At 43.8% G+C, this 267,724-nt stretch overlaps 1 protein-coding gene across 1 annotated transcript; it reads right to left on the reverse strand.

The window, feature by feature from the left end:
- Nucleotides 1–41,614: 41,614 nt before the first annotated feature.
- On the reverse strand, nt 41,615–242,298 carry Prkch (protein kinase C eta). The gene is made up of 14 exons (XM_027418245.2): nt 241,551–242,298; nt 180,542–180,605; nt 133,766–133,916; nt 132,470–132,504; nt 128,631–128,719; nt 126,731–126,860; nt 124,513–124,640; nt 121,712–121,855; nt 121,304–121,477; nt 102,655–102,809; nt 64,518–64,656; nt 63,736–63,924; nt 44,243–44,386; nt 41,615–42,895 (listed from the first exon to the last, which is right to left on the reverse strand). The coding sequence occupies exons 1-14, from the start codon at nt 241,911–241,913 to the stop codon at nt 42,749–42,751; spliced, it is 2,052 nt and encodes a 683-aa protein (XP_027274046.1). The 5' UTR covers nt 241,914–242,298; the 3' UTR covers nt 41,615–42,748.
- Nucleotides 242,299–267,724: the final 25,426 nt, after the last annotated feature.

The raw sequence follows: 267,724 nt of genomic DNA on the forward strand, positions 1-267,724 counted from the left end.
GAAGAAGAAGAAGAAGAAGAAGAAGAAGAAGAAGAAGAAGAAGAAGAAGAGAGAGAGAGAGATATGATTCAGTTGTGGTCTGTGGAAAAATACATACTTTTAAACTAGAAAATGCAACATGAGTTCAAGGCACAAGCAGCACTCGAGCCCTGTCACTGGGCACTGGAACAAGTTGCTAGACATCCCCCATTATGACACACTTTCACAGCTGCTCTGTGGTAGTCCAGTGCGATACTGTGTGAGAGACTTGGGAGAGCCTCCGAGGAGTAAGGGCAGCTGTTGGGGACTCCCACTATATGTGAGCTGGGCTTTGACCAGTCGTGAACACACAAGAACAACCCGGGCAGCCTACAAACCGGTGCAGTGCGACAATGTGACAATTATTCCCCATCTGATGGGTTTTTCAGATTAGTGCAGTGATGGGATTCTCCCAACGTCACTGAAACCAAAACAAAACCTTGACTGATGTGAAACAACACCCCAAGTTGGTCAGTCACAGTACCCGTCCACGTGATGGCTCTTGGAGCCAGCATACCTTGCCCAGCATCCTGGTCTACATCATTACCTCTGTCCCCGTGATGGTTAGACTGGAGACACATTGGCCTTCTCTAAGGTGTACGGACACATTGTATGTCTCATGTTTGACTTTGTTCATGCCCTTCCAGAAATGCTCTTCTATAGACATACATATGGAGCTCTCAGATCTCATTCAGCTGTCAAAACCCAGAGGCCAAGTTCAGGCATCTATGATGAACTTTCACAGCACCATGAGCCTTGCCTTGAGGAATCTTAGTCGCAAATTTTCATGTGAATTATTTAGTTTATGCCACTAAACTCCTTGGGGACAGGGAGGTCTTACCTCCCACGGTGTTCCCAGCACCAAGGATAGGATCTAACACAGGCAAGTGCTGGAGAATGGAATGTAGAATGAACAGATATATCAGCATGTCTATGGCCTATGCTGAGACAGCATCTGGTTCCCACTGTTCCTAGTCATGCTGTACCCACAACCAGGTAGTAGAGGCTGCATCAGTAGAACATGTTGTGGGCAATTGTTTTAATGTCTCAAAAGTCACCAAGGAAAGAGCTGGGGATGTGGCTCAATGGTAGAACACTATCTATCATGCAAAAAACCCTAGGTGCCACCTCCAGCACCACAACACAACAATAATAAACCATATCATACCTTTACCATCAAGTATGATCAGACTACTGTTGTCTAGAGAAAGTCAACTTCACCTGAACTTACTCATCACATGGGGATCCTGTGGCAGTAATGAGCACATTTTGCTTTTTTCTGAGCAAGCATTTTAGGTGCTACACATTTCCATTCTTTTTGCTGCCCTTTGACCCCTCAACAGGTAAGAGGAGGAGCAATGGGAACAAATGGCCCCTTTTTTGCTAATCTCTAGTTCACTGTGTGCAGTGGAAATTCAAAGCCTGCTTGTCTTGGTGTGATGGTTATCACCCTGCTGCTGAATTCATTATGCACCTTCCTTGGAAGAGTAAAGAAGACTGTGTCACATTTTGCAGTGTGTTCCTACCTGTGATGCCTGGTCTCAGCACCACACTACTCCTGTGAAAAGATGGCATTTTTCCAATCTTATACACAATGAAAGTCAAAGGTTTGCTACAGGAAGTATTTTGAAAAAGAGGACTCTACTCAAACTCGGCTCATCTGGTTTCACTAGAAGAGGGACTAATGGTTCTTCAAAGATGCCCAGACCTAGTTTTCAAAACCTATGAGTGTGTTACCGTATGTGGCCATTGGGGCTTTGACGATGCTATTAAATTAAGAATGTGGAGATGGGGAGATTACTCAATGTTATCTGGGTCATCCTAGGATAATCACAGGGGATCTTACAAGAGGGAGACAGGCCAGAAACCTGAGAATGGGAGATGATAGCAGAAGGAGAGAGAGAGAGAGAGAGAGAGAGAGAGAGAGAGAGAGAGAGGAGAGAGAGAGAAAATCAGTGTTTTTATACTGTCATCTATGAAGACAGAGGAAGGGTCCACCGGCTAAAGAGGGTGGTTATGTGGTCTCCAGAAACTAGGTAGATAAGGTACTTTTCTATAGCCTCTGGAAGGAAAAGAGCCTCCCTTTGATGTTCGGGGTCCCCACCTGCAGAACTATTCAAGTTTGTGTTGTTTGGAGTAAGGATCTATGTCAATTTGTCACAGCAGCAATGGGAAAAGATTACCCCTATCTAAACCATGACATCCACCATCGAGGATGTCCCATCAGAGTCCCAGGCCCGGCCTCAATGTGTCAGGGACAGGTCAGACTCTGCCTCACAAGGAGAAACTACCTGCTGCTGTCCTCCTTGCTAAAGGGTCCCAGTGGCCTCCGGACACAAGGAACAGACCTCAAATGTCCCTGGCCCAGGCTCTTTACTGAGCATTTATCTGTGCACTACCAGTTACATATTTCCTACTCAGCACTCAGCAGCACCTGGGACCATGTGCTTCATTATCTACCTGCACTGTATCTCTCACTAATGTGCATGCTCTCTCAAGTGCCTGAGTGTGGTACTCAGCCACAGTGCTTGCCAAGTAGAGAAACAGATGGGAGGCAGCCATGAACCAGGGCACCTGGCTTTCCTCAGCCCATTCTCAACCTTCAAGCAGAGTTTTTGCTTAGGTCTGCATGCTGTTGGCCCTCAGATTCTCTCTCCCAAGGGCTCCTGGTTGCCTGTAGATTCAAGTGTCTGTTTTCTCCCAAGGAAGAGAAAGCCTGGTGAGTCTACCCCCTGCCTGGTACCCACACTGTGCTCCTTTGAACCTAAATATTTCTATGGAGTATCAACAGCAGACAAGGCCACTCTGAGCACAGTGGAGCAGAAACAAAACACACAAAACAAAACAAGATTACTCTATAATCATGTCTGAACCCAGACAAAAAATAAGAGCACAGTCCAAACCACAAAAGTGACCAACAATGCCCCTTCCTGGCTAATCAGGGTGACTTCTGTTTCTTTACTAATTATAGTTTTAGTCTTACCTCATTCCTCCTATTTTCTTGATAAGAATTATTAAAGATACGTAATCATATAATTATCTCTATTGATAACATCCAATGCACAACATTCCATTTCCTTGAACCCACCCTACCACCCAAATCCAAACCCTATAGTGGTATTTTTTCCACAGTGCTGGGTTCAAACCTAGAGTCTTGTGCATGTTACACAGGCACTCTACAACTGAGCTTTAGCCCAGGCTCTACAATTCTATCAGATCCCTTCATTGAGATACCCCATGGATCCCCATCACAGCTAATCAGATAACTCAGCATTGTTTCTTTAGCAGTATGCATGAAAAGGCAAGCCCATCTTGGTGTGGAGAAATTCTCCTTGAGCCAAGAGGTCAGCTAGAAAATCCTGAATCATGGTGCCAACAAATCAAAAACACTGCACCTGGATGCTCCTGGGTGCCTAGCACCAACATGCGTGGGCAGGAGGAGCTTGAGAGGTTCCTGGTAAGCTGCTTTTTTGGCAAGCAAAGGAACAAGTCCCAGCTAGAGCACTTGTGGCCTGTCTGGCTGGCTTCAGGGATGTCTCCACCTAAGGAAGGCACTCCCTATTGCTAATCTAACCATGCCAGGCTCTTCAAAGCAGCTTCATCAGCCTGGGGAGATAGCTAAGACAGTAAAATTCTTGCCACAAAGAAGGCCCGAGTTCAACCCACAGCACTTGAATTCAGTCTGGGCATGATGGCATGGACTTGTAAAACCAGCATTAGGAGGTAGAGTCCGGAGGATCCCTAGGCTCACAGGCTAGTCAGTCTAACCCTAATCAATCAGTGAGCCCCAGGTCAATGAGAAAGTATGCTTGAAAAAACAAGATAGAAAATAAGTGAGAAAGATGTCTGATACTGCTATCTGATCTCTACACCTGTGTGTGCTCATATGTAAATATCTGGACACACATACACAAGCAGCTTCCCCCTCCCCCACTTCTGCTCCTACTCATTCACCAGCTCTATTCCCCATGTTTCTTATATTCTTCTTTCGGCCTTCCTTCCTTTACCACCCAATCCTCTGTTGACCTATTCCCTTTTCTCTACCCCTTCAATCCCTCATCTTAGCCTGCACCTCTGTCTTTGCATCTGGGCCAGCTGGACTTTGGACCCTGGACCTCTTCCCTCTTTCAAGTCCTTGCTTGATAATTAACTCAGCATCCCCAGTGTCTTGTTTGAACCCAGTTGGGTACTCAACCTTGGAGCAGCCACTCTCGGCATTTATCAGGGGATCTGTGGTTACAGTAACTGGCCAGTTGATTTCTGATGTTTGGGAGGATGCTTGATTGTGGTGGGAGTATGGCTCATACCCTTCATCTCCTCAGCCACAGCCTAAGCTACCCCCGGTGTAGATCACACCTACAGGGTTTGGTTTGGACTACTTCCTCCTTAGGACCTGGAACCTGGATCCAGCAGGGATGACTGCCCAGCATTCCATAGGCTGCCATGCTATACGTGAGAGTCGATCAAAAAACAAAAAAACAAAAACAAAAACAAAAATCAAACAAACAAACAAAACCTGTTCCTTGGATGATCTCCCCACTGTGTCCCTTCCCTGGTAGCAAGTCTCTGGAAGCACAGCTACCATCCTATGCTTAGATGTTTGTTCCTGACTCTAAGCTCTGTAGCCACAAAGCACTGGTTCTAGAACATTTTTCTTTCCACTTCTGGATGTTTCCCAGCCACCCTGATCACTTGAGTGCTCAGTTCATTCTCTGTTAGCAGTGAGAGTTCATCTCTGATGCCTTCATCCAACACCCCGGGCTCACCAGAGTGGAGTCAAAGCTACATCAAAACAGACTTTGTTTTCAAACGAAGAATAATGGAATAAGCATCGTGCTGCCACCCTGAATAGAACCAGATTCATGGATATCCACAGATTTGGGGAAATGTCAAAGATGGAGGGAGAAAAATCGAGGGTTGCAAAAGCCATAAGTGTGGATATTGAACATGCTTGCTGTGGTTCAGAAGGCTGAAAAAAGCTGTGTACTGTGTTTTTCTGGAAAAGGATTCTCAATTGTTAATCTTTATAAACTGCTTCAATTAGTTTCAAAGTTAACATTTGTTATTTTTCCAGCCAGTAAACAATATTTCCATTAAAGGGACTTAAGATCTCCACTTCCATTTAATAATGTCTATCATCTCCTTCAAACATCACACCTGCACTTCACCATCAAAAACATACTCTTAAAGATGCAGTTCGATGTACAGGTTCTCTCTTTCCATTTTTATCTGTCATCTCCAATTTATTTATTTTTTTCTTTTAGTATCTGAAAGCACTTTCAATTTCTCACAGGCTCCACACTGATGCCAGCCTGGGGACATGTAAGAAGTGAAGACCCTCCCTGAAAAACAGTCCCCTGAAGAATGGTTGAGGGACAATTATTCACGGTCTTCCTCAGCAATGCGTCTTATGGAGTGCTCCCAGTCAGCTTATGTGCTGGATGTTGGGGCCAAGCAGACACAAAGAAGATTGACTTCAGACAAAGCCTCAAGGGTAGCCAGTTGTTCTAGGACCACTGGCTTGCTCCCATTGCCTGGGGCAGTGGGGCCACACGTGGGTGGGCATCAGACTTCCTGAGCCTATTACCCAGTACTGATGCCATTTAGGGGTTGGGTCAGATGTTGTTCACAATAGCCAGCAGTAAATATAGGCTTACATACGATCATTTATTTTTCTTTCATTTAAGCAAGTAAGAACAGAGGCAGAGGTAAGCATCCCAAGGCTACTGAACATCCTCTCTCCTTCCTCCACAACCTTTAGCTTGCAGCTTTCTATTGGGCGTTATGAGCTGGTGCCAGAAATTTACCCATCCATACAGCACTCCAGACAGGAAGCAGGAAGCAGGAACAAGGGGGAAAGAGAGAGAAAAGTCCCATGTAAGCTGCCTAAGCCCTTCTTAAGCATCTCTCAAGTTTAATCTTGTGACTTCTGGCTTCTACCTTCTGAGCCACTGTTGCCTGGTAGGAAAGTGAGGAAAACACAGCATTGTAGCTGCTCATCTCCCTTCACCACATCAACTTGGGGTACCTTAACAAGAATAACGCTACTAGCTGTCCCTACCCTGGAGTCACAATACTGCCCATCTCACCAAGTACTTCATAGAGCTAGCAAGTTGAAAACAGCCATCACTTCTGAGTACTTACCATGTACCTTACTGGCTTTCCTCATGTAGCCCTTATAAAATTCCTGTGGTAGGCACTGCTGTCATCACTGTTATTCTCTAGTGGGGGTACCAGTTCTCTGGGAATCACTCATTTATGGGACAGAGGCAGAGTCGTAGTAATCTGACCATGCTTCTAACCTCAGTGTGTCTGCAGTCATCTCTCCCATCATTCACGCACTGGTAATTTCTTGCATCTCTCTGGGGACAGGACAGGAGGATTCTGGGTAACAGCTGTCTGAGTTTAACCTCCCATGGACTCCTTATTCATACTCCATAGCAAGCTTTGGAAAAGTTCCGCTTCAGAGCCTGAGGACACCTGTGATCTCAGACTAGTTGTCATTATAAGAGACACCCCTGTCTTATGAGAATCAGCCTGTGAAAAACTCACACAACAAAGATCAATGCCTATGTTTGGGACCATGCTGTGTATTGCATCAAGATAATTCCCTTAATGAAGTGAGTCATGCCAGGCTGCCCTAATTCAGCAGTGTTGTGCACTTACAATGATTTAAATTCTTACAAATTCCATTTATATGAAACTTACAGGGATTCATTTGTTAAACTAAGTGCAGATACGCCCGTGCAATTCCGAGATCTTCATATTGCAAGAAAATTACTGCAGACCTTGCCTGAGCTGACCCTTTCCTTGGTATTTTCTGCTTCCAAATTTTCCCCTAAGGAGGAATTTTTTGAATCCTATTATAAGAAGAACGTTACAGACATCATTTAATTATCACAACAGTTGAAACAAGTGAACTTTAGCATTACTGGTTACTGGAAGCTTCCATTAGCCACTAGCACCCTTTTTCTGTGCTGGAAAAGTACAAAGCTCCCCGCCACCCCTCATCCCTGTCCAAAGCATTTAAAAACTTAAGAGAGCTGAGAATCCCCAGTTAAGGTATTGGCCACCTGCCAGGGCACAATGCTAATGATATCATGGAACTTAGAGCTGAGGAAGAGGCAGTGCTGGGAGTCAGCTCCTCAAGGCTGGCCTTGGCAGTTCCTGGGCAAGCTGTCCCAGTGGCTACGATTAATGATGTGCTTTTGACCATTCTGCCAGGGGCAGGGCATAAAATATCTGGCAAAAAAAAAAAAAAAGCTGGGCAGAAAGCAGAGAGGGTGGAGACAGAGTGAGCTGAAAGTCCATAAAATCTCAGAGAGAAAAAAAAAGTGAAAAGTACACTTCCATGGCATTTTGCAGAAACTGAAAACCATGTGTGAATATGAAACAAAATATCTAGGATGCTTGGGACTAAAGTTCCTCAAACAACAGCAATCTGGACTGAAGCAGAATGAGGAATCGAAGCATTTCTACAAGATTAGGAGTGGTTTTCCAGAGGAAACTGGAGCCTGCTGGGAGTTGACATTGCAGAAGATTGGCCTGCTGAGGCCTGTCCTGACTCACCCTCACAGGCTAGAGTTCATGGTCACTGCTTGGAAACGCTGACATTTCCTTTTAAAGGAATAGAATGTAGAGATGGGATCCAAGACAGACCAGAAATCCTCTCCAAGCTCTTCTATACAGTCCTTTGCTCACCTTTATCTTTCAACAGGACTGGATTGGGACATCAGTGAGACAGTTGTACAGGTACAAGGAGAGCCCCTAAGTCTCAGGATGGGTCAAGTACCAGGGTGGGCCTGGCATCTGTGAGTAGCTTATACACTTGCTTGGCCTCTTTCTCCTTCCTGCCCTGAGTTTCCAGCCCCCTGTTCAGTTATCTCTATTCTAAGACCTTTAGTTGGGGATCTATTATGGGAATTTTCCAAAGCTCCTCACATGATTTTAAAACTTGAATGAAGATCAGACGCACTGAGGAAGGACTGCAAATGCTAGCAATCAACCTTGACTGTCTTTGATTAGTATGTGACCTGGGGGAAATGTCTTCTCCTGCTCACTGTGGTTCTGGCTGCTCACTGGGTTATAGATGACAAAGCGTGCTGTGGAGCTAGGGTCGCCAGATGACCTACAGGATGGCTAGATGAATATGAGTTTCAGAAAGAGGAACACATCAATTTTTAGACCCATTTGAACAACATATTTAACTGGGCTTCCTGTGTGTTTGCTTATTCAGTCTGGCCATCATAGCTCTGCTTGGGATGTCAAACCATCTTGATTGTACATGGCAGTGTTTTGCCTTTGCATTATAGACACAAGTTGCAGTAGAAAGAATGTGTGTTACACTATGGAAAAAAAATCCCATAGTTAAATAAGCTCAGAAAACACTGGGATAAAATGAAGTTAACTAGGATTTTGAGGAAGAAAGCCCTTGAGGCCTTTAATTCACAGTGTACAATGCATCTCGGTTGGACACTTGCAGAGTTCACAAACCATCAAGCCAGGCAGATGCTCTACAGAACTGATACACCAGTGAGCTCTGTGGGAAGCACCTCTGTGAGATGAGTGTGCTCTAAAGGTTTTAAACCGGCAGGTGACAAAGTCAAATGAGGTAGATAATGCTACTTTTACAAGAACCAACTTAAGAAGGTCAAGAATGGAGCAAGATGGCTTAGTGGGTAAAAGCTCTCTCTCTCTCTCTCTCTCTCTCTCTCTCTCTCTCTCTCACACACACACACACACACACACACACACACACACACACACACCCCACACACCCCACACACCCAGGAGGACCTGAGTTTGAATCCACAGCCTCACATAAACCTGGGCATGGTGATGCATACCTGCAATCTCAATACTCCTCTGGAAAGATGTGAGGCAGAGACAAGAGAATCCTTAGAAGCTTGCAAGGCAGTTAACCTGCTTCTGCTTTTACACAGGAGTAAAATAATGAGAGACTCTGTCGCAAACAAGATGGAAGGTGAGGAACAATATCCAACTTACACACACACACACACACACACACACACACACACACACACACACACCAACTAGAAAGGAAAGCATGGGGCCCAGATTAGAGGCAGAATTATTTCACTAAGGCTCTGTCATAGGACAGAACATAGAACATAGTTTAGATAACATTTTTCTTATTTATTTACTTGTGGTTTTGTTGTTGTTGTTGTTGTTGTTTACTTATTTTGGTGCTAGGGATAGAACCCAGGGACTTACACATACCAGGTAAGAGCTCACCACTGACCTATGTACCCAGCCTCTCCAAACTGTTTCCTTACAATTCTGGAAGCTAGAAGTGAGCAGGGAGGGCTGGTGCCATGCAGAGGCCTCGCTCCTAGGTCTGTAGGTGGTTGCCTCTCCTTCCACCTCTTCTCCCGTCCTCATGGTCTTCCTTCTATATGTATCTCTGTCCTAATCACCTCTTCTTATAAGGACATTAACTGGGCTGGAGAGATGGCTCAGCATTAAAGGCTAGGTTCACAAGGACATTCACTTTGGGGTCATCTCTATGGCCCCATTTTACCTTCATTACTTCCTTCAAGGCACAGGGGGTGTAGACTTCAACACAGGAACATCAGAGAGAACACTGCAGCCTGAAATGGAGGCAATGACAATAATTCCAAAAGCTGCTATGCCTATGAGTAAAGGCCTTGGCAAAGAAACCGAGGAAGAGGGACTCCTAGACCTTTAAAGGTCCAGAACTGAAAGAATGGGGAAATGGACTAGCCATGGCAAATTAAAAAAAAAGTACAGCATGGATTCTCAGAACACAATAACTTGCTAATATTTCTGTTCTCATCTCTGAGCCTTCCCTACAGCATAAATTCAAACACAATGTACTATTGTATTGAATTCATTTCAGAGACTGAAGCACAAGCAGCACAGTTATCAAGTATTCCCATTTCATTACCAGAATGTCTGCTGGGTTTTGTGTTGGGATGACTGACCGCATTTACATCATTGCTCTTCATATTTGGAGGGAGATACTGGATATTATGGGAATGTAGGGCTTGTCTTTGCCATCTCCATTCTGGCTCCAGAGGGTGGGAGTTCTGGAGGTTTCCAAGAACAAAGGTTTGTGAGGAGTCTGGCTCTGGAGGAGTGGCTTATCTAGACTTGAGTCTTTAAGAGGCTTCAGTCTTCGGGACCTTTGAAGACACATTAGAGACAGTCCAGATCTGGTGAGATGGCTCAGTAGTAAGACTGCCTGCTGCACACGCCTGATGACCTGGGTTTTGTTACTGGATACCATGGCAGGAGAGAATCAACTCCCAGAACTCAACTCATCAGACCTCTTCAGGAGGGCCACAGCATGGGTGTGTCTGTGCACATGCATGCACATGCACATAACAATAGCAATAGTGACCAGCCCCAGTCACTGCCTACCAAAAAGCCAGATTAGCCAATACTTTCTGGGACTTGGAATCCTAGTCAAATTTGGTCAGCATGACAAAAAAAAAAAATCACTAAGTGGTTTAAGCAGAAGAACAAGTAAGCAAGGGACTTCATGATTAACAGTCCCAAACCCTAGAGACTGGAGGAAGCAGATAATGACACAAAAAGAAACTTTTGTGACTGCCAGAGTTGGGACTAAAGATCTGCAGGTTGACATGCCCTCCAAGCATAAGCCTCTGTGCTCTTTTTAGTCTGTAGCTGGACAGTCATGGATGGTATAAAGGGGGTGTCTTGGTAACTCCCTAAAATTCTGCCCAAACTTACAGGCAAGGACCCATCTTTGCTGAAGTGTGCAGAATTCTTGTTGATACAAGTGTTCCTTTAGTTGTTAAAAAGCAATAAATTCCTTCTGGTTTAACTACAAAAGAAAATCATTTGGGAGAACTTGGATCCTGCTCCCTTTGTCTCCTGGGGGTTGATGCATTGCTCAAGCCCTTGTCCTCTCCATTACTTAACAACACTGGCCAAAATGCAAGCACTGTCTGCCATCATCTTTGTCCCTTTTGTGTTTTTATTCTCCTCACATAGCTTTTTCCTTTCCACTGACACTTACAGTTGACCTCCCCCACCCCCAACTCCGACTCACCAACTCAAAGTACTTACTATTCAACTTTACTGTAGAGCCAGAGGTTTGGCCAGAATTCTCTGTTCAAGTAATAGCCCTTAAAAAGCAAAAGGGAGATTGACTCCCCCATGGCTCCCAGCACATTCTCTGGCTATGGCAGCCAGTGCAGAACCAGTCCTAAATTGACTGTAGAGCCTTAGCTCCTGTTGGACCTATTCTTTTTTTTTTTTTTTTTTTTTGATGCAAACTGCATGAGGCTTTATAAAAGTTGTTTAATGAGCTAACCCCATGTTAGCTCGGGCCTTGCATCCATCCACCATGGCGGGTGGCACTTCTCATATAAATGCAGTTCTCCAAAGTTACTACTGTGCTGTGGAGTTGCCATCCTTTCTCCTTATATTTTCTTAAAACTCATCCAACTACAGATGAAGCCCATTTCACATACCACTTATAGGACCTTCTCGACAAAAATGTCCCAAATCATTCCTCCCTTGTATCCATAACCCTTTGCTATGTCACTTTCTAGCTTCTCCCATAGAGATAGTTTTGTATTTTTCTACCCCTAGAATGGAGCCTGGCCAAGTGACCACTTTGCTCTGTAGGAGGTATTAGAGGGGATACTGTACCATTTCCAAGCCTCAGCATTAGGGAGTCTTGTGAATTTCTGTTCTCTCTCCAAGAACTCTGCCCAGATGCCACGTGGAAAAGCTTAAGCCTGCCTGCCAAATTATGAAAGACAACCTGTTACCCTTGCTGCCTCAGCTGACAAAGTCAGCTTGGTGGAGCCCTTGGTGGAGGACTGCTTAGCTGACCCCTAGCTAACCATGCATGAAAGTCACCAGAGTTCAAGAAGAATCAACAGTGGATCAACCCTAAACTACTGATTGGCAGAACTATAAACTGAACACTTGGTTACTATTGTCAGTCACCAAGTTTCGGGGTGTCTTGTTCCACAGAAATTATTCCTAACACACCATTCAAGATGTTCAGATGAAGAATGTGAGGAACTCTTACTCAATCAATAACCTCTCAAATTTCTACTTTGATACCACTTTGGTGTCATAAAATCATAGCACTTGGAGATAAAATAGAAAACAAAAACTGTGTGTCTGGATCATAGAGACACATCCTTATGAATCACAAATATACTGTTCCCAGAATGAGCAGAGAGGGGCTGAGAGACCTGGGACTTACATAGAGACTTAGCAAGTTGCACTTGAGGCAGCATGTGAAGCTCATCACTGCTCGAGGGTTGGTGGGAGTGGCTACACAGCTGCTTCTTACAGTGTGCCAAAGGAGCTTTAAAGTTCTCCTCTAACACTACCGACTTTAGGAACGACTATTAGCCCTCATTTCTCAATCTACGAGGCAGAATTGGGTGGTGTTGATCCAACCACCCTTTCTTCTTTTCTGTGTAAAACTAACTCTTCGCCTGGTTTCCCACTGAACTCCTAACATGTGCAATTAGGTGTGTCCAACTTGCAGCCCACAGGCCACATGCTCTCAAGATTGCTATGAATGTGGCCAACTGCATTTAAAGATAATAGGTTGATTCATTTATCTAATTATTCCTGATAAATAAAAAATAAGGAGCCAGATATCAGGGTAAGAACCTGAAAGATCAGAGAAGGGGCAGAGAAGCCACCTGTGACCTCTTATCGCTTCTGTTCCTCTATCCAAAAGGACTGAGATCCTTTCTAAGCCCAGCCCTGCTACTTCCTGTCTCTCTATCTGTCCTCAGTCCTCCAAAAACCTCTATGGTTAAGTTTGGTCAGCTAGTAGCTATCTCTACCCTCTGATTCAAAGCAAGTTTTATTGTCAAAATGTGTTCAAAATTTCATACAATAAGTCATATTGTAATGTCAAAGGTTTGGAGATCACTGGTATGCCAACTACTTCCGACTTCAGGCCTGAACTCAGAAGTGCTTCCAAATCTCAAACTTCCAATTTTAAAAAACAAATAGCAAGGCACTCAATACAGATATGTAGACATTAAGTGAAATTATTGAGTATAAAATCAAATCTGAAATATCTTAAATAAAATTACAGTTATTTAAATGAAAAGTTTCAGTAGACAGATAAACTGTATACAGTTACACACAGCATTAATGAAATGGAAAGTAATACTAAGGATGTTACCCAAAAATAGCCAAAGAAAGATACAGAGCCGTTAAAAATACGAAAAGCTAAGGAACATAAATTGATTGATAACTACCATCTATGAACAAAGAACACTTCTGAAGCAGAAAATTATGGGAAATCATATTTGAAGAGAAAAAGAGCACAGACGTCCATACTTGTAAAACTAAAATTATTGGGTCAAGGGGCACTTGGATGATTAAGAAGAATGAGTAAAGAGAGCCATTCCTGACTAGAAGCAGTCATGCCAAACAGCAGAGTATCAACACTGAGAAAGAGCAGAGAAATTTACAGAGGGCTGTGCATTCACAAAGAAGTGAACTGGGGCTAGAACAGATGTTTTATCATCCTAATGGAGTTTGAAGACCACACAAAGAAATTCTTTTTTTTTAATTATATTATAATTTTTTTACCTTTAGCAATATATGGCTTTTTTGTATTGTTATTTATTTTTTATTTTTTTATTTTTTATTTTTTTAGTTCAAATTAGGAACAAGCTTGCTTCAGATGTCAATCCCTTCTCCCTCTCCCTCCCCTCCCCCCCAACATCCCACCTGCCCCTAGCCATCCCCAGGCAGGGTAAGGCCCTCAAAAGGGGCTCCCCAAAGTCTACCACACCATCCTGGGCCAGGCCTAGGCCCTTCCCCATGCCACACAAAGAAATTCTATAGGATGTTATTTACCCAGTAGAAAGTTGAGGTCAAAGCAGGAGTTATAAAACACAATAATGAATAACTGAATTTTAACAGCAAAAGACATACGTGCATACATACAGACTTCATGTTTAGTCATTTTTTTTTGTAGTTAACAAATTATAAAGGGGTTGTAGGCTTAGCTCAGAGGTAGAGCATTTGCCCTTGGTTAGATCCCCAGAAGCTCACAAGAGAATAAAAATTACGATCTACACAGCAGCAGTCATATGGGGGAAGAGTGAGGATAAAGCTTCATTTGAAGTCATTTGTACAACTAAAGGCAGGAATTTTGAATAACTTATGCCTTTATTAGAAAAGTTTGTGATTATATGTGTTAAAGTTAAGGAAAATCACAAAAATCTGTGAGTAAACATACATATTAAAATTCTAAATAAGAAAACCCAAATAAAGCAAACATTAAAACATATTACAATAAACAGGTGGTTAATGTTTATTTGCTAAAAAAAAATGGTTCTAAGAGTAGATCCTATAAAAATCCAAGTATGCGCTCCTTATAGGCTATGGTACAAAATACAAACAAAGAACAATGACGACGACAACAACAACAACTAAACCAAAGAGAAACCTTGGTATAAATGAATAAAATAAAGTATCCTATAAATAATACAAAGAAAAAATTTGGAATGGCAATATTTTTTAGTAGACCAAGTAGAATTCAAGGCAAAAATGCTGCAAATCAGAACAAAAGCAAAAACAAAAACCAGAGAAACCACCTCACCAAGATATATTATTCAAGAACCTATGCAAACAAAGAGCATAATTGTGAAAGCTACGTAGTCCAAACCAAGGGAATTTCCAAGGAAAAAATCAAACAAATAACCCTCATTGAATGAATGACTGAGACACAAGAAAATGAAATTTTATCAAGAATTTGAAAAGTCTGAACAACAAGTCTATATCTGTAGATTCATAATCTTTTTTCTGAAGTCAAAAAGGTCACAAGTGTGAAAGGGATGGCTGCACAAAAGTGCAAGTCACTCTAATTATGAGACCCTGTCTCAAAACAACCCTCCAACCAAAAGCCCAAATAGTAACAATGACAACAACATTTTTGAGGGAACCAGTGAAATATCTTCCTAAATAATTCACATGTTAAAGACGAAAATTCATCACAATTGATAAAGTATTTGTAGTAAGGTTGGGGCGGTGGCTCAGTCTGTCAGGCTTGCCTTCCCAGAACAAGGACCTGAGTTCTCGCACCAGCACCCTCTGATCTCATCGCTGTAATCCCAGGGTGGATGTGGAGGCAGATGCTTCCCAGAGATATCTAGACCACCAGTCTAGCTTTGGCAAGCTTCAGGCCAATGAGATGTAGCTTTAAAACAAAACAAAACAAAACAAAACAAACAAACAAAAAACCCAAAAAACAAAAAACAAAAAAACGCTGTATGACTCCAAGGGAATGACATATGAGGTTGTTCTCTGCCTGCCTCCCACAAGTACATACACGTAGTACACACACATACTTAGAAGTAAATGACAACCTCCTACCATAAACTTCAAAACCATATATAGGAAGACCACAAGACACTTTCTAGATAACTGTTAAAGTCTGAAACGAGGTATGCATAGTAAGTGAACATTTTCATTCTTAGGAAACACACACCAAAAATATGATGCTCAAATGGGATCAGAAGGGGAGAAAGAGGGTAGGAGGGAGGTAGAGGAGGAGGAAGAGGGAAGAAGAAATATGGAGAGATATAATGCAAATATGGGAAAATGTTGTTCCAGAAATGGTGAATCTGGGTGAAAAGATATACGGGGGGGGGGGGAAGAGTATTCTTTTGTAGATTTGAAGTTTTTTTTTTTTTTCTCTCAAACCAAGTTTGGAAAAAGATACTACTTTATAAGCAGCAGGTAAAGCTAAAAGGGGGCTTCCAAATCGGCCTTCTGAGGACCCTTGTTAGCAAGGATAGAGAAACCAGAAGTCTAATGTGCTAGGAAATGCTTGCTCTGCAAAGCAGCAATGCTGACTGCCATGACAGCACCGTGTATGAAACAGCACCTGGCTGGTGCCAGCACCATTTGTTAGAGACTGCCGTGGGGATAAACATAGACCAGTGACTATGTGATGATGTCATGCAATTGTTTTAAATAACCGAACCCAAAACAGCAATGTGTACCACATTCCAAGTAGGTCATAAAACCATATTTAAGGAGCTCCAGCCTTGGGATTTCTGTCTTTCGTAACACATTGTTTTAGCTTCCTTCTCTCTTCATGCACCATAATTCAAAACAGAGACACCCAATCTCCTTATAAGTGTTTCCTGAGAAAGCAGCCTCTTGACTTCAGCGCTGAAGTGTCGACACAGCCCTGAGATTGTTTCCAGACTGTCAGTGCTCTACGAAGCAAGGCCTGTCGATGGAGGACTAGATCAGGAATACACCTTGAACGGGGGTGGTGTTGCCAGGGAAGTGTGTGTGTGTGTGGGGGGGGGGTTGTTAAGAAAAGGAAAGAGCATCTGAAAATGGCTCTGAGAACTTTAAGAATAGCTCCAAAAGTGTACCAGCTGATCCATGCTCACAGGTCTCTCCATTGTCAGACAAGCTTTTCTGATGAATAAGGATGAAGTCTTAGGCTGGGAGCCCTAACCACAGAGTGGAGAGGAAGTGCCAGAGATTCAAGAGACACTGGTCTTCATGTGTGATGTCCCTGCCTTTTCATCCTGCAGACCACAGCGGGAGGAAGGGGTGGGTTGGATATTTTATATGGGGACCTGGCTCATTATGCACCCCATTCACTTTGGAGGCCTCTTAGGGGACACCCACTTTCCGGGTTAACTGATACACAGTCTTGACTCTGGGTTACTTGGCAAAGTCACAGCAACCTTGGGTTGATGACACTAATAACATATTGACAGGCAGAAGGAGATGGGAAAATTAGGCTGCTTCTAGAAGACAGCATAGTTGAGAATTTTTAGTGACATCTCCATGTCTTCACTTATGCCAAAGTCTGTCTATTATAGTTAAAATTACTTAGGAAGTGACTGGTGAGATAAAGTTGGTACAGTGATTGCTGTGCAAGCACAAGGACCTGCATTCAGCCTCTGGCTACTACATAAAAAGCCAGGCATGGTGGCTGACGCTTGTGATTTGAGTACTGGGATGGAGTTATGGTAGATCCCTGGGAATCATTGGCCTGGCATTCTAATTTACTTGGGGAGACCTAAATCTGTGGGAACTCTGTCTCAAAATACAAGGTAAATGGCTCCTGAGGAATACCACACCCAAGATTCATCTCTGACCTCCACATACAGGTATGCACACACCTGCTTATGTGTTCACCCACACATACAACATGCACCCTACACACACACACACACACACACACACACACACACACACCACACACACACCAATTTACTGAAGAACACAGAAATTAATTCTGAAGGTCTGAAGGCTCATTGGTCATTGGCCTTAGAGGGACTCAGGTGCTACCTGTAAACTCCTAAACCACCCATATGCTCTTGAAAGGTGGTCATGCTATGAGAGATCCAGCCTTGCTCCCCCTTTTCACCCAACCAAATCACTATCATCACCGCTTCCCAGAGAAAGCCTTTCTAGACTGGATGGATAAAGTTGAGAGTTCCTAACTTACTGTAAGACATCACTGTGATTACTTTTCCAATTGCTGGTGTCTCTTGATTATTAGCCTTGAAGGAAAAAGGATACTAGGCATGGTGGTACACAGTCATAATCCCAGTACCCAGGAGGCTGAGGCAGGAGGGTTATAAGCTGGAGACCTGTCTCAAAGGAAAAAAAAGAAAGAAAGAAAAAAAAAACTCAACTGGATACAGTAGCTTGTGGGAGCAAGGATTAGGGCAGTTTTTCAGGTAACAGAAGGTTAGTGAGTTTTTTTGTTTTGTTTGTCTTAAGTTCTAACTTTTTAGGTTAGCTCAAGCCACAGAGTGCATTTGTTCTCTTCCTGCACTGGAGGAGATTGGAGAGCCATATTCCAGGCATGCCAGCCAGCTGGTGCACAGCCCCAGGAGGGACCACAGTCTCCTTTCCCACAGAAGAATTTACTAATTGTCAAGAAGTCATTGCTCTTGAAAAAGGACCAGAAGGGCCTGGCTTCTGCCTCTGGTAACTTTTTGGTGCAGAGAGCCACTGTCAAAGCCAGAGCACGCTCACTGGTGTTTTTCAGGCCTTCCAAAAGCAGGCAGCAAGCTAAAGCTCTTAGAGGAACTGGTGTTAGTATGCTCGGACTGTGCCACCAAAAGTCAGAACAGACTTCTCCCCAACTCCAGCAGGAAATCCAGGCTGTGAAGACAACAAAGGAAGCAAATAAGGACACACTATTCACAGGAACCCATGGGTGGGCCCCACCATACAGCTGTCTCTCTCCATCCACTCTGGCTTACTCAGGCCAGCGCTAACACATGCTTAGTTTGGCCCATAACTTTTGTTTGTTTCCTCCAGGGAGGGTAGAGAAAACGGAAGGAAAACACTGTTTTACTTAATAACATGGTCATTATGTTTATACTATTTTAAAACTTTGCACAGTTCATCTACGAACCACACAGTAAGCAAGTTTCACAATAGCCATGTCTTCTGACAGCATAATGTTGATATTGTCCTTATTCAATAAACAGGGGACTTGAGGACAGAGAAGCCAGGTGACTGGTCAGTCTATCAGCTGGTGACAGAAGGGATAGCTAACCAGTGACCAACAGAAGACACATTCCTTTATTTTCCATCACATTCTAGATTGGATTCGGGCTCTGCTTTTTAGTGAGCATGTTCTTGGACCCAAACAGACTGTGATAATGCACAGGCACAAAACAGGGTAGAGATCCTATTGGTAGCCAGTTAAGGAAGAAAGCTACACAACACAGCAAGGTGACTGTAACTAATAAAAATTCAGACTGCACAAATGCTAAAAGAACAGATTGTAAAATGTCCTTACTACCAAGAAAGGGGAAGTGGTGGATATGGCTAATGAGTATGATATTACACAAAGAATATATACATTGAAGCGCTACATTGTACCCCATAGGAACAAGCAATTGCTGCCTGTCAACTAAAATGAAATGAAACTTTAAAACAAGGCAGCACATAATTGCTTGATCTGTTTCTTCTCCATAGTTGTTTATATAACATTTCTATTCAAATGTAGATTTGCACTCATGTAGATTAATTCTGCTGGCATATATTTACATATTCACTGGAATCTATTTGCTTTTGGGAACTAACCTTTTTCTAGGAAGGATTTTAAGGCAGTGAGTGTAGTTCACCACCAAAGAAAGGCAGGGCAGCATTTTGAGTGAGGAGCAGACTTTGAAAGGAAGCTTCATGGGAGCGCCAAACTGAAACCCTGGAATGAGAGGGTGAATTTGGCAGCTGTCAGGCCAGATCAGCTCAGAGTGGGAAGTGGGTTGAAGGGAGGGGTACTGTCTGAAAGGACAAAGCTGGACATGTAGGTCCCATTTGTTGAGCTGCTTGTCTTCCAGGGAGTTGCCCATAAAACCTCCCATGCCCTGCCACCTCATCTGATGAAAAGACAGTGCTACCTCTGGCACAAGACTCACGTCTAATTCAAGTGCATTACCGGGCCCTGAAATATCCCTGCTTGGGAGTCACTAAATAACACTGTACTTCCAGCAGCTTGTTGGAGCACTCCTGGAATCCCTTTCAAATTCACAAGGATGAGCAAGCCTGCCTCGTTTCTGTAGAGGGCTGAGGGAAAGCCCGGGCACAACCTGCCTACACAGTACAAAACTCTGTCAAGCAAGTCACATGAATGAGCCACTGTTTTTTTAGATCTCAAACTGTTGAGGGTTAAGGTGTCTTTTTTTCGGGGGAGCTACCTGGATGTTTGTGGGGTCACATACATGTCTGTTTCAACCCTCCTGGTAATTTCAGAAAAAGGCAAGGCAGGGAAACTTATGAGAAAGGCAGCACTATCCACCAGGGATGCTGATGGCTCAGAAGAACAAAATTTGTCTAGACATGATTTTCAAATAAGGCATCCTATTTTATTCAGGGAGTTTCTGACCACCTGGAAGCTGATGCTGGGAACTTCACAAAGATACAATAAACACACATCCTAAGGAAGAGCAGGGGACACTCTCCTTCCTTCTTTCTCTGCATAGAAGCCCTTGATTCCTTCCTAGAAAAGCATCTGCCTTGTTCAGAGAACCTCAAAGCTGTCCCAGCTATGGCAGCTGACGAGCCCATTGGCCTTGGGCTAATTGTTTAATTTAGGATTGGGTTACTGTGACCTAACTGACTCGAGCCTGTCTGGGCATGGGGACTTGTGGGCTGTAACCTGAAGGAGATTTATTCATTAAGAGAGAAGGGAAATGCTGGTAGAAATGAAGGGAGTCTGGATCTGAATGTCTGAATGGTGAACCTGGGTTAGCCCTTGGATTTTCCAATGAGCCCTTGGGGTGCTCTCAGTGGGTCTTAGGGGACAATGCCTACTTTGGTCCAGAGCCACAAAAGCAGGGCTTGGGTGGTCATTAGACTATGAAACAGGTGAATTGGGGGAGATTTTAGTAATGATGTCTGTGTTCATCATTTTTCTCACCATGGCAATATTCTAGAAAGAAACTTAGTATTCTCGAAGTGGCATCCCATTGTCCCAACATAAAGCCCCTGCCACCCACCCCAACCCCTTCTCCAGATGTCTGCTTTCTTCGATCCCTGTCACATAGTCACAAAGACTTTATTTTTGTTCCCCCAGTGAACAAGCGCTTTATATCCTTTTTATTTCTCCTTTGATGTTCATCTCAAATGGGACTCCCTGTGAGAAGGCCCTGCATCCCCCTCTCCACCCCTACTGGTACCTGCTGGATTAATCCCAGTCTTTCCCACTAGGTTATATAAGTACCTCTGTGTGTATATGTGTGTGTGTGTGTGTGTGTGTGTGTGTGTTTGATTTTCTTTATCAGCAGACACTGATCTCAGAAGGATGAAGGTGATATGAAGAAAGCAGTTCTGACATCCAGAACACAGTGCCCGTTCACACTTAACAGCCCTCTTGGTCAGTGACCCTGGACATTCTAGCTAACTAGACTGCTTTAGAGAAGCTGCAATGTCTGTGAACAAAACACATGCATTCATTTTGTTAATTTTGGTTCAGAACATTGGGAGAATTTGAGAAGAGATAAGCCCCCAAGGCATCCTGGCTCCTTTTGTTATGCATAGACCATGGTTTGGATGCATCCCACTGGCCACCCCATCTCTGAGGACTGCACAGAGAAAAGTGAGAGAGTCTGGGGGCATGGCTCAGGTCTGACAGTGGTAGCCCACCAATGCAGGTAGATACTTAAAAAATCTGCTGACACTGGGGCCTTGTCTCCCCAATGCACTAGAGACAAAAAGAAAATCTGCTTTTGAAAAAAAAAATGCATTCATACAGAGAGCCAAGAATGTCCTGGAGTCAACAGCTAAGCCTTCTTCACTCAGCTGAAGAGGTCCTTGGGCTCAGATGTATGAGCCCGAGATCTGCCACTTAGAGATCATTGCCCAAGTCCAGCCAGCTGGCCTTGGCCAAGCACCTACTGATTGTGGCAGGAACTTGGGTGATACCTGCAGAAGCAGAGCTTAGATAGCTACTGATTATCTGTGCAGACAGGCAAGGCTGAGTACTTAGTGAGCAGTTCCAGGCTGCACAAAGAGTGTGATGGTGGGGTGTGTGACAGTTCCCGAGCCGGGATGGGTAGGCAGATTCCAAGCCATGCATTTTCTCTGAAATAAGAATGATACCTTTGAGTAAGTATCTATCATTCAGGAAGTCTTCCGGATGTTATGAGTAATAGAGGAGTTGCAACTCGGGATACATCAAAACACTTGGGGGTACATATGAATCCCTGTTTGAATAAACCATTCAAGCCTGGAATAATGAGACAAAGTTTGACTCTATATTCCAACTAAATGTTGCTTCTCTGTACAGAATCTATGAGACTCCAACAATCTCACTAATCCAGGATGCTGTGGAATAATCATTTTGTTCCACCGACTGAATCTACTCCCCACCCCAATATTATAATATACAGTCTTTGATTTTGCTTGAAATTATCTTTCCTGCTATCTAAATCAATCTCCATCAAAACACAACTTTAAGCAACCCTGCCCATTTAGCTGCCATCTAGTTAAGTAAAACTTCGGGGATAAAAGGCACAGGGCCTATCTACCCCAGAAGCAGTTATTTCCCACAAAACTCAGAGACTAAGAACAAAGCTAAACTGTCTCCTGCTATCATAGGATCTCTTTCAAGGCCAGCCATGTCCCCCAGGAGAGTCTGCTTCTCTGAGCAAAGGCAAAACTAGACAAGATCAAGGCTGTCTTCCTAAGGCTGCAAACAGTGAAAGCAACGCCTCGACGTTGGTCTGACTTTGACCCTCTTAAAAGCCAAGACGGCAACACAGTGTTCACATTGTGTTTTCTATATGAAGGCCAAGGATCTCTTTTCTCTTCCACAGAAACCCTAGTATTTGTAGAGAACAGGCTGGGAGGGATATCAGGCCCACATCTCAGCAGGTGTCACCCAGCTTTTCTTCCTGGAAGGGTTTTCTGCACATCTCTGTCTTTCTCCTGAAAGTCATTAGTCTGAATCTGCCTCACCATAGTTTCTATACCTTCACTTGCACAAGCTAGCAAATACATGTGAGGCTATGCACATGGGTGACTCCAAGGAGTCAGCCTCTTCCATTCCATCCTTGGAACTGATCTAGCAACATTGGTCAGTTACTGTTAAAGCTAAACTGTGCTGTGATCTAGCAGCAGATATCTGTCTTCCAGGAAGATGAGGCAACAGAAAAGTCATCCAGCATAGCTGACTTGGAACAAGTGGCTGGGGCCTCTGAGTGAAGGGAGTGTTAGTAGGTAGTAGGTCCTATTTGTGATCACAGCCACCATCTCTGAGGGCACACTGTTGGAGGGAATTTGGTCCCTGCTCTGCTTTTCATTTATTATTATTATTATTATTATTATTATTATTATTATTATTATTATCATGTATTATTATCATCATCATTATTATTATTGAGATAAGGCCTCATTATATAGCCTAGGCAGTCCCCAAATTCCCAAGGTCAGGGTTTGCTGATGTCCATCCTCATTCTGAAGCTTGAAAAGTTATTTACTGCTTTGCTATCCCCATTGAGCTGTCATTTTATCAAAACAGCATGGTAGGAACGAGGGCCAATTAATGCCTCTTGTTAGCATTGTTCTTTGCAAGCACATTCACCAGGGCCTCTTTATAGCTCCCCATTATTCAAGAAGTCCGTTTTCACACAGACTGAGTGCTAGCAAACCTCTGCAGCTCCTATGCCCCAACCAGGTAGCTGTGAGTTGCCTGGAGTGGAGAGTTCCCTCTCGATTCTCAAGTGGGTAGGAAGTATTTTGCAGAAGCAGGTTTGCTCCCTGTTTTTGTCCATTCTGCCCCAGTTTTGTGGGAAAGATATGAAAAAGAGCAACATCAAGGCATGCCATCTACTCTCTCTCTGCTAGGGGACACCCCACACATGCACAAGGATTTATAGGATGAATTCCTTCTTGAAAGTAGGGAGGGGGCTGGTTCAAGAAGAAAAGAGAGGAAAGACTTGCCGCTAGTGTGTGAGGACTGGGATGTGGAGAAACCTTGGAGAGACGCGGCTGGCCAGTCTCCGGGCCCACAAGGCGATCTGCAGAGATAGCAGATGTTAAAACAAGGGGTTGTGGTGTAATCCAGTGACCTTCTGGCGTTTAAAGCAGTGTCTAGCAGGTGTGATTTTTCTTGGACGAGCGTACAGATTTCAAAGGATTCTCATGGAATCCATGATTCATATCCCCCCACCTGACTTTCTAGGGTCCTATGTAACCTAACCCAGACTGACTTTGAATTTGCTAAGTACCAGAGGAGGATGACCTTACACTTCTAATCCTCCTGCCTCCTCCCACAGAGAGGCAGGGTTAGAGCTATGTGCTACCATGTCCAGTTTACATGATTCTGAGGACCCAACCTGGGACTTCCTGCATCCTTGGCTAGCACTCTACATCATCAGCTTCAGCATTGTTTTCAATTAGGATGGTCTTCACATCTTTTGCAAGGTGAATCTTCGGATATATATATATATATATATATATATATATATATATATCAAGTGTAAATGACACAATTAGGAGGGACAGCAGTCCCTTTTTTCAAGAGGCTAAAGGGACTCTGCTACCAACAGCCCCCTTCTACATACAAGCTGGGCTGTACTAAAACCAGTGATTCCTCTTAAGGTCTAGCAGTTAGAAGCTGAGTCTATAACGAGAACCCAGGCTTCCTGATACTGGGAGGGCAGGTCTGCTCAGGGAGAAGCCACTTCCATCTGCCAATTGCCTGGGAAAAGCAAGACATTTGCATCTACAGCGCCAGGAGCTCAGCTGGTTATTTCTAGCTTGCTGAATGTCAAAAATCCAGGCTGCTTCTCACAACAGCCTCCACTTGTCAGACCAAATCAAGGCATCAGCGTCAGGCAGCCAAATAAGCTGCCCCAAGCACCAGCCCGGAGGCGCCGGTCCAGCCTCTTGCAGTGCACCTGACCGAGCCCCCGCGGTGCACCTGACCCAGGGTAGCTCTGTGCTCTGCTTGCTGCGAGCCCTCTGCCCACGCTGGGGGCGCGGCTCCCACCTGCAGCCCGCGCCTGGTGTTTAAGCACAGTCTGAAGTCTTCACTGGCCTGTGTCGCCGTCTGGGTTTTCCCTTTGTTGGGGCCAGCTGGCTGGCTGCCTTGAGAGACTGTGACCATGGGAGCTGGGCTCCGCCGCTGAGCTCTGACCCCAGTGAAGGGATTAGTCTGCCTTTCCTCTGGTCTCTTCTAAAATCGCTTGGAACCTTCACTTTGTTTACCTTGTCTTCTTACAACAGCTTTCATCCCCAACTCCAGTTCTTTCCCAGGTCCGAATCACCTAGATTGTTTATGTTTCTGTACAAATCAAAGCAATCCCAAGAGCCACTGAAACTGGAACGCTACAGGCTGACCGCTACCCTCAGGAGGTTGATGGGCTCCTGTGGGGAGGGCGGACCATGTTTTCATGCGGTAATTTGATGGTCACATTGGACTTTGCTAGGTGATACGGAGCTTCCCAGCGGGGGGTCAGGAAATGAATTTTGCAGGCAGAGGGAATGAAGTTTCCAGGAAAGAAACAGCATCTTGTAAGACCTGCAAGAAGGGCGGCCAGTGCAGAGGGAGAGTAGCAAGTGATGAGCTGGGGAAGGGGCCAAAAGGAGCTTGTGAGCCAGAGGAAGGAATGTTGACTATCCCGAGGTAACGCAGTGCTTTGGGGGAGAAGTGACCCACTGGGTGTGCTTTTCTAAATCGGACTGGGGAAGAACTCCAGGAGGTCCCAGCAGAGAGGAACCTACTCACAGAAGACAGCAACCTTCTTAAGGACATGTGCCGTTCTGTACAGTGACATCAAACCACCCACTTCTCTTTTGCTCACTCTCACCCAGGCCCTTCTGCCTGATTAGGATTCTGACCTGGTTGCTCTTGGTTTGGTCCCCGTTGGTTCTTGCTAGCTTGCAGGTAACATGCAAAGGTTGACTGCACTTTCAAGAATTCATTTGCCCATTGACTCAATAAATATTTATGAAGTGTTTGCGTAGGGGCCAGGTGGTGTGCTAGTGATCAGAGGCTATAAAAGGAAGAACGCACGTGTTTCCTGATCCTGGTATTTGTCTGCCCGGTCCAAACTTGATATTGCATGAAAATTATGAAAATATTGCAAGATTTTTTTTAAGTACAGCTGGTTGGACTGTACTTTCCCCAGATTGACTGAATCTGAATGTTTGACAATATGCTATGGGATGCCTATCAAGATGTATCATTAAAACTCTGCTCCAGGTGCTGGTACTGGGTTAGAACCACCATCCTTAGAGGAATGCCATTTACTTTTCTTTTGCAGAGCAGATAGGGGAGACAAGCCCAGAGTCTGGCCACCCTCTGAGGGACCCCAGGCAGAGGCAGTCCTGTTGAATCATGCCTGGAGGTCTCTCTTGTTAAAGACTATTCCTTGAAATCTGATTAAGTATTTATCAGTCAAGAATAAAGTATGAGCCAGTACTCTGGTAGTTCAGACACAAATATATTCACAATCCACTTGGGAAGACAGAATAAAATTGTGTGTAAGAGTAAATAAACACAGGGTGAGGAGATAGATAGCTCTGCTGGCAAAGTGCTTGCTATGCAAACATGGGGCTCCCCAGCACCAGACAGAGGAGGAGTGGATGGAGGGTGGGTTGGGGATAGATGGGAGTCGAGGGGGAGGGGACAGGAGGACAGGGACAAGAAACTGCCATTAGGATGTAAAAATAAATGAAACATTTTAATAAAAAAAAGAAGCCCAGAATGGTTGTGTGTGTTTGAGATCCCTGAGCTGGGGAGGTGGAGGCAGGCAGACTCCTGAGGTGTACTGGCTAGTCACCTGTCTCACTCTAGGCCAGTGAACAACCCTGTCTCACAGCCACCACCCAAGGAATGGTACCTACGGCTGTCCCACATGTATGCTTGCACGCGCGTGCGCGCACGCGCGCGCGCGCACACACACACACACACACACACACACACACACACACACACACACACACACACACACACACGCATGAACACACAACACACACACACATACACAATACAGCATACACACACACACAGCCATTTCAGACCCTAGAAAAGCTAGTTATCTCAAAATCCTGCTGTTATCCTGGATGCTGAGGCAAACTGCACAATTTAGCAAAGTCCTCTGGGTGACACAGGCATATAAAACAAAATGTCCTCAAAAATCCAGTCTGGAAGGACAACTAAGCATTTAAGAGGCTGGCTTCCCTTCCAGAGGACCTGGGTTTGATACCCAGCACCTACATGATGTCTCACAAGTATCTGTAACTCTAGTACCAGGGGAGCCAATGCCCTATTCTGTCCTCCACAGGTGCCAGGCATGTACATGCTTCACAGACATAAATGCCAGGAAAACACCCCCACAAAATAATAAACAAAAACTTGTAATCTAACTCAGAGTTAATTTTTGCATTGTTATGATTGTGCTGAAATGCCCAGCTGTTTCTCTCCTCAGGGGTGACTGACATTGAATTAGTAACATCTGACTCTTGTGCATGGCAATAACGCAGATGGTTGATGGGAGTTTGTGCTCAGTCTTCTCCATTATTTCCCAAAGACACCATGTCTTAAAATGGCAGGACTCAAGAGCCTGGGCATACAGGTAAAAGTGAGTTCTACCAGGACAAAATCTCTGCACCACTGTCCTAGGGCAAGTGCCACCTTTGCCCAGCTTGGCCTCAAACCTGGAGTCTGAGGTAGGAGGGAAGAGGCTGTAGTCTCCTTGAGGGAAGAAAGGAAGCTAGGTCTCTGTTACAAATCCATGTGGCTCTTTTCAGACCCAACCACAAAGGTTTTACCCAAAAGGCCTCGGGAAAGTTCCATCCACCCTGAGACTTCCCTCTCCACTGTGTCAGACTCTGAGCTTAGTCAGTATTACATTGGCAGAGGCCTCCACAGGCCTCAAAGCTCTCCTTCAGGGCCTGCTCTTCCTAGGTTTACATCCAGAGGCCTCTCTGCGGTGGGCTTTCTTAGGCTTCCTGTCTGAGGTGCTCTCACTGGAGTTAACAAGGGGAAGGAAAGTTTAAGGAACCCACTTCCATTCCTCCCCTCCTTCAGTTCTAGCTCTCTTCACTCTCTCATGCCTGCCTCACCTCCAGACTCCAAATAGACTGACTACCAGAGCCTTTCTTCAGGGCTCCTTCCTCAGTGAGATGCCCCACATCTGTGCTGGCCTCCTGGCCTTGGCCTTGGCCTGTGCTTGGTGGGGGAGAAACACAGCCACTCTTGTATTTACCATGGCAGTAAGTGATAAAAGGCTGCTTTTTTCATTTGGGGACTGCTTTAACTAGCCACTTGAACTGCTCTCTCACCCCTCAGCTGAGTTCATGACATGAAGACTCTCCTACATGTAGGCAGCAATTACTCTTGGGCCAGCCATTCTCTAAGGGTGACTTTCTCCTTCTGTGTTGCCATTTCATTTGCAGATTCTTTGCCTGTGTGCCCTAGCACACCTCCTCTCTTTCCCTTTTACACACACACACACACACACACACACACACACACACACACACACCCTTGTAGTTGGGTAGAATCGGCCAGAAGGAGTAGAATAAAATAAGCACCTGACCTACACGAAGCCTTCAGACTAGGGCTACCCAACCTCAGAGACTTAACTTTCCAATATTACCTTTACAGAGAAGTAAAGATCCCACAAGGTATGTGACTTGGTGGGGCAGGGCTGGGCGGGGGAGGGGAAGGTGGTGAATATGGGCAATGAAGACTGAAGACGACCAGGCTTCCTCCTCTCCAACGTATGGCTCCTGTACTGGGCCATCCCTCCTGGAGCTTAGGAGAAAGTTGGTACTCTGGGAGTCTAGAGCCTGACTGGGAAAAGGGCAGTAGGGGTTCTCAAACTTGAGCTGCCAATGCGATCACTTGGGCTAATCAAGCACAGATTTGCAGGCCCCACTCCAGAGGTACTGATCGAGTAGGGTGGAGTGGAATCTGACAGTTTACATGTCTAACCTTTCCAGGTGCGGCAGCCGAGGAACACTGGGTGTGAGACACCTCCTCCGTAAATAACCAAAAAGTGAGAATGTGTTGTGAGCACAGGCACGCTGGAGTGAGGCTGAGGTTAGGAGGACACTGGTGTAGGCTCTTCAGAGAGTCTCTGTTTCATCTATTTTCAACTCCCACTCCCGAACTTTTTAGACATTTCCTCACAGCATTTAAATACTTATATTTTCTGGGGAAAATACTGGCTTTGGCCTATAACTGAGTCCAAAGTTACCAACTGCAGGGGCTTCGTTGGAGCCAGAAAAAAAGAGGAATTCAGAGAAAGTTCCTCTGCCAGCACTCTTCATCTCTATCCCTGTCCAGACTGCAGTGGGACAGATGGCCCTGGAGCCCAACCTACAACCTTCTGGAAACTTCTCAGAAGCCTTTCTGGCTCTGCAGGTAGAGTGTGCAACCACACTGAACCAAGTGCCAACTGTGCCAAGCTGTCTGCAATTGAGATTTCCACTTATTTTTATTGTTTTGAACTCGAGATAAGAGTTACAAATCACATGGTTTTCTTATCAAAAACATCCCCAAAAGTCCCAGGTAAAGCCTGGGGCCTTTCCTTCACCCTTGGTGTGGGCTTGGAATAGATATCTGCAAGGAGTCCCCTCTGTATCCATTCCAGTAAAGCCTGTACGTGGCTGGCACATGCAAGTCTCCCTGGAGAGGAGATGGGTGAGGCTTTGGACACGCTTCCTGAAGCCACAAGAAAGAAGAGGCTGTTGATTCATGAGCAGCTGCTTCCTGGAATTACAATGCCAGGCTGCTCTGAATAGTATTTTCCCAAGGTGATGTGAGCTGTTACAACATTCCTGCTAGTCCCCATTTTATCTTCCTGTAAGTCAAACCAGAAAGTTACCCAAACCTACATTCCTACGCTGCAGAGAGCAGGATTTCAGACACAATGTTTCCAACATGCCTTTAAATCCCTCCTGGGAGCAGGAATCCATTTCTTTCAGAGCCTCTGCACGTTATTGGCCACTGCCATGGGTTTGTCTGGCAGGCCACAGAGTCATGAGGAAGTGGCATGCAGCACTAAGTCAGCTGAGAAATACAGGCCTTTGCAGATTCCCCTAACACAAGGGTCAGCTGAGAAGGGAGTAGTCCCACATGTCACAAAGATGCATTCTCTGTTTCTGCCCTGCTCTTGACCTGAGGGTCTGACATGGAAGGTTATGGTAGTCTATACTGAATCAGCCTGACTTTTCTCAGAAATAAGGGCACTGGTATCTGTGTCTCCATGCAGGAGATTCTGTTGCCTCTGTAGAACAGCAATTTTCATTCATAATGGAAAACCTCATGGGTGGTGTTAGATGGAAACTTCACCCCAGCCCCTGGCATCCATACACCCAAAGAGTCTGGGATGTTATGGTGGAAGCTTCACTCCAGCCCCTGGCATCCATACACCCAAAGAGTCTGGGATGTTATGGTGGAAGCTTCACTCCAGCCCCTGGCATCCATATACCCAGAGTCTGGAATGTTATGGTGGAAGTTCCACTCAAGCCCCCTCCCCTATCTCTCTCCAAACCCTGCTGCATCTCAGAAAGCCCACCAAATGATGACCCCTCCCCTAGAGATGCTCAAGACCACTCCCACAAGGTATTGAACTGCCTCCCAGAAAATAGCCTCATGGTTTTTCAGTCTCTCTTTCCCTTCTCCTCTCCAGGAAGCTGGAAGGCCATCTGGGAGTGTTGTATCCATTAATCGTAAGCTTTTTCTAATTTGGTTTGATTCGGTCTCATTTGGATTGCTGCATCAGTGGAGAGACTTACTAGGATGTAGAAACATCAGGTGGCAGTGGGGAATGCTTAGGGAAGCAAGGACAAATTTTGTAATTTTCCCATTCAATGATGCCTCACCCCATACAAAAATAAACAATAATTTAAAAAGACATACAAAACATTTCTATAATGTTTTTGTTTTTGAGGCATGGTCTCATGTAGCCCAGATTAGTCTTGAGCTGGCAGTCAAGGATGGTCTTCCTGCTTCCACTCCTGGAGGGCTGGGATTATAGGCATACATTGTAACACCCAGTTTTATACAGTGCTGGGGACCAAACCCCCGGCCTTTGCCCATGACAGGCAACTGAACTACAGTGCAGTTCCTGGTTCTCTACTTCCACCATCCTCTCCCAGCAAATGGAAAGCTAATGAGACTGGAAGTAATCCGGGAATAAAGCAGATGGAACCAAGAAACAGGGGGCTGCTCTCAGAAGCATTAACTGAACTCTACGCTCCTCCTAATATAAACTGGAAAATTACTTCTCCCTCTTTTCCTCCCTCCTTCCTTGATTGATACTTTTGGCATCTTCAGAGAAATACTGAGCTAAGAGGTCCTATTTTGGAGCTGTCAAGAAGACTCAGTGGGTGAAGGCATTTGTTCAAGTCTGAAGACCTGAGTTTGTCCCCTGGAACCCCATGGTAGGAGGAGAAAATGGACTCCTCTAAGTTGTCCCTCAACCTTCATACATGAGCTATGATATATGCATGCACACACATATTTAAAAAATTAAAAATAAATAAAACTTAAAAAATAAATACTATACTTGTATAACTGCAGTTTGTAATGAGAGTTAGAGGTTTGCAAGTCATTCTACTTTTCCGAATTACAGTCTTATCAGGAGGGTGAGAAAATCCCTACTCCACAGGCATTAATCACTGTTGGTCTCAAGCATTTTGTATAAGAGACATTCAACCTATATTGCCATTTAATTGATGAGTGCAAGGGTTAGGAGCAGTGTAGGGTAAAAACACAGTCAGGTTTTGTATCCATTTCTCCAGACTCCCATGTTCATATTCCTTGGAGCCCGTAGCATGCACTAGCAATTGCCGCCAGCAGTCCCCGAATCAAAGGCCTCCCCACAAGCAAGTCCTTGGATGCTACTGTCCAGCTCTAACATTCTGAGAAGGCAGTGGCCCAGCAGCAAAGGAGTATGCCGAACCTGTGACTGCAGAGTTGCTCCACAGCACATGGTTGTCCTCACAGGGCCTGGTCTGGTTCTTTAACGGGGTGCAAGATGAAAAGAGGAGCCCCCCCCCACCCATGTCTTACCCTTTGAGATGAGTGGTAAATGCTTTCTTAACTCTCTGCTTCCCACCCTTTACTACAGGCCCATTTCTGCAAAGCTTCCCTCAAGACTTCATTTCCTAAGGGCTGTGTATCTTACCTCTGAGAACACTCCTCTTTTGACATTAAATTGTGTTGAGAATTTCATCTATAAGTACCAAATTTACACCATTCCTACCCCTCTCTCTCCTCTTGCTAACTTCGCTCATATCCCCACTGCAATTCATGATCTCTTCTTCTGTAATTATTACTTTACACACACACACACACACACAGAGAGAGAGAGAGAGAGAGAGAGAGAGAGAGAGAGAGAGAGAGAGAGAGAGAGAGAGAGAGAGAGAGAGAGAGAGAGAGGGAGGGAGAGAGAGAGCCCTTTCTGAGTCCATTTGTTGTTGCCCTTATGTACGTGTGTGTTTAGGACTGACTACTTGGACCTAGATAAAACATCTCTAGGAGATTGTCCCTATAGAAAACTAATTCGTCCCATTAGAAGTTATCGATTGTCTGTCACTCTTCATCTTGTGGTAATGCCTTGTGAAATTTACCCCATCCTCATTGGAATATCAACTGGTGTTGTCATTGTGTGGGTATTTGATGGATGTAGCATTCCTTTCATGTTTATAAGACACGATCTTGCAGCAGACTTCCTGATCCCTCTGGCTCTTACAAGTGTTTTGCCCCCTCTTTTGCAATATTTCTTGAGTCTTAGGGGTAGGGTTCAATTGTAGATAAATAAACTATTTATCTGGTCACCCATGCAGTCACTTATTCTCTGCATTTGGACCAGTTGTCATCTCTGCAATGGTCTCCATCTGCTGCAAAGGAAGCTTCAGTGGTGAGGTCTGGGAGCCACACATATAATGTTTCTACTTTTCCCCACGGACTCCCTACATCAAGACTGACCAGGAGCATGCTATGCTGACAATGCTCCTCCATCCTCTTCACACTATTCCGTCTTTGACTTTGTTCCATCCTTGTTCTCTGGGAGAAAGAACCCTCTTCAGCCAGCTCCAGGAAGCTAAGCCATAATTTACCTAAGACTCAGACTTGAAGCCTCCAGTTCTAGGTTCTGGCTGCACATTGGAACCATCTGGAGAACTTGCATAATCTCATTAATCCAGGTGGGAGCTTCAGTGCCCCTGGAATGCTATGACTTGGCTCTCATTTCCCCATCTAATAATTGCTGTTAGGCAGGGTCACATGGTGATAAACTGGCCAGTGGGTATGAGAACAAGACAGGGGAGTGTCTAAAATGCTTGCCACATTTAAGAAAAGTCTGTGATTTGAGGGGTTATGCTCTTTGTCTCTGGCAGTTGTTCTTGGAATGTGCACCCAGGGAGGGAATTATGCTCAGGAAGTAGTCAGAGGCATTGCCCCATTTGGTCCTCCCCTTGGGTGATTAGTGCTTTTATTTTATAAACAAGGAAACTGAGTCTCCGGTGCTTTCAATGTCCAGCCTTCCCCAGGCCCCATGGCAACACCTGGTAGAGCAAAGCCAGGCCTATCCAGTTCTGCCTGGTATATAATTGTTTTTGACTGTTGGCCCCTCTGCCCACTGCTAGTCATCAGAGCACAATGACGATGATTTTCTCACGACTTGAGGATTCCAAGGGACATGCTGTTAAACTTTCTGAAGTAATAACAGTAATAAAGGGTCTCATTTTTTTAGTACTTGTCTATTTCCATAGTGTAAATGTTCCCACCACCACCAGCTAATCTACCATTGAGTTCAGGAAACAGTAACTTGGGAAAAGATGTGGTACCAGCCACTGTCCATCAGAAAACCAGTCGAAAATGGAGCAAGTACATACATCCAGCCTTTTATGCTAAAAGCCATGTGTCCCTTCGATCCCAGAGCAGGACTTTCTTTTAATATGTACTTCCCCAAACAGATCTCTTCCTGGACTACTGCATTGTTAGGAAGGTGTTTAACTCTTATTCCTAGAAGGCAGTCAAGGAACAAACAAATGGGTGTGAACCTCAGGAGTTTCCTAACACCCGCAGAATATTAATTTTGTGAACAGAATCCCAAGAGGCATCTCCTTCTGCCGGGGTGCTGAGAGCCATTTGCTTGATTTCCTAGCTGAGCATGGGGTAGACACTTGCTGAGTTCCTTTGGCAATGCTGAGCCCAGACTCATGACCGTGTGGTACAGTGAAGCAGCAGAGGTTTGGGAATGCAGCCAGTGGAAACACGATGGGTAGCCAGCTCCAGGACCGCTTGGGTGGGCAGTGCAATTGTGGCATGCTTGCAAAGCCTGTTCCAGACTGTGGCATGCTGTGGGAAAGGGCTCCTGTCCATCCTTCTCACCCAGGATACAGACTGCACATGCCTACTGATGACAGACTCTTCTCTCAGAAGGATGCCCATCAGACATTTGTGTACATTTCTGTACTAACACAAACTCCATAATCCTTGTTGCATTCTGATATGCCTCGGTTCTAACTCTAGGGTTTACATAACTAAGCTAGTCCCTTTCTGTGTCCCAGGCAGCACAACCAGGGTAGACCAGTGTGTCAGTCAGCTTTCCATCAGTGTGACAAACAACTGACATAAATCAAGTCCTAAAGAGGAAAAGTTTATTTTGCTTCATGTTTTCAGCGGTTTCAATCCCTGGTCTCCTGGCCTGCTGCTTTGTATAGTATATCACACCCAGAGCACATGGTAGAGGAATTCTGTTTACCTACCAGAATCCTGGGGCAAAAAAATGATGGGAAGAAACTAGGATCCCAATGTTCCCATAAGAGCATATCATCAATGACCTAACTTCCTCTCATAGGACCCACCTCCTCACCTCCCAATAGCACCACCTTAGGGAAAAAAGTCACCAACCCATAAATGTAGTCCCGTTATCTCAAGAGGCTAAGGCAAGAGGGTCACAAGTTCAAGACAAATTGGGGCTATATGTTAAGACCCTGTCTCAACAACAACAGAAAGATCCAAACCACAGCAGCTGGATTATATTATAGGAACAAAAGTTGGTCATAGTTCCTGTAGCATTAAACAAAAGTAACAACAAACAATAGCAATAATTCATATCTTATCCAAAATATACTCCAAAGGGTGTCTGTGGGCTCATGTTAATCACTCACGGATCCAAACTGTCAGAATTCAGTCACAATCTTTTATCATTGCCACTCATTGGAGGAAAAAGACCTCTTTGCCAACACTGAAATTACTCCTGTTTGCATTTATTATTGCAAAATTATTCTTACTTAAACTCCATTCTGCTCTCTAAATATTTCCTAAGGATAACCCCAATACCTTTGTCCATAGAAATGGTCCTGAGTCACCAAAGGGTCCATTTGCTAGTTTAGACGTTAAGATGGTAGGAAAAATGAAGTACATTCAGCAGAAATTATAATTGGAATTTTGAATTTTGACCTTTTCACAAACTAGCAATATGGAGTATGATGCCTTGTTGAGATGCTGGGCAATGGTATCGAGCTGCCATTGCCAGTCACGTGACCCACCAGTGAGTCATTCGGGGGTGCAGAGTTGTGATGTTTGGTAGGTCAGCTGGCTTACATGCACTTTGTACTTGGGATAATTTCAATCCAAAACTGACTTACTGGGGAACAGCCACTTCCTAAATCAAGCAGCACTTCATTAGGTGGTTGTGATGCCAACTTGCTTCTCTTCTGAGGCTAACCCTAGTTAGGTCTCATGGTTTGTGGTTTTTGCTGTCAATCAGCTCACTCTGCTGGAACATGATCCAGATTCATCTTCCTCCATTATGAAGCTAAAATGGACTTCACTTTTCTAGACATGGTCAAACCAAGGCAATGTTCAGTGGAGTTCCCCCTCTGGCTCTTTGGAGACACAATACTTGTCACTCTGGTGGACAGCATGCTAGTTTTTATTTGGTAGCCACAGGTTCCTGTTGGAGTTTCCTTAGAGCTCACATTGGTAGCAACAATGAGAATCTTGCTTTGTTGTGTCCCTATAACTTAGAAATAGCAGATAAATATTAGTAATATTTGCCTAATTATTTTTTGTGCTGTTAAGTCCTATGGCTACCATCTTTTCCCAAGATGGACCTTTTCAGATTCAAATATGGCTTATATTTATTTGTTAGACTTTCCCCAGCACAGACTATAACCTGCATTTGTATCTGAAAAAGCTAGTTAGATTAGGACAAGATGGAGGCAATCATCTAAACAAAGCTGCCTTGCTGTTTAGTTGGTTTGGGTAAAGCATATAATTTGGGGGCTGAAGGCCTGACTTAATGGTTAAGAACATGTGATGCTCCTACAGAAGACAATTCAGTTCCCAGCACCCATATCATACAGCTCACAAGCGTTTGTAACTCAATCTCCAGGAAAATCCACTGCTCTCTTCTGGCCCCTGTGGATACCTGCTCAAACATGTACTTAAATACACGAGACACATGCCCATAAAAATAATATAAAATATTTAAAAAATCTTATGTCATATTTATGGCCACCTCATTTCCAAGAATACAGGGATCTTGGGAGGTTTGTTTGTTTGTTTGTTTGATTATTTTGAGTCATTCTAGGTTTTCCAGCAACTAGCTCATGCCTGGACTATAGTAAGTATTAAATGACTCCCAGTTTGATGAATGAGTGGTTCTCTAAGTTCATTGGCTCTTGTATCAGAATCTCCTGGAAGGATATGTGTATTTTTGAAACAAAGTAGTACTTTATTATGTCATCTCATTTTTGTGTTTAGTTATTGTTATAATTTAAAACAGCAAGTGTCTGGAAATGGGCTGACATGAGATTGCCCTCCAGAGGCACGTTATTAGAAGAAAGAGCCACATGACACTGCCTAGGGAGAGCATTAGAAGACACAGGGCATCATGCCATAGGCAGCATGATGGGGCTTTCCATGGAGAGAGAACATATTTCTTTCAAATTCCAAAAGAGGAGCCTCATTAGGATGGGTATCCTGGAGGAAAGAGCTTTCAAATCCCAAGACAAAGCTGAGTTCTTATTTTTATAGGTTTCCCAAGTGAGCAGTGGGCAGGCTTCCCCTGGGATTTAGTCTGGCTTCTGAGCCTGCTAAAGCATGGACTATAAAATTGTCTGCAATGGGAAGGGCTGCAAGGCCAAAGCTCAGAATGATTTCTTGGCATCAACTCTCTGTCTTGGAGACTTTCAGAGAGAGACAAGAGGAAGAAGAAGGAGAAGAAGAAGGAGAAGGAGGAGGAGGAGGAGAAGGAGGAGGAGGAGGAGAAGGAGAAGGGGGGGAAGAGGGAGAGAGATCTAATTTATAACATTGAAGATTTGAAGCCTCAAGGAAGATTAAAGGAAGGATTGAAATTTGTCTTAATCCAAGGGGAGCAGGGCTGTCTCAAGGCTGCAGAATCACTGATTCAGACTGATATTAACCTGTTTATCACCACACATAGGGTACCATTGCTCTTCTAATCCACACTGGCCATGAGGAAATGAGCTGAGACTTGGTTATATAAGTTGTTAAAATTCAACCACAGGAAGCACTATTCATCCTTAATCAAGAAGTCCAGGAGACATCAAAGAAAAAAGAAATGATATCAGGGTCATTGACATGTGTCAGGCAATAAAGGTGTCTGGGGCCCAGCCTGATGACCAGAGTTTGATCTTCAAAACCCACATGGTGGAAGGAGAGAACTAGCTCCCACGAGTGCCCTGTGACCTCCATACTTTCACTGTGGAATGCATCATACCGCTCTCTCCGCCACAACAAAGACATGCAGAAACACAACTTTTGAAATAGTGGTTAGTCTTTCCTACTGACCAGCATCTCTTGCAGGGTTTCAGTGACATTCTTGAAATAATTCTTGTCATGCAATTTTGCCAACATCCACCTGAATGCCTCATAGAAGAATCCAGTCCCTGGGCTATGGTTCATTTTATCAGTGAGTACCCTGCCCTCTACTTGGGCAAAATCCTTTGTTTAGAGAAGTGATTCTCAACCTTCCTAATGCTGTGACCCTTTAATACAGTTCTTCATGTTATGGTGACCCCCCCACTATAAAATTATTCTTGTGACTACTTCATAACCATACTTTTGCTACTGCTATGAATCACAATGTAAGTATCTATGTTTACTGATGGTCTTAGGTGACCCCTGTGAAAGGATTGTTTGGCCCCAAATGGGTCATGACCCACAGGTTAACAACCACTGCCTTCCAGGAAGAGCAAGCACGTTGGAGTCCCACCTTCTCTTCTAGCAACTGCAGTTAGCATCTGTTACCAAGGAAGCTTAAGCTTCCTGTGATCTTCTTAACTTTCTATTTCTCTTTTCTTTTTTGTGCCTGGGTGAGCATGGGAAATAGGAAAGGCAACTGGGCAGGAGGCACTGGTGAGCAGGTGACCATGAGAATGAGTGATCTATGTGTGTCTAAAAAGAATCTTGACACTGAGAGAGCACAGAGTGCAGGTGGAGATGAGCTAAGGGATAAAGGTGGCCCAGAGATGGACAAAGAGTAAATTCGAGTGGAGGGTTAATGTATGACAGGGAAATTAACAATGAGGGTAGAGAGACTCACGTAGCATAGCCACTTGCTTACCGTTAGCCAGCAGAGCTCAAGGCTTCGAGAACTTGAGAGGTCATCCAGGGTATTTTTGGCACTGTCCAGTCAAATGACTAGTAGACTTTCCCTAGTTTCTAAATTTGAAATGTCTCTACAGATTGTCTGACTTCTGGCTACCCACTTGAACCTGTCCACACTTGGTGTTAGCACAGCCTTCTCTTTGTCTCACCCAGATTCTTCTAGCTGGGGCTTATGCCACTGGAAGAATGAAGTCTCTGTCAGCTAGTGACTGCTTTGGTGGTATAACACAGGCAATTGCAGGGATCTGGAAGGGTAGGTGACATGTGACAGGGACATTTAGGGCTATGTTCAGAAGAGTCTTCAGGTCTATGGAAACTCTTGTGCCACAATACATCTTCAGATAGCTTGCTTAAAGGGAAGAGGCTATGGGTTCTGTCATTGGCTTCAGACTCTTGGGCATGGCAAGACTTACTGACCATCTTGAATGTGCCTTTGTTTCTGGACACTGGTTGCACAGCATGCTGAATGGCCATCCATAGGTTGCCCAGTAGGTAGCCAGGATGGGTGTGGTCCTTGTACTATTGGTCAGAAGTGAATTTAATGAATCTTGTAGTTAAATCTAATAGGGCAAAAGAATTTCTGTTTTACTGGAGAGAAAACACCACTGAGGAAAACTGTGGGCATTTCTTGGCCTGGCTGTTTTAAAGTGAGCTGTGTATGAAACTTTAAATTAATCCTGTATGCTAACTGTGTGTCATCTGAAATTTCCCAGAAGGTTTAGTCAACTGAGGAGGCTCTGAAGCCAAGCAGAAAAGCTGAATCCCCTTGAGTTGGAACTGGCTCACCATCTACATGAGACGGGTATGAAGAGCATAGGTGTCCTCCTGTTCATTTTCTGGTGGACATCACAAGCTCTGGAGGCTGGCTGCTAGTGATGAGAGCTAACACTGAGCACTTTCAGTGTCCTCATACTAACTGAATGCTTCATATCTATCCCTGAGGCCTTCACACAAGGCAGGCAGCTGCTGTCAACCTTGCCCCACAGACAAGAACACTGGAGAAATAGCTCCCTTTGTCTAACAACATCAGGTGAGCACGGGCTCAGCTGTATCCCCCACTGAGCCTGCTCTCTTCTTAACTTGGGGGCCTCTGGTCTCACATGGCAGAGAGAAGTGGCCTTCCTAGGTAGTCTGTGCTGGGGCAGGAGTCCATAGTGTGATGACAGAGGCAGAATCCATGGGAAGGGTGACTGACAAAGGAACCTTCAGAATAAACACACAGATAAGACTTTAAGTCATTTTAGTTGGGAAACTGGCTGTGAAGCAGTCCCAGCTCTGAAAACCAAGTGGAGGAAGAGTAGAGGAGGGGGCAGGAGAAGGGAAAGACAATTGATCAGGAGTAGAGGTGGGGTGGGGACATGGTGAAGCCCAGGCACACTCTCAGCTTTGGTTCAAATTCAACACAGGAAGAAAGAAAGACGACAGAGCTCTCTGCAGCTATGCTCTGGTTTGCCGCTTCCAACCTGCAGCCCAGCCTAGAGGAACCTGTGACCACAGGGCTCATTTCCAGAAGAACCTGTGACTAGCAGGCTCATTTCCTGCACAGATGTCTGAGGCTGGAGCAGACTCTTATCTTCAAATGATATAAAGGGAGGGATTATACGAGCCAGTATGCCAGTAAGCCAAGGCATCCCAGACAGCTGGTTGGTTTAGGTCAATGCTGCCAGATGAAGCAATCATGACGGCAAGACTGAAAATAAAGGGAAAAGGTCTAGGCTGCTGGCTTGGGAAGCAGTGAAGGACAAATGTGTGACTGGGATGTTAAAGGCATTTCATACCCAGGAAAGACCAACACGTGGCAGTTAGTGTCCAATTCCCGCCCTTGTTTTTGCAGTCAAGTCACATTGGGTTTGTGGCTGCAGTTGTGCAGCTGCCACGGGCTGCCATGTGGCTGTACACACCGATCTTACTGTTGCAGCTGTGGCTCATGCTCCAGCCCAGTCAATGAGAGGGTAGGTCAGGAGTCACCGAAACATAGACAGACCTTCAAGAGGAGAGGACTGTAAACCACTGAAGCTCAGAGGTTACTTCAGGGGTTCAAATGGAGTTTATGAGACCCAGTGTGACCCAGACTACTTCTTCCTTTTCCCTTTTTCCAGAAGATGGGGAAATCAAAGACACTATTGCATCACCCTGGCCTGCCCCAGTTCCTTGAATCAGGGGTGAGAAGCTCCGCCCTTGATTGCAAATTAAGCCATCTCCCCTGCAGATCTATCAGTTTGCACAGGGGATGACTAACACCTTCCTGTCTCTGGCAGCTTATTTTCTGCCCCCAGTTAAGTCCAGACTACACCCTTTTAACTGCTCCCAGAACCCCATAAAGCTAGGGAACTAGAACTGGTTTTAATTGGAAAACCATTTTAATTTGGGCTAAAGGTAAGGATTCTGGGGAAAAAAAAAAAAACTGCTGGGTTCCCATCTTGATTGAAAGATGCTTTTGTTGTGTGAGCTATGAAAGAAAGAAAGAAAAGAAAGGAAGGGGGGAAGGAAGGAAGGAGGGGAGAAAGAAATTGCCCTGTGCCTCAGTTTACTCATCTGTACAATTAAGATGAGAGTACTTGCTTCATAGGAACATTAAATGAATGAATAAATGAATGAATGAATAAATAAATGAATGAATGCACTTAAAATTTGTACAACTGGTTTGACATAAACCAACCATAATGAATGCTAGACATAAAGACAAAGAAGCCCCAAGTCAGAATGAACCCAACCACTTTTCCCAGCAGACCGTGGGTAGAATGTAAGCTTTAGACTTTAGATCTAGGTCCATCTCTTACCAAAATCAAGACTTCTTCAAAATCAATAAACTCCACTTCCCTGAGAATTTCTGATCTCAGTTGTAACATGACTACAGTATTCACACAGACACAGGCAAGAGCTACTGAACTGTGCTAAACAAATCTGCAGGAAGGCTCATAGCTTTTTTATTCAGGCAGAAGTAATTTTTTTTTAAATCCTGGAATGCCAAAATAACCCATGATAGAGACTGTGGTACTGGCTCAGCTGTTTGTTAATTCTCCTAAGATGTTTGCATCTTTAAGGATGCCATGATTTGCCCAGTCAAATGTGAAGAGAGGTTACATGAGTTCTTCTGAGGAGGTGGTTAAACAACAAGCATCTTTTCCATATCTCTTCTTGTCCCGTGGACCTTAGGAGCTCTACTTTCTAGAGGGCACAATTAGAAGATAGAGAGCCACAGACATGTAATGTATGTGAATGATAAATGAACATGTTTGTCTAGCCATTGAGATTTTGAAGGTTAGTATGCTGAAATACCAAGAAGTCACTGCCCTGATTCAGTTAGAGGTATGGATCAGTGAGCTAGACCACACCCCCTCAGGGGTATAAGAAGCTATGTCAATGCCTCCTCTCAGCAGTTTGTCTACAGTCCTGGGTTCTAATAACTGTGAAAAGCTTCCTAGCTTGATTAGAAATCTATTCTCTGAGTGGAGGAGGAAACAAATCATTCTTTACACAAAATTTCCTTTTGCTACAAAATGCCTTTATTTCCAGCCAGATAAAATTTTTCAACTGTATATATGGTTACACATGAAAAGTTACGTCATTGCCACCGGCCTCGTTTACAAGACCCATTTTTAATTATTAATGTGTATATCAAACAACCTTCTTTGTCTCTGAAAACATAAATAGACTGCCAACGGATCAGCCACACACGTGTTCGTGGATGTGGTGTGCAGTTCTTCACCAGTGAGTCAGCCTGCAATGATGTGGGTGTGATTAGATCCCACCAGTTGGCAGGCAGCATGCAACAGAAGCCTGCCTGCTGGCCACACTACTGTGGCAGTGGCCTTTCTATGAACAAGAGAGCATGTGTAGACAAAGATGACAGACCTATGCAAGGTGAAGAGGCCTTTCACAGAACGCAAACACCATTCATTGGACCCCAGAATGAAGAAAAGCATCACGAAGGTAACTGTACTGTGCACACTACTGCTGCCCATGGCACCTTCTTGTGTGACACTCAATAAATAGCTAGTTACTGAAAGGAAGAGTGAGAGACTCAAGACATTGACAGTTGTCATGATGTCCAATCTCCTTCTCAACACTGGGTTTTAGGTTGGGAGCTTGAAGGACACCCATCGTCTGTTTCTTCAGAGTAAGTCATTCTACTTGGAATGCCATTCATTTCCCTAGAGAGACCTTTAAATTCTTCACTAGCATGCAGTCTTTTTCAGACTGCCATATTAGCTTAAAGAAGAGTGTAAAGTGGTCCACAGAATGTCTAGATTTGTATCTTGAAGTAAAAAAGCCTGTTTGGCTCATAATTTTTAGGACCTACTGTATTCTTCCCACGATCTCTCCTTTTGGTTTCTGTCATTTCCCTCCAAACCTGAAATAGACGTGTAGACTCAAGGGTTGAACAGTGCACATCCTTGTATCATCTTATCTCAGTCTCGACTACAGGGATGTACCATGGCTCCTCGGGACTTGAGAGAGTGGCTCTCTTGAAGCTCCACCCTTCGAGGACTAGTGAACATTTGCTCCTTGAAGGTGAAGGTGGTGTTCTAAGGCGGATGCTCTAAGGAATTCCCACAATAGAAATTCCCAGAAAAAAAAATCCACATTCAGCCATGATTCTCATTTCCCATAAGGCTATGGCTGCAATTCTGGTGACACATAGGAAAAGTTCCTAAATTCATCCTGATTAATCATAGGAAGATGTCCCTCATCGATTGGAGTTAAAACTGGCTCTTCTTTGATGAAGTCTGGGTCAAAATTGCTGACATCTTCTCGAGATTTCTATTGAAGGAAAAAAAAGGAAACAATGGTCAAATTGTATGTACCTGGGGTTTTCATGTCTCATGTGGGACTCTGTCCATCCAAGGAGTTCAGAGAACTGCTCCTCAGCTTTGGTCAGCAGCATCATTTATGGTTCTAATTGCTGTGACTAAGCAGTGCTTTATGGCCATCCGACCAAATATGTATTATTGTGGCCTTTGCCAACTGCCAAGTCACTCATCCCATGTCCTGCCCTCTAGTCAACAAGTCCTGCCAAGTGGGACAGCCTTAGACTGGGAGGCTAAAGAATAAATGTGGTCACCCAGGCTTGCTTACTCACTCACCCAGGGTCCTCCATTTCACTCAGGTGCTGCTTCCCAACAGGCCTCACTGAGGGTGCAGGCCTGCTCCCATCTATCCAGAAGTTGAGTAAACTCATGCTCTCCCCATGTGCTGTTTGCACACATTCTACCGGTGTGATAAGAAGTTCTCAAGTGATTTCACAAAAGTGCTTATCCCATTACTGTTCAGAAACAATATACCCCACTGGGCTGGAACTGTTGCGCTCCATGACTGCTGGGCAGCCAAGGCCTCACAGGCTGGTGCAGTCTACGTTCACACCATTCTGAAGAACTGTGTAAGGGACATCTTTATAAACAGATGCTGAAGACATCGTTTTCTTTCTTCTTAATCACGGTTAGACCTCTCACTTCTCTCACGTGACTCAAGGACACTTCTTTCTCCACCCCCAGACCACGTCGTCTCCTCCCTGAGAGTCTTGATCTATTTTGAGCCTGGCTTAGCTGTTCCATGCTGGAGGCATATATGCACAGCTCAGTTCAAAGATTATGAGGTAGGCCACTCTCAGGCTTCGTGGCTTAGGTCGGTACTGTTGGTGTCTTCAGCATTTCTCCAAAGGTGCTCTGCCTATCTGGCCTAAGTGCTTTGTCACAGTAACTATGACAAGCTGTGTAGACCAAGGAGCCAGGCTCAGTGAAGGGATACCTTGAACCTTCTTTATGTTCTTAGGGCTTGGGAAAGGCACAGATGAGGACCCAAGAAGCATGAGAAAATTGGCTAGAAATAATGACATTAATCAGTTCGACTTTTCTAGGCCCTAGAATCTAGGGTAACTTAGAACAGCTTAGGGCCTATTAAAGCTGGGATATTTTAGTTAAACTAAGGGAGGGCAGAGCAAGCAAGAGGTGAAAACTTTGTGAGAAGCAATCAACATAGGCTGAGACAGTGTCTCTGCGGAGGGGGATGGCAAACCTTTCCTCTGTCATCTCATGGGAGACACCAGCTTTCCCACGGACCGTGGTCCTCTGGAGGGAAGGGACAATCTGTTACAATGGCCTTGACACTCACGATTCTGGGTCGGAAAGGCGGTTCCAGTTGGCGATGGTTCAACTGGGCCCAGTCGATTTCTTTAAAGAAAGGATGCCTCAAGATCTCCTGTTCGCCTCCCTGAGCCAGACTGCCCAAGCGCATGGTGGGGTTCTTGGTCATGAACTAAGAGAGTACGAGAAAGACAGAGTCATTCATTTGTTCATACACAGCCGCATCACAAGACAGCAGGCACCAGCCCTGGCAAAAGAGCTCCTGGGAGGGTTTTTTTTGGCTGATCTTGCTTCACTAGCTGGATTTTCCATCCTGGGCAGCACAGGCAGTATGAATCATGACTTAAAGTAGAGACTGCCTGAGTGGATTTTTGGCCTTCCCCACTGCCATTTCAGGCACGGCCACTGAAAGAAGGCTGAAGGGTCCAATTTTCTTTTCTGTAAATACCAGGTGTTTCTCTTTCCTCTGCAGAGAAAGGCAACTTCTTATGAATTAGCGTGCCTTTCCTTGCAGACAGCAAGCAGATTCTGAATGTGGCTACTTTTAGGAACAGCTAGGCCATTGTTCTGAGACCCACAGGGCTGGCCAGGGTTCCTGCTCTCTCCTAAGACCACAGAGAAAAGTGAGAGTCATTGTTGTTGAATTCTCTAAAATAGCAGCAAGGGGAAAAACTCTAAAAATTTCTATGTCCCTTTTTTTTTGGGGGGGGAGTGGGCTGCTTTCTTGTTTTTCTGTGGCTAAAATACTATAGTTCAAGATGAGCCTTTCCTGCATTCACGATGCCCCTCTTCTGTTTGAAATGGGTTTATAGTCTGAGAATACGTGACTACAGAGACAAAAGCTTAAAAAAAAAAAAGCCATGCATTCAAGAGCTATTTGTACACAAATCTTCCATCTTCATATAAATTGGAAGACATTCTTGGTGCTCAGCTCCTAGGCATTTTGGGCCAACTCTTCCACTTCTTACAAATGGTCTAGGTGTTTTGATCATTTCCTAATGAAGGACTCAGAGAGTAATTCATCTTTCAGGGCCAGAATATAATTTTTAATTTTAAGTGGTTTCCCATTAAAACAAAACAAAACAAAATGCTGAATTTGAATAAAGAGTGGTCACAGTGGTAGCCCATGTCTGTAACCCCATGTGGAGACGGAGGCAGGAAGGTGGTGAATTCTAAGTCAGCCTGTGCTATAGATTTAGACCTTGTCTCAAAAACAGAGCAATAGCACACAGGTTATTGGTATACTTTAGAGGTAGAGTGTTTACCTGCATGACAAGGTGCCAAATCCCATCCCAGAACCATGGGAAATGAACAAAACCAAAAGCTGGTGGTTTTATTTAAATCACATTACTTTAAGTTTCTTTGCACTTCTTCCAACCTTAACTTCCAGTGCTTGGGATAAAACCCCAGGTGAGGCAATTACCCTACACCTCTGGGACTCTAAATCAAGTTATCTATAAACAGACTAACAAGAAGTTTTGACAGTCCCCAGATATCTTTTTCAACTTTGACTTTGTGAACGCAAAACGAAAGTAAAGCTGTGTTTATAGAGACTGTTTGGAGCTGAATTTACTAAGTAAATTTAAAGATTTTTCAAAGACAATCCTGTTGCTGATGCAGACACAGAACAAGGTGACACATGGGTCATGCCAGGAAGCCACGTAAAGTTCCTAGTGTTGGTTCAGACAATAAGGGCAAGTGGCAAAATATCCTCAGCAAACAGCAATCCCATAGCATCTACTTCGAAAAATGCTAAAAAAAAAAAAAAAAAAAAGGTTCTCTCCATGGGAATGTTCTGGGTACAGTCACTGATGGACATGTGGCAGCAATTCTAAAAGCTCATTAACAACTAATAATGAAGTTAAAAAAGAAAAAAAAATACTTGAGAAACGAGGATCACAGAAAAAGACCCAGATGGCTTGGATGACTTGTGGGAAACTCCCAAGCCTGTGGGTGATGGGAGCAGAGGACATTGTGTGAATGTGTGGGTGCAACTTGTCCTTCTGGAAAAGGGGGTCAGTGCAGGACTCTAGATGCCAGGGTGGTAGAAGCATTGCCGTCTGACTTGCTCCATTGTTCCCTGCCCCTGGCACTGAATCTGAACTTCCACGGAGCAGTGTGGAAGCAGCATTGTCTGAGGACGAGCGGACAAATTCCCAGAGGAGACTCTTCTGAGGAGAACCCCTCTAGTATTGAGGCAGAATGACCCATTGCTATTGGACACCTTCTCTTGGGATTCTGATTAATCTTTTTGAATAATATTGATTTAGATACTTTGAAAATATATTTTATGCCAGGTGTTAGTGGCGCACACCTTTAATCCCAGCATTCGGGAGGCAGAGGCAGGCATCTCTGTAAGTACCAAGCCAGCCTGGTCTCCAGAGTGAGTGCCAGGATAGGCTCCAAAGCTACACAGAGAAACCCTGTCTCGAAAAACAAAAAACAAAAAACAAAAAACAAAAAAACCAAAAAACAAAAAAACCAAAAAACCAAAAAACAAAAAAAAAAACAAAAAAAGAAAAAAAAGATATTTTATTTTTATATGTGTGTGTATCTCTGTGTGGGTAAGTGTATGTGAGTTTGGGTGCCAGCAGAGGCCAGAGGCATCAAATATTCAGGAGCTACAGTAACAGGAGCTTGTGAGCTGCATGCACGGGGACTGGGGACATGGGTACACATGCTTAACTGCTGAGTCATCTCTTCATCCCGTAACATTGATTTTTTTTAACACTCTGGCTTGAGCTCTTTAGACACAATTATCCTCCACATGATGAGAAAACCTGACCAACCCAGTCTGGTAAGTGTAGCTCTCACTCCCATCAAAGAAGGTTCTCTTTGCAACCATAGAGACTGTTACAGAGGTCCACAACTGCTTGAAATGCAGAGAACAACTGACCATGGGGTGTACAACCCCAACTATTACATCTACACACATCCCCTATGCAGAAGGCTCCAGGAAAAATCACTGAAGAAGGGGGCAGAAAGAATGTAACCATGGACCAGAATACCTGCTCTGAGGTAGTTTCTTCTAGACAGGCATTGCCTAAACAAGACCTGCATAGTGACAATATGACATGCCAAAGGAGATGGGAGAAATTTCACAAGGCCTCACCCCTAGATGAGAGATGCAGGCAGTCAGTGGCTGCTGAGAAAGGAAGGTCATTCTTCTCTAGGGATAGGTTCCCAGATAGCCTACCCAATCCTAAGTGGTTAACCTTAAACACATGTATGTAAGAGCAAAACTAAATGGACCCAATTGGTGTGTGTGTGTGTGTGTGTGTGTGTGTGTGTGTGTGTGTGTAACACTACTAACTAAAGAAAAGGTCATGAATGTGAGAGGGAGTGGGGGGAATATTGGAGGCTTTGGAGGAAGAGGTGGAAATGATACAAACATGATACTTGAGAAATTATAAAAAAAAAAGCCGATTTCAATTAAACAAAGAGAGAGGAATCCTCTATTACTCTTACAAAGTCTATGTAGTATCTGGTGAATGCAGAGTAGTGCACTGAGCTTGGGAGGGGCGAGGCGGGGAGTGGGACAAAGATAATATCATTCCATCAAGGTGCACATCAAGAGAAGAGGCAAGCAAACTATAACACACACTGGATGCACCGAAAAGAAACATAGACAAAGTGCTGTGAGAGGTTGGAGGATGCTTGAGCCAACAGCACTGGGGTTGGTGGTAGGAAAGTGAGTAACAGCATCATGAAAGAGGTGACATTTGATGAGACAAAGAGCCTGCCTGGCAGGATCCATGTACGGAAGAAGGAAGAAGACAATCATGCCTGGTCACATAGTCAGCACACACACCCAGATGCACACAACACCTGGGGTGCCAAGAGAAGTGCACATAGCCTGGGACAGCTGACACATAGGGATGGCTGGGGAAGTGTGTTGTCAGTGAGTCTGACCTACCTGAAGTGTGTGAGGAGGCAATAAGACTAGCCACAGTGTGATGAACAAGTAAGGACTGAATTGTGGAGCATTGTCAGGGTGCTGAGACAAACAGTTGGAAGGATAGGCAAGTTCAGAAACTATAGTGCTTGTAATGAAGCAGGAGGAAGAGTTGGGAACAGGTTTTAGAAGGTTTTAAAGATGAAACATGCCTGAAGTTAAGTGAAAGGATAGAGTCTAAAGTCACAGCATCTCCCCAGGCTGTGTGCTGGAGCAGTACAATGAACTACCAGAGGCAGGTCCTCCTGCATTAGTGTTAATAGCAGCACCAACGGCAGTGGTAAGGGGAACAAATGCAAAAACAAGTATTTCTTAAGATTATGAAAGTTGTCAGAATAAGAATGGAGTCACTTGCGTCAAACCTTAACAAAGCTGAGAGGCTGTGAAGGAAGTGAGGATTTGTGTGGCCCCTGATAACAAGAACTATGCCTGAAGACTATGCTAGACGCACACGTCTTTGCACACACGCTGCCACAGCCTTACACAAGGCTGTCTGCCCAACAAGTGTTTCCAATTTTTTACTGGTGACATCCTTGTCATTGACTGTATAGCTTAAGATTATGGTTTATGTAATGCTCCTCATTTGGCCATCAACCCCACTCCCCATGTCAACCTCCTGCAATATGCTCCTGGTTTACATGTTGGCACATATAATACCATTGCCATGCCAGTTCCTGACTAAGCATATAAATCTTTGTGGAACCTCTTTGTTTATTGTTTAGTTTAATTAAGGATACTAAATGTCTTGCTAAATCTGAGTGATTGACATGCTCAGTTTGCATCTGGATATAAAGTGCCCACAGAGAGACAACTAGCCATGTCTACACAGGGTGAAGGCTGGGGTTAGATCTTTCAATGCCATGTGAGGACAAAGGGCTGCAGCTGGGAAGGTAGGCAAGGTTGATGAAAGAATGAGAGGGAGAGAGAGAAGGGTGGGTGAACAAACAGAACCGAGACCATTTTATTCAATCCACATTGTGTGATTTAAAAGAGTTCCAATTATCATTTAAAAAGCAGGGAATGTCGTACTACATGAAGGACAGGTTGGGATATGGGGTACCTCATATCCCAACACTTGAGCTTGCAACCCTTCAGGGGAATGGCCTGAGGATCAGTGACGGGCATGAGACCCTGAGGCAGTCATACATACTGCCACACATGAGGCTGGTGTCACTTGACAACTTTCATGGCTTCTGACCCCTGGAATAGAGGAAAAAGAAAGTTCTACCTGGCAATGGTGACTCACACCTCTAATTCCCAGCACCCAGGAGGGCTGTTGGGCAGGAGGAATGTTGCACGTTTGAGGCTAGCCTGGGCTACTGAATACCCATAGGATTCATTCTTTGATGGGGGAGAATCCAAGGTGACAGGAGACAGGAACTGGACATAAAGAAGTCAGAGAGGGTTGACTATTAAGATAGGAACCCTTGTAAAGAGGAGGTAATGAGGTGGGCACTAAAGGATAAGACTTTTGGGGGGAGTAGATTATAGCCCCTATGTAACTACTCTCTAGACACACAGAACTGGAGAGTTAAGAAAATGTTTCATACCAGTCTTGGGCCTGATGGGGATTATAGTACATGTTCTTCTGGAGGCAGAGGCTGGGGGCTGGAGGAGCTGGCCATCCTGGACTGCAAACAGAGCTGTCTCTGAAAACCTTGGTCCTACTGCTGTGAACAGTGACAGCCTACACGTGTTAGCAGAAAACATCCCCAAATTGTCCATGTCTCTAATGGGCTCAAATGTTAACTCAAATAAGTTAACATTCCATGTCTAAGGTAGTTCTTAAAATCCACCTTACCTCTACTGACCTCCCTGACGATGGTCCAAATGGGAAAGTCTGCCAAGAAGGCAAAGTATGTGTCTGTGGGAGACTCTGCACACATTTACCAAAGGAAGCGATGGTTCATAGGGCCAACAAAAAGCACTTCATAAACTGTGGAGAGTGAGTGAGGTGTCTACGGGGAGCTGATTCCATCCCAAATGTAAGTGTCACTGTGGAGAGGCCAGGGGCCTGGGGAGGACGATGTCCCAAACTCATCCTTCATTCCTTAAGAAAGGGGATAGATTGGGAGGCTCCAGGCCACTGACAGCTCCATTCTGAGTGATGCTGGCCGGGTTTGTTAAAGCACGTCCTGAGAGAATGTCTTCTGAGAAGGAAGGATATACAAAGTGGACTGCAGAGGACAGTGGCTAGGCTTTGCTGCTCACAACCTGCATGTGTACATCAGCTCTAGCCTGTGGAACTGAGTGGCCCTGAATGCATTTTAACTTCTCTGGACTGCAGATGCCTCAGCCGTAAAAAGGGGATTTCTATGTACTTTGTATGTTACAATGTCACATGACATCATCTGTGTGAAATTCCTGGCCCAAAAAAGTCCTCAGAGGATGTCAGATGGGAGTTCAGTCTCAAATCCTCAGCAGCTCCATCTTGTTCTACCCCAAGCCTCCAAGAGAAGAGACTAAAGTCACAGGTCACCCTTGACCCTGAGGCTTGTCTGGCCCGCCTGTTATTCCTTTTGCAGCCAGGATGAGAGAACAAAACACTCTTCTGCTCTCACAGTCCCAGACCTCAATTGTGGAGTAATGGGAGTGTTCTTTGAGAAACAAGTTTGACAGCAAATCCGTTCTGAGTCAATTTTAAAACAAGAATGTAACTATTCCGGACCTAATGTGCAACTTCAGACACGACACCAGCATGAAGGAGAGGCCTAGGGAGGACAACAGGGGCAAATGGAGTGTCTTGTCACCATGGAGTCTGATGCAGGACTGAATACATCTGTGGAGGTGTTAGTGTGGAGCTGTTCTAGATGACAGAGTTTAAACCAGCCCTCTATAATGAGTCCTGAGACAACCAGATCCAAAGGCACTTTGGAATCCATTAAAGCATGAGCAGTAGCAATAATTATTTATCCTCTTTCAAAATGTCTGATTTCTTAGGAAGAGGGCTAGTTACATAAACTGAGCAACTAGACAATAACATTTTCTCCCAGGAGTCAGAGAACACTGTTATGTTCTAGTTAATAGCTGGATTTGGCTGTGAGGCAAACAGAATGACCTTCTCCTTTCATTCCATTTCAGGACCTTAAACAAAAGGCAGACAGACCTGGCAGCTGTTGCTGCCAAGCCAGAAGGGAAGGAAATCAAGCCGTAAGACTCTCCTATCAGTATTCCAGGGAGCCAGTCTGAACCAGGAGGAAGGCATTTCGTTGCTCTAAAGAGAGTTGTAGGGGAGGAAGACAGAGAAAGAACACGGGACGTTAGAACAGAGATTGGCTCCCTGCCACGATGGCCAACCTCATTATGGGCACACAGCCTGAAGGCCACCCAGAGGCTGGCAAAATGTGCCCGTGTATGCGTGCTGCCGGCACATACCTTCTGCTTCTGACGCTAGAAGAGCCTGACCCAGTTGGCAAGTACAGCTGCCAACTTTGTCCTTTCATACCCCTTCGCGGTGGTGAAGCTAGGGGACACACAAGTTGGAATGACCTGTGCCGAGAACACTGTCCACCTCAGAGCTGTGGTCACAGAGGAACAAGGCTGGGTGTGTGAGTTAGTGGATGAGGCAGCATGAAGGAGGACAGACATTAAGGTGACCTGGTGTTGATGTCACTCTTCCACAGGAGAGGAGGAGGCACATGTTCACACCTGAGATGAAGCTGTCGATAATCCACAGAGAAGGATGGGATGTGGCAGGATAGAGAGGACACAAAATGGATTTTTGGAATATCTCTGAGGAAGCCTGTTGCAATGTTTAAAAACTAGCCTCTCACATTGCATGGTGCTGCCGTGGAATACCGGGTGAGCCGTAAGAGAGTCTGTCTGGCTTGCTCACATTGGACCTGCTTGGGATTCACTGGCAAGACTGGGACTAGTAATTCACATACAAATGGCAAAGAACAACCTTGCCAGGTGTCCATACTTGTGTAAGAAAGGGCGGCTGAACGAGTGGAGAGCATGGAGAAAATAGAGTAGAGTTTGTAACTGTTATTGCTTAGTGAGTGACAGCCATTCCTATACGAACATGCTAGTATTTTTCATTACACCCAGCAGTGAGTTAAACGCTTCACTATCATAACGCACAACTCTAGAGCAACCATGCTTATTATTCCTATCTTATACATTATCAGTCTGGGGAAGAGGTCCATTTGCAATCTGTCCAAGGCCATGTGGTTTGGAAGTGGTAGAGCTGGGATTCATACCTAGGCACATATGACACCAGAAACCTTTGCTCTGTGTCACTATGTTTCACTTCTTCTGGAGGCCACCAACTGTTTCCCTTGGATTGTGGACTGTAGAGGACAGTGGGAAAGACTTAGGTTGGCAGGAATCATGGCCTAACCCTTGGAAGTTGGCCTGAATGGAAACTGACAGTGGGCCCACATGACACTCTCCCTCCGGGCCACCCGTGAAGGGGCTCAGATGTGTACCACAGTAAGAGAGTGGGGTGCGAGAGGGAAGCAGAGCTGTTTCCGGAAGCATCTTTCAGTTTGATCATCTGATTTTATTACAAGCAACTGATGGTTGATGTGTTAGAGATGATAAAGGGGCGTGTTCGTATCTCCAAATGTCCGAGGGTTGTTAACCACAGACAGGCAGCTGAGAGGGGAGAAGTAACTTCAAGGGGAACAGAAGAGGTCATTTATCACAAGGAAAGGCAAAATAAGTTTAATAAAATAGATCCCCCTTTTCTCTCTTCCCTTCCTTTCTCTCTTCCTCCCCTTTCTTCCTTTTCACTCGATGTTATTAAGTGATGGAAGGGCTTTTTTTCTGGGAACAGGACTTCCCCTAGACATTAAGGTGACCTCCTGATGTCTGAACTGTAATAATGCTCTGTCTTCATATTTTACATTTATATTTACAGTGCTGGGTAGGAAGCAAGGCTTGTGTCCTATGGTCTGTGTCAATGTTAGAGTCTATAGTCTTCACCTTCCTTTTCTTCTCACATTCGACACTGACATTCTGGAAGAAAAGAGCTGGCACTTTGAAGATGAGGATATTTCCTTAGCTATCAGTGCTACTTACTTTGTATAAAAAAAAGAAGAAAAGAAATTCTGTTACAGTTCCCTGACTTAGAGGCTGAAGGAGTGGGTACTCAGGAGTAATGACTACATCAAGTGGCAGGTTACAAGTGACTGACCTACCAGGATATTCTGTGAACCCTCCCCAGAGGCACGGTGCACTCTGCTTTATTTCCTCTTACCAAAATCCGGTACAATCAGTGCCCTGCATTCTTCCTGTCCCGACAATAGGTCAGGAACTGTGCTCAATCCGCAGCAGAACATTGACTGTGTCTCCCAGCTCGTGATTGGAACCCAGCAGCCTCTGTGTGTGCACCCACATACTGATCCCTTGTCAGCACATCCTGTCTGCCCTATGTTTTGTAAACATAGCTTTTCCTGAATCCCAAGCCATCTTAGGAACTTCACTCAGGCCGTGTGTCTGTGTTGGTTGGGCCAGATAAAGGTCAGAGGTGTCACCGAGATGGAGCCCTGGAGTCATATGCTTGTGCTTAATGGCCAGCATTCCCCGAACCAGGCTCAAGCGAGGTTGCCAATGAGGCAGGCCCCGCTGCTCTCCAGTAACTTTCTTACATTTTTATTAGAATTTTTATATAATACATTTTTGATCATATTTGATCATATCTTCTCCTCCCCAACTCCTCCCATTCTCCCACATCTCCCTACCCACTCAACTTCATGTTCTTTCTTTTTCAAGTGTGCAAAGAAAAGGAAAAACAGGTTCTCCCTGATGCTGCTATCCCGACTGCCCAAGCCACACACATGTTTTTGTTTGGGTGCTACCCTCAAGAGTTGCTACTGTAGGACCTGGAGACATGGCTCAGCGGTTAAGAGCACTGGCTGCCAGAAGTCCTGAGTTCAATTTCAAGCAACCACATGGTAGCTCACAACCATCTATAACAGGATCTTCAGCCCACTTCTGGCAAGTCGATATACATACAGAGCACTCATACATAAAATATAAATAACTACATATATATGAGTTGCTACTGTAACTTGATATGCCATGTTTTGTCGTTATCCATGGGAGGTCTGGCATTTTCTGAATAGAAGCAGAGGAGGAGTGGACGGGCAGAAACAGAAGGGAGGTGGGGGGAGGGACTGGGGGGAGAGGAGAGAGGTGAAATTGCAGTCGAAATGTAAAATGAATATTTAAATAAATATTTCATATTACATTTAGTAAATATTTAATATTATATAATTTAATAACTAATACATATTTAAATAAAAGAGCTGCTACTGTAAAGAGGGGGGTGCTTGAGAAGGCTTTTCAGAGGGCACATGATTGAATGTCCTGTATTTCCTCCTATGGAAACTCAGGTCAGTACTCTCCCTTTGTGCATATTCCTTACCAGCTACCAAAGATTGAATTTTTTGCAGTTGATTGTTAGTTGTGGTTTGGACACACACACACATATATATATTTTTCCAGGACCAATGATCAAGAATCTTGCTTCTGCTCAGGATTTTCCCAGCTTTGAAAGTGCTTCTGATGCACAGAGTCTGGCTAGCGACAGCCACATAGAGTCCCCAATCTCATGTCTTAAAACCTTTGACAGCTTTCTTTTCCTAGTTGGAGAGCAGGAGCTAGAGATTAAAGAGACCCGTGGTGTGAAAGTTCCAGTTGAAAACAAAAGACTAAGAAGAGAGGAAATCCTTCACAGAACTTTTTGCAAATAAAATGCAACAGCCCCTGTTCTCAGGAAATGAACATTCTATAATGTGGAAGGAAGTTGAAAACAAAACAAGAACACTTTACAAGGTCTCTGGGAAGATGTGCGCTTTTCTGTTGCCTGCCATGTTATCCTTGATGTGAGTCAAGGGGTTGCTTCTAGAAAGTGTCAGTTCTACCAGAAACTTCCATGAGAAGCTGCAGATATATAACTTCTTCATTTAGGAACTGCGGCCCCAAAGAAGAGCTTGTCTGGATGCATGCTAATCAGCCCTCTCTCTTTTGACAGCTATTTTTGGGGTGTTCTGCATAACAGTATTTGAAAAACCAGCTCTAGTTGTCTGGAAATGGAGCCCGGCAAGCCTTCATTCCCATCTTCCCTTCTTCTCTGCTGGCTGACCCCCTGCTAGCCATCGCCTTGAGCCACCCAACTTCCACTAAGAGAGGCAATGGGAAAGGGAGAAGGTAACGGTTAGGGATCCTCAGTCAGCTTCCTGGCCACAGGCAGGACCTCACTCATAGTAGGAAGGATCCCAGAATTCACTGTGGTTCCCCTCTTTTTGACAGAGGCCAGCAGGGATTCTGCACACAATGCACGAATGATGAAATCTGATCATTTCAATGACAGATAAACCCACACATGTACACACTATGTAATTTCTTTAAAGCTTGGGAACAAAAGCACTTTGTAGCCTCCTGCCCATGCCAAGATTAGAATAATGCCTCCAGAACCGACAGAGGTGACTCAGGAGAATGCTGAACCTCCTTTCAGCACTTAGCTAACACCTGTGTGAGCTCATTGGCAGGGTGCTGACTTCATCCGAGTTAACATGAAGCCAGGTGATCCCTCACAGGTGCTGACTCAGCACCTCTGGTCTGGGCTTCTCCTCTCTAAACTCTGGGCTCCTTGAGGACATCCTCAAGCCTTCCTTTCTGAAAGTAGATAGGCAAAGCTCAGATGAACCGCCAAAGCTCGATGCAAACTATGCATTTTGTGTATTTGTCATAATTATCAACATTTTGGCACAATTCAGGGTGAGCGTTGTTAACATGGTGATGTTGTGACCACAGAAGAAAGTATTTGTTTCAAAAGCATGGACAAACTTATACAACTACAGACCTTTAAGGCCAGCAATCTAAAAAGCCTATATCTATTTTTTTATACATGTGTTATTGAACATCTCCTGTTAACTTGGAGACTACTGGCAGTTTTAATGATCTATTCATTGAGGGAGAAGGTGGGGTGTGATGTTTACAGCATGTCTGTGTGTTGAACAGATACATTTTTAATTTATTACATTCATGTAATCATGTGTTGCATGCACATGTGTGTACCATAGTGACACATGTAGAGTTCAAAGGACAACTTGTGAGACTTAGTGCTCTCCTACCATCATGGAGGTCCTGGGGATCAAACTCAGGTCATCAGGCATGGAGGCAAATGCCTTTTACTGACTAAGCCATCTATTTTAGTTAGGGTTTCTATTGTGAAGAGACACTATGGCCATGGCAACTCTTATAAAGGAAAATATTTAATTGGGACTGGCTTACAGTTTCAGAGGTTTAGTCTATTATCATCGTGGCTGGACATGGCAGCCTACAGGCAGACATGGTGCCAGAGCTGAGAGTCCTACATCTTGATCCAAAGGCAATAGGAAGTGAACTGAGACACTGGGTGGTATCTTGAGCACAGGAAACCTCAAAGCCCACCCCCACAGTGACACTTCCTCTAACAAGGCCATACCTACTTCAACAAGACCACACCTAATAGTGCCACTCCCCTATGAGCTTATGGGGGCCAATTACATTCAAACTACCACACCATCTTACAAGTTCAACAGATAAAATTAAAACTAAACAACCAAAAGGACAAAGGAACAAAAAAGGAAACAGTCTCCATTGGTTATTTTTAGTGTAGGGATCAATAGTTATATTTTTCTTCTCAAGTAGATTTTCTGACTAAAAGTCTGTGTCTTCTATTTATCCGATTCTATGCTCCATGGGAGATGTTCCTACAAGGAAGCCCACTTTCCTAGCCCTATATCTAGCCATACATGAGTGTTTCAAATGTCCACCATCTTGAGGGTGGCCACGGTCAGAAGGGGAGTAGAAGAGACAATGATGGGGATAAAAGGCATGGGAATTGATGTTAGATTACAAGTCAAACTTGTCCTGCCAACCATTCACTCTTATGGGGACAATGAGCAAGGACAGTCCCTTCTCCACCTGAAGGCAAGACTCTACTATATTGATGAAGCACTGGCTGAGGCCTTTAGCAATTTTGTGGGAGCAACACAAATTAGAGCTGTGAAGTTTCCACAGACAGTGAATAAAATATGATTCCTCCCACTTTTAAAAGAGGGAATTCAAATAGCTTTTTTATTTTGAAGTAAAACAATTGCATGCAAAACATTTAGTGGAAACTCATTCCAGGCACAACCCTGATGATACCTCTAAAAAAAAATCACAAGGAAATCTCAGGAAGCCACAAGAAGATGACCTACAATAGAAAGGGAGATGTTCTAAAGAGACACTTGTGTCTTTCCATCTCTCAGACCACAGAAACAACACACCCCAAAGAAATGGGAATTGCCCCAGTAATGGCATGCTGGGAGAAGAAAGGGGCACCAGGCAGAGGGGGAGCTTGTCTTCCAGAAAGAGATTTCATATTGACTCAGGACTCAGGTTTTTGTTTTGTTTTTAATGAGGCTGGCCACTGGGAGTTTGACCATGCTCCAGTGAGTATATGGGCAATTCAAACTGGACTTGATATGTTTTTTTCTATTTTCTTTTCTTCTTCTTTTTCTTAGGGGAGGTCACAAGAGAGGTGGGTGGTAGACCTTGGAAGTGAATGTGATCAGGGTGCATTATGTGAAACTCCCAAATAATCAATAAAAATATTATGTTGGGGAAAAAAGATACCCCAGGTACCTGCCACTTACTCAAAGGGACTTCTTTTTCTCAGGAACTTTGTATGCTTTAAACCTGACCCATTTCTCTTTAGTTTAAAAGTCCCCTCAAGATGTCTTTCTCTACCAGACCAGATGAGGGTAGGTCTGCTGGCTATGCTTGCACAGCACTGGGGGCTTCTGGTTATTAATTCTAAGGATTCAGTTATTGCATAAATGCTTCTCTCAAACTTCTTTTTACAAATTTGACTCTTTGAACCCTACCTATGTATCTTTGGTCTAGACTGAATGGTCTTAGACAAATAAAAACTCAATTCTCTTAAAAAGAAAAGTCATCTAGCATAGCCTCATGTGTAATTAAGTACTTAATAATTTTGATGATGTTTCTAGGGTGCTTAGGGATAGAAAAATGAGGATAATGACGCCTTAAGTGCATTGTGGAATTGCTACTCATAATTTAACAATACTAATAACTTGCTTTATGTTGGATGTGCCACTTTGAAAATGCTTCCATGTGGGTTGCCTCATTTGAAGTGAATGCTATAGCTGGTCACCCATCGCCAGTGCCTCACAGACATGACTGAAAAACAGTCACAGAAACAGAATGGGACTCAAGGCCAAGAATGCACTTATACCATTCTAACATGTGATAACCTCCAGCCTCGGTCATCCTCACTGTTTGCTGGCAAACGAGGGATTTAAACAAACTTGCTCTTAAGGATTTTCATCCCTGAACCTCTGTGTCTATGTTTCTAATGATTATAGTGTTTTATGGAATTAAAAGCAAAGAGCACTGGTTACAGTTCAAATCTTAGCACTCATAATGTGCCTGTTGCTTTTAGGACCAGGTAAGATACTATTCAACAGCTCTGATCATTCAGCATTAGGGACTCTTGAAGTCACCATGCTCCTGGGATGCCTGACCATGGGTCTCAAGGGTTCATCAGTCAGGAAGACAGAGCTCTGTCATTGCACAACCAAATAAAAAGTTACTCTGTCTTAAAACTGTTCTGTCTTTCCTAACTTCTAATGCAGATTTGTTCCTATACGCCGAGATAGTGGGTGAGGATCATGTCTTCCCAACTCACCAGCACTTTCCAGCAGGCATCAGCTTTTAGGTGTATCACACTGTACAGCTGGTTATTTCAGCAGACACGCTGTAGCTTTTTCATTCATGCAGTATGAAGTCATCCTTTCCTGGCTTCCCACTGTATCCTCTTCAGTGCCCCTGCCCTCCCATGATTCTATAGTTCCTTACTCTTCTCCTGCTCAACATCTACTCCCGCAGTTTATATTAATAATCTCTAATCATCTATCCTGAGTCCCAGAGCCACGCGATCAACTGATATATGTATTCCACTTTCCAAATGTCCCCTGGACCTATCAAAGTTTGCATACCTACCCCGACCTCAGTAGTCTGCTGTTCTCCACCTCGCTCTCACTGTTCCAACAGCATAAAACTAGTAACTACAGTTCTTGGAACATTCTCACTGCTTCCTGCCCGAGGCTTTGCACACATTTCCTCTACCTACACGTTCTTCTCACCCTGTCCATGCAACTGAACTACATTTGTCCCTCCCGGTTTAAATGCAATTTCTTCTGTCTTGTTGCTATGTCACCTTCCTCTTCTTGCCTCTGGAGAGGGAATGTTCTCAAAAAGATGGTTCTCCTTGGTATGGTGAAGTGTTCACTGACATGTTCTCAACTCCTTGACTGTTGGCAACAGAAGGAAGCCAGGTGTGCCACCTTCACGTTCCTAGAACTTTGCACAAGGCATGCCAAAGGCTTACCTGACAAGCATTTGCTGAACTGAACTGAATGCGGACTTTGATTGTCTAACAGAATGAATTCTCTTTCCAGGGTGTCAAACAGTCTCCTCAGGAGACTGATTACCACTTCTGATATTATGACATTGTTCAAATGCACAGACTCTAAATAACACTAGAACTTATTATTACCATCCGTGTTAACGTCCCACTCTACGGAGAGCTGAATAGGTGCAAAGTTAGTACCTATGTGGGTACTACCGTACAGCACCCTGGTATTTCCTCCAGAGGCTGATGTTCCTGGTACAGCCTAAGACTGTCACCAGGTAGTAATGAAGTGTTAGAAATGGGGGACCCAAGGGTAGAATTTCCATTAATGGGAAATAGAAGAAACTTGGTAAGGACAGATGTAGTCTGGGTTGGTGTCTTGGGATAACAGTAGTCAGAAATTCTGGATTCTGAATCTAGGTATTTGTGGATTTCCCCTCATAGTTTTAAAATTGCAATGAAATAGAGCACAAAATCTAGCTGGTGTCAGTGAGTATGTTCACACTAACACTATGTTATAACCCTCTCCTGGATGTTTCATTCTCTCAACCTGTAAGTCCACATTTCTTCCATGAGCTGCACACTCTTCCTTTCTCAAGCTCCATGCAGTCATCACCCTCCTGGCTGTTTCTGTGGGCTGAACTATTTTAGGTGCTTTATGTAAATGGAAAAAATCACATAATATTTGCCCTTTTATTTTGGCTTGTTTCACTTAGCATAATGTATTCAAGATTTTCCCACGTTATAGCATGTATCAAAAATCACTTTTTAAGTCCAAGTAATATTCTGCTGCATGGATATTCTGCTAATGTTACTATGAATGAGTCCTGGCTTCAGTGCTCAGAAGTCCAATCTCTGGTTCAAACGGTAATTTACCTTTCATCTCTTGGGGAATTGCTTACCATCATTTTTTTTTTTTTTTTTTTTACACTGGCTGTATTTTACACCCTCATCAGCAATCCAGGCAGGTTTCATTTATTTGAGTAATGTGCTAGGTGGCCTCTAGTGGGCCATATTTCTCTGGGCTTCTTTCTCTCATCTAAAAAAATAAGGGGATCAAATGTGACCACCTCCAAAGCTTTGTCCAGCAGTAAAGGAATTTTCATAGCTTAATTAAGCCAGAATTGCCGGGTGTTGGTGGCGCACGCCTTTAATCCCAGCACTCGGGAGGCAGAGGCAAGCGGATCTCTGTGAGTTCGAGGCCAGCCTGGTCTCCGGAGAGGGTGCCAGGATAGGCTCCAAAGCTACACAGAGAAACCCTGTCTCGAAAAACAAAAAAACAAACAACAACAACAAAAAAAAAACAGAAAAAGAACAAAAAAAATTAAGCCAGAATATAAGGAGAGTTGGGAAGCTGTCAGAATAGTTTATGATGCTTGGGTTGATACTCAAACAGCCCTCAGATCACAGCAAAGTCACAATCTTCCCAGTCTAAAATCATTTTGTGGATGTAGTGGTCAGAACACTAGTGGGGTATGTAGTGGAGATCCCTTCCTGGGCACACACTCTGCAGAACAGCTCTTCCAGCATCCCTACATGATCATCCAAGGTAAATGTCCTGAAGTCACAGGTCAGGAAACTGAGGCACTGCAGTTACAGTCCTTGACCAAGGTCACACCACCAGCCATGGGAAGAGCCCAGATCTGCCCTCAGACAGATCTCTTCTTTTTCCCTCTCTTTTTCTTCCTCCTTCCCCCCCCCTTTTTTTTTGATAGGATGTCTCTATGGAACTCATATAAATTAAGCTAGCCTTGAACTTGCAGTGATCCTCCTGCCTCTTCCTCTAGAATGCAGGATTACAGGTATGGGCCACATTTCCTAAGTCTTCTCAAGTGATTTTCATGGTTACTTTTACATTTAAAAGCTTCACCCCTCTGTAAAATCTCTGTGTTGTGTTCTCAACTGTAGCATTTAGGCTTCTCAGTTTTAGGCAGGGAGACTAAAATATACAAAATTGCCTGACAACTTTCAAGTGTTTTTACAGTTACTTTGAGATCAGATTCTTTGAAGGTGTGAACAGGAGTATGCTTGCTGTGTGCCTAGAAGGTTTCCATATAGCCCTGAATTTAACCCTAGCAGGAGTCCTATGAGTTCCTCTTCATCAGCTCTGTTTTACACTTGGAGATTCACCAAGTCTGCGTCCCCGAAGCTAATGGGAACACTAGAGGCTATTTGCTGTCAGAATGAGTCTGTGAAGCTGTCCCTGTGAAGATGACAAAGGCTAGTTACAGAAAATACTTGCTGCTTACTTATATTGAATTTTCTTTTTAAGGACAACCAGTCTTAATAATTCCATGGGACTCTTAGCCTCTCTGGGTACCACTCTTGTTTCCAGGAAGTTTGGCTAAGAAGGTGATATGCAGCCTCCAATGTAGCTGAAGGAACAATTTCAGGAGGACCCCAGGTACCAGGATAAGATTGGGAACTTCTAAAAGGGTGACAGAAATAATTCAGAGAAGCAGATGCAAGAGCCATCTAGTCAGAAAGTGAGGGGGGTCTCCCAATGCTTCCTAGACCTGTAACATTTATCTCCTGCTCTCAGTGGCCTTTATAGCTTGAAATAGCATTTTTTTTTTGCATTACAAATGCTGGGGTCTTTCTTTTATTAAATAAGAAAAATGTCAAAGCAGCTGCAGTAATCGGACATGACAGGCTCCATGAAAAGCCATTAGTAGGAAGATGGTGACTGTTGTTGGACACGGGGCACAGGGTGCCTTGAGAGTCACGAGGAACTGGATTCTGGGTCACAGCACTGGGAAGGCAACAGTGCCAAGCAGGCTTTGCTCTGCAGCAATGGCAAGGAGATGTCACCACAGCCTCTTATCAAGGTTAGCTGTGGCCAACCCAGGTGAGTCCACCTCCTTCCAGGAAGTTAAGAAACTTCACAGCATGAGTCTGCAGAGATAAGCCCTTCCCCCAGGCTCTACACTCATAAAATTATAAAAGCCACACTCTTCCTCTCCTCACTCTAAGGTGTCCAACTATTTAAATAGATTATTCTTACAAAAATTAAAGTAAGCTGGAGACATTTGGTAGAACCCCAAAGTATTTTTTTTTTACTTCTATATGACATTAGTGTTTTCTCAATGGTGGGGGTGGCTATTGGCACGTGAGCTCCTATAATCATTTTATGGGTTGTGGCGCATACTGACAATATTCTCCTGTGAGCCTTCCACTTTTGGTGATGTACAAATTTCTCGGGGGCAATCATACCCTCAGTCCCAGTATGCAGGAACCTGTATAGATATTCTCAAAGCCCCAGTGATTAGAAGGCTGGTGTGTCTTGGAGGGGACAAGACCTTCATATTTCAGCTTATATTTAATTTTTGGGTTTTAAACTCATGTCAACAATATCTAAGATCACAAAAGTAAATGAAAGCAAAATAAGCTGGGATAATAGTCATGGGATAGAAGTACATAGACATCCTGTAGACGTTATTCAACAGAGGATGCTTTACCCTAATTTTCACCAAAGCGTAAATTTTAAAATTCATTTTCACATCTCCTCTGGGTATACTAGGTGACAATACGAGTTTTGAACTCAACTAATGTGGCTACAGAATCATATATACTGTTTTATTCAATCTAAGGGCATGTTAAATCCATGTTCTTTCTTACTTCATAGTAAGGCATGGGGCATAGGAGCTTGACGTATTAAGAACAAAAGAAAGACTCTCTCACGATGATACCTCATCATGTTACACCAGAAACCCTACTTGGCATTTGGTCTTGCATAAAAAGCTGACATCGTGACCCAGAGATCTAGGGAGGTTCTGAATCACCCTCCTCCTCCTCTATCAGCTCTAAGATGAAGTCTCCTCTGTTCTGGGCCATTTGCCAAGAGAATCACAACTGACTGGGACTGACTCTCACTTGACCTGGTGTGGCCTGATGACATGAAAGGGGTGTCTCATTCCATTTAGAGTCAACCTAACAACCCCCTATTGCTAGTTGATATTGAATTTGTCCCAGAATTAATGGTGTAAGAGGAAAACAGCCCGAGAGAAATCCATGCTTCTTCAGACTGAAACACAAATTTTAGTCAGGGGTGGCAATGTCCTAACAGAAGATATTTAGAGTAGACACAAGAGACCCATGAAGCCAGCTCATTTGTAATAGGCTGGAAGCTGGCTGAGTAAGTCAGACTTACAGATTTGAGGATCCCTGTAGCATCTTCGTGGAGCCAGGTAGGGTAGACAACTTCATCATTTAGTATGGCCTCAAAGAGATCGTCTTCATTCTCGGCCTCGAAGGGTGCGTGTCCACACAGCATCTCATAGAGCAACACGCCCATGGCCCACCAGTCTACTGCAGGTCCATACAGCATCTCTTGCAGAATCTGTACAAAGGGGGTGGGGTGAGAGGTGTTTCATGCATGTGCTTAACAAAGGTGTTCTTCATGTCTATGCACTAAGAGCAAAACAACAAAAAAAGCAAGTCTCTTGTGTTGGCATGTTTCATTCATCTCCACAGAGCAAGAGCTTAGGTGCCTTCTCTTCTATGTGGTCCAGAATTTGTGACTTGCAAGACAATGACATAGACATATTCCAAACAAGAATGGCTTGGAAATATCTCATGTGGAGGGGAAAAGGACTCTGGGTTCATTCATCTGTAGGGAAGAGATACAACTACTTTTCTTTAGATTGCTACAGGTGATTTACAATTAAATCACCAGGTGAAGATTAAAGAGAAGAATAAATAGTCATAGAAAGTCAATTGAAAATTTTGTAATATTTTTAAATGCTGATTCAGTCAAATTGTGGATATTTTCAATGACTGCTCATTCAATGAGCTGCTATATTCGAGCCTGAAGGTGTTAGCTTCAGTGCTGCCCATGAAGCCACAGCACCTAATAACAGCAGCTGGTTGTATTTCCATTCAGGGCTAAGCAGAGCTCAGATTTCAAAATCCACACCAAACAGGTGCCCTCACCTCTGGAGCAATATAGTCAGGTGTGCCACAGAAGGTGGCGGTGGTGACTCCATTACAAATTCCCTCCTTGCACATTCCGAAGTCAGCCAGTTTACAGTGACCTTCGTGGTCCAATAGCACATTGTCCAGTTTCAAGTCTCTGAAAGAAATCAAGAACAGCATGAGACAGGCAGCCAGGCCACAGTGGCTACATGGGCTTTCTGGACATACTAAAACATTTCTGAACAAACTTCTTTGGGCTACTGGATTTTTTTTTTTAAATGTACACCAACTCTCAGAACGTGCCCCAGGGACCCTAGAAGATGAGTCCCCATGAATGGGCTAAGCACATAGAAGAAAGGAGGCCACCTTTTAGGTGCTGAGGGAAGAATTTGACTTTTCTAGGCTTTCTAGGTACTTTGTACTCATATGAAATCCACCTTCCACATTAGTACCCATTTCTAACCATCACCGTTCAGGCAGTGGTCACTCATGGAACAAGTGGCAGCTGTGTGCCAGGGACTGTGACAAGCATTCAGAGTTTGGATGATCCCAGCCTGGTATGGTGCACACCTGTAATTCCTGTACTCTGCAGAATAAGGCAGGGAGGTTCAGATTAGGCAACACAGTGAACTTATTGCCGGCCTGGGCTTCAGAGAAAGACCATGTATGAGACTCCAAAATGTTCACAGGGAGCTTACAATGTAACAGGAGCACACATATGTGATAGACCTTCAGCTCCATGCAGAAAGGGATCTGGTGAGCTTGCTTCACTATTATGCATAGCACTGGGTCCTTAAGAAATATTTGTTAAACATACAGTGGTGTGGGGTGGGGTAGAAAAGGAGGAGGAGGGAAAGATGGAGGTAGGGCGGAGGGAGAGAGAGCATACACACAAATAAAAAGTCAATCACTATATAATATCAGGGACACCGAAGAAATAGAAACCCACCATTGTGAGAGCAATGAGTCAGAAAATGAATTCCTTCCAACAGGAGGAAAGAGGTAAATCTTCACAGTAGAAGAAACCGAGCCAGTTTCCTGGGCTAAGAGGAGGATGAGAGGCTGTGGTGGCAGATGGACTGAACAGGTGCCCAGTGGCAAGCGAGGAGGTATGGGCATGCAAGTGGCCTCCGAAGACCATTCGCTGGAGTACAGCCAGCATGGAAGCACAGAGCCATGAAGAAAACACTGTGGGCTGGAGAGAAAGCCAGGTCTTTGAAGCTATGACAGCCTTGTGCCACGTGAAGGAATCTTGCTAGTTAGTATGTCAAATGGAAGCTGCAACCTAGTTAGGGAGTAACAGGGTTCCCTGAAGAACAGAAGAAATCGGCTAGGGGCAGTTGGAATGTGTAGAGGGAGGGTGATGTCTTAACCAGGTGGTAGGATGGAGCAGCCAGTCCAGGGGTGGGGAGCGGTGGAGGAAGGGCAGAGTAAGCAGAGGGTTTGTGAAGCACAGCCAGCAAGGGCTGCAGATGAGGGGACCCAGGAAACAGCAGGAAGACACCTCCACCTCCAGGTTCTGTCTTAGAGTCAGAGGGTTCAGGAAAAGAAGACAGAACAGAGTCTGTGTAAGTACATCCCAGGCCACCGAAGGCCTTTTCTACCTCCTCCCCCAACCTCTTAGAGAAGAAGTCACTGCAGGGAAGTGGACTGTTTGGTAAAAACAAAATGAAACAACCTTCAGTGTAGGCAGACACATGTCTCGTCTACAGGCTGACAACAGTTATCAGCAGGCCAGAGGTGATAGTGTTCTAACACAACTTCTCCTGGAACAGGCTCGAGCATCCAGCTGTCAATCACTAGCCACGGCTTGGGCACTGTCACCAAGGAAGGTTGCAACTAGTACAGGCTGGGAAGTAGTCATGCCGACCATTGTGGGTTCCTGCCACCCAGGCATAACAAAGAGCATGCAGGAGATGCCTGGGTTTCACTTTTTAAAGGAATGATGTGCTCAGAGGCAAACCACAGGCCTGTGGGTGGGAAGAAGGCAGCATATCAAGTAGGGATGCTGGGGGACCTGGAGATTTCCCATAGCTGGAGATAGGCAGCTAGCTGCCAGTTAGTGCAACTACTCTAGTTTTGGACCACTTAGTTTGGGAGCCACAGTGTCCCCCTTACTGTAGTGTCTTCAGTAGACGGAGCTGATGGTTCTCTAGAATCTTACCTCATAGTAGGTTGGTCAGGGTCCCCATGGGTTTGTTTCCCTATCCTTGATCTCAGAACAGGCCACTGCGTTGTGAGGTCTACGGGAAAGGCTGGTCTCTGGGCAGCCTGGATCATGCTGTGGCTCAAGAGGGAGGGGAAGACAGAACTGGCATGGCCAGCTGTGGTTTCCTGTGTGTTGGCATAACCTAGCTGGTATATCTTACAACAGTGGTCAGTGGAAACTTCCCTGGAATGAAAATGAAGCCCCATTTTCCAAGAATGCTTTGTGGCAAATACAGCAGAGCTTTCTTGGTGCAGGCCTTCCTTCTGCTCCTGTGTTCTGACAACCATCTCCAGAGTCAGAGACGTAGGTCCAGGTGTGCTGAGTACCTGTGTGTCATCTTGGCAAGGCAAGCTTCCTCTGCCTCTAAGCCACCAACCCTGTTTCACACAGAAATCTCCTTCCACAGAAGCCACTGTTTTCAGTGGGCTGTGGTTACCGTTGCTATCTCCTCTCTGCCCCTCCCCCGGTGCCCAAAACATGAGCACAACAGTATCAGTGCACACTGGACTCACAGGAGCACTATGGGACATGGGGAGTGAAGATGATACAATTTTGTCACATGAGGAGGCCACTGCCAGGCACATGGCCTCACCAAGCTGTCTATGGTGGTTCCTGACACAGGAGGCCCCTTTAACACCTGTCACCTGGCTCCTGTGAGATCAACAACAAAATTCTAGGGAGGCATCCACTTGCTGAGTAGAGATCAGAAAGGATGTAGGTACAGGAGATAGCCAGACTATAAGGACTGGGCCTGCAAGGCTGGCCTTAGCTACACTACGTACCAGCCAAGCAGTGCAGGCCTGTGTGGGCCTGAGCTTTGAACACTCTCACTTACATTTCCAAACAAGGTTATTGGGTTTCTGAGCTTTCCTGAAGCCGTTATGCCTGCTGAAGTCTCGAAAAGCATCTTGGGCAACAGCAACAAGTGCTGACAGAGACCCACAACGGTCTTTTACAGGCAAGCTGATTGCTCAAGAGGGCTTGTGACTAACGTCCCAGGTAGAAGGAGGCTTCGTTGCTTATTACTCAGCAGCTGTCATAGGTAGCAGAATGGGTTAAGGAGAGAAAAGTGCTCTGTCATCAGTTTGCCAGCTCTCTACAGCAATCTGCTCCACACAAGTCCAGGGACAGCTTTGGGGTGACACACCTGAGTGGCACAAGGGATGTGACTCATTCTGGTCATAAGATGCCCCAGGCCACAAAGGCAGGTTACACAGCTTGAACCTGACATTTCAGTCTAATTTTAGGCATTTTCAGAACTGTGTGAGTACTGAGGAAAATTCTGTAGTGGGCTTTTACATCAGGTGCTATCTAATAACACACAAAAAAATATCATCTCACACTGGGATTCCAAGGCGATCCAATTAATAGAATAATATAAAATCTGCTCTGCCCTGAGTTCAAGCAGCTCATAAGTCTACTATGAAGTCTGTCATGCTATCTTGAGATAGACATACTAATGCCGGCTCTGTCTTTAGAGTACTCATTTCAGACTTTTATGGCAGCACCCCTGTGTCGGCTTCTAGAAGGCTCTGTCACACACCCTCCTTTCCATTAGCAAGACCCAAGCCTTACTCCTTTCCAGAAGGTGCCAAAGCAGGAAATGAACAGAGTCCAGATGCCTAACGCAGGCTGCCCTGAGCAGTTCAGAGCCTGGCTGATTTTGGGGGAAAGGACAGATGTTCCACAAAACTGACTGAGACCCTTGTTCTGAAGAACTCGAGCTACATGGCCATGTGTCATACCCCTTGAGACAAAATCCGGAGGGAAAATAAGAAACCTGAAACAAAAGTTCAAATCCCTCTTCTGAGTGAAACTGGAGAAAGGAAATTGATCTGGAAGGAGAATCTCAGGACCAGAGCCGAGCAGAGCCATTGTCCCTCTGCTGGCTTGCATCCAGAAGGAAGAGTTTAACATTAAGAAGGTAGTCAAACAAACCCAGGGCTACTGAGCCGTGACTCAGTATGGGAATCAACCATACTTTTTGGAGTAAGGGGACTAAATACAAATATATATATATATATATATATATATATATATATATATATATATATATATGGCTTCTTACTTGAACCTGCAAGCTGTAGAGGTCAGTTTTTGTCTTTGGAGCTTTCTCAGCTTTAGATGCCAACATATAACACAACAGCCAAACTTAACACAGCTACGCCATGATTACAAGTTCACACGGGGCAGAGGATGAGATCCAAAGATGCCAAACTCACAATGCCAGCTCACCAGTCATTAGCTCACTGAGCCCTGGTATTTAATAGCCCAGGCTTTTGTCTGGCATGCAAAGGCGGGGAGGCAGAGTTATTTTATACTCCCAACTTGCCTGAAAGGTACATTGTTCTTGCTGGGTAAGCAGGGTTACTTAAAATGCCCACAGTAGTTTCAGAGAGAATTCCCAAGTGGCTGAGGACAAAGAAGATTCAGAAATTGGATTTATTTCGTTTCCACCCTGAGCTATCCCCCAGAGAAACAAAGCAGAATGGTGTTGAGTCCTTGCTTAGTTCACTAGACTCAGATGTCCCTCCAAAAGAAAAAAAGGAAGTGGGGAATAAGAATGAATCTAGGAGGCTGTTCATAGTCAGTGCATATTCACTATTTGCCATGTGTTCTTTCCTATTTGTTGATGAAACTGTCAAATACAGACAGAGTATAGGGGGTGATACAACTCCGACCTTGGAATTCACCGGCAGCAGCTCTTGGTGGCAGGCCCCGTCTTGTCCCATGCTGACCCATCTCTTTTCTGATTATCATGAAGCAAATCCAATACATGAACTCAACTCATCTTTACTCTTTGAATCAAAAGGTGATTATTTATTAAAATAAAACATGGAGTTATCTTAAAATAGTCGATAGTAAACTGTCCATCAATGTTCCGCTTTTTGTTGTTCATTTGGTGTGTGTGTGACACACACACACACATACACACACACACACACACAGAGAGAGAGAGAGAGAGAGAGAGAGAGAGAGAGAGAGAGAGAGAGAGAGACAGATCGGTAGGCCTGAAACATGTTTTTGTGGATAATCAGAATAACAGTGTTATCAGTAACAGCATATATTGCAGGCCCATCAAATACTATGTGCTTTATATGTTAACTTATTTTATCCTCAAAACAGTCCTTTGAAGCAGGCTTTATCCCATGATCCTCCAGTTAGTCACAGGGAAGAACAGGGCTGAAACTCGGGACCACTCCCTTCTATGTAAAGGGCCACTGGTCCCCTCCTAGGAGACTGTTCCTGAGAAGACATTGTTTTTGAAATTAAGAACCATCTGAAAGAATTAATCAATATTCTGAGATGACAAAGTGGCTGTTTTATTCACACAGTGTAAAATGTACCATTAACATTCTGCAGACACCCTTCTGGCTTTTTGGCTTGTGCAGGGAGGAAAGAGTTCAATGGGTTTCAGGTCATCCAAGCTTGAGGGTGCATAGCAATATTTCCTTACTGGTCAATATGCAGGAAATGATCTGGTACCCTCTTCTGAGGAGGAGAGGCTGCCATGCTGGTGTTAACAACTCTTGGTGTTTGCCAAGAGCCTGGATTTGGGTTAAATCTTAATTTCAAAACAAAGCTAGTTAGGGTTGGCTGAGTTTTGAGTGTCTGGCTTGAAATTTTTTTTAAAGCAAGATTATTGTGTTGACTTGGTGAGTGCTTTTTGAAATGTCACTGAAGTTTCAGCCTATACTAGATGAGAGTGCCTATCATGTGTCATCCGATATCAGATGGCCATCCCTTTACCCACCCACCAAATCTCTGAACATTGTCCAGTAGCCAAGCAATATGCAAGGGGCTCTGAATACAACAGCAGGCAAAGAGCACCCCTATCCTCACATCTGGTGAGAGAGGCAGACAATCAGATAACCGACAACTAAGATTCTAATTATGTAGTGTGATGAGTGAGCTGGAGGAAAACACAGAAGTGTGAAAGAGGAGGAAAGGGACACGAGCTGAGCTGTGAAGGTTATTAACCAAGTGTGGAGAGGAAGGCATGGAAGCAAGGGGGGAACGCGAGGAAGTGGGGGCTTCTTGGTATAATCAAACAATACGGACAGGTGTGTCTGTAATCTCTGGAAGGGGACTGGGCATGAAGGAATCATGAGGTCCCAGGAGCCAGATGAGGTAGGGTTGGAGAGGAATTGAATCTTTACTCAAGAGTAAGGGAAGAAACTACTCAGAGCCGGCACAGAACACAGGTGGTACAAGGTTGGTGTTTTACAGTCTCAAACGTGGATTAGGGAGACTGAGAGTAAACCTAAAGAGATCAGTAAGAAAGGGATCGGAGTGTCAATGGGAAAGAAAGTAATGATGGCGTGGACTAGAGTTGGGGCAGTAGGTAGAGAGAGCTGAGTGAACTTTGAACGATTGTATATGCAGGAGAGAAATGGGTTTTGCAGTGGAGGGACACAGGGTCAAATGCAGAGAGATGGCAGCACGTACTCACTCAGGATGTGTTTTGGAAATGGTTATTATTTTTAAGACCCAAAAGCAGAAATGGTTATTGGCATCTGAATACACATGCCTACTGCTGGAGGAAGGAGTTTGTTACTATCTTTGAGTGGATAACTCATTCACCTGGGAGAGATACGAAGTAAGAGGACCCAGGAAAGCTAAGGAAAATGTCCTCGGTGGAGACGTCTGCTCTTGCTTCACACTGACATCACTAATACTAGTGAGGGATTATAGCTAGCATGAGGAGCATTGCTGAGATTTTGGGAGTGGAGCCCGGTGCTCCGCCTCTATGCGGGCCATTTGGAGTCCTGTTAAGATGCCAGCAGGTATGGTGGCACACATCTATAATCCTCTCACTTGGGATGCTGTGACAGAAAGAATGCCTGGAGTTTGAGACCAGCCTCAAAAAAAAAAAAAAAAAAGCAACAAAAAACCAAACCAAAACAAAACAAAAACCAAAAACAAAGACACTAATCCAAAAAACAAAAAGATTTATGAATCTACATTCACAGCCATCCTGTAGGTCTCCAGCTAGGCTTGCTAGGCTTGCAGTCCCACTGTATGGTGTTGTTGCTCATCGTGACCACAAACAGACATATTTTATTTTGCAAATAAAATTTGTTTGTTACTTCATCATGTTTAATAACAATACTTGGAAACAAGCTAAATTAATGTATATTAATAGTGGGATGGCTAAATATTAATTTAGTACAGAATTTTGTGAAAATTACCAAAGTTTTTTAAGACTAAAATGCAGAGAAATCCTTGTAGAAGGAGTTCTATGTATTTTGAAAATATTTTTTATTTTTCTAATTTCCAAACATTTCTCTTCCTGAAACAAATCATGGGAGTGGATGATAGCTTCATATTCCTGTATTTTTGTTGTGAACCTAGCCTTTAATGGCTGAGTCGTCTCTCCAGCCCTGATGGCTTCATATTCCTATAGCCATTTCTTCTGCAGGCTTTATTCAGCAAATGTCTAGGAGGGATTTGCACAAGCTGTGCGTCTGTCTCACTCTCCATGACAGACTTGCATCATTTGTTCTCAGAGAAACTATAGTGGGACTCTTCTGTATAGACATTTCAAATGTTCAAATTTTATTTTATTTTAGCTTCTTGAAACCATGGTGCTAAAGACATCACTTACACACTATTTAAGATAATAGTTTCCTATAGAAATGACAAGTCAAAGTACAGAGGTTTAAATAATACTTGATGACTGACTCTAATCTTTCTTGCTTATCCACATTTTATTCACTTTAAAATTTGAGCTGTGTATCTTTTGGATAATGTTAAGATGTTCTTTATGTATTGTGGATAGCAATAATTTGGTGGCAAATACTACTGTCTAGTTTGTTTTTTGTGTGTATGATAACGTTCCTATTTTTATGTAGTCAGATTTTTGCACGCCTCATTCATAGCTTCTGGGTTCTGTAAAATAGTTACAGCCTGATGTAAGTGTAAGGACAGGATATAAAATTACACTTTCAACAAGCTCTTAATTATGCTATGATTGTGGGCGTTATAGGAAGGAAGAAAGGACATGGGAGGAAAGGGGCGATAAAAGAGAAAGATTAGAAACCTACTTCTTATATGCTCAAGAATATTTGTTTTCCTTTATTCTAAATTTCTTTCAGGGCTTGGTATTACAACATGTCCTGGCTTTCATCTTTTTCTCACTTCTGTGCTATTTTAGGGCCACAATTTCTAATACAGGACTAAAGGAAGAACGAACGACCACTGGCAGGTGTGTTAAGGGTCTCTTTGGGGAAAAGGCTACAAAGGGATGTTTTTAAGATGTTATTTCCTTAGAGGACCTGTAGTTTTGTGGTTCTGAACCTGTTGACATAGGTTCACTCTCTTACCACTGACACACCTAGTGCCCACAGTATACACAGTCATCGTGGGTGTTGATTGTGTTTTCTATAGCCCCACATGTGTCCCTGCAGCCTGAGGAGAGGAGGCCCCTCAGGATCAATATTCCTATCCATTCCGGGGGCCGGCCCCATGCTCATCCTGATGTTTTTAGGCTCCATCCATGAGAATATCTCCTTGACAACGGGAACCTGAGATGTGATCATGCATGGCTATGAGTGCAAAACTCCTCCTCTAATACACAATGTCAGACATTTTCACCCAGCCCTGGCTCTTTCCTCCTGCTCCTTCCAGCCTCCTTCCAACAGCTACATGGGATAGGAAATTATCAAAATGGTTTCTGTGTGAGTCGGGTTTCTATACCCTCTTTTAAACAGGACCAGGGACTTAGAAATGAATTCCTACAGACTCAGTGTTGGTCTCCATCCAGTCATAAGAATCCAGCTTCTCCGATAGGCAGGCAGTGTGTCGCCACCTTTACCGCTGTGTACACAGGGAACCAACTTAAACTTGATCAAAGGATGGAGAGGTTTCCTCACACCTTGTCTCACAGCAGGAAAAAGCAATCATAAAAATAAGAAGACATGACTTTACAAACGTCTATAGTCACAGATTTTTTTTTTTTTGGATGGACAAATAAATGAGCCATCAGGCTGACAGTTGAGACTTATAAAATGTTTTTAGCATTCCACATCCTTCTACTCCCCCCACCCCCAAGTTCCCCAGGGCTGAAATTCCCTGGCTGAAGCAACACAAATTTATTTAGTAGCTCTTTACAGTACTTGCATTTTGTACTTGCCAAGAAAACCTCCTTCTTGACTCTCTTTGCCAAGAAGCCTTTATGTGACACCTGGCAGTGTTTAATTTCTAGACAAGCTCAGTATGGAGCAGAGTGGTGGGTCAGGGGGCACAGGCAGACTCTGGGGAGTGTTTGATCATGGGTGGCAAGGGGTCTTCTGGATGTTGGGCCTAGCTCTAATGACACAGAAGAAAGGGACTGATCCTGCACATGGGCTTGCTGGTTTGGAGAAGATCAAGGGGCTTACAAACTCTATTCCTTGGACTCTCCTAGTACAGAAAGCCAAGGGCAGCTGAGGCACAGAAAATCATGTTTGTGTGGTTGTACTTCCTGGCCACAGAAATTCAACCAAGAAAACATTTTCTTACAGTGAATTTCCCAAAAGACAAGAGCAGAATGAAAGACCTAGGGGTGGAGGGGTTCTGAGAATCTAGGGAGAGGATGGTATGGACAACATGTCTTTGGGCTTGCGGGGCAGGTACATGAAGACATCAGGAGAAATTATTTTCTGTGAGGTAGAATAAGAGCTAGGTTCCCTATTTGGTAAGAAGCTCCTAATCACAACCAGGGAGCCTTTAGAGTAGATGTGATCGGGGGGCAGATACCTGGGGCACACCCTGGCTCACACTGGAAACATGACACCCATACTGAGAAACGCATTTGTAGAGATGAACTATGCAGCTGCACCTGGTGGTGAAGCTACTTGGGAGACAGACAGGAAGATCACAAAGTTCAAGGCTTGTCTGGACTACAGCGTGAGTTCAAGGGCAGCCTAGGCAACTTAATGAGCCCCTGTCTCCAAATGAAAAGTAGGAGGACTGGGGGATGCAGCTCAGTGGCAGGGGGCTTACCCAGAGTGCACAGGACGCCGGGACTTCAATTCCTCATACTGAAAACAAAAACCATGCGTGCGTGTGCGCGTGTGTACCTGTTTGCATGGGTGGGTATGTGCGTGGAGGCCAGCCAGATGCCAACTTCAAGTATAACTTCTCAGGACAGCTCTACTTCGTTTTCTTGAGACAAGGTCTCTCACCTGCACCTCTTACTCCACCCCTCCTCCATAACTGTTATTACAAGCACATGCCAACAATACATCTGGTTATTTCTGTGGGGCTTGGAGGAATTGAACTCAGGCTTAAGTACTTATACAGAAAACCCTTTACCAACTGAACAATTTCTCAGGCCTAACAAAAACTATAAACGTTTGAGGGCATCCAAGCTCTATAGGAAAATTCTAGCATAATCAACATTATTGCTGTTATCAAATAGACAGATGCTGTGGCTTTCCTGCTGATTGGAATGAGATACATAACTGGGCTGTTGATTAAAAAATATGGATAGATACATACAAGATCTACAACTAATCAAAATGTATTAGGTTCGGTGGGGTGTTGTTCAAGCACTAGATATTAGCTGCTCTTGTTAAAAATGAAAAAGTTATATTCCTGTTACTCTATGTTAATGTACTTCATTGTAAGTATTTCACCATCTATAAGTATCCTATAACATCCTGCTGTTTAGTATCAAATACACATGATAAAATTAATTTAAAAAATAAGTAAGAGAAGGGTGAGATGGTATCTTGGCCTGTCTCCTCAGAGTTCATTTCTTGTGTCAGACACACAGGGTTTGTCTTACAAGAAAGCACAGACTTGGTCAGCACTGGTGCTGATTCTCTGAAGATGTTCAGTCGATGGGAGATAGCCATGGACCTTCCTGGCCAGTGTTAGAACTTCTCTTTGGCTTTGAGAAAGCAATCAGAGGAAGGGCAGCCCGTTTACTATCTATTCCTGTGGCCTTATATAGTTCAAAAAGGGATGTGTGTCCTATGGGAAGTGGGGAAGAGTCTACAGAGCCAGCCTGTAGAGGGGATATATTGAATGTTTTTGGCAATGGGCTGAACATAACACTTTGCCAGCATTGGCATTGACTTATGCAATATAGGAAAGGAGGGGCAGGCATCCCTCCAACTACCACACTTAGGCTGCTTCAGCAGGCCTCTTCTGGTTACCTGTTATCCACATCAAAATAAGCCTGAACCATCTAAACACAAGTTTGAGGTGCCCAAGAGGAAATCGTAGTTTGGGACCATTCCCAAATCCCGAGGATTCAGAATACCTCACAGTTTAGTTCTGGATTATAGTCAGTAAACCTTTGTCCTCTGTGTTTTGCCTAAAAATAAAAAATCCTACTTACTCTAAGTGGATTATAAACTCCAAGGTCACCCTGGAGTTTCTCTATTTTTCTCAGGTCATCCCTAGAGTAAGGACACATGAGGTGCACTTAAGACATTGGCTAATGGCGGTCTCCCATCAAAGCAAAATGCACAGAAGACATTGAATTTTTCAAAGAAATTCCCTCTGGGAAACTTTGCTAACAGTTTCTGAGTCACTCTCTTTCCAGCACTTGGTTTTGCAAAGAGCCCAGTTTTCCCAAAAGAGCCAGTTAGCTGTTTATTCTTTGGATATTTGAGTTTTGATATGCGGGGATACTAGTCAAAGAATGTGTCCAGTTCTGTCAAAGCATTCTTTAATTTAACAAAATGCAGTAAATGCCTACATTTGATTGTCATAATTTCCCAAACCTTACAAGCACATAGAAAGCAGACAGCAGGGACGTGTTACCTTTAACTTCTGTCTTAATTCAGAGTCCACTGCCTGTCTCTAAGCAGCAGTGAGCAGAGAGACCTTTTGAGAAAGGACTGATGTCTTTCTTGCCTGCCGGAATAATCTTCATACAGTAATAACAGACAGTTGAGTTTGGTCAGTTTCCTCAGTACTTCAGTTTCTTTATTAAAGTACCAAGCTTGCAAGGCTATAATTATTATACTGTAGTCTAAATAGTCACCAACTCAGGATGTCATCAAGTTAGACAGAGACACTACTGGTCCACATGCACACCCCTGAGAAAGGTTAAAATCTTTTCACAAATGTAAGGTTCAATGGAACATTAATATAGGGCTTTTTATTCTTTAATCATTTCATGCATGGATGTAATGAATTTTATTTCTTTTCACCCCATTGCCAATTTTAGCACATGACACAATGGACTTCATTATATTTTTATACTTAAATCTTTTGCCCTGATCATATCACTCCTTCTGTTCTCTCTCTTCCCTCTGGCCCTCTTCCTCTCTCCTGAAACAGTCCTCATTTTTGCCTTTATAGCCCATATACATTTGTCATACATATGGTTAAGTCCAAATTCCACACAGAGAAAAATGTGGCATTTTGTCTTTCTTCCATCCATTACCTTCTTCCGTTCTATTCGTCCCTCCAGGCCTTTCTCCCTCAACAATAATCCCTTACATTTTCACATATTGATAAATATTTATATTTAAATCTAGATTCTTCACATGAAAGAACCATGATATTTTTTTTTCCTGGATTAGGCTTCTTTAGCTTGACATGTTCATTATCAGTTCCGCCCGCTTTTCTGTAAATGACACCATTTCATTCTCCATCACTGCTGAAAGAAACTATTGTGTGGATGTACCACATTTTCTTTAACAGCTCGTCTCTCCATGGCTGTCTAGGCAGCTTCCTCTTCGGGGCTATGTGAATCACATACCGACTTAGCTTCCTTCAGATGTTTACCAGGAGTGGCACTGCTGGATCATGTGGTAGTTCTATTTTTAGTCTAGTTGAAACATCTCCACACCAATTTCCATAGTGGCTGTACCAGTTTATTCTTCTAGCAGCAGTGGCTCATCTTGCCCCATAGTCTCACCAGCACCTGTTGCTTACTTTCTCAATGACAGCTGTTCCAGATGTGGTATGATGGAATTGACTCAATGTAGTGTTGTCATTTCCTCAATGACTAAAAATGCTAGACTTTTTCAAGTAATATTTATTCTTCCCTCCCCTCCCTTCTTCCCTCCCCCTCCTTCATTCTTTCCCTTCCTTCCTTCCTTCCTTCCTTCCTTCCTTCCTTCCTTCCCTCAGGTCTCATGTGACCCAGGTTAGCTCCGAACTCACTATGGGTAGCTGAGAATGACACTGAATCATCTAGTTATACAGTGTGGGGCCAAGCCTAGAGCTTCTTGCATACGACCTATGCAGACTTTCAATGAGCTACATCTCATTCAATTTGTTAGCCCATTCATTGACTGACTGATCTGAAGGTTTGAGTTGCTTGATTTTCTTGGCTGTAGACTATAGACATTAATCTCTTGTCGGGTTATAGTGGTCAAAGATTGGCTTCCATTTTGTACACTGTTTCCGTATTCTGCTGACTTCTTTCTGTGAAGAAGCTTTTAATTTCATGGAATCCCATTTGTCAATTCTTGAGATTATTTCTCAATCAGAGAGGGGGTATATATTTTACACTTCCTGGGAACCAGGGTCTCAGATGACAATGTTGTATCTGGCTAAGCATGGAATTCTGTACCACAAAGACGAAGGACATGGGACATAGAAAAGGGAAAAACTTCAGTTGAAAGTTACAAGGTTGCAGAGAAGTGAGCCTAGATTCTGCTGGAGGAGTGAAGTGAGTAGAACTTAAAACCCCATATTAATGGGTGCATCAAAGAGGTGCTGATTCTACAGTCTGAAGAACAGAGCCTTGCCCATCATTCGGTGTTTATTATATACAGAGGTGCTATAGGGGGACTTATATACTCCTTACATGGTTATGTGCACATCCCAAACCTCAGTTCTTCTAACACACCTCAGGACTCCCATCTTTAGACCTCAGCCCACTGTGGCCTCAGCTGCTCTCAATTCAGTTCCTTTCACAGATCCAAGTTTTTGTTTCCCTATAAACTCAAACCTATCTCCTCTAGGAAGACTTCCTGAATGATCCTCACTCAAAGATGTCATTCTTAATGCAGAGAAAATGCATGGTTTGGGAACTGCCACCCACTTTACCATCACACTCTTCTTTTTGTGCAGCCTGGAAGTGCTCACTGAGTGTTCAGGTCTCTCCCAAGTTCCTGCCACACACAGTAGGTGCTTGACCAGCACCAGCTGGCTTGACCTTGGCAGTGATCTCTAAGCAGCAGATCCCTGCTCATCCATCTGAGATGAAAGATCTCTTCAGCTGAGTGAGGAAGGCTTAGGACTGTTGACACAGGACATTCTTGGCTCTGCATGAATGTTTTGTTTTTAGAAAGAAAGTTTTGTTTTGTTTTTGTTTCCAGTACATTAAGGAAACAAAGCCCCAGTGTCAGCATATTTCCAGAAATGGTTAAAACCCCATCAGCCAGTCACAATACCTTTGTCTGATGAGTACTGAGACAGAATTGTGAAGCATTAAGAAAGGTATTAAAGTCTCCAATCAGGTTGGTGTGGTGCCAGAATGTACTTAGCTCATCCTGAACTGCTGGAGGTCAGCTGGTTACCACCCAATGACCTGTACTTTTAGGTAAAGTCAACTTCTGGAGGACAGGGAGGGACATCACCGACTTCTGCTGCTATCCTAATACCACCGTGACCGGAGAACTTTATTTCCACTCTATAGAAATGATAGTCCCCCAAATTCAAGCACATGCTTGCCAAGGAGTATATTTTGGGACACTGCTTATGTTTGAACAATACAACATAATCAAATCAAGAAGGTTTCCAACACCCAGCCCTTATCATCTGCTCTTGTTGCCTAATTGGTTTTGAACATAAACCCAACAGCAGATACCAGCTGGACAGATTCAATGCAGCAATGAACCCCAAGGACCTTCAAAGGCGTCCTTCTTTGTTATGCATTATCCATTCAGGTATGTCTAAACCTGTTAATACTTTTAATTGTGTGTTTTCATATCACTGATCCTTGTGTTTCTTTACCAGGGAATGCAAAAGGAGGCATGGAATCTGAGGAGGAGATAGGCAGAGGGCAGGAATTTCAAAATTCCATCTTAAGCTTAAGATTTTGTGATCTCCCCAATGAGACTACCCCTCTCATTTTTTTGTCTTTTTTTATTTGGAGCGCCCTTTGGTGTCTAATGCCATTTTACATGTGTAGGCCCCAACCAGTAGCTATTTATCTGAATGTCAACTCTTCTCTCTAGCCATCTAGAATGGTTTAACCTAAGACCCCAGGTGAGGCTGGATTAGAAGGGGTGTGAGGACTGTTGGAAAGCTGGGCAGACTCGAACTCTTGTTAGGTCACTGGACCCACTGTCAAGATGCCATTGCTTATTAGGGCTCCCTCCTTTGTTGATGCCGAAGACTGGGACATCACCACAGGAATCTCTTAAGGCTTTGAACACATTTGCAAACTTGTCCCGCTCCAGACATCAATACTTCACAACCAGTGTCTACAGCCAACTCAGTAATAAGAGAGAGCAGAAAATATTAATTACATTATTTGGTGACTGCCTGTGTAAGCTTGGTTTAGAGGAGAGAATAATCTTTGTTTTTTTAAGAGAAGGGTATTAAAATTCCATCAGACTACCTAGGCAAGATTAATGTGAGTTGAACTGGTTCCTACCAGACGCAGTGAACTCCTGGAATGGCTGCTGTCATTGAGGCATTGACCATGAGTAGAGGGCACAGAGAAGCCAATCAGACTATAGTGGGTGGCACTAGGGTAGACGAGCTGGAGGGCTTGGGTTATACCTGGTATAATGTCTCACGATAGCCAAGGGACAAAACACTTGTCCTGAGCCAGAAATCAGAGTATCTGGCCATAGCTCTGCCAGACCTCTGGGCCCATTTCCTTGATTGTAAAATGATGGGCTTGTCTCCCCTCCCAATTCAAACACCCAGCCAATCATTAAGAACTGACTTATCCTCAATTACACTTAGAACCAGATACCCTCTTTCCACTCAACTTCTTGCTGTGCCTCTGTTTAACCCCATAATTTCCTGTCTGCCTCACCTCTCTATATGCTCTGCCAGCTGTTTTTCTGGAGGTAGTTCTGACCTCCTCCCCCAAATGTCTGGGACTGTAAGTAGCTCCTGGAAGGCTTTGGAGTTCACAGTCCCCTATCACCAGCCATAGGTGTCCCTCTGGCCTTGTCTTTATCCCCAAGGTTCTTTGGTCTGCTCTCCATGACCTTGAAGAGCATCACAGACAGCCTCCCATGAGGCCTTTGTACTATCATAGCTTGTCCTTGCCAAAGAACAATGTTACTCAAAGTGTGAGCCATGGAGTTGTCTGTAAACCACTTCTGGCCAGACATGAGATGAGGGGGAAGAGCGAGCATGTGGGGACTTTTGTAACTATTGGCCAGCGATTACATAGCTGCTATTGAGTCTAATAAGATTTGAACTTCTATTTTAAGACATGCTATTACGTTTTTATCGTTTTAAAATTGCGGGGTGTGTGTGTGTGTGTGTGTGTGTGTGTGTGTGTGTGTGTGTGTGTGTGTGTGTATAGGAGGGCAGGTGCCCATAGAAAGGAAATGAGTCAGATGCCCCTGGAGCTGGAGTTACAAGCAGTTGTGAGTTGACTGACATGTGTGTTCTGGGGATCAAACTCATGTTCTTTGGAAGAGCAGTAGGTGCTCTTAACTGTTGAGCTATCTCTCCAGCACTTGGCTTCTATCTTATGTATTATTTTGAAGCTTCATTTTCCTAGCAATTTACTTTTATTATATTTTATTAAAAGTACTAATGCTAAATGGATTGTAGGAAGCAACAGCAAAAAACAAACAAACAAACAAACAAAACCAAGCCTATGCTACAGGTAGGTGGAAGGGCTTGGCCTCCCTTCTGGTTCTCCCCTGGGATGACCAATTCTGTCTTCACATCCCTTCTTTCCTTCCAAAGCCTCTTATACCCTTTCCTAGGATAAGCCCACTGCCTCTCCTCCGAGCATCAAGGTTTGTCTGCATTCTTACACCTTTCTCAAGCTTACTTTTCAGCTCTTTAGTCCCCAAACAATGTGCTACTCTGAGTAAACCGAATAGATGTTAGTTTTCTCAGTCCAAATTTGATTGTGTTCCCTTTCCATGCCCCTTACATATGAGGTCCTTACAGCCTGTGTATCTCCCCCCTAGCATCTCATTCTGTACACAGTGGGTCCTGGAGGGAGCAATGACTGGAACATTCTCTGCATCTGATGGTTATAACCCTTTCTGTGCCCATTCTCTCTCTCTCTTTCTCTCTCTTTCTCTCTCTCTCTCTCTCTCTCTCTCTCTCTCTCTCTCTCTCTCTCTCTCTGGTTCTCCAGTTAATGTAAGAAAAATCGAGCCTTACATACAACCACCAGTGACTGATGCATGTGCCTGGTGATTAACCACCCTTACAGCAATGTGCTATTAGAACCAGACAAGACAAATTGCCCTTGTGCATCTTGCATAAAATTAAAAGGTCAGTTCAGAAAGAAAAGGAGTAATGAGTGTCCTGGAGTCCTTCATCAAGTTGAAAGGCTCATTTGATGAGATTGGCTCAGGCATTTCATGGAAAACTCCAAAACAATGGAATAGTACTTTGAAAACCATTTAGAAGTGCAGAAAATCCTTTAAGCCCAAACCAAAGAACACGATTCCCACCATATGGAATTAATTTCTTCTTCAAAGTTAATTAATTAATTCCATTGGAAATCAGCTGTTTTCCAGGAGAGGCCGTTTAGAAACAGAGCTCCAGAGCTTCAGCCTTGGGTTCCTCTCCTAGATGTCCCCTCCAAGATCATAGAAAAATGACTCGTGCTTTAGAATCCTTTCTTCAGAAAGGGGCCACAGGGGTCTCCGGAGATGGCTCAGTCATTACTGGGCTCGTGCTCATGAGCATGAGGACTTGATCTTCATCCTAATCACCAAGTTTAAATAAACCAGGCCGATGTCTGTAACCCCAGTGCTGGCGGGCAGGGCCCTGGGCAGAGATGGTGGATTCCTCGTGCTCGCTGGCCATGAAGCTAAGCAGAATCAACAAGCTCCAGATTCAGTGAGAGACCTTTTCTCAAATAAAATAAAAAGAGGTGGAGGGCTAGCAAGATTGTTCTGTGGATAAAAGTGCTCAGGCCTAAAGACAGGAGTTCAATCCCAGGAGCCCACATAAGGGAGCCAAGGAGACTCCACACATACTCTATGACATGCATGCCCCATACACACACATCAGATCCACACACAATATTATTTTTAATTAAAAAAATAGTGATCCAGGAAACTACACAGCCCCAGTGTCAACTTCTGGCCTCTCACATATGCATGTATGTATGCGCACATGCACACCACAAGACCACCAGTCCACTTACAGGATAAATTCTATGAGAACCCTTCTCGGAGCTCCTGTAGGGCTTCCTGTCTATATGATCAGGAAAAGTCAGGCCACTTACATTTCAAAAAAAGGCCCTCAGGCAGTCAAAACCAAAATACTAGAAGGGACTCTGTTTCTTACTCAAATTTCAAAGCACAGAGTCAACTCTAAATCTTGTATTTTTAAATATTTCATAGGTAAAACACTGCCCGCCTGACTTAAGAAACCAACATGGCACAGCCCCACCCACTCAGACTGACATGTTTCACTGAGTTGCACAGTCATTCTGATGTTTCCCTGAACTAGCCTGGATCCCGCTGACACATGGTGCTCTGGGTCAGGTGAGCACATTCCTGGCCAGGCAGGTGGTGCCGTCAACTCCTCCTCACTCCTGTAACTTTCCACCCATGCAAACGAGGTCAGAACGGCCAGAGGCAGCTGTGACAGGTCTGTGTGGGCAGATAATCACGTGCCAGGGCAGGAACATGCTTTCTCTTCTGCAAGACACATTTCTAGTGTCTTAACCAGCACATACGGGGGAGGCTGTGAGCCCTGGTAGTTAAGCCATGAGGGATCCAGGACAGCTTCCAAGCCATTGTTCTATGGAGTTCTGTTCTTCCTTATGCAGCCATCAGAGCAAGAAGTTTCCCCAACCCTGCCTGGTCCAAAGAAGAAAGGACTTGAGGGTATCCAAAAGGTTCCTCCTGCTCTGGGATGGGACTTGACCCTGCTTGAATCTTGGCTGTCTAGAGCCTGGCTGTGATGTGATGAACACTGCTTCCCCTGCTTGGCCGGCAGGCACCACCATTGTCATTGAACAGAGACAACTATTCATTCAGATGATGATCACCTGACTAACATTGAGCACATACAACTACATGTGTGACAATTCTGCATCCCAGCCAAGCAGAGATGGGTCGACAGCCCATCTGCTGGTATCAAGGCAAATGCATCTGGTCTGGGAAAAGGGGTAATGCTGATGGCACCTGAGTTACTAAACGAGAGGCGAATGAGAGCTCCCTGTGGTGACTAACTGGAAGCAACCAAACACAATAATCCAATTTAAGTCTCTAACCACTTCTAAGTGTCTCCTTTGTATCTCCTCCTCCCTGCCCTCCCTGGAAGGGTGGGTGGTTCCCTAGGAAGTTCTGTTCTTGGTCCTTGTCTACATCTACTTCCATCATTCCTGCCAGACCATATGGCGCCTTTGTGCAAATTTGAAAAAGGCACCTCTTTCTCAAGATGAACAACTGCCATCTGCTAGAAGACTCAAAACCATTATGCAAATGTACACTCAGCATGATGAGGCGCTGGGCATGATGGGGCGATGCTCCTCAGGTTGTTCTATCTAGGATCCTCCCTCACTGTTGGTTCTCTACCTATGTATTTGAATCCCATGAGTTTATGCATCACATGGGGAGATGGTTCTTGAATGTAAACCTCTACCCTGGTACCTGGGGGATGCTGTCTGTATTTCCAAATGCTTTCTGGGAATATCTACTAGGGCTGTCTTGATTTCCCAAACCCAAAAGACTGAAGTAAAAGCCACCCTGTTGCTGTGGTTAGTCAGGGATAAGTTAAGAGTTCTTCACTGGAAATCTTGGGCCACCTTTCACGTCTGTTGGGTCTCCCATCCATGTCCTCACTCTCTGTCCCCACTACTATATTACCTCTCCTGTCCTTCTTATCTCCCCACTGACTTGTTTCAGGCTGTGATTGTTTCTTGCCTGGCTCCTTGGCAGCTGGGCTAGCTCCTGGTAGTCTTTCCCTCAAACCTCTGATGACTTCCACCAACTGGCAAGGAAAACTGAAACTTTCTAGCCTCGCTTCAAAACTGCCCATACTCTCACCCCCATCTCCCTCAGCTGTCACTTCTTCCTGGCCTTTTCCTAGGCTCCAATTCTTGTCACAGTGAGTCACACTGAGTCTTCACGATTTCTTAGTTTCCATGTCTCTGTCCCTCCAGTTCTACCTACCTGGTAGGCACTTCCTACTTCGAAACAGGTTTAAGTGGCATCCCTTCTTCAAGGCCTCCTGAGCAATTGTCTTTTTGGTGCTCTTGTTATACGACTTGCATTTTACTTTGAGCCTTTAGGGTACTACTGTGTCTTACACAATTCACTGTGTGTGTGTGTGTGTGTGTGTGTGTGTGTGTGTGTGTGTGTGTGTGTGTATAAGTAAGCCCCAACAGACAAAATCCTTGTGAAATGGTCCTAATTCATTTGTCTTTTGAGTTTCAAAAGCAACCACAATATATAAAAGATGCTCAGGACTTATTGATTCTCAAACTGGCATGGTGGAGAAATTTCCTTCATGGCTAAACAAGGGCTATGGGTGATTAGACCATGATCTACTCTGCATTTGTGTGAAGCACCAGCCAAGCAAGTGTGCAAAACCCAAGGCAATGGGTCCAAATGAAGAGTACAGTTAAATGATAAACATGTATTTATTCCATAACTTGCAGCCGACCTCAAATAGATTCCTGGAAACTGTATGTCCTGATACCTTGGAAGAGGATCAGTTGGGGGCATCTTCCCAGAGTCTCTGCCATCTCTGTATAGCTCTGCAGACCTGCAGTCCACCTCCCATGCTAAGAAGGTCTCATTTGTAATAATATACCCATATGGTAACCCTTAAGCAAGACAAGCTAACCATTATCAGTTTTCATCTCTACCTCAGTAACATGGGAAAATCTAAAGCCCATTTTTATCTTAGATCAAATTCCCCAGTTTCTGGGAAAGAAATGATCCTGAACACAAGCCTGCCAAGACAGAAGCTGAAAGAAGCTCTGCCAGCTTGGCTCCCCTGAGCCAGTGACAAAGGCTGCTAGACACCAGCAGCTCTCAGCTTCCTTCTGTGGAAGACTGATGTCTCATCAAAGAGGGAAGTGTGTTCAGCCCACTAGTCAGACACTTGACTGTCTAGGGTCCATCTTCTCTTTCACTGTTGCTTGGATGGTCTTGATAACGCCAATAATGGGGCTATCTTCTGTCACTGTTCTTCAAGAGGAGACACTACCTAAGAAGAAACATGACTCCAATCTATGCGGCCATGCTTCTAAGACCTCTGCCTTCTCCCTTTCCGTAGTACCTCTGCAATGAGGAAGTTCAAAAGGTTTTGTCAGCTGCCAGTACTATTATTCTGAATAAGTGAAAAGCCATCAGCATCTGTGATGTGGTTTCTTGGAATCACAAGGACACAGTGGTCTTCAACACATTCCTCTTGTCAGTGACTGCGTCAAAAGATGAGGGACCAAAGAGGAGTGATTTTTACCCCAAAGTTGTTGAGGTATGATTGACACAAAGAGATGCAAATGCTTAAGTGCATACATCTTGGTATGTTTGGATATAAGTACCTATCATTGCAATCAGTGATGCATTAAATACCCATTATCTCCAAAATTTCCTGCCAGTCCCCTCCTTTTGTGCTTAGAGTACTTGATATAAGATGTACCCTCTTAAGCAAACTGCAAAATAGACCGCACATTGTTCATTATAATCCCTCTGTTATAGAATAGATTTCTGGAACTTATTTATCTCCTACTACTGAAACTTTAAAAGCTTTGTTCAGCACCTCCCTCTACACAGTGGCAACCACCATTCTACTCTGCTTTTGTAAGTCTGACTCTTTTGGATTACACACTTGAAGGAAATCATGCTATTTGTCCCCTTTTGTACAGCTTGTTTAATTTAGTGCCATATCCCCTAGGACAATCTTCACTGCTATGAATGGCAGTACTTCCTTCTTCTAAGTCATGTTTCCTGACAATTTCTTCATCCATTTGTTGATGGATATTTAGGATATTCCCATAATTTGGTTGTCATGGATAATGTTACAATGAACACAGGAGTAAAGATGCCTTAGTCAATCCTTTGTTGCTATAACAGAATACCTGTGACAGACAAGGTATGAAAGGAAGGAGTTTATTCAGCTTCCCATTGTGAAGCTGAAAGTATAAGACTTAACAGACACATGTGGCAGGGCCCTTGTGCTACAATGGCAAACAGAAAAGCCGAGGGCCAGATGTCAGGTGCAGAAGAGACAAAGAGTACGAGTGGCCACTCTGTGTTCCTTCAGCAGCTAATTCAGTCCATTAGGAACTCCATTAACCTCTTTTTTTTTGCCTACAGCCCCCCATCTCTTTGAGATAAGCTCTTACTATGTAACCCTGGCTAGACTGGAGCTTACCATGTAGACCCACTACCCTGGAACTCATTTACCCCTGTCTCCTGAGTGCCAGGACTCAAGGTATGTGTGCCACACCCTAGCCTAATCATTTCTTAGAGTCTTTCAACATTGTTACATCAGAGACCAAATTCCAACACAAGTTTTGAAGGGAACAGACACATAGCAGGGGGTGATTGCTTCCTGTGCTATGCAAAAGCCCTTTAGTCTGCTGTGGTTCTCTCTCTCTCTGTCTCTCTCTCTGTCTCTCTCTCTGTCTCTCTCTGTGTCTCTGTCTCTGTCTCTGTCTCTCTTTCTCTCTCTCTGGCTATGTTTCTGCTGTCACAGGAAAGGAGATCTTAGCAGGGATATGTAGGAAGTACACGTGTGTGTGTGTGTGTGTGTGTGTGTGTGTGTGTGTGTGTGTGTGTGTGTGTGACCTTCAAAGACAACAGAGGCAGTAGTGTGTTTGAACACCAGTGCTTTGTAGGAGGCTCCTCAGAAGGCCATAACCTTTAGGAACTTCCTTACTGCATTACTGCTGAACTATTTCATCAAATGCCTATTCAGGAAGATCCACTGTGTGACAAAGGGAAGGCTCGGCTTCCCTATACCTTCTTTCTTTTCTCCTCTTAGTCTGGTTACCAGCCAGTTAAGGAAGCCTTCTTGTTTCTCCACTGAGGCTGTGAAGGGGATGGAAGCCACATCTCTATCAGTTTGTTGACAGTGAAAAGAAGCTTTGTGGGAGGGTGGTGGGACAGTGGGTTTGCTAAGGAAACATGGAAACATGGAATCATGGAATAAGAGCTTTCCTGGAGAGGTTCACCCAGGAGACCAGGAATTGCAAACTTAGCTAGAGAGGAGTACTGCAAGTCCCTGGATGGTGTGGATGGTGACACCACTACCCCTGACCTAGGCTGTGGTATATGAAGCCACTCCCTATGTTGGAACCTGGTATGCTGACCCCGCCCCCTGACAATGGGTGGGACATTCATACGGCATTCAGGCAGATACTTAGGCAGCTCAATGGGTTCTGTGTTGCGTGGCCATGTTATGGCTACATCACATGTTTTATGCGGCTGTGTAAGGACTCAGTTACTTTCCTGTCTGTCTCTGTGTGTCTCTGTCTCTGTCTCTTTCTCTTCCTCTCTCTTTCTCTCTCTCCCTCTCTCTCTCTTTCTCTCTCTCTCTCTCATATCTCTCCCATCCTGTAATAAACTGGTTAATGTATTCTCTATCGTTCGTGTTCCATTGTGCTGGTGCCGACCCCATCTCTCGGCTTATTTTTCTAATTTTTAAACTTTTACACAAGAACAAAACCCTACGTGTAGATATTCCATGAGCAAAGACAAGATCCCGTCATTTCGACAAGTGCCCAGATTACCCACTGGCTCTCTTGAGCACAGTCTTTCTGTCCAAACACAGGGGGAGAGTTCAATGTTTCCAACTAGGTGGAAAAACTCACTATGGTTGGAAAATTCGAGCACTGCCCTAGTTTCTGAGAAACCCTCAGGAGAGCTAATGAAATTCAAAATGGAACCAGGCTTGGTAAGCCCAAGAGCCCTGGGGATTTGGAGGAAGTGAATTAATGGCCAGAAGCAAATGTAACTTATAAATACTTCTTGTTGTGCCTTCCTGTAACTGAAGGTTTAGTTGTACAGCATGTAAGTTCTTATAAAATTATTATGTTTATTTGCTTTGTGTGTGTGTGTGACTGTGTGTGTGTGTGTGTGTGTGTGTGTGTGTGTGTGTGTGTGTGTGTGAGCATGCATGCATGCGTGTGCTCTTGAGTACATGTGTAAAACATGTGGAGGTCAGAGAACACCTTACAGGATTCAGGTCTCTGCATCTCTCGTGGGGCCCTGGGGAGGGAACTTGAGTGGTCAGGGTTAGCTCTTTAGCCACCTCACTGGCCCAATACAGAGTTCTTTATGGTTAACTGTGTTACTGAGGGATCCTCACTGGTCTCCATTCTGAAGACAGCAGACTCTGGGTGAAATATAGCTACAGAATGAGTGCTTCCATCCCCCAAAATTCATAAGAGAAGACTAGACTTACTGTGTATTTTGAGTTGTGGCATTTGGGAGGTGATGAGGTAATGGGGGACTCATAAATGGTGCTCTTATCAAAGAAACTATAGAGAGACAGGTCACTGGCTGCTTCATTCCTATACACCGGAAAAGAAGCTCCCATCAGGCATCAGTGACTTGATCTTAAACTTCCCACCCTTTAGACTTGTGAGAAATACCTTTCTGTTATGTACACGTCAGCCTGTGGTATTTTATCATGGTATTCTAAATGGACTAAGAAATACTTTAGACATTCAATAATGATAGACATGGAGCATTTTCTCTCTCTCCTTTTCAGCTCTAGGAAGTAAAATTATAAACAAGAAACTTATTTTTTTTGTATGCTGGCAATTACCTTACTTCTTTACAGTTTTATGGAAGGATTTGCAATTCCTAAAGTGGGGAGATGGCCTGTCTTGGTCACTATGATATTCCCAAGTACACAATAGGTTTCAATGACTACTGTCAGGTGAATGGGTGGATGAATAGATGAATAAATGAACTCAAAGTCATGAGCAAGAATGACTTTATACCTCATGCAAATATAGTCAAGCCACTGCACTTGTGGATCTGCAGACACGGATCAAAATCATGGCAAATGTTCAATCTGAAATGGGGCTCTGAGAGTGACATGGGGACTGATCTGGATAAATGACAACCATAGGGTCAGACCTATCTCTTCACTGGGTAAGCTAATCCAAGCTCATTCAATATTAGAGGTGCTGCTTGATTCTTGTATTAAATAGGTTGGTTTGTAATTTGTGTCTCCTCTTGAACTCTGACGAATTTTAATCCCGAGTATCAAATCTTATGAAGTATAGTATTTTGAACTTCTAACCGTAAGTTTTTTTGTTTCAGAGTTAAAAAACAAAGTGTACAGGCTAAGACATAGTTCAGTGGTAGAGCATGTTCTTAGTTAGCATGCGCTTAGCATGTGCTTAGCATGGGTTGGAATCCCAGCACCCAAACTTCAGGAGCAAAGCCACAAGTACAGCTCAGGACTCTTCCTGGATGAGGACTATGAAAATACCCTGGGTAGTAAGACTTGACTCTACCTGTTCTTTTATAAAACCTAAATATTAACATAGACAGTGGCTGGGGCAGTCTGAAGGAAGCTCAGTAGCCCTCAGATGCACTGGGCGGGAAAACACACTGCCAACATGCTTCAGTCTCCTGGGCCATAAAACACTTCAGTTTTTCCCAAGCCAACTGCCAATGCTGAAATGCCAGGAAATGCTGGGAACCTGGCCTGTGAGGATACACTTCCTACTTTACCGGAATAAGCTGTCGAGAACAGGGTTTTACTTCTTAATGGTGGAACACAGCCCCAAATTCGGGCTTCTTGGAGTGGCTGAGGACCTGTAGAGGGAGAAACAAAGACCTCACAGAGGCCTCCGGCCTGTGGGCACCTTCCCGGCAGAGGTGGAGGACCTCAGCTAACTTCTCTCACTTATGTCTGTTATTTTTTAACCTTCTGAATTACTCAAGCAGATTCTTACAGGGGGGAGGAGCACCACAAATACACACATAAATCAGTCAGAAGGAAACTGTGATGGCCTCTGGCATGTTTGAACATGTTCACAGAGAAGACAGTAAAAGCTCAGTGTTCCTTAAGCCAACTTGTTGTGTCACCATTCTAGGTGTCTCAGGGAAGTAAAGGGCACACAGCATTCTCAGTTACAATCCATGCCTGTCAACATTTGCAAGCTAATTTCACACTAGCATCTCTCAATTCTGTCTGTGTAGGACTTCTTTTTCTTTAAATAAAGGCCTGCTTTTCTGCCTTGTGCTCTCTCTCTCTCTCTCTCTCTCTCTCTCTCTCTCTCTCTCTCTCTCTCTCTTCCCCTCCCCTCTCTCTCTCTCTCTCTCTCTCTCTCTCTCTCTCTCTCTCTCTCTCTCTCTTTCTCTCTTTTCCTTTAATCAACATAAGAGCTATGGGTCCCACAGGAAGGACTCCACAGCAGGCTCTATAAAGAAAAGAATTCGGTGACTCAGCCTCACCTGCCAGGCTCTCTAAGCCTCACTCCCATTTCTTCATCAAAGGAGTGCTAAAATCCTCACCCGGAGAGCTTGGGAGGGGCAGATAGCACACTTCTGGAATCATCTGGAACTTTTACAGCCTTTCTTACTTCACTACAAAATCTGGGGCTGGGGGTTGGAGCTCCTGACTGCCTCCACCTTTTCTCTGGAACAGGAGCTAGTTCTTGATTTTCTCCTCTTGACAGAATTTGGATTTGGTGTCCTGCAGACAAAGGTGTTGCGCTGCTGCACCACACTGTCTGTCACGGGGAAGTACACACTGCTGTACATTCTGAAGCCAGGTTAGAAATAGTGATTGATGCAATTCCTCCCCATGGAGAAGACAGCTTTGTTGCTATGCTGCTAAAATAAGCTTTTGTAAGCCTGCTCCAGAATCAGAAAAACCCTGCAGTTTCTCCAACACAAACAGAATTCCTCCAGTGCCCAGACACTTTCATACTCTTCAGAGAGAACAGGTAGCTTGCCTCACCTTTTTATAAAGGTTTAGGTTTCATCTCTTTAAAGACCAGGGAACAACTTCTGTACATGTAGGATAAGCCACCATTTGCTTTTCGACGGGAAACACATTCAAACACACAGTCTGTATATGCACAGACCATTTCTGGGAGCACATACAAGCAGGAGGAAAACGAACTGGGGAGTTGTGGACAGGAGTATGAGGGTGGTTTAGCGCTCACTGTATTCCTTTTGCAGCAGCTAACAATTGTCCCCTTTTTGATCATATCTATGCATAATGTCCGTTTTAACACTATATTAAAATGGTATTTATTTAAGGGTGGGACAGGACTGGGAATTGAACCTGTGCCTCACACATGCTAGACAAGGGCTCTACCTCTGAGTCAGACTCTTAGTCCTTTAAAATTTTTTCCTTTTTAATTTTGAGACAGGGTCTCCCTATGTTATCCAGGCTAGCCTTGAACTCTCACTGTAGCCAAGGCTAGCCTTGCATTTGAACCTGTCCTGTTTCAGCCTGTTGAGTAGCTGGGATTACAGGCCTGGTTGCTGTTGCTCTCCAATCAATAGAGGGACCATGGCTCATTTATCTTCCTCACACTCTCTCCCAATGATTTCTGTTGGACAAATATAGCCAGGAGTAAAACAGAAATGAAGAAATATTGCTATGCCCTGTATCAGCAACTACACGATACCTGACACTGACTGAAAATGAGCAAGAAAGAAACAGCCTAGGATGCAGCCTTAAGTCAGAGCGGTAAGTGGGAAGCAGCATGAGGGCTTTCTGTCCATCTTCCCCTGGACACGCCCACTCACTGCCTCTGGACCTAAGAGCATCTCACTCACTGGTCTGCCTACCTCCCACTCCTGGCTAAAAACAAACGAAAATCAGAAACAAGCGAAACAACAACAATGAAACACTAAACATCTTTCCATCTCAACCAGTGAGGAAATAAAATAATATAAAATGCACAATTAATTACCATACACTGCATTCCAAACTATTGGGTTTTTTCTTTCAGCTTTTCTGAGTATTTCTCCATGCAAACACACATGTAAATGGCTTCTGCTGTTCTTTGTTTTATAGGATTAAAATGAGCACACGGAATATGCTTTAGCTTTCTTTCCCCCCATTGAATTGTCAAAGACAAATTACTTAAGCTAATCCCTGTAACAACCACAGCTCTATTCTTTCCTGTACAGTGATCATTCTTTTAGTAGGTCCATGCTATTTCACAAGTGTACACCATTGATCGGCTGACACTAGAACAAACAGGAGTCAATTTCACAATAGCCCCGGGGGTAGGACACACACTTAGACCCATGTTGCAAATGATGAAGTTATAAATTAAGGTTTTATCTCTTATCATAAAACTAGTATATTGTGGAGGTTTCAAACTTGAGTTTGATTCTGGAGCTTTAGTCTAGTGTCAATACTGCCTCATCGTTCATTACTGAACAGCTGAAAAGCACAAAAAAGTAAAGTTTAAAAGGGCCACCTATGTTGTCTCACACATTCAGACCCTCCGAGGCTGATATGTGAGTGATGAACCTGGAGGGATGGCTCCCCTGCAGACAGTACTCCTAACTGAGAACAAGGCTTTTGGTTTTCGTGGTTTCCTTTGTTCACAACCACCATTACAAAGTTCCTTTCAAAACCCATCCTTTGGAGTATGCCAGAGTGTGTGCTCCTTTATTGCCACCACTGTGGAGGCAGAGGCAGCAGATCTCTGTGAGTTCAGGTACAGCCGGGTCTACATAGCAAGTTCTAGACCAGCCAGGGCTACACAGTGAAACACTGTCTCAAAAACAAAAATAAAACAAAAAACTAAGTAACCAACCAACCAAAACCCAAATGTATTCTTGGGCCAACAAGAGACCTCAGAGGATAAAAGCACTTGACAAATAGTCCAAAGGCCTCAGTTACATCGGTAGGTCCCATGACAGAAGAAAAGAACAGCTTCCCCAAAGTTGTTCTCTGAAACTCCACATGTGTGTCTTGGCATGTGCATGCACTCTCTCACACATGCCACACAAAATAATAATGAGAAATAACAATTTAAAATGTAAAAAAATAAAAAAATATCCTTTTATAATCCCAAGGACACCATTAAGACCTATGGGGACTCTCCACAGTTTTGAAGTAGCAGATTTCCACATTATATTACATCTGCAGAGTCCCTAACTGGTATGGGCGTGGCTGTGGCCAGGGAATAACAAAAAGGTCACTGGGAACCTTTCTGGAAGTATTATTTGGAACATTGTTTATACAAAGTGTTTATGCGTCAAAATGTGTTACTTAACGTTGGTTTAAAAGATGATGTACATGGCTTCCATGATAAAGCAAAATGGCTATGATACAAAGAAGGAAAACAGTGGCTAAAAAGTTTCTTGTCATACATTGCTTCACGAAAGGGACCCAGGCTGAGCGGTGCATCACTCAGCAATGTCATCATTGTATGGACACCACAGTCCTTACACAAGCTAAGATAGCTAAATTGTCACTAGTTGATAGAATACCATGGGATGACTTTATGTTCAGTGTACTGCTGACTAGAACACTGCTGTGCAGTGTAAGACTATATTTTTTTAAATGGTCCAATTCAAAAAGGTAAATCCACTAAAATACTCTGAGGAGATATTTCTAAGAAAAATAGTTATTTATATCGAATTGTAAGCTATTTTACTTTTACTTCTTACATGCTAAATTTCAGCAATTACTATCATGCTTCTCAGAAATCAGAAAAGCAAGAATAAGTTTACTTCATACTTTTAAATCTCTGCTTTAGAAGTATTCCCTTATTCATTTTTAGGATCACTGTTGCAATGAACTCACAAATATAACCATCACATTTAAAAACATTGTATTATTTATATTTATTATTATAATCAGCCTACGTGTGTGCAGGTGTATGGGAGACAACTTTGGGGATTTGGCTATGCCTTCTCACCATGATTTCCATCCACTAAGCCATCTCTCCAGTTCAAGTGCATTTAGCAAATAAAATACAATCCACATGCCTGGATTCCAAACACTCAGGAGGCTGATGCAGAAAGATCATGAATCCACAGCTAGTCTGGGCTACACAGTGAGTTCCAGGCCAGACTAAGTTATGAAGCCAGACACTATCTCACAAAACTAAACAACAACAATAAAATCTCAGTGGAAAAACCACTACTCTCATCAATGAATATAGATCTAAATGAAAACATGCATTTATTGCAGAAATTTTTTGTTTGTTTTGGTTTTGGTTTTTTGAGATAGGATTTCTCCACCCTGGCTATCCTGGAACTCACTACGTAAACTAGGCTGGCTTTGAACTCACAGATATTCAATGACATACATGTAACTGAAGAAATGGGAGCCTACCAGACTTCCTAGAGGTCGCATGAGAAGGACACAGGCTAAAGCAACATTCCACTTTACAATGTACCTTGATGTTTTCCCTTCACTTTCAGCAGGAAAGAGAAAAATGGAAATAGATTACCAAAGAAGCTTTTCTGAACATAATATACAGAGCTAATGTAACTCTGAAAAACTGGCACAGTCCCATGCAAAAAAAAGTTCATGGGTCTATCAGAAATGCTGTGGACCAAAGACACCAACGGTAGGAATACTTAGGAGAATCAGGGCAGTGACTATCTGTGTAAGAAGGAAAAATGCTTTTTATAATGGGTGTAACAAATATTTATATTCTCACCAAAATTATCATCCCAATTTTGAAATTATTGGAAAATTAAAACTATTCTTTGAGGGCTGGAGAGATGGCTCTGTGGTTAGGAACACTTGTACTTGCTGAGCTCCTGAGTTCAGTTCCCAGCATCCACATGACAGCTCACAGCCGTCTGTAAAACCAGTTTCAAGGGATCCAGGGCCTTCTTTTAGTCTCTTTGGGTACCAGGCATACAGGCAGTACACATATATATGTTCAGGTAAACATCCATACATACAAAATAAAAAAGTAAACCTTAAAAAAACATACTTTGAAAAATACTATTAAGCTAGACAAAACATTCCTTTTAGTAGATGAAAACTCTCAGAAGGCTTTTATTTATTAAAAAATGAACACATACTTTGAATTCTGAAAAATTATGGATTTGGATCAGTATAAACCAATGAGTGACATTAACTGATGGTATAGGAAATAAATGGAGTCATTTATATAGAACTTAGAATGGAGCCTAGCTCATGGTAGGTGATCAATAAATTATGGTAATCATAACACAGTCTCAACCCTTACTGCTGCCTTAAAATGGAAGAAAATGGTTAGGTTAGCAGCTTGATCAGGGCTATGAACACTCACAAACATCTAAGTTTCTTACCACTGCCCTAGGTACTTTGGTTAAAGAACCACAGTCCCTATTCTTAAGACAAGGCCCAGGTAGGGACTAGTGGAGAAATAGTTCAGAGGTTAAGAGCACTGGCTGCCCTTCTGGAGGACCGGGGATCAATTCCCAGCATCCACGTGATGGCTCACCCCCATCTGTTAGCTCCAGTTCCAGGGGGATCCAATGCCTTCCTCTGGCCTCCTTGGGCACCAGGCATGCATGTGGTGCATAAAACACCCATGCATATAAAAATAAAAGTAAAAATAAATAAACCTTTAAAGAAGAGAAGTGTCTTATTGCTGAGGGGCGCAGTGCCAGAGGAAAACATGGTAGGTTGCCATGGGGCACCCTAAACCTGAAGGTGCTTGGAACCAGGAGAATTCAGTGCTGGTGACAACTAAGTTGACATAGAAATGATTAGTAGGGGTGAGGTTGGCAAAAAAGAAGGGGAAGGCAAAGACAGAGGAGAAAGCAAATCCTTACACAGGGCCTATAGGCCCAGGGAACTTACACCAAAAGGATTCAAAGGGTATCATTACGGAGGCCTGCAGAGTTTTTACACACCCTCTGTGACACTGAACAGCCACTACTGATTTACTTCCCACAGCCTGAGATTTTCTCATCTGGTGGAAAATGATGGCATCACTTACCTTGTACAGTAGTTATATGGAATTAGAACTAAATGGCTAAAAACCATCCTACAGGGAAGTGTCTCCTTACAAGAGAAACTATGATTCCCATGCTGTCCCAGCCCCTCTGTGACAGCATCCATGACCACACCCAGCTCCTCCCTCCCTTTGCTTCACCCGGGATGTGCTTCCAACAGATATTGACATAGAACCTCCTCCTTGCCACTTCAAAGAGTTTACCATTTCAACATGACATACTTTTAACTTGTTTGTCTACTTGTGCTAGAATTTAAGCTCCCTGAGGGTGAAGGAGAGTTGCCTATTTTATTTCCTCTATTTCCCCAGGGCTTAGAATCTTGTGTGGAACACCAAAGATACTTATCAAGTGTTGGCTAAGGTCAAGAACAAGTCCCCAGTTGGAGGGCAGGACTCATCTTTATCCTCCTTTGATCCCCAGGAGCCAGGCACAAGACTGAGTAGGGGAGGCAGTACAGACATTTGTTGAACTGTCCAGTTCAATTGCTTTTGACAAATGGTGGTGTTCAGCCAGTACAGAAAGGTCAACCTGCTGCATTTTTATTGCTTAGCCGATAAATCCAAGTTGTCAGTACCCACAATGGAAAACGGGTTTTGTGGTCAATTTGTTAGGAAAAAGAGCAAAACTGGTGGTCTGATTTCATTAACCAGGGAAACTGATTAGCACATTTATCAATTAGTAACAAATAACCGAGCTATTGTTGACACTAAAGCCAGGCACAGACGAGGCATGCCAGGACTGCTACTGTGATTTAATGAATGAGGTCCACAAAACAATTAAGTGTCCTAGGGCTTATGTTTTGTTATGACATTAAGCTGGGTCCTTTGGGAAAAGACATTACTGGGGTTGAGCCTTCAGGATGGATAGTCAGTCTACATTTGGTCTAGAAAGGTCTTTGAATCTCCCCTCAAATTAACCACCTCAAATTTTATTTCACTACCAGAAGAGGTAAACTAACAAAGAGAGCTCAACTGTTCTTTTTGAGACAAAATTAGAGATACTTGGGATTTAAACAAAAAGCAAGACAGGTTCTTCAGCCTGCTGTCTTGCCCAATAACCACTCCAGCAAATCACCTCAAGGGTTTGTAACAAATACATGACAAGGAGATAAAAAAAAAAAAACCTTATCATTCTAAAATAGTACTGAAATACAAAGAGAAGGATTTCAGAGGGGAGAGGGGGAAATATTGCTCTTCAAGACTGATTTTAATAACATAAACCCCATTTGTCTGAAGAACTTCCCCATCTCAGCAGCAGCTTCTTAAGCATCATTTCAACATACCAAGGTCGCCTGGTGACTCACATGCAAAAGCAGTGTCCTTCCTGATAGGGCAGGCATCACAGAGTTCAGGTTCCCACTTCTACTCCACAAGGACACTGGCTCTATGTTTATGGACAATGGGTAAAAAGACTCAGAGCCTTCAACCACTGCCCACATCGCCAGAACCAGGATTGGGTTCACGGAAATCACCCAACTCACTCCCTTAGCAGAAAGAATATATGTATGATCTCAACAACTTTACAATGAAAGATTATTTTTCTACTCTTTTATACACCATATTTCTCACAGAAATTCCATTTGGGGGACATTTACTGTAAATGCCACAAGATTGCCATAGTTCAGCCCTGTGACCATATTTAGGCAGATTTCAAATGGGAGCTGCTACCCAAGATTCTGTCCTTGGCCTACTTGTTCATGATTTGAGCTAATAGCTATGTGCTAATGACATTGGAATATTTAATTCCATCCCATTCTCTTTCTTGGCTTCAGGCTCCTACCCACCCACCCGTAATACAGTGGTTCTCAGTCTGTAGGCTTCGACCCCTTTGGAAAAATCCCCATCTCCTAAAACATTGACATTACAACTCATACCAGTAGCAAAATTACAGTTATGAAGTGGCCATGAAAACAATTTTATGGTTGGGGGTGACAACAACATGAGCAACTGCTTTAAAGGGTCACAGCATTAGGAAGGCTGAGAACCACTGCCACGGTGCATCTCCACCAAGAAACTCTCACATGCCCAAGGCATTTATAAAGCTCCTCATGCTCACCTCTGGCCTACATCTTCCCTTGTCTCCTGGTCTTGCCTAGCTGTTGGTATCACTGGTCACTCAATTACCCATCTCAATAACTGGTGATACTCTGCTACCTTTATTTTGGTCCTGGTCCAACCCTAAGTCCTGGTTGTTCTACTCAGTACAGCCTTTACTTTTATGTTCTCCACTGCCCTATCCTTTAGTTTAGATCATCATTATCTATCCACAAGGAGCACTGTAATTGCCCCACATGGAAACTCCCCTGAGTTGCCACTCACCATCCACATGTCCACCTGGGCCACTATCCCTTGACAGCATGTGAAATCAAAACGTACTCGTATCATGCAAACTGCCCAACTCAAACTCCCTGGAAGAGAATAGGTCTGATACTGTTTCTCACTATATAACTAACTGTCTTCCTTCTTAACAACAGGAGCCTGGTCTTTAGTTAGAAACCATTCCTTTGAACATTATACTGTATTTCTGGGCTTTCATTGGAGCTGGGGTAGCCATAAGAGTAAGTTCCAGCAAACTCCATGCTAAGCATTATATATACCTTCAAGAAGGGAGCTTACACAGTTGGGAACAGTGCCCTTCAGCCCTTCTGACTGCTTAAGTCAGAGGCAATTCCTGGACCACTGGCAATCACCTTAGACTAGGAGGTGACACCATGAAGGTGTCAGAACAAGAAACACAGACCTCCAAGTCCCATGGGACTACATGGAGCTTCCATGGCAGACCTGGTCCTTGAGTTTTTACAAGACAAATACATTTCTATACGGCTTAAGTAGTTGCCATTTCTAGGCCTCCCATGACTGGTAACGGGTCCAAATCCAACATGATGCAGAAGTTGAACATTTCAAGCCCTTTACAATTTTATTCCAGCTGCCCCATGGAACGTTGTCTTCCCCTGTATCAACCTTTAGGCTTTGGTACTACCACAGTTCCTGTAGTTCTCAATTCTGCCTGTCTGGTCCCTGGCTACCTTTGTGCTTCTCTGCTTTGATCCAATGTGGCCCCGTTCCACAACCAAATAGCCTTATCTTGGATCAGTTTTAACTTCCCACACTCAGCTCAGACCTCACTTCCTCCATGACGTTTGCCTGAATGTCTTACATTGAACGGTGGTCATTCTCTGCATTCTTGAAATGCCTTGGGTATCTTGTGAGGGCAAATGCAAAATGCCCCCAGCAGGCTCATGCATTCAGTGGACCTCTTGGTCTCTAGCTGGTAGCATTATCTTAAGATGTTATGGGACCTTTGGGAACATGTGGCTTAGCTAACAAAAGTGGCTTGCAGGAGGTGGGAGCTGATGGTTAGAGCAAGCATTTTGCTTCGTGATCTGCCAAAATATGAACAAACCACTAGGCAAGCTGCTACCACCCAGACTAACCTGCCATGAATCCTGCCATACCTTCCCACTATCATGATGGTCTAAAACTAACCACAAACCCAAAATTCTTCTTCCCTTCCATTGCTATTCTCTTTCTTTCTTCCTTTCTTTCTTTCTTCTTCTTTTTTTTTTTGATACTTTGTCAATGCAATAAGAAAAGGTAACTAACATACTGGGCATGCTCCAGCTTTGGAATCCATCTGCCATTAATGGCCTGTGGATTATCCATCTCACTCTACCAAAAAAAAAAAAAAAAAAAACCTCAAAGAGCAGAACCCTACTCCATTCATTTCAGATACACACCTCCTTACATAAGGTTTGACACACTGTATCAACTAACATCTTCTTGTCTTGACTGGATTTTCCTCAGTGAAATAGAGCAAACAGCAATGAATGCCTCAAAATGCCCAGCTAACTCTTCAATCATCAAGAAGTTGAAGATTAATCATATTTTCATTTTTCTGAAGATAGACTACAAACTGCAGGTGGACCATCCTGACAGAACCTCTACTGTGAGAAACAGTTTGCTGGTTGGATATTTTAGACATGAGTTTCCTCATCTGTGAAAAAGAAGTTAGCCTTAGGTAATCTTTGAGACCTCACTGTTTCAAAACTGTAATAATCCCATTGTTGGGTATAAACACCGGGACATGGATGCAAGAAACTCACAGTGACTGGATGGTTCCTCCAGGGATTGGCAACATGACCAGCTTACCTAACTCTCAAATAAATTATTTATGAGGCATATCTAATAAAATTTTAAAGTCATCAGATGACTGTACATATTCTTGGATAATGGAGTGCAGTGGGAAAATATGCCTCATTGGTTTTAGCTCCACGTCTCTTAAAAGCCCTAGAACTTGCCATTCTTCCTGCTACCAGGCATCAGCATTTGCTGTTCTTTCTGCCTAAAAGTCACTTCCTTAAGAGGATCTCCCAGCTCTCCCTAGCCATATCCATCACCCTAGGAAATTCTCTACCACAGCACTGCATTTCCCTGCTTCACGTCATTGGCCATACTTGCCACTTCTATGTGTGTGATCACCTGACCGACGACAACTTTCTCTATCTTTGGGTGTGTTCCCCACCAGGAAATAAATAAATTTTGCTCATCATTATGTTCATGTCCTTGGCAGTGAGTTGATATCATTGGGCGTGTTCCCCACCAGGGAATAATTTTGGTTTTGCTCATCATTATGTTCATGTCCTTGGCCGTGAATTGATGGTCACTGAACACTGCGTGATCTTTAGGGGCTGCTTAGGGAAACGAAGAGGCCCAGAGCATCCTGTGGGAAGTGAGAGACTGCATACAGGTAGATGGCAGGTAAGTCAAACAGCTGGAAACCCAAGTCCTGCATACATCTTTAGAAAAAGAATAAGGGACAATGGTCACTCTCTGGCAACAATGGAAGAGTGGTCTCTCAATGAGCAAAGTGTGACAAGAAGTAAGCAGGAAAGTGACTAAAAAGTTCTGGGGAGGGCTCAGCACCCAAATCTCATGTGAAAGTTACTTGCATACTAAGTACTTCTGTGCCTGGCCCTTCCTGAATATATAACAAAGATTTTTAAAATAACAGATGACAACATGTAGCCATCTTTGAAGTCAAGCACGTGAAGAATGAGTATACCTGCTTCTCCACAGAAAGAATGACAAAGCAAAAACAGACATACTGAATTTGACTCTCACCTTTCTCCAAAGAGATTTTTCTTATTATATGCAGAGGAAAAACCACAAATATGGAAATGCATCCTAAAATAAGTGAGGTATGATCACACAACTCTAGGCTCAAATGAAAGCTATGTGGGGAGCTCAAAAGTTTGCTGATAAGAAATGCTGAGGAGCAAGGGAGGTCCCAGGAAATGGGAATCAGAGATGTTGATCCAGTTTTCCAGAAGGGGAGAATTGCAGAGAACAGTGACTCAAGCATGAAATATCTGCTATGGACCCAACACAGAAATGATTTGCAAGCAAATTCCTTGTGAATCTCTAGCCAAGGAAACCATGCTCCCGGGGGTGATTCCCACCATGGGTTCATGGAGCAAAGCCACACCCAACTAAGTTCGGATCATACAAGTATCTGAACCAACCAGGCCCTTAATACCCTTGATCCCGTCCTTGAGAAAAGAGGCAGGCAGTGTCTGAGAGGGTTATCTTCACACAGTCAGCCATGGCTTGGCTCTGTCACAGATTCTTAAAATAGAACCGGTCCACATTGACCAACTCACTTCAAGTATTAGAACAGGAAAAAATAAAAAGAGAGTAGCAATGAATCCAGCACTTTCCAGGGCTTGACTACCACAGCAAATGGCTGGCTGAACCAATCCATGAATATTAATCTCTCTGGAATTCAAACACGCTGGGAGGCGGAGTTCATCTCTGTGTTAACTCTAATGAATACTTGGGCCTTCTGTGGATATCACTGTTAAGGTCTTTAGTTGATGATCATAAGAAATGGAAGCCCAGGCCAAATGAGGAGCCAGGCAGGAGGTGAATCAGAAGAGGCACCCAGCACACACACTCACCGGTAGATGATGCCTTTTTCATGGAGGAACATAAGTGCAGAAATGATTTCTGCAGCGTAGAAGCGAGCACGGGATTCATCAAAACGACGGGACTTCTGAATGTGGAACATCAGGTCACCTCCGTTCACAAACTCCATGACAAAGAACAGACGATCCTAGACGAAACATGTGGAAAGTGGTTAGCCTACTGTTCCTTCACCAGCATTGTGCTCTTGTGAAAAGACAGATATTCCAGGAAACATGCAGACTGCTGTCTGGGTGCAGAGGTCCCCCTGACCTCCTGGGGGTCAGGTCCTTGATCCCATAGGGACTAATGGCATGGAAATCCCCTTTAGGTAGTTCCAAACAACCTTGTCTGCATATGGAAAATATCAAGAGAACTTGGTTCTCATTACAGCCTGATTCATTGGAGCGTACAGGGTTAATGATGGAATGAAGGACACTGGGTAGGGTGCTTCTTCATTCCTCACAAATGAGCAGGGAAAAAAAAAAAGGGTAACTCTTTTAGAGAACTCAGCCAAATGGACAGTCTCTGTTAGAAATTCCTCTGTCAAAGGCCATGAATGAACAGTGGACATAAAGCACAGATGAGGTCCCCATCTGCAGTGACTCTCACCAGGCAGGGAAATGGACTCCTAAAAGAGCTTTCTCTGCAGCAGCCTGGGGACTACACACACTATGTACCAAGGACTCATGGGCCATAAGACTGCTTCATGTCAGAAAGGTCCATCTAGCAAGCGACTGCTGAGGCACATAGGGCAAAAGGCTTGTGTCTAAGGATGTCTACCATCAGTGGGTTTCCTCATCCCCCGCCCCAGCACTGAATTGGGTGCTGGGACCCCAACAATGGGGCTCATAGACATAAAGCAGATATGGTTTCACCTTAGAAAGGCTGGTACAAGAAACATGGGGCTTCTTAAACATAAACAGCAAATCTACACGTTTCAGTAATGCTGTGAAGGAAGTGGTAGAGGAAGCAGGGACATTTGACACGGGGTTAGGGAGGCACCTGAGCAAGAGTCTTGTGAGGCAAGGCCTGCAGGTGAGCTCCATCCATCAGAGATGGTACTGCCCTTTCTGGGGGTGGGAATGCGGGCGGTCACTGTGTGGGCAAACTGGTGTTTTATCAAGAACCCGCCTTTACTTGGGGTTTGAGATGCTACTAATTTTGCTCCGGGTGGCTGGGCTGAACAATGGTGGGGAGTTTGGCTCACTTCCCAGTGTATTGCTGCTGCATATCAAGCTGATCTCTATCAGGTCAGTGTGACCCGTGACCTCCTACTCCCTATAGTAAGTAAAACCTCAATCAGAAGGGGAGGGAATCAGGTGTGTGTGTGTGTGTGTGTGTGTGTGTGTGTGTGTGTGTGTGTGCTAAACTACACCTGTTTCTATCAGCTAGAAGCATGAATTTAAGAGTGAAAATAAAAGGGCAAAGTTCATAAAAATAAAAAAAAGAACTATCACCAACTCAGTTCTTCAGGTTTCCCCACAGTCCAAGGGAAGACTACACAAATATAGCAATCCCTATGACTAAGCTAAAGGCCCTCATTTGAGTTTGAGTGGCAAAGGGAGAGGCAGGGTGGGGTGGATGGGTTGTGACGAGCAATGGCTGTCATATATTCTATGGACAGGAGTCTGGTGGATGGACAACAGTAGCAAATGGGTTCGATGGATGGTTAGCCCTCCATAGACAACTGGGAAGCCGTTCTGCACAGGAATTGTTATGCTAACAAAAGCCTCATCTGGAGGGTTAGCCCCAGGGGTCTAAGGAAGATAAAGATGGAGAAACCACCCTGTAGTGCCCCTGAACAAGTACTACAACTTCATGCTTCTGGTGAACTTGAGTTCTAGTTGCTCTGAACATCCCATTACTGGAAGTGAGTCCATAGGCAAGCAGCCATTCTGAGGAGGCCACAAGTCAGAGTCCTTGACAAAAGTTTCCAAGGCAGCAGTGGTCATCAAAAGATAAAGGCATTAAGAAGGAAGTCTCTTCCACACACAATATCTTTTTTCATATCCAAAATCTACAAAGCCGGATCCTGGGATAAATGGCAGGTGTGAGAGTAGGACACACGGCCTTTGAGTCTTCCTCTTCCTCCTCCATCTTGGCTCCACCCACAGCATCTGGGTTTGGATTGGATCTCAACCTACAGAATCCGGCCCTTTCTCCACTGCTGTATCTGGGGACTGGTCTTTAGACAGAAAACTGAGGATATTTGGTTCACTGTTCTTGCTTCTTTCCACCCAGAGCCTCACTTACGTCTATTATAGCTCTGGCACCAACTAAGAAAACAGTACCACTCACAGCCCTGGACTGCAATCAGTTCTCAGAGCAGGAAGAAAGGAAAAGCAAGAGTGAGGAGAGGCAACTAGTATGGAAGGAAGTCAAGAGCCTTCCTATCAAAGATCTAAGGCCATGTGACAAGGTACAAAAGTATATTTGCCAACCAGCAACATGTTTTATTTTTTTACTGCAAAGAAACCTCTAGAAACCCGAGAGCTTTTACTGACCCTGTTCTAAAATGTCTACTAAAGACGGAGCAAATGTCCCACTACAGTCTCTCCAAGATTGCCATTGCAAAGGAGGAGGCAAGTCACAAGACTCTCTACTATTTACAGAGAGACCTGTTTATTATTAATACAGCATGTGCGGAGGGTGTGGGATAAGAGATGGGACATCATGAGAAATTAAAATTTTATTGAGCATTTCATCCCATGGCAAGGGTACAATACTGATGCTGCCACTGCCAGTGGCTCCGATGATTACCTTTTCAGCTCAGAGAAGAATGTCAGAGAAAAGACCCAAAAAATCCCATGTAATGACAGACATCAGCTTTAGATTGTGGGATTGGAGTGGCATCCCGTTCTGCTTATCAGGACGCTTGAAGCTTTCTAAAACCTCATGGTCTTCCTCCACACTTTTCTTACTGGGATTTGAAAGCAGGAAGAGAATATATTGGACAACACGTCATTTTAAAGCTGTCCCACAGAGGCGCTGTCTAGGCGGTGGGAAGCGGAAGGTGACTACAAAACCTTCACACCCTGCTCTCTGTCATTGGGGGTCATCCGTAACCACCCTTTCTCTCATGGCATCACTGCTGCAACATGCTTATTTGGAATGGCATCCCAAACCAGAACCAACTGGCTGCAGATTGTCTCTTGAGAGCTGCAAGTGTCTGAGTACACAGCAGCCCCTGAAGCTCTCTGAGACCTTCCTGCTTTCTTTAAGGGTCTGAGCAAAGATCACCATTTACTAGGCACACGCACAACTCCAGGCCCTGGGCAGGGACCATGCATCCTAAAGCAGATGTGGGCCTGCACCTGTTCATAGATGTGTAGACAGAGCATACCAGTCTGGGTGGTAAAGGGGGCAGAAGGGTCCAACAGAGTCCTGAGGATGGAGAGAGAGGAGCCTGGAGGCTAGGGTAGGATTTGCAGAAAGCTCTTGAGAAGAGCTGACTCCCCCCACCCCTCCAGGTCAGGCTACAGAAGAATGGAAAGAGGATGGATGGATACACTGTACAGTAGCCGGGTCTGACGCCAGGTAGAACAGAGATTGCTAAGCAATGAAGCTGCTGAGCACAGAGCCCTCTGGATCTGCTAGACTTGTAACAAAGCCTTGGTAGAAGCAAGGGGCAAGTTTGACCCCATCCTAGGTCACCCACAACTGAGAACTGCAGGGTCTTCAACTTCTCCCAATAAACACAATCATTCATCTACTGCATCAGAATTTTAAACACAGTGCCTGGGAATAAAACATGTGAACCCTGTGGGATGAGGCTTGACAAGACCCCAGTGACAAGACCCACTTGCATATCTCATGTATAATAAAACACCAGTAACAAACCATACCACCCCAGAGAAATCTTATTCTTTTGAAATGAACTGTATCGATCTCCTGGAAGTCTTCACATGTGAGGTAGACCTCATCACAGAAGAGATCTGTATGCCAGGTTCTGAAAGGAGGCAGGCGATAACCTCTTGCCTACAACTTCTCTTAGCTTCTGTGTTGGTCAAGAACTAGTCCCGAGGGTTACTTGCACAATGCACTGTGCCATGAAATAAGATGAAGTCCTTTTGGGGAATCCTGCACTAGGGAGGGACTGCATGATGGATTAAGGTGACTGTGAGTCACTTCTGGGGCAGGGAAAGCTCTGCTAATCCTACCCAGGCAGACAGCCTGGGGCTTCTTCCTGTGCTCAAAATCAGTCCACACAGCCGGCTCAGGATTCCTAACATTCAGTTTCCTAGAAGCTGAGCCAGAACCTCTGCAGAGCTTCAGCTGTGGTGTTGGTTCCTTCAAGGCAGGTTTGCCCTGACCTGTGGGGTAGGAAACCAAGACTGGTTGAGCTTCAGTTCCAAAGCCAAGCCCTTTGTCTATCCTGTGTGCCTCTCTCTGGTCTGATTCAACTAACCACAAATGCAAGCCATCAACATGGGATGATGAACACCTGGGGGAACAAAAGCAATTCAGAAATCCCTTTGTCCCCACGCCCTGTATTAGTTTCAGGCACAGAGTTCAAGGCGCTGGTGCATGGCAATAATAAAATTTCTGTCGTCATCTGCCCCGGGTCCATTAACCCACTGAGGCCCGTGCCAGCTTTCTGCCCTGGCTCTCTGGGAACAAGAGATAAACACATCCTCTAAACTGGCAGTGGCTGTCAGTAGGAGACACTTTTCCGTGTTCTCTTTATAGGTTGCTCCTGGAAGTTGAAACTATATGCAGCTAGATGAGGCAAAGCCTGGCTACATGGTAGAGCTCTGCTAAGACGGGACTCGTGGCAAATGATTGCATGTAAGGAGTGTGATCGTAAGGAGTCTGTGAAGGACACCTTTGGGGGTATCTGTTCAGGGGTGGTAACACCCTTCTCAAAGACTGCTCTGGGGCAGTGCAGACAACGGCTGCATCTCCAGCACATGACTAATTGGAAGGAGCCTACTTTTCCACAGTCTCTTTCCCAGAATAGTCAAACTAAAATGAAGAGTTTTCATACAATCTGAGCTGTGAGAGCTGAAAAAAATCTGACTGGGGGAGCTGAGGTTGCTTCTGTGATGTACACAAGAAATTCCTCAGTGTAACAGAATGGTACAAACCTGGATGGGTGCATGGATGATGGGTAAATGCCAGGTAGAGAATGAAGGCCAGGGCCTCAGTGCCAGGCCCTTTCAAAAGAATCCTAATAAGTAGAACCTATTAGTAGACAGTAAAGTTAAATCCAGGAGACAGTGTGCCCAGTATCAAGTCCTTGGTGTCACTCACAGGAATGCTGCCCAGTAAATTACACCTGAGCTGTGGACCCAGAATTCTCAGTAGGCACAGGCAGCTCCCCGTGTACTTTATCCTCATATTCTCTCTCTCTCCCTTTCTTTAATTCTCTCACTCTCTCCCCCCCTCTCACAATTCACTTTGTGAAATGGGAATGGCAAGGTGACTAAACTCAAGGTTTACAAGGACTAATAACTGTGTTAAGCCAAGAATTTTGACTAGTATTTGATCTATGGGAAGTGCTCAAAATATGATAGTAACTGCCATTATTATCACCCCATTATCATAACCATTCCACTATAGTTTCAGCCATCATGGCCCCGTGGCTAGCACTGCTGCTCACCCAGAAGGTATCCATTATATGCAACACACACACACACACACACACACACACACACACACACACACACACACAGAGAGAGAGAGAGAGATAGAGAGAGATAGAGAGAGAGAGACAGAGAGACAGAGAGACAGAGAGAGACAGAGAGAGAAATAGAAGTATGTGCCAACTAATAAAAGCTGCAATGACTCCCTGACCCCAAGTATAGGACAAGAATCTAAAGCACCTCTGCCTGGTGCTCTAGGCACCACTCATGACTATAACCTCAGCTCTTGGAGGTAGGAGAATCAGGAGTTTAAGGCCACCCTTAGCTATGTAGCTAGTCTAAGGTCAACCCAAAGTCTAGCAGGTCTAAGAAGATGAAAGTCCCCCTACCCCTCAAGCCCAGCTGCTGAGGTACAAAAGCATTTCCTAATGCCATGTGGCAATGACCTTGACAAGGTAAGGGCTTTTCATTCTAGGAAGTATTTTTAAGGAGTCCCCAAACTGGGTTGATAACCAAACAGATACCTACCAAGCACTCAGTTCCATTCAGTTTCCTAATTTTCTAACATCAAATATGGATTCTGATGCTCAGCTTTATGGATTTTAAAACAGTTATTATGAAACAAAGGTGCTGCCCTATGGACTGAAATATGCTATTGAAGACTTCGAAGTCTTACTTAGTAGCACTTACTCATCCTCATAACCACATTAAGAAAGATTTTTCTCTGTTTAAAAGTAGACTACATAATCCTTTTGGTTTACAAATATGTTTCATTTGCAGATAAGCTGTTTTGGGAATGAAATGTTTTTGTAAGAAACAGTCACGGCACATTGGCCACAGTGAAGACGGAGAAAAAAATTCAAAGAATAGCAATTACATTTATGGTTATGAATAATTTAGATAGTGATTCAAGGCACGGTTGAATTGGAAGCCCTATCTACACTCATCAAATTCTAAGAGCTGCTGGGGAGTATTTATGTATGAATAACAAGCCCCATATTGAAAACTGCAGTGCTATTAAGAGCTGTGGGCAAGAAGGGGATCTCTGGGAACAGATGGCACCATGTTGAATGGCTCCTAAGTCCCACTGTTTCATTATGTTTTGCTGACCAAGTCGTCAGCTGGGTGAATAGAGAATTCACATCAACAGGAAGCAGTTACTGACGTCAAAGAGGTCACAGTGGAAAGCACCCTTGTGAGGAAATCTGATTGCACCATGCTCGAACTGGAAACCACTTGAATTTAACCACATTAAGAATGATTGCAAAGGCTTCACAGAAGAAACAGTGAGATGGGGTGTAATGGCTTTATTTTGGTTTGGTTTTTGTCATCCTGCAAACCCTGTAAGATGGAGTTAATTCACTCACCTAGCATGCCTCTTGTGAGGCCACATAGTCAAGGTAATATCTGGACAGAGACTCATCTTTGGTAAGATGGGTTCGTATGCCTCCACTGTGGCAAACAGAACTTTAGGGACTTGGACTTTGAACCTGGGGATTCACAATCCCCAAGGCAATTGTGTTTGTCCCTGGTGGCCAGGACTTGTTACAGCCATTCTTATAATGAATCCTGACTTGCCTGTGTGTCAGACAAGGAAACACCATGACAGGATCCAGAACCACCTAGAAGACAAACTTGTAAGGGACTTTCTAGATTATGTCAATGGGCATGGGCAGACTCACCCTAAATGTGCGTGACCCCATACCACAGGGTAGGGTTCCCAACTGTATAAAATGGAGAAAGCAAGCTGGGTGCTAGTGTTCCCTCAGGCTTCTGGCTGTGGATGTCACCGTGACCAGCTGTCATTCCCCCTCATGATGGACTGTACCTTCAAACTATGAGCCAAACAAAGTCTTCCTTAAGTGGCTTTCATCAGACAATTTGTCACAGCAAGGGGGAAAATAATTAAGAGCACAGCTCTCATTTGATGAAGGATAGATAGTTGGTGTAAACACATTAGAAGGGCTGTTCGGGGAGAAGACACTGTTAAGTCCATAGAAAAACCCCAGACGAGTTGATGGCGCTGAGATGGCCCTGTAAAAAGCTGCACAGTGAAGACAGAAACACCCACCACTTTCTGCCAGATCCAAGAAATGCCTCCGAGTTCTTTGGTGACCCCAGTTCTTAGCATTTGAGTCTCTTCCTGTGAAAGCATTTCTGAGTCTTCCTTCTGCCTGCTTCCCACCCATCTCTGCCCTCGTGTGGACTTCTCTCTGTAGCTTGTCTCTTTTCTGCCTCCACAAACAGGGAGTGGAGAATTTTATATTACAGCTTCTACTAGATCAAGTGCCATGGAGACCCAATCTCCTATCTGAACTGTTTCCTGATCCCCCCAGTGCAGTTCCTTATAGCCCACTCTCCCCAAGCTCCCTAATGGTTGGAACTGCAGCCACCCCTCAAAGGTGCTGTCTTGCCAGTCTACTCCAGAGATCACTGCCCTGGGCCAAAAAGAAAGCCACAAGTTTTCTCTCCCTCAAAACAACACTCACATTGTCAGCAGCAGATATTTCCATATCAGTTGGGAAATCTTTTTGAAGGCTTGATTATCGGTTTGTGAAATCCAGCCTTGTGTGCCCTGTACAGGACAGGGTCTGACTCACAGACAGGCCTCTCCATGGGGCCCCAGTAGAGATCGCAGCTTTCATAAAAAGTGCTGGTTTGATGCATTATTGATTAAGTGTATTAAATACCAAAACAAGAGAAGCTGTGTGTTTCTCCCACTCTGTGTTGACATAACCCACTTAAAACTCACACTTGGTGAACTCATATTTGGCTCCTTGGTGCCCCAGGAACCCCACATCTCTGCCTTGCTGTACAGCAGACTTCTAGACTAAGAAGAGCCAGTGGGGCGCTAGTCAGGTCCTCACATGTTGAACAAATCCTGTACACTTGTGCTGTCTCCCAGGCCAGGAGTCCTGTCCCAGCAAGTGAGTCAGTGCAGACACTGACAGCTTTAAGGAGCTCCCACGACTACCTCTCCTCTCCATAAGCCCAGAAAAACATGATAAAAATTTTATTGATTTGTGTGTATTCACATGGGTGTTGGCAGGTGCATGCCATGGCTCCTATGTGGAGGTCAGTTGACAACTTATAACTTCCACCGTGTGGATTCCAGGACTGAACTTGCATAGCTGGGCTTGGTGGTCAGCACCTTTACCCACTGAGCCATCTTGCTTGGCCATGTACTCCTTTATAAGGACAGTCTGACACACTTGGTTTTCTCTCTAGGAAATAGTCTTTCAGCCCGTGTAACTAGACACTGAGGACAGATTATTTGATAGTCATGAGAGGCCACAGTTTTCAGTCAAGGCAGATTGCTCAGGGAACACCTGGCAATAACTCAAGGGCACAACAGATACCTAGTGAGTTGGTAGCAGGGACGCTGATGGATGGCCTAAAATGCACAGGACAGCCCTCCAAGAGAGGTTTATCCCACCATGTGTTAAAGAAGGGCACACGCGTGGCACTGTTCAAGTAAGGATCTTATTTATGGTTCACTGCAAACAATAACAATTCACCAGCCCTGAGATGGGTCATGTGATAGAGTGACACTCTGAGCAATGTGAAAAGGAACTTTCTCTGCAGATCTATTGGAAAGCCCAAATAAAGAGGAAGTAATCAGGTAAATGCCAGGCCCATATCCTATAGTCTTCCGGAAGAGGAACTTTAACCAGGCTGTAGCTACCTTAATAGCTGTGTTTCCTGATTGTGTCTAACTTATGCTATGCAGCTTTACCATCAGCAGATGGGTGCTGGTATAGAGGTTATGGACGGTGGCTCATCCCTACTTCACATTACAGAAGAGAAATGGTTCTGTGCTGCCCAGGGAGGGAGGGAGTTAACAGATCAGGAAAATGCCCAAGGGGCTTCCCAAGGCACAATGCAAAGAAATGGGAAAACAGGTATGGTTGGAAGTGGAGGCAGCCGAAGGGCACTCCTGTTTTGATGGGGAATTATATGTTACATCATTTAACATTTACAATGCCATACACCTTGAGAATGAATTGAGGAGGCTCTGGGAAGAGTTCCGATGTTAACCTCCACAACTCCTGAGAGATAAAAGATAACAGAGCAGAAGTGGGCAAGAAGGAACTAGCTCACAATAGAGTGGGCTCTTTTGCTGAATGAACACCCTGCAAGCTGGAAGCCTCCCTCCGCAAAGGATGCAGGAAGGCTCTGGCTGGCCCTGCAGGGGAGAAAGGGCATACTGATCTCTCTAGAACACAGGGATAGAGCAGTGAGACAGAGCAGTGTCAACTGACAGCAAGAAGCAGCAAAGAGTCTTGTGATGAGTGGTACCAAGGGTCTTGATGGCTCATGAGGTTATTTGGGGGTGAGCAGAGAGACAGACAAATGTCCCTGCAGCCTAGAACAGGAGATGTCAGTGTGAGAAGACCACACAAACATCTAGGTGGGCGAGAAGCAAGCTAGGGCTGTCACTATTCCCATTCTGCCTTCTGACATGAGCCTATATGCTGAAGCGATACAGCACCAATCACTAGCCAAAGCTGATGTGGTGCTTGAATCAACCCTCCCTAATAACCATCCGCAGATCCCAAATTCATTCTGCCCTACAAGCAAATACAGCTTTAAATACCACTCTTCTCCCTTCCAAGCAGGTGGCTATACTAAGCCTGACCAGTGGAAATCTAAGAATAGCCTCCCATGGATGGCTGGTCTCCTGCTGAGCACACCCACACAGAACAGCTTCAGGCCCTTAGCTTCCTAGGCCAGCTACCTGAAGGCAGAGCCTGATCTTCTTTGCGGCCTGCTGTGTCCTCAAGGCTGAAAGCCAGGCTTCATGTTGCAGGCACTCCATATTTGTGGTCTGAATGAATAGACGCTTTCCTACCGTTGTGCCACAAGCTAACTTGCAAAAAGGCTGTTTCTACTCATGAGAAGCATGGACTGTTTTGGGGACCCAGGGGAGACAGACATAACCAAGTTCCAACCAGCAATGAGTTACTTACAAGAAACTCAACTATTTCAAAACTAGAACACATTGCAGCCTATGGTTTCTGCCCAAGAAGGTTGGGTTTTTACAACTGTATCACTGTCTCCAGGATGGGGTGGACTCACTCCAGCTACAGACAGCTTCAGACCCTGCCTTGACATTCATGTCAGTCAAGGTGGAACCCACACAACCTCCCAGGGACTATCTGCAGGCAATGCAGAAACTATGGTGTTAGTTAATTTGGGTCATATAGCTACCCTGGTTGAACTTTTTGCAGAAAGCCTGACACTTGGCTCAGAACTTCCCCAGGTCCAGAGTTCAAGGTCAACTATTCACACTTAGCACATGAGCTGAACCTCCCACCACCACTCCATGTGTGCAAGTCTCCCTCCAGACCAAGAAGAAGGGCTGACTGTTTACCAGACCACCTTCTTTTCAGCCCTGACGCCAGTGCTGGTGCTTGAACTTCCAAGGACACTGTTGAAGACAGGGGATTGGAAACTTGATTCACTGTGGTAATCGAAAACCACAGTGATGCAATCACCAGCTCCAACACTTCCAGTCACTGTGAGCACATGTGGCCGAGGCTAACTCTGGTGAAGACTGGGGACACCAAAGGGAATGATGCACACAGTGCCACAAAACATCTTTCCAGATGTGAAATTGCTGGGGCTGCTTACCCTCTAGGTTGTTAGTGTTGGTGACAACCGTAAACAAGCCAGCTATAGTTAAACAACCTCAACAACAATTGTTTGCAGCTCCAGTCACACCAAATATCCTGCAAATGTAGTCAGAGATAGGGGCAGAGGAACAGTTGGACCTTCTCACTCTTTTTCCCTTTCTTGTTCAAGACCCTGTTTACCAACAGGAAGTCCGAGGCCTGGTAGCATCAGAGTTCAGAAGGCCAAATCCTGTGCCTAAAGTTGGCCCGCTGTACACTGTCCACAGAGGCTGTCAGTTGAGGAGGTCAGTCCAACACACAGTATGGTCTGTGGACCTGTCTCCATAGCTACCAACCTAATAGGAAGATGGAGCATACTGGTGGGCAGGGAGCAAGCAGAGATGGGAAACACCAATACCATGTTCTAGTTTGCTTTCTATTTTCATCTGAGCCAAAGGCAAACTACAACAAATGACCCATAAGCTGACCAAATGGCATGTGAAGCAGTCATTGCTCAGGGAAAGGAGGAAACCTAGTTCCAGAAAGATCAGAAGGAGTATCCTTAGGTGTTTGACAAAGGCCAGAAAACACATATTGTAGGAGAGCACAGTGATGTATTCCTCTCAGACATAGACACGGCAGGGAGGGGGAGATTTCTTGCTACAGTGTAACAGACATGGCACAGACCTGCATAATCCAGTCAAGAACACACATACTCGTTCTTGCTTTGTGACCAAGGACAGACTGTTTAACCTCTTTGGACCTCAGCTATCCAAACTGTTTTGGATTGCAAGATACTTCATCCAACAGGTATTTATTAAATAGCAGCGTGCACTCTCCTAGGCAGCAGTAATGAGTAGAAGCATCCAGAATGGATGTTAGGTCTCAGTCAACCTCCAGCTTCTGCATTTCGTCCATCCTGCAGAACCAGGACATTTGGACTCCATGAATCAACCAGGAATGCTGACGCTAACCAGGGCCTCTTCAGACTCTCATTGCCTTTGTCTCTTCTTTTTCTCTCCTAACCTGCAGCCTTGGGGTCTCTTCTCCTTGCCTCAGATGGCACCACATCAGAGCATGGGGAGCAGATGCCATGACAGGAGCTGAGTGTCCCTCCTTCCCAATCCAGCTGCCGGCAGCAGCTCAGGATGCCCTGGGCATTGGCTGTGCTGCCTGAAGTTTAGTGTTCCGTGCAGTGTGGGCTGTGGCTAATCTGCCCCTGCCCTGTGTGTGCAGCCCCTTCCCACTCAAGACCCCTTCCAGAGGTACCCTGCCTACTAAGAAGGACAGGATGGACATACTTTTGGGTGGAGATGCCTAACTAATTAAAACAGGAAACAAGGAATTTCTTAAAGACACTGGGTGCTAGGAAAGTGAGATACTGAACTTTAACCCAAGGTTCTAATGCTATCGCCTGCCTGAAAAAGAGTGTGGAAGAATAACTCCTTCCTCTCACTTACACACACTGCTTTACTAATAGCTATCAAACAATAACAGAGAGAAAAATATGGAGAAAGCAATGCTCCCTTGCCCTCCTGTTGCCGAGTGACTTCCTTAACACACTTGGGTTAGCTGAGAGCATCATGTAACTGTGTACACCGACTCTAAACAATTGCACCTTCAGAAATCAGGCCTTGGCTGTGCTAACCCACAGGTGAAGAGCTGTGGATCCCGCTGGGCTGCCAGGAGCTCCATCTGCAGGGCTGGCCCAGGAAAGTGAGTAGCCCCAGCTCTCTGAGGACACCTACAGCAAAGAGCCAGATCTGTCCCTCCTGGCTCTGGGAATCTCTGTGGTCTCCAGCCACCAGAGAAGCTGATCACAGAGCTAAACCCCTAAGGAGTGAGGAGGGACCTCCGTGCAGCCTTCTCCCAGGTGCTGGCCACAGGGTGCTTTCAAAGCGGAAGCCCTGCTCTGAAATGGGTCTCTGAACAAAGGCTAAAGCATCTGACCAATATTGACTCTGCCACTCCCCCTTCCTGCCCTTTCTTACCCTTACCTATCTGTCTCTCTCAAGCTCAGTAGCTCAGTTCTCTCTCTCCCTGGCCTCAGCTGAGCTCCTTCTACTCAAGTGGTAAGCCTGCTTGCAGAAGGAAGGCAGTCGGGTCTCCATTCTAGGCCGTAAATGCCAAAAGGCTGACAGCCACTAATGAATATGAAAGGACCTGAATGGGTGTGAATTAACTTCAAAGGACTGAGGAGTGAAGCACTCTAGATTTGAGATCCAGGGCCCTAGTGACCAAGTAGTCTCCTTGCTAGCAAATGCCTTATTCTCACTTTCTCTGTTGTTTAAAACAAAATGTAGCACATATTTGAAAAAAATACACACTTCCCCAGAAATTCTATCATTCAACTGTAGCCCTGGTAAGATTCTTGGCATCATTTCCTGCTGGTGCATTTGTGGGGAGCGAGAGCCAGCTCCCTGTCTTGATCAGAACTTGATGTGGATTCAAACCACTCATCTTTGTAAATTCTCTATTCTTTCCTGGAACCTTCTAGTTTTGTAGCTTCCTAAAAGTGTTGGGTTTGAAGGGAGTGTTTAATATTTCCATGTTTCCCTGAACAACCAACAAAGCAAAGATAATGACTGCAACTATTTTATGTGATGACAACAACATTTCATTAATCATGGATGTCAGATGCTTATGACAATGTCTGACACAAAGTACTTTTTTTAAAAAAAAAAAAAAACTAACCAGCCGGATCTAGAACTCATGAACTCAAGTGGCGCTACCTCCCTGTCTGGGACTCAGGTATGTGCTATCATACTCCAAAGGAAATTCTCTTCAATTAGTACACTAGTAGTACACTCCCTTTGCCAAAAGCTCAAGTTGTTTCAACTTGAAAATAACTTCAAAAATCTAAAACAAAGAAAGGGTTCTAAATAGATATTTCCCCAAAAGAAGAACTATAAATGGTTGACAGATGCATGAAACAAAAATGCTTGCCACCACTAACCATCAGAGAAATGCACTTTGCAGCCACACTGAGATGCCGCCTCTTCCATACCAGAACTTCCCTTAAAAGGATGAAAGGAATTAAGTCCTGGCAACAGTGGGAAGGAAAGAAGACCACGGAGGGACTATGAGTCAGTCAGCCGCTGCCCAAAACTGTATGAAGATACCTCAAAAATTAAAATGGAACACGCATATGATCTAACAATTCCATTAGCTCGGTGTATTCCCAAGGAAAATGAAGTCAGCGAGTTGAAGAGAGAATTGCATGCCCCACTCTCTGCAGCATTATCCATGGTGTGGATGAGTGGACAAAGATATGATTGAACCGGACACAGAAAATGTGGAGTAGACATACAATGTGGTATCATTCAACCCTAAAACACGAGGAGACCCTGTCACTTGTGGCAACATGGATGGATCTGGAGAAGATTAAGTGAGATAAGCCAGGCATGGAAAATCAAATCTAAATAACTCACACAAACAGAGAAAACAGCGATGGGTACCAGGGCTAAGGGTGGGATGACCCAGGGGCTCTCAGTCAAAAAATAGTAGCAATGGACTAATAATATATTAACCATCTTTAAAAATTAAGCATCTTTTAAAAGCATTTATTTATTTATTTATTTGGTGTGTGTGTGTGTGTGTGTGTGTGTGTGTGTGTGTGTGTGTGCGTGCGTGTGTATGTCACAGTTGATGTGTGGGGGTCAGAGGACAACTTCAGGGAATCGTTTCTCTCCTTCCACTATGTAGGCCCTAGGGACCAATTTCAGGTCACCAGGTTCAGTGGCAAGTTCCAAGTCTTGCTACTCCAAATTAAGGAGCCTTACATATATCTACCTCATCCTTACACTGTTTCTCTTGGCTAAACAATGAAAACTAAAACCAGCAGATCCAACAGCTTTTACAAGTCTCGATAAAGATTATTATTTACCAAACATTCAAAAGCATGATGCAATCAGAAGGCTTGAGAATTCTAACTTATTTCTACCCTTACAAGCAATAACATTTATGGAGAGATTTTGACAGAAAAGTTTATGAATTCCTAAATCTATATAGAAAACTTAAATTATCTAGCATTTGAAATTTGCTTAGTGTTTTCTTTTTGGCAAGAACAGGAGGAGCTCCTGGATTCCCACTTTATGGTTTCTGTGTGGGGAGTGTCAGGATGGTTGCCTCTGGTGTGGGGAAGTGAGTGTTCATCACAGAATGGCCTTGGTTTTTATGATGAATTTTTATTCTTTTATACACTACAGCATGGGCAACCTGGCAGTCAGCTTCACCTTGGAGCCATGAGAAGTTTCTTTATCCTCTCCCCAAATCCTCACAGAAGCCTCACTTTTCTCCTGTGATGAGGACTGGAGGCTTTTACAACATACTCAGGCCAATTAGACACAGGGAAACTAAGGAGGACTCGGGTCACTAGTTCTGATGGCTCTGTAGACAGATGTTTCAGCAGCTGGTGGCCCACCACTCATACGTGGTGTGAGACTATGCATGACTCATGGGTCAGAGTCAGCCTGACCTACACTTGAACCATGTCTCCACCTCTACTAGTCCAAGAGGCTCTTAGTGGCCCCCCTTATCTGGGCTTTAGTAACAGGGATCCCATAGAGCCATGAGGGATGGGACATCACATTACTGAACAAGGACACTCACTCCCAGTGAAATGGCATTTGACAGGCAACTTGAGGGTGGGGAACTCTATTGCCCTACCTGGGCTCACTGCTGAGCTGTTGAGAGGCGAGGCCATGACTTGCAGAATCAAGTAGCTAGAGTCACCTAACCTTGGCATTCCTTGAAGTGACTAGCATTTTCAGTCCTTTATACCAGGTGCTACAGTGAGTAGGGGTAGACCCTGAGGATATCCTGCAGATGGAAGTTCAGCACCAGAATCCCCAGAGGGTAAAATGGAGACTCTGTCTCCCAGTGACCATGTGTAGAACTCATTTGGTTCTTGGCTCCCATCACCCCTTTCATCCTTTAACCTGGAGGTTGGGAGCATTCCTCTTGGTCTTTGTTTTGGAGACAGTATGAAATCCACACCCTTTAAATATGCTCCAGGGTGTCACTGTTATGGTGGATGCATCAAGACCACTTTGCAGTCACGACTGCCACCTTGTGGCCAGACATCAGATCGTCAGTAGAAAATGGCCACCAATGCTAATGAAGACTCCAGCTGCTAAGTGAGGAATCCCTATGCCCTCTAAAATGTTATCATTGCATAGAGTCACTGTGCAGAGTAAATAAGACAGCAGATGCAAAGCTATCAGCACAATGCCTCAAGGGCAGACCATAAAATGTTAGACCCCTTCAACGATGACGGAGGAAGGCACAAGCGGACTCTCCTGAGCAACACTACCTCTAACAATATGCCCTGTAGAATGCTCTGTAAACATGCAAAGGTAGAAGTTCAAGGGGACTTGTTGCAAGGTGGATTGAAGTAAAAGAGTAGATAGGTAATTAAATACAAATTAAATAGATTAAATGATTATACATTATATACAATAAATCATATATAATAAATTAGCTAATATAGTTATATATATTAGCTAAGATCTAAATATATAACCTTGTCTGGCCTGGTTGGCCTTGAAGCCTCAGAGATCCACCTGGCCCTGCATCCTGAGTGCTGGGATTAATGATATATTCCACCATGCCTAGCACAGTATGTTCTTAACATAAAATATTATACAAGTACTAAAAATGAAACAGCTAGATGTATGCAAATACAAAACAATTTCCAAGAGTTACTGTTATTGTGTTTAAAAACTGAGTGCAATCATAGTGTATAGCACTGTTTGTATTTTTTGAACTAGTGTATGTGCATGGGTGTTTTGCTTGCATTTATGTGGGTGCACTACACGCATGCCTGGTATGCACAGAGGCCAGAAGAGGGCCTCAGTATCCCTGGAACTGGAGTTACAGACAGTTGTTAGGCACCAGGTATGTGGGTGCTGGGAATTGAACCTGCTATTAATGGTTGAGCATTCTCTGCAGCCCATTTGTGTTTTTTAAAGGGTGATGTTCATATAATGTGTATATGCTTTTATGTGACAAAAATTTCCTTGAAAGGCTTCCTGTGACAGTAAGGACAAAGACACTCAGAGGATGTGTGTGCCACCTAGTGTAAGATGATCTCAGCCTGGCTTGTCATTCCTCTCCATCAGTTTGTCAGTTTCTCCCGTGGCTTTCTGTTGCCCTCCCCAGCCTGGTCCTGCTTTCCTTCGCAGTTGCAGTTGCAGTTGCAGTTAGGCCCTCCTCAGATTCAGACTATCACACTGTGCTAGCTTTGTTCACACCCGATGCTCTGCCTCAGCCCCAGCTCTGTGGGAGCTGTTTGCACACTGTGGGGAGCACTATTTTTTGCCAACAAATCCAAAGTCTCACTTCTGGCCTCAGCTTAATTGTGAATTTCCATCTGTAGTCAGGTGGGATGCCCCTGTGTGTTCCCACAGCACCTCAGGTTCCCTGATAGCAGCACAGCTGAGGGACACGCCCAGGGTTCAGCTTCGAACAGCAGGAAAATTCTGACTCACTTGTTGGAACCCAGGTGCCTTCATAGAGGTCACCTTCCCTCTTCACTGATAGAGAAGCTCCATTATGGACCCAACTCTAAAAAGACAGCAGAAGTGATGTGCCCAGAGAATGGACCTGAGTTAGTGTAAGGCAGTCATGATACATCAGCTCATCTTTGGGAGGCATCTCCTCTCCAGCTCCTGATGCTACAAAAGATGACCCAAGACTAAAAAAGGAGAGTGGCACATGCGGCCCCTTGGCCTCTGTTTTGGATGCTGTCCTGTGGAGGTGGGAGGTGTAAAGATGCAACAAATACTGTGAGCCAACAAGTAGAAGACAGGTTTAATGGCACCGGGCAATGAATCCAACCCCAGGGATCACCACCAGACTTTACATGGTGTGGATTAACAAGAACGATTATCAAATGAACCAAGAACACCCTGGTTCTTTTTTTTTTTTTTTTTTTGCTTAACTACCATTAGCTCAGAATTCTGATTGCAGCAAAAAGCTTTCTGCTTTGCTACTTTTAACATCACAGGCAGAGTCAAATCCCAAGACCAGTCCAAGGTACCATACAAAGGGTCTTTAAGGCCAGGAGCAAGGTCTTGGGATGAATCAAGACCAGGTGTTCTTTAACTCTTTCACTCAGGCCCAAAGCCTATCCTGAATATAGGAGAAGAATCAGCCAAATTCACCAAGATGACCCATGCCAATCACTTTCCTCTTACACTTTTGTAACTTCTCTACTGTAGGAAATTCGTGTCTGAAGACCTTTTCAATATCAGGGCACACAACCTTTGAGGTGAGCGTTCTATGGGACAGCATGAAGGAAGGCGTCTGCCCGGGTCATCAGAAGTGGCCAATGTCTTGAAAGCCCACTCCATACGATTTCCTGGCATAGTCACTTCTCACTATTGTCTCAGCTCTTTAGGATACAAGGCTGTGAGGCAGGGAGCACCAGTCATACTCACCGGCGTCTGAAAGCAGCAGAACAGCTGGGTGAGGAAGGGGTGGTTGCGGGCTAAGGACAGGATCCTCTTCTCAGTCATGGTGCACTCCACATCGTCATCCTGTAGGATCACGTCCTTCTTCAGCACCTTCACAGCGTACAAGTCTCCTGTTTCCTTTATCCTGGCGAGCATCACCTAGAGAGAGGCAGGAGGGAGTGTGAGGGAGACTGGAAGGTTGAGGGTGTTGGTACATGTGAGAAGGACCAGTGTGCACCCACATACATACATACATGTACACACATACACACACACACACACACACACACACACACACACAGAGAGAGAGAGAGAGAGAGAGAGAGAGAGAGAGAGAGAGAGAGAGAGAGCATGCTTGTTACTCCAATCCAGTCTATCAAAGCCCAGACTCACCTTCCCGAAGCTCCCCTTCCCCAACACACGGATGAACTCGAAGTTATCGATGCCGAATCTGCTGGAAGAATTGACACCAATCCCATTTCCTTCTTTGGAACCCTCCTTTCCCTGCCGTCTTAATGTCGATCTGGAAATGAGTTTCTGCAAGGAGGAGAAATGCAGAAATTATTGTCACAGCACAAGGCTGGTATGGGAGGGAGACATTCCTGGTTGTGAGGTGTCTCAGCCTCTACCCAGCATGTGGAGAAATCAGTCCTGGGCAGACGTTCAGCTGCTCCAACTCAAAACCACGTCACCATGCGCTTCTGGTCTGTATGCATGCACTGCTGTGTGGAGAATGCATCCAAGTTTGTGCACAAATGAAGATGCCAATGTCTTGGGCTGGTCACTGTGGTTTCTTCTGTAATAGCTTCTCCACAGAGCAGTCAATGCCAGGAGAGCCACCTAGTGACCACTTCATGCAAAGGATGATTTCATGTTTGCTCAGAGAGTCACAGCAGCAGGACAAGCCGTGTTTTTTAATACAAAAACTTAAATTACGTAAATAAAATTCAGCGTAAAATAGGAACGAAAAAATTATGATGTGCACTGTCAAATATCTAAAATCTCACTAGCCTTCTCCTGTTATACATTTTTAAAACAATATGCAGACACATATTTTCATACTAAATATAAAAATACGGCTAAATTACTGTCTTATTGCACACTGTATTATTTTAAAATGGTCACATTTACTTTTTACATCTTTAAATGCCTTTTGAGAACACAAGGCTGTTTCTAAAAATATTTATTTTTATTATTTTTAATTGTGTATGTGCCTGTGTATGGGCAGGTACACCCATGAACAGGTGTCATGGAGGCCACAAGAGGGTTTGGGATCCCCTGAAGTTGAAGTTAGTTGGTTGTGTACCACCCGACATGGGTGCTGGGAACTGGACTCTGGCCCCCTCAAGAACAGTACTCAATCTTAACTGCTGAGCCATCTCTCCAACCCCCAGGAGGCTGTTTTTGTTTAATTGTTGTTTGTTTTGTCCTTTGTGGTGCTGTGAATGGACCCCATGGCTTCATTCTTGCTAGAGAAGTACGATACCACTGAGCTATTCCCTCATTCCCAGAAGGCAGATTTAGAAGTTCTTGATGAATCTACTTTTAAAGAATGTGCCTAGGCTCTAGGCCCTGATGGGACTTGTAAGCAATGTTGAAAATAAACCAACAATGCCACAGCCTTCACCTTCAAGGATCTTAACACCACAAGACAGGGATAACAATATAATAAAACTGATTATATTTCAAATGTGGTGGTTTTTCCAGATATCCCCCACCCTCCAAATCTCTTGTAAATTTGTCAAAAGTATAAAAAATGGTCCCGGTTTAAATTTTACTTCCTCAGCCCAAATTCTTGATTCAAGCTAAAAACTCAAGAGCCAGCATTCCTTAATCTCTTTTTAAAACCATTTTTCTCTTTGCTTACTTGTAATTCTCTCTTTTTAATGATGTGCTGTCGGCAGGTAAATCTGGTTTCCCCACTATTTAATATCATAGCATTAAAGGTTCTTGGTTTGAGAGACAAGGAGGCACTGCCCATTCCGGGACTGTGTCACACAGCCTGCCATATTTTAGCCACAATCTCAGCACCAAACATCCTATGCATTAGGATCCTCCCCTGCCTCACCACCTTAACGTCCTGCCTGCCTAACACAGGCAGGCAGAGAGGGACTTTCCCAGGGCCTTCCTGAAGCCTACTGTTGGTGCGAGCCCCTGATCTTGGCAGAAGCCTTTCTGTAAAAGGGAATGAAATAGCCATGCTGCTGCCGCCTTCCAAGAACCTGGGAGGGATTGCACTATGCCTTTCAGGTCTCACAGCCATCCAACCATGGCTATCCTTCCACAGTACTTAGATGTGACTTCATGGGGGTGGGGATGGGGTCTGGGCCTTTCCGGAAATAGCTCTCCAACTACCCCTTTCAGATCTCACAGTCATCCAGCCATGGCTACTTCCCAGCCCACTACAGACACAGGCCAGAAAGGCAGAAGTAAGAACTGGGAAGCAGCCAAGGCTCTGATGGACAATGTCAGTTGGATGTCACTTAGGGAGGTTACAGGACCATACATGGCCAGGGCAACTGAACCACTCCACCCATTCCCAAGTGTCCAGAGGAAGGAGCTGTCAGCTGCAGAACGTAATAGACAATTCTCAATCCCGAACACATGATGCAGTCTAGGGAAATGGAAAACCGCAGGCATTGTCACCTTCAATCCTTTTGGAGATAAGGAAGCTGAGGCCTGTGGCTACTGGCCAATTGTCCAGCTTGGTCACCAGTCAGGGACACACCCTAGGCATCTAGGTTCTGAGATTTTTAAAAGACCAATTTGGCCAGGCGGTGGTGGCTCAAGCCTTTAATCCCAGCACTTGGGAGGCAGAGGCAGGTGGATCTCTGTGAGTTTGAGACCAGCCCGGTCTACAAGAGCTAGTTCCAGGACAGCCTCCAAAGCCACAGGAAACCCTGTCTCGAAAAACCAAAAAAAAAAAAAAAAAAAAAAAAAAAAAAAAAAATCAATTTGATGGGAAACTGATTTTAATGGGGAGGGGCGCGCTTCTTTCTCTTGCTTCCTTGATATACATGCATGCTCACTGTTTCTTGCCATACTGTGAGTAGACTCTTGGATGGCAGAGAAATGCTTTTCTGAGTGCAGGAGACCTGTTCAGTGTATTTGTGAAGATTATGCTCCCTGTACTCTCACTTGAGCTCACCATATCTGAATAACTTACAATAGGCAAGCAGAGGCAACAGGCTTACCGAGGTTGGAGAAATATTTCCGGGTTGGAGACCCATCCCTGCCAGGGTCTTGGCCAGCTCCACCGCATTCACCCCACAGTTTGGGGCCACATTGGCCTGACATCGAATATGTACATTCATTTTACATACTGCAGGGAAGAAAACAGAATCCAGGGTCACAAAAGAACCAAGTCACCATATGCTGCAGAGAACATTAATAACCTAAGGACCGTGACAGGAGAATTCTACAGGCTGACAATGTCATCTCACAAAATTAAATTCATACTCAGAAGAACAACTCCTGGCATTTTATCTATTTCTGATTTGTGCAGAAGCAGAAATCTTAGCACATTAAAGAATAACAGATTTCAAATAATAGATTTCGATTCTTTTTACTGTGACTTGATGGGTTAGATTCATCTAAATCACATGTAACAGTCGCTGCTGCCTTGGCAGCAAGATACATTATAAAGATTAAAATGTTCATCACGGTGACAATCGCAGGTGATTAGATAACAAAGAATCATGCCACCTGACTTTCCTCCCTCGTCTTGATCAACAGTGAAATAAAAAGCAGCCATATACATGCTGCAGCTGGGTCACTGTTCAAACAAGGTAGGGATGGGTTTCTGAGAGGAGAGAGCTTTTGTACAGCTTCTTGCTGGGTACTGTTGTGGTTTGGTAGCCCTCTTAGCCCACAAAGCATATCCGGAGGGGCTGTGGTTCTAACTGTTAAGTAGGGGAAGGCAAAAAAGCACCCTTTAAAGTGCTTGGAGGTCAGGGTAAATGACATTTGGAGAATCGAGCAAAGCAAGCTGTGTTTGGTGTGCTCAAAAAGGCTCTAAGGTTTAATGGACAGAAATAAATGCCTCTCCAGGTCTTGCCGATGGAAGGCCTGGCTGAAGCGCTGTGCCACAAATGCCTCTTTGATGGGGTCGGTCCATCTTTGGAAGCACAGCACAAACTAGACTTTATGGGGATTGAGTTTGTCATTGGGGAAGCTTGCTCTATGAAAAAGAACGCCACATCAAGCAGAGCAAGGCCCAAAGCTCAAGCTTCATTAGCTTTGTGGAAAATTGAGGGATATGCACTATAATGACCTTTTAGAAAAACCCTGTGACAGTAAGAACAGAAGTTCTAGGAGCCAAGTCATTGGAGGTATGCTGTTCTCAGGCACCTAGGGACAGGGGAGTGTAAATGAGTCCCATGCATGGATCTGTACAGACATAGAAGAAAACTATTTCCTGAGACCATCAGGCCGGCATCAAGCCGGGGTTCAGCCAAAGCCTCTAGCTGAGCTGGCTGCTATTCCAGGTGAATGAAAAGGATGCTAGAGGGGCAGATAACTTCACTGTTTCTGTTTGTGTTGGTTTCCTCCTTTCTTTGTACCCCAGGCTGCCCTGGACCTCGCTATGCAGACCGTCCTTGACACAGCATGCTCCTCCTGTGTCAGTTCCCTGGGTGATGGATTAGAGGCATGTGTCACACATTGCCTCACTAGAATTTGGTCCCTTTTGTTGACAGACGCACTTTGACTATCCCAGATGGCCAACAGAAGTTGTCGTTGCAATGTGCATCTGATAATGCTTCAGATGCACCCCAAGACAGCCAGATAGCCACATGTTAATGGGAGATGAACTCCAGGCCAATAGCTCTACAATGTCTAACAAGACAGGGGTTGGTCTCCACCCCACTCAGAGCGTGTGAAAAGGCAAGAACTCTGAACAGCACTGGGTACAGTTGGTAAGGTGCCAGCCACCATCAAAGCATCCCTCTTTGCCCTACCTGCTCCTTCAGTCACATCACACAGCTCTTGCAGACCACCCACGCAGTTCCTGCTACAGAGACAATCCAAAAGCTGCCTACTTCTGGTGAGAGTCAGGTCTTCCTTAGAACCCAAACCATCTTTTCTAGCCATTTATCTTCCCCACAATTCCTCCAATGCCTCTTTCAAATGCCTTTTAAAAATACAATGTTCAGTCTACACTCAACAATGAGTATCTAACAACCAGCATGGTAGATCACTAGACTTAACATCTAATTTTGTCTTCTACTATTATTCCAGGGATAAGATCTTAACATGTACTACACGTCCAATGCATGATACATAAATAACACAACTCAGATGTTGATATGCAAAGTACCAGGCCTAGGTCAGATTCTGAGCCTGCAGAACTCCACAAGCTTCTAGTATGATGTTGCCATGGAGAAGTAGAAAGGCAGTGCCTCTGCATCTTACTTTTACACTGAAGTCCTTGTCGCATTATCCCCCAGAGCAAGGAGCCGCAGTGATCACAGAACGTGGGCACCTTGTAGTTGTGAATGCTGAACTTGTGTGGGATGTTGATTCCGAACCTCTGCTCTGCAATCTGGAGGAAGAGAAGAACAGCTCAGCCCTCATAGCACATCTTTTGTAATAACTGCAACAGGAGCACAACAAATGCCAAGTATCGTGATGATACCTGAGCTGGGTATATTATTCTACTGTGCTCAGCTCTGGCTACTCAAGCCTCAGCACATTTTGTTCATGAACAAGCAGGACTGAGATACAGCTGTGGGTTAAACCATTTGCCATTTGGAGAAATTTAAAATTTTCTGTCATTTTTTGTTGTTGTTTTTGGTTTTTTGAGACAGGGTTTCTCTGTGTAGCTTTGGAGTATATCCTGGCACTCGCTCTGGAGACCAGGTTGGCCTCGAACTCACGGAGATCCGCCTGTCTCTGCCTCCTGAGTGCTGGGATTAGAGGCGTGTACCACCAACGCCTGGCTTAAAATTTTCTGTCATTTTTAATATTCAGATCACAGTTCTCTCTCAATTTTAGAAACCATGCCATTCAGAAGGCATGGGGTCACAGAATGAAGCCATCTCAAAGTGACCCTGCAGTGGCTATCTCACTCAGCCCTTCCAGCCTTCATCTGGCATTTGCATTTAGACAATGGGAGTGAAGACTTAAAGGTTTTTCTTCATGTGTCATTTCTCACGTACCTCCTTGCCATATGCTCTATGATCAGCCTCACGGTTTGAAGCGGAAACTACAGGTGCACCATGAGAAAGGGCAAGATGATGACTGCTCCTCTATGGACTTTCTGGGCCTCTTTCTGTTATGAACTCCAGTTCATATCCTTTTGTGTGTTCCCTATCTTGTATGTGTACTGTCACCAGTCCCCAACTTGGACTTTTCCAAGCATCCACAAGACCAGTAGGTGTCAACAACACTCCCCCTGCTTTCTCCCTCCCGGATTTGGAGCCTATGCCCATCCCAGAGCACAAATGCAGTGGGAGCTTTTACACACAAAGACATTTCCCTGGAGTCCTTCTGAAGCTGAAGGAGGCCCAGGGTCTCTTTGCTTAGCAAGCATTATTTCCAGTTAATTCACTTGTCAGTTCTGTTTAACTGGCGCAAATATGCATGAGTGAGGCATAGATGTTTCAGGCTGATGGAGAGAGAGGCTGTGGATTGGGCCTGGTCTGACAGAGGGTCACCAATGGAAGCCAGACTCAGCAATCCAATCCAGGTGCTTGTCCAAGTGTGGTCTCTTCTCTCCTCCAGAGTGCTCCGTGTAACGGTGCAAGTGGTTTGCACAGCTTTGCTCAGCTGACCACTGATTGGGTCCCTGCAAGGTGTTGTGCTCTGAATGCTATCTCCTGAGCTTGTGTTCAGAAGGTAAGTGTCCTTAGCCAGGGGTGCTCTTTGGTGTGGCTACAGAGTTGCCAGGAGGTGGGATCTAGGTTATTGTTGTTTTAAGACATTCTTAGTGTCAGCACTTTTCAGTTTATACCCCACCCTAAGTTCTAGGCTCAGCTTCCTCTCCACCCTGCTAAGAACCATTCTGCTCCATATAGCCCTCCCCATTCTGATCGTCTGAAACAGCCGACACTGTGAGACAAAATAATCCTTAACTCCTGTAAGTTAGTTATGGGTAGGCACTCTGTCACAGTGAGGCAAAGTCACTAATATACAAGGTGAGGTCATATTACAAAAGAGCAGAAATACCAATCCCAGCACTATTGTGTGTTCTAAGGATTATGGGAAGGCTGGGGGGATGGGTGAGAGTGAAGCAGGGAGGCAGGAGAAGTAGGGAGAGAATGAGGGCACACGGGGGAATAGGTGCTTAATCAGCAGACTAGCATTCTCTTACCTTGGCATCCACTTTGTTAATATTGTTTTGGCAAGTGCAGGCTGTAACAATTAGATGATGGCAGCGTTTATGGACGACGCAGGTGCACACTAGGAAATTAAATCCAGCAATTACACATTTATCAGAAGCTCCCAGAACAGCCAGTGGCAGCAGTCAACGAGAGCTGCCCATGCCAGTGACTTGACTCGGATGTCTGGCCACACACTGGCAGCTGGAGCTCTCATCCTTCCTTCATCTATTGACACCACCCTAACAAGACCTTTGCTTGAGGTCAACCTGTCTGCCATCCTGTCCTAAGCTGCTCCCTCCCTCCCTGTGAGGAATCTTTGCACAGTATGACCCCAGTTACATCTGTCCCATGACTGAACACTTCCAGCACTATCTCACTGCCATCAACAGTGTTCAAACCCAGCCAGGTTCCAGACCCCCTCAGAGGCCACCATGCTACTTAACATTATCCTTCTATGACACCCATTGGCTTCGATAAAAACTAAACTGTATGATCTTTCTAGAACAGCGTTCCTTCTCTGTCTCTAAGATAGCCTACTTACCAGGCAGCTAATATTTATTTATTAATTTATTTATTTATTTAATTTATTTTTATTTTTGCAGCTAATATTTATAATAAGATAAAACTCAAAGAATATCTCACCCCCCCAAATATTCTCTATCTGGCCCTTTCTAGATCCACACTATCCCTCTTCTCTGATCCCCACAGGCCCTCAGACTGCCCCTTCCTTCCAATTTTCCTCGTGTGGCTGAGGCCTGCCCAGAATTCCCTGCATGGTGCTGAGTGCTCAGTGGGCAATTCAAAAAACATTTGCAGAATGGCTCAATCAACTTCCTGAATATTTAGGACTCTAAGTAGTACTCTAAATACATGTAATGATATAAATTTTCCATCTGAGTATGCTTTTCACTTGCCTCACCTGTTTTTATAATCTTCATTTTATAATCTTCATTTTTATTTAATGCAAGGGTTTTTTTAATGTTTTTTAATGTTCTCATAAACTTTCTTTGCCTCCTGTGAGACCTAGAATGCAGTGTTTTCTTTTCAAATACTGAAGGTTTTTTGGGTATCTTTCTGCTATTGGTTTCAATTTAATCCCATTGTGAACTTACAGGATGGTTCTTTTGCTTTTTTTTATTTTTAAAATGTGTGTGTGAGACAGAGACAGAAAGACGGAGACACACAGAGAAGAGAGTGATAGAGAAAGTGTTATGTGTATGTGTGTGAGAGACTGAGCATGTGTGTGTGTTTGTGAGTGTATAAACATGTTTTGTGTATGTTGTGTGTACATAAGTGAGTGTGTGTATAAGTGTATGAGTATATGAGCATGTGTGTATTAGTGAGTATGTGTGTGTGAGTATATAATGTTTTGTGTGTGTTTGTGGGTATATGAGTATGTGTATGAGTATATGAGCATGTGTGTGTACAAGTGTATCAACATGTTTTGTGTGTGTTTGTGTATAAGTGAGTGCGTGTATATGTATATGTATGAATATATGAGCATGTGTGTATTAGTGAGCGTGCGTGCGCACGCACACGTGTGTGTGTGTGTGTGTGTGTGTGTGTGTGTGTGTGTGTGTGTGTGTGTGCAGGCCAGAGGACAGCTCTGGATCTCCCCTGCCACCTTGGGCTCTCAGATGGCACAGGAGCATCTCTACCTGCTGAGCCATTGGCTGGCTAGACAAGATGCCTCTTGTGCTGTGTGTATCCTTCCACGTTTGTTAAAAGTAGTTTAAGGTCCATAAAGTAGTTTGCATTGGTAAATGTTTGTCATGAGCTTGGGAAGAATGTGTCCTCTGCTACTGCTGGTTGGTGCATTCCATGAGTGTTAGTGTGATCATTTTGTGATAGTGCGGTTTAGGTCCCAAAGCCCTGCTGCTTCTCAGTAGGCCTATTTCTCTCGTAGTCCTACAGCCTTGTCTGTCATGCTGTGCTGCCCGTTGTTAGGTTTGTGCATGTCAACCGAGGCATGTCCTTCTGGAGAACTGGCCCTGTTATTAGTACACAGTGGCCTTTCTAGCTCTCATGGTTTCCTCCCCTAACCCTGCTTTGTCTGAAACACCTGCCCTGTGCTCTGAAGAGGGTTGGCCCAGATGACTTCTCTCCTACCAGACATTTGTTTTTCTGTCCTTCAGTGAGATGTAAACAAAAACTACTCATGCCTCCTAACTAATGTTATTTCCTGCTCTTTAGAGATCAGGTAGCCCCCGAAAGTCAACCATCAAATGCCCTAACACAGGGGCTCACAACCTGCCTAATTTCGACCCTTTAATACAGTTCCTCATGTTGTGGCAACCCCAACCATAAAATTATTTTCGTTGCTACTTCATAACATAATTTTGCTACTGTTATGAATCATAATGCCAGAATCTGATATGCAACCCCCAAAGGGGTCACAAGCCACAGGTTGAGAACCACTGACAGCACTACACTGAGAGAAAAAGAAACAAAAGACATACCTTGTCAGGTCATATAGTTTAATCTGTAAACTATACCCTTGTATATCTAGAGCTTCTCAATCTATATAAGAATGCAGATGAATCTGTCACTAGAGGGCTAGTGTCCAGGCTAAAATGTGGTGTCAACCTGACTGAGCTGTCTTCTCAGTAAGGACTCAGTGTGTAGTGTGTAGGTCAGTTACAACTGTTATATTAATAGCATGCTCATTTTTTCCTAACTTGGAGAATTCAGTGGAATTTTTCACACATAAAAGTAAAAAGTAGATTCAAGAGTGTGTCTCAATCAGTTTTCCTAAGTGGAAAAACACACTACATCGCCTCCTCCAAGCCAGAAAGGGGATTTTCTTATTTATATGTGGAGTACCACTGTAGGATATGTGGCGCTGTGTTCCCAATCACCTGAAGAGAGGGAGTCAAAATGTCCGGCACTAATGTACAGACGGAGGACACTCAGGCCAACATCAAGGGAAGCCCTAAGAAAGGCCAAGTGGACACAGCCCACACCGACCCACCTAGGAGGAAGCTTCTTTCACACATCCATTTTACCTTTGTCTAAGTCTGCAAGAATACTAGTAACTGATTTTACCTTAGAATTGTGCAAATGAGAGGTATTTAATTGTAAAATTTTCCTCATATTGATTGATTGATTGCACTAGGGATCAAGACCATGACCTGGTACATGCTATTATCTCATTTAAATTCATTATTTAATTTTTATTTTGTGTTTATGGGCCTGTGTGTATCTGTGCCACACATGCATGCAGTCCCCATGGAGGCCAGAAGAGGGCATCAGGCCTCTAAACTGGAGTTGCACACACCATCAGTAGCCATGTAGGTGCTGGGAACTGAACCCTGGGGTTCTCTGCAAGAGCAATCAATAAGTGTTCTTAACCCCTGAACCATCTCTCCAGCTTCTCATTTTTGTTTTTGTTTGTTTGTTTCTGAAATCAGAAAGCTAACAAATAAAGCTAGTTTGGATACTCCATTCCCTTTACAGGTGACATAATCAACCAGCATTCAACTTTTCACACTGCCAACAGCGCAATGTGAAAACCAAAAATTTATCTTCACGACTCAAGGGTAGGCTCACACATTGGTATTACTTCTTAGTCCTGCCATGTTACCGAAGAGGCAAACTTTAAGCAGCAAAACTCTTCCATGTGTCCTTACTTTAGAAATGAACATATTCCCTCTATACTGTCAAAATATCCAGGATCTGGGCAAGGACTAGAGTTGCTACGCTGGTGCCATGTGACTTGTGGAGAGTTATCACAGTGTTGATGGGATGTGGTCTGGCCTGTTTTCTCTTGGCATTATTATATTTTCACAAAAGAACACGATTAAACATGGTTGTGAACATGTTTTCTTACCTTGGCATTGATAACCCTGTTTCCCAAAAACTCCCCTGTTCAAGACAAAAAAGGGGGGGGGGAACTAATGTCAGTCAAATAGTTCAGTAATAACATCTATAATTACAGTTCTCAAGATGAATTGTGTTCTCTGGTCCCTTATGAAAAGCATCACTTCAGGGAAGAGGCTGCTCTGAGCTCTTGTTTACTACCAGTAGGCACAAAGAACACCAGCTGATGGATTAGAGCGTGCCTGGTGATAGGGAAGTAGGCGATGAAGGTTCCAGCTCCACCTACCATCAGCTGTCTCCTAAATCCTTACTGAAAACCAACCCCATGTGTAGGGGGCTGAACTCAGCCAGGAGCTCTTCCCTTACCTCACTGCTTCTCTCACACATGATAGCAGTAAAAACATGTAGATAGACAATCAGTCAGTTGGTCAGTCAGACAGACAGACAGCACACTCGCACACTCGCGTGCGCGCGCGCGCGCGCGCGCACACACACACACACACACACACACTGCAGCTACCAAGCTCCAGCACTCTCCTTGTCTTGTCCCTGTATCTCCCTCTGGAGTCCACAGGGGGGCAGAAGTGCTACCACCATCTCCTGTCTGCCCATAGCTTGATCTATGTCTTTCCCTGAAATGTTGTATGGGAGCGTGGTGGGAAGGGTGCGGGGAACGGGGTAATTCTATTTACAAATGCCATAAGTGTGCTTAACCTTGACTCTCATTGGTAGTGACTATTGCTTACATTTATTTTCTGCTATAAACTGCTTGCTCAGTTTAACATCTTATAAGACACTGCCCAAGTCTTTAGAATTTTTCAACCTTTAATAACATTAGTTCCCAATTGCTGGAGGTTAGATTGTGGTATAGGACCACTAGAGGCTATGGCCTTACACTATGTGCCATGTGTCTGGACACTACTGACAGCAATTATTTCCAATAATTCATCCCATGATCCACACCTTCTTCCAGGCAAATACTGTCAATTTTCCTTTCTCCTCAGCCAGGTTTTCTAATTTATCAGTTGACTAGCTTCTGTCTCTCTGGTTCATACTTGGGATTCATCAATACCTTCAATGAAGTTACCAGCGTAAGAAATGATATCTAACATTTGGATCCGTAAATTATTTAGTTTTGTTGTTATGTTTTAGCAGTGGGATTAAGAGGGTCAACAGACTAACAGAGGAGACAAAAACCAGATCCAAAGAATATTCCTCCTTATCTAAATGCTTTCTCCTGAAACCAGACATAAGCCACGGAACCCTCTCACAGCCGGAGGCTGGGATGTGGAGGAGAGTGCCTTACCAGATGAATTCCCGGCAGTGGGAACAGTAGGTGGGCTGCCTCAGGTATGTGGCCATAAACTTATGTCCATTGACCTGATGGACTCTCCTTCGCATAGCCCTTTGGCGCTTCCTGGTAAAATGCTTGAAGATGCGGTCTCTCTGGAGAGTGGCTGTGTGTAAGAAAGAAAAATGGGCTGAGGATATGACTTGGAAAGTACCTGCCACACTAACATCAGGACCTTAGTTCAAATCCCCCACATCCACTTAAAGAAACCAGGCATGCTGACATGGGCCTATAATCTCAGGTCTGGGGGAGTTGGGACAGAGATGGGAAACTCTGGGACTCCTTGGCTAACAGTTTAGCCAATCTGTGAGCTCCAGGTTCAGTGAGAGACACTCTCAAAATTTAAGGTGGTGACACAGGAAGATACCCAATATTGACCTCTGACCTCCACATGCACACATGTGCGTGTACCTATGCATACTCTGAAGTATATATAACACACATAGATAATATCATACATAAATACATAAAAACACATAGGCAATATCATACATAAAAATCATAAAGAATCAGAATAAATATATGAGCAAAGCAGACAGCTTAAGTACTCTCTAAATTATTTTTCTTTCTTCAAAATTGAAAATGTCTTAAAAAATATGCTTTTCTAACAATCTTAGGACTGTTTGTTCATTCATCTTTGTGACACTAGGTTGGATCCAGGGTCCTATGCATGCTTGGTAAACACTCTGCCCCACTTCTACTCTTTATTTAGAAACAGGTTCACCTCCTGGAGCCCAGGAAGACCTTGAGATTTTTATTCTCCTGCCTCAGCTTCCTGAGTAGCAGGAAATCACAGGATGTACAGGCAGGCTTGTCATAACTCTTACTTTTCAAGGTTAGACCCACGTGACCTCCTGAAATATTATTGCCTGTTGGACATGGGCTATCTTGGGCTAATCCCCCAGCACAGACCGGAGTTTCCCACGGGTCCTATGCATGGTCTTCTACTCCTCATATAAATGTCTGGTACCTCAGACCCAGTCAAGAGCTACAAGTGCTGACTGGTGGAAGTTTCTCCCTCACTTCTGCTGTTCACATTAACTGGCAGAGGGAGCTACCCAAACACAGACAGCATGGAGACACCTCTGTTAACCTTGATGAGGGGACAGTAACCTGAGATGGGTTCAAAATTTTCTAATCTGATGTTTAAAAATAGTGTCTCCTAATCTGAAGACCCGGAAAATTGGGGGACATCTAAAGATGGCGAGTTATGTCTTCCATATCATTATATGAGGCTTTCCCCAACATATGCAAAGACTTTGGATGAATAAAGCAAAGCTTATTTCCTTGGGATGCTTTTTAAATAAATCACCAGTATAAAGAAAACGTAAGGAACTATATGAGAGTAAATTAATAATAATTTTTAAATTTAGAAGAAATAGAAGATTGACAGATAATACCTGAGCAACTTTATGGAGTGTAGAACGATGCTCCAAGATACTTATTTATCCGTTGTGAACTGCTTGATATAGTATGACTAGATTACCCGTCATCTCAAACAATTATTATTTCTTCATGATGAGAACATTCAAAACCCTTTCTTATTGCTATTTAGTTAATATGATACAATATCATTAACTTCAATCACCCTCTGTGCAGCAAAACACCAGAATTTGCTATCTGGTGGTAGCTTTACACTAGATTTTTAAAATAACCTGTCTTACTTAGGGTGTTGTCTATTGTAATAAAACACCGTGTCCAAAAGCAGACTGGGAAGAAAACGGTTTACTCCAGCTTATAACATGCCATCACTAAGGGGAGTTGGGGCAGGAACTCAAACAGGGCAGGAATCTGGAGGCAGGAGCTGAAGCAGAGGCCATGGAGGAGTGCTGCTCACTCCTCGCTTCCTCAGCCTACTTTCCTATACCATCTAGGACCCCTTATCCAGGGGTGGCACAACCCATAGCAGGCTGGGCCCTCCTGCGTCAGCCATTAATCAGGAAAATACTCTATAAACTTGCCCTATGGAGGAATCTTTTCAATTTTGATTCCCTCTCCCTTGATATGTCTAGGTTTGTGTTGAGTTCACAAAAACCAATCAGGTCAATCTCAGATATATGTTATTGAGGAACTGTAGAAAAATAAGAAAAGCACAGAAAAATATTATACCCCTAAGATGGAAGAAGGGTAGCAAAACCCTAATGCATTAAAATATGAACAGATTCACAATTATAAATTTGAAGTCCTGCTTGGCAAAACACACAAAGCAAAAACTTGATAGAAGCAAACCAGAGAGAAAGGGGATTTGCAATACACGCAGAGTGTTACTACTCAGGGCATGTTGAAATCAGTCTGTCACAGTGCACAGGCCTGAAATCTAGCTATTTGGGAGGCTGAACCAGGAGGATCACAAGTTCAAGACCAGCAAATGGGCCAGTAATCTGGGCTACTTGGTGAGTCCTATCTCAAAGTAAGAAGTAAAAAAGAAGACTAGAGACACAGCGGGGTAGGAAAGCACTTGGCTAGATTATCAGAGAAGGGAAGCAGGGAAGGAGGGAGGGAGGGAGGGAGGGAGGGAGGGAGAGGGTAGAAGGAACCAGTAAAAGAAATAAGTGAACAATTCAGTAAAAGTGAGGCAGAGACTATAAAAGACAATTTTAAAATTATGCAAATAGCCAACAAACATGTCAATACATGGAATCCTATGTAAGACAGGCACTTCATGCTAAATCATGTTCTACCTTTTAAATTTACAAATATGAAGAGAATTGTGCCTGTGTTGAAAGTGGCTTTCAGGAAAATAAGTGAGGACCCAGACCAGGCTTGTGGGATGTTCTTGGTGCCAAGCCTCAGGACTCCTATGTACAGCCAGCTGGCCAGCACCATCTTCCTAGCTCTGTCCGGGAGGGGTTGATGAGGACCACACTCAAAACACTCAGCACAAAAGCAACATATTGTAGCATTGAAAAACTGAAGCAATGTCAGGAATATCCAGGGAGACTAACATCTGTCAAAGTTTAAATGTACACTTCCCTACATTCAGCAAACAATTTGAAGGAATATATATATATATATATATATATATATATATATATATATATATCAAGAACATATAGACTATCTAGGTATCAACTGCTGCATTCTTTTCCAGTAGAAGTGGGGTCAGCTAGGTGCAATGGCACACCTATGGTCTCAGGTACCCAGGAGGCTCAGGTGAGGGTTGCTTGAGCCAAGAGCACTAAGTGTCATCAACAAAGCAAGAGCCTAAATTTAAAAGGTTCTTAAATTTAAAACAATCTAAACAGACATGAAAGCAAAGGGACACTGTAAGAGATAAGTGTGGGTAACCGAGGGTCAATGTAAGTCAGGTCTCTTCTATTCGTGTATGGAAATGGCGCAAGGAACCCCCCTATTTTGTACAGTTCATCTACACTAGTAAAATACAAGGGGAAGCAGGGCCTAAATTAGAAAGCTCAAAGAAGAAAATACAAGAAAAGCCAAAATGGATCTGGCTAAAAGTCCAGTGAATTCAGAGGCTCTGACACAGTTAAAATTGTATGTGGTTCACCCTGTGGGTAAGGAATTTGCAATCTCTGCCATGCCAACTGAATTCTTTCTCTCTCATGTTTTCTGTCTCAAGAAGATAAAATGCACCATGTTCGGCACTCTGTGAGGATAGTGCCATAATCAATATTCCTGCCAGGTTCCTACCATGTTGGACAATGGCTACATAAGGACAGAAGTCACCCTACTGCTCCCTGCCCTTCCCTAGTACACTACCAAAAGTCACTCAGTAACCCCCAAGTGAACAGGTTCTAAGGCTCCCTGGTTGGCAGATGATAAAATGAGGTTGAAGGTATCACCACATGTCTAGCCATTAACCTAAGACACAGCCTACTCATCAACAAAGCAGGATGTGTGTTGAATCACTAAACACTTGCCATACCTACATACAAATTAAATTCTCTGTAGGAGTCTAATTACCAAGAACCTACTCACTTACTCCTTTAATATTACAAAGATTGACTAGAAGGTCAGCTCGCTTGCATTTTTAATATTTTATGATTAAATTCTTTTTCTTTCCTCTATGGCTAGCTGCAGAGTGGTAGTGTGAACTATGAACTTTGCAGATTCCTTCTAACCAAGAAATCTTAGCAGAATCTACTTGTAGCTGTCCTCTACTCTGCTCCGCTCTTCCATCCTTTCCACGATACCTCTTTTTGTTTTCCAACTAGACTTATTTTTATCCCACCTGCCTCAGAACCTAACAGCCTCCATCAAATTCTCAAGCACATGCTCCCTGCCTATACCACAGCAGCCTGAGAGTGGATCCCAATCTCTTCTATGCCCCGACCCTGTGAGCCAGGCTTCTGCAGGTCCTGCACACTTTATGCAAACACAAAAAGCAAATGTGCATGTGTACATTCATGTATTCCTTTTCAAGGGTATGTGCAAGTGCACATCTGGGAATTTGAAAGGTATTTGGCTACATAAAACTCTGAAGTCAGCTGTGTGGTGGTGGTGCACGCCTTTAATCCCAGCACTTGAGAGGCAGAGGCAGGCAGTCTCTGCGAGTTCAAGGCCAGCCTGGTCAACAGAGAGTGAGTTCCAGGACAACCAGGGCTGTCCTCAGAAAAACCAACCAAACAAAAAACCTCTGGAGTCTGCATTACCCACAGTGTCACTTGCTGTCATCATTCTCTTGATTGGTGCTTTGAGTAGGAAGAGGACAGGGAACTCCCCCCATTGTATTCTGTTCACCCCACTGCAGACTTGTGCCCCACTTCATAGCCTCAGGATAGAGGGAGGCTATGTCATTGTTTGGACCAGCTTTCTGTTTACATAGGTTGGAATTTAAAGGACTATAAAAGACTATCTAATCCTGTTGTGGCTTACATCACCATGGCTTTGAGAAATCTTTCAAATCATATTTTAGTCAGACACGTTGTTGGGCAACCCTAACATGCTTTGCAGCTAAAACTTGCATCACAACTTCTGCTTGGCTCCCAAGGTGCCCAGGGCCTCTTAAATAAATAGGAAACTGGCTCTGAGCCCCAGCAGGGAAATGCACATTCCGGTCTCCAGAGGTCAGCAGCCTTACAGGCCTGACATATCTCTCCAGGAGTTGCTTGTGACCAGGGACAGAGTGCAGGACAAGCCTGCCAGTGGAATGAAACAGAACTCTTCTTGACAGACAAAATTTCAGCATTGCAAACCTGTTAGCCCACATGCTTATTTGGAGAACTTCCAAATGCTCACACAACTAGGAGTCACCATGCAATCCCAAGGTAAGGCTTCATTTGCAAAAGGTTGTTCTGCACTGGAACTTACAACACATGAGGCTGCACAGAGGCAGCATGGGGCTCTGACATCTCTTTAAATTGTCTGTAACTTTACCTCAAAACAGGTAACTTCTGCACCCTCATAAATTCTTTGTTTCAACAACCAGATTTGCTGTTTTATTTGAGAATACTTTAAGAGCATTCTGATACAGGGCAAGAGCAATGATCACATCCCTAACTTTATTTCTCTGTGTGTGCTTTTCATTCACACTGAGTCTTCTGGTAACCCTGGGAAGTATTATGTTTTCTGGAAACTCAGGAACTAACAGGAAGGTGAAGAGGGGTCAAGCAGCCAATGACACCAGTGAAGAGGCCAGATTCTGTTTACTGCTATCAAACTAGTGAGTAATACTAGTAATACTAATTTTTTTCATCCTATAGAGAGAGTTGTTTGATCATTTCAAGTATATGGGGAAAAAAGCAATTATGAGCAAAACAAATCATAAAACCTTAGAGTTGACTAGTTAACCAAGTCATGAAAGAACCAGAACGCATCGCATGTTCCCAAGACATGTGAGACAACATAGCAGGAGAATCTTCTTTCGTGTTATCAAACACATGGAATAAGCCACTGTTTGATTGCAGAGCTGTTTATGCGAAGAATGGTCCAGAAAAAAAAAACGTGGATATGGCTGATTCCTGTTTGAGACAACAGTGATATGAAGAGAGAAAGACTAGGTGTGCATGAAGCACACATTTAAGTGAGTACACACCACCCATGGGTGGGAGCCTTTGGCAGGTGCTAAGGGAAGAAAAATCACGGGAGATGCAGATCCTGCCCTCTGATGTGTTACATAAAGGTGCTGAGGATAGCAGGTGCTTGGAGGGGAGGAAGGAGAATTTGCTGAATTAAGACAGTGCCCAGGTTCCAGGAACTTGTGCCCCTGCCAATGACAAGGATGGCATGAAGGTTGATGCTCTTTAACACAGCAGCAAATACCCAGAAGAGGTATTTAAAAAGCACAGACTCTTCTGAGTTCTCTTACAAGAGTTTAACTGTATGACTGACAGCAACTTCAAAATTTAGACGAAGCCATTCGACTCACTGTATCCAGAGCTCTGGCTCTATAGTTGCATCCAGGCTTCCCAAGGATCTGGATCCCTCTGAGAAAGACTAGCCCACATAAAGACCCAGCATTCGGAGAGCTGGACGAGCCAGCCACCAATGCAAAGGGAGAACTGGGAAGCAGCCTGTTACTAGCCTGTCTCTCCTGAGTTGGACTGGAGGATCTCAGAAATCATGAAGGTTGAGTGGATACACTGTCACTCCTGTCACTCCAGCATCCCTTGCTAGCAGGAAGCAAGTCACAACAGGACTGTGACCCTCTGAAATGGCACCAAAGTTCCATTGCAAGCCACAGGAAAACCTCTCACCAGTGTTGAGAAGACTCCCTGGCCTCCCACCCTCCTTCCCATCACCCCTTTTCCTTCCTCACTTCAGGGATCTAACAGAACTCGAAAATACAAGCTCTCTCCTTCTCAGGACCTCTAGAAGAAGCCTTAGTCTCCTTCACTGGTTCCTACCTCCCACCTAATCTTCTCATGTGTGCTTGTCCCAGCCCTCTTTGAAAACCATCCTTCTGGGCTTTCTGGATGTCCCTTCAACTCTGTAGTGACTCATACATTGTTCATTCCCTTGACTTCTCATAATTGCCTATATACTGGCAACTCCCAAATGCACAGCTCTAGCTCCACCTTCTCAGTGGCTTCTTAGCATTCCTGTCATAGATCCCTAAGTTGCCTAAAACTGGATACTTTTGGGGCTGCACTTTCCTCTGCACTGATATTGTCCTTAGTAGCAGCAGTGCCATTGTCCTTGGAGTCTCCCAAAGGTTGGAGTGTTGCCTTCAGAGCCCTCTCTTTTTGGTGTTTTCTTGTCCTTGTTCTGTTTTGTCATTACACACCATGATATGTGTTCTTCTAGGTGTAGAGCTTGAGACAAGGACTTAAATGACAAGTGTCATCAGCCCTGTGTATCTGGGCTTTCTACTTCCATGAATTCAAACAATCTCAGATCAAGAATACTTCTTAAAATGAATCTCTGCTGAACAAGTACATCTTCTTTTATCATAGTGTAACAAGTACGCCCATTTTATTTGCATTGTATTTGGTATTATATGTAATCTAGAGATTACTTAAAATATGCCGGATATACAAATACTATGCATTTCATATTCAGAGACTTAGTTGCCACATAGACTTTGGTATCTGTGAGGGATCCTAAAGCCAATCATTTGCAAGTATCCAGAGTCACCTGGAGGTCACTTGGGAAATAATTCCCCAAAACAACAGAAGATTGGAGCCTTGAGCAAGGGAAGGATAGGGAGCCACAGAAGTATATGCTACTAACAGATTCTATCAACCTTTTAACATCGTGTAAAGGGTCAGTGCAGCCTGAATAGGCTGCAAGTCACTCTTTGTTCTTGCCGTTCTTGTTTAAAAAGACAATACATGATCACTATGGGAACTGCACATGGTTCCGAAACTATTGAAAAGTCATCCTACAGTCAAGTGGCTCACACTTTTAATTCCAGCACTTAGGAGGCAGAAGTAGGCAGATCCCTGTGAGTTCAAAGCCAACCTGGTCTACAGAGTGACTTCCAGGACAACCAGGGCTACATAGTGAGACCCTGTCTAAAAATCAAACAAATGAAGAAAAAGCTGCCTAAGTAACACCTTTGGGGCAGGAGAGGTGGCTCAACCAAGCACTAGCTGCTTTTGCAAAGGACCTGAGTTCAATTTGTAGCACCTACACAGTGGTTCACAGCTTCCTGTAAGTCCTTTTAAAAGGCATCTGTGCCCTCTTGCAATAAAAACAAATAAAATATAAAATTTTTAAAAAGTCATCCCAATCCTTATCATACAAATAGCCATCAAATGCCTTGGTGATCATGCCAAATACATACATGACATAGACACACAGTCTTAACGGTGTCACACTCCCCGAGGTGCTTTGCCAACTATGTTTTAACCCCGCAAATCTCTCCACATCTTACTAAAAATGGCTGATATTAATACTATAGCTACCATTTTGACATTCTCTCTCATAGAACAAACATTACAATTCTGAAGTGACCCTATAGCATGAGCAGACCCTGTCCCCAGGAAAACTGAGCTTCTCAATGTGAATCTGTTTTTCTCTTTTACTTGAGGCTTCGAGCCTGCTCATTCCGCTCCCACCTCAGCCTCCAGACCCAGGTTTGTCTTCCTTCCTCACACACACACACACACACACACACACACACACACACACACCACACCACACCACACCAAAAAAAAAAAAAATCTTACACAAACACAGTGTCCGACCAAAATCTTTTCCAGATAAACATGTGTTTCCTGCCGGTTCGTTTGGCTTATTCCGTTTCCTTTTCAACCCCTCCCCCCTCTTTTCCACTGTAGCTTCCTAAGGGCCTTTGAAAGCTCCCAAGCTCTGGATAGATAATTTAGAAAAACCTACTGGGTATTAGCCATGGAGAGGGCTGCCTAGTCACTTCCTTTGTCACTGTTGGGGTGACAGCAGCTCGCCTCCATTGTGTGGCTGATCCACCATGATTTTTTTTAAAACTGCCCTGTTCACTGGAATCACACGGATACAAAGCCTTAGATTGGAGGTGAGATGCCTTCATCACATGGTCAAATTCCCTACAACACTCATGAAGTATTTAAACACTTGTTATTTTGTTTTAATAATAAAAAAAGAGACAAAGAGATGCTTCCTTTAATCAAATGTCATTTATATTATTTGGTCATCCCCTCTCAGAAGCTAACAGATTAAAATCATACATCTTGGCTGCCAATTTGGGGCTGCCAATTTGCTGTTGTTTGATAATTATTTTATTCTTTGAATTAAACAAGAACAAAATAAAATTTAAAAGATGTTTAAAATTAAGCATGCTGCATTTGGGTTTGTGGTATAAAGGAAGAGTTGACAGGAGTTTAACTTCTCATGAAAGTAGGTGCTTGGGAAGAAATTCCCTCCTCCATGACCCAGTGTTATCAATCTTTGGCTACCAGAAATGGATCCTACTAAAAGTCATTGAAAAGGCTCTTTTTCCGTTATTACCTTGACTCAATCCAAGGCATTGAGTAAGAGGTTTGAACCAGGAAGTGCTGGCGTATGCCTTTAAATCCCAGCACCCAGGAGGCAGAGGGAAGCAGCTCTAGGCCAGCCTGGTCTACAGGGTGAGTTCCAGGACAGGTTCCAAAGCTAAACAGAGAAACCCTGCCTCAATAAAAAGGGATGGGGGAGAAAAGCAGTGAGTATTCTTACCCATCTATAAAGCCTGCAAACCACAGCAAATGGCCCAACAAGACAGTGTAGGAGTGGCACTATTACCTTAGGGGTAACCCAACGTTGTATAAATTGGACTTAAGGCCCATCAATAAAAAGAAACTGGTGCCTAGTGCCTAAACCTAACTAACTACCCAAGGCTGTCGAGGTCATTGACCTCAGAGGAGAACCTGGATATACTACATCCTGTTTGGTGATGTGTAAACTCTGCAAGAGACAGGAAGCACCTTGCATACTCAAAGCTCAGTGCCACCTACAAGTAAGAGGAGAAGGGAGAAAGAAGTTGGGTAGCCAGCACGACTGAAGAGAGGACTCAGATCAAGATAAACAGACAGACGGTAGAAAGGAGAACCAAAACCTAGGGACACATACATACCTTGGAAAGTAGCTAGAAATCCAATTGCTTATACAAGTGATCTGTCCTGCTAAGTTTTATGTCAACTTGACACAAGCTAGAGTCACTTGGAAAGAAGGAGACTCAATTGAGAAAATGTGCTCAAAACCTCCCAGTGTAGGCAAGTTTATAGTGCATTTTTTTTGATTAACAATTGGTGTGGGTAGGCCCAGCTTGCCGGGGTAGCGCCACCCCTGGGAGGCTTGCACTGGATGGTTAAGAAATCAAGCTGAGCAAGCCATGAGGAGCAAGCCTCTGCTTCAGTTCATGCCCTGACTTCCCTGGATGATGGACTGCAAGCTATAAGATGGAACAGACCTTTCTTCCCCTGTTACTTTTGGTCATGGCGTTTTATCATAGTGATAGATACCCTGAGACATGATCCCATTGGGTTGAAAGTCCTGGTATAAAGATACAGAGTTGGACAGAGGCAACATTCAGGATAAAGCTAAGAAACTGCCCTTTATCCTGTGGGCAGAAGGGACCCCATACAAACCATGGGACTGAGTGGCAAGTTTCTCTAGAAACAAAAGGCTGAGCTAAGTGATCAGCGACTTTTTTTCCTCATTCTTAAGAGTCTGTGTAACTAGAAAAACTAGCTTCTGAGAATGAGGACAAAATAAAGATGGCTCACGACCAAATACCTTTGCGATGCAAACACAGAGTGGGCACTTTAAAGAAGGGAGAGCTTCATCAAGAGTCCATGCTCCTAAAAAAAGCTGATCTAAAAAGTATAAGCATGTAGGTAGATATAAATGATGATAGAAAAAGTTAGCAATGATATCTAATGAGAATTCAAAAGAAAAAAATTAAAACCTAAACTACAAAGCAGTTTCGTGTAAGTCAGGAGAAAGGTGACTGGAGTTAGAGGCATGCTAAGCTCCTAGATTGTTTTAAGTGGGGCAAGCAGCACTGAATTTTAGAACTCATTACACACATATTAAGATTCCAGGCATAACTACTTACAGAGGTTCTAGTTTACAACCAGCAGATATGAGGGAAACAGAATTGGTAAAATATAAGGGTTGGAAGAACCTCAATGTAATTCAAAAGGGGGTAGTCTGATTTCTTTTTATTTATAAGACACGGGCCTAAAGCACAGGCAGGAAAGGAGAAAGCAAAGGATGAAGGTGGATGTAAGGCAAACACTAAACAAAAGAAATGCAGAGTGGCCACCTCAACAGCAGGAAATAATACTAGGAAGGAACAGATGTGACCACAGAACGGAGAAGCGTCGATTTCACCAGAAGAATATAGATAGCAGTATCATATCTGTATTGATTGCATAGCAAAGTTTTAAAATAAACTGATAAACAACATTTACTTATCATATAAGTATTGTTTTGTGCAGAGCTGAGAAGAGAGTCACATTCTATCCCAAAGCCCTCTTTGAACCACCGTGAGAAACCATTCCAGATGCCAAGCTCAAATGCATTCTCTATGATTTCACTTCGTCAGTTGTTCCAAAGAATACCATGGTTTGGCATTTTCCAATTCAAGCTGACTGACTTCAATTTCTTTGGGGTAAGAACAGAATTTCTGGTTCATAGGGCCGATCTATGCTTGCTTCTGGGACAAACCGCTGCACTATTTTATACAGTGGTTGTACCATTTTGCATCCTCACTGATCATGTGACAAACTCCAGTGGGTCCCCATCCCAACAAGATTCAGTGTTGTGAGTGTTTCTCACTTACTATGTTCTTAATTAGGACTGCCCTCACTCCTAATCACACACAGCATGACCCATGTGCCCAATAATTATTCATAATTCTTCATTAGAGGGAGAAAAGGACTATTCAATCCCAAAGAAACGGTTCTCTTCCATTTGAACCATGACTCTGTCATGTACCTTTTTTTTTTTTTTTTTTTTTTTTTTTTTTAAAGAAGCAAACCTTCTCATTGGTTCCGGAATTCAACTGAGTACTGGACAAGACACAGATTGAAAGCAAAGAAAGTCACGGAAAAATGAGACTGCATCTCTACTTTTCATTTATGCCTTGAGGGGAAGAAATAAAACCTACCCTGCATTTTAAAATCTCATGAATATGAGATTCTTTTGGCCAAAATATATAGAGAATCACATTTCTTTAATACTTTCAAATAAAACTTCTAGTTAAGATAACACAGCTCGAATGCAAATTTTCAATGTCTTAAAAATTAACCCCATGCCACTGATTACTCTTTTCCATTGACCATGCCAGCACACAAGCACAGCCTTTTCCCTGGCCTCTTTAGGATGAGTCCTGTTATCCTCATTGTCAAGTTCTTAATGAACTGAAACAGACCCGATTTTAGCAACTGTCACCATAGCTAGTCAACCATGGCAGAGTCCAGGGAACACACATTCCAGGACTCCCAAGGCTCTGCAAGGAGGAACCCTGGGTGTGACTGCTCGCCTTTGTTTTGGAAGGAGTCACTGAGCTATTGTACAGACTGACTTAAAAAAATACTCAACTTCACCTTTGATGAAAAAGATCAAAAACAGCAGAGGAATGCAGGCCCTCTCCATGTCATGCATTTACAAACACTCACCATTTGCCGTGAGAAATAGGGTTGGTCCTACAAGCTTCTATGTGAGCTGTCACTCAAAACTTTCAGACTTAATGTAAACATGGTCAGATGAAAAGGGCATGGAAGTGACTGCACTTCCTGGCCCTCCAGCTCACCTTCAGTTTAGTATTTGTACTGAACAAGAAGGTCAGAGTGGCTTCACCTGAGCTTTTTGTTTTGTTTTGTTTTGTTTTGTTTTTCGAGACAGGGTTTCTCTGTGTAGCTTTGGAGCCTATCCTGGCACTCCTCTGGAGACCAGGCTGGCCTTGAACTCACAGAGATCCGCCTGCCTCTGCCTCCTGAGTGCTGGGATTAAAGGCGTGTGCCACCAATTCACGGCTGCTTCACCAGAGCTTTAAGAGATGGGGTTTTGGTGTTTCTTTCTGTTCCCCAGACTGACTGAAACTCATGTAAACCCGGAGGGGGTCTCTAAAACAACTAAGAGATAATTCCATCTTGGTTGAGCTCTGCTTCCTTTAAAAACCTCATTTTAGCTGAGCTTGATGGCAGTGGCCTCCGTGAATCCCAATTCTGAGGGGTGCTGGGGCAGGCTTCTGTGCACCCCCTTGCACACACATTCAGGTGCCTATGTGTTTTATGTGCCTTTTGTTTCTAAAGATTTTTTTTTCAATGCCTTGCAGGTCAGGACTAAATTTTATGGTTCCATATTCTCTCACACTATATAATGGGGGCAAGCTCAAGGCCTCCCTGAGCAATGCAGTGAATTCAAGGCCAGCACAGGTGACTTCACTAGCCCTGGTGTCAAAATAAAAGGTTAAAAGAGGGCTGAAAATATAGCTCAGTGGGAGAGTGCCTCCCTAATGTGTATGAGGCCCTCTGCTTAAAAATAAAAAGAACATAGCTTTAACCTTTGGCCTTGAATATCATAATGGGATATGGACCATGGCATTCAGAGTCCCTTAAAATATCTAAGCCAAAAGAGGATGAAACCATAGCCTCTGAAAGCTGCTCTGCATCCTTTTCCAAAAAGGGGTTTTAAAGACACATAGAAAAAAAAAAAGCAAGGTGGGAAAATAAACATTTTTAACAAAGTCGTGTTGGCAATCATTGACTCTCAGAAGCACACCAATAAGGACTATCTTCTGAGACTCACAGACACTCAAACTTTTCACTTACTCAAGCTAAGCCTCATCACCAAAACATTTAGTGTCTCAGGGCAAAGTTAGAGATCCCCACAGACGTCAAAATTAAGCAGATCATGTATGAAGCGGCTTTTTGAGGAGTCAGCCATAACCAGCATTGTCTGCTCCAATCAGAGCAAAGGTGGTTTCCACTAGCCTGCATCTGCTGCAGTCCACTGATAAGACAGGACTTCCAGAGGGGAGCTGCCACCACTCTCAGCAAGGGCTGCATGCCCCCACTTCCGCCCCCACTTCCATCAGAGGCATGCCCTCACTCACAACAGGTGGAAGAGTCCAATTTCTTCACACAAAACTTTCCACAATTTCTTGTGATAAAATTCCTCCGTGGACAAAGATATGGGTGCCTGGCTTCACACTGCCCCTGGAGATAAGACATTCTGAACAGAAACTACTTGAAAATAAGCTACAGCCTTTCCAACCAAAGCAGGGTGAGTGACAGGGGACTGCCATCCTTCCCTATCTGATGCAATCACAAAACACCACTGGACTCCTCACAGGAGACTTTTAGGACTTCCCTGAGACTTCCCCGGGTTGCAGGGCTATTCAGAAGCAGAAGTGACCCCTAATGCAAACAGTCTGGGTGAAAAGAGCCTAGTCTTGCTTCTGCAGCTTTGGGTGCAGTCTGGAAGCTTTATCTCAACCACGTGTCTGGTGACTCTGGGAACTGTCATTTGAATCAGTAACTAAGGAGATCACAGTTTTGTCTGTCTGAATGTCTTCTTGAAAGGTGCTAGAAAACACATTGCCCAACAGGGACTGTGTCAGTGTGACAGCGTGTGTGAATGCAGAGGCAGGGACATGTAAAATTCCTCTGAACAATAAAAAAAAAAAAAATGACAGTCCCAGGCTGCACCATGAGCTGCTTTCGATTTGGCCTGGGAGTCAAGGGTGGCCTCTCCAGAAAGAGGAGCACATGGTGACTGCCTTAGATGAAAAAAAACAAAAAAACAAAAAAACAAAAAAAAACTGACTTTTATGTGCTTGGATATGGGATCGAGGACAATGAGCTTAAATTCCTGAATGTGGTCCTTGTAGCCTTTCATTGAAGGCCTGTGGTGTTTCAAATGAGAGTGACTCCCATAGGTGCATAGGTTTGATAGAACTGTTTGGGAAGGATAAGGAGGTGTGGACTTGATGGGAGAGGTGTGTCACTGGGATGGGCTTTGATCTCTCTCTCTCTCTCCTTCATGGTTATGTCTTAAGATGCAATCTCTCAGCTATTGTTCTAACACCATACCTGCTGCCATGCTCCCCACCATGATGGTCACGGACTCTGACCCTCTGAAACTGTAAGCCCCAAATAAACTGTTTCTTCTATAAGTAGCTTCAGTCACAACATCTTATCACAGCAATAGAAAATTAACCAAAACAAGGGAGGTCCTCTCAAACCTAGCCCCGCCATCCCCTTCTAAAGGACAACCTCAAACTTGTGATGGGCTCACTGCTTAATGCCCACCTCTGTTCATTCCACACTCACCTGGCAAGGCTTTGCACCTTCCCAAAGCCAAACCTCACCCAGAGGTCTCTGTAGAGCTTCATAGACAACAGCACTTCCTCCTTCTCCCTTGTCACGCCTCAGTTCTAACACTCTTCTTTGCCAAGTGCTCCTTGCAGCCTTCACACTCTACACATGTGTTCAGGTGCCTGTGTACTTTTTGCCTTTAGCCCTTCAAGATGCCAATACTCCTGCAGGCAAGACCTAAGTTTTATAGTCTTTCTAGATTATACTTAAGCGCTACTAAAAACTCTAAAATGCAATTTCAAGAGTTCCTATCCCATTTCTGTGTTCCTGGATTCAAAGGGACTGCTTGTTTCTCAAGGGCCATCCTGACAGGCAACAATAGTGACACTGGGTAGGAGCCTGGCACTAGAACCATCTGTGAGCTTTAGTTTAGGCACTGACTCACTTTCACACACAAGTGTAGGCAACTTCGTACCCATATTTTTTGTAGCCTGGCAAATGCATACCATGTGTATACATATCTTATACATCAAAAATACATATGATATAAATGAATAAGAGAAAACACATGAGTGTATGTGAGAATGTGCAAATGTGTATGTGTGTACGTACACACATGTGTTAAAAGCATCAATAAGCTCCCAGCTTACTGTCATGCTTTTCTGCCTATTACACAGCAGATATTCCCAGACTCAACCTCTCAATGAGCCAGAAGAGTTGGGGTGTGAACCAAGAATCTGCATCCTACATCCTGAGAACCAGTGGTCCAGGAGGAAGGGCACTCAAGTCAGTACACAGATAAAATACAAAAGCCATTGTTGTCTTATCTCCAGTCTACATGGCCAGGGTGCTAGGAGCCCAGGCGCTGTTCAGGAATCCCCCGACACATGTAGAGCTGGTGATGTCTGAACTGAATCTAAAGTGTTGGGGTGTCAATAGGAACAGTAAAAGCCCAAAGGGGCTTTCCAGAGATCTGCATCCTGCCAAGCTCCCACTTGGGCAAAATCTACAAAACTGCATTAACTGCAGCTGGCCTTGTTGTAATCAAGCCTTACTGCTCAGTCCTCCCTGCCAGGCCTGGAGTCCACATCAGCTCTGATCACTGTTATTCTCACCCTCCTTGCTGTTCAAAGACAGAACTCAGAGAAGCCCTGGGGTTTGCCTGCCCTCCTCACAGCTCCCCCAGGATCAAGACCACTGTCTTCTCAAACAACAGCATACTTTCCTGCTTAGACTAGAAGTCAGGAGCAGACAAATGCATCCTTGTTGTCCACAGAATACACAGGAGTGAATGTGGCAGTGGATGAATGGATAGATGGATGGATGGATGGACCCATGCTTGCATGAACCAGGAAATAGGAGTGTAAAAGAGCCTGGCACATGCAGGTCCATATGTGTCTTCTATTATGACTAGATTGCAGAGTGTATGATAGACAGGTAGATATGAGGTTTAAAACAAGCCAGTTCTAGACTGGGACCAGAGAGAGAAATGTGAGACCTCAGAGGTTACAGGGAGGCCCTGACAGCTCTCTACAGCAATCTCACCTTAGTTCTGGCAAGATGGGGCCAAGGAAAGACCATTATCAAAGGCTGATTTGGGCTGATAAGGCAATATTATAATGTGTAAATTGCTTTCATGTGCATTAAGTTAAGAAAAATGTAGGGATAGTGTATGCAACTCCAATCAAACACATTCAATCCTTGTTTTTTGTTTTGTTTTACTATGTTTTAAAGCAAGTTTTCACTATATGGTCCTTACTACCTGGAACTCAAGGTATAGACCAGACTGGCCTCAAACTTAGAGAGCCACCTGCCATGCTTCCCCAGTGGTGGGATTAAAGGTGTGTGCCATCAAACATTTAACAATCTTTGCTTTTTATACAAAGCTTAATTATGTAGCCCAGGATGGCCCTAAATTCTCAATCCTCCTGCCTCAGCCTCCCAAATCACAGTGCTATACTGCTACACTCAGCTTCCTATTCAATTTAATAATGTTGTATTGTTGTACTTCTATTAATGTTACCTAAAACTAGCTGTATATTTTTGATGATAGCAAGTGATCAATATGCAAAACCCAGAAAATGCAGTCACTTACCAGGAAATCATGGATGAGAGAAGCATCATGGGAACTTCACTTCTCTTTCAAAACAAACCAACACAGATAGATAGATAGATAGATAGATAGAGATATAGATGTAGATATATAAAGATACACACACACACACAACGAATATATATATATATTCGTTGTCATTCATAAACTTAACTACTAGATAATGTCTATAATAGCACAAGCAGTGATAACTTTGTTGAGTCTCATTTTAGCTCACTGGGTTGTGTAATTTATCCCATAGTAACAATCACAACAGAGATTTAAACCAATTGAATGCCTTCAAATCTCAGACAAGGCATTGTTATATATTTGCATCTCCTTCCATTAAAGGCCAGAAGGAGCTGTGGTTGGAGGTGAGGGAAGGGCAGGTCTTTGGCCTGCATTCCAACCCAAGTCATCCATGTAAGCAACTTCCCTGCAATCTAAGACAACGGGGAAGGGACTGCCCATAATGGATGGAGGCATGCTACCATTGGCTATTCCAGGAATGGGAAGCAGCCCACTGTGATCCCTGAGAGTGGGATTCTCAGTAGAGCCATAGATGGTCACACAGTCAGTGAGCATTGCTCACTCCTTCCTTCTCCATTTCCAGGCTAACTGCTGTAGTCATGTGACCCTTAGGAAAAAGAAAGCACTGCTATCCAGACCAAGAGTCCTTCACCTGTAGCCAAACACATCATTAGGATAAGGGGTACATCCTTAAGCTGTGTAGCAGCTAGCCACCCATTTAATGTTTGATGTATGTTGCCAAATAGAGTTAGACTGAATTTGCTAGGAAGACAGACTGACAGAGATGGCTAAGCAGCCAATCACCTCCCTTCCTTCTTTCCCAACCTGTCTCTTCACTGTGACAAGTGGCTCACTTAGTGGAATTGGTTTTGGTTTTCACAAGGTCCAGTTTCTGTCTGGAGAAAGGACCCTAACAATGTTTTCACATCCTCACTTGGGGTGGGTGGAGTGGTGTATTCAAAACTCCCAGTGTTCCCCTAAAGTCTATGCTCAAAGTACAGGGAGAAAAACATCACAGAGCTTCAGGAACAGCAGTTATCAACCTGTGGGTCATGACCTCCACAGGGCTCACATATCAGCTATCCTGCATATCAGATATTGATTGACATTAGGAAGGCTGAGAACCACTGCTCCAGAACCAGCACACACACACAAGTGTATGTCACTTGGTACAAAAACCCACCTGGTGAGTTTGGAACAACTCTGGTCCAATTTGAAATCTAGTGAGACTAACTGAAAGAGGCCACAAAAGACAGACCACCCATGGGGCCTCTGTAAGCAAAACCACTCATGCTAAGCCTCATGAGAGCAGGAGTTTTATGCCACTAAGGGCCAACTGTACTACTGAGCTAAGAGCCAATCTGAGGCTGGCAACCCTGGCAAGGCATGGCAAACTGGTGGCTGGCGAGGGGGCTCAATGAGCAAGAGCACTTGCTACAAGAGCATGAGAACCTAATTAATGGCACCCAATTGATGACAAAAAGCTGGGTATGGCCATTCACACCTAGAACCCCAGAGCTGAGGAGGTGGGGAAGACAAGAGGCTCTCTGGAACTTGCTGGCTGCCAGCATAACAGGAAAGCAGTCAGCTCTAGGTTCAGCAAAAGTCACTGTCCCAAGGGAATAGATAGATGGAGACAGCCAAAGTCTTTTTCTGGCCTCTTCAGGTGCACACAAGCTCACACCTCACACATACACCCACCCATCCCCACACATATATGTGCATATGCACTCGTGCAAGCAAGCACACGCGCGCGCGCACACACACACACATACACACACACACACACACACACACACACACACACACTGGCATGCATATACACACACATACAGAAGGAGGGAGGGAGGGAGGGAGGGAGGGAGGGAGGGAGGGAGGGAGGGAGGGAGGGAGGGAGGACAAGCCCATGCACAACATTGGGGGAAATGGAGAGGCAAGGCAAATTGTGGTAGCTAAACCACAATGCCTATGGAGCCTGGCAGACACCACCCAGTTACTTCTCTTTCCTTTATTAAGTCCACCCAGGTATACATGTAAAGTGTGCATACTTTACATGTATACCTGGGTGGACTTAATAAAGTGTCTACTGTACAGGAGTTCAATCTACCTGTGCATCTGCCTAATTCAGTTCTCTTGCTTTGTCTGCAACAGACTCTCTATGCCCAGGTTATAACAGCTGTAATCTGCCCTGCTCTAGGACACCCAGAGCTCTCTGCATCACCCATTAGGGAACCCTAGGCAGAGCTCTCAGGTGGGGCATAATCCCACCACTAACAAATGGCTTCCTTCTTTTTGAAAATCTGTTTTATGAACCATAGTGTATTGGGTCTTAAGCAGGAATGACTCTGTGACCCTTTCAGGGAATTTTTATCACATTTAGAAACATTTTCTGATTGTCACAATCTATTGGCATCTAGTGGGCAGAGACCAGGGAAGCTGCTAGGCAGGCATCCTACTGTGCAGAGCACAGTCCCACAGGCAATGAGTTATCCTGTCCCTGCCAGCAAGTGTGGTGAAGGTGAGAAACCCTGCAGCACTTGTATTGTGTAGATTTCATTTTGAGGGAAAAGTATTTGCTGCTTAAAAATAAATGAAAACGTCTGCTCCAGGACACCTGCGTGGACTCAAACTATTCAACAAAGTGTTAGCCCTTTGTGGTGTGCTTCAAAGTCTTAAAATAGCACAGATTTTCACATCAGACATTTGCTTTTAAATCGGAATCAAAGGTTGTTAGAAAGAGCTAAGAGTCTGTCTTTTTGTCCACACTGGCCCCCCACCCTCCCATATTCACCAGTGGTTGGGAATCGAGGGCCCTGTAGCCACCTAGGAGCACACAGCAGCAGACCTCTGGCTGAGGCCCCTGAAAACCAACCAGTGCAAGGAAGGCAGATGGGGCGGTGTGTTTGTGCAGATGGGAAGCCATGGGTGTTGCCTTCATAGAGCTCAGCTCGCTATCAGGCAGGCAGAGGGCCAGAAGTTAAATATACTGCTTCTTTTAGGAAGGAAGGTGAACAATGGCCCCCTCATTTGAAGCCACAATAGGAATTTAGGAAGAGGTGGAGCCTAGCTCCCAAGATTAACAAGCCCTGGGCTTCAGTGTTAATGTCCTTGCTCTCTTGTCTCTAAGAGATTTTTCCATTGCTGTTTACTGTTTACTAATTCTCGCAAGTCCCATGTGTTAACTGGCACCTTTTGGTACCAAAAATAAAAACACAAGAGGAATTTTGATTCTGGGGTCAAGAGGAGGAATACAGCTGGAGCTCCCATTCACAGAGGCCCCCTGCAAACCTGAGATTCTCTGACATACCTCTTGGCAACAGGAAGCAATGCTTACCATGGTTAGGCTGGCTTGTGACAGTATGCACAGTTCCACAGCACATCCCCATAAGCCCTGCTCCATCTTCCATACCTGGATTCTACCAGGGACTTCCAAGCTCTGTGTTCGTTAATTATTATCCATCATTTAATGACCGTCCTCTCAAGACTGTGAGCTTTTTGAAATAGAAATACTAAGACACTTCTCATGAGGATCTAGGCTAATGCCCAGGTCATGGGGAATAAGAATCTGATCTGTCAGACACAAAATATGCTTCAAAGTGTGATCTACTCGGTCGATACTGCATGCCCAGTCCTCACTCACACTGTACGTGAAGCCTGCAGTGTAGCAACACAAGCCCAGAAGTCACTTCAGTAAACACAGCCAGAGAACAGGATAGACCTGTGCAGACGTTAGATCTTTCTCCAGGAAGCATTCCATGTGTAAAACAATCACAGGGTGGAGAAATTCAATAAACAGCTGCCTTTGAGGAGGCCAAAGACACACTCTCCCTTTTCAGGGTTAACCAGCGGGTCAAAAGGCCTTGACTTCACACGCTCAGCAGGGGCGCAATGCTGGCATGGCTTCCACATCAGTACTTAAAAAGCATGTACAGGAACCCCACACGCACAAACTGCAGTCACAGAGCCCTTCCAGCTAGACACGTGTACCAGGTCTGTCAGGTCTGTCAAGGCTATGGTCACTCTACAATGCACAGGAATCATTACACAGCATGCACAGAAGTACTGAGATTACTTTCCTCTTTAGTGTGCGAATATTCTAAAAATACAAATGCTACCACATTCATCATTTTATCGCCAGGACACAAGCCGATGCCATAATATGGGGACATAATGTTGAAGGAATGAAATCTTGGCCTATCAGACACAAGACGACCGTTCCCTTCCTCCTATGACTTTTCTCCTTCTACCTCACTCGTACCCCTCTTTCCTCCATTCTCTCCCTCCTCTGGGCGGGGGTGGGGGTGGGGGAGGATGCCTTACAAAAGCCTATGCCTATCTCAGTCAATGAAGCATCAACACATCTAGTGCGCATTGCATGCTTTTATAATTTAAAAAACAAATGTCTCCCTGAGCCAAGACACACGGGGGTGGGCCTAGGCCCTATCCCAAAGGATATGATAGACTCTGATGACACCCTATGGAAGGCCTCACCATCCAGGGGGAACAGAAAGGATATGTGACAGATAAGGTTTTAGTTGGGGGGTGGTAGGGGAGGACGGGAGGGAGAAAAGAACTGGGATTGTCATGTAAAACAATCCTGTTTCTAATTCAAATAAAAAAGTTGGAAAAAAAAAACAAATGTCATGTGTACACGTGTTTGACTTGCATGTATATGTGCATACATACATGTGCATGCATGGTGCTCACAGAGGCCAAAAGAGGACACCAGGTAGATACCCTGGAACTAGAGTTACAGATGGTTGTGAGCTACTATGTGGGTGCTGGGAATCAAACCTGAGTCCTCTGGAAGAGAGGCCAGTGCTCTTACTCACTGAGCCGTCTCTCCAGCCCCACTTTGATAATGTTTTAGTCCCATTACATTCCTTCCTGAATTCTGTTACTAGGTTAAGTATACTTACTGGTAACAAAGAAAGATGCAAAGCACAATACTTCTGAGAGGGCCTGTGGAATTTAGTGGTGCTCTTCCTAATTAAGGGTTCAAAACCCAAAGCCAGCTCGTGTGGATGTTTCCTCTGCTGTGCTGTACCAACAGCCTTAGAAATAAGGCACTTTCCATTCACTGACAAAAAATCAGAGAGAGAGAGAGAGAGAGAGAGAGAGAGAGAGAGAGAGAGAGAGAGAGCAATAAAGATTCTATTCGTTAAAGCAATGCAGGGTTCAGATAGCCTGAAGCAAGCCCTTTCAAAGAACCCTGTGTAATAGGAAGAGACTGGCCTCTGTGTCACCTGCAGAGATTACCAAAGGGTTTTAAATCCAACACTTCATTTTCCAGTATGAAGCACATGGAGAAGGGGGATGGGAAGAAGACAGAATTTCTGTGCAGCCCATACATGGGGCATAGAGAGTGACGGGGTCCTTTTGAATGTAAATATAACAGGATATTGGGTGGAATTCTCTTGTTGTCCCAGAATTTGAGTACCCAATACCCCACAATACAAGCTCTCTGTGCCTTCTCTATGGGGCCTTCTTGGAGAGGAGACCTTGACCCACCCCACCACATCCGTTCCGTATCTTCAGAATGTGCCTAAGGAGGAAAGGGGTATCCATTTTGAAGGCATGCTGTGCCTTAGGAGAGAAATACTCTCTCTCCTACCTGGGGTGGAGGGAGAATGCTTCTGGGGCAATTCGGGGCCGGGCAGAAGAGAAATGGGGCGGTGAAACCCTATCTTAGGACAAAGCCTCAGGCCAGTCTCCACTTAGTCCAAAGCAACTTTTCAAAATGCACAAGCCTCAATCTTAATCATATGAGAATATTTTAAAACTGACAGTGAGTAACTCAAGTGCCTGCTGGCAGAAGAATGGGTAAGCAAAATTATATAGAGACAATGGGTATCTTTGGGCTTGAAAAATGAAAAGAACAAAATTCTGACACATATTATATTGTGGCTGACCTCTGAAAGAATATACTATGTGAAGGGGAAAGAAGCCTGGGGGCAAATGAACAGATACCGTTGAATGGCACTTACATGAGGCACTGAGAATAGCAACACTGTAAGAGACAGAAAGCAACATGGTGGCTGTCAGGGGACAGAGGACACTCAGATTCAATTTCGCAGTGGGAAAAGATCTCAGGAGATGGAGAGAGGGTGGTGGCCACACACCATGTAACTGAGCTTAAATCTGCTGACCTATACATTTAGAAGATGGTAACTTTTATGTTCTGCATACTCTACCACAATTAGAATGGTTTTTATTTTAAATGAAGGTAATAAGAAAGTGACGGAGCGCCGGGCGTTGGTGGCACGAGCCTTTAATCCCAGCACTCGGGAGGCAGAGGGAGGTGGATCTCTGTGAGTTCGAGACCAGCCTGGTCTACAAGAGCTAGTTCCAGAACAGCCTCCAAAGCCACAGAGAAACCCTGTCTCAAAAAACCAAAAAAAAAAAAAAAAAAAAAAAGAAAGTGACAGAGCTCACCCAGTATGGTGTTAAGGGATCTGTTAACCCAGTGAGAAGAAAAAAGTCCACATAGCATAGTCTGAGTGAGTGCTGTCAAGAATCCTATAAACACCCCAGGGCATGTTTTCACTGATGCTTACACATCTTATGCAAAACCAACTCTTCCTCAGCAATTGTCTAGCTGGAAATGGAAGACTGAACAAAATCTCCAAAATACCCAATCTCTGAAAAGATGATACGGCATGAATGGGATGGGGGTGGCGGCGGCAGCAGCTTATTAAAAGCAGAAATGATGGAGGTCATTTTTCCTTCACCTTCTCTTTGTCCTGTTTTCACAAATATCACCATGTTCGGGAGGCGAGGTGTGCAATCAACACTAACCTCAGATTGCTATTGATTTAGCTGGAAAGACAAAAGATATGGGTGGGGAAACACTTGGATTCAAGCTTTGGCAACCCAGAAAGAAACAGAGAGAGGGAAGATATTGCCAAGGGAGGGAAATGATGACTAGGTGGAGTGTGGGATGAAGGACTCAGGTTCACAGGGAGAATTGATGTGGAAGGTGGTGCCTTAGAGAGAGTTAGAGACTTAGGATGCCTCTTTCAACTAATAAAACACATGGATTTACCAGGCCTGTTAGGTAACAGCTCTGGCTGTCCTGGAACTCGATTTGTAGTCCTGGCCGGCCATGAACTCACTGTGATCTGCTGGTCTATGCCTCCCAAGTGCTGGTATTAAAGGTGTGCGCAACCACCACCTGGCTGCAACTAACATTTTAAACCCAGGGAATACAGTTATAATTGTGTTCACCGTCTGATCAATCAATTTAACATCTGCATTCTGGGTCAGTTTCAAATGAATTGCTCTCATTATGGGTAATAGTTTCTTCTTCTTTGCCTGGTAATTTTTGACTGGATGTCAGGCATTGTGAATTTTGCCTATTGCATGCTACACAGTTTCATAGTACATTCTCAGTTTCATCTGTAACCCAGTTAAGGTACTTGGAAATAGCTTGATACTATCAGATGTTGCTTTTAAGATCTGGTGGAGAGAGGGCTCCGCTGTTAAAGGCTAGGCTTACAACCAAAAATATCATTGGTAGGTGGACCACAGCAGCATTCACTCAGGGCTAGTTACCCTTCACCAGGGAGGCAAGACCTGGCTATGTTCTTAGTGCCTTACCCTGTATTCCAAGCCTCTTTCTTGAGGTCTGCAGTCTTGTTGGTAGGCATCGGTATTATTTCTGGTCCTGTGTGGGCACCAGACAAAATCATTTCTGATCCTTTTGGATGATATTTTTCTACAGTCTCTGGTAGTTTCCTCACCCCGCTCAGTACTCAGAAACCCCAAGGGGGTGCTTTGTAAATTCCCAGCATCTGAGTAGAGATGCAGCTCAGCCCAGAGAATGCTGTCTAGCATACACGAAGCTGGGCTTCAGTCCCTAGCATTTCATGAAGCCATGTGTGGTGGCACACTGGTAATTTCCGCACTTGGGAAGCAGACTCACTGGATTAGCTCATGGTCATACCCAGCTACATAGTGAATTAGAGGTCAACCAGGGCTGCCTGAGAACCTTTTAAAGGAGAGAGGGGAGGGAGAGGGAGGGAAAAGCTCTCCTGCCTCCTCTCTACATAGCTGTCTCTCTGCCACTCTTATCCTAGAGCCTCTCCCAGGCCAGAAGCATCCAAGTACCTCACTTTTCATCTCCTAAAACCTGAAAACTCAGCACAGGTTTACTACATGGCTGGATAACCACCCAAAGATCCTACCTCTGCATTTATTTTGTTTATTTTGTTTGTGCTTCTGGGAACCAAACCTACAGCCTAACACATTCTAGGTAAGCAATGTGTCAATATGCTATAGACCTAGTTCAAGGCTTTTGTTTTGTTTTGTTTGTTTGTTTGTTTGTTTTGTATTTTGAGACAGGGTTTCTCCATGTAGACTTGACTGTCCTGGAACTTTCTTTGTAGACCAGGCTGGCCTCAAACCCAGAGATCCACCTGCCTTTGCCTCCCAAGTGTGGGATTAAAGTTATGCACCACCACTGCCAGGTTAAAGGCATTTTTGATACACAAATTTCATATGACTTGTTTCTCATTTCTCTTACTTGGTTATCTAGTGTATTGCAAATCCTTCTTTGTCTTAGTTTATCCATATTTTGTTTGTCAGGGCTGGGTAAATTCTTTTGTTGTTACAGAATCTTGAGTAACAGTAAAAGCCTCCTTAGGTGCCATGAGGACTAGCTATTCCACCAGCCTAGCAGGTCCGGTAAATCCATGTGTTTTATTGGTTGAAAAAGGGAGCCTGAATTGTTAACTCTCCACTGTTATCCACCGATCCTTTGCAAGTAAGGGATTCCAAAGGTTTTGTGTGTGTCTGCGTATGTCTATGTGTCTCTCTGTGTGTAAGACAGATGGGGAAGAAAGGGGAGTTACTCTATTTCTTACTACACACCCACTGACAGCCTGCTACGTTGGCTACTTAAGATGCCATAGGACAGAAGCAAAGAGCAATGAATAAAAGCATGGGCATGAAGATGGCAGCCTCCGAGGTGGCTCAGCACTCTACTTAGCCAAGATATCCTGTCAGTCACATGGTACCTTGAATGAAGTCACTAGGGCACTGTCCTTGCTGGGCTCTGCTTTTATTTTCATCAGGAAACTTAAAGATCCAAACACCCACGTGACAGAAGAGCAAAGGAGACGATGGGGTCCATCACATCCCATTCCTTCTCCATCTTTGCTATCACTCTCCACTTCTGAAATGCATCTGATTGTGCTCTTCCCAGCCAGCTTCAGGACGCCATGTGGTTTAGAATTAGCTGGTACACCAGTCAATGTCACAAGCGCAAGTTGATGGAAGCAGAGAGGAGGAGGCCACCAAAGAAAACTGGCGGTCATGTCTGTACTCATCTGTGTCTTCCACAACCAGATGAAAAGATCAGACACACTGACCACAGTTGACTCTTGTCTTTGAACTAGCAAACGGAAGGTCTCAGATAAAGGAAACATAGCTTCCAAGAATCCAATGGGGAGGATAAACTCAATCTTAATAGTCCCCTTCATGGCACACCACAGGCTGGAAATGCTGCTGCAAACAAGAAGAAAAGAGCCTTGGGCACACTTTCGTGAGATCTGTTTGCTGCTGCCACAGAGCCTCCATTATCACACAGAAATAACCCCCCCACACACAAAGTACAGACAGATTAGAAAGAAACATCTTGTCAGGCATGTTTCCCCCCTTTGCATGTAATAAAATTAAAATTTTGCCCACAAAATGTGCATGGTGTGTATTAATTAATCACGAAAATACTGGATTCTTCCATGCATTTTCATTTGAACATTTTACCCCCTTTCATTTACAAAGGGCCAGGGTTGTGGTTAAGCCTTAAGCAAAACAAGCCAGCAAGCAAACAAAACCAGCTCGTGGACTCAAGCGAAAGATGCTATCTGTGACTCAGAGACAACCAAGCCTGTCAGGTTAAAACCACAAACTCACTGCATACTTTACTTTATAAATGAGAACTAATTTAATAAATGAAGGCAAATATCTGGGAAAGACCAAAGGCTGTAAAAAAAAATAAAATCCACAAGGAATGAATCAATTCCATTTATTTGTGAATCAATAACCAGGCAAATGGCCACTCCCACAGTCAGGTCACATTCAATCTCTTAAGGCAAGTTTTGTTTCTGGGACTTAGAAATGTCCTGTAAATAGTGATGAATATATTCATCTTAACAGAGCCCCAGGAAGAAGGTACACACTGTATTCCTTTATAGTGGAGGGAGCCGCCAGTGTGGGCCTGCTTTGCAAAGAGACACCGAACAGCAACTCTCGGGACTGACAACACTGACGGTCTACTCCATACAAAGCCGAAGACTCAATATTCCTTCAAGCAGACAAAACACTGAGGATGTCTACAGCTAGGGTCAGGCTACACTTCTCCACTACCACTCAGAGAAGAGCTGGTCCCCAGAAGATAGTCATCAATCTGGGCATTAGCTGTAACCTCAGACAGTGTCTCAGAAAAGGTAAGGGTGGGCACTCGGTCTGATGAGTCGATTTAGGGGCAATATATGTTCCCTGAAGGCCAGAGAGCTGGCAACTGGCAAGGCAAATGGAGAATGAATCTTTCCTGCACCTTCCCCACCCCGAAATGACATACATCCTGTGACATTCAGTTGCTGCCTAGAATTTGAAACAATGGCTGAGAAACAGGGCTTATGTAATCACATTATTTCCCAGTGCCTTTTACATGATTCACCACCAAGAACCTAGAAGCAAATGGGTTATGGATTTCCTTAAAAGTGGGTGGGTCCATAGGCTGCATCAGACCCTAATGTAACTCACCGGGTGTGTGCTTGTGTATATAATCTCCTGAAACCTTCACGGCAATCCTGCAGGTAGGTATCAGGGTAGACACACAAGGCAACCATTGCTCAAAGTCACTCAGCTAGTTAAGTGCATGCGGCAGAGCTGGTTCATCTAACCTAAAGCTAATGGCTTCCAACCACCCATCCCACATCTCCAGCACAGCAGAGGCACCCCCCATGACAGCCATTCATGGGTAAGGGACTGTCGCTATTAAGTAAAAAGTTAGCAATTAGCTCTTTTGATCCTGTCACACTATGATCATTATTAATATGTCTAAAAGCAAACCAATTTAAAAGACCCACCTGAAAGCATGATTTCTTTTCCAGAATCAAACAAAAAAAAAAAAAAACAAAAGACATTTCTTTTTCAATTCTTCTGTCCCCAAAGCCCCTCAGAGTAGTGAGACTATACTATTCCAAACTGGAAAGGAGGGTGTTTCTGAGAAGGTTGGGGGGCTGAATGATGAAAGAGAAATGCTTCTGTAAGATAAGCGATGTGTTTTTAGCTTTGACTCTAGCCAAGATGGCATCTTTCCTGCTAAAAGCTCCCCCATAGCCATGTCCTGAACTGTGTAAGAAAGCAGGCTGAAGAAGCCAGCCAGTAAGCAGCATTCATCCATGACTTTTTTTTAAAGGTTTTGTTTTTAAGATTATTTATTTATTATGTATACAACACTCTGTTTCCATGTATATCTGCACACCAGAAGAGGGCACCAGATCTCACAACAGATGGCTGTGAGCCACCATGTGGTTGCTAGAAACTGAACTCAGGACCTCTGGAAGAGCAGTCAGTGCTCTTAACCTCTGAGCCATCTCTCCAGCCCTTCATCCATGACTTTTGCTTCAGTTCTTGCCTTGAGTTCCTACCCTGACTTCCATCAGTGACAGACTGTGATGTGGAAGCATAGGAATAAATAAACTCTCCATTTCCCAACTTGCTTTTGGTCATGGCATTTTATTGAAGCAATAGAGAGCTAAGATGGTCAAGGGCCTGCATATTAGACAGCGTCATACAGATTGCAAGCACTCAAGGCGGCAAGAGCAAGAATGAAGATTGTAGAAAGCCAAGGTTTCAAAGAATACTAGAGGAAGAGTTGCAGAAAATACCGACAAAACACACACTCTTGAGTGGGATCCTTCCACAACAGAAGCCAAGTGTCCCTCAGCTCCCCCTATGGAAGGGAAGATGTCAGAGTCCAACTGAGATGTCATTTACAAGATATTTTCAGTAAATAGTGTGGTTCCCTCCCAGAGTAGGCTTCAGTCTTCATGCATGGATGCTTGAGAAAGCCCATGATTAGAGGGATATTCTTATCTGCTCCAGGAACTACTGTATGCTCCTTTGACTCAAGGGATCCTTAGGATCCAGGAGATGAGATGGGGGTAACTAGACATGTACTTCCTTCAACAGAACAGACACTACAGACTTACCATGTATTCAAGAGTCCATATGTTATCCATAGGAAAGAAATTGTTCCTTTTAGAAACACCTGAACTCATGGTCTAAGTATTCAATACCAAAATGTCCCCAACAGGGAGATTTAAATAGGAAATCACATGATCAGAGCATAAAAGGGGTCACTGATGAACATGATAATCAGTTTTAAGTCAGTCTTTTCTCCAACATCCTTTGATGCCAAAGGCCTCCCTATCCCGGGCCACCATAAAAACACAGCTGTTCCTTCTTTCTCAGAATGAGAAATTCCCAATAATAGTCTCTACACAGTAAATATTGACAGGTGAGATCTTGTATTCAGTGCAAGAGGTCACAAAACTGACTTTGTAGTCACTCTAATCATAGCAAAGGTGAGACCCAAAGCCAATCTGAGGCACTGGGCCCATCAGCAAGGAGCAGAGCTCAACACTGATGGAGCTGGAAATACTGACCTCCTGGGGCAATCCTGCAGACCTAACCCTCTTCAGGATGGTGCTGAGAAAGTCAGCATGATGTCATCATCTTTCAAATCACAGAGAGGTGCACACTGAGTTATTTGATCCATTCTTGCTTCTAAGAATTAGCACACAGGTGCTATTGCAATCAGAACACTGACAAATACAGGGTGGAAGAAACAGATTTTCATGAGTTTTGTTATCTTCAAGACAGAGTGCCAATTATACCTGTTTTTAAGGTATGTACTATAAAATCTTTGAGCTATTTTAACTGGAATCACTTATCATTGCCTTTGCCTGGTTCTGTTCCTTTAAGCTGTCTCTGGTCTAGTCAGCACTCACATTCGGATTTTATCACCTTCAAGGCAGGACTGAGTCCCCACATCAGCACTGAGACTTTGCAGGAATTACCAAGGCTGTTAGCAAACAGAGTCACTTCTTTCCTTTCACCATGTGGGTCTCAGGATTGAACTCAGGTCTTCAGGCTTTATCTACTAAGCCATATGACTGCTCCATTGATTAATTCTTATACTATACCAGCCAGGAGAGGTGGTGCACACCTTTGATCCCAGTGCTCAAGAGACAGAGGCAGACAGATCTTTGTGAGTTTGAATCCAGCCTAGTCTACAAAAAAGTCCCAGGACAGCCAGGGCTCTGTTACACACACACACACACACAGAGAGAGAGAGAGAGAGAGAGAGAGAGAGAGAGAGAGAGAGAGAGAGAGAGAGAGAGAGGGAGGGGGAGGGAGGGAGGGAGGGAGGGAGGAGGAAAGGAGGGAAGAAGGGAGGGAGGGAGAAGGAGAGAGAGAGAGAGAGAGAGAGAGAGAGAGAGAGAGAGAGCTTTCTCAAAAAAACAAACACAGAAAACAATCCACTCCTCTATGCTTTGTGTTTTTGTGTTTCCCTGGGTGGCTTTTCAACTGGCACCTTGATCAAATTAGATGACTTAGCACATGATGGAGGTCTCCTAAGAAGGCCAAGACTCAGTCAAAGTGATGCCCTGCTCTAATTGGCTGCCTTCATCTCTTATTCAAAGATTTTGATTTAGTCTAAGGCCTGAGAATCTGTGTGTTTATTTTGTTTTGTTTTCCCCCAAATTTCAAGTGAACCCATTACTTTAAGATAAGTTCCCTTCTTGCCATTTCATACTTTGGAAGTTCTTGTTTCCAGTAGGTGGTAAATGCTATGCCTAAGGACTCAGGATGACAGTAAGTTTCATCAATATGCAGGAAGAATTAAGCTCCCAAAGGTACATTCTGAGTCTCCCCACACCAGGCTTCAGCCTGTTTACAGCTGTAGGCCTTCAGGGGAAAGATGTGCCACCAACATCTATTAAAACTGTACAACAAATGATGGCTTACTCGGAGTTAAGAATAGAGGCTCCAAACTAAATTTTCTGGCCTGTGTTTTTGAAGGGTGAAACGCATAAATAAGTCATTTTTTTAATGAGCCATAACTCCAACTAAATTACAGCTAATTACACTGAGCAGTGCACAGACTTGTTACATTTCTCCAGATTGAAGTTCAACACAAACTCAACTTTGAATGGTTTGTAAACTGTAATGAAGTTAATAACTTTGAATGGTTAGATGGTTTCTAGTGTAGCTTGGAACAATGAAAAAAACCAGTATAGAATTTGCAGGGTTTGAGAAACTTCTCATGATGAACTTAGAATCAATTTTGCTTTAGCAACATATATGTATTCACTGTCTGGGGTACAGGAAGGACACATTTTGCTCTCCAGGCCTCTACCCTGAGGATGTTCACCTCGTCCAATGGGAAGCTGCACCACACTGCAGGGAGCTACATTTAAGTGACATGGGAATGCTCTTGAAGATGGAAGTAGCATTAGCAGACTACTGACCTTGTGTCAGCAAGCACAACACACAAAAAACCTCAGGCCGGGGGCTTCACCCAAATTCCTCTCCCTGCTGCCATTCTCACTCAATGACCATATTCCTTCTGAGGGTTTACACTCTTCTTGTTCCTGTGTCCTGTTTCACAAATTATTCCCTTCCTCCCTTCCTTCAGTGGCTCCAGTGACACTCTGTGCCCTGTCTGACCACCTGAACAGAGCGGCATACACACAACCCCCTACCACTGTTTCCTTACTCTGCCTTTCCACAGAGCAAGGAAATTACGTGATCTTAAAATGCCTAATTGTTAGAGCCCCCACTCGGACACCAAAGTTTGAGTTCTAGGAGAACAAAACAGTATCATTATAAAGTATACTATACATATATGTATAAACACATAATCCATTACATAATTTTACATATAAGTACTTTGTATATGGATGGGTGGGTGGGTGGATAAATAAACCCTCTTCTTGATCAACAAGATTGGAGCAGTAGTCACTCAGAAGTATTGCTCATTTCCCGGATACTGTGCAGCTAGCCAAATATAAATTCATAGAGGCAGCAACTGTTTTTTCCTGATAAAGTAAGTGCTGAGGTGTCACATACAACATCTAAGGCAATCTCTGGCACACACACACAGAGTGCTACAACCCTAAGACACTATGCCAGTGTTGTGCTGGTGTCATCCAACACTCACTTGAGACCCAGAACACAAGTCTCAGAATCCAGGATGGAGTCAGGATGCTTAAGATAAAGATTAGAGGAGGGAAGGAAAAATGGGAGAGGGTTGTGTCTTTCTGCCTTCTACCTGCCACTGACGGGCGGTATTGCCTGGGAAACTTCAGAAAGAGAACACCGCATCCACACAACTGACCAATAAAATGGAGATGCAGTTGTCTTGTTCATTTGAACAACATGAGCAGAAATAAAAGGAGCTGCTTGAAATAAAATTGAAATATAATTAGAATAAATGCTGAAAAATTAAATAACTTCTGTCCTACTCAACTCTGTTTCCACTGACGGAATCTGACGTCAGGGCAATTTCAATAAAGAAAAATCATCCTGAAAAACAACCTGAAATTAGTGGAACTGTTTTTGCAAGAGCTCTGAATTGGAAGGAGCTTGCAGTTAACAGGCGGGTGGCCCACTCATGCACGCATGCACGCATGCATGCACAGAGCAAGGTTCCCAATCTCATCGCTGTTTCTGGGGGTAGCTCTTAGCTCTCAGACATCCAACCATCCTCTCAGAAGTACTGGGGCTGCCTTGATCTGCCCAAATTAAACAGTCAGCATGGGGCTACATGTAGCCACCAACCCTGGAGTTGTTACGCTATCATTTCTGGCCTAAATTTTCTCAGAACAGGGTTGTCGGTGCAGCTGGCTGAAAAGATGTGCCTCGTAGTAATAACAATGACAAAACATTATAGTTTTAAAAGCACAAGTTCGAGCCCACCCAAGGACACTGAAAACAAACAAAACAAACATGACTAATTAATTCGGTTGCTTACATCATCTAATGGTCCTTAGTCCTCAATATGCAATAATAAACATCTGTCAATGTCTTCTCCCAATTGCTGAACTTTTGGAGAAACTGACCTAGAAATTCTAAAAACTTTTTTCTTTTTGGTCTGAGGACTCCTTTACTGCCTTTAAAGATACTGGGTGCTGCAAGAGTTTCACATTGTGTAGATTTTACTAATATGGCCACATTAGAGATCAAACTGTCAAAATTTAAGTATTTCTTCCTTTACTTAAAACAGTAATGACAAATCCATGCCCTAGTAACATAGCATTTTTAAAAGCGACTAGGTATTGCAAAATAAAACAAAAGTTAATGATTGTGTTGTTTTGTAATTTAAAAACTTAGTTGATTCCTGACTTAAATGCAACAGCATCCTTCTGACATCTGGTTCTGTACTTTATCCATGATGGCATTGTTCTAGTTAAAGAATAAATAAAACCCAGCCTCACATAGAGGGTAGCTTAATGAGAACCCATTTAAATAGCCTTTTCAGCCAATTATGGCTATTAGTTTGATCCATCAAAACTCAACAAATGATAGTGTCTTGAAAGTTAGCTCCAGTGTGGGATGTAAGGCTAAAATCCATTAGTCTACCTTACAGTTTCAGCATGATCACGGTATTATAACATCTTGTACTGGTCGTTTTGAAAATATGTGTTTACTGAGTCAAGAGTAGCTCTTCAAAAAAAAGAGTAGATCTTCCAAAAGTTGATGCACTTCATCATACAACTTCAAAACCACAATTTTGCATTAATATAAACAGCACACTCATGAGAAAAAGATGTTAAGTATTGAGAAGCTGTTGAGTCCACAATGGCAGAGACACATTCTCCAAAAGCCTAATTATGGTGCAAAGGTTCTGTTTTGATCGCTGGCACCAAACGTTTGCAATTGTCCTCTTTGAAGTAACTGACTTAATCCTTTCATTTTTTTTTTTTTTTTGGGAAATGTTTCACAAATTGCCAAGTTCCATTACTACAGTTTGCCTGTCATTCTTCCAAGGTAGAAATGATGTTCCATACACAGAACGGCGTGGCCAGGAAACAATTTCATTGCACAAGTGTTTTCTGTGAGATGCAGAGGTACTGCCCTCACCCCCCAAATGCCCTCACACACACTTCCCATTCTGCCCCAGAGTAACTTTACAAGCATTAATAATGACTACTTCATCAACGACACCAGGTAAAACTAGTCTGCCTGCCCCCAGCAATGTGTGGCAATGAAGAACACACTGAAAAACTGTCCAGTCTTAGGTAAGAGTTGGACTTGGAAGTCTTACATTTAACCTGAAGCCCTTTTCCATCAGCAAAATATCAAGCGGTCAATGTAGTTAAGGAGAAAATAATGTTTAAGTAATATAAGAAAACCAGAGGTGAACTTCAGACCTTTGTGAGCATCCTCATAACTGTCTGTGGGGTTACCATTTGATAACTTATTTAAAAAGAAAAATCAACAAAACAGTAGAAGAACAGTAGAGTACGGGAGTGTGAGTAAGCAGATACAGCCATCACGCCCTAACCTGGACTCATTTGTTTTATTTTCATTTTCCTCTTAGTTCTAGCTTTGGGTCTCCATTAAGGGACTCTACTGGTCCCATAATGGCTGTCAGCCTGGGTAAATCTTAACTTCAGTCTGTTGGAAGCTCCTGACCACAGGCCTTGAATCTTCAGAAATCACCTTGCCAGGTGAATGTGGATCTTCAAGTCAGAAGAGGAGCCCAGGGGAACCCCGAGAACAGAAAGCATGGCAAAAGTGTGATTGTAGGGAGGGTGGTCCTATGCCACCACCAAAGCCAGTCATTGAGGGTGGAAGAAAGAAGGAACACTATAGTGCTGGGGTGGGGTGTTAAAGTGCTCCCTAAAGCTCATATGTGAAAAACAACATACCCCTTGATGCAAGTGTTGGCTTGTGGAGCAATGGGAGATGATTAGGTAATGGGGGTTCTGTCTTTTTAAATAAACATCATTATCACAGGTTGTTATCAAAGTGAGTTCAACTCCCTTCTTCTCCTCTCCCTCTCCTTCTCCCTTTCCTCTACCCCTTTCATCCCTCCATATTACAAAGCAGCAAGAGGACCCTCATTAGATGTAATCCCTCAACCACAGGCTTCCTGGCTCTGGCCAGATGGCTACCCTAAAAAGATCTTGGACTCACTCTTATCAAAGTTGGGCTCTGCCATTTATTTTCCAGTGGGTCACAGAAAATCACTGTCTCCAGACTGACTCGGCTTTTGCACACGGAGACTCACAACAGCCACGCAAATTTGTTGGACGCAAAGGAGATAATGTATAGGATAGCAGGCTATCTGTCACCAGAAGGAATGAAGAAGCAAGGTTGCAGCCTAGTGTGAGTGTGGCACTTCCGGTCCGCAGAAGGTGCTGCATAAATATGCTAGAAGCCCTGGGGCAGAGAAGTTAACATCACCCCTTCCTTTCCTGGTTCCTCTTCCCTCACTTCCGCAGCTCTTCTACCATATCTGCACTTGGTACCCATTTCCAACTGCAATCATGAGGATTGCTCAGACTTGTAAGAACACTAAGAATGCACTCATCCCTGCAACTAATGCAATACACCGGATGAATATACATTTTAAAGCTAATTTTCAAAAGTCTAAGCCAAGAAGTCATCAGAGGGCTTCAAAGATGACAAGGAAATGCTATAACTCAACTACAAGCAAAGCTAGCCACTTTTCCTTTAAGAATGGCAGGCGTGAGAAGCATTAAGTGGACTGGGAAACCATGGGCTGCAGCTTCAAAGCAAGCAGCCTCACACTTCAGACCTGACTGCTCCATCCATCGGCCACACTGTCTGAGCATAGCCTCACAGTCATACAACAGTGGTGTGGGACAGGAAACATGAGCTAGAAGCTGAGGCAAGAGCTGTGGTCAGAACCTTAGCCTGCACTCCAGCACACTGCCTGTGAGAGAGGTTACTAACCTCCCGTGTCTGCTCTGTGCCGTCCCTGAGAAACATGTCATTTCCGAGTAATGAGTCACCCTCCCCTTTTCCCTAAGCAAGCTTCAAATCCACAACTAACAAGTGTGTTGTGAATTTGTTTGTTCTGTTACAACTTCCCCGAGAATGGAGTATTTTCATATGTGCTTTGTTGAAACAAGAGAATAAGCAACTATCTTTATAAAAATGCTTCTAATGCCATTAATTCTTTTGATTTCCTTGATTCACTCAGGAAATCCTCTGAACATGCAGTTTTACAACTGCAAAATGTGACGTAACTGTTGGGAGCTCATCCACCCGTCACTCATGATGCATGAGAGCTGCATGACAGATGGGATGCTCTTCCTCACCCCTTCCTACCTGCAGCTTTGGACTCACAGCTTAATACATGGGCATATTAAAAATCTTGCTCAAGTCCTTTAGACATTTCAATTTTAATGTACCTTTTCATGATACATAAAAATTTGAGAATTAAGAATAAAATAGCCTCCCCCAAAATACCATTTCCCAGCTTCAATTTATAGAGGAAGAGCAGCACATATATTCAAGGTTAAGGCATCACTTTGATGTTTTACATGTCAATTCCAGTTCCCTCTCCCTCCCCTCCTCCCCTGCCCTCCACAGACCCCTATCCCAACCCCTTTCTGCTCCCCAGGGAGGGTGAGGCCTTCCATGGGGGAATCTTCAGAGTGTCATATCATTTGGAGCAGAGCCTGGACACTTCCCCATGTGCCTAGGCTGAGAGAGCATCCCTCTATATGGAATCGGTTCCCAAAGTCCATTCATGTACTAGGGATAAATACTGATTCACTACCAGAGGCCCCATAGATTAACCAGACCTCCAAACTGACATCCTCATTCAGGGGGTCTGGAAAAGTCCTATGCTGGTTTCCCAGCTATCAGTGTGGGGTCCATGAGCTCCCCCTTGTTCAGGTCAGCTGTTTCTGTGGGTTTCTCCAGCCTGGTCATGACCCCTTTTCTCCTCACTCCTCCCTCTCTGCAACTGGATTCCAAAGTTCAGCTCAGTGTTTAGCTCTGGGTGTCTGCTTCTGCTTCCATCAGCTACTTGATGAAGGCTCTAGGATGGCATATAAGGTAGTCATCAATCTCATTACACTTTGATGTCATCTCATTTTATTTTACTTTTCACTTTCTTATTAATGCCAACAGCAAAAACATGTAATATTAGACTGGACAGCATAAGAGACCATGTGCAATGTGCAATTGCTATGTAGAGTCAATAATCAATTTGCAGGGACTGAGGAGTTGGCTTGTTTGATAAAGGGCTTACAGTTCATGATGAAGACCTGAGCTCAGATCCCAAGCACCAACCTAAAAATCCAGCCATGGTGGTGCACACCTGCAGTCCTCAGGGGAAGTACGTTGTGGAATATTGTTTATGCTTTGGAGCATTGGTTTAATGATGTAAAGGTGTGTTGCTTTTGTTTGCATTGTAAACACAGCTGTGAAGCTGTGATTCTTTGCCTGTCTAAAACACCTGATGGTCTAATAAAGAGCTGAACAGCCAATAGTGAGGCAGGAGAAAGGATAGGCAGGGCTGGCAGACAGTATAAATAGAAGGAGAACCAAGGAAAGAAAAGAAGGCAAGAACAAGAAGAGGAGAGCATAAGGGGTCAGCCACCCAGCCACCCAGCCAGCCACGGAGTAATGGTGAAAGTAAGATTTATAGAAGAGAAAGATAAAGTCCAGGGGAAAAGGTAGATGAGATAATTTAAGATAAGAAAAGCTGGCAAGAAACAAGCCAAGCTAAGGCTGGGCAGTTAGTTATAAGTAAAAGTAAACCTCCATGTATTATTTATTTGGGAGCTGTGTGGTAGGCCTCCCAAAGAACAAAAGAGCCAAAGAGTCTAAATCAACAGAAACACTGGAGTTCCTTGGTAGGTATGGTCCTACTGAATTGGTGAGCTCCAGGTTTGATGAAATTAACTTGAAAACGGAAGGTAAACTCAACACTGACCTCTAAACTCTACAAGCACAAGTATACACACACACACACACACACACACACACACACACACACACACACACACACACAGAGAGAGAGAGAGAGAGAGAGAGAGTCAATCGATCCATCAATGAATTCATGGTTAACCCTATCACAAACCACAAATGTTATAACATGTCATAAATAAATACGATTTTCTAATAGATGCTCATTATATCTTAAACAACTATAATGCCACAATCACACCACAAAATAATGTTAACAATCCCAAATAATTACCATCTATAAAAATGAGTCATACATGACACCTGGTTAAAATGTCTCTTTTCTATTATTTTGGCTCTTTTTTCTTCCAAATTGTGACCAAAGAAATCAAACCTCTCCTCCTCTAACATGTCCTCACTATGGATTTTTCTGGCTATATCCCTGGTGGCATTTGAAATCTTCTCCTGTCCTCTGGAAGCCATGATTGGATCAGGAAGCCTGGCTAAACTCAAGACCAGTCTCCCTTCCCACTGATGGCATGGGCATCCATCAGGTGGCATGTCAAGTGGGGTGTTGGAGCTGTAGGCCAAACACCTATGGTTGAGAAACTGTGAGTCCACAAAAACCCACATTCTCTCCAAATCATATAATGTCACTCTGTATTTTCCAAAAATGTAAGGATACCAAAATATCTTCTTGCACTGTTCTTGAGTGAAAGGATATCATACTTTATTTCTGTTGGTTCCCTTTCAAATAAAGCAGCTACATATTTAATTTGATACATTTCTGTCACTTCCCTTTACGTCAACATTCTCTTTGTATGGCCCACTCTAAGTGAAACCCAGTTCAACACTGTGATAACCATTGATGCAGCCACAATGCAGCATCTAATGTCTATCAAATCCAGCTGGACTAGACCATGAGCTCCAGAAATACCTGGGCAAAAAGGAAAATTCTGACATAAAGCAGCCTTTTCACAATAGCAATGCATTCAGCCATGTCCCTGACTCAGCACTAAGGGACTTTGCTCCTCACCCAAGGGGCAAACCTTCCTCAATTGTGAACTGCTTCTGTTCCAGGCCTAGCTAGTGTCTTTCACAAAGCAATGGTTTCTAGACTTTTTCTTAAAAATCTATTTTACTAAAGAAACTGCTTTTAGCCTCAAGGGAAAAACCACTTTATAAAGTCTCTCATTTTACATTCTTCGTTCACTCTTCATTATCAGAGGTGCTTAAGCCAACCTGGAGTATGTTGAGAAACTGCCTAGGATACGACAAGCATTCTAATATTATTATTTCAGGAAAGAGTACGTTAGTAAGATGAGCAGTCGATAAGTAAATCCTCAACAGAGTTTGAGTTGATCTGACACACCATAAGTCTTTAAATGCTGATGTTCCATGGAGCTGCAATGCTGGTCAGGCCTGGCTGTCTACCTCCTCTCACTGGTCCCTCCTTCCATGTTTCTCAGTTCTGCCTGGCACTTGGAGCTCAGTGCCAGAAGCAGCATTTGACCAAAGTCCAGACTTTCGCTTGCAGTTCAACTTGGCTATCTGTTCCTGAACTTCTCACAAATTCTTCAAACTCCACCTGCCTAAGCCTAAATACATTATCCACCATCTGATATTTCTACCCTAGCAATGACCCATCCCAGTTACCATTCGAGCAACTCCAGAGACTCCCCCTTTATCCCTGGCACTGGGTGGATTGCCAAGTCCTGTTGATTTTACTTCCATACATGGCTCAATGGTACCTACCTATTCTCCTCCATCACCTCATATTCCAACTTTGCTCAAGCCCAATAGTTTTCCCATATAGTCTCCTCATAGCTCTCCGAGTTCTGAGCTCTAGTGACCTAACACTCTCCTCCCAAGCCTTTAAAACAACTGACACCAAATCAGGTCATGCTTCTCTCTGCTGAAATTCCTCCCCAGAGGCCTCGGAGATGACCATTTGGTAAAGTGCTTGATGCACAAACATGAGGAGCTGCATTCCATTTCCATCACCCAGGTTTTAAAAAAGCCAGATGCCCCAGCCACACTGACCCTATTAGAAGACAAAATGGGAAATACCCTTGAATTAATTGGTACAGGAGACCGCTTCCTGAACATTACACCAGTAGCACAGACACTGAGATCAACCATTGATAAATGGGACCGCCTGAAACTGAGAAGCCTCTGTAAGGCAAAGGACACAGTCAGCAAGACAATGGAATCTTGAAATTTGCAGGAAAATGGATGGAACTAGAAGAAACCATTCTGAGCGAGGTAACCCAATCACAAAAAGACAAGCATGATATGTACTCAATCATATGTGGATTTTAGACATAGAGTAAAGGAATACCACACTGCCAGAGAAGCTAGTAAACAAGGAGGACCCTAAGAGAGACATACATGCTCCCCTGGAGAATGGGAAAGGGTCAAGATCCCCTGAGCAAATTGAGAGCACGTGAAGAGGGGGGAGGGAGCTAGGAGAATGAGAAGGGAAGAAGAGGAGGGGTGAAGAGGACATGAGGGAGCAGAAAGGTTGAGTCAGGGGAAGAATAGAAGATAACAAGAATGGAGATATCATAATAGAGGGAGACATTTTAGGTTTACAGAGAAATCAGGCACTAGGGAAATGTCTGGAGATCTACAAAGATGACACCAGCTAACAATCTAAGCAACAGAGGAGAGGCTACCTTAAATGCCCTCCCCTGATAATGAGATTGATGACTGACTTATATGCCACCCGATAGCCCTCATCCAGCAGCTGGTGAAAGTAGAAGCCGACACCACAACTTAATCACTGAACTGAACTGGAATCCAGATCCAGAGAAGGACGAGTGAAGAGCAAAAGGGTCCAGACCAGCCTGGTGAAACCCACAGAAACAACTGAGCTGAACATAGGGGAACTCTTGCTCCCCAGACTGATAGCTGGGATACCAGCATGGACTGATCCAGACCCCAGGAACATGGGTTTCAGTGAGGAAACCTCGGAAATCTACAGGACCTCCTGTAGTAGTTCAGTACTTATCCCTAACATAGGTGTGGACTTTGGGAGCCCATTTCACATAGAGGAATACTCCCTGAGCCAAGACACACGGGGGTGGGCCTAGACCCTATCCCAAGGGATATGATAGACTCTGATGACACCCTATGGAAGGCCTCACCATCCAGGGGGAGCAGAAAGGATATGTGATAGGTAGGGTTTTAGTTGGGGGGGATAGGGGAGGACAGGAGGGAGAAGGGAACTGGGATTGTCATGTAAAACAATCTTGTTTCTAATTCAAATAAAAAGAATCTGATAAATAAATAAATAAGCCAGATGCATGCCTGGAAACCCAGAACTGGAGAGGCAGACAGAGGGATCCTCAGGCTTGCTGGCTAGCCAGTCCAGCTGAATCAACGAGCTCCAGCTTCGGTAAGAGACTGTCTCACAAAATCAAGGTGAAGAATGTTTGAAAAAAGACACCCTGTGTCAACCTCTGGCCTCGGCATGCATGTGCACATACTCACACATGCTTGCACACACATGTTGCACACATACACAGACAGAATCTTCCCTAGTACCCCACCATCACTTCCAATTCTAGAAGTGGTGTGTGACTCTGCAATTTACTAACGTGGCACCCTTCAGAGAGGAAGATGGTACTGTTTAACAGTTACACTGGCAGTGACCAATGGAACTGTCCTGTCCCAAGTCTCTTTTTATAACCCCCATCAGCATGTCCACACTGCATGTGTCACATTATCTCTGGGATAATATGAGGGGGGGGGGTGCTGGGCACAAGTCCAAGCCAGAGACATGCTCTTAGAGCCAAGTGCAACTCTTGCCACAGATGTGGCGGGTGCTTTGACTAGGAGTGGAGGAGAATAAAGAGAGAAAAAGAAGAGAGGAAAGATGGAGGGAGATTGGGAGACAGAGTGTGAGCGAGTAAGAGAGAATGTGAATCCCATCCTCTGCATTGAGAGAACTGCATTCTGAGACAAAAGCCACATGAAAGCTCAAACTGAGTCCCAGTCTAGAATCCAAACTGGGAAGACAATGCTCCCATAGGGACAGAGCAGATCTAAGGTCCCAAAATAAACGCCACACAAAGATGCTGCTGCTCCTAAAGTTTCAACATTAAAGTCTGTTTGCCACGTGCAAAACACACCTAGGGGTAGAGGACCAAGAGAGCAAGCTCTGTTGGCACAGTGTCATTAGTCCATGAACTCACTGGCTTCCTCATCAGCAGCTATTCATAGTCTTACTGCAGACAGGGAGAAAGAAACTAGTTGAAAGGGAGATATGGTTGCCACAGATGAACTCAGCCTGCAACACGGGGTCAGCTCCAAGCAGAATACAATTGCTATGACCTAATAGAATTCATCCCCAAATAATCTGTCATTTCTTCCTTCTTATCACTAAAACTTAGAAATAAATATGGAAGGAAGGTCAGGTGTTTTCTCAGGTCAGCACAATTAAGAAAGATACATCTTAGTAGCATCTTGTTCAAGAGACCTAGTGTGGACCTTAAGAACACCCCACAATGTCTGCAGCACAGCCAGGCCTGCCATAGCACCCGTGAGCATATGTCACTTGTCCCTCCAGCAATGCAGGAGGTGAGACCACACTTTCAGAATCTCACCCACTCCCCTGCCGGCCTCTTTTCTCGCTGCTGGGTTTCCCTGTACCACGGCTGGTATGTGTAGTACTACATTAATTTTATTCCCCTGAGCAAAGAGTAAATTCATTTATCCCCAGATAAAGCAAAAGAAAGTTGCTGCAAACAACTGTAATCTGGGTGATTTTTGTATGTCTGAGGAGACCAGACTTTCTGCTAAGCTCAGTGCCTCACAAAATATACCATTTAATGGACTGAGCCAACACAGTGCAAATCTTAACACTAAGACCATCTCTCCATATGAGCAAGACTAGTTGGCGGGGAGGAAGGGAGAACACTGCTTTACAAAGCAACTGGAACCGATGGGCAAAGCATCAATGCCAAACATGCAAACAACCTACATCCTTAAAAATCTCCATAGGACCTTAGCAATGGTAGAAAAATCTTGTAATGAACTAATCTTCACATGGAATGATGAAAGTAACTGGACAATATTTTTAAAATATCTAGTTGAAAATAGAAGAACCAAAGAACAATCGAAACCAGGCACAAACTAGAGAGTCAGACACTGGAGAAGGGAACTGCAGTAGGCAAGAGCCATGTTTGTAAGCATTTCTCGAGATTATTCTCCCAAGCTACAAAGGAAGCCACAGTAACACCAGCCTGAGGAACAGAATGGCAAAATTCAGGACCACCAGATGACTAGACAGTGAGGAGTTCACAGAGACAACTTCAATCTGTCAACACCTTAAATCCATACATCTTCCTTAACTGTATATGTACAAGGGAGACCCAAGATGTCCTGAAAATTTGGGAGCTAAAGCATTAAAAAATTTAAAAGGTCTTAAAATCCTTGGGATTTACAATGAATCACCAGATTGGCTGTGCTTAGTGAGTAAGCATTGTGCCCTAGGACTATAAAATTTCTCCTGGAATAAGAAAAATGGAACAGTTTCATTCTTGAAAGAGTCCATGCCTTCAAGAGGATCAGCCAATGATGTAACTACTTGGTAGGAAAAAAAGAAGGAATACAAGAAGACACTCTCAGTAAGAAAAAGCATTTCCCAGAATTTAACAGGCACTCTACTTTAAAAAAAAATTAAAGGAGCTAAAAGATAAATAAGAACTAGAAAGAGCTTCATTTTGATAAAGTCAACCTATGAAATATCTAAAGAGACTAGTCATTAAAGATTGGCCATTTTAAGAAAAGAGAAATACAACTATGATGGTGCATGCCTATACCTCCAGCTACTTGGCTGATGAGGCATAGGGATAGCAAGTTCTTCCTCCTTAGAAAGAGTAGGTATGAGACAAGATCTCATTGGCTTTGGGATACATGAAACACTTAAAATGGCATAAGTGTATGAACTTGTGTTTATTCATAGACAACATGGCTATTACACAAACACAGCTATTAGAAGTAGTATGAATTTAGTAATAAGGCCACAGCATACAAAGCCAATGTCCAAAAAAATAAAAACCCACACATTTCTATACACTATTTTTAAAATGAAGTCCTTAAAATACCATTTCCTGCAAGTAGTTAGCAATAAAAAAGTTTAAGGCATGAGCAAACTCTATATTAAAATTTATAAAATACTGATCATTCTAATTATACTGCTGAGCCACATCCAAAGCCATTATGCAGAGATACATACCACGTTCATTGACTTGAAGACATTTATAATGAGTAAGCTGCCAATTTTGCTCAGATTGAGCTACGGCATCAACTCACTTTCATTTCAAACTCTAGGAGGCCCTTGTGTGGAAACAATGAGTTGATGCTAAAACTGACATCAAAATCCAAAATACTGAGAATAGCTAACATAAGCTTAAATAAGAAGAAAACAAGAGCAAAACTTGGGTGCTCACACTGTTTAAGTTTGAGTCTTACTACAAGTGGACAGAGAGGGAGGTAGTGTGGTAGTAGCCAAAGATGAACAAACAGATTAACATGACAGAATAGATAACACAGAAACAGGCCCACCCACATGATCAAATGATTTTCAACAAAAGTTCTGTGGTGTTCAATGGGAATGGGAAGCTTTTACTACAAGTGTTCCTATAACAACAAGATTAGTATCAGTGAAGATGCTCTGAATTTCTGTTATATCACGGACATTAAGGTAACATGTTGACTGCAATGTAAAAGTGAAACAGCAAGATTCCACAATAAAACATGTGATTATCTCTGTGAACCCTCCACCCCACATGATAGACCTCATAAAGAAGATACAACATGTACAATTTATGAAAGATGCTGGGGACACATTGAGCCTTACCATAACTAAAGACTTCTAAATTCTAAAAAATTTAAAAACCTAAATGAAAAGCTTGGCAGGCTGAGGCAGATGGGTGACAGGTTTAAAGGCATACCTGGGCAACTTAGTAAGATCCCATCTCTAAAAGGGAAGATAAAAGAGGGCTAAGCATGAGCTGAGAGTAGGTCACTTGCAGAGCACACACAAGACCCCAGCATCAATCCCCAGTAAGAAGACAAGGGGGGAGCACAAGGGACACTGGGACAAACACTTGTGTATTTTCACAAAGGCCTCCCATTCAGAAAATATAAAAACTCCCATCAATTGTAGAAAAAAAAAAGCATTTGGCATTTTCATCTAACCTGGGGCTTACAACTGCCTCCGTGGTGTAATGCTCTGGCTAGCAAGCATGAGACTCTGGGCTTAATACTTAGCATAAAGGAAAAGTCATAAGTAGTTCACAGTATTTAGAGAATAGGGCAAAAGACTTGAAGTAACACGTCTATAAAAGAAACATAAGTGGCCAATAAGCACGTGAGAAATTCTCAACATCAGCAGAATGCATATTATGGCCACAAAACAGCATTAAATCAGAGAATTTAAGGTTAAAAAGAATGATTACACCAGGTGTTGGTAAGAGCATGGAGTTCCTAGAATACTCATAGATTTCTAGTGAGGGTATAACAAAATAGGACCAAATCTGTGAGACTCACAAAACTAAACACACGGCCACTCTTAGCAAGTCCACTCTTAGCAATTTACCCAAAGCAATGACAACTGTGCATTCACAAAACTTACATTCAAGGATGTCCACAGGAGCACTATTCATAATAGATAACGGCAGGGAAACCCCCAATGTCTAAACAAATGGGTGCTGGACTTACATAGCGAAATATTATTATCAATAAAGATAAAAAACACTGATATACACAACAGTATGAACGAACCCTTCAGAAATGATGCTAAGCAAAAGAAACTAAATGCCCAAAATAACATGCTATACAATTCCATTTACACAAACTTCTAGAATGGGCAAGAATACTCCATGGGGGTGAGAAAACATTATAGTTATCGCCATGGGCAGCAGGAGTGGCCAATGGAAAGCACAAGGGAACCCCCAGAAGGGCAGAGAGCTGATGGGCTGGGTTATTTACTGAATTATTTGAAAGATCTAATTGCTCACATTGGATCTTTTGTTTCACCATACATAATTTTTGCCTTTATTTTCAAAAATGTTTTTTGGTTGTGGCGGACAGTTTGGTAGCATCAACTAAAGCACAGACTCTCTTAAGGGATAAGAATAAAGTGGAGATTCTGAAAAAGAGAACACGATCCTCAAATTTCTTTTAGAGGCAAACTAAAACCTGGCACAACACCAGAACTCTAAAGTAGAATTTAATAGGTATGACTCAAAAGAAACAAGGCAATTCAGCAGTGAACAAGAAGTCAGAGAGTGTGATGACAAAATCAAGAGTGACAGATCTACAAAAGACATTTAACTTAGCAAGCTGAACTGGTAGACTTCTGGGCAACAGAGTTCAAACAGGAGTTTAGTGCTCCTATTGTAATTTCCACTGATAGACATTCCTCTTAATTATGGACTGAAACGACACATAAAGCAGAAACCATTCAAAACTCATTCTTACCTTCAGTAAAACTCCCTGTTAGGGTTATTACCACAAACACTTTCCCCTCGGGCTCCAGATCCACCTAGAAAGAGAAAAAAAACATAGCACATTATATTTTAATATTGAATTCGTTTTTGTGGGTCTTAAGTAATTCTTTAGAGAGCGGCATAAATGTATAAATCACAGGCACAAACTGAATCCACATCTTTCATCGCACAGTAGAGAGACAAAGAAATGAGTGAAATCTGGAGAAACAGTGAAGCCTGGGCACAATCTACTCAGAGCTTCCTCCTGAATTGCCTCCTCTCCCTCATCTGCATCGCTTGATGTTTAGGACCAAGTGTGCACTTGCTTCTTGCTTTGGAGCCACCATATCTTACCGGCATCCCTGGTAGGAGCAATTGAACCACATGGCAAGTAAGTGAGCTGGAGGAACAATAGCATCCTACAAGGTGATGAGCAAATGTGGCTCAGTCAGCTCCAAAGGTCTTGTTCTATGGAGTAAAATGTATGAAGAGTCTCCGCCTGTCTTGACCAATGCAGTCCATGACAAGGGTTAGTTACTTTTGACTGCTCAACAGCCTTGAGGTTATCTATCAGCTGAGACATCAAGACTGTATTCTAAAGACTCTCACACAGCAGGGCACCCAGGATGGAATCCTGCCCTGCAGACCTGCTGCATCTCCATACTCCTGAGCTGGCAGGCTCTGACCTCTTCCTACAGGGTGCTAAACTCACTGCCCACTCACAATTCAAAGCCCTGCAACATGAGATGCATGTAGATTAAAATGTGTCCATCTACAAATGTCCTCAAATAAATCCTTCCAACTCAGCTCGAGGCTCCACTTCTGCCTTTGACCTTTCACCTACAAGAAGAAAGTCCAGCCAAGTATAGACATAATGACCTCTGGGAGAACAGCACTTTTTTAATATTATTTTTAGTTACATATTTAGTTTAATATTATTTTATTTATTTAATTAATTTAGAAACAATCTTATTTTACATATCAATTCCAGTTCCCTCTCCCTCCCATCCTTCCATGCTCCCTACCAATCCCCCCATCCCACCCCTCATTCACTCCCCAGAGAGGGTAAGGCCTTCCATGGGGGATCATCAAAGTCTGTCACATCATTTGGGGAAGGGCCTAGGTCCTCCTCCTTGTATCTGGGCTGAGAGCATATCCTTCCACAGGGAATGGGCTCCCAAAGTCCATTTGGGCACTAGGGACAAATACTGGAGAACAGCACTTTAAATAAGCTGAAAATTACATGGCACAACAGAGGACCCCTGATTGGAGGACATGCCTGATTCTATCGAAGTTGGCACTGGAGTGGCCCCTGTCCTCCACCACCAGAGCTTCCCTGTTGTTAAGGGATTAGCATGAGGTATTTATGGCCCCCTCCCATCACAGAACTTAACAGGGCTTCTCATTGCTTTTATTATATCTACAGGTAAACAAATACCCCTCAAAGTAGACAGGTCTTCGCTAAGTCACTGCTGTATATACTTTATTCTTACATCACACTCCAGTTAAATACTTTTCATGATACAATGTGACCACTTTTATTGCCTGAAGGCTTTACCTCTAAACTGTGGCAGCCAGTTTTTAAACTCTGTCTTTCTCTGCGTGGAATCTGTGCCTAGTGAGATTACCACACTGTAAATCACTTCCATGCTCAACTCAACCCGCTTGTATCGTGGCGAACACTAACTTACGATATCATGTTAGCTACCTTGACACCACTTGTGAACCTCTACTGAATAGTTCTGAAAATAACCATCTCTGGAGAGATGACTAAACAGGATGTCAGTGCCTAATTGTCTCCACTCTCCGCCTTGACTTGTTTCAAGTCAAAAAGATGTTATTTTTAAAAAGCCACTCCCTCACCTTCAGCAAGAAGGCCTGACAAAGAACACATACACTCACTCAACCCCACAGCACAGATTGCTGCTAGTACCTGTACAGCGAACTGACAGCCTGCAGACAGACAGACTGCCAGGCCACCTCTGCCATCCTACACCCACAACCAGCATGTGAACCTTTGCCAACAATGCCCAGAGGGCCCACAAAGATGGCCATTTCATCCCAATGGGCTGGGAGCTCTCTGATAGATGTCAGGAGACCACACCACCTAGAATTGGGTGCTCACACACATAGAACAGGCTTGCCTCCTCATTTTCCACCTTCATCATCATCACCATGAGAGGCCAGATTCAAGCCCTATCTTCAAGCCTTGTCCATCTGAAGCAGATGTTCTAGGACAGGGGACATAAGCACAGGGTTTCAAAGCGAAGGCCAAGGCTTAATCATGGGAGTTGGAAAACAAGTTAGTAGATTGTACATGGCAGAGATTTCTAAGCAGAATTAAACAGAACAGAAAATGTAAACATAGCAAGCAGGAAGGAAAAGCACTGCTTTGTAAAACTTTATGTATACTCGGTCCTCTGTGTGTACACATGTGCATATACATACATGTATATGTGGAGGTCAGAGGTCAACATGGGGAGTCTTCCTGCTGTCTAATTTTTTGAGAAAGGGTCTTACACTGAACTACTGAATGTGGAGCTCATACCTGGCCAATGAGCTCCAAGAGCCTGCTTGTCTCTGCCCTCTAGAGATACATGACAACTTTTATGTTGGGAGTCCAAGTTCAGGCTCTTATATTTGTCAACCAGGTACTTTGTGGATTGAGCCATTTCCCCAAGCCTCAATTTCATGAAATTTTTGTTTATATTTTGAGATGCATGTAAGAGTGTACTGGGTTTTAATGCGAAGATGCATTCTTTACTGTGTTATAAAGAAGCAAGGTCTTAGAGCTGGTAAAATAGATTGGCTATTGTCACTTATTCCTGGTGTTTGCTTTGACATCCCCTTTGAGAGATGACTGCCTACATTAACAGCCGTCCTGTTTTATTCCTGTACTTCATGGGAAGCTGTCTCTCTGCACAGAAATTTAATGAGATCAAGAATTTCCACTCACTGACTCTAGCTCTGTCCTCTGAAGTTTTCGTGGAAACTGTCTCTCCAGATCATGATACATATCACAACACTCAGAGCAGCTCTTGACCTTTGGTTCAGCGAGGACCCTTCCCCAGTTACAGGGTGCTCTTGTAACCTAGGTTTAGTTAATCAGAGCACAAGTACCTACAACCACAATGACGGACTGTTACGGTTAGCAATATCAACTTGACATGATTGAGAAACACTGAGGAGAACAAGCCTATGGGCAGATCTGTGAGAAACTATCTAGGCTAGGTTATCTGAGGTTGGAAGGCCCACCATAAATGTGGCCTATACTATTCCCTTGGCTGATGTCCTGGACCAAAGAAAGAGGGAAGAAAGCAAGCTAAGCATGGAGGTTTATCACTTCATGCCCCGTGACTGCAGATGTAATGGGATATGCTGCCTCCAGTTTCCTGTGGCTATAAATTCCCCCACCATGATGGACTGTGAACCAAAATAACCCTTGCTTCTTTAAGTTGCTTCTGTCATGTATTCTACAACAGCAATATGTAACTAATACACAAGTCTAGAACTGACACCATCCCTGTATCTGGTTATTGGTCCCAATGTAACTCCCTCCTCTTGGTCACTGCTAGTTCAGGCAGATCCAAATAGGAATTCCAGATATGCAAGAAAGAGACAGTGTCTCACTTCCTGCTTAACTTCACTCTGGGACATCAGCTTCGAAGTATCTGACACCCTCGGTATCACACAAAACTAGAGGATGAGGCAAAGAGGAGAAAGCTGAGAGACAGAAGGAGACCAAGTTTGGAGAACATCATTTCAACCTGTGGCTCCTGTCATTCTCTGTTCTTCTTGAGTTTTCCATTGTTTGAGCTCATAAATCCCTCTATCACTATCCAGACACTTTGAATAGGATTTTCTACCACTCACAGCCAAAAGTCATCATCGTAAGAAGAGAATAAACCAAAAGTTTAATTAATAACTCCCTTCTGCATGCTGTCTCTTATAATGTGAGGGTCTGCCTCCCTCCATCATTTAAATAGCTCTTACAGCCTCCTATCAAATCCAATGACTGGTCCATCTTCTTCATCCAAGCACAGGTGTGTTCATCACAGTTGATTTCTCCATAGGATTTGATCTTGCTGGCAGTTTCCTTCCAGAGTCTCTCAGGGACCTCTGCTTCTGGATCTCACTCTTTCATAGCTTTCTCAAGCTCCTATAATGTACTGGCTCGTGCTCCTGTCTCTGTCTCTCTGTGTCTCTGTCTCTGTCTCTCTCTCTCTCTTCTCCACAGTCTCGCTAGAAGTTTTTTTGTAATAACTGCTCTGACTGGAGTGAGATGATATTTCACTGTGGCTTTGACTTGTATGTCCTTGGTAGCGGCACTGTGCATTTTGGCCATTTCTATATCCTCCTTTGAAAATACATATGTAGGTTGTATCCACAGGAATCCATGTTGCTCTAATACCTTACCTCCCTATCCTAACATATCCTCTGCATCTGTCTGGAGCAATGCCAGAGGAGAATTGAACTCTGTAGATAGATATGTCCTCTCTGTCTGTGACCCTGGGTAAGCCTTCAACATCTCTGCGAGACACAGGGAGAAATGTTAAATACACAGACACCAAGACCCTACCAACAATCTGCAGACTGAATTAAATGGTGGAGATGGACTGGGAGGGGGGCATCTGGTGCTTTTCAAAGTTCTGGAAGGCTCTGACACAATCAGACCTTGAACCATCAGCTGGGAATCCTGAGTTAGGTGAGCTCTGAGAACTTAAATGGCTTTGATTCCATGCTCACCCAAGTTTCCAGGTGCTATGGAATCACTAAATCTGCCATTCTTGTAACCTCCAAAACTAAACATGATGGATCCACTCTAGCTTGGCTTACCCTGCAAATCTGTCTTTGCAATTTCCACAGCACTGGAGCATCCTATTCCCACAGGATTCTTTGTCTTCCAGATGTGAGCACCCCCCCCCAAAACACACAAAGCAAGCAAAGAATACCTACACCTGGCTATCCAAGAACCCTTCCCAAAGTGTCAGCATCCCCCACCTGGGGCCTTCAGACTAAAACACTACAGCCTTTCAAGAATACATGGGCTATGGTTTGCTTTGCCTCTCACTAACCTTCCAAAACCTCTTTTTGCAAATTCCATCCTGTGAACCTGCTCTTCAAGTCATGCCTGTCCCCTCCATCCATTACCCAGCCACACCTTTGCTGCTGTGTGAGACTTGGGAAGCCTCTGTTTCTCCATTTCACCTATTCATCCATCCGTTCACACCTGGACAGGATGCCTCCCCGAGTGCGGCCATTGCCGGATGCTCAGGATTTCCCAGAGTAAGGTTGTAAGTGGGATGGCCCACCAAGCACACCTGTGGAGGAGAAGCCTGCCTGTCCAGGAGCAGGGAGTGAGGCATAGCTATCAGGTTCCCAGAGAGGCCCTGACACCCACACAGATCCTACAATCTTAAATTCTGATCTCAACTGCTATCTTAACAGCCATCCATATCCATACATCTGTATCTCAGCACTTGCAATAAAATAAGTTGGCAGGTTCTATTCAGGGAGTTCTTGACACTTTCTTCTCCAAGAAGCTCGGCAGAATTCCTCGAACCACTTATCTACTCAACAAATCCTGATTTGGGGTAAATAAATATTGATTGATTTGATATTGTGAGCTCAAAAGGAAGGCCACCTGACCTCACCTATAAAATAGGAATGATAATCTTTAATGCAGGATAAAACACAGAGCTTTGTGTTTGTTTGTTTGCTTGCTTGCTTGCTTGCTTGCTTTTAAAAAGTAACAAGGCCAGCCAGATGGCTCAGAGGGCAAAGGCACTTGACCAAGCCTAACAGTATGAATTTGATCCCCGGAATCCACATGGTAGAAGGAGAGCACCAACTCCTGCAAATTGACTTCTTAGCTTTCTATATGTGCACCATCACACACACACACACACACACACACACACACACACACACACACACACACACTCCACTCCCAAATAAATGAATAAATGTAAAAAGATAATAATAACAGTCCTTCAGACATATTGAGGTTTACAGCCCATCACTGAGTTAATTATGCTCTGTCAGCATCCCACCCCCACACTCTTAGCCAATGTCTGTGCCACGATGGCATCACTTTGCAGAAACTGGCACAAGTCACATCCCTTGCTCAACCTCCATGAGGTGTTCTTTCAGAATCTTCCTAGCCCTAATGTTCCATGATTCTAAACAGACTTGACTAAAAGCCTATGCACACGACTCAAGGGAAACACTCATTTAATTAACTGATAATAACTTACAATCATTTCCTTTCACAAAAGGCATTAGAATTGATCACAGGCAGGAAACTGCCATCCCTTCAATATTCATCTCGGCCTGGATTAAGCAGAGGAATCTGGCATATTAAAAGGGAGAAGGCTTTGATTTGAGGAAAAGGTGTGGGGTACCTACAGGCTGCATGACAGACATCTAAGAGAAGAAAGTCTTATATACATTAAATTATTGGCTAGGTGGCCCTTTTTTATTGCTTTTTAAGTTCTTGCACTAATGACAAAGGGACCTGAGACTGTGGTAAAGCATCTCATCTTCCCCTAAGACTAAACCGGCAAGCTTATGATGAGAGTGCCAACTAGTACAGGACTGCATCAGTGAGCCATAAGGAGAGAGCTCCTGAGTTATCTAATAAAATAAAACAGCTTCCTCTTGAACTCTGCCTGTCCTTATAAACCCCTGACCATCAATACCTCTCATCTTTACCATCTGCAGGCTAAGTGCCACCGTGTCCATTAAATGGAAGGAAAGATGGAGTCACAGTGGAGTTTCTGAACTAGCCGAGGTCACTCAAGCATGGAACCCAAGTCAAGATTTAAATCCTGGAAAGATCCCCCGCTGCTGCCTCACCAGCCTCCCTCCACGTGCTCCTATAGCATAGTGCCCTTGGGTCTGTGTGCCTGCCTCCTGCTCAACTTGATGCCAGCCTGCACATGTGGTCACCACATCACGGGCTCCCTGGAACCCCAGCAAGACTATGTCATCATCACCTGAGGGTGCTTATCACCCTCTTCCCACCACCTTGCCTACTTGCTGCCAAGAACAGAGGGGTGGAGGCAACCTGATGGCCTTGCCCCCTAGCTCATGATGGGAGCAGTAGCTGTTAAGGAGGAAGGCACATCCATGCTGGGACTCTGTGAGAAATGATAGGTAGTTCAGGTCCCACCAGTTAGTGGCTGGGGAGCCCGAGTCAGCTCCACGTGCCTCAAGTGCAGACACAACCCTCCAGTAGAAAGAGTTTCAGAGGGGAGCAGGAACAGCTGAGGCAAACACCATGAGCCTGCTCATTTCTGTTGTCTTCACGGCACTCAGACTCAGTTTTATGTGCAGAAAGCACTTGAAGAAGGACCACCGATGAAAATCTACTAGAAAACAATGGCCGCAAAAAATACGACTGATTTAAAATGAAAGAAAATGCTGCTGCTATTTTTAGTGATGAAACTGTTGGTCATTCCTCATCCCGCTAACACTGGCTTCTGCTCTGTCTGAGACTTGCAAAGACATTTGGAGACTAGTAACACTTCTGTTTCTAAAATACAAATGTTTTGAAGGCTTAAAGCAACTCTCACACCCCCACTCCCAGCAGCTAAACACACAAAGTCAGTAGAAATTTAAATCTGGGATTCTTCACAGCTCAGACTGGTTTTCCCCACCCTTTCCCATGAAAAGTTTATCTTCTAGAAGAAAACAAACTTCTTCACATACACACATAGATCAGGTTTTCAAAGTTTCTTTCACACAATAGAAAGTCAAGAATCAATAAGCAATACTTAATGATACCTCTGAAGACTAAAAAGTGGTTGTTTTTCTCTTCTAAACAGAGGACTAAAGGCATAAATGACCCACTTTGTGTCATGGTGGTTAGTGTGTGCCTGGAAGTGTGCACATGTGTGCACTCATTCCAATTCTGACTCTACCATTGGAGGGACTGAAAATGTAAATTAAGCAGACACATTTTGGTTTTCAAAAACTTTCTTCTATAATTTTTCCACCTAAATCCATGGCTATTTAATCCTGCAGTCCTTTGCAAATGAGGATGGAAGCTCTGAGAGGATTTCCTGGGTTCACCAGGACAGTCAAGGCATATGGTGTCCCTGAGGGACCAAAAAGAGCAAGCCAAGTTCTAAAAGGGTCAAATGCTCTCTCCACTCTTGAAACCAGAAAGAGTGTCAGGCTCCAGTTAGTTGCCTCAAGGGCTCACACCAGAGCAGACACCAGGGTAGGAGAGGGGAACCCCACTAACTTTATACACTCTCCCCTACTGCAGAGTTTCCACAAAGAACTTCTGCACGAGTCCAACACAACTCTTTTCTGGTATTCTGGATAGGTCTTTTTTTTTTTTTTTCTGTTGGGTAGGGCCTTCCCAAATGGATGAAAGGGATGGGTGTCTCTGTGATCCTGATGGAGGGAGTAATGTACCCATGTTTGCTCTTCTATTCCATGGTCTCACAGTCTGCCCCTCTTTTATTAACTATCTTTGTGGCTTCAGAACTGGACCCCCTTTTTAAAAATGTATTTGCCACAGGAAAGAAGAAATATTAGGCTAGGATAGCACAGTGAAAACATTATTCCTTTGTGCTCCACCCCCAGACTAACATTCTAACCTGAAGATGTTGGGAATTTTTAAATGATATAAATAATACCAGAATTATTCTATATTGTCTGATTCTTATTACTCATTTGTAATGGAGGAAGAAGGTGAAGGTCCCAGAAAAATCAAGAAAAAATAGAGAAAAATCTAAGCATTTCAGGGTATTTTACATGTCTGTCTACTTAATGGCTCACTCACTGGGTTATCTTTGGAAGACTCAGATCTAAGAGCACATTAAAAAGTACATCAAGTCTAAATATTTACCTCAGCAGCTATTTTATGAAATCTTCACTCCCTTTGATTTCCTAGAGAAAGAGGTGAAAACCCCACAAGAGACGGGAGCATACCTAGAAATTCTGCTAGCTATTTTCAAGGTGGCAGGGGACAGGCATTCAGGACAGGTGCAGAGGATTGATCAGGGTTGCTCATGGTTAAATGCATGGTTTTCAAGTGAGGTCAGAAACAGGGCTGAGGACCAGTATGACTTGGTTACATGCTAGAGGCCGGCCCTGACCCTGGGGTGACAGGGAAGTGCTGAGAGGCTTCAATCAACAAAGTCACAGCCTCATCTTTCTATGTCACACAGGATGTGGGTGCTGACAGCAGAGAGAAGATGGTGGTGGTGGACATGTATTAAAAAGATTTTCCAGAGTCAGAGTGAAGAATGCTGTTGACCTGAACTAAGTCTGCATCAGAATAGGGGTTGGGGAAAAGAGAATACCCAGGAGGGAGCAGCATCCAGACATGCCGCGTAAAGGTGATGGCATGCTCAGGACCAGAGACAATTCTTAGTACGATTGACTGAGCTAGCAGCTCCATGGAAGTGAACACAGCTGGAAGAAAGAATTTAATTGCCTCTGTTGACTGAACATCCACTGGGCTGTCCTGAACCACTCTGGAAGCTCAGGTGAGGGGGAATGACGTGACAGAGATAACATCCTGGCACATCCAACTGCACAAGTGTCAGACATATGAAGAGTGCTCAGACCAGGAGAATGGAGAGCACTGGGTCACAAGAATGCTCTTCCTGGGAAGTGGCACCTACACTGAGACCCAAAGGCAAGTTATGAGGTCAGATCATTCTGAGTCAGGGGCCTGTGGTAAGAAGACAGCGCCAACATGAAGCCACACACTAGAGAGGGCTTGGAGGGGTATTCAAGGGAAGGAAAAGGGCTGGGTGATGGTGGCGCACACCTTTAAACCCAGCACTTGGGAGGCAGAGACAGGCGGATCTCTGTGAGTTCGAGACCAGCCTGGTCTGCAGAGCAAGTGCCAGGATAGGCTCCAAACCCTGTCTCAAAAAACCCAAAGAGAGAGAGAGAGAGAGAGAGACAGACAGACAGACAGACAGACAGACAGACAGACAGACAGAGGGAAAAGAAAAGGAAGGAATAGCCACACCCAGGTGATTTCAACCCCATGATGAAGGCCAATGGGGAGCCAGGGGTCAGCACCAGGTAAAATGATGGAGAGCAACAGGCAGCGGAACAGGCTTATTTACTAAACTAGTGAATAGCAAGATATGGTCTAGAAATACGGATGATTTCAGAATAGTGCAACCAATGAAAACCATGTGAAGAGAACAAAGAAAAAGGCTGAAGGGATGTCATCTTAGGTTGAATGACCCAGAAGAAATGTCAGTAAACTGTGCCCTGGGGCCAATTTCAACACTGGCAATTTTTGTAAGTCAAGTTTTATTGAGACACAGCCACACCTTTCTCGGTCTCAGATTATCTATGAGTGCCTTTGCTCTAGAGACAGTCATGATTACAGTCATGTACCACATGATGACAATTCTCCAAGGACAGGCTGCTGACATGACAGTGGTCCCTGTCAGACAATAATGAGGCTGAAGAGCTCCTATCACTCAGTGACATCTTAGGGATAGTGATGTCTCAGCAGATGGCATTATGGGTCTGTGGAGATGCTGTGCTGTTAGTGACATAAGAGTACGGCATGTGCAATTATGTCCTGCATGTAACACTTGATAACAGACAAGTAGGTCATTGAATTGTGCATGTCCATAGTATGCTTGTCATTATTTGGAAATATACTCCTACTTACCAAAAACAACCTGACTGTAAAACAGCATGACATGTTGCAGCTGCTTGCACCTCCTGTCTGTTTCTTGGGTCTCTTGATAGCATCAGGAGGACAGGTGAGGTGATAAACCTCATCACCTAGGTTTGTGTAACTGCCTTTTATGTCATTCTGTGACAAAAATGTGTAACAACATATTTCTCAGGATGTATCCCATCATTAGGTAATGAATGACTATAGTTATGACAAAGATGTTATTGCTCAAAAAAGCCAAAAATATTTACCGTCTGCCTTTTACACATACGCGCGCGCGCGCACACACACACACACACACACACACACACACACACAGAGAGAGAGAGAGAGAGAGAGAGAGAGAGAGAGAGAGAGAGAGAGAGAGAACTTGCCAAAACTCTGTTTCCATTAATCACCCAGGGAACTCTGGGGGAAAGAGCATATTTCAGAAGGAAGGAAATGAGTTTAAGTTTGGACACAAAAGTCCTGAAATAGAAACAACTGGTAAGAAGTTAGAAATAAAGGCAAAATGTGAAGTGGAGATAAGGCAGGTGATTATTTGGAGCTCTTTCTCAAAAGGTAATCACTAACATTCACAAAACCCTTCAGGAGGGGTGAAAGGAAAGGGGGAAAACCAATCCATGGACAAGGAAGAATACAGAACCAGAGGAGATGCCACTATGAGTGGTGGGGAGTTTGGTGCCCTGGGACCTCAGAGAAAGTTCAATAAAGGGAGATGCCAAATGCCACAGAGAAGAGTGAAAATGGCTTTAAAAGGATGATTAGATGTGGGAAATGGGAAAAGGTAGACTCCATTCCTAAAACCTACCTCATCTCCAGCAGGCGGGCGGGGTGGGGGTCGGGGGTGGAGGGAGGTTTCTTTATGCATTAAGGAATATTAAACCCTGTGTAGTTTAATGATGCCAGTAGGTAAACATAGAAATATTAGGCTAAAGGGTTTTGATACAAGGTTAAGAGCTGAAAAGTCAATTTCAAAATATTAAACTAGTAACAGACTAAGCAACAGTCTAGAGGGCAAGCCAAGAGAGGAGCATGCTGGGCTGTAGGAGATACCAGAGCAAGTACTAAAGAGAAAACTGGGAGAACTCAATGGCAAATGGATGGAAAGGACTCCAGTATCTGAAAGACTGTAAGTTTATCCTGGAACATTCTAGAAGGGAAGCTAGTTTGGGACGACCATGGTTTTCAAATGTATTGATTGTATAGGTAGACCATTACATAGAAATGCATGGCAAAGAGAGAAACTAGACGTGAAACTTAAAACTAAGCCACACTGAAGGGAGAGAGTTGTAAGATCCAGCCATAGAAGGACAGCTGAAGTGCAGAACAGTTGACTCCAAGGACAGATTATACAGTTTAAAGAACAGTGACTCAGGGGCCATAATGAAACTGAGAGACTGGGAGAGAGCAGGCCCAGTGTGTCCAGAAGGGTTCTGTGTCCCCGGTGGGTCCCTGAGATGCTTCGCACATATTCTTTTACTTATTTTACAACTGCCTTCAGAGTAAAGTAGTGCATTGTGCCCACATGACCCAGCATCCAGAGGTGAGTGACTGAATTGATTGGTGGCAGGTTGAACTAGTTTGGATTTTAAGGCCTCACTACCATCCCCACCACCCTGTGCCTGGAATTCTAACACATTTATGACTTTTTAATGAATCTCGTCATTTACTGTTTGTCACACAGGAAGTTTTATCAAGTCCACTTGTCCCATTTACTGACTTCTTACTATACCACCTTCTGCCTGTTTGGAGGAAACTAGTTTCACAACCACAACTGCAACCCAGCTAATTTTTTCAGCCACTTGACTGCCATCAGGGAAGTTTCTGAAAATTGTTGGAATTATAACCAGAACTGCTTTCAGATGTGACTGTCTGGCAAAACTCAACTAGACAGTTAAACCAAATGATGACTTGAGGCCATTTGTGCAGAGAGGTTTTTTGTTTTGTTTTGTTTTTTTGTCCTTTTTTTTAAAGGCAGAGAAGCTATGCTCCAATGATACTGTAAGTGTTAATATAAATAACTCTAACATTTGTCAAAATCAGTCAACTTTACAGCATGGTGAAACAGAATGCAGTTAATTCAAATTAAATCTAGGGAGACCTGTGAGATGAGTCAGTGGATAAAGATACTTTCTCCACACAGACCTGACAACCTGATTGGATCCCAGCACCCACATAAAGGTGCAATGAGAGAACAAACCCCACATGACCCTAACCTCCACATGAGTGCCATGAAAGCTATAAACACATTACAACACACACATCACACACACACACACACACACACACACACACACACACACACACACACACCACATGCATACATCACACATATGCACACATCACACACTTTTTAAAATTAAATTCAGGGCATCAAGAGGCCCTTCAGTGGAATGCAGAAGGCAGAATGCAGATGAAAAGCAACTACTAAAAATGCATGAAATAACATCACTAAGGAGGTAGCAGGGACAGTCTAGCCTATGTAAATTTAGAATGATGTAGAAACTCAGAGTAAATGTAGAAAAACTTAACACAAATGCTGAATAATAGAGGGTAAGTTGTTTCTTGGGAAATATTACTTAACAATTTCAGAAGTTAGTAGATGATGGTAGTGAGAGCCAGGCAGGGGAGAAAGGCTAAAATGATCCATGCAGTACCATATTAGAGTTAGAGATATCAGTAGGAACTCATACTGAACACAAGTCCATGCAGATGGACACAGAAATTCTTAATAGATGCGTGTATAAGCAAGGGTTAGGAGGTATGAATTTCTGAGAAATTATGAATTAGCTGAGAAAACTTACAAGCATGATCTCCAGTAACCATGGTTCTCTCCAGAAACCAACCGAGCTTGGTTTCTGATACCACTAGCCAAGAAAAGAAGCCAAGTCCCTTGAAGAAACGGATGATTCTAAGATGGAGCAAAAATAAGTCATCCGATGACCTATTTGATCGTCAGCATCTACATAAAGATGGAACCAGAGAAAACAAACACATGCTTGAAAAACAGACTACAGCAACACTCCCACAGTGATGAGGTGCATGCCACTACAAATGACGTCAGCTGGGAAAGCTCCCCAGATCAACACCAGGAAAGTGTAAAGTTGACCATCTATTCTGACATAAATAACTGAATAAGAGCTTGGGAGACGGCTCACTGGCTAAAGTGCTTTCTTACAAGCATTCGACTGGAGTTTGGATCCCTAGCACCCACAAAAATGCTTGAAGCCCACCTGTAACCCCAATATTCAAGAGGCAGAGACAGGGGATTCCCTGGAACAAGCTAGCTAGGTAGACTAGATGAATTGGTGAGCTCTGGATTTCATTGAGAGACCTGCCCAATATGCAAGGTGGAGCGTGATGGAGGAAGATGGTACACCAATCTCTGGCCTCCGTGTTCATGTGTATACATATGCACACACATACTTGCACACACACACACACACACACACACACACACACACACACACACACATATATATATATATGCACGTATTTACATATATATTCATACACATACATACTTGCACTCACATACACACAAAAAAGCTGAATTAATAAATAAGTGAGGAAAAGATTAGAATTCTAAATAACTTATTTGTAAACATATTATCCTGCCAAGGAAGTGAAGCATAGTTTCCACAGCTTAAATGTGGGCTGAGCATAGTGACTTCCTTTCAAAGACTACAATACAGATGGGGTGGGGTGGGAAATAACCATAGGAAATGCCCAACAAGCATCGCTGCAGCCAGGAGAGCGAGATGCACACCAGTGACAGCAGACAGGGTGAATGTATGTGTGTACACTCGCTGTATATGTGAATGTATGTACAGGGCAGTACATTAGCACACTGTGATGCCATCAGATCTGTCACTCAGGCCCTGTTGTCTTCCTCCCCAAACCCTAGATCCAAAAGAAACTCGAGACAAACTAAATACAGACACTGAACAAAATGCCTGGCTAGTATTTCATAATCTGGGAAGCATACCCAAGCCTAGGAAAGCCTGAGAAACTATAGTAACCTAGGGGGGTTCTGACATTAAAGGGACATTAAAGTAAAATGTAAGGAAAGCAGAGAAACTATGGGATTTAATTAGTGAAAGTACCATTATTGGTTCATAAATAGTGAGACACACCACAGGAAGCCACTCATCATAGAGGAAGCAGAGTGAGGACAAGGAATTCTGTGCCATCTTTACAACTGTTCTGTATTTCCAAATCTATTCTACAATGTGCATCTATTTAAGAAATGCGACTTTTAACTAAAAACTACCCCCACTCAGTTCTAAATCCAAGTAAACCTCAGAGAAACTTAACTCTCAATTAGTTATCAATCACTACCAATTAGTTATCAATTACTAAAGGCGTTCAACCCAATACCATCACCAGATGGATGGAAAGAAAGTCAGAGGCAGCAGTGCAAAAGAAAACCGGACCTTTCCAACTGTCCATGTCACATGGCTATGTCGAGGCTCAGGTGTTCCTTGCCCAGCTTCCCACCACTGGCCAGGCATCAGCATCCCAGGCTGAGTAAAGGCCACATGAAGTTCTAGTTACTTCAAACTCCTGAGGAGGGACGGCCTGGAGGAGGAGCACCCAACACATTTTCCAAAATAACTTGTTTCTCAGAATTGTTCTCAGACAAGATTGATGAAGTATCCTCCTTAGGCTGAAAGCAGAAGGGCAAGAGGCACACAGAGAAGGGGGAGGGAAGATGTGAACTGGGGTGGGGTTGGGGTGGGGTCAGGGACAGAGAACAAGAAGCACAGCTGCAAACTGCCAACCAGTATCTAACATCATGAGTAACGTTTTTTGCAGCTAAGGCTGAGTAATAGGGATGACACCATCACATTACATTGTTTGGTTTGTGCAAAGGCGCTGGAAAAATCTGAACAAGAATGCCCTATCCAAAAGTGATAATGGTGCAAGGTTTCCAATACAGCTCCAGCTCTTTGTCCTTTTCCCCAACATTTAGGGAGTAAGGACTGCCAAAATTTTGCCCACCTAGCTCTCCTGGGCCAGAATCTCCTGCTGGACAGATTAAGGATGCAGACCCCCCCACACCAGGCCTCATAAAGCGGCATCCTAGTTAGCAGATTCCTCAGAAGCTGGCCATCCCTACCAAAGTTTGCCAAACACTGAGATAGTTTCTTCTTTTGCTGTTATCAACATTCCCTCCCCACCTTTGCCATTAGCAGCCAAAGTTGGTGTCAGGTGTCCTTATACATATTAGGGCTGTCAGTTTAGGAAAATATGCAGCTCAAATACCTCTGCTCAGAAATTCTAGGGTTCAAAAGAACCTTAAATGCTAGCAGAGTTTTTCAGATACTGGAATGTTTGCATCTATTTAATGAGAAGTCTTGGGACTGGTACCCAAGTCTAAATATAAACTTCATTTATGTTCCAGATATAGCTTGAAACATGCAGCCTGGAGGTAACTTTGTATAAAATTTTGAGCACTCCCAGATTTCAACTACAATTACAACCCATCCCATGAAGGCTGGTGGGGAGCTTTCAATTGTGGAATCATGCTAGCATGATTTTAGAGACGTTACCATATATATTGCATATCCTAAGATATATGTATTTTCTGCATATAGCTCATGTGATCTTTTTAAAAAGTTCTGTTTCTAAGAGCATTAGCTCTCATCTTCATGGTTTTTTCTTTCACTAATTACTTGCTAATAATAATCCAACACTTCTGAAGAAAGCACTGCCCATAGTTAATGCATTCAACAGTATAAAACATCAAGAGTTTAGTGCTGATGTAAAAACCAAAAGCCCTAGAAAAGAACACTGACTGAAATAATATTTTTTATTATGTACTGTATTCTACAAAATGGACTCAACCTGCAGGAGTATATGTAATAAAATTACAGTAAATATGTGAAAATCAAAACAGGGGAAATGAAACAGGAGAGCAAATTAAAACACAGACAGTGTAAACTGGATTACAGCTGAGCCACCGATGTGAATTCTGAATTCTAAAGCAAAGGGAAAGGGGAACCAGAGTCAGTAACACCATGTTAACCATGCTGAAGCCACACTAACTTCTCGGGAGAAATATTCCCATGGCCCTTCAGTTTACCAAGCTGTTCCTAGTGTAGTGGTTCTCAAAGTGTGGTCTCAAGGCCAGCAGGACGGGCACCTCCCGGCAACCTGCTAAAAATACACAGCCTCAGAGGTCAGGGTGAGAGCCAGCCGCTCATGTAACAAACCCTGCAAGTGATTGTCACACCAGCTGCACACTGAGGACACTTGCCTTGCTTTATCTTCACATGGCTTACAGCAGTGGTTGGTTACACACCTGTCCAGAAACATCCCAACACTACCCCAGGGTTTTTATCCCCACAGCAGATCCTAGTTCATTCTACAGAGTAATGAGGGTAAAGCTGATCTACAAAGTCAGGAAACGTGGGGCCCAGTGGACAGCTGGACTGTGGAAGGGAAGTACAGGCTGTGTGATCCACATCTCCCAGGGCCTGGCACATGCCAACAGGCTTCAGAACATTTTTCTGGATAGTGGATAAATGTGTGAAATGAATGGACATCCACTCAACAATAGACAGTGATTGTCCACCGTTTGGGGTACCTATAAGCCAATACAGTACGTCATTTTTGAAAGGCTGTAAAGTGTTTCCATGAATTTGTTTCAGTTGGAGGAAAATGACATTATGGTCAAACATCTTCCTTTCCTAAATTATATATATATATATATATATATATATATATATATATATATTATATATATTAAAATTTGCACAAAAGCCTTCTGCAGTAGTTCTGCAGTTTTAGCTCCATGGTCCAGTAAGAAGATATAATTAGTATCAGCCCAGCTTTACAGATGGGAAGCTCCCACAGGAGGGTGGACTCATCACCCTTAAGTCCTCTGACCCCTGGCCTGGGTGTTCGACTTTTCACAAACATCCGTGTCTGCTGCACAGCAGCGAAGCACTGACAGTTCTGTTTTCTTCCACTTTTCTTACAGTTCGGCTGGGAGAAGTTTGCCTGTCTCAGGCATGGCACAGGATCCCACAGACATCAGAGAGCAGGCCTTTGCATTTGTTGAGAAACACACAAGGCTCAAAGGCCAGCCATCTCTCTCAATTGCTGGTAACGAGAAAGAAAAGGCTAATGGTGGGCTGCCAGGGTCTGGAATCTGCAGCAGAAATCGCATTAGAGATTGCTGCCATGCCCAGTGGCCCCGGACAATCTAGGAAGACTGATTCCAACCAATGTAGTAGTTCTCATCCAACTTTTCTCCCTGGGAAACCCTGACCTGCCATACCATTTCGTAAGGCTCGCACACACACCTGGAAGCTCTTCCGAGCCTCCCAGGTCAAGAGCCTATTGTCCACCTGGGGGCACAATATTTACTGTCAATCACAAAGTTACAAGCAAGGCTTAAATAATCTCTGGGAAGGTCACATTCTTTCTGATTCCAGGTCACGGGCCCTTCAACTAAGCCGGAGTTAAGGAGTTGGCATCAACACTCATTCATCCAGCTTTTCATCCAGTACACACATATGGGACACCACTATGCACTAGATACCACACTGGGTACTGAAAATAGGGAAATCCGGGGAGGAGAGCAGAACCAAATGGCTGCATAGCTGGGGTGTGCCTCTTGCCCTGTGACCGCACCCATGTGACCGCACCCTGGGTGAACCTCTGTGGCTGCTACAACATAGCTGACATCTGATGCATGGGGTCTCTCCCTCTCTCTCCTGGGGCAGCAGCATCTCCTACTGGTTTCTTGGGTACCATGAAGATGTTGGCATCTGAATAGTTTAGACTGGGGAAGAGGTGGGTCTAGGTCCCTTTGAGCACTAGCTACTGACTCCACTCTTCTCTACAGTCATAATTCACACTGTCTTCTGCTTTCTCTCTTTCCTCTTTTCTTATTGCCATACCTTTTACCATCTCTTAAGCTCTAGCTCTCTGCTGTGCTGACATGGGGAAAGCTCTCATTGTTCCAGAAGCAATGGGACATGTCAGAAAGTAGACAAATCAACAGAGTTCTCTACAGTCAAAAACACTGCTTCCCAAACCTCAAGCTTAGCGCCCTTACTGCTGTATTACAGTAGAGAAGATGCCAGGAGCAAGAGTTCTGACAGGTATTCTCAGCAGGTTCAAGGCTGGGGAGGCCTGGGGTCCTGTTGTCCAACTTTCAATTGCATTAAAGAGCTGCAGGAACCTCGAATGCCTCAGAACCTTTGGCAACTGAGGCTAATACAAACTCGCACACACAGAGAGAGAGAGAGAGACAGAGAGAGAGAGAGAGAGAGAGACCTTGTAACATGGCTGGTGAAGGGTATTGCTTGCATAAGGATTTGCACTAATTACCAAGTCTGTATACAAGCTTCCTTGCCTAATGAATACCATTCATATTCTCAAAGCAATTAATGTAAGGTTGCAATGACTAGCTCCTTTTTCCTCACACCCGGAAACTGTGAACTCTGAGCCATTGCCTCCAAAGTACCTGATGCCAAGCTTGGCTTCCCCAAAAGTGATGATCAGTCAACCTACAATCTATTCCTGCTGACTTTCCTGAAGGAGGATCAGGTCAAAAGGCAAGTCAAAGAATCTTTTCCTCAAAGGTTTGGATTTCCTTCCTGTGTTGTTCCCTTACTCACTGTGACCTTCTCTCACTGAAATAAAGAAATACAAAAGGATACAAAGCCATGGGAATGATCTTCCGAATGTAACAGTTTGCTTAAAGTTCCTTCAGTTTTTTTTTTTTTGATATTACATTTTTAATTTGATGTTTCTTCAGTTTTATGAGTCTCTTCTCTTTAGGAAAGGAGATGCAATAGACAGCCATATAGTTACTTTATGTCTTACTTGGTGAACCTGAAATACAGAAATAAAATCCTATTACCTGAAAACATCACACACCTTCAAAGTGTGCAAATGCTACTCCTACACACGTCGGGAGGACCAGGCCTCATTTGCAAAGAGCTTTGCAATCAGTTTCATCAGCTAACAAAGACTGCCTACTACAGGTTGGGAAACTGAGGCAAAAAGGCAAGATGGGAGTTGCAGAACCAGGATGTGGTAATGCCCAGGCTTTGGTCTCTCTCTGTAACTTTTCTCTCTATGTTTTTATCTTTAAGTCATTGCCACCTTCCAGCACTGTCAACCACCCCACAGGATCCCTGCCAGCTGACCCCTTACATGTGTCTTTTGCTCCAGTTATGCCTTCTTTATTAAATCCTGTGTGATTACCTATATAATCTTGTGTCTGGATCCTGCTCCTCCAAGAGCCAAAAACGAGATTATTCACCAGTGTGTCCTCACTACTTGATCGTCACAGGCAACCACAGAATACATGCTAATACGATTTGTTTGGGTTTTCATCTTAGAAGACATGGGTGTCTTCAGCTTAAAAAATAAATAAAAGGAGCAACACATAAAGTGGCAAATGAAACTCTAAGTGGAAATACACAGAAATGTACATAACTCAGCCTCTCTCCACTGCCTACCACAGCACTGGAAAATGCTAAAACAGACTTTATAATTTGCGGTTACTTCTGTTACTAATACATTACCTAGGAAAGTGGGTGAAATATGCATCCCTTCCCATCCCTTTTACAGAAACTAATGAACTAAAAGAGAGCTTTACATACATTGCCCAGCCAGGCATGGTGGCACACTCCTTTAATCCCAGCACTGGTGAGGTAGAGGCAGGTGGATCACCGAGCTTGAGGCCAGCCTAGTCTACATAGAGAGACCCTGTCTTGAAAAACCAAAATAATAATAATAATATACTTCCCAGAGCCAACTTACTAAACTAAATTGCAAACAGAATGGAATGACTGAAAAGCAAAATGTGAACATATGAAATATCACAAATTATATCCATTGTCAAAACTTTTCCTCCTAAAAGAGGTAGGAACTCCAACTTTCTTCCATACCTTACACAAATGGACAGGAGTCTTCCAAGATGCTGTCCTTTACCTGCCTCTGTATCTGAAAGGACAGCTCAAAGCATGTGGGACCTATGGAAACACACTAACCCAAACCATCCAAATGAACACAACCTGCCTTGGAATTCACTGTCAGTGAATGGTGAACAAAACTTCTATTTCTATCATTTTCCCTGGTGCTGATCTCCATTCCGAGGGTCTTTACTTCCAGGACATGACTATCACCTACTCCCGAGGGCGCACTCTGGAACACCTCTGTCCAGAAACCTATATCCCTTAACAGCCTCTTTCCCCTCTCCTGTTACACCTGATTTTGGCTGAGTTGAGGGACTGTGTTCTGTTAACCCTTTAGGCCCTTTTTGGCCATATGTCCTTCTTTGTTTTTAAAATCCCTCCTACACACCCACTTCTCCCTGCCCCCGTCCCCCCACAACCCCGGCTTGCCTTTTCAGCCACATCTAACTGGTAAAATTCTACCCAGGGCCAATCTTATCATCTGTTGCCTCTGCTCAGATACAACCTAGGGCCACATACCTGAGCCACTGTGTGTGTGTGTGTGTACATGTGTGTGTGTACATGTGTGTGTACATGTGTGTGTCTGTGTTTGTGTGTGTCCACGTGCATATGAATATGCATATTTCATGTGTGCATATAGTGTGACAGGTATACACACAGGTGTTTGCTTGTACCTGTGGAGGCCAGAGGTCAACCTCAGGTGTCTCCCTTAGTTGATCCTCTGCCTCATGTTTTCTCTTGGAGACATGGTATTAATTTGACCAGACTGTTAGCCAGCAAGCCCTAGGTTTCACCTGCTTCTACCTTGCTGGTGCTGGGACTGCAAGCATGCACCAGAACACCTGGTTTGGTTTTTCTTTGTTGTTGTTGTTTATTTTTTATGTGGGTTCTTTGGATCAAACTCAAGGCCTCAATGTCCCCATTCTGTGGATTGCACCATCTCTCTAGCCCCAAACTCACAGTTTCAGCTCTCCATTGGGTCTCAGTATCTCTTCAGATTTCTTTTGCTTTCCTCTCATCATCTCATTTCCCTCTTCCTTCCAAGACTCCTCCAAACATTGTCTTCAAGATCTGCACCCCACGATACCTTGCTATGGCACACTAAAGCTGACTGGGGGCTGACTGTCTCAACTCCAGCACCTGTGCGCTCTACCCTCACCCCTACCTCTGAGTATTTTTCTGGGAGTCTTCTCCCACCCGCCCCTCCACTCTTCCCTCATGTCCCCTGTGACTGCATTCTCTGGCTACTCCTTAACTCTTTGTATTCTCCAACATTAAACTACTCATGTGGTTCCAATGATCTCCATATGTAGATGACTCCCAGATTCCTGTCTCCGCCACCCATCTTCTCAGAGATTCAGACTCATTCAACTGTGCAATGGGCACTTCAAAAGAATCAGTCATTACTGGGGCTCCCACACCCATCTCTCCTCCTACACGGACTCTAAGTCCATTCCATATTCACAGTAGGACCTGAGGAGTCACTCTGGCGTCTGTCTCATCCATGCCTTTAGCCAGCTGATCAAAGTTACACATCCTGGGCCCTTTGAAAACTCATCTTCTCTCTTGCCTTCTCCTTCACCACTTTCCTGCATGTGTGATCTTCTCACATCTGGCCTATTACACCAATAGCTTCCTGACATCAAGCCTCAGATCTATGACCCACTGAGCTGCTGTGGCAACCCATTCCAAAGGGAGACCTGGTTAAAAGTCTTTGGTGGTTCTCTGATGCGTACAGCACATGCTCTGAGACCTCACAGCACACACCTTGATCTTCACAGCCACGCCCCCATCTACATCACTCCCTCACTAGTTCCCAAACCCCACACATGCCTTATACTGCATTAGCATTAAGACACTTGCACTGGCAAGCACACAAAGTGCTCATCAGCGCCATTTGGGCTGCTCTCTTAGTCTACAATGCCGACTCTTTTTAAAAATATATATATTTTCCCCTCTCTTTCCTTCATCCAAACCATCCCATGTTCACTGCCCCTTGCTCTCTTTCAAATTGATGGCCTCTTTTTTTTTTCAATCATTGTCACACACACACACACACACACACACACACACACACACACACACACACACACAGACACTTGTTCCTAAATACATAAATACAACATGCTCAGTCCGTATGTCACTTACATGTATATATTTTCAGGGCTGACCACTTATGCTAGGTAACTAATTTGTGTGCTCTTCCCTGGGGAAGACTATTTCTTCCGTTCATAGCATCCTGTATTTACCTACAGTTCTTTGTCTGTGGTTGAGACCCCATGAGCTTCTCCCTCCCACATTAACATCCCCCCTGGTTTTATCCTTGCTCAGGTCATGTTTAGGCAGCCATGCTGGTGAAACTTCCTGGGTGTGGCTTCTCTAACATTTCTAGGAGACACAATCTCAAAGAAACCTTCCTGTTCCTCTGGCTCTTACACTTTTTCTGTCCCCTCATCTGCAGTGACCCCTGAGCCTTACTTAGGTGCAGGAGTTGTGTCACGAGGTGGAACTTGGATGTACGATTCTGCATCTTGATTGGCTGTGGTTTTCTGTAATGTTCTCTGTGGCAGAGGAAATGTTCCTGATGAGGGTGAGAACTACACCCATCTGTGGGCATAAGGATAAACATTTAGAATGTCGTTGGGAATTGTGCTGGCTGGTAAAGTGACAGCTGTAGGTTCTCCTCCCAGATCCATAACTTTATTGGCCCTCTACAGGAGTAGTTGGCTAAGTTCTCAGCACCAGGCATGAATTCCTCCTTGTTGGCTGTGCCTGAAGTTCAGTTAGAGAGCTGTTGGTCACCTACTGAACCTTTCATGGTTAGCATGTAATGCTGGTCGTTGTTGTGGTTCAGAAGCATCACAGCTGAGTGGGACTGTTGGTTGCCTCCCTCCTTTGGAAGACTGCATGACGCCTTCTGGTACCACTAAAGCTAGTCTTCAGAGAGGCAGCTTTCAGGTCAGACCCAGTTCAGGTCCTCTGTGCCCTGAGTCTGAAGTACATGGTGTCTTCAGCAAGAGGGACTTAACCTCCTACCTCTAGGGGTAAAGAACAAGGACAATAGCAATAGCTTATGTTTTAAGAGTCTCTTGGACAACCTTAACCAACAGCTCAAAAGAGGGCTTCTCGTGCCTACTGTTGGTGTTTTCGTTAGATAGTCTATGGCTCTTGGGGGCAGCATTGTCAGCCCAGATGGGAAATTTAAACTTAAACTATAGATGTATATTTATATATCAATATAAATGTATTATAGATATTTTTATGTAGCTAATAGTATGATTCCTTATGATTTTTCCAGACACTCTGACTTGTTTTACCCTTATTTCTCCTTATTCTATATTTATCTCCCATTGTTCTCACTAAGTAGAGTATGCCCCCCATTTTTTCTATAATCCACCTGTGATCCAAACAGAGAGTTCTCAAAAAAAAAAAAAAAAAACAGAAATAAAAACGGCTACAAAAGTATCTCAAAAAGTAAAATAAAATAAAAAAAAAACATTAATCACCCCTGGTATTTAGGGAAATGAGGGGGTTCGGGGCACACCCTCATTCACTGCTGGTGGAATCCCATAGTGGTGCAGCCACTATGGAAATCAGTGTGGAGAATTCTCAAAAAGCTAAAAATAAGTCCACCAGATGACCCAGCTAAACCATTCTTTGGTGTACACCTAAAGGACTGGACATAGACTCCACAGATACTCGCTCAGCCATGTTCCTTGCTGCTCTATTCATAACAGCTAGGAAATAGAAACAAACCAAATGTCCTCCAACTGATGGCTGGATAATGAAAATGTGGTACACTATGGGGTACTATTCTTTTGAGAAAGAAACAACAAACAAAGAAACCATGAATTTTGTAGGCAAACGGATGGACTAGAAAAGATCATATTGAGGTCACCCAGACTCATAAGGACAGATGTCTCCCATCCTTTCTTACTGGAGGCTCCTACAGATGTGAGTTCATGGCCTGGAGTCACTGCAAGCATCAGGAAGGTGAAACGGGACCATTGCTGTCAGGGGAGGGGGTGAAGAACAGAGAAGAAAATTGCAGGGTACAAGTGGATCTCTTCCTCTCTTATCCGCTCCTCATCAGGACCAGCCCTGCTCATTATCCGACACTCCAGCATGCTGACTGCTCCAGAAGCTTTGTTCTTTCACAGGGGATGGGGGCTGTGTCTTGGGATCGGCCTTTAATGACACTCATCACATAAAGGCGATACTGACCCCACCTGCCTGTCAGAGGTCTGTCATTCTAGGGCACCTGCTCCTCTAAGACTGAAGCTTCTCCTTACACATCCTCTCGCCCAGGAACTAACCCAGTATCAGGGAGCTGTTGACGGATTGTGGAGCTTTCACGAAACATGTTTCTTCCATTACACTGGCCCAAATGGCACAGGCATTCAAGAAAAAGGAACCTCTCTTTCTCTTGCTTTGATGGTTGCAAACTGATCTCGAGAGGAACCCTTGGCTATCCCATCTCTTCTGTAGCACAGCCACATGATGCACAATTGGTACAAATCTGTAGTAATGTAGATAAGCAACAAACAGTCAAACGCAAAGGAATTTGTGATTTTCCACAGACACAGGTGAATTCAGCAACTGATATTACCCCAAACAGTAAGAACATTCCAATAATCAAAGGTTTTGCTGGCTGTGTGTTGTTTTCTGACCTCCACACATGTGCCTGTACAAATACCAGGCACACTGACCTTGTCTTGGTCACTAGGAGGTCAGATGACTGCCCCTTTCGGCAGCCATGACAGTAACATGTGCTTGCCTGACCTTGTCTTGGTCATTAGGAGGTCAGATGCCTGCCTCGTGGCAAGGAACCAATCAGAAGTTAGCTGGTGGTGCTATGCTTTACGGCTCTGGGTGTGCTTTACGGACAAGTGCACAGCAATGACGCGCAGAGCATAGCAACCATCCTGGGAGGGCCTATGGACCATAACAACCAGTTGGCCAATCAACACAGTGCAAACCCTCCAAGCCTGGAGGCACACCAATCCTGAGTCAGTGCGTACCTCTAGACACTCCCCTTACACTGCCCTATAAGATCTCTATGCAGTGACTTCAAATCATCTTTCCTAGCCATCTGCCATGGCGGGTGGATGAAAGGCCCGAGCTAACATGGGGTTAGCTTGTTAAACAACTATAATAAAGTCTCGTGCAGTTTGCATCATATATATATATATATATATATATATATATATATATATATTATATATATCAGGCACACACACCAAGCAAGTGAGTGACCATGTGTGGAACATGGTACTAAAATGATTATTTTTAAACAAATATTTGTTTATTTGTAGGTAGGGGGGGTGAACTGAATGGGAGGGTCCGCCATTCTTATTCTGAGTGTTACAGTCCCCCCTGTCCCTCTCAGGCACTGGTACCCAAGATATTTGATGTGAAAAAAAGTGGCTGCCCCTCAATAAAAGATTCTGGTGTGTCCATAATGCTGCCAATTGTAACAGCAAGAACATCCTGATATGGTTCCAGTTGCAATAAGCCTTTGCTTGCTTCTTGATCCTCAGGCCCTGGAAGCCACATGGCTAAGGCAACTGAGCAGCAAAGGAAAGCTGAAGCTTTTGCCTTTCTTGTGATGATAATTTGTAAAGACGTGTTTCCATAGCATACAAGAATACAAATCATTTTGTCCAAAGAAAACACACATGGCTTTTAAAAAGGAAATGTAAATGTTTAGTTCCAGGCATCATTTTAGCCTCTAAGTTTTTATGATAATGTAAAACAGAGGAAAAACAATTCCATTTGCTAGACTTGCATCCCTCCTTCCCCTCTGAGTTATATAAGAAAGCATTTTCCAAGCAGACAACACTACATGATGAATGCCATGTTCATTACTTTCTAAACATTGCTGTCCCTAAAGATGATCACAAGACATAGTAATTCAATACTACATATACTATATAAAATGATTTAGTAACTATATGGTGTTCCTGGGGAGAATTCTTGTGCCATGGCTCTGAGGAACTCCCTCTGTGGTAAGGTGGCTTCAGAATTATCTATCAAGATTCTTACATCCCAAGCTGCTGCTGACTACACTCTGAACTGATGGAAATGTTCTACATCGGAGACATCCAAAATGTCTGTCGCTACTGGTGTGTGGACATAGAGAAGGACTTGTAATAGGGCTGACATGATAAGGGACTGAGTTTTTTATTTCCCTTCATTTCAAGTTGAAATAGCCACATATGGCCACAATACTGAGCAGCACATTCTAAAACCTCCACTGCTTCTGGGGGTTCATTCCTCACCTTTTAACAATAGGAAATTAGGATGCAGGCAGCCTCTCACATAAAACAGTCTACTTCACATCTTAGGTAAGTTCTAGGAAAGGGGTTCCACCATAGTTCAATACCGGTCAGAAGAATTTTACCTATGGGATCTATCATGGAATTTCTTATACAAATAGAACATGTTAACATTGCCGGAGGTTCTAAAATAGTGTCCTGAAGAAAAAGAAGAAAGCAAAGAAACAAACCCACAATATATTATTTTGCTTATGAATCATTCTCAGGATTACTCTGGCACCACTAAATTGACCATCTCAGTGCCAGCCTTTAGGACTGGAGAGCCAACAGAAGGAATATTGGAATGTGGACATCAGTTATGGATGCTCCAGGCACAGCCTGAAACTCCCAAGACCCAGCCCTGCCTCAGAAACCAATGTCATCCAGAATTCATTTACCAGACATTTCCTTGGTGCCCACTATATGTCAGTCCTGAAGCTGGACATACTAAGTTGAGGAACTCAGTTCCTGTCGTTTGGGAGTTAGATGTTGGGAGGAAGGACGTATAAACACATTATGATACAACATGGTAAGTCTCTCTCTGCGAGAGGTGATCTGACCTCTCCCTGAAGAATCACAGAAGAAGGAGGTAACATTTGAACTGAGTACTCAGAATAAGGACTTAATATAGTGAAAGAAGGAAGGGGGCAATCCAACCCCTGAGGCTCACCAAGGTGGGAAGCAGGCCGAAGAGCCTGATGGAAAATGCAGGAAGTGTTGCTCAAGTACAAATTTGGAGTCAGGGAGTGGTGAGGAACAGGTTACAATGACACCGGGTCAAAGAACTTGGTCTTCAGTGTGCATGCAGTGGGGAGTAGCTGCCTGGTAACATAGTAAAGAGGGGATTTACAGAAGCCAAGAGAAACAGGAGACCGGCTTCACCATAGAAATCAGTAGTAAGGACCTACACACAGGCTACTACAATAGAAATCAAGAAAAGAGAAACCTGAGAAATTTCCAGAACTAGAAAATAAACTGTAATTATAATCTGCTACCCCAGGTGACCGGATGGATGTGGGAGCTAAAGAAAACAGGCATTAGGGATGACTCCCAGATTATTAGCTTTGATGACTCTATGAATGGGGCTAACTGAAAAAGAATACAGCCAGAAGCCACTCACGTATATTACACTCTCATCCTGCACTGGATATTGTACTAATGCTTCATGGCTACCTCAGAAGATGCTTGTGAGGTAGATAGCGTTGTCTCTACTTCAAAAAGAAGCTGAGAACATGCCTCAACGGGTAAAGACATTTGCCTGCTGACCTGAGAGTTTGATCCCAGAACATACATAAAGATAGAAGGAGAGAATCAACTCCACAGAATCCTTTGACCTACACACATATGCCATGGCACACATACAATCCCACACGCACACATCCTCCTACACAGATCTCACACACACACACACACACACACACACACACACACACACACACACACACACCACTAATAATAAAGTTAGAAAATTTAAATGCAAAACATTGAAACTTGGAAATAAATGACTCGCTCAAGATCAAACATTCAGTAAGAGTAAGAGCCACTATTCAGATCCAGTTTTTACTGAAAACCACTGTGCAACAGTCTAAACCCAACAGATAAGACAGGGCTGGGAGGACTGGTGATTCGTTCTAGGCCTGTAGAGTTTCTGAAGCCTTTTCAGACACATTCATGGTAACCAGCAGATGGCTGGACTCCAGGCTGCAAAGCCAGGCAGACAGACACATGGGACCATCAGCCCGTGCATGGAAATGAAGACCCAGGGAACAGACGTGAGGCCCAAACCTAAGGGTGCATGAGAAAAGTAACCTTCCCTGAACTAAACTCCAAAAAGGATGGATAGGCAAAGAATGAGACGCCCGCTAAAGCAATATTGGGCAGAAAGGCAGCAGGAAAGAAACATGTCCGTGGGATGAGCCAAGACTCTTCAAGAGCTAACAGTAGGCAGGCTATGTTAGCAACTGGGGCAACAAGAGCTGCAGTGCATCCACTGGGTTAGGCACTGAGACACGCAGAAATGGGAAAACACCAACCATTTCGTGGCCAAGGAAGAAACACTGACCAAAGCAGCAGAGTCTAGGAGACAGCCAAGCAGATGGGATGCCCCTGGAGAAAACCAGGTGGTGGTGACTGCAATTACGCTTAAAGTTTATAGACACCAAAAGGGAAATTGGTGGTCACTCCACATAACCATTCTCAAGTTTCTCAATAAGGTTGGATGCAAAGTCATCTGTGAAGTCAGGGGTTGGAGAGGCCTGAAGGAGAATTGTGGCTTCGTGAAGTAAACACTTGATGGAACAAAGAGGACGAGAGGGCCGCACCCTCCTACCCAGTGCAGCCTGATGCCCAGTAGGGAGAAAGCAGTCCTGACTTCAGCGTGCCATCCAAGGATGGCAGGTGCATTGGTAGGTATGCCACAGGATTGGAGGTACTGATCATGTTCCAAGGACTTTCCACTTCACAGTCCATTCACATCGGGCTGTGCACAGGCAGCACCCCTCGACTCAGAGAGGGTTCCAGCCACAGAGCAAATAACCAGGGAAGATAACAGGTTCCGCCGTGAAGATCTCCCAGGATAGGATAGCCCTAATAAAGTGCTGAACCCTGCTTTGTCAGTTAAATACGTGACTCCTGCTGTGAGAGCCTATGAGACAAAAATCAACTGATTCTCAAACCACATCAGCATCAGCGGTGGGCTGGTAAGAAGGCTCAGGGAGTGAAAGCACTTGCCTTTAAACATGACAGCCTGAGCTCAGCCTACACTGAGGGAGAGAGTCCTACAAGTTGTCCTCTGAACTCCACGTGTGCAGAATAAATAAGTGTGTGTATGTATATGTATGAGATATGTATGAGAGAGAGAAAGAGGGGGGAGAGAGAGGGAGGGAGAAAGGAGAGAGAGAGAGCACATGATATAGTCAGTAGCAAAGCTAGAAATGGCCTGTGGAAACCTTCTGTCCCTTGGCTTTCAGATTGCACAGCAATTTGGCATAGGAGAATCTTGGTTCTTAAAAATGAGCCCAGGGCTCAGTGTGAGGGGAAAACCAGTAACCACAAACAATCTGGAATATGAAGTGACAAAAGGATGAAGTGGGTACCAGTCCCTCCTCCTTGGAAAGTCAACAGGACATCCACCTGGGGACTAGCAACAATGGAAATGCTTGCCTCCAGACTTCAGTTCCTCCCAGCTCCCCCAGATAACCCACCTCACAAGACAATGGAAACGTCAGGTCACCCTCCTGTTCCATGCCCCTCAGCCACACTCCCACTTCCTCTTTCACCTGTGTGAGCTGTCATCTTTCCATGAAGGAATGCCAAGCGCGCTCGCTCGCTGGGCAGTCTGACTGGCACTTCCTGCTCTTCAGGTTCTCTGCATGCTTCAAAAGGGTGGCTAGCAATGTGCGACAGACCAACCGGAAAGACTACCCTCCCCACAGGCTGAGCTCCAGGTGTCAGCCCCTTGTGAGTCACCTGCCAGTTTCTATCGTATAGAAGATCTGTGATTATATGAGACTTCATCTGAGCATTATGGGCTGGAGACAACTGCTCTCACAAGCGGCCCTTCTAAACACACACTGGGTGAGGCAAGTGTTTTGATGGTGCTCACCTAGATGTCCGGTTAGCAAAAATTAAAATCATGGCATAGCAATACTAACAATGTTGGCCCCCAGCCATCTGGTGGCAAGAAATGGATGCTGAAGTCACCCAGGAAACAGCCCATAAGTCAAAGAAAAAGTGGTCAAGATTTTCAGCCCTAATTATCAGACCACAAAAATCTTCCATACACACACACACACACACACACACACACACACACACACACACACACAGCGCTTGTGCATCTGGGTCCTAAAATCCACCTCTGCATCTCCAGAGCCCAGTGCAAGGCAGAAACTCAACTAATGCTACGTGGAAGTTCTCAATGGAGTCAGAAAATCTTCCTTGAGAAAACCACCCTAGCTACAGAAACAGAAGAGGACAGAGAAGGGAGAATTACAGGTTCAGGGAGGTGCTATCTGTAACACAGAGAAAGAGACAGCAACAAAATACAGCAAGTTATATAAAGCGCTGTGTGAAATATATGCAGCTGTCATGCAAAACAGTGGCTATACAGTTATGTGGGTAAACCAAGGCAGATATGATGATGAGAAATACAGAGAAGTGTAAAGACTAGCATACTTCAGATCTCTCAGTCCTGACTTACGAAAACACACAATTAACATCTCATTTATATCCCACTCATAAAATTGCTAGCCCCTTCCATTTTGAAGGTATTAATCCATCCAAATTCAAAGAAAGCCCATTCATCCTACCTTCACTCATTTTCAGACCCCATTAGAGGTGCAACATTGGAAAGAAGGTTCAAGCCCTTATTGCTCTTGCCAAAGTCATGGGCTTGGTTCCCAGATCACAACCATCTGTAACTCTAGTTTCAGAGGATCTGATGCCTTCTTCTGACCGGCGCAGGCACTAGGCACACACAGAGTACAGACACATACATGCAGGCAAAATACACATATACATAAAATAAATAAATGCATTCTTAAAATGATTCTTAAAAACAATGCTGGGTGTTGGTGGTGCACGCCTTTAATCCCAGCATTGGGGAGGCAGAGGCAGGCGGATCTCTGTGAGTTCCAGGGAGTGCCAGGATAGGCTCCAAAGCTACACAGAGAAACCCTGTCTCGAAAAACCAAAAAAATAAAAAATAAGTGCAATATTACTTCAAAAACACCTTACAGTTTCATAACTGATAGCTACATTGCATTTTGATTGCTGTCTCTGGCTTCCTTCAGGTGATCTGAATGTAACTAGTCGAAGATACAGCACAGAGCAAAGGGACAGAGTGGTACCTTATTTCCCATATTCCAAGAGATAGATTTTTTTCCATCACTGACATTTTAATTTGCTGTCAGACCTTTTTCCCTAATACAATCAAGAAAAATCCAATAAAAGTATAATTCTATTATAAAATTCTAAAATCCTAACATAAGCACTACTATAGATTTGCTAAATATAATTTTGCATACTTTTTGTTTTTCCTTTCCTTTTTCCTTTCTCTTTTCTTTTTTATCTCAGTGTCTCACTCTGCAGCCCTACTCAGTCTGGAACTCTCTCTCTGTAGACCAGGCTGGCCTTGAATTTGTAGCAATCCTCTTGCTTTTGCTTCCTGGGTGTTGGAATGACGACAAATACCACCTTACCTGGTTTTAAAAGGTCTTTATTTAGTCTGTTTTTGTCATACTGGAGAGTGAAATGCTTATGCCTGCATAAAGAATTGGAGGTGGGACTCCTGCAGTTTTTAGATCAGCTGCTAACAGGCTCTGGGGACTCTAGGAGCTGACCTCAGACTGCAAGAGTCCCACATCCCAGCTCCTCACACCAAGCTCTGCAGCTGCTCTCAAACACTGTGGTCTGAAAGCAACGACTACTGAGGGTGACTGTGAAAACTGCAACAGCAGCCTTCTCTGTGAGGCATCCACTATTTTCCACTGTTAATGGAAAAGTTGGGCCACCTGGGCTGGGGAGCCATGGTCCCTCAAACTTCACAGACAGTCAATGTGTTTTCATTCATGTATGGTAAGTCCCATGTGAATCCAAGTTCCAAAATCCAGAAAGATTAATAATGGTGACAGTCTATGCGCCTGCCCCTGTCCTTCCTAGGACTTATGCTCCCCTCCCTAAGGCTTTCTTGCTCAGAGAGAGGGAAAGGTAGGCAATTCAACTCTACAGGACCTTAGCCAAAATTGCCAAACAAGAGAAGAACCCAGCATTTCTCATCCCCTCTCCAAGAAAGAGGAAATAAATCAGAATGATGTACCTCTGTTTCCATGTAGTTCAGTTAGGGTGGGTTAGATCATCTCACAATGCTTTATTTTTAATTGAGAATCATTTCCTGGAAGCTCTGCCCCTTCCTAACAAGCAGGACATAAGGTGTGCAAACTGACTCACGGGGTGAAAACCATACCTTGGGACCCTACCATGCCAGACAAAGTGGTACCCCAGCAAGCAGCAGGAAGAGGAAGCAGTGGCTCATTTCCTCATCTCAGGCCATGTGAGGGAGGACTGGCTGGCACAAGGACAGCCAAAAATAACCTACAGCCTTCACAGAAATTGTTGCTAGTCTCAAATCCCAAAGGCCACAGATTCCAGCACTTTGAGATCCAAAATCACACCGTTACTAGAGATGTGTAGCCCCTGTCTGAAATATGTGAGCAGGGACATAGAACACTTCTGATGTCCACATGCCCCTGTCTTGTCCCATGAAAGAGAACTGACAAGCCTCCTTCTTGTCTTCCTTTCTGAGGGCTCAGGCCAGCACTGTCAAGTACCCTGAATGGCCAGGTGTAGGCAGATAAGTGGGGTCACCCATTGGATCTGTATCCACCAAATAAGAAGGGATATTTGTTTAGTGGGCTGTTATTGAGTAACAGGTGGGATCTGGTTGCAGAATGGTTCTTCCAGGTAATGAGATTGTCTGGGTGTCTAGGGCAGTGTGGAACAGGCACACTTGCTGACCTTTACAAGTCAACTGGGGCTCATCTCCACAACTGCCTCCAGATCTAAGGACCTGTTGGTTCCCGCCTCTTCATTTTTGTGTGATGTGTGTACAGACAGGGGGACAAGGCAAGCAGATATGCTGGTGCTCTTCCGGACGAGTGGCAGCCAACAACTGGTGACCTTTGAACAGGTTAGCATCTCACCCTGAGTCCTGGAGAGGCTGGAGGAGAGGCAGGAAGGGAGAAAAAGAATGAGAGAATGGGAAAAAAGACAATACGAATAGGAGTGACTCCAAAAGTAAGCAAGCTGACATATGTAAAGCTTCACACAAATACTGGCTACTGTCCCAGCCTCTGCCTCTGCCGCACCCAACTCCAACATTTGAGGACATATCAGACACACTATTGTGCATTCCTAAAAAGCTACTCTCTGAGCCTGTACATCCTCGCCTGTAAAAGGGAGATCAGAATACCTACATCAACAGAACTAGTGGGAGATAAAGATGACGTGTCTTTATGGGCACACAGTAGGTGCTCAACAAGTGTGGGAAGTAGTATAAGATAGTGGAAAGGCTGACTGAACTCTGAGACCATTTGCCAGGTCCCGGCGAATTACCAGATGCCTGCACAACATCCTGTTTCTCTGAGCACAAAGTCTGCAACAAACTCAGAGAAGCACTATGGTGTTCAAAGCAGAAAATGCACAAGAAACAGAATAAACATTCAAACTCTATAAAGGGCTATGAAAACAAACCATTTCTTAGGGGCCTCAAGCCTCCAATTTAAAAAGCAAAACCTATCAATCCTCTCAGGAGGATTCCACTGAAACTGAGCCCCCGGCTTCAGAAGGAAACATTGTCGGTCAGCAACAAACAGTAACATATACAAAAAGCACTAAGTATCTACTGTGGACGGAGCACTATGCTGGAAACACAGATACAGAGGCTGCTGAGGGACTGACTGTGCCCTAGCCTTCACAAGGCTGACAGTCATGAGGGTGAGTGATTGGTTGTAAGAAATCACAGGCAAATACTGCAAACCAAATAGAGCCCATTGCTCCACAGCCATAAGGTAGGATGGATGGTGGAAGCCGAGGGCTGATGCTAACTGAGCCCGGAGGATGGGTAAGCATGAAGAAGCAAAGGTCAGAAGTCACATACCAGAGCTGGTGTCCAACCCATCTCCTCACAGCCAACTACAATTATGAAGCTGCCAGCAAAACTTCTGCCTTTTTATGATGGGCAGAAAGAACTAGAGAAGTGCCACCCCCCATATCCAGTCTGCATACAGGAGGAGGAGAGAAGGAGGAGGAGGAGAAGGAGGAAGAGGAGGAGGGGGAGGAGGAGAGAAAAAAAGAAAAAGGTGTTCTGCTTCTGAGGGCAGTATCAGAGCAGAGGCACTGTCATTGTTCCTCTCCATCAGTCACCAGACCCTGTCAGGTCACCCATCTCTCCAGATACCACATGTGGTTGAAATGAAATGGCATGTTTCTCACCCACCCAACCCATTCTGGTCATTCAAAATATTCTTTCCAGTCACAGATTCCAAAAGCATGTAAACCTGAGCCACATGGGCAGTCAGATGCCTGCTCTGGCGGAGACACACCCAGGGAGACATGCCCTTTCCCAGGAACATAGCCTCACAGGAGGCCGTAAGAAGGAATGGTGCTGACAGAGCCAGAGGGCTGCCAATCGCATGAACAACAGTGGGGCCTTCTCTGAGGGAGGAACAGGAAGGACCTGGGCATTCCCCTGTGGGCTCCTTAGCTCTCTTGGCCCTAGATGAATCAACTTTGAGAACCCAGTGCAACACCCTCCTTCCAAGGCCTATTAACTTCCTCCCTCATCCCGCTGCCTCAGCCACGCTTGTTAAAGAGTTCATTCACCTGTTCCCTGGAAACCAGGGTCCTCTCTCCCTTTCTATTTCAGCAAAAGCCATTGTTTCCTTCCTTGCTGACTGAATAAACAACACTAAAGGAAAAAAAAAGCAGTTTTGATGTCAGTATCCTCTGCCCGTCTGCAGTGCTTCGGAGGTCATGAGTGGTTCTAGACTTCTGGCATGTAAATCAGAGAGTGGCACGGAGGCCTAGATATAATGACAGGGACCCAGCACCTCCTCAAGAACTCATGGCAGGTGCCTTCTGTCTCACCTTCTGTTTGGCACTGACCACTACTTCCAGGTCATTGAGGCTAAGCCAGAGTACAGAGCTCCACAAAAATGGAGGCTTGGGGATCAACTACAAATGTTCCAACTGCATCAGCCCCAGAAACAGCACAGTAACACCAGCAAGGCAGGGGTGGCTATCACCAGAGACACCCAGGGCACCCAGGACAACCAAAGAAGGTACAAAAATATGCACCAAGTCATACTCCACAGAGCCTTGAAGACAATCAGAATAACATCACCACACAGAGACTGTTCAGAACCACAACAGCCCATCCCACCATCCCAAGGTAAATAATGAGATAAAAAGAAAAGGCATTTTGTAATCCCACCAAGATTTATTTCCCCCCTTTAGTCTGGCACAAAGGCAATGAGACGACATTGTCCACTATTTTCAGGATGTCTGCCCTCGGTTCCTCTTGCCATCAGTCCCTGGTCCTCAGGCCATCCCTGTCCAACCACAGAAAGACACATTAATCTGTGAGCCGGTTTCAAAGAAGGGAGCAGCCAAAGTGAAGAGGAAGCTAAATTCCCAAGCCATGCCTAGATAAGGCTGACAATGACTTGTGAACAGGAGGCATCCACAACTCCAGCTAAGGAAGAAAAGGTGAGGACTGAAAAGCAAGTCACTTAAAGATACATCGTCATAGCAGCTGTTTGGGTGAAGTCCAGGGCTGCAGGTGGACTTGAAATCAAGCCCACATTGACAAAATGGGTTCACAAACCACATGCAGATTGCTGAGACAGCCCTCCTCCTTCACTGGGCTCAGCATGAAGCCCTGGAATACACAATTTTGATCTCTGAGCCACCAAAGTGGGTATGCACCTGCTTTTGCTGTAAGAGAACCCCCACCTTTGCATTTCCTCATGTCTATGGCTAGCATAAGCCAGGGCAGACAGATACCAGCTCCAGGCAGGACCTGGGACTGGGCTGTAAGTCAGTGCTATGTGGGTTTAACATATACAAAGCCCTAGTTTTAGTCTCTATCACCAAACAACAACAGAAGTGGTGAGCCTCTTGGCAAGATGACAGTTAATTTTGAAATCTTTCCAAAGAATAAAACAGCCCAGTAGTGCAGGTGGGGAAATTCCACACCACCTCAGCTTACTGTTTGTGCAGCTCCCTCCACACTCTACACAACTGCTTGTGCCTATACAACCAATCGTGACTTCACTTACTTCTTCATTGTTTGGTTGAAAAGAATGAAATCAAGCCAGAAGTGGTGACATAGCCTGGACTCCCAACCCTTGGGAAGCTGGGACAAGAGAAGGGTGAGTTTGCAGCTATTCTGAGCTAACACAGTGAGCTCAAGGCCAGCCTAGGCTATATAACAATACTTTGTCTAAAAAAATTAAAAATAAAAATATTGCTCAGGGTGGTAGTGCACACCTTTAATACTAGCACTGAGGAGGCAGAAGCCACAGATGGCTGTGAGTTCAAGGCCTGCCTGATCATTTCAAGCCAGGCAGGACTATATAAAGAGACCTTGTCTCAAAAAAAAAAAAGGAAAAGTAAAAGAAAGGTAGGTTGATGTGTAGGTGGAGGGGTGGTGGATAGGTGGGTGCATGGCTGGGAAGGTAGGTATGTGGGTGGGTAGGTAGGTAGGTAGGTGGGTAGACAGGTAGTATTCAGCACAGTGTTACAGGGAGGTAAACCCCAAGTTAATTTATTTTGTGTTGTACTCTCATTTGCTGTTTTAAATTGTTAAGAAAACCTGGGCAACATCCTGCCAAATGTTTCCTAAACAAAACAGGCACGTGAATCCCAGCACTATCCTATCTTCATTGCAGAGGCATGTACAGGGCATGTACAGTGTGACGTCCTATCTGGGGACCCATCCTACAAACTAACCCTGGGGTGTAACCTTAAAAGGCAAATACTCAGCAGTTCACAGCCCAGTGGACAGTTAAGATGTCCCATTTCTGGAGCAGGGATCTTGTTTGTGTATGTGTGTATGTGTAGAGTGTGCGAGTCTGCATACATGCATGTATTCGTGTGTGTGTGTGTGTGTGTGTGTGTGTCTGTGCGCACACACACACACACACACACACATACGGAAGCTTGAGGTCAACACTGGATGTCTTCTTCCACCAGTTCTCCTCATTTTGTGAGACAGGATCTCTAACTGAACTGCGAACTCACGGATTCTGCTAGTTATCAAGTGAGCCTTAAGAGTCTCCTTGTAGGGGCCTCTGCACTCCAGGGAGCCTCTGGTGGTGGATTAGTATTTTTCCCTGGTGCAAGAAGGGACTTTGAGAGCCCATCCCACGTGAAGGGATACACTCTGGCCCTAGACACATGGGGAAGGGTCCAGGACCAGCACAGGAAGATTTGGTGGACTTTGCAGAGCCCCCGTTGAGGGCCCTACCCTGCCTGGGGAGTGGTGGGTGGATGGGGTGGGGGGTAGGCTGGGGGTGGGGGAGGAGGGATGGGGGTGAGGGACGGGGGAGAAGGGACTTACATGTGAAACAAGCTTGTTCCCTAAATAGAACTAATAAATGAATTTTAAAAAAAAAGAGAGTCTCCTTGTCTCTGTCCCCCAACTCAGGATTACAGACAACCACCAGCACACTTGGCTCTTATGAGAGAGCTGGGAATGTAACCTGGGATTCTCATGCTTGTACAGCAGGCATTTTAACCATAAGCCATCTCTCCGGTCCTTGGGACAAGTATCTTAACCTCACTGGGCCTCAGCTGCTTTGTGAAGAGGGGGATTATAATATGATCTATAGGTCTCCAAGGAACCATGAGGATTAGATGAGTTAATGCATGTGAAGCACTTAGCCTAACACCTAATTAATCTTCCCCAAAGAAGCTACCACCATGGCAGACTATCCCACCCCACTCCACCCCTCCATTCATCTCTTCTCTCCTCCCTCCTGACACTGCAGAGCTCCAAGGCAGAGGCAACGACCGGATGTTGCTCCTTTTCAACATGCACAATTTGCAGTGGTTTCTCCACTGTGGTGCATTAATCTGTGGCTTATCCTTACACAAATACTGAAGGTGTGCTCTTTGCATGGAAAGGGCTACAAATGATGCATTTCTCTCTCTCATTGAAGTCTAAGCCTACACAGCCCAGACAAACCAAGTACACTAATGGCTGTGGAAATGAATACAGGCGACTTGGGAACATTGGCTCCTTCTAGCTTCAAAGGGACAGCAGTCACAGGGACTCCTGTGGGACTGTCACTAACAAGCCTCCTGAAAGGGCATTTGACGGGAGGCCATTTGTATGAATAATTCAGCACACGGTACCCTAGAAATAGTGGAAAGAGGGAAATGATTAGTTAGGAAATAGACTAGAAAAGGGAACTGAAGGCACATGAGCACAGGGCCTACTGTTGGGACAGAAATAGAAAGAAGTCCTCTTAGCAAGCTTCATAAGGTCACTCAAGTAGGAAACTGAGAAACCAGCATGTGAGGAGGGCACACTCGAGTCTCGCCTCAGCCACTCACCCAAGAGCTCAGAGCCATCACCATATTAAAAAACAAACAAACAACAACAAAACAATAAACTTAGTCCTGGATGATCACCCAGGTTCCTCCAGCTTGTGGAGTTAGCAATCTGGACCACTGAAAGTGGCTGGCCACACAGGCAGGCCTTGGGAGAAAGAAGACTCACCCCAGCAAAGGTCAGCAAGTCAGGCCAGGGGTCATAAGAGCTAGTGACCGTCCCATTCATGTCATTCGCAAGCAAACCAGATCTACACAGACCTGCCAGGGATGTACCTACAGCTGTTTGATGGTCTCACAGCAGGCCACGTCCACAGCAGGTTCTGTGGCCTGCTCACAAGGCATCCACCCAGCACTTACTCCATGAGACCCACTTGCTTTTTTAATCTCTTAGTAAGTTTTTCATAAACATTAAACTCTTGAACAATAAATAAGAGGGGAGAAGGGAAGGGATAGAGGCAGGAGATTAAACTTGCCACTCAAATCTGTTTTCAGTGTGTCACACCAATAGCTTGGGTTATTTCATGGGGATACTTGGTACACAGTGAACCTCAAGCCTGCCTTTTCTTCCTTCATAGGACACATCTGTACCAGTGTGGCTGAGAAATACCAGGTACCATGGAGTGGAAACCTCCATCCTGCTTCCCATGGACCTGGTCATACTAGGTGACATTTATTTCCCTCTCTTGCTACACATCCAGCATCATAAACAATAACTGTGACAGTGGCTATGGATGTCAGTAAACATCTTGGCCAGTTCACTGCCCCTGTAAAATCAAGCTATTGCTCTTCCATCTCCAACACACTTCAAACACATTCGAACACACGAGTTACCACCCTTCAATGACAGGCTCTAAGGCACTGGGGTGCTATTCTCACCTTTTGGGGATGGGGCGGGGCTTACTAGAAAACACCACTGGAAATCAACACCCGCCAGGGCATGCACTACAGCGTGCAAATCCTGTGTGGTATGACGTCAAGGTTCTGGGGGTACAGGACTCACACTTGAGAACTGGCTGTCAAGGTCTTGGACCTCAGAAAAGCCAACAACCCAGACTAGACTTTCACACCCAAGAGGCACACCTAGAGAGCATTTGTTCTGACTATTCCAGATGAGTTTCTTGCTCTTAAGAGCAATTCTACTCATTCCAGCTTGACAAAGTCATAGACAAAAAAAGTTTAAAACTTCTCTGTACTCATATATATTTTTAGACAAAATTTTACATTTTTGCAGTGTGTCACAGGATGTTATATAATGAAACATTACTCAAAATATTGCTTAATGACAAAAGGCTAAATTTTAACTCTCACATTATGTTTGATGGAAGGAAAAGGCATAAAGAAATCTGTCATCCACCCTGCCTTCTCTACTCCTTGTTTTATCTCTGCTCCAGAACAAATGAAACCTAACAGTCTAATCCTTGCATTGTTCTCTGAGAGAATCAACTGGTAAGTCTTCTCTATCCAGTCCAGTGTCATATTTGTTGGTCACTGTCCTAGTTTGGTTTTTCTTGCTGTGATAAACACCATGACCAACAGCAACTTAGGGAGGAACCTGCTTATTTCATGTTATGCTTCCCTGTCAGGGAATCACGGAGGGAAACAAGGGCAGGAACCCAGAGGCAGGAACTGGAGCGAAGTGATGGAGGAATGCTACTCACCCAATTGCTTCCCTGGCTTATTCAGCCAGCTTTTTTTATATATCCCAGGAGCACCTCTACAGAGGTGGCACTGGTTCGGTGTCCTGGGCTCTCCCAAACTAATCAAGAAAATGTCCCCACAGACTTGCCTAGAGACAATCCAATGGAGGCGTTTCCTCAGCTGAAGCCCCCTCACTTCTAGATGCAGCTGTGTTGAGTTTACAAAACCAACACAGTCACCATTACTCCAAACGCCTGACCTTTGTAAAATCTGAGCTCTCACTTGGGCTAAAGCTGTTTGAGGCCCGTTCATTTCTTAATTGAAGTTGCGTTAAAGCCCTTTCTCCTGGCAGTACTCTAGGCTCCAAGCCAGCCCTTTGATTAACCAAGCCCCAAACCAGGTCATTTTGGCAACTGCTTCACTGCAATTAGTGGTCAACAAGAAATCCAAGCATGCAATCCCAGCATTTGGGTGGCTGAGGCAGGAGGATTACAATTTGTTGGCCAGTCTGCACATTCGAGAACCTGCTAATAATAATAATAATAACAATAATAAAAAGTTGAGTAGTATTCAGGTTGCCTTGTAAGCAGTAGGAAAAAGTAAACATGGTAAACGTATCTAAGCAAGGGCAGAGGAAAAAAGAACCACTTAGAACAGTGTCTGGTCCACAGAGAAACAGGGACAAAGTCACCTTCTACAGAGCTGAAGCTCCCTGACTCTGTGGAGCACAGCCCTTAGGCCTCATGTGACACTCACTGGCAAAGAAGCGTGAAGCCATCTTTCTAGATGCTAATCTTCAATGAACCATTAAGGATCTCTCCTCATCAGTTCTCATGAGGTAACAGGTAAACCCTGGGCTTTAAGAGACCACAGTGGACCCAGAACACACTGGAAAATTCACACTGAGAAATGGAAAGATCTGTTGTATTTTCAACGGGGACTGTGACGCCTCCGCCCTGTGGGTTCTGTGCACAGCCACAACAGTGACACTGACAAAGGGCAGAGTTCCTGTGGAAATACTTACAGTGCAATACTTCTGATCAAGTTGGGTCTTTGAAAAAAAACCAAAAACAAAAGCTTCACCCCAACAATAGGGAGTAATGAAGCCGACAGAAAGGCAAATCTAGAACCAGTAACTCAGATTCCAACTAAGCCAAGCATTAACTGCCCATAGGTGAGATAAAAAGGTCGGTCATTAACTAAAGGACAAAGCCTGAAGATAGGTGGGACACATTCTGGCATCTTCAGACCTCTGGAAACGTGTTTACTGATTAACTCATAATCAAGGGTAGCTCTCCAAGCCTTTTCTAACGCTAGGAAATGACAAGCCACAACCATCAACATTCATATGAATAAGGAGAGTACCACTGTATGTTTTAAAAAGTGTGATCCACCTTCACCATCTTCCTATGTGCATTTAATTACTAGCTTAGGTTTAAGTTCAGCCTTCCCTTCACTTGCAAATGAGTTTGGCAGTCCCGTTCAGAACAGTTGGACACCTAGAACTCTCTCTGCCCCTCCCCTAACATAGCCAAACTGTACTACAGAGATAGGTATCAGGGCTTACAGCCCCAGAAGACTACCCACACATCTCCCAACTACCACACAGACTTCTGCCAACTCCAATGAAAGAAGAAAACCCTTTCTCATGCCTCCCTTCAAAGGATCCAATCCAACCAACATGGACTCAGCCCAGTCAGAGGGGCAGCTGTGTCAGAGGCCAAACTTCAGCCTTCAGAAAGCTACTTCCTACCAACAGTGTGACCTAGGCACATTTACTTTCTGAACATGCTCAGCTAGTGCCGGTCTGATGAAAAGAAAGACAGGTTAAATTCCCAGTGACAAGATGAAGAGGAGAAAAAGTGCCCGATTAATGCCAACTTCCCTTGGAGACCCCATGACCCACTTCCTTCAACAAGTCCTCCTCGAGTGCTCCAGGTCACAATTCCCTATTCTCCTATAGATGTTTCTATCCTGAACTCAGTCACCTATGATGACATTATGGGCCTGTGCTGTCCCCCCAACATAGGACAACCTCCTCAAGCTCCTCCAGAGAGCACTGCCCTGCTCTCCCATCCTAGAAAGAACTAAAGTACATGCTGATATGTGTGTCTGCTCAGGCTTGCCTGTGGGTATTACATAGAGTGACAGCTTTTCCTACAGAACCTCCCTTGCCCCATCTAACATTATACAAGTCCTCTGCCCTCCTCCTCCAATAGTTACCAAAAATGAAGTGAATGAAACATGAGCAGAGGCAACAAAAGCTAATCTGCTTATGAACTGAGAAGTCGGACGAGCGGGAGGTGGAAGAGAGGTGGCGAGAGCCGGCCTATAAGGATCTTCCCCAATAGCCTGACCTTGCCAGGGAAAGGGAAGCAAGAAGATCTCCAGCACAAAAATGGTTAGTGTTGAGTCTCAGAAAGCTCCTTGGGACAGCCCCGTGGAGGAGTCATCTGAGACTATAAAACTACTTTGGGAAGAACAGTTCTAAGGCGATTTCAATAATCCACATGAAGACAATACTTTTAGGGATCATTTCTATGGTTCATCAATCATCCACACAGGTGATGAGGATATTAAAAAAATATATATATGATGTGTTGGTGGTGCACGCCTTTAATCCCAGCACTGGGGAGGCAGAGGAAGGCGGATCTCTATGAGTTCAAGGCCAGCTTGGTCTCCAGAGCGAGTGCCAGGATAGGCTCCAAAGCTACACAGAGAAACCCTGTCTCGAAAAACCAAAAAAAAAAAAAAAAAAAGTCTGCTTTTTTTTTGGCAAGCCTGAGCAGACTTATGATGTCAGATGGGTGATGCTCACAGAAAAGGGAACTTCACACAGGAAATAGTTTGCAATCCAATTCATCAGAATCTGTCCATAAAATGAACCAGGGGAAGAAGTGAGGGAGAAGGAAAGGTACACAATGGCACCCAAGTGACTGGAATGAGACGAGTGAGTTCTGATGGGAAATGGGTAGAGGAGCAGGTTAAGCATGCCGTGTAAGTGGGTGTTTAATCATGGACACACTGAGTTGGAGGCGTTCAAAGCTATCGAAGTGGACCTGAGAAGCTCATTAGACCTCCAAGAGGTCTGCTCTTGTCCTGCCTCGGGTGGGAAATGCATGTGCCATAGTTTTCCCCTCCTCCTAATCCTGTGAGGGGCTTCAAAAAGACACAATAGAAAGCCCTTTGCCCTCCCTGAACCTTCCCATCACGGGAGCAGAAATCACACTCAGTGAGGAAGATGCAGCAGGGGACTTTTGAAGTCCCTGGGGCAAGGGCAATACAATGAAGAGCATAAAAAATGACATCTTTGGAATGTGTAAGACAACAAAGTAAAACTCCAAGGAGAGTCAGTACTTATGATGTCAGATGGGTGATGGAAAAGGTGCAAAAGACAAACAGGAGGGAAACACCTCTAGCAGTAAGCACTGGAGAAACACAGAAACAAACAAACAACAACAACAACAACAAAAACGCAAAGGACCTGAAAGAGAAAGAAGCAGTCACTGAGACATGGAAGAAGTAGCAACCGACAGGACACCGTGGGCATGCCTGGGCTCTGCCAGAGCCGAGACCTCACACCTCATCTAAGGGAAGACTGAGTGTTGTGGGGAAGGAATACAGAGATGGCTCTGTGAGGCAGTGTCTCTTTGGGGAAAAGATGGAGACACACTGTAGCCCACCTCAGAAAGGCAGCAAACCATGCCTAGACAGGGCTGGGTCACTTGTTCAGCTAAAGCCAGGGAGGCTGTTTGGAGGCCTGGATATGCTTATAAAGGAAGGAAGCGAAGGGGGAGTTCAGTCCAGAGAGAACACAGAGGAGATCCCACAAAGCAATGGGGGAGGGTTTGCCCAGGAGAGGAAGATGGCCCACCCCAAGACTGCCAGCAAATGAAAGCAAGGCAACAACAGAGTATAGTCTGCAGGTCAGCAAGGATGTTCACCCTGTGGACTCCGGCCTTCTCAGAACACTCCAGAGAATCTGAGTGCTGGGAAAGAAACCATTCTCCCCTATGTTACCTCTGACTCTAGTCTGGAACCTTCCTGAACAGGGTTAGCAGCCTGGGTAAGAGAAAGGTCAAGAAGTGAAGAATCTGCCTAAGCCTGAGGGAAGCTCACTGGCAGGCAAGGAGCCTGAGCTGAGGGAAGACTGTTCTTCCAGTTCTCTGGGGCAGTTTCTTCCTTTTGACCTGACCTCCAGCGACACAGTCATTCAAAACTATAATGGAGGGTTACTGGTTACGTGACTCAGTGAGTAAAGACACTTGCCACCAGGCCTAACGACCTGAATTCAATCCCTGAGACGCACAGAATGGAAGGAAAGATTGCATTCCTAACATGTTTCCATCTGACCTATACATGTGCCATGACACACAGGTGACACACACAAGTACACACACAAACAAAATCCTTGACACACAGGTATGAACACGTGTGTACACATACATACAAAATAAATAAATGAATGTAAGTTTAAAATTGTTAAACAGTGATAATGTAACGAATACTGATGAAAAGGCTCATGTGACATCTTGATAGGAATTACTTTCCAGGATCATTTTTTTTCCTATTTTAAGACAAAATTGTGAGTCACAATGAGGGATGTACAACTGTTACCCCAAATGTGAGGCCAATCTGGAAGTCACATAACCAGTGTTTAGACAACCAGTACTATATAGCAGGACCCTGCCTAAAAAAAAAAAACAAAAAAAAACAAAAAAACCCTAATATTATTTTAAAATAAATAAATCAAAATTTTATATACGTAAGTCCTATAGAGCCAAATTATAACAAACAGCATCAAAATGACTCTTGAAAAGCTTGGCTCTGGCAGGTCGTTGGTGGCGCACGCCTTTAATCCCAGCCCGGGGGAGGCAGAGGCAGGTGGATCTATGAGTTCGAGACCAGCCTGGTCTAAAAGAGCTAGCTCCAGGACAGCCTCCAAAACCACAGAGAAACCCTGTCTTGAAAAAAACCAAAAAAAGAAAAAAGAAAAACTGGGTTCTGAAGGAAAACGCAAACTGGAGTACTGAAGCAGCAACTTCAGGAGATCTGGGAGACAAGGATAGCTTAAGGAGCATGAGTCTAGAAGGAAATCATCACTTCACGACTGTACCTCTGTGTAGCTTTATGCCTCTCATGGTATCCTGTTCTCATGAGGCCCCTTAATACATATATTCATATATTAATACATAATACATATATAACAGGCTATGTCTAACCTCTCAGATTTTCCTGGTTTGAAATCTACATCCTATTGCTCAAACTAAAGTTATTAATATTTTATTGGAGGACCAGGAATTTAGCAAATTATTCCATGCACCATTTACACTTATTTACACAGGCATCATTCTCTATGAACCATTATTCAGGCTTCTCTGGACCTCATACATGCCCCGCCTCCAAAATACACTAATGTCTACATCTGAAAAACGTTTAAGTCCCCATTCAGACGCAAGAATTGAGAGCAGTGAGGAATTTTTCCTTTTGCAATTCATTGTAAAACCCTGCCCCGTAAAGGGACTTTTACCAGACGCTGAGAGGAGACTGAGGGTCCCCAGTGTTACACAGAGAGCACGGCTTGGGGGCAGAAAATAGCAGGGTCATCGACCAACATCAGGGCAAAGAGCCACAAACACATTCTCATTCACCCCAGACATCTGCCCCAGCAGCGCCACAGCAAATCAATACCTCCACAACCCAGGTACAGGACACGAATGAGAAGAAGCCAAGAGGCCCAGCAGGGACTCAAAGCAATCCACTCACAGAGACTTCTGAACAACTCAACCAAGTACAAACCTTATTGTGCCCTACTGGGGAGCAAATGAACTTTTGTTCTGAAATTTTAAAGGAGGACAGCTCAGAAAATGCTAACATAAAGTCAACAGAAACACAGAAGACCCAAAACAAGTGTCTGGACAACAGGCAAAAGTACAGATAATCATATTCAAAATGAGGACTAAAAATATTTCAAGTTTTCTGAAACCCAATCAGGACTCTCAGTGCCCTTGATTTCATCCATAAATCCAACATTCAAATGCCCCACTTTTTAAATTCCTCCTTGAAAGCATGGCTGAACAATACAGCCCAATGAATATTAGACTTCAGACTTGAATCAAAAGAAACATCTTTTATTGTCAATTGGAAGAGGTTGTTTAGAATCACTCCCCTTAATTGCAACAATAAAAATGTCTGCTTCAGCTTTTCAAAGGGCTCCTTCAAGCTTCTGCAACTAAATATTGCAACTTTATTTCTTCCTGGCTTGTTGATTTGCACTAACTCTGAACCTTTAATATGTCCAATACTAAATAACTAAACCAAAAGACTCCATTGACAGCTTTCCATCAACTAATTTGGGGCAGCTTTGTAGCTATATACAATGGGAACTTTGTTTTCCCATAGTCCTTGCAAGAACTCTGAGTGGACATTTGTACAGAATTTACCCCCACATCCTTAGGAAGCCATCTTTCCTTTTAGGGGTAGCTAGAAATACCTATTGATTTCTATTACTCAACCTCAAATGTAAAGTAAAATAAGAAAGTTGCACTCAAAACTCCCTTGTAACTCTAAAATTGTGTGTAAATACATAAACTGTTTTCAACATGGACCAGAAAACCTGGGCTTTTGACTTTATATATAAGGGCTGAGGGTGAGGTGGTAGCAGTGAGGGTGGTTTTAACATTAAACTTTGCTTTCTGTGCTACAGGCTTACATAAGTCCATTCTGAATTCTCAGATGACCCTGTGAAGTAGGCACAGATAGCACAGAAAGCTGAGGCTAAGGGCTGAGGAGATGCCCAGTGGGTAAAGTGCTTGCTGTAGCATGCAAACATAAGGTTCTGAGTTTGGATTCCCCAACACACAGGTAAAAGGCTGTAGTGTGGCTGTGCACATGGAATTCAAGGGCTGGGAGCCAGAAATAGAAGGCTCCATAGCTCCCAGAACAGCCAGTTTCACCAATGAGTGAATTCTAGGTTCAGTGAGAGACTGTCTCCAAAGAGAGAGAGACAGAAGGAGATATCAAGTTCAATTTCTGGCCTCTACAGGAAGACCCACATAAGCATACCCACACGCACACACACTCACCACAAACACACATACACAAACAAACCACACATGCACATAGACATGCAAAAGCACACGAAGGAGAGAGAGAGAGAGAGAGAGGGAGAGAGAGAGAGAGAGAGAGAGAGAGAGAGAAGAGAGAGGACAAAAGAAGGAAGGAAGGAAGGAAGGAAGGAAGGAAGGAAGGAAGGAAGGAAGGAAAGAGGGAAGGAAAGGCAAATGGACCAACAGACCGATGGACAGACAAGTAGACTTGCAGGAGTTAAATAGCTCAGCTAACAGGAGCAGAACTAACAATGGAACTTGCATCGGCTGAAACCCAAGCATCACACTTGGATGATGCATTGCTGCAGGTGGCAGCTGTCTGATAGAGCCCTCAAAGACTGCATCTGAGTGTTAATTAGTCCACAAAGATGCTGCATCCCAACTTACATGACTCGGGCAAATGCTCATATGTCTTTTTATACTCAACATAGACTAACTGGTTGTTTCAAGTGGAGGCCAGAAATATTAAGGGAAATATTATAGAAAATTGACCTTAGACAAAACCATTCAAAATTATCCAGAGCTAATTCATAAAATTATAATCAACAAAGTAAGCGAACTTTCAAATGTAAGCAAGAATAAACTATATACAGTTATTCTTAACAAGAATCTTATTTATGTTACTTAATTAACTCTAATCTACAAATTTAGTTCTATTAAAAAAACAACCACCTTAGGGCCCTATCAATTGTACCACTGCAATACAAATATTCTATCCCTTTAAATTATTAAAGCCTTCCATTAATATCTGTGAGATCACAGAAAAAAAATTAATGAGAAAATTTAAAATGTAGAACAAAGTTCAACTCTTGTTTCTTCCCACCACATCTCTTGGTACTGAAGCAGGCACACGAATCAGATCCTTGGGCTTGATAAACAGAGGCTTCTGTGATGTCCTCTGAGAAACAACCACAAGGCTGCACCTCCCCGCAACACCCCATCCTGGGAAACTTTCTCATGAGGTGCTGATGTCCTAAAAGCAACCCTCTGAGTGACTTTTGTAGGCCAGTGTGATTTCTTTTCTTAGATTAAAAGCTACTGTTTCTTGGGGGCCTTCTTTGTGCTGGGCATGTTTGAGGTATGATGTGACATCTCACCCTGACGCCAAACCTACAGATTGCCAGCATTAGCATACCTCTCTAGAGAAGAAAATTCAGAGCCAGAAATGGAAGGAACTTTACCCTTGTCACGTTCCTGTAAAGCAGCAGTGTTAGACAGTGGCCCTGAGCTGTCTGGCTCCAGCTTCACCCTCGCCACCATCCTGAATTGGGTCTCATACACCAGGCTGCTCTGTCTCTGCCTGGGACCCTTTCTCTAACCTTCACAAACTGCTTGTTTTGTGTCATTGGTCACAACTGAGATGTCACCTTGTGCGGTGCACTCTCCTCTGACTTCTCTGGACAAAGCAGCCCGACTCTCTCATTTAATACCACCCTGTTTTAACTTCCCCCACTTAAAGCCTCTGGACAATTTGTTATCTCTTAGTCATTTTCGCCCTTGCTTTTTTTTTTTTTTAAGCTACTATTTTTTGACACAGGTTCTCCCATAGCCCAGACTGGACTCTAACTCACTATCTAGCTGAAGATGACTTTGAATCTCTGCCTCTACTTCCCAAGGATTGGGATACAGGCATGTACCAACCATACCCAGTTTCTGCTGTGTTTGGGATCAATCTGGGGCTACCTGCCTGCTAGGCAAGTTTCCACCTATTGAGCTCCATTCCCCAGCCTTTCCTACCATTGACTTCTCTTTGTGTAGGCAGCAGCTTCATAGCTAACAGTTCTGGGTCACGTATATGCTGCCATGTGGACTCCCCTGGAACACATGTGGGCACGAAGTAGTGCCTGGCAAACACCTGTGAGTGAGTGATTGGGCATTCACACTGCCTCTCCCCAAAGTAGAGCAAGAATGTTGGCCTAAAGGGCAGAAGACCGGATTCTAGTGTCACCTCTCACTAGCCAGGGGAGGGCTTCCCAGAGGGTTTTCATTAAGCTCAATTTCCAACATCATCTTGCTAGGCTTAAGGGACCGAGGCTATAGAAGACCCCCAACTCCAAAGGTAAGAGAACTGCAGACTTGTCATCCACGGCATCGATTTGTCATGCACTGACAGCCATGTACCACAATGCTGTTACAGTTCCCAAAGAATGTGAATGGTTTAAGCAAGGTTACAGAATAGACAAACCCTATTTCATTTCACAGGAGAAAGTTTAGATTTTCAGAAGATACCAAACCAAGGTCAAGGTCACTCAGCATGTCCTAGTTTTACTTAAAAAAAAAAAAAAAAAAAAAAAAAAAAAAACAAAAAAAAAAAACACTTTTTATTTGTTGCAAACCTCAAAGCTCCAGTACAAATACAGGGACTTTTGAAAATACTTAAATAACAGAATCAAATAGGTCCTAAAGCCGGCTATTATCTACTATAGTCCACCAGGAGCCAGAACTAAGGGAAAACAGCTTCTAAAGCACAGCCTTAAAATGTATAGCTTCCCTCTTTTTATTAAGTGGACAACCGTCTACTAAGATTAATAGGAGTAGAGGTGTCTTCCAACACAAGGAAAAAACACTAAAACCACACCCTGGGAGTCGGGATTAACAAAAGCCTGAGTTGTAACACATTTCAATTGTCTGTTTTTACCTGGCATTGTCTATTATCCAAAGTCAGGCATCAGGGGACCACTAAGCAGGTGACATTATTCCCAGAATGTGATCAGAAAAAAAGCACATGCATATTTTTCTAGAAACAGAGTCCATAGGTTTTAGCAACCATGGCACTGAAATGGTTTCTGAGCTAAATCTAAACCCCGCCTTCAACTCTTCCAGTCACCATGAAACACAGACAAACATGTTGACATGTCCTAGAGGCTGGTGAATAAATGAACACCTTTTCATTTAGAAAATCATGCTAACACATACATGACTATTTAGGTGCTCTTCTGAGAAGAACTTCAAAACTTGAATCCAGTCGAAGCATTGATGGCCAGATGAATCTCCAGGAGGCACAATGGAGCACAGCGTTTGTCGTTCAATGGAACTGCAAAAGTCAGAGGTTGGAAGGAGGACAGCAGTCAACCAATCCATGCCTCTGATGTCACATGCAGCCCAGGCAAAGCCCAGCAAGGAATCCCAGGCCACACATCCCAGGCCATAGGTAAGTACTACAGCTGTGCAAGGACAGTGCTGTGCCTGTACATGGGATAAATATGATTTAAAAATGAAAACGCACCCTGTGTTTTTAGTTTATGCAGAGAATGAAGCCTGGGTCTGAAATTAGAACACACTCACACTGGCCCAAAATGACTCAGTTTATTAATGCAATTATGAGGGGCTCCTGTTGACCATGGTTCTATCCTCTGGCAAATTTCTTCCGTTTTAACCACAAGCACAAACCAAACACTGCGGGTAACCCGTTAAGCATTCCTCTGCTGCCTGTGAGGTCAAATGTGTACAAAGGGCAAAATACAAAACTAAAGGAACTTGCAAGAAGGCAGCAAATAGTAAAAGCACTTCTGGTGAGTTGTCTATGAAGGGTCTTTCTACCACACAAGTTCCTGTGCTTAGACAGCCAGGGCTCTGGTTCCTACAGAAACAGATTGGCATCCTAACTGTGATGGAACTTTTTGAGTGGTACTCACCAAAACTTCCTGCCTTAGAAAATTCCTCAGCGCAGCACTGCAGTGCTTTGATAGCCAATACCCTTGGGCTCCTTCCTCCATCTAATTAATGCATTTGTCCTGCAAGTGATTTATCGTAGTTGTCATCACCTAGGGAGGATATATAGACTGGTGGCTACAGACACTTTGAAACTACAAAGCTTTAATTACCCTGCTAATGAGAGTGACTTCTATCAAAATCTCTCTCTTCCCTCCTTCCCTCTCTCCCTTCCTCTCTTGCTCCCTCCATCCCTCTGTCTCTCTTTGTCTTTGTCTCAGTGTCTCTCTCTCTCTCTCTCTCTCTCTCTCTCTCTCTCTCTCTCTCTCACACACACACACACACACACACACACACACATACACAATAACAGGGACTGTTAAATAAATTACAACTCCCCCCCATAGAACAAGAAGTGCATTAGTGTAAATTAAGAAATACAACCACCTGGCAGGGAAGGAGGCCTTACCATAATTATTTCAGTCTGATTTTAAGCCAAGGAAATAACACCAACATCATTGTTGATGCTGGACAGGTCATCCACACACAAGCTAAATCCTCTCCAAGCCCAAGTAACTTATATTTGGGGCCAATTTAATTCTTAGGAATCACTAACTTTGATGAGACATAATTCATATTGACTGCTTGAAACCAACCCAGTTACCTCTAAAGGGAGGAAATGACATAACTGCCTAAAGCATGGAGGCAGAAGCTATACAGATGGAAGGGTCCTCAGGGATAGCCTGGTGAAATCCTCTGGTGATACAAGCCAGAAATCTGACACTCTGATAAGCAGAGACTTGCCTGAGATCCCAGCTGACAAGGGACAAAGTCACACGCTGAGCCCAGTTCTCCTGACTCCTGTTACAGCACAGTTCTCAATTATGCTGTAAGCTGTGGACTAAAACACAAAGTGGTACTTGCCTAGTAAGTGCAAACACTGGTGCATTCCTCCACACTATAACACAATAAAATAAAATGCAAAGAGTCTTCTAGTGGGATAGTTCATTCAATACTAATTTCCCAACATAATTACTGGGAAGCCAGCTTCCCTGAACATAACACAACTCTACAGATCTAAAGAGATCTCTAAATAAATATAGATGTAGTATATTTATAAATTAATAAATGTATTAATAAATCTAGGTCAGTACATCTCTATATGTATACATAACACAGAGATATTGAGTGTGCACAAGTTTTTGTGCCACACTTCCTGTGAGCCACAGCAACAGCAATGCTTGGGCTGGAATTTTGGCTCCCACATTCTGAAAATAAAGGTATAGTCTATAGTGTCACAAACTCAAGCCCTCCCAGGACTGAGAAGGCACTGAGTCAAAGGGCTGCTTTCATAACAGGGAGTGGTGGAGTCTGTGGCAAACTGGAGTGTCACAGCACTAAATAGCTTCCGTTTCTGTGTAAAAACCTTTGTGCTGAGTGAGTACACCTGCATGCCTGGCAGCCACCAGGCTCCCTGCGATGGTCCTGAACCAGGTGATTTTTCAACTCAACTGTAGACTCTCTAAAGATGCACACAGAACATGGGGTCCTTTAGGATTCAGATACAGCGCTGACTGCTTTTCTGTCTGTGGGAGTCAGAAGCAGTTTCAAGTTATCTACAGATAACAAAACTGAACTCCTTCCCATAGTTTCCAAAGATGGAAATGCCTCTGAGGGGTCAGAGGTGCTGAAGACCTTTTACCTGTGATGTCACCTGGAGAGCATCATCAGGTCAGACATTCCTGCTCCTTTTGAGGGAAGGTTTTTCTGTCCTGCAAGCAAAGCAGGAATGGGCCGCATCTGTTTCACCCACTCTTAAGGGCCCTGACATTTCAGATAAAAGTGTGTCTGCTACACTAGCTACCTCAAGATCAAAGAAGAAGATGCTTAGTTACTTCCCCACTATGACCTTGAAGCCAAGGGGTATCGAAGGAGCGACGAACCAGAACTGGGAAGGTCGGAGAAGGTGCTCTAAGACTAGCATCTTCGATGAGGCCTGAAGTATGGGTTGGAATTAGCAGAGTGAATGATCTATGCAGAGCAGAAGGCTCTCACTATCAGGAGTGTGGACTAGAGAGGGGACACTTGTGGCTCAAGAGGAAAACAGACACAAAACAAAGAGGCACATCCCAAACCAAATTAGAGTCTAGGTTTCTCTGATCCGGCTTGAGAAACCAAGGAAGAGTTTTAAGTTTCTAGGTGGCAACTGAGAAAGGCCACTCTAGGTATTACAAGAGTAAGAATGGAAAGCAGTGGTCAAGAGACTGTTACTACTTGGGCTCCATTTTCTCTTATGTTCTAATAAGGGGGAACTCAATCACATAGGGGACTCTTAGAATGAATGAAGCAAGGAATTTTCTATCTGTTTGTTTGCTTTCTATTGCTGTTCGTTTCATATTGCAGGCAATAGCCCATCAATGAGGGAAGTCAAAGCAGAAATTCACAGGCAGGAACTGATGTACAGGCCATGGGGGCGCTCTTCCTGCTGGTTCATTTTCTTATAAAACTCAGAACCATTGCATGAGGTGGCTGGGCCCTCCTACACCAGAAAACTAGCCAGCCCGCCATACATAGCATTTCCCATTCTACTGACATATTCAATGGGCATGAACATCCAATCCAATCTTTCAAGCTCACGTGGGTATGCCATTGATTAAACAGGTACAGCACTGATTGGCTTAAAAGATGAATGACATGTTTAAAGAAAAAAGATATTATCAAAATACATACACATTATTGTCCCCAAGGTCACATAAAAAACTTCCATCTTTTATATATATATATTTTTGACAAATACCCAGTGTCACATACCACCAACTGTTCACAGCACTGGGGTTAGAATAGTACCCTGCTACCCAGGAGTTTATGTTCTATAGAAGGACAGGGACTAGCAGCGTGGCTCAGTGATGGGTAGATTGACTAGCCTGGGTGAAGTCCTGGGTTCACTTCCCAATACTGAAAAGGAGGGGGTATAATAAATTGATTGACAAAATGATCTTAGAGAATGATAAGAGTAGTACATTTAAGGGTGACAAAACAACACGACAGGGAATATGCTCCTGAGAAGGGTAGATATCCATCCATCAGAGCCATAACCTGCATGACAAAGCAGCCAGCCTTCCCAGAGCAAATGCATCTTCCAATGGAATGGAAGGACTAGACAGCTAATGCAGACACTGGAACAGGCCTCCCTAGAGATTCTAAAACGCATTCCCCTAAAACACTGCAAGTAATCAGTGCTAGACACTCCTTACAGCTGGCTAGAGGGGAAAAAAATCAATCAGGAAAATGAATAACAGCACTACAAAGCACAAAAGAGAATAAACCCAGTGGCAGAAAAATATAGAAAAATTTGGGTGTAAAAAATTCATGCTGCTGGATCCTGCAATCAAGTGAAAAGACGATCAATGACTGTCCGCAGGTAACCAGGCAGCTTCACCTGAGAGGACTATCAAACGGGTGTCTCAGAAAGAAACTGAGAAAACCACCCTTCATGGCCACACAGAACAGAATGTCTTCAGGAGGTTGAACAGGAAAACAGCCTGGGATCCCGCCAAGCAGGTCCTTCCTTCCTGAGGGGGTGCCAAGGTCTTTCCATGACGCAGCCTCCAGCCCCTCCTGCCTCCTTCGTGTCCTCTACACCCAGCATCAAGTTTTAGATACCAGGCTCCATTTGAAAAGTCAGAAAACAAAAGCAAATACCAGTGGGGGGGGGCACGACACAGTGCTGTAAGCAAACTTTGAATTTTGAAATTTCCGGAGTCCAAGAAATTGTACAAAACGAGCAAGTTCTAGAAGAAGCAGAAAAAAAAATCTGAGAGACAATTTATAAAACGAAACTGTCCAAAAAAATCAGAAATTAGTTAAATAAGTTTGTCTTATTAAGTTTTGGTTTTCTAGACTTCTACTCTGAGGAAGCAATACTGTTTCCCAGAGTCAGAACTGGCTCAACTCCATCATCATTAACATCCTTCTTACACTCGCAACAAAATCAAGATGATAAATCTTGACTGTTTTTCTACAGTCTTCCTGAAAGATGACTGAAATATAATACAAGGCACATCTGTCAAGTGAACCACTTGATAAGCTTTGGCGTATTTAGGTAAGTGTGAACTTACCATCACTGTCAAAATAATAATTAATTCACCTGTGCCTCCATTATAGTTTCTCTTTCCCTCATTCCCAGATACCCAGGGAATGCACTTCCTACCACCGTGGACTTAATTTCATTTTCCAGAACTTTGCGCAATTGGAATCATATGTTCTTTTGGGGGAGGGGTGTGTGAGAGAAGTTGGTCTGGCCGACCCACAGAGCAGAATTCCTTGGAGATTCAGCCATGTTGCTGCTTGTATCACTGATTGATCAGTCTTCATTGGTATGGATACACTACAATTTACTAACAGATTCCTGTTTGTTGTACATGAGTTTCCAGTTTGGGAGTCATCACAGATGAAACTACTGAGAGAATGGTCATGCACAAGTCTTATTATGAATGGTTTTATCTCTCTTGTTAAACATTTAAGGGTAGATAAATCATACAATAAGTAGATGTTCACTGTTTTAAATGGACAGCCGTACTGTTTGCCAACAAGACTTCAGCATTTGACATTTGCAACAGTTGCGTGGGGAGAGCGACAACTGCCCCCTTCTTAACCTACACTTGCTATGGGCATGGCCTTTCCAGGGGGAAAAGACTGATGTTCTGTTTTCATTTGCATTTCCTTAGTGATTTGGATTACTGAGTATATTACAATATACTATTTCCTACAGAGGTACTTATTCAAATACTATGACCCACTTTTAAATTTCACAAATTGGGATTTTCTCATTGCTGTTGAGATTTTACAGTTATTGTTGCAAGTGTTTTGCCTAATTCGTATTATGCAATTATTTACTCCCAGACATTGGCTTATGGTTCTATATTCTTGGACATCTTTTAAGAAGAATTTTTTAATTTTACAAAGCTCAATCTTTTTAATAATTGGGGCTTTGGGGTTGATATCTTTTCCTCCTCTTTTTTTCATGAACTTGAAATTGTTAAGACTTTTCTGCTAAGCATTTTTTTACAGAAATTTGACATGCTCTTATATTAGGTCTACACTATTTTAAGTTAACTTTGTACATTGTTTGGAGTAGCTTCAAGTAGAGTAGAGTCAAGGCTTCTACTCCTCCACATGGCTACACAGCCCAGCCACTTGACATGTCCTCTGCTGAACTGTCTTCTTGGCACCTTACTTAAAATCCAACAAAGGGTTCATGGGCAGATCTGTTTTTAGACTCTAGTGTTGCACTGGTAACACTACAATAAACTCTAAAATCAGACACTGCAAATCCTCCAATGTGTTCTTTTTTAAAAAAAATAATTCTTAGACCAATATAGGTCCTTTATATCTCTATGTAAATTAGTATCAGTCTATCAATTTCTATGACAAGCCTTACTGAGCTCACGATTGAGACTGCTTTAAATCTACTGGCTATTTCAGAAGAACAGAGTTCTGAATAATTCAGAACCCTCCCAGTCATGAATACATCATACTCTCCATTTACTTAGATCTTTATTTCAGCAATGTTTTATCATTTCCACTGAAAAAGTCTTGCATCTATTAGAATTCATCCAATTTCATCTTCTATTTTCTTACATGTGATATTTTTAATTTCTGTTTACAGTTGTTCACTGCTAATAATAAAGAAATACAATTGGTTTTTGTACATTAGTTTGTATCATGCAAACCAGCTAAACTTGATTGTTGGTCCTCCAAACTTTTTTTTTGGGGGGGGGGGTCTGCAAATAAAGATGGTTTTAATTCTTCCTCTGTGATCCGTGCACTTTTTTTTTTTTGAAACTTCCTTATTGCACTCTTGGACGGTGTGGAAAAAGCAGAACGAACAGCGCCCTTGCCTTATTCCTGATCACAGGGGAATATTATTCACTCTGTCACCACTAAGACTGTTTGCATAGATGGCCTTTATTGGGTTGAAGATATTTCTTCCTGTTTCTAACTTCCTGAGAAACTTTATCCTGAATGTATGGTTCATTTTCTCAAATCCTTCTTCTCTATCTATTGAGGTGATCATACAAGCCTTCACTTTGACGCTGTCCATACAAGGAATGCACGGGTAGTTCTACAAACATTAAATGGCTTAAAGTTCTTTACATAACCTTCATTTGGTTACAGTGTACCATCTGCTTGTTATGGTGTTTGATTTAATTGACTACAACTTAAAGCTTTTGCATCTAGGGCCATGAAGGATGATACAAGCCTGCAGCTGTCTTGGTCTGGGATGCCTTTGTTGTGCTTTGGTGTTATTTCAAATAATGAATTAAGACATTTCATTCCCTTCTATTTTCTGAAAGATTCTGTATAAAGCAGGTAATAATGCATCCTTAAGTACATAATATAAGTTGTTAGAAAAGCTGTCTGTGACACTGAGTTGTACTGTTGAAGACTTCTAACTATAAACACAATTAGTTTAATGGTTATAAAACTACTTAAGTTATTCTAGAGGAATTGGGCCGTTTATATATTTTAAAGCAATCTGTGAATTTCATCTGAAGTGTAGAGCCCGCTGGCATACGCCTGTTTATAACATATATGTATCTGATCCCTTTATAATGTTGGTAGGCTCTGTAGTGATGCTCTCATTCCATTTCTATCAGTGGTAACTTATATCCTGTATCCTCTCATCTTCACCATTCTGGCTTGAGACTTATCAACTGAAAAAGAGAAAAACTCTGCTTTTTCTTTATTGGGTTCCTGTTTTCTATTTGGCCAACTTCCTTACTCTTAGCTCAATTTGCTCTTTGGGTTCAAGGTGGAAACACAGATCTGTGATTTGAGGTCTTACTAATCTCAGTGTCCAATGTGATTAATTTCCATTTAATTTCTCTGTATTTTACCACTTTCATTTATCTTATATATATTGAGTGAAATGAGCATAAGACTAATAAAATGTGTCTATCCCACGTCGGACACTGGAATAGATACCAGGGATACATTTTCTTTTTTCTTTTTCTTTTTTTGGTTTTTCGAGATGGGGTTTCTCTGTGTAGCTTTGGAGCCTATCCTGGCACGCTGGAGACCAGACTGGCCTTGAACTCACAAAGATCCGCCTGCCTCTGCCTCCCAAGTGGTGGGATTAAACACCTGGCAGCAACCAGAATAATTTTTATCCTTCCACTTGAACTGTGAATAAATTACACATTTGAATTTGATAAGCAAATGTAGGTATTTCTACTGTCCATAAAAGAAAATTTTGAAGAATACATTCCATGTAGTTGCATATATTTTCTTTTTTCCTTTAAAGATATTTTTATGCACATTAGTGTTTTGCCATGGGTGTCAGGTCCCCTGAAACTGGAGTTACAGACAAGTGTGAGCTACCATGTGGGTGCTGGGAATTGAACCCAGGTCCTCCGGAAGAACAGTTAATGCTCTTAACCATCCCTCCAACCCCCTCATCTATTTTCTTAACAAGGAAAGAAAACATTCTAGTCATTCTATCCTAAGTTTCAAAATGCTTAGAACATACATATATATCAACATCTAAGTGAATATGAATTCATGGCAAGCTACTGGTTCTAATATCATTTAAATGCTGGCCCTATCCTATCATTGAAGTTTTCCAGAATGCCACCAGTGGGTCCTGTTAAACATATAGGCATAAATATTTTAAGCAAATACAGATTTTGAACTTTAATTCACATTTAAATCTTCGTTCATCCCCTTCAACAATAAATAGCTCTATGCCCCTCCTAGTTAGCTAACCCTACACTGAGGTTTTATCGTGGCCTCATGTCTAAGTCTTCATTTCTGCTCTATGTTCTCCGTCTTAACTACTTTTTCTATCACCTAAGAAGTCTGTAAGTGCTGACACTGAAACCCCACTCCCAGAGGTCCCTATCTATCATATTTAAAAGCAGAGGTGTTTAAAAGCTCCCACAGGACTCAAACCTTCAGGCTAATCTGGGCTGTCTCCAGTAAGCCATGCTTATCATGGCTGGTGGCCCATCTGTACCACCAGACTCCAGCACCTAATTCCTCCAGAGATTTGCTCAGCCTGACCCTTAACCAAACACTAGTTCAAAATTCCCATGCTCTGTTCCATTCCATGTCCATAAATTCACAGACAACATATAAACTTATTTGGGAAGTGGAGGCAAACGGATTGTCCCAAATCCAAGCCTGGGCTGCTTGGGAGACCCTGCCTCAAACCCACAACAAAGTTATTTTTTAACTGTATTTTATCAGATCCTATCTAGCCCACGACTAAATTCCAAAAAGAAAGTTAGGCTGAGGTGAAATTAACCCCATAATTTGAGAACTGTGGTTAAAAGAACTTGGATTTTTTTTCTCACTTCCATTTAAAAGATGAAGCCTTTCAGGCCTCTGGTGCTATTACAGAACATATGGTAATATTAACAACACCCCAGAGCATAAAATACATATCTCAGTGAATCTTTGTCACTATCCATCTTGTTCTAACACTCATGAATTTCAAACAGATTTTGAATATCGATTCACCTCAGGTTCCAAACCCACTCCTGTCAGAACTGAGACCATTATTAAACTTCACAGCATACTACATTTTGCCAGACCACTTCATGGTAATTATCATCTCAGCATCTCAGAAGGTGAGTACAATAACCCAACATCACAAAGACAGAGTGAGGAGGATTAAGAAATAAGGGTGTTTTGGCACTGTGTGAGGCACTCTAGAAATTGACAGTAGAAATTTTGTCTCCAGGGAACTATGGGAATGGCAGCAGCAGGTAAGACGTTGCAGCTACATGTCATCGCAGAGGGAGGAAAACCAAACCTAAGGTGCTCTGGCCACCTCTTCTCAGAGGCATAGTTTGGAAACACTATTGCAGCCCTCATGCACCCCAGGCTGAATAAACTTAATAGCAAACAAAGAGAAATCTCACCCCCCCCACACACACACACCCCACCCCCGGGAAAAAGCTAAACAAAACTCTGCCAGGGTGCAAAGCCCTGCACTCATTCTTTTCACTGCCAGTGTAGCTTTTGTACCTCTGGGATGTAATGAATGTGCATGCTGAAACACGTGTGCACGTCTGTGTGGCTGAACCAACATGCATCCATAAACACTATGAATAATACTCGCGAGAATGTATGGCTTTCTCCTAAGAAGTGCTTGAAGCACTTACTCAAACCATTTCACTTTCATAATCACCCCTGTCTTTAGTATCTACCCCTGAGCTGAGAGTTCAGATTCTTAAACCCCCTACTCTGAGAGGAGGAGGAGGAGGATGGCGCTCTACATCACTGCGGGGCTTCCCCTAAGCGCAAAGTCCAAGTCCACAAAGAAGCCGGTGGCCATGCCAGCTTCCCAGAGTCACACCTGTGCCCGCACACACCCACGGCTATCCCGTCAACAGTGCAGGTCACTTGGGAAAGGACCAAAGTCTACAGGGAATTCCCTCCGCGGCGGAGCGATGAGAAAAACGGGACCCTGATGAGTTTTTAAAAAACAAAAGGAGGAAAGGTCCCGCAGATAGTAAGGGGCGCGGCGATCGCTACTCACCCAGCCCTCGAAGGTGTCCGAGGTGCCCGCCGTGCGCAACAGCTCCTGAAACTGCAGCGTGCAGTTGGCCACAAAGTGGTCATAGCCCAGGGGTGTCTCGTGGAAGACGGCTAGCTCCAGGTGGCCGCCGTCGGTGACATTGGCGCAGAACTCCTCGTTGTAGGTGGGTTTGTTGGTCTTCTGCTTGGTGCTGGTCTGGCCCACGCGCACCTGGTCCACGCTCACCGTCAGGTAGGGGTCCAGCAGCTGGTGGCCCTTTTTGAAGAGCGAGTGCCGCAGGGACCAGCGGGTGGGCTGCAGCCCCACAGCCTCTCCGATGCGGACCCTCAGGTAGCCATTGAACTTCATTGTGCCGGACGACATGCCGGCGCTGCTGCCGGGGCCCCGTGGGGACCGCGCTAGCTGGCACCGGGGAGCGGGGAGCCGGGGCTCAGGGCAGCCCTCGCCGCAGCCACAGGCGTGGAGACAGCTCCCGGGAGAAGCAGCGCCCGAGCCCCCTGCGTCCTGCCATTCCGCCTCCTCCGAGGGACCTTCCCCTCCCCTCCTTCCCTCCCGCCCTTTCTCCCGAGGTGGAAAGGAGGGGAGCCGGGTCCCGAGTCCTCGGCGGGCTGGTGGGTCCCGGACCGTCTCTCTGGATCGAGCGGGGCTCGCCCCTTCTCCGGGGCTCGGCAGATCGTCTCCCCGGAGAGCAGGAGCGACCCGTCCGGCTAGCTCCAGCTTTGGCGTCTCTGCCCCCGCCTCCGCCCGCTCCTCCTGCCCCCGCCTCCTGCCTCCGCGGGCTCACGCTCTCCCCCACTCGGTGAGCTGCGAACCAGGAAGCAGCAGCCGCTGCATCCCCAGCGCGAGCCGCGCGCCACCAGGCTCCAAGTTCTCAGAAGCCCGGAGCGGGCTGCTGCGCCTTCCGGACCCCGGGGGCGTGGTGCGCCGCGGGCAGCCTGGCCTTAGGGGGTGGGTGCTGGGGTGGGTGGAGGAGGCCCGAGCCCCCGGCGGACAGCCCCTGCCCTGAATGCTCCCGGATCCCTGCTCCCGGCTGCCAGGTTGGAGGTGCGTTTCGAGCTGGGGGCTGCTCGGAGAGGCTGGACAAAAAGAAAGGATTCGTGGTCTGCTGCCAGCAAACACCTGAGGCGTGGCAGACAGACCCAGAGAGAGTTGGCAAGCCGGGAGGATGCGGAAGATCAGCAGCAGAGAGCCTACCTCCCACCCTAAGCGGTGGCCTGGAGCCCCTGCCCTTTGGTGGCGGTAGCTAGAGCCCTGGTCAGAGGCGGGCACATAATGGGAGGTACCTTTTCTAATTTTTACAGGGATGGCTCATCCCAAGGTTCAGCTTAGACTCATCCTGTTTATGCGCCTTTCCTGCCGAGAGTAATTAATTGTTTTGTTTGTGTGTTTTTTTTTAATAGGGCAATGATAATGATAGAAATCCCGTACTCCTCCTTCCTCGGAGAGGTGTGTCACTGCACAAAGAGCAGGAAAGGTTGGTTCTGCTAGAGACAGACATGGCCAGGGTGTAATAAGTCCCTTCCTCTGTGAGAGGTGGTTACTGGTCCACCCGGTCCTGCATCGTAAGGGCAGAAAATGTTCACAAGCACCACCCTGATGCACAGGGGTCCTTTGGATCTACCTCTTCTAGGAACACTTCAGGTTATTACTGTCAGAGTGGGCAGACTCCGAACGTACCCATCTCGTGTCTTCTGCAGGCTTTGTACCCTAGGAAAACCTTTTGGTCTAATCCATTCTACCACAAAGCTTGCTCCCCGAGGGCCAACCACAATCAATTTGTCTCCCATAAAGTCTAGGCCATTTCTAAGATACTTAATGACATTCTCGCCCTACTGGTTCTTATGGAATAGGTTGGCCTTTGTAGCCCCCTTTCTAGAACCTGGACTGGCTCTCTGAGAAGGTTCTGGGCCATTTCTCATTAGTGAACTGAGACCTTACCAGTAACAGCTTTACACTATAGGATGCAAGCAAGAACAATGGGCTGATGGGAAGGGCCTCTCTTGGAAATACCAAAGCTTCCTGAAAGAGTGGGGCAAAGATATAGCAGGTCACTTCAGTTCAGGCAGAGCTCTGTAAAGTATGCTAGCAAACGCTGCAGGAACTCCTAGGGAAGTGTCAAGTCTACCCAGTGTGTCAATTCTGTCACTTTCCCCAAAGAGCTGGACCTGGCTCCTCCAAAGAGCTGGCTCACCTTAAGAACCACTAAAAGATGTGCTGTTGTTTGGGAGTTGGCGGTATGAGAAGGCTGCCCCCCAAATGAAGAGGATCTACACAGCTGACCAGGGGTTGGGATTGGAGGAACACCAGACATTCCTGGTCACTTTATCAGGCACCAGGGTGGGCAGTGGGCAGGACAGCCATGTGCCTAGTATTCCTGTGGGGCCTAGAAACAACAAATAGAAAGCATCCTATGTGGCAAGTGTAGAGAAGGAGATGGTGAAGGGCCCTGATGCAAGCAATCTCTGTGGAAGGGTAGGGAGAGCCCTGGGGGGGGGGGGTAAGCAATGGCAGAATTGGGTTTGACCTATCTAGGGAACAGAGAGAACTGTCCAGCTGGAGACTGGAAAGCTGAGACTCAAGTATGTAAGATTTTCCTGAAAAGGGATCACACCGACAGACTGGGGGAGAGGAGTCAGGAGAAAATCTGTGGACATTTCCTGTGGGCACCCTTAGAAGCCCTGGGTGGGAGTGGAGGGGGGCAGAGCTAAGGCAGGATGAGAATTATGTTTTAAAACTATTTTGGGGGCCAAGTGGCCAATATATTGGAAGAACAAGCCTGGGGGTTTGTTCCTGTGAGGGGGTTGCTGTTGGCTGGGATTTCCTGGTGTTAATGGAGGGAAGATAAATAGATTAATTGGAGAAGTATTAAGGAAGGAAAATTGACAGGTTTGGAATGAGGAAAGGTATGCATCTGGCGTGACTTGCAGAATGCAGCTTAAGCTGCTGGGTCCACTGGGGAACCATTAAGGAGTTAAGAAACATTGCTGGAGAAAAAAAAAGATTTGTGGGAGGAGATGAAGAGTTCAATTTGAAATGTGTCAAGTTTGATGTATGTTTGATACATTTAAGTGGAAATCTGAAACTGGGCAATTGGCTAGGCAATTGTGACACTCCAAGGGACAGTCTGGACTAAAGACATAAATTTAGGAGCCAAGGTATATAGATAGTAATGGAAGATAGAATACTGGGTGAGGTTCTGCTGGAGGAAAAAGACAAGGAGAGTGTAACAGGAGAAGTAAAAAGAACAAAGACAGAGCTACACCGAAATCCCAACGTTTATAGGTGAAGAAGAGGGAAGGGGTGCTGAGAATAGCCATCAAAGGCGAGGAGAGGCAGGAGGGTGCTGTGGACAGGAAAAGGGTTCAAGCAGAGAGGAGTGGTCAGGTAGGCCAAATGATGCCAGGGTTACATAAGCACAGAGGGAAGGTGCCCTGTGGTTTTGACAATGGACAAGGATTTGGGAATCTTTGTGGTGTTTCTGTGGAGGGAAGGCAACAGAGGACCATCCAAAGTGGGTTGAGGTGAAAAAAAAATGAAGAAGTAAAGATTGTGAGATAACACCACAAGGTTTGGTCAGAATGAGGAGAAAGGGCACTGTAGAAGAGGGGAGAACACTTGGAAAGGGCTCTTGTAGAATGGGTAGCAAGATAAGGTGGGAAAGAGAGCACCTAGGCCTGGATGGGCCTTGCTTTAAAAGTAGCTAAGCCGGGCGTTGGTGGCACATGCCTTTATCCCAGCACTCAGGAGGCAGAGGCAGGCCGATCTCTGTGAGTTCGAGGACAGCCTGGTCTCCAGAGCGAGTGCCAGAATAGGCTCCAAAGCTACACAGAGAAACCCTGTCTCAAAAAACAAAAAACAAACAAACAAAAAAGTGCTAGCTGAGCATGCATGGTATCATGTGCCTCTAGACCCAGCTATGGGAAGGCTGAGGTGGAAGGATGACCTAAACCCAAGTTCAAGTCCAGCCTGGTGAATACAGCCAGACATTGGCTCAAGAGGGTCAGAAGCATCTGTGTTTGTGTTTTAGTCTGCTGGCTAAAATTGTCTGATTAAAGTCATGCATTAAAGTGAGATATTTAGACCCCCAAAAATGCCACAGGCAAATTGTAGGTCACCTCTGGTATTAGTCAAACTGTTTCTCAGGACTCTCAAATGCCGTCTTACCCTCTCTCATCACGTGCTGTGTCTTCTCTCTCTCTCCCTCATTTTTCAGACAGGGTCTCTCTACGTAGCCCTGCCTGGCCTGGAACTTTCTCCATAGAGCAGGCTGGCCTTGAACTCACAGAGATCCACCCTCCTCTGCCTCCAGAGTACTGGGATTAAAGGCGTGCACCACTTCATTGGCCTTTCCTTTCTTATTGCCTTCCTGACTTCCTCCTCCAGTAGCTGGCTCCTTCTGTACGACCAGCGGAGAGAGCCACCAACAGCTCCAACTTCCCAGCTTCATAGCTTACCAGCCTTGGCAGAGCAAAGATTTTCCCTACCAGCATCTTCAAGTCAGTCTTCAGGAAGATGTGTGGCTTCCAGGACACACTAAATAGGTCTAAAGTCTCCATAAGACAGGATCGTCTATTAACCCAAGCCTCACCTCTGTAACTGTTTTTCTCCAGATCTGGGCCCAATGCAGAAGGAAGGTGGAGGTCAGGAAGCCTTTCATGTCTGTGTATCCCACCCAGATCACTACATATACATAATGCAATAAAGCAACCAATGCAATACAATCCTATCTGTGTGGCCACTTTGAAATCTGTGCTACCCTGGCTTTATAAGCCTAAAGGACCTTTTCCTGTAACTGCTAGTGCTCCCTTGGCCAAACAGTAACTGAGTTTCTCTGTACATGATTCCTAGCACACTGTTTTTATTATTATTATTATTATTATTATTATTATTATTATTATTACTATGAGCTGCTGGGTTGATTGAATCACTGCCAATTTTCTGGTTCCTTAAGGAAAATATCTCACAATGCTCATCCCACTTTTAAAATAGAGTTAGAGAACTTAGAAAATGTCACAGCCAGTACAAAACTTACCCCGTGTTACTCTAAGATGTCAGAGCTTATGGGGAGCAGTCAATGGATTCAAAGCTGGCTCTTATACTGCAAACATCTAGAGATACTTGGATGTGTAAGTAAATCCCAGAGTAACAACTCAATGAACTACCATGCAGCTATTAAAAGTACATATAATTAACAGCAAAAAAAATAAACCAGGGTAAATAACATTTAAAACTGGACTATGAAATTTAAATAGTTATAAAGCACACAAAATATATATTATAAAATATTATATTGCAAAATAAATGAAGACAGATGTTAGATTGTTGTGCTTATGAGCAAGTAATAAGTATACTTATTTCAAAAGGTTCTGAAGATAAACCAAGTCACATAAAGTGTATGATCCATTGCTGGGTGGGTGGTGTACTGTGGCCATGATATTGGCTGCCAAATCATGATGTGTTGAGCATGCACTATTCTAGCAAGACACTTAACAAACTTTATTTGTTTGATCCCCATGACAACAATAGCAGTGTTCTTAGACTCGGTGGTGCTTTACAAATAAGGGAAACCAGGGTCAAAAAATTTAGATGAATTTGATCATAGTTAATACATAGTTAAACTGGGTTTTGACCCTTTCCATGTTTTCCAATGCATGCCTAAGTCCTGTGCTGGAGTGATTCCAATTCATAGGTTGGAGAACTACTGCTGGTTCCGAATACAAGGCAAAGAAGGAGATTCTCCACAGGCAGGACACAGTGGCATTGGGGGTGGTGTCAGGGCAGTACTGTTCTGTATCCACTTCCAAACATGCAAAGCTACATCTGAATAAGAGGGCCCACAATGTCCTACTTCTGAGTGTTCCGAAAAGAACAGAAACTGCTAGGTATTTCACAGAAATGGTAAAATTTCTCAGAATGGAAGAATGACACTGGCCTCATCTCGAAAAGTGGTGCACATATTATAGGGAATGAGTAAAAAGACCCACACCTGAGTATGTCATGGTGAAGTCTCTGAATGTGACAGTCAATACAGGGAAGGACTTCAGAGGAAGAACTGGGACAAGTGGAGATTGGGCAGAGCGGTAAGATCAGAGGGTTTTGGACTTGTTAGCTCACGGGTCCTGACAGAAGTCAGCTAGAGTGTGTGAAGGATAAACAGTACTCCAGGAAAAAGGAAACCAGGAAAGGAAGTGTGAAGGGAGAATCCTGAAAGAGCAGGCAGACTCCATGTCCTCTGAGGACACAGAAGGAAGCGTCTTAAAACCCAGCTCAAGTAAGACGGACGGGTCCCCAGATGGAGAGCAGAACAGCCCATGCAAACAAGTCCATAAAGAACAATGAAGGTAGTGACACTGTGTACTGTGTCCTAGCCCAGTGATCAAGAGCTGCAACCCCATAAAACACTTCTGCCAGTTTTGTAACAGGAAAATCAAGTGAGGCTAAATATTTGATGTGCCTAAGAGAACAAATGCAAATCTCTCTGGTGATCGATTTACTTCTTGACGTAACTCACCCAGCTGAATCCACCAAGATTAGAATGTCACATTTGGAATGGTCTGCATGTGTTTCAGAGGTTGGGTGTCACCCCTAGAAAGCCTTATGACAGGGTATTAAGAAATAGACTCATAAAGGCCTGATTGTAGTTTTGTCAATTAAGAAAACATATTTCATATACTATAAAAAGATAAATAGTTTAGGGGAGTCAAAACTAATTGTCTCCAAGTGTATAATAACAATTGGAAATTAAATCATGTCATGTAAGGCAAGAATCTCCCTTAAAATTAAAATTAAAAACTTACTATATATATCTTCATTTTTAATATTTTTCTTAGCACATAAAAAAGGCATTTGTGAAAGAAGCAAGTGAATATGACTTAAAATAGTAATCATTTTTCTCTAAACCTATTATTAATACAGCCTATGGTCAGCTTGTCCCATTAACTTGTCTGGTTTGGTTCCGATCCATTAACAAGCCAAGTGGTAATTAACTTCAAGCATCAACCAAGTTATTAGCTGGTGTCACTTGTATGAGAAACTTGGGAAAGAAAAATGCCCACCTTCTCTACTGGTACTCTCAGCCTTCACTGGTTTTTCTCTGGACCACTCTGTGTCTCTCCATATAATAACTAATTCCATTCTGGCCAACACCATCATACCTGGATTGCTACGGTCTCCAGAATTACATTTAGGTCATTTAAAAGAACCTACACACACACACACACACACACACACACACACACACACACACACACACACCCTTTGATTAAACCATTTCATAATGATAAAATTTAACACAAAATGTTTTTAATCAATTCAGATGATTTTACCATCAAAATCACTGAGTGTGAACTGGGTAAGCTTCACTTGATAGCCTTCACCAGGATACAGCCACAACTGTTTTCTTACTACACTAGCTATCTTAAATTTTTTTCATGATATGTACTTAACAAAACAGCATACCAAATGGTATAAATCGCCGGAATCCTATTTGACAGAAAATATGTATAGGTGGTGTGCTGTTGTAATTTTGGAAGGGTGTAGCCCTCAATGTGTACAATAATTGTCACAGGTCATGAGTGGATTCCAGTAACCTATCCTAACAGTAGGAATTTAGGCTGTCTTCCTTTACTGCACGTTACTTTCTCTATCTACTCTAGAAGTTATTCTCTGTGTTTGGAATCGTGCCTGGTAAACAGAAAATAACTGTGTGTTCATGTTGCTAGAGGGATCTTCTTCAATTATCTCCATTTTGTGTTTTTTCTGTAATGAAAACTTTAGCTGCGTAATAAAGGGTTTGGGGCTCATATTAAAATTTCTGTAACTGCACACAAGCCACAATAAGACCAACTTTGATCATTAAATTTTAATCATTTCCTGTTATCTTTCTGGTAAAACCTGAATATTTTCTTCTTTTTAGTAATTGAAGACCCAAACTGAGTCTAGATCCAGCTCTAGAGGATCTGAACCCCTCTCTAGCTTCCTCAGGCACCTGCATGCATGAACACCATACACACACACACACACACACACACACACACACACACAAACAAGCAAAGCTGGTCATAGTGGCACGCATCTTTAATCCCAGCACTCAGGAGACAGAGGCAGGTGAATCTCTATGAGTTCCAGTCCAGCCTGGGTTACATAGTGAGACCTTGTCTAAAAAACAAAACAAACAAATAGAAACAAAACAAACAAAGAAAAAACCTAACCAAACCTAAATAAATAGATAAAATTCAGAATTGAGGCTTTTGTTCTTTGGGTTTTTGTGGGTCCTGATCTAGGGGTTGCATATTAGCTATCCTGAATATCAGATATTTACATTATAATTCATAACAATAGCATAATTAGTTATGAAGTAGCAATAAAATAATTTGATGGTTGGGGGTCACCACAACATGAGGAACTGTATTAAAGGGCCACAGCACTAGGAAGGTTGAAAACCACCGCAAAAAGCAGTGACATTTTAGCTCCAAAGCTGGTAAGGCATTTCTGACAACAGTTTCAGAGTGGCATGGGGAGTCAGATGACCCAGTAATTGGCACTGTGTGCAGTGTTTAACAAGCCAATGTCATCCTTCTGAACACCAGCGACAATGGCGTTCAAGCACATGGGCTTGCATCCTCCAAAGCTGTCGGCTGAGTTGGGCAAATCATACTTTTCCGTAAGTGAGAAACTGAAGTTAATTTAAAGGAGGCAGCCTTATGGAAGTGCTGCAGATTCTCCCTCAGGGGACCACTCCTTCCTTCCACCCATCTCATCCTCACTGCAGCAGGCTCAGCGCCATGTGCCCTCCGGTAAAGAGAGACCAGGCCACAGACTAAAAGCCATTAAGTTATCAGGAGGGGCTGAAATCCTGTATTCTCTGAATCCAAATGTACTCACCAATTGTGAGACAAAGGCAAACTACAGAGACATGCACGAAGCAGTAACAGGACACAACAGGGAGCAGAACGCTGGTGACTATCTCAATAAAGGGCCATGGCAAGCTCAAGGACAACACAGGCTTGGGAATACAGAATCTCCCAGCACACCAAGTTGAAACATGGGCTTGATACGCAGAAAGGAAGCTCACAAAGGAATTTTACACATTTCCTTGAGTTACTCATTTTTTTTCAGAGTCGGAACAACTGAAATCAGGAAACACCTGGGGTTGTTAACATTAGTTAGGAAATGACTGTAAAAACTTGGACTCCATTTGAGATAACGGATGGCAGGCAGTGATACGGCTCCAGCATTTGTGAGTCCATGAAAATACACAAACTGTTTCTCTTCCTTTGGGTCCATTTTCATGGCAGCAGCAAAAGATTCAATGTGTTATGATTATATTTTTTAGGTTAAAATTTGCCTAGCTGCACTTTTGTCCCTATTAATAATTATATACAGATGCTATAATTGGCATGAAAATTAGTGCATAAGATAATAGTCTTAAGATAAAAGCATTTAAAATGGGGCTAGAGAGATAGCTCAGTGGTTAAGAACACTGGCTGTTCTTCCAGAGGACCCTGGTTCAATTCCCGGCACCCACATGGCAGCAGCTCACACTGTCTATAACTCCAGTTCCAGGGGATTCAACACACTCATGCAGGCAAAACTCCAATGCACATGAAATAAAAATAAATAAATCAGTAATACATATTTATATTTTAAAAATATACTTAACATTTACTATATATTTAATATACTTATATATTTACTGTATATATGCACATATATGTATTATGTTTATATATATTATATGCAGTATTTCAGTAGGAAGATGGGCTAGAAAGTAAAATTAAGAACACACAGAAAGATTGATTGTGTGGGAAGACTTGCTGACAGAACTCCAGACCAAAGCTGTTTCAGTGCTCAGGAGCTGGGATGGGAAGGCAGGCACTTGTCAAGCTATCTGTTAGGCTTTCTCTAAGTCCTTGGGACTTGGAGCCCGAGCTCTCCAGGCTCTACTCCCAAGTAAACCACTGCCCTGCAGGCCTTATGGGCGATTGATTTATATAGCAGCAGCATTATTGTTTTCATTGCTTTGATATGCTTTGTTAAGCAATAAGGCAAAGCACATAAGTTACAACACAATGGTTTATATCAGCATTCTTAAAACACACAGTGCTGGGCAAGTTTGTTTCTGGTGTTTTCTTTTGATATGTCTCTCTGGGTCTATAGATTATAGCATAATTATCCTTTATTTTACAGCTAATACCTACTTATGAGCGAGTACATACCATGTTTGTCTTCTTCAGTCTGGGTTCCCTCACTCACGATGATTTTTTTCTAATTCCATCCCTTTGCTTTCAAATTTCATGGTGTCCTTGTTTTTTAACAGCTGAGTAATACTCCATTGTGTAAATGCACCACATTTTCTTTTCCATTCCTCGGTTGAGAGACATCTAGATTGTTTCTGGCTATTACAAATAAAGCTGCTACAAATACAGTTGAGCAAGTGCCCTTGAGCCTCCTTTGGTAATATGCCCAAAAGTGGTATATATGGGCCTTGTAGCAGGTTGATTCCCAGTTTTCTGAGGAACAACCACCTTGACTTCCAAAGTGGCTGTACAAATTTGCATTCCTACCAGTAATGAAGGAGTACTCATTCTCCTTACACCACATCCTCTCCAGCATGAGCTGTCACTTTGTTTTTGATCTTAGCCATTCTGGCAGGTGTAAGATAGAATCTCAGAGTCATTTTGATTTGTATTTCCCTGATGTCTAAGAATGTTTAAATAGACCAGTAACCCCTAAGGAAATAGAAGTAATCATTGGAAGTCTCCCAACAAGACACTTGTGAAACTTGGGCTATCAGAGGGGCCCCTGGCAGTAGGACCATGATACAAACCTGGTACATGAGCTAGCTTGTTGGAGCCCATTCCCTATGGTGGTATGCCATGCTCAGCCGCAATGCATGGGAGAGGGGATAAACACTGGAATGTAAAATGAAATAAAAAATTGGGGGGAAAAAAGTCTCCCAACAAAAACAAAACAAAAGCCCAGGGCCAGACCATTTTAATGCAGATTTCTACCAGACTTTCAAAGAAGAGGTAATTCCAATACTTTTCAAATTATTTCACAAAATAAAAACAGAAGGAGCATTGTCAAATTCATCTTATGAGGCCACAGTCACCCTGATACCCAAACCACACAAAGACTCAACAAAGAAAGAGAATTACAGACCAATTTCACTCATGAATATAGACACAAAAATACTCAATAAAATACTGGCAAACTGAATCCAAGAACACATCAAAGAGATCATTCACCATGACCAAGTAGGCTTCATCCCAGAGATGCAGGGATGGTTCAATCTATGAAAATCTGTCAATGAAATCCACCATATAAACAAACTGAAAGAAAAAACCCACATGATCATCTCATTAGATGCTGAAAAAGCCTTCAATAAAATCCAACACCCCTTTGTGACAAAGGTCTTAGAGAGATCAAGGATACAAGGAACATACCTAAACTTATAAAAGCAATCAATATACAATAACATTGAATTAAATGGAGAGAAACGCAAAGCAACTCCACTAAAATCAGGAACAAGACAAGGTTGTCCACTTTCTCCATACCTATTTGATATAATACTGGAAGTTCTAGCTAGAGCAATAAGACAACTAAATCAAGGAGATACAAATTGAAAAGGAAGAAGTCAAGGTATTATTATTCACAGATGATATGATAGTGTACATAAGCAACCCCAAAAACTCTACCAGGGAACTCCAACAGCTGATAAACATATTTAGTCAAATAGTGGGATATAAGATTAACTAAAAAAAATCAGTAGCCTTCCTATATACAGACAATAAACGAGCTGAGAAAGAAATCAGAGAAACATCACCCTTTACAATAGCCACAAACAACATAAAATATCTTGGGGTAACTCTAACCAAGGAAGTGAAAGACCTGTATGACAAGAACTTCAAGTCTTTGAAGAAAGAAACTGGAGAAGAAATCAGAAGACAGAAAGATCTCCCATGCTCATGGATCGGTAGGATTAACATAGTAAAAATAGCAATCTTACCAAGAACAATCTACAGATTCAACAAAATCCCCATTAAAATCTGAACACAATTCTTTACAAAGAAGCAAGACTCAACTTTAGATGGAAAAAAAACAGGATAGCTAAAACAATCCTGTACAATAAAGGAACGTCCTGAGGTATCACCATCCCTGACTTCAAGCTCTACTATAGAGCTATAGGAATCAAAAACAGTTTGGTATTGGCATGAAAAGAGACACATGAATCAATGGAATCGAATCAAAGACCCTGGTGTAAACCCACACACCCATGAACACTCCATTTTTGACAAAGAAGCCAAAATTATACAATGAAAAAAAAAAGACAGCGTCTTCAACAAATGGTGCTGGTCTAACTGGATGTCTGCACGTAGGAGAATGCAAATAGATCCATATCTATCACCCTGCACAGTACTCAAATCTGCTATAATTCTTATATTTTACATAAAGTGGCCCAATTGGTCCAATATATTATTAACTTAAATAGATTAACCAATAAAGATTTACTAGCCAAAAATGACCACATTTAAACTTAAACTAATAGAAAATAAATAAAAATTTAAATTTCAGCTCTTTGATGGTATTTGCTTCCAGGTAACTGGAATGAACTGTTACCTCAAAGTGTAAGGCAAATAAACTCTTTCCTTTCCAAGTTGTTTTAGTCACATGTTTAATCACAGCAACAGAAACCCTGACTACCCTTAAAGAAAACTGTCTGTATCACTCCCAGAAGCTATCAAATGTCAGTTGCTCAGTTTGCTCACCTGCCCTGCAATGCTGGGATCTGGTCTGTCTTGAAGCTTGTGCAGGTCTTGTGCATGCTGTGATATTTTGTTAAAACAAAAAAAACGAAGAAATGGAAAAAGAAAAACAAAACAAAACAAAAAACAATCAATAGCAAGGTGGTAACAAGTCCAGCATAGCAATAATGTATTAGATATAAATGAACTAAACTGAAATAAAGAAAAGGAATGGATTATTAGGTGGAATAAAATCTGGATTTGATCAAATGTTTCCATATAAAATACTTTTCAAGGAACCAAAAATGTAAAGAGTAAAAGGAGAAACACATTATGCTAATCTAAGAAACTGAGTGATGTTTATGTAATAACATTATCACTACACACAGTATATTTCAAATCAAAGACAATTTTCAGATTTGAAAATGGCATTCTTTAATGAAAAATGGTTATGGTGTCATAAAGACACAAAACTTATTAAGTGTGTAACTGAAAACCTTTGGGCTGGTGATCTTGGGTTCTATAAGAAAGTAGGTTGAGCAAGTCATGAAGGGCAATCCAGTAAGCTGCATTCTTCCATGGCCTTTGCCTCCAGGTTCCTGCCCTATTTGAGTTCTTGTCCTGACTTCCTCCAGTTCTGAACTGTGATGTGAAGTGTAAGTCAAATAAACCCTTCCCTTCCCAAGTTGCTTTGGTTGTTGTTTTCATCTTAGCATCAGTAATCCTTCAAGTACTTAAAGCAAAAGAAAAAAATGAAAATTAGACATAAATGCCCAAATCCATAATTATAACTGAGTTATTTTAATGCATCTCTATAATTTATACAGCTACACTAAAATGAATACAGATATGAATGATATCTGTATTTTAATTTTTTTAATTTAATGTGTGTGAGAACTTTGCCTGCATGTATGTCTGGGCACCACATGTCTGGGGTGCCCATGGAAGACAGAAGAGGGCATAAGAGCTCCTAGAACCGGAGAAAGAGGTGATTGTGATCAGCTATGTGGGTTATGGGTACTGGATTTTAGTCCTCTGTAAGAGCAGCCAGTGCTTTTATACACTTAGCCATCTCTCCAAGCCCAGTTTGAGCAATTTTATAATCCATTTGATCCAAATAATGAGGTTTAGTATACCTAATCCAGCATCTATAGAATACATATCATTTTCAAGAGACTACGGAATACCTTACAATATCATGTGTTGAGACATGAATGTAACAGGATAAAATTTAAAAATCAAAATAAAATATCAGAAAACTTCCTAAATATTTGGATATTCCCCAGCATGATTATAATTCTTGAGTTAAAAAAAATCACAAGTGATTTTGGAAAAACACCAAAATTTGTGATATAGATAACACAGTGCTTAAAAGGAAATTTAAATATTTACACTTACGTTGGAGAAAAAAGAACACTCTTAAAAGCTATGGGAAAAAAGCAAATTAAACACAAAATAAGTAGAAGGGAGGGAGGACACAATTAAGAGCAGAAACTAACAAAATATAAGACATAAAAATCAGGTAAAATCTTGGCTCTTTGAAAGATTAATAGTATTTCCAACACCCCAGTAAAGCTAGCCAGTGTTATCCTTATGGAATCACCAAGAGGGTGTAAACTCTGCCTTCCTGTTCTCTTTCTCAGCATATATATACATACATGCATGCACATGTACATACACGCATACATAATACATACATACATACATACATACATACATACATGTATACACACACGGATATACACATGCAATCATCCATCCATACACACATATACATTCACTATACATGCATATGCACATACATGCATACACACGTCTTACATGCACATGCACATGTACACACACACACACACACACACACTCACACCTACCTGCTGCTAGTGATACATGAGTAGGAACAACAATGAAGGTGGCCGCCAGCTTGTGAAGAGGAGAGAAGCTTTGTATGCCTCAAGAAAGCTGTCGTGAAGATGAGAAAGAAGCAATTTTGCAAGTTTGCTTTAGGGCTCTGGGCAAAGATGCTCCTCTGGGGGATGAGGCCAAGGAGAAGGGGTTTGTGGACATAGACTTCCCTTTTAGTCACTGATAGCAAGCAACATGTTGAAATAGGCCTGCAGGTTTTATTAAAGGAGACAGACCATAGTCTCCATCAGAATAACAAGAGCGTCGCACTGTCACACTCTCTGTGTGGCAGATGAGGGTTATGATTTGGAGGCCAACTGCGCAGGCCCAAACCAAGATCCACCCCTCATCACTGCTAGGTAAGTTGACAAACCTCTTTGCATCTTATCTATCTTTCTTGTCCCTGAAATGGGAGTGACAATTGATAGCACCTACTTCAAAGGGTTCTCTTGAAGTTGACTCGTGCAGATTGCCTATATAGTGTGTGCTTGCATGCTGAAGATTTTATCCTTATGAAGACAAATGGATTCAAGAACTTGGGGATTTAATGAGGCCAATGTGCCTACCTGAAAGTCCAGCAAATGCACCCAAATCAGACCTTGACACTCTCAAATGATAGGGTCGTTTTTTGTTGTTGTTGTTTTGTTTTGTTTTTTTGTTTTTCCCAAGTACATGTTTGAGGTTTTCAAACTCTTAAATTCTAAGTAAGATATTTTTCAGGCACTGAAATGGAAGGTTTAAGCCAGAAAACCAAAACAAAGCTTAAACCTTCAAATCAAGTGAAAACTTTCTCCTGCCCTAACCACAATTTGCTGCATGGTTCTTAGAAACAGAAAAACTCTTCTGTGAACACCATCAGAGAACAGCTGAGGAGGATATGCAGGCCAAGGGGAGGGTTTGCAGGCTGTCCACAGAAAGTTTGTGTTCCCACTGCGCAGTAGAAAGTGCCAAGATGTGGTCTCACGTCCCTGGATCAGCTAAGACAGCTGACCTGGCTTGGAAAAAGTGAATAAAGGACTGAGCATGTAGGTCAGTGATGGGTTACTTACTTGACCAGTGTATGCAAGGCCTCAAGTTTGCAGAACTGCAAATGGGAAATGAAATACTTTAATGAGTAGAGAGGAGACTATGTGGACTGGTGACAGCATAGGCAGGTCTTCAGTCACACAACACGCATTTATTGAGTGCCTACTGCATGCTTAACACTCGGTTCTACTGGTAGAGACATGGCAAGCAGGATAGATGTGCCTCTTCTAATCAGAAGAATAAACAGCCTACAACAGCTACAGCACAGTGTGATGAGGGCGTGAAGGACCTCTGAGAACCCACCCACATAGTGATGGTCCTCTACAGGAAGTGAAGCAGGGAGAGGAGAGGTAGAAACTGAAAACTAGGAGACATGTGCAGAGCCTGGGGAGAGCAAACTGCTTGAAAGTGCTGGAGAGGGTTGCCCTACAACAGAGTACAGAGGCAGAAGAGATGGGGCCAGAGATGTATGTAGGGCTGACGGTCAAGGAATTTACATCTGTCCATCTGTCTTCAGAAGGTGAGAGGCCACGGGGTGGGGGGGAGGGAGTTTGTCAGGTGCCAGACATGATATATGCATTATAACAAGATCACACGCAGCACATAGTGAATGCTAATAACTAGAGAGCAGGTGAGCTGAAGAGTGGGCGCACCTGGACCAATGTGCATGCTGGGGTAGAGTAGAAGGTAGGGCTTACCTCTCAAGTCTCAGCCTAAGGCAGCAGCATGGGAAACACTGGCACCCCCAAAGAGAGGAGGAACATGACTGGGGACTTGGGCATGAGTCTCATTTCAGATGACTGAACGTCCAAAGTGCCCAGGAACTTCCAAGTGGAAGCCGTGGACACTTGGACAGAAGATACAGAGTGGGAAACATCACCAGGAGGTTCTGCAGTCCTGGCCACAGAGGGGGCTGTTCAGAGAGCTGTGGGAAGAAAGGCCATGTATCTGTGCAGAGCTCTGCAGTCAATGGAGACAAGAGTTGGGATGAGGGGGGATGGGGATACTTCCAGCATCGTAAGGCAGTGGTACCTAGGGGATGCAGTCTGGGGGGCGTGGGGGGGGGGGAGAGGAACTTTCAGTACAGCATCTTCCATTAACAGGTTACGGGTGAGAGTAATGAAGCTACCTCTGGGAGTCAATTTCTAGGAAAGCCAATCAGTTTTAGTTTTTCCAAAGTTCAGACTTTATACCTCAGATTCTTGGTAAGTGAATTTGAGCCCGCTTTGCAAGCAGACATTTCAAATAGTAAAAACCTCAGAATGGCAGTATTTGGTTAAACTAATGCAAACCATCAACCTCCGTAAAAAGTCACCAGCACAGGGCTCAGAAGGAGAGGGAATGAGGCAGACAGTTCCAAGACTAGGGAGTCGGCTTAGAGAGGCTTTGTTCTAGTGTCTCAAGGAAGGAATTTTCTATGTGATCGTCTAAAACTCATTTGAGAGTGTGGGGTTGTTCTGGGTCTCTGTTAAATATGCCATAAAATATTGATATTTGTATTAAGATTAAAATGTTTATATCTTCATTGAGACAATAGCACAAAAATGTTAATAAAGCCTATGACTCCCATGCAGCCTAGAATTTCCAGCGTTTTTTCATATTTGGAAATGCATAGCGCCATCTAATGGTCGCAAGCAATACAGAGAAAGAGGAAGGGAAAATGCTAAAAGTAAAGTCTAATTAAAAAGTTTCAAGTTTCAAAGTCATTCAGTTAACTGATTCTGTAGACCACAATTTTACCTTTTCCAGAATCACTACCATGTGGGTGACATATTAGCCTCCACACACACAATAACTCTGCATCACACTCTAAGTTGAAGGGCTTCTGTCCAGCCATAACTTTTATATACTTTTTTAAAAAATCATAAAATCATTCTCAAAACCTTGGATAAAACGGTATGTCCAAGTAGGATCATTTCATTTTCTGAAGTGTGATTAAGTTAAAGAGTTCCATAGGAAGCTTTATCTTAGTATTTGCACGATTAAAATGTGCTCCATCTTCTGCATGATTATTGCCACCACGGTCCCCGAAAGTCCCTCGAGTCTAGGGGGATGACAGTGTGATTTAACGAGGCTTATCTCTGCCGGGTCTATTTTGGAAAGCATCTGCCTGTGGCATGGCCCTTCCATAGCTCAGCCCTGGGGGTCAAATGAATTTTCCATTGCTCACACATGCCACTTAAGGGGACACAAGGGAGAGAAGTTACAGCAACATAGAAAAAGGGTGGGAAGGGCATCGCTGTTCATTGTCTTCATGGATCTGCTCTGAGGAGCAGCCAACCTTGCTCCCCCAAGAACAAAACACTAAACTTTGCCTCTCAGCTCAGTGGCTTCCTCAAAACTTTCATCTCTGCCCTTCTAACACCCTTTGATTCAGACTCTATATGAATTGGTAGTCCCACATAAGAACTTACTTAACATATGCTGCTCTAGGAGGGTTGTAAAAAAGAGTAAAGGGGGCTGGGTGGTAGTGGCTCATGCCTTTAATACCAGAACTCAGGAGGCAGAGACAGGTGGATCTCTGTGAGTTCAAAGCCAGCCTGGTCTACAGAGTGAGTTTCAGGAGGCTTCAAAGCTACAAAGAAACCTTGTTTTGGAAAAAAAAGGAGAGAGAAAGAGAGAGAGAGAGAGACAGAGAGACAGAGAGACAGAGAGTAAAGGGGGCAGAACCTGACCAGAATACATTGTATACTTGAACGAAATTGTCCCAAAAAGTAATAAAAATCATTAATTTTTAATTAATCTTAAATTTTTAAATTAATTATGCCATTTGACTCTCCTCCATAGTATAAGGTATTTTGATCAACAAAAATCCCCTAAAATAAGATGTGCAAAACTGACATGTTCAGGCTGGAGAGATGCCTCAAAGGTTAAGAACACCAACTGCTCTTCCAGAGGTCCTGAGTTCAATTCCCAGCAACCACATGGTGGCTCACAACCATCTGTAGTGAGATCTGGTGCCGTCTTCTGGTGTGCAGATATACATGGAAGCAGAATGTTGTATACATAATAAATAAATAAATAAATAAATAAATCTTAAAAAAAAACTGACATGTTCATTTGTTGTTTATTTTTCTTGACTGTATCTGGAGAGCACAGATCATGTGTTGCCTTGCAGATCGCTAGTGCACAACTGAAAAGATAGCTTAAGTTAACTTCTAGGCCTATCAGACTTGGGAAAGTAAAAAAAGAAAAAGAAAAAAATCAAGACAATAATTAAGAGAATATAAGAAGAAAAGAGGGGGCAAATGAGGAGAGGAAAGGAGAAGGGAAGACAAGAGGGGAGGAGAGGGGAGGGGAAAAGGAGGAGAGGAGAAGAGGAACAGTGAAAAATGTAGGCTCAAGGTAAGTTATTTATTGAGGGTTTAGTCATTTGCCCATTGAGTATTAGAAACAATGATTTTCACAGAGTGGCAGCAATAGTGACAGCCACACTAAACCACTGCTTTCTTTGCTTTTGGGGGTCTGGAATGTGTTGCCTATGGAAGTGGGGATCAGGGCGGGGTGGAAGGAGGGAGGGATATGGTTAAGAACTTCGGCTGCATGCTGTGGAGGCCCACATGCCCTCAAGTTGGGCTTTGCTGTGGTCCAGCTGCTGCGGTTGAAATGTCCCTGTGGGCCCATATGTTTGAATACTTACACAGTCTTCAGCTGCTGACTGATTTGGAAGGTTGTGGACCTCTAGAAGCAGAGCTGCCATCCTCTCTTTGCTTCCTGACTGCAGACACTATGTAACCAGCCACCTTATGCCCCTACAGCCATGCCTTCCCTTCTTACAGCTCTCCTTCAAACTGTGATCAAAATAAACCTTCCCTCCATCGAGTTGTTCTCTCTCTCCTGCCTGATCACATGCACAAGAAAAGTAACAAGCACACATGCACTGTGTTGCTTAACCCTCACCACTGTCCTTTAGGGGCATTCTTGACACTCTGTCGAGCATCTCTAAAGAAAACTAAAAGTTTTTCTTCTCAAGCTTAAGTCTCCTGAGATGTAGGTCAGTGGGTAGGTGCACGTTTGAATACATGCATGATTACACTTGGGTTGATCCTCAGCACTCCATAACCCAGAGGTAGTGGTGCACACCTGTAATCTCAGTGCCCAGGTGATAGAGGCAGGAGCATCAGAAGTTCAAGGTTAGCTCTGGCTACATAGTGAGTTTAAAGCTAGCCTAGGATACATAAGAACATGTATCAAAGAGGGAAGAGAGCAGCAAAGCTAAGTTTCACCATAATTAAGCAGCTTCATCCTCTAGCTGACCAAGAATTAATACTATCATTAGAATTAATACTATCATTACCACTGTGGCTCTCCCAGGGGAGATTTTTATTTATGTATTTATCCATTCATTTATTGTTTTAATATATGTGTATATGAAGTATGTGTGTATGTGCCTGTTGGAATCAAAAGTGAAGTCCAACTCCAGGAGACGCACCCCACAGAGTCACTCACAGGACACAAGTTCAATGCAAAAGCAAAAGGATTTTATTCCAACGAGTTGGGGTCGTTCCCTGGGAAAAGAATGATCCCGAGTTTTCAAAGCGTGCAGTTTTTATGTCTTTTTGGTCATTAGGCAGGAGTATGACAACATATTGATTGGGTATAACATACATGAGTCATTTACATGGTTGGGAACTGAACTTACAATTTTGCCCACGAGGGGTTTGGAATGTTATTTTGGTTTTTACACCTGCAAGGCCATGGGACAGCTAGTGGGTTTTCTGGGAACAGAGTGACTTATACTTATTTTCAAAACCTGGGTGCTCTGGAGCAGGGTAACCCATAACAATTTTTAGAAACCAGACAGTTGTTGAAGATAATAGAAACTAGTAATAATAGCAATTTCCAGAGACTGGTCATCATGACCTACCATTTCATGTGTTCTTTGTCCCAGAGTTGTGTGTACCCAGAGTGATTTTTAAATATGCTGGTGGGTATCAGGCTAGGCTTGAGTTGGGGTCTTTCATGCCAAAGTATATATGTAGAAGTCAGAAGACAGCTTTAGGTGTGAGTCCTCACCAGCCACCTTGTTCTAGGCCAGGTCTCGTGCTCACTACCACATATGGCAGGCTATCAGACCAGGAGCTGCCAAGAATTCCATCTCTGTCTCCCATCTCTGGGTAGGCATGTGCTACTTCACCCAACTTTATTTGTGTTCTGGGAATCTGAACTCCTGTCTTCATGCTTGTACAGAGTGCTTGTACAGAGGGTAGGGGTTAATCCCCTCAGAGACTCCGTTCAGAGGGTGTGAGAGCCATTGTCTCTAAGAGAGGTCTCTAAGGACATGTCCCAGACCAGCTTTCGTCTCCTGTTAAGTTTTCTTAAAACACAAAAGTCTTGGTCTTGCCCCCCCATGCCTGCTGCCCTCCATTTGAGGTGAGTGTGGGTTCTGCTCCCCCCATCCACTCCTTAGAACTTCCTTGATTCACTCCTCAGGTAGTGGACCTACCCCGACAGGATGAACCATCCTGAGTCTGGCCACACCTCAGTCTTGCCCACACTGTGCCCTCTGCTTGAGTGAGAAGAATACCAGGAGAAGCTGGACCATCCATAGTTGCTGACTTTGAAGTCTTGGCCCACCTATGCCCACCAGGAGATGAGAGAAGGGGGAGAGACCCCACCTGTACCCACTCAAAGAAGAGATGAGAAGACAACAGTATAAGAACACACTCAGCAACAGGAAGACCAATATGACACCACAAGAATCTAGGGACTCTACACCAGTAGGACCTTAACATCCCAACACAGATTAAGCAGAAGAGAACAACCTTAAAACAACTTTATGAAGATGATAGAAACCCTCAAAAAGAAGTAAACAAATCTCTTAAAGAATGCAAAGAAAGCCAAGGAAAAACAACCAAACAAGTGAAGGAAACAATTCAAACAGTTCAAGTCTTGAAATATGGAATAGAAACAATACAGAAAACAGAATGAGGGAATGATAAAAATAGAAAACCTGGGTAAATGATCAGGAACTACAGATGTAAGTATAAACAATAGAATACAAGAGAGAATCTCAGGTGTTGAAGACTCACCAGAGGAAATACATTCACTGACCAAAGAAAATCTCAAGTCCAACAAATCCCTAACACAAATTATCCAGGAAATATGGGACACCATGAAAAGGCCAAACCTAAGAATAATAGGTGTAGAAGAAGGTGAAGAAATATAGCTCAAGGGTACAGAAAACATATTCAACAAAATCATAGAAGAAAACTTCCTCAACCTAAAGAAGGATATGCCTATGAAAGTAAAAGAAGCTTACAGAATACCAAATAGACTGGACCACAAAAAGAAGTCCCCTTGCCACATAATAATCAAAACACCAAACTTACAAAATAAAGAAAAATATTAAAGAGCAGCAAAGGAAAAGGGCCAAGTAACATTTAAAAGCAGACCTGTCAGAATTATACCCGACTTCTCAATGGAAACTTTGAAAGCCGGAAGATCCTGGATAGATGTTCTACAAATGTTAAGGGAACATGAATGCCAGCCTAGATGACTATACCCAGAAAAGTTTTCAATCACTATAGATGGAGAAAAGATATTCCATGACAAAACCAGGTTTAAACAATACATGTCCACAAATCCAGCCCTACAGAAAGTATTGGAAGGAAAATTCCAACCCAAGGAAGATAACCACACTCACAAAAACATAGGCAATAGATAATCCCACTTTACCAAACACCAAAGGAAAAAAGAGGGGGAAATCCACACACAATACCAACAACAACAAATCCAAAACAAACAACAATTAATAATCAATGGTTAATACCCCTCAATGTCAATGGTCTTAATTTGCCTATAAAAAGACACAGGCTAACAGAATGGATATGAAGACAGAGTCCACCCTTCTGCCGCATACAAGAAACACATCTCAACATCAAAGACAGATGTTACCTAAGAGTAAAGGGTTGGGAAAAGATTTTCCAATCAAATGGACCCAAGAAACAAGCTGGTGTAGCAATCCTAATATCTAACAAATTAGACCAAACTAAAATCAATCAAAGGAGTGAAGAAGGTCGTTTTATATCATTCACAGGAAAAGTCCATCAATATGAAGTCTTAGTTCTGAACATCTATGTATGCCTCAAATACAAAGGCACCCACATTCATAAAAGAAACATTATTAAAACTCAAATCACACAAAAGAACTCTCCCAGTTATTGTTTGAGATTTCAACACGCCACTCTCATCGCTAGACAAGACCACCAGACAGAAACTTAACAAGGAAACAAAGGAACTAACAGAAACTATGGCCCAATTAGGATTAACAGACATCTATAGAACATTCCATTCAAACACAAAAGAATATACCTTCTTCTCAGTGCCACATGGAACCGTCTCTGAAATCAAGCACATACTCGGCAACATAGCAAACATCAACAGGTTGAAAACAAATTGGAATAACCCCCTGTGTCCTATTGGATCACCATGGTTTAAAGTTAGAATTCAATAACAACACAAATTGCAGAAACCCTACAAACTCATGGAAATTGAACAATGCCCAATTGCACCATTCCTTGGTCAAGGAAGAAATAAAAAAATTAATGACTTCCTAGAATTCAACAAGAATGAAGGCACCATGCCCTAACTTATGGGACACTTTGAAAGCTGTGCTAAGAGGAAAGTTCATAGCATTAAGTGCCCACATGAAGAAACTGGAGAATAGTCACACTAGAGAATTAACAGCACAACTGAAAGCTCTAGAACAAAAAGAAGCAAATTCATCCCAGAGGAGTAGACACCAGGAAATAGTCAAATTGGGAGCTGATATCAATAAAGTAGAAACAAAGAAAATAATACAAAGAATCCACAAGGATGACCCCAACTAAGAATCTAAGCAGTAGTGGAGAGGCTGCCTTTGATGTCCTTCCCCTATAATGAGATTGATGACTACCTTAATTGCCACCCTAGAGCCTTCACCCAGTAGCTGATGGAAGCAGAAACAGGCACCCACAGCTAAGCACTGAGCCATACTCCCAGAATCCAATTATAGAAACGGAAGAAGGATGAGCAAAGGAGACAAGACCATGCTGGAGAAACCCACAGAAACAGTTGCTCTAACCTAGTGAGAGCACAGGTACCCCAGTCTTAAAGATGGGGAACCAGCTTTGGACCAAATCAAGCCCTCTAAATGTGGGTGCCAGCTCGGAAGCCTGGTCAGTCTATGGGACCTCTAACAGTGGAGCCACTAGTACACAAAGGGACTTTGGGAGCCCATTCCCTATGGAGGGATACTGTTGCAGCCCAGATACACGAAAGAGGGTCTAGGCCCTCCCCCAAATGATGTGACAGACTTTGATGATTCTCTGTGGAAGGCCTCACTGTCCTTAGGGAGTGGGGGGGTGAGTTGGGGGGGCGGTAGGGGTCATGGGAGGATAAGAAGGTGAGAAAATGGAGGATTGATATGTAAAATAAGATTGTTTATAACATTTTTAAAAAACCACAAAAGTCTTTGTTGTGTTCTCTGTTCCTGGAAAGAATTCATGTTCATTGAGTTATTTCTTGGAACATACAGATGGATACGAAAAGGAGAAGTTGCTGGTAGCCTGATCACATAAAGATAAATGCTGACATGTTTGAAACAGTCGTTTGAGAGTCTTTTTCTATGTTTATCTACAACCAAACACTGTGTAAGAATGTGATCGAGATAAAGACATTCAGTAGGGCAATATAAGTAAACAGAGCTGTGCATGGCCACCTGGGACTATGGGAAATTTTAAGCTCATTATCAACATACCGGTCCCTCCTCCACACTGCTAACAGGCAGGCAGCGACCAAGGAAGGGCTGTCTTGGTAAGTTTGTCCCAGGAATGAACCACAGTTGAGAGGGAGGCTACTGTGTGGGAAATGCCTTCACACAGCTCACTAGCAGCTCACTGTGGGCCAGAGACTGAGATTCTAAGCACTTTCTGTACTAATTGGCACATTTTGAAAACTGACCTAAAAGAAACTGGAAGTTTCTTCTAAGTCCCTTCTAAGAGAGAATTATGATCTTAGCAAGATCACTAAAATGGTTAAATTTGTCTTTGTTTTTTATATACGAGTGTTTGGGGAACTGGATCATTTGGTCCCTTGGGCTAGTGTTACCTGTTTCTACAAGCCAGCAGAGGGCGCTCTGCTATCCTAATGTTAGGATGTAATACCAAGAATAGCCAGAGGTGGGGTATGTGGACTAATAGGAGAGCAAAGGGGAGAAAAAGGACTCCCTCCACTTCTGAAGTGAGTGGGTGGGGGTGTCCTAGGACAAGCCTTTCACAAGCCTGTTTTTGTTGTTGTTGTTGTTGTTGTTGTTGTTGTTGTTGTTTGATTTTTGTTCCTGTTGTGCTTGCTTCAAGCCTGCCAAGCTCTTGGACTCTGGTGTGCTGTTTCTGTCATGGTCATTTAGGGTAGAGTGAAAAGGGCCATGTGATACAAGTTTCTGTTTGGGGTAACAGCTGACAGGCCCTCTACAAAGGTGGGAAAGTCAGTCCGTACAGTTACAAACAATCAGGCATTGGGAGGTTTGTCCTAACAGAAATTTGAGACTTTATTTTATTTATGATGTCTATGTGTAATGCATCCATGTGTGACCCCCCCCCCATTGCCATTTGGGAGGTCAAAGAGCATTACCTTGTTCTTTTTGTATTTTATTCCCTTTACAACCTTCCAATCTCACACGTGAGTCACAACTATAACAACTCCAACTCCACAGACATGCACACCACTCCTCCCCAACTCTTAACACAGAGCTTGGAACATCCATGGCTTCGTAAACAGACAGGGAAGACATCTATCTTGGTGTTTGTGTTTTTAATGGAAAAGTCCTCTTTCATGGATGAAGAGGAATATTGTCTACCCTATTTTTTCCACTATATGGCCCACTGACAATGTTTTCTAGCTAACTTGTTAGTTCCAGGATGCTGGGGTCAGTGTTCTACATGATACTAGCCCCAGGTTATCCCTAGCCCCAAGCTAACCCACCACTCATGATTATACTTTGTCATTATTGTGCAGTAATCCAATGAGGAAAAAAAGCTAAGGATGCTTGCATTTTTTAGTCAATCTTGCCATACTCTTTGATTCTGGGGATTGAAATCAGTTACAGACCAAGATACATGTGGTGGTTTGAATGTAAATGGCCCCTGTAGCTCATAAGGAATGGCACTATTAGGAGGTATAACCTTATTTGAGTGGGTATGGTCTTGTTAGGGGAAGTGTGTCACTGTGGAGTTGGACTTTGAGGTTTCCTATGCTCAGGATACCACCCAGTGTCTCAGTTGACTTCCTGTTGCCTCCAAGATGTAGGACTCTCAGCTACTTCTCCAGCACCACATCTGGATGCACAATGCCATATTCTCTGCCATGAAGAAATGGACTGAACCTCTGAAACTGTAAGAGAATCACCCCAATTAAATGTTTTCATTTATAAGAGTTGCTGTAGTCATGGTGTCTCTTCACAGTAATAAAAACTTAAAGTTAGATAATACACAGGCTTAATATAGATTCCCACCCCACCCC

Source organism: Cricetulus griseus, chromosome 5, assembly GCF_003668045.3.
Source record: "Cricetulus griseus strain 17A/GY chromosome 5, alternate assembly CriGri-PICRH-1.0, whole genome shotgun sequence".
In the NCBI taxonomy this organism is placed as follows: domain Eukaryota; kingdom Metazoa; phylum Chordata; class Mammalia; order Rodentia; family Cricetidae; genus Cricetulus; species Cricetulus griseus.

What these genes read in the sequence shown, in the direction of transcription:
- Prkch (XM_027418245.2), bottom strand. Translation starts at nt 241,913, where the DNA reads ATGTCGTCCGGCACAATGAAGTTCAATGGCTACCTGAGGGTCCGCATC. An exon ending in CGGACACCTTCGAGGGCTGG is followed by an intron (nt 180,606 to 241,550) that starts GTGAGTAGCGAT and finishes TTCTCTTTCTAG; the next exon opens with GTGGATCTGGAGCCCGAGGG. An exon ending in GAAAAAGGCATCATCTACCG is followed by an intron (nt 64,657 to 102,654) that starts GTGAGTGTGTGT and finishes GATTTCTTTCAG; the next exon opens with AGACTTGAAACTGGACAATG.